This window comes from Phyllobates terribilis, unplaced genomic scaffold (assembly GCF_046119375.1).
Source record: "Phyllobates terribilis strain yellow unplaced genomic scaffold, ASM4611937v1 Scaffold_3__8_contigs__length_932513732, whole genome shotgun sequence".
NCBI classification, from domain to species: Eukaryota; Metazoa; Chordata; class Amphibia; order Anura; family Dendrobatidae; genus Phyllobates; species Phyllobates terribilis.
Window position 1 is genome coordinate 57073979 of NW_027362763.1, and position 288358 is coordinate 57362336.

The window sequence follows — 288358 nt, forward strand, 5'->3', positions numbered from 1 at the left end:
GATGAAGTGGGCGAGGTATCCGGTACAGGGTGTAAAAAAGTTTCTCTCCATTCGTTAACAGGCAGCACCCCGGAGAATTCAGGAGGCAACTGGAGGTCCTCCGCCTGGTTGGAGGGGTGCAGAGACTCGGGGGTAACCACTGTTTCAGAGTACACTTGGTGAAGTTCACTGGATGAAGTGGGCGAGGTATCCGGTACAAGGTGTAGGAAAGTCTCTCTCCATTCGTTAACAGGTAGCACCCCGGAGGATTCAGGAAGCAACTGGAGGTCCTCCGCCAGGTTAAAGGGGTGCAGAGACTTGGGAGTATCCTCCGCCTCGATGGACATATCGCCAGATTCATTAAAGATGGAGAGTTCCTGCTTAGGGACCATCTTCAGTCTGGTTTCTGGGAGGGCAGCAGTCTCTTCGGGCAGGAGAACTGGTGCGCTACCCACACACATCACCCATCGGGGCTGCTCCGGGACACTGGGAAGGGCAGCTTCAGCAGAGTCCCCAGGATTAGGGTCGTCGAAGACCATTAGAAAGGCCACCAGGAAGGCCTGCAGGTCAAGGACGACAGGATCCCATGCTTCCCATAGGGGGTGACCCATTTCAAGGCATCACCCGCTAGGTAGGATAACATAAATGCCTCTTTAGACCAATCGGTAGGAAAATAGAGAGGGTAGAACTTGAAATGCAGCTAGCATTGCTCCACAAACGCACATCTTTGTTTAGAATCCCCATAGTACCGTAGCGGATCGTCAGGAACGAGTGCAGAAAGCTCCATTTGAACTGGTGCATACATCCCCTGGGCCATAGGTAGAGAAAAAATAATAATTTTTTATTTATTTATTTTTAATGCACGTATTCGCTGGACACGGATTCAAAATGTCTCTGAGACCGAAGGGTCTTGGGGCTCAACGGGAACTATGGTCCTGAGCAAACTGTTATGCACACGCCCGGGCTGACTGGAGTGTGCGAGATTTAGTGATCCCACTGGACCATGAACCGGAGAGTGCCTGGAGGGGCGTAACTAAGTATCTGCCCGATCCGACCAAGGTCGCACGACAGCATACGACGCCTGTGCACCAGGGAGGAACCGAGCAGAGGGACCAGGTGCGACTCCAGGTCAGACCCCGGACACGGCTGTTGACCCACACCGGGGAATACAGGAACAGGCAGGTTAGAGCACAGGCTGGGTAGGGTCCAGTACAGACTAGGATACTGGTTCAGAGCCGCAGATGCGGTAATCAAGCAGAGTAAAGTGAAACCGCAGGTGCGGTGGACAAGGCTGAGCAGAGCGTAACCGCAAGTGCGGTGGACAGGGCTGAGCAGAGCAAAACCGCAAGTGCAGTGGACAGGGCTGAGCAGAGCGAAACCGCAAGTGCGGTGGACAGGGCTGAGCAGAGCGAAACCGCAAGTGCGGTAGACAAGGCTGAGCAGAGCAAAACCACTAGTGCGGTGGACAAGGCTGAGCAGAGCGAAACCGCAGATGCGGTGGACAAGGCAGAGCAGAGCGAAACCGCAGATGCGGTGGACAAGGCAGAGCAGAGCGAAACCGCAGGTGCGGTGGACAAGGCTGAGCAGAGCGAAATCGCAAATGCGGTGGACAAGGCAGAACAGAGCGAAACCACAGGTGCGGTTGAAAAGGCTGAGCAGAGCGAAACCGCAGATGCGGTGGACAAGGCTGAGCAGAGCGAAACCACAGGTGTAGTAGACAAGGCAGAGCAGAGCGAAACCACAGGTGCGGTAGACAAGGCTGAGCAGAGCGAAACCGCAAGTGCAGTGGACAAAGCTGAGCAGAGCGAAACCGCAGGTGCGGTAGACAAGGCTGAGCAGAGCGAAACTGCAAGTGCGGTAGACAAGGCTGAGCAGAGCGAAACCGCAAGTGCAGTGGACAAAGCTGAGCAGAGCGAAACCGCAGGTGCGGTAGACAAGGCTGAGCAGAGCGAAACTGCAAGTGCGGTGGACAAAGCTGAGCAGAGCGAACAGAAACCGCCAGAGCGGTAAGTAAGGCAGAACAGAGATAAACCGCCAAAGCAGTGAGCAAAGACAGAGCAGAGGGGACAGGGCTCTGTTCACATGGAACCAGACTAGAAGGGAAAGGCAGAACCAGATACACACAAGGTACTTGAAAAGAAGAAGCGAGTGGACTCCAAACTCACAAACGGAAGTACAGCGACAACGAGTAGGAGTTAGGTGCAGGTTCAGACTCTGCAGAAAAAGAGAAGAAACGGACATAGAGACAAAACAGGTAACAGGTTAGGAGACAGTTCAGAAAAGAACTGTACTGCAACGAAATACAGGAACGAGCCTAGGTAAAGCCAAGTGCTGGTTCAGACACTGCAGCAAAAGGGAGGAAACGGACAGAGAGACAAAACAAGTAATAGGTTAGGAGACAGTTCAGACAGGAACTGTCACTACAACAAAATACAGGAACAAGCCTAGGTATAGCCAAGTGCTGGTCCAGACACTGCAGGAAAAGGGAGGAAGCGGACATAGAGACAAAACAGGTAAGAGGCTAGGAGACAGTTCAGACAGGAACCGTTACTGCAGCGAAATACAGGAACGAGCCTGGGTATACGGCCCCCAGAGGCAGAAACGAACAGGCTAGGAGCGTGTTCAGACAGGCCTGGAAATACAGCCTTCAGGTAGGCGGACAGGCAGGAGAAAAACAGAAGAGGACCTGGCACATTCAGAGTCAAAGAGCACACTGAATGTTAAAGTTGCTAAGGCCCCAGCTTGTATGTGAAGCTGGTTTAAATATCCAGTGACAGACAGCAATAGGTTGAGGATGCATTAGGGGTGTGCCCACAGCAGCTACAAGAATCAGGAAGTAACCGGGCCGCCGCCCTAAGCAGTCAGAACAGAGACAAACAAACAGCATGGAAAGAAGCCAGGCTAGCAGACTGGACTGATGATCAAGTTTGCGATCTTGCATGGTGAGAGATGGTGCACCATGCAAGCCCGCCACCAGGTATGTTACACCGCCATTAAGTTGTGGACTGATTATTAGCTGCACCATCCTCTGCACTACATCGCACAGCAACATCTATAAAATCACTACTTCCTGCCCTGTAGCTGAGCTCTGCCTGTGGAGAGCTGAACCAACTCTGCTGCACTAACAACGGCTCCAGAGGTTCTGCACCGCTGCTGCGGCTCCATATATCCGCATACCACAGGTGGCGTCACGAACTGTATATAAAAACTATAAATCCCCTGTAAATACCTCCTTTTATGGACCGCCCTGGGTCACAGACCGGGTTACCGCCACTGTGACATCTCCCCTAGCAACGACCGGCCCGGCACCGAGTACCCCACGGCCCAGGGGGCGCGTCAACTTGTCGTCACGAACAGGATTCACGAAGCCCAGTATAACCGGGTCCTGTGTGCCATAGACTGTACTGAACTGTGTTATCATGTCATTTGCCGTCAGCCGAGGGGAAGCAGAAGGCCCCGATCCGGAACCGCTGGGTAAGAGATCCTTCCGCCTGCAGAGCAGCATACTGGTATGTCAGCGGACGCCCAGGACCTGGCTGAGGTTCACTAGGGGGGAGGAGGATGCCCAACAGAGGAGAGGATTCGGCTGCGGCCGTCGCCACTGTAATGCCGTCATCAATGCCGTATATACCAGGGGCGGCGTGGTTGCCCCAGTACTCAGGGGAGTCGCACACCCTGAACGGCTTTGAGGAGAGACTGCTCAGTTTGTTTAAAGTGTACCCCTTGTCTGAGGAGCAAAAAGTCAGCATCCTCATAGGCCAGCTAATCTGTGCAGCCCAGAGGGAGGTGAAGTCCTGGCTGTGCAGGGACAAAGGCACTGTTAAGGAAATACTGGCCCGATTGAAGGATACCTTTGACACCCGCCCCGCAGCAGAGATTAAAATTAAGTTCTATGGGTGCAAATAAAGGGTGCGGGACAGTGTACGGGACTATGCTCTAAACCTGCCGGAGGCGCTGCGGGCCATTAAACAGGTGTACCCCGACAGTGTGCGAGACGAGGTCAGATTGCTAACTGAGCAGTTTATTGAGGGGCTCCTGTCTAACGCTCACCGGACACAGCTGCGCATTATGGCTCTGCAAAACCCTGATCTGGACTTTGAGCAATTTAAAGACCAAGCCATCCGGGTGCTGCGAGAACCAACCCCAGGCGCCACTGCATCCCTCCGGCGTCCAGCTATCACATACCACCAGGAGGTGGCGTCCTTTCCCCCAGCACCTGTGGGGGCTGAAGCGCAGACTCTAGACACTGACCCGTCTGCAGACCTATGCCTTCAGGTCCAGGAGCTGACCAAAAGTATGGCCGCGTTAACCAAAACCGTGCAGGCCATGCAAGTGTCTCCAAAGGAAAAGATCCAGCTGGCTTCTAGTCCAGATGACGTCTCGTGACAACGACAGAGAAGAATTCCACCGACCAGAGGTAGGAACAGCGATCGCTACGACCAGGACGGACAACCCATCTGCTGCTGCTGTCAAAAGGCGGGGCACTACGCAAGATTCTGTAATTTAAACGAGCAACCCCTGGGGCAGAGGGCCAACCCCCAGGAGTAAGACGACCAGGCCCACAAAGCTGGCGAGACAAGTACGTGGGAGGATGACCGGTCCTGCCTGTCGTGCTTGATGGAATCCCGATGAACGCACTGCTGGACACTGCGTCCCAGGTGACAAAGATGCCGTATCTATCTATATAATTGTCTTATCCCGTCGGCCAATCAGCAACGCGGCATTTCAGAAAAACATGGCGGCCGTTAGCGGCTCATGTGAGGCACGGAGGTCAGCGGTGAAGCAGCCGGGAGATGCAGCCGGCTGCTCGCAGCATAAGTCCCCCGACCGCAGGCGCTGCTGACCTACATGCGGCTATCGTCGGGAGATCAGTGGCTACGGCCGCTTATCTCTCGAGGACAAGTGTGACGCCCCTCCCTTCCCCTCCCCTCCTTTCCCCTCCTCTCCCCTCCCCTATCCTCTCCTCCCGTCCCTCCCCCCACTCGATCCGGCGTCATACTTACCCCTCCCCTCCTCTCCCCTCCCCTCCTCTCCCCTCCCCTCTCCTCTCCTCCTGTCCCTCCCCCCGCTCGATCAGGACCCCGGCATCATACTTATCCCTCCCCGTGCCTGCGCAGCAGCTCCTTTGTCTTCCGCTGCAGCTCTGTGATGTCTCAGGTCAGAGGGCATGGTGACGTCTTTACACCGCGCTCTCTCCTGACCGATCACAGCACACAGCGTGAAGATGCCGGCTACGCTGGAGTCCAGAGAAGTAGCTGAGAAGGGAGGTGAGTATTGGATTTTTTTTTTTGTATGGGGCCATAGGGGACCTGCATGGGGCACTATGGGGGGATGGGACATCCTGCATGGGGTATTATATGGGGGGAGAGGTGACATCCTACATGGGGCATTATATGGGCGAGAGGTGACATCCTACATGGGCCATTATATGGGGGGAGAGGTGACATCCTACATGGGCCATTATATGGGGGGACAGGTGACATCCTACATGGGGCATTATATGGGGGAGAGGTGACATCCTACATGGGGCATTATATGGGGGGAGAGGTGACATCCTGCATGGGGTATTATATAGGGGGGATATGACAGCCTGCATGGGGCATTATATGGGGGGAGAGGTGACATCCTGCATGGGGCATTATATGGAGGGAGAGGTGACATCCTACATGGGGCATTATATGGGGGAGAGGTGACATCCTGCATGGGGCATTATATGGGGGGAGAGGTGACATCCTACATGGGGCATTATATGGGGGAGAGGTAACATCCTGCATGGGGCATTATATGGGGGGAGAGGTGACATCCTACATGGGGCATTATATGGGGGAGAGGCATTCTTCATGGGGAATTATATGGGGAAGAGGTGACATCCTACATGGGGTATTATATAGGGGGGATGTGACATCCTGCATGGGGCACTATAGTGGGATGTGACTTCCTGCATGGGGCATCATATAGGGGGATGTGACATCCTGCATGGGGTATTATATGTATGGGGTATTATATACGGGGGATGTGACTTCCTGCATGGGGCATTATAAAGGAGGGTCGGGAGACATATGCTAGAATACCCGATGCTTTAGAATCGGGCCACCATCTAGTATCCTTTATAAACAATACTGGACTGATTCAGACATTACCCGCCGTCCAGATGAACATCTTAGTATCTATGCCAGCAATGGTCAGCCCTTGCCTCAGGTGGGGCATAAAGAGGTGACCATAAAGTTTGGCCGAGTAGAACTGCCATCACAAGGAATGATTATTGTTGATATTGATTGCCGAGAAAGTCATCCTATGATAACTATAGGCACCAATGTGATAGAGAATTGTCTTGGAGAAATTATTCTTTTGTTGCAGCAGGTCGCAGAGACTGCCAGTCCCAGTCAGCAGCGAGTTCTGCAGAAGGAAATCAGAGCCCTGATGAAAAGACAACAGGTAGAGCTAGGTGGTGGAGAAGTTGGCAGTGTCAGGATGAGTGATCCTTTCCCCATTGCAATGCCTCCTAGGAGTGAAATGTTAATATGGTGTCGGGCAGCAATATGTCTCAGGGGTCAAGATTATCAGGCCCTGGTAGAACCCGTGTACTCTGACAGTAGGCCCACCATCTTGACAGCCAGGGGGGTAGTCGATGTCCGCAAGGGGAGAGTACCGATACGCATCCCGAATTGTGGGGAGAAAGAGGTCCATTTACCCCGGTATGCTACCCTTGCCAAGCTGTTCACTGTCAGTAACAATGCAATAAAGGCAGTGGAACCCTTGCCTCCGTCCAAACCGGCGGAGGATAACGGCTCCAAGGGTCAGATGGAGGATTGGTGTCAGAAGCTACAAGTAGGCCCTGACTCCACCCCTTTGCACCACAAACATGGAGTATACCGGGTGGTCCAAGAGTATGAGCAAGTCTTCAGCAAACATCCACTAGACTTTGGGCAGGTAAAAGCGGTCCAACATCATATCCCCACAGGAGATCATCCGCCAATTAAAGAGAGGTACTGGCCTGTACCCCCAGCTCACTATCAATGTGCCAAAGGAATGTTACGGGAGATGAAGGAGGCTGGGGTGATCAGAGATAGTTGTAGCCCCTGGGCAGCTCCATTAGTTCTCATCAGAAAGAAAGATGGTACAATGAGGATGTGTGTTGATTACAGGCAGATTAACCGCATTACACATAAGGATGTCTACTCATTACCCAGAATTGTGGAATCATTAGCAGCATTGAGCTCAGCTAACTATTTCTCCACTTTGGATCTCACCAGTGGGTACTGGCAGGTTCCTGTGGTAGAGGCGGACAGAGAATAGACCGCGTTTACAACACCAATGGGCCTCAGCGAGTTCAACTGCATGCCATTCGGGCTCTGCAACGCCCCAGGAACCTTCCAGCAGTTAATGGAGTGTTGCTTAGGACACAAAAACTTTGAAACCGTCCTGCTGTACCTAGACGACGTAATCGTCTACTCAAAGACATATGAAGACCACCTGGAGCACCTGGCCGAGGTGTTCGAAGCCCTATCTGGTTATGGCCTGAAAGTAAAGCTGTTCAAGTGCCACCTGTTGAAGCCCAAGGTGCAGTACCTAGGTCATGTGGTAAGTGCCGAAGGTATAGCACCAGACCCTGAAAAAGTCACCGTGATTAAGGACTGGCCAAGACCCTCCACTATCAAGGAAGTGCGGCAGTTCCTCAGGCTGGTGGGCTAATACAGGAGATTCATCAAGGGTTTCACCAAGATAGCGGCACCCATGCAGGACCTCTTAGTGGGCCAGTCCAAGAAGGCCAAGAACCAGAAACCTCCGTTCAAATGGGGTAAACCGGAAGACGAATCTTTCACTCGACTGAAAATGGCTCTTACTGGAAACGAAGCCCTGGCCTACCTCGACTATGGCCAACCATTTGTATTCCATACGGATGCCAGCAACGTGGGATTGGGAGCGGTGCTGTCCCAGGTACAGCAGGGCAGAGAGAGAGTGATTGCCTACGCCAGCAGGAAGCTCCGTCCTAAGGAAAGGAACCCCGACAACTATAGTTCCTTCAAGTTGGAGTTTTTAGCCATAGTCTGGGCTGTAACAGAGCGCTTCAAACACTACTTCGCCTCCTCCAGATTTACAATCTTCACGGACATCAACCCGCTGACGCACCTGAAGACTGCGAAGCTTGGTGCCCTAGAGCAACGATGGATGGCCCGACTGTCTAACTACAAGTTTACCATCAAGTATCGGGCGGGGCATAAAAACACTAATGCTGATGCGCTGTCTAGGATGCCCAACTTGCCAGATGGGGGAGAAGACCCGGAAGATCTGGAGGAGATAGAGCTACCCGCTTTCCATCGTCACGGGGTGACCCAGTGCTCCCACTGTGTGAGAGACAAGCGCTCCGCCAGCAGAGAGGCTACGTTCAACCCACTGCCCCATCATGGTTGGGCAGAGACGCAGGATAGCGACCCAGCTGTCCGCCTGGTAAAGGAGTTGCTGATGCAAGCTGACTCGCACCCTGATCCAGATGCTCTATAGGAGACCCAACAGTTGTGGAAGGAAAAGGGCAAACTGTTTATCTATGAGGGAAAGCTGTGTCGAAGAAGTATCAACTCCCGGACACACAAATTGGTCTGGCAGTTGGTAGTCTTGAGGCGGGATGTGCCAATGGTCTTAGAAGCATACCACGATGGAGCAGGAGACTTCAGGTGGAAGAAGTTGGAAGTCCTGCTACATGAGCGATTCTACTGGGTTGGCATGAGGAAAGCAATCGAGAGATGGTGTCGAGAATGTGGTCCATGCAACCTCAGACGGTAACACCATGACAGCCAGAGGGCTCCCCTGCAGCCCATAATCACCAAACATCCAATTGAACTGGTAGCCTTGGACCACGTGAAGCTAGCCCCAAGCCGGTCAGGCTATGCCTACGCTCTCACCATAGTAGACAACTACTCCCGATTCCTTGTTGTAGTGGCAGTGAAAGATCAGACGGCAGCCAAAGTGTTCCAACAGCACTTTTGTGGCCAGCACGGTTACCCTGAACGAGTGCTTACCAACCAAGGTCCAGCCTTTGAAACAGAGGTGTTCCAGGAATTCTGTAACTTGTACGGCTGCAAGAAAATAAGGACAATGCCGTATCATCCCCAGACCAATGGGTTGTGTGAGAAGATGAATCAGGTGGTAATAGACCTGTTGAAGATGTTGCCCCTTGGAGAACGTAGGCTGTGGCCAGAGAAGTTACCTGATTTGGTGGACCTATATAACCACATCCTGGTGAACTCCACCAACTGTACACCTGCTTACCTGATGAGGGCAAGACCTGGTAAGCTACCCATAGACTTAGACATGGGAGTCTTAACACCAGAGACGACATCACCAGATGCAGATTGGGATACAGAGCGGCAGCAACAATACCGCAAGGGGCAAGAATGCGTGGAGAGAAGTTTGTCCCAGGCGAGACAGAGGCAGGAGAAAACTTACAATCAGCACGCACCTGTAGTTCCCTTATCACCTGGAGAACAGGTACTTAAGAGGAAGAGATTGTTAGAACCTTGCTCTTAGGTTTTTTCCTTTGCTGGTCACATGACCTTGTTGGCCTATTTAATCCTGCTCCGCCCTTCTGGCTTTGCTGGACTTCATTGTATAACTACTTTCTAGCTAGCCTGTGCTCTGTATCTAACTCTGTTAGTTTGCTTGGTCTACGGACCTCTATGTTCTATATATTTTGTTTGTTCGTCTGTCTGCTACTATTTCTGTTAGGAGGTGTCCCATATTCCTCCCAGTCCTTAGTACTTGTAGGGATTCCTTCCCCACATCTATAGATCTCCGTACAGACTAGCTTAGGACTTTAGCAGGTCTGATCGCAGGATCAGGTTCCCTGTTACATCGTAGGAATTAAGCTGAGTTCTATCGTAGGGACAGATCTCCTCTCTTTCCTTAGCTCTGGTAGCAGAACATAACAGTAAGTCCAGCCTGCAAATTCTCTAAGGAAAGATTTTTCTGTTCCATCATGGTGTCGGTTCAGGATTTGGCTCATCGCCTGCAGGGACTCTCTCTGGAGGTGTCCGAGCTCCGTCAGCACGTGAGTAACTGTCCTGGAGCACATTTCTTGGAGCCTAAGGTATGTTTGCCGGATTTATTTTTTGGTGAACACCGAGAATTTTTTTCATTTAAAAATGCTTGCTTATTGTATTTTCGTTTGAGACCCAAGTCCTCTGGGGATGAATCCCAGCGCATAGGGTTCATAATGTCACTTTTGCGCAAAGAGCCTCAGGAGTGGGCCTTTTCTTTGCAACCTAGTAATACATGCTTCAGATCAGTGGATAGTTTTTTTTTCTGCTTTGGGGCTATTATATGATGATCCTGACCGTGTCTCATCAGCTGAGACTGAGTTAAGACGTTTGAAACAGGGATCAGGTAATGTGGAAAAATATTGTACTCATTTCCGTCGTTGGTCTACTCAAACAGGGTGGAACGATTCTGCTCTGAAAAGTCTATTTCTTGCTGGGCTCAATGAAAGGGTTAAAGACCTGCTAATTGCTTATCCTACACCTGAAGATTTGCAACAGGCTATGCAATTAGCTATACGGGTGGATAGGAGACTGCGTGCAAGGGTTAATGAGAGCAAATCCTCTGCTATGTCAGTTTCTGGTTATGAGAATGTGTGTACTAACAGTGGTGAACCGATGGAGATTGGATCAGTGGCACCTCGCTCTCAAGAAAAAGACCGTAGATTTTCTGAAGGCTTGTGTTTCTATTGCGGAAAATCTGGTCATTTGATTAAAGGCTGTGAGCTTCGTATGAAGAAAGAAAAAAAAATGGTCAGTCATGCCCGTATTGCCTGTTTAAATTCCAAGGGTGTATTTTTAGCTGCTTCCACGATTGCTCAGGAAAAATTAATGGAATTTCGGGTGTTTGTCGATTGTGGGTCTACTCTGAATGTAATTGATGGGGGATTCTTGAAAAAACTCAATTTAAAACCCGAACCTTTGTCATCCCCCATTGCTGTGGTTTCTGTGGATGGTTCCCCTTTGAAGAATGTTACTCTCAAGGTCTGTGAATTTCCCCTCACTATTAATGGTGTTCACCATGAGAAATTGGATTTGGTAGTTTTGAATAACTTGCCTTCTCCAGTAATATCGGGATTGCCCTGGTTAAAATTTCACAATCCTGTACTGGATTGGTCTACCAGTGAAATTAAATCCTGGAGCCATAAATGTTATGACAAGTGTTGTAACGGGCGTATTGCAGCTTTGGATAGGGGAGAATTGCCTGTTCCTATTCAGGATTTTTGGAGAGTTTTTTCTGAGAAGGAATCGCAGGTTTTGCCTCCCCATAGAGACTATGATTGTTCTATTGAATTTGTTCCTGGAGCGACTCTTCCTAAAAGTCGTTTATTTAACCTTACTATTCCTGAGAGGAAGGCTTTGGAGGAATACATACAGACAAGTTTGGCCGCCGGTCACATTAGGCCCTCTAAGTCTCCTGTGGCGGTTGGATTTTTTTTTGTAAAAAAAAAGGACGGCGGTTTACGTCCTTGTCTGGATTTTCGTGAGATTAACAAAATTACTGTACGCAATCCTTACCCACTGCCATTGATTCCTGATCTGTTTAACCAGTTAATGGGGGCCAAGTGGTTCTCTAAAATTGACCTTAAGGGGGCATACAATCTGTTGCGCATGAAGGAGGGTGACGAATGGAAGACTGCTTTTAACACTCCTGTGGGTCATTTTGAGAATCTGGTTATGCCTTTTGGTCTTACTAATGCTCCTGCATTTTTTCAGAATCTTATTAATGACATCCTTAGACCTTTGATCGGCAAAAATGTGGTTGTGTATTTGGATGATATTTTGATTTATTCGCCGGATCTGGAGTCTCATTGGCGGAGCGTGCGTGAGGTATTACAGTTATTAATGGACAATTCGCTTTTTGCTAAGCTGGAGAAATGTGAGTTCGCTGTACAGAGAATTAGTTTTTTGGGTTACATTATCTCCAGCGAAGGTTTTGAGATGGACCCGGTTAAAGTTCAAGCTGTACAGGAATGGCCTAGGCCTATTGGTTTGAAATCGATACAGAGGTTTTTAGGTTTCGCCAATTATTACAGAAAATTCATAAAAAAATTTTCTAGTATTGTCAAACCTCTGACCGATCTCACCAGGAAAGGTGCTGATGCGGTTCAGTGGTCTTCTGAGGCCATTGAAGCTTTTGTGTATCTCAAGGAGAGGTTCACCTCTGCTCCCATCCTTATGCAGCCTGATGTTACTAGGCCGTTTTTGGTTGAGGTTGATGCTTCCTCTGTGGGGGTTGGCGCAGTATTGTCTCAGGATAACGGGGATGGATTACATCCCTGTGCCTTTTTTTCAAAAAATTTTTCGGAGACTGAACTGAATTACGATATTGGTAATCGGGAATTATTGGCTATTAAACTCGCATTTGAACACTGGCGCCACTTCTTGGAAGGTGCGGAATTTCCCGTTCAGGTTCTTACGGATCATAAAAATCTGATATATCTTGATGCTGCCAAGCGCCTGAATGCCCGTCAGGCTAGGTGGGCACTGTTTTTCTCGCGGTTTAATTTCTCCGTTACTTACATCCCTGGTACTAAGAATGTTAAGGCGGATGCCTTGTCTCGCAGTTTTTCTCCCATAGTCGGTGCTGAGAAAGAGGAGAACATTTTACAAGAAGGTGTTGTGATAGCTGCTTTGGACTCCGTTTTTGAAGATGAGATTCTTAAAGCACAGGAGAATGCCCCATCTAACACTCCTCATGGGAGGTTGTTTGTGCCTGGGACCTTTAGGAGAGATTTGTTTGTTGAGTGTCACGAATCTCGGTTGGCAGGTCATCCCGGAATCTCTGAGACCAAGAGACTGGTGGGTCGCAGTTTTTGGTGGCCTGGATGGCAGAAGGAAGTCATTAAGTGGGTGCGTCAATGTACTATATATGCTAGATCTAAGTCCTCACATACTCCTGCTGCGGGGTTGCTTTGTCCTTTGGAGGTTCCCAGTGCTCCTTGGACACATTTGGCTATGGACTTTATAACTGACCTTCCCCCCTCTGAGGGTTTTACTGTCATCTGGGTGGTCGTGGACCGTTTTAGCAAGATGTGTCACTTGGTTCCCTTCATCAAACTGCCCTGCGCTAAAACTCTTGCTAAGGCCTTTGTCAAGGAAATTGTCAGACTTCATGGCGTTCCTACTGACATTGTTTCTGATAGGGGTCCTCAGTTCGTGGCTCGTTTTTGGCGTGGCTTTTGTGACAGGTTGGGAGTTCATTTGTCGTTCTCGTCCGGATATCATCCTGAATCTAATGGCCAGACAGAAAGGAAAAACCAGGATGTTGAGCAGTTCTTGCGTTGTTTTGTGGCAGACAATCAAGAGGGGTGGTCTGAGTTTCTGCCACTTGCTGAATTTGCTCTGAACAATCATACATCTTCTTCTGCTGGTTGTTCGCCTTTTTTTTGTTGTTCTGGGAGACATCCGTCGTTTGGGTCGTTCTCCAAGTTGGGATCTGCCGTGCCTGAGGAGGAGAATTTTTCCGGTGATTTGGAGAGAGTTTGGACGGATGTGCGTGGTAATCTTCAGGAGGCCAACAGAAAATCTAAGGACTACTTTGATAGGAAATGACAGGAGGTTTTGTTCGCTGTTGGTGACATGGTTTGGTTGTCCTCTAGGAATCTGCGGTTGAGGATTCCTTCTAAGAAATTGGGTCCCAAGTTTGTCGGGCCCTTTAAGGTGCTTCAGGTTGTCAACCAATCTGCTGTTAGGTTGGAGGTTCCTACCTCCTGGAGAATTAATCCGGTATTTCATGTCTCTCTGTTGAAAAAAGCTGTTGTATCGGATTGTGACACCTCTGCCTCTGTTCCTCCGGTGGTGGAGGACGGGGAATATGAAATTTCTCGCATCCTTAACTCTAGACGGTATAGAGGTAGTTTGCAGTATCTTGTGGCCTGGAAAGGTTTCGGACCCGAGGATAACTCTTGGGTGAGGTCGGATGATGTTTCCGCGTCCAGACTTATCAGAGCGTTTCACAGGAGATTTCCTGATAAGCCTGGTCCTAGGGGATCCGGAGGATCCTCTTAGAAGGGGGGGTACTGTTAGAACCTTGCTCTTAGGTTTTTTCCTTTGCTGGTCACATGACCTTGTTGGCCTATTTAATCCTGCTCCGCCCTTCTGGCTTTGCTGGACTTCATTGTATAACTACTTTCTAGCTAGCCTGTGCTCTGTATCTAACTCTGTTAGTTTGCTTGGTCTACGGACCTCTATGTTCTATATATTTTGTTTGTTCGTCTGTCTGCTACTATTTCTGTTAGGAGGTGTCCCATATTCCTCCCAGTCCTTAGTACTTGTAGGGATTCCTTCCCCACATCTATAGGTCTCCGTACAGACTAGCTTAGGACTTTAGCAGGTCTGATCGCAGGATCAGGTTCCCTGTTACATCGTAGGGATTAAGCTGAGTTCTATCGTAGGGACAGATCTCCTCTCTTTCCTTAGCTCTGGTAGCAGAACATAACAGAGATGAGTCCATAAATTAGATGACCAGTGGGAGGATGAGCCATACACCGTCCTACCCTCGAATTACGATAACACCAAAGTGTGCCTCATCAGTAAAGATGGAGGGGAAATTTCAGCGGCAGTCTCAAGAGACCACTTGAAGATATGTCCTGAACAGTTGAAACAGAAAGAAGAAGACCAAGACAGCCCTCAGCCCACAGAAGAGGTGGAAGAAACGGTCCAGACAGTCCTTGGAGCATTTCCCCGGTCTTGGACGCAAGCGAACAGAGCAATTGCGGTACCGGTCCTGATCTTTCTCCAAGCGGCCTCACCGGAAGCTGCAGAGGCTCCAAAACATCTGGAAGACCAGTCGGCCCCAGAGACAGATGCTTCATCAGCAGCAGATCAGGAGAATCTACCCTCTGCTAGCAGTGAACCTGTCGTACCCAGGGTGAGTCAAATAATTCGTAGGAGATTACGCAGCCTACCGGTGTTACCTCAGACTACCTGTAGTGTAGTTCACACTGAACCCACCACACCAGGCATAGGCACTAGGGACCCGGGTAGGTCAGTGACAACAAATGTACTACGTAGATCGACCCGGAGTACTTAAGGTCAGCTCCCTGCCTGCTGGAGGAACTAAAGTGTAAGAGAGCTAAAGAGTATGTAATAAATAGTTGTAATTGTTAAATAATGCTAGATATACAGTACAGACCAAAAGTTTGGACACAGCTTCAATCAGCAAGATATCTTGAGTAAACAGTATTTACTTCCTACTGGTTAAACATGAGATACAATTCAGTGTCACACAGTCCGTGTGCTGCTGACATAACACATTCAGGAAAGGAAAGAAAAACACAGGAAGTAAAAACAACCAACAATTGAGAGCTTTCCTCCCCCATTTTACAGCAAGCATATAACTATACACACTATCGCCATCTGCTGTCACTTATAATAAGTCCTAATCTGTTGTCTATGCCAACAAGGACTAGGTGTGGTCAGGACAATGTTGGATATAGTCACTAATTGGCTTAGAAAATAAACCGCAGGCGTGGCTGAAGACCAGGCCCACCGAAAGAGTGCCCTGAAGTCACGCCCAGGGACGATACACAAAGTGGGTGGATGCGGTTCCCACCAGACAAATTTCAGTTACCCGGATTGTGGTGTAAAGACTAAGCACCGCAGTGACTGCTGTACATTTTTGCTTGGGTTTTTGTAGTTTTTGCCTTTTGAGATTTTGTAAACTGTTTGTAATGTGAATTGTTATTGTTGATTGTTAATTCAAAAAGGTATCCTCAGTCTGGGAGTACTGAAGTTAACTAGGGGGCAATGTGGCACCCCAGGAGTCTGGTTGCCACAGTGGCATTGCCTCCCTCACAAGGGGGTGATGCCATGCCTGGAAGCAAGGCGGGGTTACCTAATCAGGTTTTGCTAGCATGCAACACTTTCCTGGCTCCAGACTAGCAAGGGGAGCTCCTCCCCTTAGCAACTGGGATCTGGAGGTGGGGTTAGTTAGTGTTAGGAGAGCAGACAGAAGTTGAAGTCAGGACGTCGACATGGAAAGACCTAGGGAGTGGAGCTGCATGGCAGTTCACCCCAGAAGACAGCGCAGAAGAACCAGACTCCGGAGTCCGAGGTTGTGGGGCAACGAAAGCCCAGCAGCAGAAACCGGAGGGCAGGAGACTGCAGGTCTCCTGGCCCCATCAGACGCCCAGAGGCTCAGCAGCACGATAGGGCCCAGCACCGCCACGTGGGAGCGACACTCCAGGAAGGCCCAAGCTGCCTGCCATACAGGTGAGCACAAAGACATTTTACTCAGGGACGAGGGCTGCAGCATAGCTATACGCAGCAGGGCCAAAGAGGTAGCGCAAAGGGAAGGCCTACAACTCCACCTGGCTAGGTGGATCCCCCCAACTTTCTTCCAGGCCGCCCGGACCTCTACTACCAGCTACTACCCGTGCCCCGGTCTGCCTAACAACTGCAAGTAAAGATAAGAGGAAACCGCCATTAAGTTGTGGACTGATTATTAACTGCGCCACCCTCTGCACTACACTGCACAGCAAGATCTATAAAATCACTACTTCCTGCCCTGGAGCTGAGCTCTGCCTGTGGAGAGCTGAACCAACTCTGCTTCACTAACAACGGCTCCAGAGGTTCTGCACTGCAGCGGCTCCATATAGCCGCATATGACGCGCCCCCTGGGCCGTGGGGTAATCGGTGCCAGGCCGGTCGGTGCAGGGGATGTCACAGTGGCAGTGACCCGGTCCGTGACCCAGGGCAGTCAATAAAAGGAGATTATAGTTTTTATAGTAGTTTAATGTTCGTGACACCACCTGTGGTATGCGGCTATATGGAGCCGCCGCTGCGGTGCAGATCCTCTGGAGCTGATGGTGACGCAGCAGAGTTGGGACAGCTGTCCACAGGTAGAGCTAAGCTCCAGGGCAGTGCAGTGATGTTATAGATGAGGTAGATGTTGCTGTGCAGTGTAGTGCAGGGGATGGCGCAGATAATAATTCCAGGACACAATGGGGTGCAGTCTTCAAGGTTTACTCACAGTTGTTGAACTCCAGGCTACCAGTACCAGGGTAACCTCCCACGTCATCCTGCATTCACCAAGGAAGGGGTTCAGCAATTCCTCAGGTATTTCAGGAGTACTTAATGGGCCACTGCCACTGTGACATCTCCCCTAGCAACGACCAGCCCGGCACTAAGTACCCCACGTGCATGATGGCGCTCTTTCCGGAGGATAGCTGAGTGCTCACGGAGGTGAGGTCGACCTCACTGAGGAAGGTTGGGGGCTGCAAAGTCCCCGGAAGTCTGTTTCCACCTATGCCTCCCGGGTCATGATCCACCTCCGTGAGTATGAAGATGCGAGTAAGCTCATCAGGAGGCTCCGGGAGGAGCTGCGCTGCACAAGCGCCAAAGCTGTGGGGGCCTCCAAATCGAGGAAGGCTAAACTCTAGGTGGAGGTAATGAGACTCACCAGTGAGATTCATGTGCTGGAACTAAGGAAAGCTACCATCAGAGAGCAGAGTGGTCTGTTTAAGGAAAAACTAATTAATGAAGACCGCTTCAGAGAAATGGCTGATAAAAGAGAGCAAAGGCAGATGGGGCTGCAGCCTGAGAGCCAGGTGGATGATGAGAGTGATGATGACCAGCAGCAAGCCCCACCTGGCAGCCTGCAAAGTCACCCGCAGGCCACGTGCAGCGAGCTCCCTGCAGGACAGGCGACAACGGCATCCGGTCGCAGTTCTGCCGACTCTGGGGAGGACAGTGACGACAGCAGCAAGGGAGGGGCGCTAATGGCCGAGATAAAGCTCCTGGTGTCCCCAGCGTGCCTCCAAAACTTCCATCTTGGTGACGATCTACCAGAAGAGGCACCTGGGGGCCACAAAAAGGCAAAGAAGACCAAGCCAAAGCTGCAGGAAGTGGTAAGCTATGTCTATGCCCCCCTCCCTGTACCCCCTGAGTCGGCGGCAGGCTCAGCTCGCTGTATAAGCCCCATTGCCCAGCCCAGCCCGGGTTCTGCTGTGGATCCGGTGCAAAGGCGCGGGGAGATTACAGAGCGCGGTAGTGAGGCGCAGAGCTCCGTCTCTGCTTGTAGTAGCGGGGACGCAGCAGAAGGTGCATCAGCCGAGAGGCTGGACAGTGAGGGCGGCCCGGCGTCGGGCGTTCGGTCAGGTCACGATGCTGTGGTGCGCTCCTCAGTGGGAGGGGGGAGCAGCCCGGTGTCGGGGGCTGCTCCGGTAGCCTCGGCGCCTCTGAATGCTGTTGCCGCTGATCACTAAGCTGAGAAGCGGCGGCAGTGTGAGGGGGCTGTCGGGGCTGAGCGTTCCAGTTCTCCCACGAAAGTGCTATTTTGTGTTGGCGTCGCTGGTCCGGAGGATCCTGATGCTAAAGATCAGCGGCTCCTCACAGCGGCTAAAGATCAGCGGCACATTATACCGAATGCCAAACAGAAATTACCGACGGATGATGTGGAGGGCACACATAAGACCAGGGGTGAGGTCGCCTCCAGTTTTATGGAGGTGACTGAGCCCCTTGTGCCTGATGATGCTGAGGTCAAAATGTCATCCACCATTGTTACTGGTCCAGCTGGAATGAATGTGGTGGTGGGTGTGAATGAGGCCAATTCATTGTCTAGTGGTGTGGTTGCTGGTTTGGTGGAGGGTGAGATGGAGGTAGCTAATGGTGATGCTGTTGGGGCTGATGTAGTCACTGGTCTGGTTGCCCCCCCCGGTGGTGGCAATGCCTGTCCAGAGTTATGCCAGTGTCACCTCCGGGGAAAATAGGGCATCCTCCTCATCCTCATCTCCGGGCTTTGGGGACGGCATGTTGCAACGGCGCCTTCTGGAGGCTCTAAAGAAGGGGGAGAGATCACTAATGGTAGAGGATCGAGAGGTTGATCTATCCTTCTGGATAGAGAGGCATGGACTCAGGGCCTTCCGAGAGCAAAAAGGGGGGGGATACAGTGTGGTCCCTCCCAACAGCTGGGCGAGGCAGTGTGCATAGGAATGTGGTCCATCTTCGGTGAAGGGGCAGTGATGCATGTCCTCCAAGGTCTAAAGTTGTGGAGCTCCTGCTGAGGATGTGCTTCAAGGCGATTGACATCTACTCCTTGATACATCCCTATTCCATGCCTGAGTTTGATGTAAGCTTTGTTCAGCCGGAGGGGCTTGAGCTCTTCTGGACAAATTATGAGTTGGCAAAAAAAGAGCCCGGCTGGCGAGACTTTGCCATTCAGGCAGTGTCTCGCCAAAACCAGATCAAGAAAGTGACCGTGATGACTCGTAATGAGTCGCTTTCTTGTTATGACATCATGACGTGGCTTGGTCGGTATGGAGAGGTGGTGGAGATGCCAAAAAAAAAAACGCGACAAGTTTGGTATCTGGTCAGGGGCCTGGAAGTTTATGGTAAAACGTAAGTGTTCAAGTGGTATGGCTGCCCAAATTCCATCATCTGCCTTCCTGGGTAGGGATTAGTGTTGAGCGATACCTTCCGATATCAGGAAATATCGTATCGGATTGGATCGGGCCGATACCCAAAAAGTATCGGATATCGCCGATTCTGATACCGGAAACCAATGCAAGTCAATGGGACACAAATATCGGAATGAAAATAAACCCTTTCTTTCCTTGCAGGTTAATTCTCCATGAAGTAAAACAACTAAGAATAATGTAGAATGACATGAAAAGCCGGCAATTCATCAGCGGCATACACCGGTACCCGACAATTTACAACAGAAAGAATAGAGCTTCACACATAGATTAGATAGATAGAAACATGTCAGTCACATATATAAGAAGTACAGTGACAGTGTTGCTTACTGTACTTGTCATTTAGTGTAAAGGATTTATTAAAAAAAATATTAGTGTTTTCGTGCACCGTCTCTTTAAAAAAGCCGGCGGCAATTCAGCAGCGGTACCCGACAATTTATAACAGACAGAATACAGCTTCACACATAGATTAGATAGATAGAAACATGTCAGCCACATATATAAGAAGTACAGTGACAGTGTTGCTTACTGTACTTGTCATTTAGTGTAAAGGATTTATTTAAAAAAATAATAGTGTTTTCATGCACCGTCTCTTTAAGAAAGCCGGCCGGCAATTCAGCATCTGTACCCGACAATTTAGAATAGAAAGAATAGAGAATCACACATAGATTAGATAGATAGAAACATGTCAGTCACATATATATGAAGTACAGTGACAGTGTTGATTACTGTACTTGTCATTTAGTGTTAAAATAAAGGATTTATTTAAAAAAAAATTGGCGTGGGGTTCCCCTTAATTTTAGGCTCTAGCGGAGGTTAAGCAGACAGCTGGGGCAAATGTTTGAAGCCTGGGAAGGGGGTAATACCCACGGAGCTTCCCAGGCTACTAATATCAGCCCCCAGCTGAATACCTAGCCTTTACTAGCTATTAAAATGGGGGAACCCCCCAAAAAAAATAACGTGGGGTCCCCCCTAATTTAATAGCTAGCACAGGCTAGGCAGACAGCTGGGGGCTGATATTAATAGCCCAGGAAGGGTGCCATGAAAATTGGCCCCCTCCCAGGCTAGAAACACCAGCCGTCAGCCGCCCCAGAAATGGCGCATCCATAGGATGCGCCAATTCTGGCACTTAGCCTCGCTCTTCCACGCTGCCCTGTAGCGGTGGCAGTGGGGTAATAGGGTTGGGGTTGATGTCAGCTTATAATGCCAGCTGACATCAAGCCCAGGTTAGTAATGGAGAGGCGTCTATAAGACACCCCCATTACTAACCCCATAGTCAAAGTTAAAAGAAAACACAAACACCCAGAATAAAGTCCTTTAATTGAAATAAAGACACAATTCTTTATTGTTCTAAATTAAACCATACTTACCATCACGCCCATTCCAGCTGAAGCCAACGATCTCCTGCAATAAAAGTAAAATAATAAAGCAACCTCATCCTTACCTTTCCATGGTTCCCACGACAGCTTCAGCTCTGCTACATCGAGATAACAGGCTGGACCGCAGCAGAACGCTGCCATCCAGCCTGTCATCCCGCAGACACTGAGAAGCGCAGGCATGCTTGCGCTCCTCAGTGTCTCTCTGTGACGTCATCCAGATGAGCCGAGTTCATGTCCAATGAACTCAGCTCACCTCATGCACGTCACTGACAGCGTGGGAAAATTCTCCTGCACTCAGCGCTTCAGCGTGAGAATTCTCCCACGCTGTCAGTGACATACATGAGGTGAGGTCATGTCCAATGAACTCAGCTCACCTCATGCACGTCACTGACAGCGTGGGAAAATTCTCACGCTGAAGTGCTGAGTGCAGGAGAATTTTCCCACGCTGTCAGTGACGTACATGAGGTGAGCTGAGTTCATTGGACATGACCTCGGCTCATCTGGATGCCGTCACAGCCAGACACTGAGGAGTGGAAGTATGCCTGCGCTTCTCAGTGTCTGCGGGATGACAGGATGGATGGCAGCGTTCTGCTGCGGTCCAGCCTGTCATCTCGATGTAGCAGAGCTGAAGCTGTCGTGGGAGCCATGGAAAGGTAAGGATGAGGTTGGTTTATTATTTTACTTTTATTGCAGGAGATCGTTGGCTTCAGCTGGAATGGGCGTGATGGTAAGTATGGTTTAATTTAGAACAATAAAGAATTGTGTGTTTATTTCAATTAAAGGACTTTTTTCTGGGTGTTGTGTTTTTTTAAATACTTTACTAGAAATTCATGGTGGTCATGTCTAATATTGGCGTGACCCCATGAATTTCGGGCTTAGGGCCAGCTGATAATGCCAAGCTGGCCTTAACCCCTTTATTACCCAGTGAGCCACCGCACCAGGGCCCTGGATGAGTTGGATGCAGCGCCAGAAGATGACGCTTCTATGAACGCGCCATTTTCTGGGGCGGCTGCGGACTGCAATTTGCAGCGGGGGTGGCCCAGAAAGCTTGGGCCTCCCTGCGCTGCGGATTCCAGCCCCCAGCTGCCTAGTTGTACCTGGCTGGGCACAAAAATAGGGCGAAGCCCCACGCATTTTTTTTTTAAATTATTTCATGAAATTCATGGAATAATTAAGAAAAAAAGGGCTTCCCTATATTGTTGTGTCCAACCAGGTACAAATAGGCAGCTGGTGGTTGGGGGCAGCCCGTTCCTGCCTGCTGTACCTGGCTGGACACAAATATAGTGCGAAGCCCCACGTCAATTTTTTTTTAATTATTTCATGAAATAATTTTTTTAAAAAAGGGCTTCCCTATATTGTTGTGTCCGGCCAGGTACAAATAGGCAGCTGGTGGTTGGGGTCAGCCTGTTCCTGCCTGCTGTACCTGGCTGGACACAAATATAGGGCGAAGCCCCACGTCAATTTTTTTTAAATCATATCAGGAAATTCATGAAATAATTAAAAAAAATTGATGTGGGGCTTCGCCCTATATTTGTGTCCAGTCAGGTACAGCAGGCAGGAACGGGCTGCCCCCAACCACCAGCTGCCTATTTGTACCTAGCCGGACACAACAATATAGGGAAGCCCTTTTTTTCTTAATTATTCCATGAATTTCATGAATTTAAAAAAAAAAAACGTGGAGCTTCGCCCTATTTTTGTGTCCAGCCAGGTACAACTAGGCAGCTGGGGGCTGGAATCTGCAGCGCAGGGAGGCCCAAGCTTTCTGGGCCCCACCCGCTGCAAATTGCAGTCCGCAGCCGCCCCGGAAAATGGCGCGTTCATAGAAGCGCCATCTTCTGGCGCTGTACCCAACTCATCCAGGGCCCTGGTGCGGTGGCTCACTGGGTAATAAAGGGGTTAAGGCCAGCTTGGCATTATCAGCTGGCCCTAAGCCCGAAATTCATGGGGTCACGCCAATATTAGACATGACCACCATGAATTTCTAGTAAAGTATTTAAAAAAAACACAAACACCCAGAAAAAAGTCCTTTAATTGAAATAAAGACACAATTCTTTATTGTTCTAAATTAAACCATACTTACCATCACGCCCATTCCAGCTGAAGCCAACGATCTCCTGCAATAAAAGAAAAATAATAAAGCAACCTCATCCTTACCTTTCCATGGCTCCCACGACGGCTCCAGCTCTGCTACATCGAGATGACAGGCTGGACCGCAGCAGAACGCTGCCATCCAGCCTGTCATCCCGCAGACACTGAGAAGCGCAGGCATACTTCCACTCCTCAGTGTCTGGCTGTGACGGCATCCAGATGAGCCGACAATGAACTCGGCTCACCTCATGTACGTCACTGACAGCGTGGGAGAATTCTCCTGCACTCAGCGCTTCAGCGTGAGAATTTTCCCACGCTGTCAGTGACGTGCATGAGGTGAGGTCATGTCCAATGAACTCGGCGCACCTCATGCACGTCACTGACAGCGTGGGAAAATTCTCACGCTGAAGCGCTGAGTGCAGGAGAATTTTCCCACGCTGTCAGTGACGTGCATGAGGTGAGCTGAGTTCATTGGACATGACCTCGGCTCATCTGGATGCCGTCACAGCGAGACACTGAGGAGCGCAAGCATGCCTGCGCTTCTCAGTGTCTGCGGGATGACAGGCTGGATGGCAGCGTTCTGCTGCGGTCCAGCCTGTCATCTCGATGTAGCAGAGCTGAAGCTGTCCTGGGAACCATGGAAAGGTAAGGATGATGTTGCTTTATTATTTTACTTTTATTGCAGGAGATCGTTGGCTTCAGCTGGAATGGGCGTGACTGTAAGTATGGTTTAATTTAGAACAATAAAGAATTGTGTGTTTATTTCAATTAAAGGACTTTATTCTGGGTGTTTGTGTTTTTTTTAAATACTTTACTAGAAATTCATGGTGGTCATGTCTAATATTGGCGTGACCCCATGAATTTCGGGCTTAGGGCCAGCTGATAATGCCAAGCTGGCCTTAACCCCTTTATTACCCAGTGAGCCACCGCACCAGGGCCCTGGATGAGTTGGGTACAGCGCCAGAAGATGGCGCTTCTATGAACGCGCCATTTTCCGGGGCGGCTGCGGACTGCAATTTGCAGCGGGGGTGGCCCAGAAAGCTTGGGCCTCCCTGCGCTGCGGATTCCAGCCCCCAGCTGCCTTGTTGTACCTGGCTGGACACAAAAATAGGGCGAAGCCCCACGTATTTTTTTTTTTAATTATTTCATGAAATTCATGGAATAATTAAGAAAAAAAGGGCTTCCCTATATTGTTGTGTCCGGCTAGGTACAAATAGGCAGCTGGTGGATGGGGGCAGCCCGTTCCTGCCTGCTGTACCTGACTGGACACAAATATAGGGCGAAGCCCCACATAATTTTTTTTTAATTATTTCATGAATTTCCTGAAATAATTAAAAAAAAATTGACGTGGGGCTTTGCACTATATTTGGGTCCAGCCAGGTACAGCAGGCAGGAACGGGCTGCCCCCAACCACCAGCTGCCTATTTGTACCTGGTTGGACACAACAATATAGGGAAGCCCTTTTTTTCTTAATTATTCCATGAATTTCATTAAATAATTAAAAAAAAAAAAACGTGGAGCTTCTCCCTATTTTTGTGTCCAGCCAGGTACAACTAGGCAGCTGGGGGATGGAATCTGCAGCGCAGGGAGGCCCAAGCTTTCTGCCCCCCGCTGAAAATTGCAGTCCGCAGCCGCCCCGGAAAATGGCGCGTTCATAGAAGCTGGATGCTGTACCTGGCTGGCATACAAAAATATGGCGAAGCCCACGTCAAAAGTTTTGGGAAAAATTAATTAAAAAATAAATAATAATTTAGGGACTGCATCTTTATTAACTCTTCAAATGTCATTTAGTGTTAAAATAATGGATTTATTTTAAAAAAAAATGACGTGGGATCCCCCATAATTTTAGTCTCTAGCGGAGGTTAAGCAGACGGCTGGGGCAGATGTTTGAAGCCTGGGAAGGGGGTAAAACCCACGGAGCTTCCCAGGCTACTAATATCAGCCCCCAGCTGAATACCTAGCCTTTACTAGCTATTAAAATGGGGGACCCCCCCAAAAAAAATGACGTGGGGTCCCCCCTATTTTAATAGCTAGCAAAGGCTAGGCAGACAGCTGGGGGCTGATATTAATAGCCCAGGAAGGGTGCCATGAATATTGGCCCCCTCCCAGGCTAGAAACACCAGTCGTCAGCCGCCCCAGAAATGGCGCATCCATAGGATGCGCCAACTCTGGCACTTAGCCTCGCTCTTCCACGCTGCCCTGGTGCGGTGGCAGGGGGTAATAGTGGTGGGGTTCATGTCAGCGCCAGCTGCCATGAAGCCCAGGTTAGTAATGATGGGCGTCTATAAGACACCCCCATTACTAACCTACAAAGTGTTAAAAAGAAAAAACACACTACACCCAGAAAAAAATAATTTATTTGAAATAAAACACACAATTTTATTTAATTCTTAGTTTACTAAAAATAATAGTTACCTGTCCACGTTCCTGCGCTGATCTCCCATGCACAGCTGTCACATCTGGAGATGGTGACAGCTGTGCATGGCTACTGTAAGCTCACGCTGCCGGGAACACGTCCGCTCCCGGCAGCGGGAGCCACTGACTGAGGTCACCGGAGTGCATTCAGGCAGCGCAGCTCCGGAGACCTCCTTTACGGCACTGCTGTACCGTGGGAATTTCTCACGATACAGCAGGGCCGTAAAGGAGCTAACCGGAGCAGCACTGCCTGAACTCCGGTGAACCCTTACGGCCCCGTCATTCTAGCGGCGGCAGCGGTTCAGAGCGGTCACATTCTATGTGGCTGCTCTGAACTGGAGATCTTCGTGGGACACTCGTGGACTGCTACGGAGGGGTAAGGATAAGGTTGTGATTTATTATTTTATATTTTATTACAGGAGATCGATGGCTTCGGGGAATTAGGTGTCTTGGTGAGTATAGGTGTAGTTTTTTATTTTTTACTTTATTTTAGGTGGCGATCGGCGGGGACAGGTAATGTATGAACTAATTTATTGTAGGTAACCACTGGCCACCAATGACATGTATTTAACATTTATTGGGGACACAGTAGGGCAATTTAAATAGCAGGATCAGGCTGATGGGAACTACTGCTCCCATCGAGCTGATCCTGCTGGCACGAGTGGACGGGGGACAGACATAGGCCGATGGGAGTAGTAGTGTCACATCGGCCTATGTCTGCCTGCACGCACACACCCGCACACACACCGCACACACCCGCACACATCGCACAGACACCGCGCACACCCGCACAAACATCGCGCACACACCCCGCACACACACCCCGCACACACACTAATCATGACGGTCTGATCGTCTGGGAGGTGAGGCTGACCTGTGCGGCCGTGGGAAAGTTCATGTGAGTTCATGCAGTCAAGCATGAACTCACATGAACCCTCTGAGGGCAACGCGGCGACTTCAAATGAACAGCTGATCGGCATCACCTGATACCTCAGCTGTTCATTTGAAATAACCGGCGGGAAAGCGCAGCACAGAACGGGAAAGCCGGCGGTGAAGTCTTTTCACTGCCGGCTTCCCCGCCCGGGTCCTTCACTCCCCGCTCCTTGGAGCTGCGCTCCCCGCCCGGTCCTAACTTACGATCGGGATGGGAGGTGGCGAGGGGAGCGGAGGATCGGGGTGGGAGGCTGCGGGGAAGCAGTATGGGGCTGTGTGATTGTTTAAAAGCCGGCGGCTTTATACCGCCCGCCGGCTTTTAAACAATCAGGAGAATTCTCCCCCGCTGGGATGGCATTCTGATGACAGGTTGGATCGCGCTGCCATCCAACTTGTCATCCTTCACAGACACTGCAGAGCGCAGGCATTATGGGAACTTCCGATTCCGGTATCCGATATTGTAAAAGTATCGGAATTAAGTATCGGAATTCCGATACCGCGAATATCGGCCGATACCCGATATTACAGTATCGGAATGCTCAACACTAGTAGGGATCGTATCCGGGTCTTCTACCAGGGGCAACCGAAGCTCTGTCACAGGTGCGGCGACCCCACACACACTTCAGTGCAAACTGCACTGTGCAGAAATGTGCGTTGTGTGGGTGCATCAGCCATCTTGCTGCCTCTTGTGTGGAGATTAGGTGCCACCTGTGTGGTGAATTAGGTCACCCATTCAGACGTTGTCCTCCCTCCTTCGCTACTGCAGTCGAGACCCCGGTGGGAGAAAGCCGTGAGGCCGATTCTACAGGGGAGAGGACTAGCAGGAGTTGGGGAGCTGAGGGGCCACTGACGAAAAGCAATAAAGAGATGCCTGCCCAGCTGAGGCGTCTAGACAAGCGCAGACAGGATAGGGAGCGTGGCGAGCCCCAGACTACCGGGGCGGCCCCTGTCCTGGATGCCAGTGTTGTTGCTGAGGCCCCGAGGGATGATGAGTTGGATGAGGAGGTCAGGAGGATCCACAGGGAGGAAACCGCCTCTGCCTCAGAATCCTCCCATTATGAAAGTATGGATGAGGATAATAAGCGGTGGCTAGAGGACAAGCGTAAGCTCGGCACCAAAAAGAAGAGAAAGAAGGGAGATAAAACATCTTCTCCCGCTCTGACCAAGGTACCTAATGAAGGTAAAACTGACTCCCCTCTAGTTGGTCTTTCTAACTGGTTCCAAGCACTTGATAACATCTCTTCCTCTGAAGAGGAGGCTGAGGGTGAGGTTCCGGCTTCGGCAGAGCTTACAGGGGGCGCCGAGTTTCCTTCTCCTGGGAATGCAAGGTCCTTGGGGGGAGGGACTGGCCCAGAGTCCGGAGACGAGGACGAAAAAAAAAAGAAAAATGTGGGAATGGACACCTCTGTGTCATTAAAGAGGGGGAAGGATTCCTCGTCTGAGGCAGAGGATAAGGGGAGTGGGAAGAAGAAAGCCACCCAACTCCATCACCAAGGATGGCGGTACCCACTCCGTTGACACTTGCGTCCATTAATGTCGCCAGCATTAAGTCAAATATGGCTAGATTTGCGCCCTTTGATTTTCTCAGCCGGGTTGAAGCTGATATTTTCTTTTTGCAAGAGACCAGGCTGCCAAATATGGCAGAGGTGTTTATCGCTAAAAGGGAGTGGAGACTCGGGCCCTCCTATTGGTCTCTTGTGGCCGAGCCGTATAGCGGAGTGGCGGTCCTTTTTACCGCACCGGTAGAATACCAACGGGTTATTGAAATGGGGAGGTGCCTGCTATTAGATGTCCTCATGAAGGGACAAGAGCTCCGGCTCATTAACATGTATGGTCCCCAATCTATGTGGGACCCGAAGTGTCTCTTTATGAGGATCAAGCCCTACCTTTTTACGAGTCGGCAGGTAATTTTTGGAGGGGACTTTAACACTGTCACGAGGCCCCGGGATAGAGGAGGTTCCAGAGACAAGCTGACTTATGATAGCGTCGCCCTTAATAGTATAGCTAGTGAGGCTCGCCTGGTGGATGTCCACATCCAGCACACCGCAGGCCACGAGGGGTTCACCTATCATAGAGGTAACTGTAGGTCCAGGATAGACAGGTTTTATTTAAAGGAGGAAGCCGTCTCTTCAGCAGTATCTGTTGTTGAGGTGGAGTTCTCCGATCACTGTTTGATTTTGTTTTCTCTCAATGTTACAGAGACCCCCCAGATGGGAAGAGGCTTTTGGAGGCTTAATTCGTCTCTCTTGGAAGAAGCGGAGATAAGACAGTCCTTTGAGGATTTTTTTCAGAGACAGGTACCCTTACTGGATCTTTGTAGTAGTAAGTCAGAGTGGTGGGAGATGTTCAAGAAAAGGGTGGCGAGATTCTTCCGCCAGCTCTCGAGCCTCAGGAGCCTGGACAGGTACCGCCTGTATCAAGGCCTGAGGAGGAAACTCGAGCATCTTGTCTCACCTGGAGGTAGCCGCGAGGAGATCTCCAGAGTGAAATCTTTGCTAATGAGGTGTCAGTATGATAGACACGCATCTTTGGTTTTTGAGAGGGATTATGGGAAGTATCGCTCGTCCGACCCTTACAGAAACTGCAAGATGTCAGTGAATAGTAAAGTTGTTACAGGACTGGTTGACACTGCGGGGTCCCTGAAAAAATCCAGATCAGGGATCCTGGAGATCGCCAGATCCTTCTACTTGCACCTCTTGGGGAAGAGGGATCTGGATTGGGATGAGATGTCGGCTTTTCTGGCTGAAGCCGTCCCCGAACCAGGGGTAGACCCCTCGCTTGGCGTTTTGACAGAGATGATCAGGGAAGAGGAAATTAAGTTGGCGATTGAAGGGCTTGCCCTAAAGAAATCTCCCGGTCCAGATGGCTTAAAATCTGAATTCTATAAGACCTTTAAGGATGCCTTGGTTCCCCTATTGACTGAGGTATTCAGTGAGTGTCTTTCCTCGGGCACTCTGCCAAAGTTAATGAGGAGGTCTGCCCTGATCATCTTGTCAAAGGGTAAGGGCCCATCTTGCATTGAGAATTGGCATCCCATAGCGTTGCTCAATGCAGACAAGAAGTTTTTGGCAAAGGTGCTGTTTAATCGGCTGGTGAAATTTGTGCCCTGACTCCTTTCGGGAGCCCAGCATTGCTTTGTTCTGGGCCGCAGTACAATTAGTGCTGTACTCTGTGTCTGAGAGGCGGTGGAGCAGGGTAGGGCTGGCCACTGGAAGGGGTACATGCTGTCATTGGACCAGGCAAAAGCGTTTGATCAGGTTAATCATGAGTACCTCTGGTCTGTCCTTCTGAGGTATGGCCTGCCGGGGGAGTTTGTTGATTGGCTTAAGACCTGGTACGCTGGGGCAGAGAGTTTCCTGCTTGTGAACAGTTGAATTGGCAGCTCTTTTGAGGTTGGATGTAGTGTTCGCCAGGGTTGTCCCTTGAGCCCGCTGCTGTACGTGTTTGCAATTGACCCACTTATTAGGAGGGTGGAGCGTGGACCGTTGGCTGGGTTCGGGATGGACGCAGCAGCACCGGAAGCCACTCTGAGAGTGGTGGCATATGCCGATGACGTCACCATTTTTGTTTCCTCTGATGGGGAGGCAGAATGGCTGATGTTAGAGGTAAATCACTACTCGGAGGCATCCGGGTCTAAGATCAACTGGGATAAGTGTGAGAGTCTCTGGCTGGGAGAAGGAGATCCTGGTTTTGATCTCCCAGACACACTTCCAGGACCCAAAGTCTCTGCAAAAGTTCTTGGCATCGAATTTGTCCAGGGGGATTACCCCAAACAAAATTGGGACAGCAGGCTAGAGATCGCCACTCAGAAGGTGAACCAATGGATGGGTTGGTCTTTGACCCGAAGGGAAAGGGTAAACCTGATCAAAACTTACCTGCTCCCTTTGCTGATCTATCTGGGCAGTGCGTGCATCTTGCCGGAGCCTCTCTGGACTCGGATCTACAGTTTGTTCTTCCAACTGTTATGAGGGAATAGACTGAACCTGGTCAAGAGGGAGGTTACTTACCGTACGAGGAGACTAGGAGGGTTGGGTGTGGTCAACCCTGTGGTATTCCTTGTGAATACCTTCATTAAGATCAATATTGCAAACCTCTGGAAAGAGAGGGCTCCTCGGTGGGTATTCTCCTGTAGGGGATGGTTTCAGCCTTTCTTCCAAGAATGGGAGACAGGAGGGCAAGTGAAGGATCTACGCACACCGCATGGATATCTACCGGCTTACGCTACCGTGGTTCTGAAGATAATTCAGAGGCCTCTGGCACTCAGTGATTGCCCAAGTCAGGATCTTGGGATGGGCCGGCATCTTTTGAATTCTATCAGGATGCCCTCGAAGTTTTGGGACTTGGCTTGGTGCTGCTTCCATGGGAAACTGTGTGTGAAGGACAATATGAAGTGTAGGAGCTCTGAGGACAGGAACTGTCCTCGGGAGCATTGTGGTACCATGCTGGAAAGCATGGACCACTTCCTGCTTCGTTGTCCCTTTAACACAGAGGTGTACAACAGGGTGGGCGCCTCCATTGGCTGGCCCCGGCTGGCTGGTCTCTCTTATGCGGAATGGGCCTATGGAGCATTCACAGACCTGGGTGGTCGGGACTGCTGCACCTTATTTCTAGTTAGCGCAGTGGTTAGGTATCACACGTGGAACGCACGGTGCTTAGTATCGACGCAACGGAAAATCCTCCCAGTGGACAATGTGTTTAGGACCATACTCGGTGACCTGGTGAAGGTGCGTTCTCTGGAGTATGAGAGACTGGGTACATGAAGGGCCGCTCTCCTCTGGAGGGGCTTTTCTTTAAGTGTGCCCTAGTCTGGTCATCTCCTATCCTGGTGGTGGGCTGCTGCTGACACCATAGATTTTTGTTTTGTTTTGAGTAGTAGACAGTGATGTAGGGCTGCAGGCGCCAAACTTGGGCTTTGTTAGTTGTGGTTATTGTATTGTTATGTTATTGTATTGTTTGTTTCTGTATATATTGTATATATGGGTTTGGGTGTAGGTGTTAGGTTGGGTGGTGGGAAAAGAGAGGAGGTGGGTTCATCTTGTGGGGCTTTGGGACACTGGGTATTTGGGTGAAAAACTTGCACTGCCTGATCTGACCTATGGACGTTGGACATGGACTGAGGCATGAGACGCAGGACCAGCTCTCAGGTCAGTGCCGGGGTTGGGAATGGTGGGCTTGAGTGTGGGGTGTTTTGTTTAGTCTTGTATATATTTGTAAAGTTAGTATTTATTTTATATTAAAACAAATAAAAAGTTTGTATATATTTGTCAGCTATTGTTTATTTTATTTATTGTTTGTGGTTATTATTTTCTTTGGTAACCGAACCAGAAGTCTGTAATATGATTAGTTGTTATTGTGTATATATGTATAATATGTGTGTGAGGAGAGAGGGAGCGGCTAGACCAGTTCATTACATTGTTTATTTTCTGGTTATTAATTTTGTTATTTTTCTGTTATTATTATTGTTATGTTTTTCATTTTTATAATAAAAGATCTACAGGATGTAACTCAGGATCAGTAATGTAAAGTATGTATATAGTGGTTTTATATTATATGTAAAATCGACTCTAGTTGATAATTAATATAACCTAATCACTTTAAAACAAAAATCCATGGGTACATGTTGTGCAAAATTTGTGGACTGATTCACATTGAAGTGGAAGTACAAAAATAAAATTCTAGATATGAAACCTGTAGACCTTTCGTTATTCGCTAAAATAATATTTTGCCGTCTGGTGAACTGATACATTGCCGCCGTCAGATGTTTCCTCTTTGGTTTATTATGTACAGTTACAAGGGAGAGAAAAATAATATACCTTCTGCAACTGATCGCAGTATAATAAAGTGGGAGCGGAGATAGCCAGTGACACCCTTGGGGGCTATTTTTGGTGTATGTGAACGTCACCAGCAAACAACTTTATCACAACAGAGCTGGCAGGAAACAGGGGTCGTGTCGTAGAGTAACTGACAGATCACAAGCTACACACCAGTGCACGGTGCTGGACCGCCGCGGATAATACAGCAGCTTCTTCTACAGGAGTGGAGTTTTCTATGGACTTTATGACTTCTATGAACTTATTAAACTGACCATAGAGGTAAGCAATGCACAATATATAAGGCTGTTTATAGGACGTAAAGTCGCTGCAACAGCAAAAACTATGGGGCTGCATAAAGGGTCCACCAAGCAGATCCATTAACTAAATGTGGGAGCCATGTGAAAAATGCATAAAAGATTGCAAAAAATTGTAAAAAAAGAAAAAAAAAGTAAAAAAAAGATATAGGTAAAAACAGTGCGGAAATGACCAAAGTCATTTATAGAAAATGGGCAGGTGGGGCAAATGTTCTCAGAAGGGAGATTGTAAGGGAGTCAGTAGCTTGATCTTATGTTTTAGATCTTTTTTTTTCTGTTCTTAATATTAATGCAAATTATTATTTTTTATTGATTCTAATATTAATACACATTATTCTTTATTATTATTATTATTATTATATAAATCATTCCTTTTTTATTTTTATTATTAAATAATAATAATAATAATAATAATAATAATAATAATATTACAGCAAAGATACATGAATAAAAAAAACATAGAAAAATAAATGCAATATTTCCCAATATAGACCAGACCAAGTACTGGTAAGTATGGCAGTTTTTTTCTATGATATTATTAACTTAGTAGTAGTGTTATATTATAATTATTTATTTTATTTTTTTTTTGCTGTTGTTATGTTTGCTATTATATTACTATAATATTATTCAAATCATATTTTTATTGTTGCTCTTAATATTTTTATATTTTCTCATTGTTAGTAGTAGTATTTTTGTATAAAATTATTAGGAATAGTTCGGTGGACATAGAACTCGCACCCCTGTTAAAATGACAAGTTTCTGTCATGTAAGAAAATTCTTGCCAAGAAGACTCATTTCAGAACTTTTTTCCCCTTTTAATGTCGCCCATAATCTGTAAAAATCCATTGAGAAACAAACTGAAATCTCGGGTGGAAAAAGAAAAGAACCAAAATAATGTGATTGCATAAATCTGCACGCCCTTATACTAATACTTTTTTGAAGTCCCCTTTGAAGTTCTGACAGTATTCAATCTTTTTGGGTCAGAGTCTATCAGCATGGCACATCTAGAATTGGCGATATTTGCCCCACTCTTCCTCGCAGTAACTACCCATCTGTTAGATCTCCTGTGTACAGCGCCCTCGCCAGGTCACCCACTTGGATTCAGGTCTGGGCACTGGTTGGGCCATTTCAGAACTCTGTTCTTCTTCTGGAGAAGCCATTCTTTTGGTGATTTGGAGGCCACTTAGGATCAGAGACCTGAGGTTTTGTTGTAAGATTGACTGATATTTGTAACTGTTCATAATTCACCTAGCCTAAAGCCCCAGTTCCAGCTGCCAAAAAACAGCCCCAAACCATATTGCTACCTCCACCATGCCTCACTGTGGGGATGGTGATCTTTTGGTAATGCGCAGTGTTAGATTTGCACCAAACCTACCTTTTGGAAATATGGTCAAAAAGTTCACCCTTGGTCTCATAAGGACATAATACGATTCCCATTTGCTTTTCACAGACTACATGTAGGTTTTGGCAAAATATTGCCGGGCTATGGTGTTTTTTTATTGTCTTCACACCTTACCCCACAGGCTAGACATATGAAGAATACAGAGGCTTGTTGTCACATGCAGTACACAACCAGAACTTGCCAGAAATTCCTGCAGTGACTTTAATGTTGGTGTCGGCCTCTTAGCAGCCTCTCAAACCAATTTTCTTCTGCCATTTTCAGCAATTTTTAAGGGACGTCCAGTTCTAGGTAATGTCACTGTTGTGCCAAGTTTAAGCCACTTCTTCACACTGATTTATCTAATACCTTGGAAAAAATGTGGTATCCTTCACCTGACTGACAACTTTCAACAATGAGATCCCTTTGCTGTGTTGTCAGCTGTTTACAGACCAGATGGGCTTAATCAGAATCAGTGTAAACAATGGCAGCTGTCTACTGACTACTATGTAACATGAGTTTAAATATGATTGGTTAATTATGGACACAACCACATCCCCAATAATAAGTGGATTATCAAATTGTAGAATACAAAATGCGGTATTTGGGGTCGTCATCTGATTCCTTATTGTAGGACTTAATTGGTCCGTGAAGCCTACTATATTTGGTTGGGTTTTTTTATTTTATTTTGGATGCTTGTTTTTATATTTTTCTATAGAATTTGGAACAAACTATATGCAATGTTTCAATATTTTTCAAAGGGAAGTTCCAACTAATTGTATTTTCTAATGCATGTCTGTTGCTTTGGGCAGCGCTTATCTACAAATCAAAGACTCTTGGGGTAAATGAAAGAGCTTCTCGACCAGTTTGGGGTTCCTTGATCCCATCAAAGTTGATTCTGAGGTTCATTTTCCAAATAGACATGTGCACGGCCATATTTACTTGGTTTTTCATCTCAAATAGAGGGAGAAGTTTATGCGATGCCACTAGAGATGAGATGAATTTTTTTGAAATTTGAATTTTCTAGCTTCACTGAATTTTTCCCAAAAATTTGATTAGCTGCATATCGAAAGTACTGTAAAGCCTCCAACTGCAAAGTAAAGACATGTATGAGGCTCTGAGGTGTATTCAAGCTCTTTATAGGGCATTTGTCAGTAGGATCAACCATTCTAAATTGTCTGTATGGGCATGAAAAGCTGAATCAAATGATACCTTGATATCTGCGATCTGATGAATGGTTCTCAAGAAATTCACTGTTTTCTTATATGCAAATGAGCTGAAAACATCTCTGGAGGCAGAGTAATCTAAAGGCACAGAGATCTTTTCAGCTCATTTGCATATAAAGGAAAACGTGAATTTCTCCAGAATAAGACATCGGATCACAGATATCAAGGTGTCATTTTATTCAGCTTTCTGTGACCTACATGTCCATATAGACGGCATAGGAGGGTTGATCCTACTGACAGATGCCCTTTAAGGCACACACAGCCATTGGAGAGCACAGTTATTTGGGCAATGAGTGGCACTGTTATATCGATGTTGGATGGAATTATAATGAAGGCTTTGGAGAGTAGTGTTAATTGAGCACTATATGTCATTGTTATATGGGTGCTTTATAGAAGTATCGTGGAGTAACTAACTTTTATCACAATGACATCTATTTTCCTCAAAATTCTTAATAATCTCAAAGCCTTACTACTGAAAAAGTGACCTCAACATACATGGCTATGGATAACAGATGGTAACTGGTGGTACTATCTTCTTCACAGCTGAGCTGTCACACACAACCTTATATACTTCCAGATTTGCAAGTCCGTAAGATAATACTAGTATGTTGTAACATAGCAACTCGGAATGTCATATAAAAAGGAGAGGAATTGGAGTCCTCAGGCTATAGAAAAATAAAAAAATATTTTTAATTTATTAAAATCATGATTATTGGTCGATATATGATCAAGTCAATATTAGTGGTTTCAGAAGGCCACATAGTTACCATAAGTACAAATGCACAAATGAAGATGAAGATAATTATAATAATAAAGTCTCAACGCTAAATAAATCCTTCGCACATAAGAAAAAAACTGTTATATCATATATATGACAGGTGCAGGAACTACATTGAAGTCGCAGCCATATATGTGTCTCAAGCGCCTATACACATTTGTCAGTACGTGCAGTATACAAATTGATAAAAATATAAATCTGAAAATTGTGACGTGCATTTGTATTCAGCCCCCTGAATACTTCCATGGATAAATTTAACAGTGCTCCGTGAGATGTTCAGAGTTTGGGCTATTTTTTTTATAACCTAACCCTGCTTTACTCTTCTGCACAACTTTAGCCCTGACCTGTCTCGTGTGTTCCTTGGTTTTCATGATGCTGTTTGATCCCTAATGTTCTCACACAAACCTCTGAGGCCTTCATAGAACAGCTGTAGATATACTTAGAAGAAATTACACACAGATGGACTCAATGTAATAATCAGGGCCGGCTCCAGGTTTTCGTGGGCCCCCTGCCAAAGAGTCTCAGTGGGCCCCTTTAACACATACACCCATTCATGATGCACAGATACAGCAGAGAATTATATATATATATACACAGGTGCATCTCACAAAATTAGAATATCATCAAAAAGTTAATTTATTTCACTTCTTCAATCCAAAAAGTGAAACTCGTATATTATATAGAGTCATTACACACAGAGGGATCTATTATATAGAGTCATTACACACAGAGGGATCTATTTCATGTGTTTATTTCTGTTACTGTTGATGATTATGGCTTACAGCCAATGAAAACACAAAAGTCATTATCTCAGTAAATTAGAATAATTAACAAAAAACATCTGCAAAGGCTTCCGATGAGTTTAAAAAGGTTCCTTAGTCTGTTTCAGTAGACTCCACAATTATGGGGAAGACTGCTGACTTGACAGATGTCCAGAAGGCAGACATTGACACACTCCACAAGGTCCCCGAGTCTGGAGGAAGAGTGGAGAGACCACAATCCAAGCTGCTGGAGGTCTAGTGTGAAGTCTCCACAATCAGTGATGATTTGGAGGGCCATGTCATCTGCTGGTGGAGGTCCACTGTGTGTTATCAAGACCAAAGTCAGCGCAGCCGTCTACCAGGACATTTTACAGCACTTCATGCTTCCCTCTGCTGACAAGCTTTATGGAGATGGAAATGTCATTCTCCAGCAGGACTTGGCCCCTGTCCACACGTCCAAAAGTACCAATACCTGGTTTACACACAGCAGTATCACTGTGCTTGATTGGCAGCAAACTCGCCTGACCTTAACCCCATAGAGAATCTATTATAGAGAATCTATGGGGTATTGTCAAGAGGAAGATGAGACCCCAGACCCCACAATGCAGACAAGCTGAAGGCTGCTATCAAAGCCACCTGGGCTTCCATAACCCCTCAGCAGTGCCACAGGGTGATCCCTCCATGCCACATTGCCGCATTGATGCAGTAATTGATGCACAAGGAGCCGACCAAGTATTGAGGGCATTTACTGAACAGACATTTCCGATTTTAAAAATATTTTTCAAGCTGTTATAAAGTATTCTAATTTACTGAGATAATGACTGTTGTGTTTTCATTGGCTGTAAGCCATAATCATCAACATTAACAGAAATAAACACTTGAAATAGATCCCTCTGTGTGTAATGACTCTATATAATAGATCCCTCTGCGTGTAATGACTCTATATAATAGATCCCTCTGTGTGTAATGACTCTATATAATAGATCCCTCTGTGTGTAATGACTCTATATAATAGATCCCTCTGTGTGTAATGACTCTATATAATAGATCCCTCTGTGTGTAATGACTCTATATAATAGATCCCTCTGTGTGTAATGACTCTATATAATAGATCACTCTGTGTGTAATGACTCTATATAATAGATCGCTCTGTGTGTAATGACTCTATATAATAGATCGCTCTGTGTGTAATGACTCTATATAATAGATCCCTGTGTGTAATGACTCTATATAATAGATCCCCCTGTGTGTAATGACTCTATATAATAGATCCCTCTGTGTGTAATGATTCTATATAATAGATCCCTCTGTGTGTAATGACTCTATATAATAGATCCCTCTGTGTGTAATGACTCTATATAATAGATCGCTCTGTGTGTAATGACTCTATATAATAGATCCCTCTGTGTATAATGACTCTATATAATAGATCCCTCTGTGTGTAATGACTCTATATAATAGATCACTCTGTGTGTAATGACTCTATATAATAGATCACTCTGTGTGTAATGACTCTATATAATAGATCGCTCTGTGTGTAATGACTCTATATAATAGATCCCTGTGTGTAATGACTCTATATAATAGATCCCCCTGTGTGTAATGACTCTATATAATAGATCCCTCTGTGTGTAATGATTCTATATAATAGATCCCTCTGTGTGTAATGACTCTATATAATAGATCCCCCTGTGTGTAATGACTCTATATAATAGATCCCTCTGTGTGTAATGACCCTATATAATAGATCCCTCTGTGTGTAATGACTCTATATAATAGACCCCTCTGTGTGTAATGACTCTATATAATAGATCCCTCTGTGTGTAATGACTCTATATAATAGATCCCTCTGTGTGTAATGACTCTATATAATAGATCCCTCTGTGTGTAATGACTCTATATAATAGATCTCTCTGTGTGTAATGACTCTATATAATAGATCCCTCTGTGTGTAATGACTCTATATAATAGATCCCTCTGTGTGTAATGACTCTATATAATAGACCCCTCTGTGTGTAATGACTCTATATAATAGATCCCTCTGTGTGTAATGTCTCTATATAATAGATCCCTCTGTGTGTAATGTCTCTATATAATAGATCCCTCTGTGTGTAATGACTCTATATAATAGATCCCTCTGTGTGTAATGACTCTATATAATAGATCCCTCTGTGTGTAATGACTCTATATAATAGATCCCTCTGTGTGTAATGACTCTATATAATAGATCCCTCTGTGTGTAATGACTCTATATAATAGATCCCTCTGTGTGTAATGACTCTATATAATAGATCACTCTGTGTGTAATGACTCTATATAATAGATCCCTCTGTGTGTAATGACTCTATATAATAGATCCCTCTGTGTGTAATGACTCTATATAATAGATCCCTCTGTGTGTAATGACTCTATATAATAGATCACTCTGTGTGTAATGACTCTATATAATAGATCCCTCTGTGTGTAATGACTCTATATAATAGATCCCTCTGCGTGTAATGACTCTGTATAATATATGAGTTTCACTTTTTGTATTGAAGAACTGAAATAAATTCACTTTTTGATGATATTCTAATTTTGTGAGATGCACCTGTATGTGGCTCTGCTATTGGATGTTTTGTTGAAGTCTAGCCGGAGCACTAGATAGCACTGTTACTTGGTCACTATATGGCATTGTTACAAGGGTGCATTATGGAAATCTAGCGGAGAGCACTGTTATTTGGGTGCATTATGGAAGTATAGTGGAAGCACTGAGAATATTGATATTTGGGAACTGTATGGCATTGTTACACAGGTGCATTATGGAAGTATAGTGGAAGGCACTTTATTTGGCACCATGAGGCACTGTTATATGTGTGCTTTATGGAAGTATCATGGAGACACTGGAGGGCACTGTTATTTGAACATTATATGGCATTGTTATATGGATTATTTATGGAAGTTTCTTGCAGTAACAAACTTTTCCCAAAATAAGAACAATTTTCCCATAAATGATTTATTTGAATTTGTGATGGTTGAGGGCCCCATCCCTGCCATCTTAGTCCTCCTGTGAAGCCAAGCAACAGACCGAGATTTTTTGATAAATACCTCAAAAATGTGAAGTAGCTATCAGACGATCACAGGTTCAAGTTCCCTATGGAAACTAAATAATAAAGTGAATGCAAAAATATATATATATTAAAATAATAAAAAAAAATGTACAAACTTGAATCACGACTCGTCTTCCCCTTTAAAAATAAAAGCAAAAAGAAACATATTAAGTGTCATTGATTCAAGTCGTACAGTAACCACCGTAAAGAAAAAATCTAAACACCATTTTTTTCCGTCACCGCATCTCTGTCAAAAACTGCAATAAAAGCGGTAAAGACGTCATGTATGTTCCTAAATTATATAAAAATAACCCCTTACAGCTCACGAAGCAAGAAACAAGACCTCGCACAACTCGTTTGATGACAAAATGAAAGAATGGAAAAAAGGACGGGTCTCAGAAAACAGCAACACGAACCAAATTTTTTATTTTTTATTTTTATTTTTTTACAAATTTCAGCATTTTTTTGCCACTGAAAACCCCAAAAACAATAGCAGTTTTGCATTTTTTTCGCCGATTTACCGCAATTAAATATTTTTGCCACTTTTTAGTACATTCAATTGTAAAAATGAATGTTATCATTAAAAACTACAACTCGTGCCGCAAAAAAACATGTCAACAGAAAAAGAAAAAAGTTATGACTCTCGAAAAGAAGGAAGGAAAAAACAAAATTGTAAATGGAAAATTGGACCCGGCGGTGATGGGTTAATGTTCCCTGATTCGGGTGGGTTAATTTATAAGTCGTTTCCTTCACTGGAGGTAAAAGATTTCCTACGCCGCCCTACGCTGCTCATGGATACTGAAATGGACTTTTTATTTTTCAATTCTTGAGAATAAAATGATATTGTGGTCACATAGTGATCACACGCCGCTACAGACTTCATTACAGTTGTCTTGTATTAAAGAAACCTGCATAATCATGATGTCACCAGGACAGATATTTACTCGTAAAAACAAAAAAAAAGCAGAAATTCAGATAATTTTTGCCTCTTTTTTTTTGCGATACATTGTGTTTCATTATTATTTTATTATTATTATATTGCTTTTTTGCTACTATTGGGGAAAAATGTAAAAGAAATAGGAAACACGTGTTCATTGTCCATATTCTTTTATGACCACAAAGGCTTGCTAAGAAACAATTTCATTTTATATTGTGTTTCCCTTTCCAGAGAAATAATTTTTCTATATTTTACTTTTTTTTTTACTGGGATGGGGCTAGAAACAACGATTCTTATTTTTTTTGTTTTGTTTTATTTATTTATTTATTGCTTTTTTATTTTTCATTTATTTCAAACACTCTGCCCCCTCATTCCTTAACTTCCCTTTAAGGGGGGCATTTTAACATATTAATACATTATTTTCATTATTGCTTTCCCCTGTAACTGGGATTGGTACCTTAGCACCAGTTACAGAGGAATTTCAGCCTCCTTCCTGCATAACAGAGCTGCCTGGATTTCGTAAGACCCAGCAGCTCCTGCTCCCTCCCTACACCCAATGATCAAATGAGGAAGCGTTGACAGCACTTCCTATATTGTATATACAGCGCTTGTTGAGCGCTGTGTATACAGTTATCAGGAAGGCAGTGACAGTAATAAACCATTTCTGTCTTCTCTATGTGGAGTCCAGCTATGTCTGACATTCGGCTCCCCGCTTCCGCAGCTGCATTATCTTCTGACAGCGGCTTACTCTGCATTGACGTTTTAGAATGTCAGTACAGAGTAAAGTGTGGACCGCCCAGAGGTATAAAGTCTATGGACAGTCTGCAACTGGTTAAACAGCTTATATTGAATATAACACTGATCTTGGTTGTTGCAGTTTGGATGTCAGCTGAATAACCTTATCTATTAGAAACCCATTTAAAACAATGTAATTTTATCAAAAATAAATGCTAACAATGTGATTTATTTTTAGATCTTTTATTTGGACTTATTTTCTTGGGATAGTAATATATAAAAAAGATTATAGTGCATACCTAAAGTGCAAAAGTATATTCACACGTTGCATTTTTGCTGCAGAAAATGCAGCATTTTACAGTACCAGCAAAGTGAGATTTCTGAAATTTCATGCACAAGTTGCTTTTTTTCCTTGCAGATTTCAAACAGTTTCATATCCACAGAATGGCAATTATTTCAGCGTTTTTGCCGTGTTTTTCACCCATTGGGAAACAATACGTCAAAAAGGCGCAAATTTTACACTTTGATTTTCCTGCCAACACCCCTGCAGCAAATACTGAATGTGTTCACATACACCAATGCTTCCTACCTATGTCCCAATGCCGGCAACACTTGGCAGCATCTAACATTAAGGTTTAGGTGGCAACAGTACTTAAAGGAAAAATTACTTGGGAAAAGTTACTTAGTCATGCCACACCCTAGCAGCCCTGTTGCAGTATGTGCACCCAGGGTTTTTAAGGAGTCTTCTGGAGCAGTTCCACTCTGACACAACTTCAAAAATCACTTAAAAGTCTACAAAAGTCTCTTCCTATTGGTTTTTATTGTTCGATCTCTTTGATGTTCATATGTTCGGTGTTTTGAATGCTTTTTTTCGTATCAGGTTTTAAAAAGCTCCTGGCGTAAAAAAAAAAAAAAAAAGAAAAAAGATCCCGGTCACTTCTTTGAAGCGTCTCCTGATGTAACCTGCTCAAAACTAATCACTGTCCAATCAAAAGGCTGCAAAAGACTCCAGCAAAAAAAATAAAAAATGTTCCCGTAATGCTTCAAAATCACTTAAGAAAAAGAAAAACCTCTCCCAAAAGGAGCATTTTCCTGAAGCAGTGTCCAACTGAAAGTTTGTTGTTTTTATTTCCTCTAAAAAAACTCAGTGTGCACAAACCCCTAGGAGTTAAGAGTAGGTTGTTTTCCGCAGTGAGACCAGGTGGAGAGTGTCTGGCCATGCTAGGGGCTGGCAAATTTTGGCCTGGGGGGGGGAGCACTCAGCAATGGCCCATGAGGAGCGGCCCATCCTTGTTGTATGTTTACCTCTGGCTGCTTTATAAAGGGATGAATCAGGGTGTAATGATGGGATAGTGGTGGTCCAATGCCGACTACATCTCATCCGCTTCTCTCAGTGTGCTGAGACTCTAGTCGGCACATAATCGCAACTATGTAAATGCAGTCACTACGCTGGGAATAGAGGGGAATCGTGACAGTGTGCACATGTAGACAGTAAGGAGACAGTGGCACTTCTTAACCAACAACTGTTTATTCGATTAACACAATCATAGGGGGGCTTCTGGCACAATATCAGGGGATAGTGCAAATGGTGGGGATGAAACATGTTATGTTACAAGAATACAGTAATTCAGATTAACAGGATAATGACACAATGCTATTTACACTCTATTGTTCTATTATCACTAATAAATAATTATTATCATCAGTGATGTCTTAGTCCTAATACCTTAGCCAAAAGAGCATCACTGTCACTACCGGGACTGTCACCGTCATTACTCTCAAGGCAACACAAAACATCCTTGTCCTCTCTCTCTCTCTGATTCTACTCGTTTGGCTCTGGTCTCTCTCGGGTCTTTACTCGGGTCGGGTCTCCCTTGGCTGCTTTACTCGGATCTGGTCTCTCTCAGGTCTTTATTCGGATCTGGTCTTTCAACTCCTTTACTCGGCTCTTGTCTTTCGACTCCTGTACTCGGATCTGGTCTTTCGACTCCTTTACTCGGATCTGATCTTTCGATTCCTTTACTCGGATCTGGTCTCTCTTGGGTCTTTACTCAGATCTGGTCTTTCGACTCCTTTACTTGGATCTGGTCTTTCGACTCCTTTACTCGGATCTGGCCTCTCGACTCCTTTACTCAGATCTGGTCTCTCTTGGGTCTTTACTCGGATCTCGTCTTTTGACTCCTATACTCGGATCTGGTCTTTCGATTCCTTTACTCAGATCTGGTCTCTCTCGGGTCTTTACTCAGATCTGGTCTTTCAACCCCTTTACTCAGATCTGGCCTCTTGACTCCTTTATTCAGATCTGATCTTTTGACTCCTTTACTTTGATCTGGTCTCTCTACTCATTTACTCTGATCTGTCCTCTTGACTCTTTTACTCGGATCTGGTCTCTCAATTTCTTTAGTTGGATCTGGTCTCTCGTAATGGCGATTATAAGCCAGCTCACTGCACTGCATGTCCATCCTGCTACAGGTTCGGGCGTCAACTCCTCCCCTTCACTGCCCTCCTGAGCCTTTTATAATTACTAACTGCGCCACAGTTATCACCTGACCTGGTGTATTCTCCAATCTTTTCTCCAAGGGAACATGGACTTCACTCTTGAGTTCCTGCTAATACAATGCTCTCTGCTTTCACTTTCTCTATCGTCTTTGACCAGCAGATGGCAGTGCTCACTTGCAGACACTCTGTTAGTCCTTAAAGGGGTTGTTCACTACTTTAGATTCCCCCCCAATGTATCCCCCCGGGGCCCCTAAGACTTTTTGCAAATACCTTCTGTTGCAGATAATGCCTGTGAGCGGCGCTATCACATGACCTCCAGCTGCAGCCGGCTCTGACATCCGCTGATGTCATGACAAGTGCTGGCAGCAGTCGGGGTTTTTTTTCTTCCTGGTTTCACCACGGTGGATGCCAGGCTGTGGGCAGGGTTACCCCCCGCATCACACCCGGCATCCACTACGCGTTATGCCTCTCCCCATTCATTGGGAAAGTGCGCGGTGGATGCTGGGTGTGACGCGGGGGGGGTAACCCCACCCACAACCCAGCAGCCACCGAGGGGACCCAGTGCTGCGTCACGCCTCACTTGTCGTGACATCAGCGCGGGGTCACGTGATGCCTGTGAGTGGCCACCGATCGCGCCGCTCACAGGCATTGTCTGCAACGGAAGGTATTTACAAAAAGTCTTAGGGGCCCCGGGGGGATGCTTTGGGGGGGTAATCTAAAGTTGTGCACAACTTCTTTAACTGTTTGCGTCTTCTCACTTGTATATATCCTTACACACATAGCACATGACGACTGCAGTCACATCAGTTTAACTGCATAAATTTGTCTAGAGCCTGGAAAACCCCTTTAATCTATAAATGTAACAGATAAGCCAAAATGAACAATTTGTAGAAGTACATTAGAAATACATGAGGTTGAGTATATTTGTACTGAGGAAAATTATTTTGGTCTAATAATGGGGTAGTACACCACAACATGTAGAAAAATCATATAGCAAAAGGTGCAGTTAGAAACCAGATACCAAAATATAGTAAAATAATAAATCTTTATTAGGTCTGATTAAAAAATTAGACGTACAGTCGGACCAAAAGGGCAAACATCCCCAGTACATGGTATGACAGAAAAATGAAGCGTAATTATAAAATGTACAGAGAATGATTTTATTTAGACACTCAAATTATAGAGAAGATTTGATCATAATAGTAAATAGTAAAACTGTAGTAGTAAAAGTGACAGTTCTCATAGATATAGGTGTTATTATGATATAAATTATGGTACCTATAGCAACATAAGTGAAGTGAAATAAGTACTATACCAGAGTTGGAAAATGTGTGCCTGGTCCCTGACGCGCGTTTCGGCACTTGCCTTTCTCCTTTCTTTGTAGTAGACCTGGTTACATTTAGAAAAATGGAGACAGGATAATATAATAATAATAATAATTGTTATTTTTATAGCGCAACATATTCCGTAGCACTTTACAATTTTAATATATGACTTGTATGTGATATACTGTGACATCAGATATTATACCAGTTATCCTGTATATAACATCTGATGTCTGTGTACATTGTATTGCACATACAGTATAAAAGAGAATATGATACTTATATATATTATGCTGTGACTACAGACATCAGATATTATACTAGTCGCAAATGATCCTGTATATTCCATCTGATCTCTGTGCACACAGTATACCACATACAGTATACAGATTAGTAGCAATGTATATTGTAACATCCGATGTCTGTATCACAGTATATGACATACTAATCTGTATGTGTTGAAGTATGTGCACAGATATACAATGATACATGCACTGGATTGCTCACACCTGATTACAGAACCTCACATATAAGGAATGGCCCTATATATGATATATAATGTATGATGTCCTGTGGTGTGAGGATCAAACAGTGCAGGATGCTTTACACTGGTGTCCGTGGTCGCTCTATCTGAGGCTTACTATGAGTTATTGCCACACACTAGGCTGGCCTCATCCATCCTGCGCACAAGCTCCTCTCCAGCGGTGGAAGCAGTGCTGGTGGTGTGAGTTCAGCAGAGGCAGCCCACGCACACTGCAATGCGGGTGCCTCTGAATTCTGTGATGGCCTGGGCTGGCACTTGCACTTGCACTTAATTGCACAATGCACCTGTCTTTGAAAGCAGGGGGCGGTCTGAAACAGCTGCTGGGGACCAGGCTGGGGGGCATATGCCCCTCTGCCCAGCTCACCCTTGTGCCTTGGTTATATAAGGACAAGCTTCCCTCTATTCTGAGTCAGTTACAGAGAACAAGTGGAATGGTGACTTACAACTAGGTAGAAGACACATCCCAAAGACACACCCCAAATTATGGAGAAAAGATTATCTCTGTGACTTTCCAAGGTAAAGAAAGCTGTTCCCGCCCATGAGGAAAGGAAAATAATTGCCGCTATAGTAGAGTAGAGAGTGATAAAAAAGAAAAAAGTTTTGGAAAGTGTAGAGGCAGAGAAATAGAGCCGTGAGGGCAGGCGTGGAGAACTTGACCACTGAAGAGACAGGAAGGTGCAGTCACCAATAGTGAGGTTGCCGTCTGAAGCACCGACAAGCATAAAAGTCTGGGCAGGCAGAAGACCAGGCAACCAGAAACAAAAACCAAGAGTGACTGACGCGCCCCCTGGGCCAGTGTTGTTAGGGGGATACCCGGAGCCAGATCAGATGGGGGTTGTAGTCTCCGAGTGGCTGTGACCCGGTCCGTGCCCAGGGTGTCAAGCTCAGTGTGTAGTCTGTAGTAGGATGAAGTAGGTGCTGGTAAAAAATCCGCGCTCCTCCGTAGTGAAGAAATATGACGAGAGATTGTATAATTAAACAATCTTGTGGTTTATTGTTAAAAGCTACGATTACTACGCGTTTCATGGACGTCCCGTCCACTTCCTCAGGTACATAGCTGATGTAGACCGATTTATCAAACGGTCTTATATACATAAAACTACACGTGGTGAAAAAAAAAAGAGAAAAGCCCGCTGTTATTCTTGGCGCCAAGACCAACCAACGGTTTACAGAGAGACAGTGAAATTATTTATAAATAGATTAAATAAAATTATTGGTCGACTAATTACACTCTTATGCAGATAAAATGAAAACCATAGAACAAATAATTAAAATGACCTCTGAAATGTAATGATCCAAATGTTTTGAAACATTTATATTAAAGCACATGGGATAAAACATTTGTAGTTGATCGAGGACCGCAGTGTATGCGATCCCAAAGTCCTAGCTATATTGTATCATGTGTGAAAGATCAGAGAGTCCAGACCGCTCTGCCAGACCTCACACCTCGTCGGCTGACAGGCAGAAAACCAAGAGCTGAAGGAATGGCAGAAGGTGCAAGCCTGCTACTGGTGTATTAGGTATGAGGTGTTTGTAAGTGAGGAAAGGGGGGGAAGGAGGGAGGACGGGCATGTAGAGATGACTGAGGACCGCAAGTGTGTAAACTCCTGAACGATTGGTATATTACAATGTATTGAAGATAAGATCTTCCAGATCACTGTGCTGGATCTCACACCTTGTCCGGCTGACTGACAGAGGACAGGGAACTAAAGGAAGAGAAGAAAATGCAAACTAGTCTCCGTGGGACGTACTAGTCTGCTAAAGGTATATTATGTATGTTATCAGTAGCAGTGTAAATAGAAGGGGGCAGGTTGTAGGAAAGAGTGGGGGAATGAGGAGATGGCTGTGTGACTGTAGAATGCTGAGATACTTAATTCTTATTATGTGCTGTGGCATATGTATATAGATGTTAGTGTAGAAGACCTCGGGAAATGCATGGAAGGAATTGGTATGCGAATTACAAGGCTAGAAATCTTGCTGTTCTGTTATCATCAATATATATAATATGTATGGCAGGAATAAGGACGATAACGAATTTTGTGTTGTAGGAATTGTGGGGTTTGAGCCATGTGTCAGAATACATTGGGAATAAAAAAGGGGGGTGGGGTGGACATATGATATATAATTGAATTAGAAATGTATATAATGGGTATATGTGATAACTGACCTCAAGACTCATATAAAAACCTCTGTGATTTCATTTAGCCCTTGTGGCTTCAAAGTGTTGAGTTTATACATCCAATAAATTTCTTTACGATTCAGACATTGCACCCTATTAGGGGTGTCAGGCAAAACATGTTCAATAGGTAAGATCTTAAGATCCCTGTAATCCTGCTTGTGTTGCAGGACCATATGTCGGGACAGCCCATGTTTCATGAATCCTGTGGTTATATTATGTCTATGAGAATTGAGTCTATTATGTAGTGCCTGAGTCGTCCTGCCCACATATTGTTTAGGGCAACTACATTCAATAACGTATATCACATAATCTGTTTCACATGACATGGGATATGACATTTTGAAATTTTCACCAGTGGCCACCGAAGTGAAATTATCAGTGGAATGTATAATGGATTTACAACACATGCAGCTCTTCTTACCACATTTAGTAACTAAGTCTTTTTTTCCCTCTACCACAATATTTGGTTCCTGCCTACGTAATTTACTCGGAGCCAATATATTTCTTAATGTAGGTGCTCTCCTGAATATTATGGAGGGATTTCTTGGTAAGACCTGATTTAATAAACGATCATTTTGAAGAATATGCCAATTTTTTTGAAGAATTTCTCTGATTTCCCTATGTTGTTGATTATATGTGGTGATGAATTTTAGTTCATGCTCAAAATTATCATTCTTTTTTCGTGCTGGTTCCCTCAGTAATGAACTTTGATTATTTTTTTTCCCTCACCTGTTTGAATGAATTGAATACCAAATCTTTGGGATATTTCTGCTGTATAAATCTCTGTTTCAGAACCTCTGATTGTTTGTCATAATCTATTTCAGTGGTACAGTTTCTACGGATTCTTTGGAATTGATTGTGCGGAATATTAGTAAGCCATTTTTTATAATGTCCACTGGAAAAATGAATGTAGCTATTGGTATCCACTGATTTAAAATAAGTTTTAGTGAAAATTCTGTCATCTTTTACATGTAGGCTCAGTGTGTGGCAGTCTTTACAGATGTTATTAGTTGTTCTTTGTGTCGACTACGCCACCCGTTGATTTGCGGTCAATACGGCCGCCGCTGCAGCAGGGTCCGCTGAGGCTGGTGGTATGTGTGCAGCTTCGGGTAGTATAACCCCCAACGGGAGGGGTATAGCCTCAGGGGGTCAGGTGTAGAGGATGGTGGTAGTGGTGGTGCAGTGTGGATGATAAGAAGACTCAGAGTCGGGCTGTGCAGTTCAGGGTTTTTACTTACTGCTGTTCTGTTGGTCACTCTGGCCTTGAGTGACCGCCCGAGCCGTGCTGCGTCCACCAGGTCCTGGACTCGGCCAACCCCCAAGCAATTCTGGAGCGTGGTCCTGAGCTCCCTTTCTGACTGTCCTTTCTACTGGCCTTCCTCACCAGGGGTCCACTTATATCCGGCTCCCTCGGGCCTCTTGGTGGGTGCACCTCTTTGGGGTTCCCTGACCCTATACCTGGTGTGCCTTCTTAGTGGACTTAGTGAGGGGCTGCTCCAAATGTAATGTCGCAGCCTCCGGTTCTTAGCTGAGGGTTGTTTCTCTCCTCCACTAATTTGGGATCCGGTTCCCTTGCGTGCCAACCCTTCACCCTTCTGGTCTAATTCTGGGTTCTTGGGGTTCCTTCTTCTCCCCCTCTGGGTCTTTCTCTTCTCCTCTCTCTCTTCTCTCTGCAGGCGCTCCTAGACCTCTCTCAGGACTCACTCACTCTCTACAGAAGACTGACCCTGATCTAAGATGGTTCCCACCTTATATACTCCCTCTATGTGTGAGCTCAGGTGACCAGCACCCAATGAGCTCCTAGCATTACCCAGACTGCTCCCCCTATCTGCCCCTACACTACTGGGATGTTCCACCCCCCTCCCACTCCAGCCAGGAACAGACACTGTCGTACCTGCACATATACCTAGTGGGAGTACCATCGGTCTGTCCCTCGGAAATGGGATGTATGTAGTGTATGCAGCTAACTGAGCTCAGTTCCACACTCCATCCTTACCCGGGAGTGGAATACCACACCTCTGGGTTGAGGTGCAATACCCCTGTAGCAGCCGAATCCTCAGGGTGCTACATTCCCCCCTGGTAAATCACAGCACGTCCTCGGGCTGTAAGAGAATAAACATCCACAAACATACAAATTTTCATAACAACATTAACATATAAAACATTATATATATATAAAACTTTTCATAAATAACATTCTTGTCTTGTTCCTCTGGCCACGGTGCTACTTGTGACCGGGTAAAGTGCGACAGTCTCTTCTGGAAGAAAAACAACAGTTTCCTATAAAACCAGTAGGGGGCGCCTTAAAAAGCGCAACTATGTACAAGGGGAATATGGCCGCTCTCAGTCCTCAGCCAGGTATTAGGAAAGGAATGACCGCTCTCAGTCCTCGGTCAGTGGGAATAGGGACACACGGGTTTCAGTTCAATTTGCTGGTCCCAACGGGGACTATATTTTAACTAGAACAGTTCTTATACCCTGACGGGTAACTATGTACAGTCTCTTTACCGTACTTTAACGACGGCGTCCTCCTGCTCCTTCTCTGTCTTCAGACCCGTCCGGGTCCTCTGGCTCCTCCTCACACCGCAGCTCCTCCTCCGTCAGGCGATGCACATGGAGGGCGTAGGGTCCTTTGGCACACTTGTGCCGGGTGAACGTGACCTCGTCCCCTACATACAGGTCACGACCTCTGTGTCCCTCCGGCAGATGGCTTTCTACGTCTCTGCGAGTGACAAAGACGTCGCCGGGGGTATGATGGTCTTTTATGAAGCCCCACCCATGCTGCAGGTTGAACTTAATCACAGTCCCGGTGGTACGGGGACCATGAGCTGCACGAGGGTTCCTCCTGGTCCGGCTCTTCTGCCCTGCGCTCTGTTCCTGCAGCCGCTGCTCACGGATCCGCCTCTCTTTACGCTCTTGCTCGAAGGCTGCCAACTGCTGGCGGCAGCACTCCACTCGCTCTGCTGCGGCTGCCCGCGTTTCTTGAGTGAACCCCATGAGGTCTCTTCCGGTGGGGTCCCACTTGAACTGCGCTTCTTCTAGCGGGAGCGGGGTTCTCCTGACGGGCTTCGGAGCCGGAATCAGGGGCTCGCACAGGGGCCTTGCTCTTTGGAGTTCCAGTTGGTAGTACTCCTGGGGCCATACAAAGGGCTGCCCATCCGGGCACGTGTGCTGGGCAAATAGATCTTCGCCCAGGTGCGGCACTCTAGATGTTGAGGGCGCGGTGGTGGAAGCGGCGCCCGGATTGACCAGGCCTTGCGACCAGGCCTGGGGCACCCTAAAGGTAAAGGGCACCGTGAAGACGGCGGCGCCCGGGTGTTCCTGGCCTTGCGACCAGGCCTGTGGCTCGGCAGAGGTAGAGGGCGCTGTTGGTACTGCGGCGCCCGGGGGCACTCGGCCTTGCGACCAGGCCGGTGGCTCCGCGGAGGTAGAGGGCGCTGTTGGAATTGCGGCGCCCGGAGGTACTAGGCCTTGCGACCAGGCCGATGGTATTTCCTGCTTCGCCGCGCTCAGGGTTGAGGCGCGTGACGTCACAGGGGTCGCGGCCGCGGCTTCTGCTTGAGGCCTAGTCTGGCACGGTGACGATGCAGCGACGGGCACGGCAGGGGGAATTTCGGGCTCTGCGACGGGGAGCTGGGACAGGTACACGGTTTCTCGGCTCGGGGTAGAGACGTCCCCTTTACCTGCCTCCGTCCGTTCAGCTCCCTTCTCGGCGCCGTCTCCTGCCTTCATTCCTCCTGCGCCATCCTCAGAGGCGGTCTGTCTCCTCGTCTCGGGTGGCGTGCTCCGCTGACGGGTTCTTGCCTGCAGGGCCATCTCTCGGCTCCACTCCGTCAGCGTGTCTTGCTGCACCTGGGCCATCCTCCGTGCGAGGCCCTCCAGCGCGGTCTGTGCACACTCCCGGTCTCGGGGGAGCTGTGCTAGGATCTCCACTAAGCCTAGTGGGGTTGTTGCTTGCAGCAGGCTCCTGACCACTGGGTCGGTGCTGCCTGTCTCTCCCTCCATCTCCGGGTACGCTTTCTCTGGACTCCTCTCCAGACTTCTTGTCTCCGGGTGCGCTCTCTCCAGACTCCTCCAGGCTGCACCCATCTTCGTTCTTTTGTTCTGTCTCCGCCCACATTGAGGGTGGTCCCGGGGCAACTTAGTGATTGTCAGTTCCAGGGGCAGTTCTCTCACGCTGATGGACACTTCCAGCATCACAGTCTCTGTTGGTGGGCGCGGTTTCCGCTTTTGGCGCCATTCTTCGACCTGGCCCACGATGGGAGGCGGCCTTTTGCCACCCTCTGGCACGCCCATAATGGCGTCCGCTCTTCCAAGGCGGGAAATCTTTGGAAATGGCGGGAATCGTCTCCCAGTGGCGGGAAACTCCATGGATGGCGGGAAAAAGCTGCAAATGGCGGACAACCGGCGGGACACGACCTGTGATGGGGTCCGTTGGCGGGGACCCTCCGGAACCGGCAGGAGACTTCTTTTTGAGGTAACGGTGAACTTTTCTTCAGGCACGCAGTACCCGGTTGTTGCGGGCACGTTATCCTGCCGACTACGCCAAAGTTGACGCGACCCTGGGCCAGTGTTGTTAGGGGGATACCCGGAGCCGGATCAGATGGGGGTTGTAGTCTCCGAGTGGCTGTGACCCGGTCCGTGCCCAGGGTGTCAAGCTCAGTGTGTGGCAGTCTTTACAGATGTTATTAGTTGTTCTTTGTGTCGACTACGCCACCCGTTGATTTGCGGTCAATACGGCCGCCGCTGCAGCAGGGTCCGCTGAGGCTGGTGGTATGTGTGCAGCTTCGGGTAGTATAACCCCCAACGGGAGGGGTATAGCCTCAGGGGGTCAGGTGTAGAGGATGGTGGTAGTGGTGGTGCAGTGTGGATGATAAGAAGACTCAGAGTCGGGCTGTGCAGTTCAGGGTTTTTACTTACTGCTGTTCTGTTGGTCACTCTGGCCTTGAGTGACCGCCCGAGCCGTGCTGCGTCCACCAGGTCCTGGACTCGGCCAACCCCCAAGCAATTCTGGAGCGTGGTCCTGAGCTCCCTTTCTGACTGTCCTTTCTACTGGCCTTCCTCACCAGGGGTCCACTTATATCCGGCTCCCTCGGGCCTCTTGGTGGGTGCACCTCTTCGGGGTTCCCTGACCCTATACCTGGTGTGCCTTCTTAGTGGACTTAGTGAGGGGCTGCTCCAAATGTAATGTCGCAGCCTCCGGTTCTTAGCTGAGGGTTGTTTCTCTCCTCCACTAATTTGGGATCCGGTTCCCTTGCGTGCCAACCCTTCACCCTTCTGGTCTAATTCTGGGTTCTTGGGGTTCCTTCTTCTCCCCCTCTGGGTCCTTCTCTTCTCCTCTCTCTCTTCTCTCTGCAGGCGCTCCTAGACCTCTCTCAGGACTCACTCACTCTCTACAGAAGACTGACCCTGATCTAAGATGGTTCCCACCTTATATACTCCCTCTATGTGTGAGCTCAGGTGACCAGCACCCAATGAGCTCCTAGCATTACCCAGACTGCTCCCCCTATCTGCCCCTACACTACTGGGATGTTCCACCCCCCTCCCACTCCAGCCAGGAACAGACACTGTCGTACCTGCACATATACCTAGTGGGAGTACCATCGGTCTGTCCCTCGGAAATGGGATGTATGTAGTGTATGCAGCTAACTGAGCTCAGTTCCACACTCCATCCTTACCCGGGAGTGGAATACCACACCTCTGGGTTGAGGTGCAATACCCCTGTAGCAGCCGAATCCTCAGGGTGCTACATTCCCCCCTGGTAAATCACAGCACGTCCTCGGGCTGTAAGAGAATAAACATCCACAAACATACAAATTTTCATAACAACATTAACATATAAAACATTATATATATATAAAACTTTTCATAAATAACATTCTTGTCTTGTTCCTCTGGCCACGGTGCTACTTGTGACCGGGTAAAGTGCGACAGTCTCTTCTGGAAGAAAAACAACAGTTTCCTATAAAACCAGTAGGGGGCGCCTTAAAAAGCGCAACTATGTACAAGGGGAATATGGCCGCTCTCAGTCCTCAGCCAGGTATTAGGAAAGGAATGACCGCTCTCAGTCCTCGGTCAGTGGGAATAGGGACACACGGGTTTCAGTTCAATTTGCTGGTCCCAACGGGGACTATATTTTAACTAGAACAGTTCTTATACCCTGACGGGTAACTATGTACAGTCTCTTTACCGTACTTTAACGACGGCGTCCTCCTGCTCCTTCTCTGTCTTCAGACCCGTCCGGGTCCTCTGGCTCCTCCTCACACCGCAGCTCCTCCTCCGTCAGGCGATGCACATGGAGGGCGTAGGGTCCTTTGGCACACTTGTGCCGGGTGAACGTGACCTCGTCCCCTACATACAGGTCACGACCTCTGTGTCCCTCCGGCAGATGGCTTTCTACGTCTCTGCGAGTGACAAAGACGTCGCCGGGGGTATGATGGTCTTTTATGAAGCCCCACCCATGCTGCAGGTTGAACTTAATCACAGTCCCGGTGGTACGGGGACCATGAGCTGCACGGGGGTTCCTCCTGGTCCGGCTCTTCTGCCCTGCGCTCTGTTCCTGCAGCCGCTGCTCACGGATCCGCCTCTCTTTACGCTCTTGCTCGAAGGCTGCCAACTGCTGGCGGCAGCACTCCACTCGCTCTGCTGCGGCTGCCCGCGTTTCTTGAGTGAACCCCATGAGGTCTCTTCCGGTGGGGTCCCACTTGAACTGCGCTTCTTCTAGCGGGAGCGGGGTTCTCCTGACGGGCTTCGGAGCCGGAATCAGGGGCTCGCACAGGGGCCTTGCTCTTTGGAGTTCCAGTTGGTAGTACTCCTGGGGCCATACAAAGGGCTGCCCATCCGGGCACGTGTGCTGGGCAAATAGATCTTCGCCCAGGTGCGGCACTCTAGATGTTGAGGGCGCGGTGGTGGAAGCGGCGCCCGGATTGACCAGGCCTTGCGACCAGGCCTGGGGCACCCTAAAGGTAAAGGGCACCGTGAAGACGGCGGCGCCCGGGTGTTCCTGGCCTTGCGACCAGGCCTGTGGCTCGGCAGAGGTAGAGGGCGCTGTTGGTACTGCGGCGCCCGGGGGCACTCGGCCTTGCGACCAGGCCGGTGGCTCCGCGGAGGTAGAGGGCGCTGTTGGAATTGCGGCGCCCGGAGGTACTAGGCCTTGCGACCAGGCCGATGGTATTTCCTGCTTCGCCGCGCTCAGGGTTGAGGCGCGTGACGTCACAGGGGTCGCGGCCGCGGCTTCTGCTTGAGGCCTAGTCTGGCACGGTGACGATGCAGCGACGGGCACGGCAGGGGGAATTTCGGGCTCTGCGACGGGGAGCTGGGACAGGTACACGGTTTCTCGGCTCGGGGTAGAGACGTCCCCTTTACCTGCCTCCGTCCGTTCAGCTCCCTTCTCGGCGCCGTCTCCTGCCTTCATTCCTCCTGCGCCATCCTCAGAGGCGGTCTGTCTCCTCGTCTCGGGTGGCGTGCTCCGCTGACGGGTTCTTGCCTGCAGGGCCATCTCTCGGCTCCACTCCGTCAGCGTGTCTTGCTGCACCTGGGCCATCCTCCGTGCGAGGCCCTCCAGCGCGGTCTGTGCACACTCCCGGTCTCGGGGGAGCTGTGCTAGGATCTCCACTAAGCCTAGTGGGGTTGTTGCTTGCAGCAGGCTCCTGACCACTGGGTCGGTGCTGCCTGTCTCTCCCTCCATCTCCGGGTACGCTTTCTCTGGACTCCTCTCCAGACTTCTTGTCTCCGGGTGCGCTCTCTCCAGACTCCTCCAGGCTGCACCCATCTTCGTTCTTTTGTTCTGTCTCCGCCCACATTGAGGGTGGTCCCGGGGCAACTTAGTGATTGTCAGTTCCAGGGGCAGTTCTCTCACGCTGATGGACACTTCCAGCATCACAGTCTCTGTTGGTGGGCGCGGTTTCCGCTTTTGGCGCCATTCTTCGACCTGGCCCACGATGGGAGGCGGCCTTTTGCCACCCTCTGGCACGCCCATAATGGCGTCCGCTCTTCCAAGGCGGGAAATCTTTGGAAATGGCGGGAATCGTCTCCCAGTGGCGGGAAACTCCATGGATGGCGGGAAAAAGCTGCAAATGGCGGACAACCGGCGGGACACGACCTGTGATGGGGTCCGTTGGCGGGGACCCTCCGGAACCGGCAGGAGACTTCTTTTTGAGGTAACGGTGAACTTTTCTTCAGGCACGCAGTACCCGGTTGTTGCGGGCACGTTATCCTGCCGACTACGCCAAAGTTGACGCGCCCCCTGGGCCAGTGTTGTTAGGGGGATACCCGGAGCCGGATCAGATGGGGGTTGTAGTCTCCGAGTGGCTGTGACCCGGTCCGTGCCCAGGGTGTCAAGCTCAGTGTGTGGCAGTCTTTACAGATGTTATTAGTTGTTCTTTGTGTCGACTACGCCACCCGTTGATTTGCGGTCAATACGGCCGCCGCTGCAGCAGGGTCCGCTGAGGCTGGTGGTATGTGTGCAGCTTCGGGTAGTATAACCCCCAACGGGAGGGGTATAGCCTCAGGGGGTCAGGTGTAGAGGATGGTGGTAGTGGTGGTGCAGTGTGGATGATAAGAAGACTCAGAGTCGGGCTGTGCAGTTCAGGGTTTTTACTTACTGCTGTTCTGTTGGTCACTCTGGCCTTGAGTGACCGCCCGAGCCGTGCTGCGTCCACCAGGTCCTGGACTCGGCCAACCCCCAAGCAATTCTGGAGCGTGGTCCTGAGCTCCCTTTCTGACTGTCCTTTCTACTGGCCTTCCTCACCAGGGGTCCACTTATATCCGGCTCCCTCGGGCCTCTTGGTGGGTGCACCTCTTCGGGGTTCCCTGACCCTATACCTGGTGTGCCTTCTTAGTGGACTTAGTGAGGGGCTGCTCCAAATGTAATGTCGCAGCCTCCGGTTCTTAGCTGAGGGTTGTTTCTCTCCTCCACTAATTTGGGATCCGGTTCCCTTGCGTGCCAACCCTTCACCCTTCTGGTCTAATTCTGGGTTCTTGGGGTTCCTTCTTCTCCCCCTCTGGGTCCTTCTCTTCTCCTCTCTCTCTTCTCTCTGCAGGCGCTCCTAGACCTCTCTCAGGACTCACTCACTCTCTACAGAAGACTGACCCTGATCTAAGATGGTTCCCACCTTATATACTCCCTCTATGTGTGAGCTCAGGTGACCAGCACCCAATGAGCTCCTAGCATTACCCAGACTGCTCCCCCTATCTGCCCCTACACTACTGGGATGTTCCACCCCCCTCCCACTCCAGCCAGGAACAGACACTGTCGTACCTGCACATATACCTAGTGGGAGTACCATCGGTCTGTCCCTCGGAAATGGGATGTATGTAGTGTATGCAGCTAACTGAGCTCAGTTCCACACTCCATCCTTACCCGGGAGTGGAATACCACACCTCTGGGTTGAGGTGCAATACCCCTGTAGCAGCCGAATCCTCAGGGTGCTACATGACCTTACTGAGATATGTGATTGAGAACGTTGTTGAGAGTAAAAGCCAGCCAGATGTGCCTCGGAGTGTCCAGACATGGGTGAGAGCTTTGGTCATGGACTATGAAGAAGACAGTCCTGATGTAGCATACGTGAAGGAAACTCTGGAGGACAGATGGAGCCTGAATGTATGGAGGAACACATCAGATTCTCCCCTACATCCTTTGATAGGAAGAAGGAGACCCCTTTTTAATTTTCATCTCAGAAAAGCTAGTATTCTCCCTGCCCCTAAACTAAAAAGACTCCAAGAATGAACTTCTCAACAATTACATCCATCCAGACCCCTAAATATATGCTTATCAGTCCAGATCTTCGTGTGTGCTTCTACGTTGCCCCGAGAGGGGAATACCCCATGGCCAGGGCCCAGATTCATTATGCAAAGCACACTATAAGTGTAGCTTCTTGTACAAGACGATCAGAGACGGTAACATTGATTTTCTCTGAGGAGCCTTTTCAACTTGCGATGAAGCCCTCATGAAGACTCAGTTTGGGTTGGGTCCTTTCATGCACATCCGGAGCTCTTCTTACAAGCAGTAGGATAGCTATAAAGGGTACAAAGCTGCCTGAGAGGTGCCAGAGGCTCCTCAGTCCTGAACATGGCGCATGGTAGGTCAGAAGTATTAGACTATTCTTCACTTTGTCTCCCCATCTGAAACTTCCTATACCTCTTACCAATTTATGTAATGTACTATACTGAATTTTCTCTTATAAATGGAAACCAAGACATAAGTGTGAACATTTAGACCCCTAAACTAACATATACCCCTGACCAAACTCCCTAAATAAAGATCCTGGGTCAGAACTCCTAAACAAATAGATTAAAGTTAGAGTCCAGATTAAACCCACTAACAAAATATAGTGTCCAGATTGAACCACCTAGACTAATAGAGACCCCAAACCCAATCCTCTAAGGTAATACAAGACACCAGACCAGACACTTTAAAACCAGGGATGGGAAACCTTTTTTCTGCCAAAGGCCTTTTGGATATTTATACCACCATTCACGGCCGAACAAAATTATCAACTTGAAAGTTATCCTGCTATATTTGGTCAAACAACTAATTAACCCCCTCCCTTAATGTGAAGGCTGGAGCAGCTTCTCTTTGGTGCCGCTGTGATGTTACCTGGTATGGATGATGTTGCTACTCGCAATTACTTTTCCAGGTTTGCGTTGGTCTGCAGTGCAGGAGACTCTTTGTAATGATAAGTTTTGTATAGATCTTGCAGCAATACGTTTATATATATGTATATTACACTGCAGGTCTCCTCACAGAGGGGAAAACATCACTGCTCACGTTATATTTACAGAACTCAAGCAGCAGGAGGTCTGTAGTATACACACATCACATAGGAGAAACAGAGACTGCAGTATACATCACATAAGAGACACCAAGATTGCTATATATACATCACATAGGAGACACTGAGACTGCTGTATACATCACAAAGGAGACACCAAAACTGCTATATATATATCACATAGCGGACACTGAAACTTCTGTATACATCAAATAAGAGACACCAAGTCTGCTATATATACATCACATAGGAGACACTGAGACTGCTGTATACATCACATAGGAGACACCAAGGCTTCTATATATAGATCACATAGGAGACACTGAGACTGCTGTATATACATCACATCAGAGACACCAAGACTGCTATATATACATCAGATAGGAGACACTGAGACTGCTGTATACATCACATAGGAGACACCGAGGCTTCTGTATATATATCATACATCACATAGAAGACACTGAGACTGCTGTATACATCACATAGGAGAGAGCAAGACTTCTGTATATACATCATACAGGAGACACTGAGACTGCTGTCTATGCATCACATAAGAAACACCAAGACTGCTATACATACAGTACAGACCAAAAGTTTGGACACACCTTCTCATTTAAAATTTTTCTGTATTTTCATGACTATGAAAATTGTACATTCACACTGAAGGCATCAAAACTATGAATAAACACATGTGGAATTATATACTTAACAAAAAAAGTGTGAAACAACTGAAAATATGTCTTATATTCTAGGTTCTTCAAAGTAGCCACCTTTTGCTTTGATGACTGCTTTGCACACTCTTGGCATTCTCTTGATGAGCTTCAAGAGGTAGTAACCGGAAATGGTCTTCCAACAATCTTGAAGGAGTTCCCAGAGATGCTTAGCACTTGTTGACCCTTTTGCCTTCACTCTGCGGTCCAGCTCACCCCAAACCATCTCGATTGGGTTCAGGTCTGATGACTGTGGAGGCCAGGTCATCTGGCGTAGCACCCCATCACTCTCCTTCTTAGTCAAATAGCCCTTACACAGCCTGGAGGTGTGTTTGGGGTCATTGTCCTGTTGAAAAATAAATGATGGTCCAACTAAACACAAACCGGATGGAATAGCATGCCGCTGCAAGATGCTGTGGTAACCATGCTGGTTCAGTATGCCTTCAATTTTGAATAAATCCCCAACAGTGTCACCAGCAAAGCCCCCTCACACCATCACACCTCCTCCTCCATGCTTCACGGTGGGAACCAGGCATGTAGAGTCCATCCGTTCACCTTTTCTGCATCGCAAAAAGACACGGTGGTTGGAACCAAAGATCTCAAATTTGTACTCATCAGACCAAAGCACAGATTTCCACTGGTCTAATGTCCATTCCTTGTGTTCTTTAGCCTAAACAAGTCTCTTCTACTTGTTGCCTGTCCTTAGCAGTGGTTTCCTAGCAGCTATTTTACCATGAAGGCCTGCTGCACAAAGTCTCCTATTAACAGTTGGTGAAGAGATGTGTCTGCTGCTAGAACTCTGTGTGGCATTGACCTGGTCTCTAATCTGAGCTGCTGTTAACCTGCGATTTCTGAGGCTGGTGACTCGGATAAACTTATCCTCAGAAGCAGAGGTGACTCTTGGTCTTCCTTTCCTGGGGCTGTCCTCATGTGAGCCAGTTTCTTTGTAGCGCTTGATGGTTTTTGCAACTGCACTTGGGGACACTTTCAAAGTTTTCCCAATTTTTCGGACTGACTGACCTTCATTTCTTAAAGCAATGATGGCCACTCCTTTTTCTTTACTTAGAATTTGTATTATGGCAAGAAAAAAGCAGCTAACAGTCTATTCAGTAGGACTATCAGCTGTATATCCACCAGACTTCTGCACAACACAACTGATGGTCCCAACCCCATTTATAAGGCAAGAAATCCCACTTATTAAACCTGACAGGGCACACCAGTGAAGTGAAAACCATTTCTAGTGACTACCTCTTGAAGCTCATCAAGAGAATGCCAAGAGTGTGCAAAGCAGTCATCAAAGCAAAAGGTGGCTACTTTGAAGAACTTAGAATATAAGACATATTTTCAGTTGTTTCACACTTTTTTGTTAAGTATATAATTCCACATGTGTTAATTCATAGTTTTGATGCCTTCAGTGTGAATGTACAATTTTCATAGTCATGAAAATACAGAAAAATCTTTAAATGAGAAGGTGTGTCCAAACTTTTGGTCTGTACTGTACATCACAAAGGAGACACCGAGACTGCTGTATACATCACATAGGAGACACCAAGGCTTCTGTATATACATTATACATCACATAGGAGACATTATACAGTGTGAGCCCAATGGTGGGTCACAACACATTATGATGGAGCTTTCTCGATCCCCGGGTGTTAGCCTAATTGCCTTCTTTATAATCCACCTATTCTTGGGGTGCATTGTCCCTGTCACAAATTTCACATTGGCGAGAAGTTCTAGTTATGCTTTTGAGCAGAGTATGTGCACCATCGATGCAAAGTGCATGAGTTACTGTGATTTACTACACTGATGGAGGATGACAACTTGTAATAACAATAATACTTTTTACAACAACTACAGGGTTTGTCACAGTTTTCCAAAGACCCGAATAACAAAAATTTGCTGCCACACAGACTGATATCCTCCGGCTCCTTCTCTCTTGTTCTGCCCTTTTTTTTGTTAGATTTCTTTTCAACAGAACTTGTTGTTTTTTTCACCTCCATAGTCATATATCGGCATGCTTTTTGAGTCATACTTTGCGACCGTTTAGGGGAACATATAACTACTGATATTTGTATTAACTATTTTTGTCCGGAATGGAAAAAAAACTTTGCTTTATTTTATAATTTTTTATTCTGCATTTTGATCCAATTACTACAAATTTTTATAGTTCTTTTGTGTTTTTACTACTTTTGCACAATAAAAATCTTTTGTTTTTCTCCCACCATATTCTGACACCCATACCTTTTTTTAGTTTTCTTTTGAAGCAGTATATTGTTTTGAGGGTTTTTGGGGTTTTTTTTTGTGCGAATGTGCTGCTGTTTTCATTGGTGCCATTTTGGGTTACATAAGACTTTTTGATCGTTGATGTAATACACAGCAATATTTTTGTATTTTTAGTCTATCAAACAGAGGCAGGGTCTAATGCTGAAAGTATAAAAGAGATGGTAGACCTGGGGGCCCCCTTTAGGTCGCTAGCTACCATTACAACCTGTCGATTCCGCTTTATGACCCTACAATTGACTGCGGCATCTAAGGGAGTTTATCAGCCAGGATTGGAATTACCTCTGATCCTGATTGTTGCAGCATTGCACAAAAGTGGAAGGGTTTAAGGACTCTGTACCATCTCTGAACCATATTTCGATGCCCAAAGAATTCTATGGGTATCTAAAGTTGTAGTACCTCCATTTCAACGTGAAATACCCCATCGGATGCCCTACTGAAGGCAATGCATCTAAGGGGGAATATATCTAGAATGCAGCAGTGTACGCTATTAGGTGGGATGTCAAGTGGTCTTTGCACCATATGGTGGTGTAAGGCGACTCTTTGTGCCTCCATGCAAGCTCCATGTCCATGTGGCCTAACACCGAGCGATTATTGCCATTGCTGATTACCAGACACTTGACCCCATTGAGTATTTAACGTTTTCATCCCTTGATGGTTTTTATTCGCTATTTGCAAAACTAGAGTAAGAGTCAAGCCTGCGGCCAGACCCCACCGTAACCAGCGCAGCAAAAAATAGAATGGCTTCCTGTCCACACCAATTATCAGGAAGTGCAGACATTAATTGCCTGTAAATAGTGTAGGGCAGCCTGATGTGTACGGCTCTTGTTACCGTATGTGTCATTAGCAGAAGACGACGGTGTGAGATCATCAGATTTACAGAATGTGACATTACTGAGGTCTTCCACTTATATAGATTGCAACAAAGAAAATAGGACTGAAAGAATCCATCCCAAGGCTGGTGATCATATAACTGTGAGAGGTGATCGAGACAATTCAATGCAAATCGAAATCGAGTCAAATGTTATGAAATTCGCACATCTCCATGAATCTGAGCTATTTGCAATTCAATTTGAGAGAATTGTCAAAAAAATACCGCCATCTTTTGACACATTGCAGAAGATTACATCAGAGGCACAGAAGGTGCAGCTGCAATAAGGAGGGACCATCAGAGCCTGTATAAAAGCCAAAGCAGGGAATGCAGCAGCCATTTTAGGGTCATTCAGGATAATGAGAGCACAACACAGTTCGGTAGGAAAAGAAATTCATAAAACGTTGGACAAATGCTCCAGACAGTCATGTGCTATGTAACTGCAGCAGTGAAGAGAATGAGTGTAGTTGTCTGTGAATAATACAGAGATTCGAGGGAATCGAGGGAGAAAGATTGGAGAGGTGGCAGCAGTGGCAGACTCAGAGTGATTGATCAGTGATATGGTGGAGCTGATATCTGTCCTGCTGTATTTGAATATCAAATAGACTTTTTTATGCTTAATGCACTAGAAAGCAGCAGCACAATATTTTTACAGAAAAAAGAAACCAAATTGAAATCAGTGTCAGAGATAGTACGCTTACTTGTCACAATCGACTATACTGAGATTTTGCATTTCTTGTGCAAATGTTTTTGTGAAGGAGGAATAATTTGTCTTTTTAAAAATACAAAAACTGCTGTGAAAACACCAAAATTTGTAATTTCTTCGCGTGACCTCGATTTTGTGACTGACATGATTCCATGCCTCAGTGTGTCTGGGATGCAGTTACTGACAGCTCAGCCATCCAATCTTGTACAGGGGCGTGCTGAAGCTGTCAGTATTTTAATTGAGAGCTCGGCTGTCCAATCTGAGACTGAGCGGTGCTGGGTTACCTTCAGGTGTTTCCTGTCCCAGGTGATTGCCCAGCTACTTAGCTGGGCTGTCAGCTCCAGATCTCTGGCTGATGTAGATTCAGCACTGTGTGGTTTGTTTCTCTGTGCGTTGTGCTTTGCTTGTGGATCTTTTTGCTACCTAACCTTAGACCTCATTCTGATCATCCATTTTGCCTAGCCCCTTTGCTCTGATCCGTTATCCTTCTGGTATTTTAACCTCGGACTGTTACCTGCCTATGCCTCTCTCTTCCCTCTGTTTATGACGTCCCATCCTGGCTCTTGATTCACGGTTTGTGTGTGAGAAGTGACTCACTCATTGTGCATTACAGTGACATATTCTGGTAAAAACACTTTGATGAATTGGGGCTGAAAAGTTTTTGGAAGTTTACCAGAAAGGTAGATATTGGAGATAAAGTGGTGATAGGAAGTTTCCTGTACTGTAATCCTGATGAAGAACCTTGCGTGGAGACTGACTTTGAGTGGGGTGCCCATCCTTTGGTCGGCAGTTAAAGACTATCTCATGAAAACAATGCCTTCTCAAAAGAAATCCACATGGAGGCAAGGGCCCAATAGCAAAAGTCCTAAGTGGGAATTCCCACCTCCACCCAAAAAAAAATTGGAGTAGTGGTCAATGTCACGGGGGATAAGTGCAGTCGCAGAAAGGCATATCTCCCAACAGACAGGAACAGGAAGTAATTTGCCCCTTTTGGATCCTCTTAGTGTTCTCACCCACTACAATACCACTTTCATGTCCCCAATAGAGTATGAGCCCCCCAAAAATGCCCCAACACACTGTATGATGCACTCACAGTGAATTGCAAAAGAGTATTCTCCAGATGAACAACACGAAGACCCCAAAAGCACTCCCAGTAAAGTATGTATTCCCCATAGTATCCCCCACACTATATAATTCCTCCACAGTCCCCATAGTCCCCTCGTAAAGTATGATGCCCCCACAGACCCCTCATACAGTATGATGTCACTACAGACCCCTCATACAATATGATGCCCTCACAGACTCCTCATACAATATGATGACCCTACAGACACTACAGACAAAATAAACATACACCCTGCTGTAAATAAATAAATAAAAAGCAAGTGCATTTAAATAAAATAGAGTTTTTAGTAACACTGTTTTTGATCAAAAATAGTTTATAAGCTTTCTCACCATCGACAAGGTGAACCGGTTCTGGAAAGTCTTACACTGTCTAATTTAATTAAAAATCTTACCATGTTCCAACACCATGTGTCAAAAACTGACCTCTGTGTGAATAAGGGCAGGCAAAGGACTGGGTCTCAAACAATGAACAACAGCCAAGGGAAGATTTTTAAATGTATTATCCAGCTCTAAGAAGGGAGGCCACACTCAGGTTTGCACAGAATGCAAAAAATACAAAGAAAAACACATAATTTCAGCTTGGTATAAGTTGGTATACATGCAGCACATAAATGCATACATGAAGCAAAATAAACATAAACCCTGCTGTAAATAAATAAAAAGCAAGTGCATTTAAACAAAATAGGATTCTATGATGCCCCTACAGACCCCTCATGCAGTATGATGCCACCACAAACCCCTCATACAATATCATGCCCCTACAGACCCCTCATACACTATGATGCACCCACAGACCCCTCATACAGTATGATGCCCTCACAGACCCCTCATACAATATGATACAATATGATGCCCCTACAGACTCCTCATACAGTATGATGCCACCAAAAACCCTCATACAATGTGATGCCCCTACAGACCCCTCATACAGTATGATGCCCCTATAGACCCCTCATACAATATCATACCCCTATAGACCCCTCATACAGTATGATGCCCCTATAGACCCTTCATACAATATCATACCCCTATAGACCCCTCATACAATATGATGCCCTCACAAATCACTCATACAATATGATGCCCCTACAGACCCTTCATACAGTATGATTCTCCCACAAACCCCCCGTACAATATGATGCTGTTAGAACTCTCCTGTTTGTTTTTTTCTAGTTTGCTGGTCACATGACCTTTTTTGCCTATTTAATCCGGCTCCGCCCTCCTGGCCTTGCTGGACTTCATTGTATTACTACTCTTGAGCTAGCTTGGTGCTCTGTTACCTTTCTCTGTTAGTTTTGCTAGGTCTTCTGACCTCTATGTTCTATGTTGTGTTTGTCTTTTACTGCTACAATTTCTGCTAGGAGGTGTCCAACTTTATCCCAGTCCCTAGATCTTGTAGGGAACCCTCCCTTGCATCTATAGGTCTTCGTTCAGACTAGCTGAGGACTTTAGCGGGTCTGATCGCAGGATCAGGTTCCCCGTTACATCGTAGGGATCCAGTTTAGTTCTATTGTAGGGAGAGATCTCCTGTCTTTCCTTAGTGCTTGTAGCAGATCATAACAGATGCCCCTAGAGACCACTCATACAGTGTGATGCCCTCCCAGTACCCTTATACAGTATGATGCCCCACAGACCCCTCATACAGTATGATGCCCCCACTGAGCCCTCATACAATATGATGCTCCTGCAGACCACCTCCTACAATATGATGCCCTCACAGTCACTTCATATAGTATGATGCCCCCACAAACCCCTCATACAATATGATGCCCCTAAGAACCCTCATACGATATGATGCCCCCACAGACCCTTCATGCAGTATGATGCCCGTACGGATTCCTCATACAGTATGATGCCCCCACAGACCCCTCATACAGTATTATACATGTCCCCAACAGCTAACATGAAATCAATGGTTGATCATGCAGACAATAATGACTTTTTGCAAAGTTGTTTTATTTTGCATTTTAAGCTGACTGAAACAACAAAACAAAATTGGTTGCATAGGTGGAATTTCGCTTTTAAAAGGCGTCTCTCAAGACATTAAGGTCCTTAAAGGGGTTTTACAACTTTTGACATTTAAGACTTAACTACAAGGGCTTTATTTCACTCTCTCAGGAGAAAAGGGTTGTGTCACCTACATTTTGTTAGTAGACAGAGACTGAACGTGAGTCTCTCCAACTGAGTCTATGAAAGATGGGCAAAAAGTCAAATATTCAGTGGAAATGCAATAAGTGACTAAAGTCTTATAATCCCATTAAAGGGAATGTGTTAAAGAAACCCAATGTTTTGTTCTCTAGAGAAATCATGTCATGGGAATGTAAGGCTATGTTCACACGTTGCGTTTTTGCTGCGTTTTTTCTGCATTTAAAACCTGCTCTCTTGGCAGTAAAGAAGCTGCTTACAAAAAGTTTGTTTTGCTGCATATCTGCTGTGTATTTTTTACTGTGTTTTTGTCAGGTACATTTTCTTCTTGTGCGTGCTGATAACGTTTAGCGCAGAAAAAAAGTGATGAAACTTCCTGAGGTTTTTGCACCAAAAACTCAGCAAAACCTGATACCAGTTTTCCAATTCAGTCAGGAAAAAAAAAACAATGTGTGTGCATGAGACTTCTGAAATCTTTTAGCTTTTGCTGGTACTGTAAAATGCAGCTTAAAATTTGTATTAAAAAAAAATGTAGCAAAAACGCAACTTGTGAACATGGCCTTACTTTACTGCTACTTCTTGTTTTGTTTTTTTCCATGTCAACTTCTATATTTAAAACAAATCATGAAATCTTCATATGATCATAAGAGGCTGATTCTTCCTGTTCTGTAGAGATCACTTCTCAGCTTATCATCACAGGCAGGATTATAATGAAAGATAACACCTATATATGACGCGCCCCCTGGGACATATTCCTTTTTGAGGGGAATACCCGGCACCGGATCAGATGGGGGGGGTTGTAGTCTCCGAGCGGCTGTGACCCGGCCCGTGCCCAGGGCGTCAAACTCAGAGTTATGTGGCAGTTCTACAGATGTTACTAAAGTTCTTTATGTCGACTACGCCACCCGTTGAATTGCGGTCACTACGGCCGCCGCTGCAGCAGGGTCCGCTGAGGCTGATGGTGTTTGTGCAGCTTAGGTGGTATAACCCCCAACGGGAAGGGTATAGCCTCAGGGGGTCAGGTGCAGAGGATGGTGGTTGTGGAAGTGCAGGGAAGATGGTAATGAGAGTCAGAGTCGGGTTGTGCAGTTCAGGGTTCTTTACTTACTGCTGTTCTTGTACCGGTCACTCCGGCCTTGAGTGACCACCCGAGCCGTGCTGCGTCCACCAGGTCCTGGACTCGGCCAACCCCCAAGTAGTTCTGGAGCGTGGTTCTGAGCTCCCTTTCTGTCCTGTCCTCGTCTCTGGCCTTCCCCACCAGGGATCCACCTATGTCCGGCTCCCTCGGGCCTCTTGTGGGCGAACCCTTGCCTCTGGGTTCCCTGACCCTATGCGTGGTCTGCCTTCCGGGTGGATTTGGTGGGTGATCGTGGCAGATCAATCCTGCCCACGACCTCCGGTTCCTGGCTAAGGTGTGCTGTAGCCTCTGCCAGCTTGGGATCCGGTACCCTGTTGCCAACTCTTCACCCTCTGGTCTAATTTGGGCTCTTGGAGTTCCTTCTTTCTCCCCCTCTGGGTCTTTCAAACTCCTCTCTCACTCTTGGCCTTGGGGCTGCTCTGCTCCTCTGCTTTCCTCCACTGCTCTGCAAAAGGCTGACAGACTGACCAGCCTTCTACAAAAGACTCCTCTGCAAAGACCCTGTCCTAAGATGGTGCCCACCTTATATACTCCCTCTATGTGTGAGCTCAGGTGACCAGCACCCAATGAGCTCCTAGCACTACCCAGACTGCTCCCCCTATCTGCCCCTACACTACTGGGATGTTCCACCCCCCTCCCACTCCAGCCAGGAACAGACACTGTTGTACCTGCACATTTCTCTATTGGGAGTACCATCGGTCTGTTCCTCGGAAATGGGATGTGTGTAGTGCATGCAGCTAACTGCGCTCAGTTCCACACTCCATCCTTACCCGGGAGTGGAATATCACACCTCTGGGTTGAGGTGCAATACCCCTGTAGCAGCCGAATCCTCAGGGTGCTACATATACACTGTACATCACATAGGATCCACCAATCACAAAAATATATTGTCACAGCTCACCTCCTCACCCTACCTGCACAAGGACCTCAGCACAGAGCATGCCCACAACACTCTCACAAAGAGCATGCCAACTGCACTCTCACACAAAGTATGCGTACAACACTCTCACACAGAGCATGCCCACTACACTCTCAGACAGAGCCTGCCCACTACACTCTCACACAGAGCATGCCCACTACACTCTCACACAGAGCATGCCCACAACACTCTCACACAGAGCATGCCCCCTACACTCTCACACAGAGCATGCCCCCTACACTCTCACACAGAGTATGCCCCCTACACTCTCACACAGAGCATGCCCCCTACACTCTCACACAGAGCATGCCCACTACACTCTCACACAGAGCCTGCCCACTACACTCTCACACAGAGCCTGCCCACTACATTCTAACACAGAGCATGCCCCCTACACTCTCACACAGAGCCTGCTTGCTATACTCCTCTCACACAGAGCATGCCCCCTACACTCTCACACAGAGCATGCCCCCTACACTCTCACACAGAGCATGCCCACTACACTCTAACACAGAGCATGCCCCCTACACTCTCACACAGAGCCTGCCCACTACACTCTCACACAGAGCCTGCCCACTACACTCTCACACAGAGCCTGCTCGCTATACTCCTCTCACACAGAGCATGCTCGCTATACTCTCACACCGAGCATGCTCGCTATATTCTCACACAGAGCATGCCCCCTACACGCTCACACAGAGCCTGCCCACTACACTCTCACACAGAGCCTGTCGCTATACTCCTCTCACACAGAGCATGCTCGCTATACTCTCACACTGAGCATGCTCGCTATACTCTCACACCGAGCATGCCCCCTACACTCTCACACAGAGCACGCCCACTGCACTCTCACACAGAGCATGCCAACAATATTCTTCCACAGAGCATTCTTGCTACAGTCCTCCACAGAACATGCCTATTATACTCTCACACAGAGCATGCTCACAACACTCTCCCATAAAAGTCAATAGGGCATTTTCTGACTGACGTTTCTTACGACCATGTGGCTACTGTGAAGTCGTCTCTGTGCTATTCACAGCTCAGGCAACACAAGAATAGATAAATGCAGTCAATATTCCCTTGATAGAGTTATTTCAACACAGTGCACCCTCTACAGAGAGTGAGGACTACAAAGACTTTTCCCACGTAATCAGTGCCATGCTTTAACATTATCTTATGTTTTCTATTTCCTGAAGGATGGGGGTGATCGGCAGTAAGAAGCTGCATTGGAAGAAAGACGACCATGTTAATCTAAGTTCTGCTGTCAGTCCGTTTTACAAGCCTTCTCATCCGCCCATAGTAAGTTGTGTATGGAGCATCCTGGGTTTTATGTGTCATATTGTAACAATGTAGCAAGAAAAGTGATGGGACAAAGATGTAGCTGGGCAAGGGGCGAATGTGCCTCTGATCCAAGAGCAAAATGGACCCTGATTATGTCTGGGGGGAATCTCCAGGCCGTATAACACAATATGGACAGTGATGGAGATTAGATGATTGTCTCAGGTTAATCTCATCCTCCATTCTGATTCCAGGTCCCAGCAACGCGGCCACAGAATTTTACCGCACAAGGCAAAGTATCCCAAAAAGGTGAGAAATGCTTTAAAGCCTCATATACTGCAAATACTTTATCTTTCGTAAAATGTCTAAGAAACCCAAACTATGGGACGGTGCGTGAGCCAAGCGGGTTATATGTGTTTTATATGTGTGACACTTTATCTGGCCCCTCACCCCCCCAGTGTATAACATCCAGCCCTTCACCACCGGTGTATAACACCCGGCCCCTCACCCCCCAGTGTATAACATCCGGCCCCTCACTCCCAGTGTATAACACCTGGCCCCTCACCCCCCAGTGTATAACACCCGGCCCCTCACCCCCCCAGTGTATAACATCCAGCCCTTCACCACCGGTGTATAACACCCGGCCCCTCACCCCCCAGTGTATAACATCCGGCCCCTCACTCCCAGTGTATAACACCCGGCCCCTCACCCCCCAGTGTATAACACCCGGCCCCTCACCCCCCCAGTGTATAACATCCAGCCCTTCACCACCGGTGTATAACACCCGGCCCCTCACCCCCCAGTGTATAACATCTGGCCCCTCACCCCCAGTGTATAACATCCAACCCCTCACCCCCCAGTGTATAAGATCCAGCCCCTCACCCCCAGTGTATAACATCCGGCCCCTCACCCCCAGTGTATAACATCCAACCCCTCACCCCCCAGTGTATAACATCCGGCCCCTCACCCCCAGTGTATAACATCCAGCCCCTCACCCCCAGTGTATAACATCCGGCCCCTCACCCCCCAGTGTATAACATCCGGCCCCTCGCCCCCAGTGTATAACATCCAGCCCCTCACCCCCAGTGTATAACATCCAACCCCTCACCCCCCAGTGTATAACATCCGGCCCCTCACCCCCCAGTGTATAACATCCGGCCCCTCGCCCCCAGTGTATAACATCCAGCCCCTCACCCCCAGTGTATAACATCCAACCCCTCACCCCCCAGTGTATAACATCCGGCCCCTCACCCCCAGTGTATAACATCCGGCCCCTCACCCCCCAGTGTATAACATCCGGCCCCTCACCCCCCAGTGTATAACATCCGGCCCCTCGCCCCCAGTGTATAACATCCGGTCCCTCACCCCCCAGTGTATAACATCCGGCCCCTCACCCCCAGTGTATAACACACGGCCCCTCACCCCCGGTGTATAACATCCGGCCCCTCACCCCCCAGTGTATAACATCCAGCCCCTCACCCCCCAGTGTATAACATCCGGCCCCTCACCCCCCAGTGTATAACATCCGGCCCCTCACCCCCCAGTGTATAACATCCGGCCCCTCACCCCCCAGTGTGTAACATTCAGCCCCTCACCCCCCAGTGTATAACATCCGGCCCCTCACCCCCCAGTGTATAACATCCGGCCCCTCACCCCCCAGTGTATAACATCCGGCCCCTCACCCCCCTGTGTATAACACCCGGCCCCTCACCCCCCAGTGTATAACACCCGGCCCCTCACCCTCCAGTGTATAACACCCGGCCCCTCACCCCCCAGTGTATAACATCCGGCCCCTCACCCCCCAGTGTATAACATCCGGCCCCTCACCCCCCATTGTATAACACCCGGCCCCTCACCCCCCAGTGTATAACACCCGGCCCCTCACCCCCCAGTGTATAACATCCGGCCCCTCACCCCCCAGTGTATAACATCCGGCCCCTCACCCCCCAGTGTATAACACCCGGCCCCTCACCCTCCAGTGTATAACATTCGGCCCCTCGACCCCCCCAGGTATAACGTCCGGCCCCTCGCCCCCCAGTGAATAACATCCAGCCCCTCACCCCCCAGTGTATAACATCCGGCCCCTCGTCCCAGGTGTATAACATCCGGCCCCGCTTCCCCCGGTGTAAAACACCCGGCCCCTCACCCCCCAGTGTATAACATCCGGCCCCTAGCCCCCCAGTGTATAACACCCGGCCCCTCACCCCCCAGTGTATAACATCTGGTCCCTCACCCCCCAGTGTATAACATCCGGCCCCTAGCCCCCCAGTGTATAACACCCGGCCCCTCACCCCCCAGTGTATAACATCCGGCCCCTCACCCTCCAGTGTATAACATCCAGCCCCTCATCCCCCAGTGTATAACATCCAGCCCCTCACCCCCCAGTTTATAACATCCGGCCCCGCTTCCCCCGGTGTAAAACATCTGGCCCCTCACCCCCAGTGTATAACATCCAGCCCCTCACCCCCCAGTATATAACATCCAGCCCCTCACCCCCCAGTGTATAACATCCAGCCCCTCATCCCCGGTGTATAACATCCGCCCCCTCACCCCCTAGTGTATAACATCCGGCCCCTCGCCCCCCAGTGTATAAAATCCAGCCCCTCACCCCCCAGTGTATAAAATCCAGCCCCTCACCCCCCAGTGTATAACATCCAGCCCCTCGTCCCAGGTGTATAACATCCGGCCCCGCTTCCCCCGGTGTAAAACACCCGGCCCCTCACCCCCCAGTGTATAACATCCGGCCCCTAGCCCCCCAGTGTATAACACCCGGCCCCTCACCCCCCAGTGTATAACATCTGGTCCCTCACCCCCCAGTGTATAACATCCGGCCCCTAGCCCCCCAGTGTATAACACCCGGCCCCTCACCCCCCAGTGTATAACATCCGGCCCCTCACCCTCCAGTGTATAACATCCAGCCCCTCACCCCCCAGTGTATAACATCCAGCCCCTCACCCCCCAGTTTATAACATCCGGCCCCGCTTCCCCCGGTGTAAAACATCTGGCCCCTCACACCCAGTGTATAACATCCAGCCCCTCACCCCCCAGTATATAACATCCAGCCCCTCACCCCCCAGTGTATAACATCCAGCCCCTCATCCCCGGTGTATAACATCCGGCCCCTCACCCCCAGTGTATAACATCCGGCCCCTCACCCCCCAGTGTATAACATCCGGCCCCTCGCCCCCCAGTGTATAACATCCGGCCCCTCGCCCCCCAGTGTATAACACCCGGCCCCTCACCCCCCAATGTATAACATCTGGTCCCTCACCCCCCAGTGTATAACATCCGGCCCCTCACCCTCCAGTGTATAACATCCAGCCCCTCACCCCCCCAGTGTATAACATCCAGCCCCTCACCCCCCAGTTTATAACATCCGGCCCCTCACCCCCCAGTTTATAACATCCGGCCCCTCACCCCCAGTGTATACCATCCGGCCCCTCACCCCCAGTGTATAACATCCAGCCCCTCACCCCCCAGTATATAACATCCAGCCCCTCACCCCCCAGTGTATAACACCCGGCCCCTCACCCCCCAGTATATAACATCCAGCCCCTCACCCCCCAGTGTATAACATCCGGCCCCGCTTCCCCCGGTGTAAAACATCCGGCCCCTCACCCCCCAGTTTATAACATCTGGCCCCTCACCCCCCAGTGTATAACATCCAGCCTCTAGCCCCCGGTGTATAACATTCGGCCCCTCTCCCCTAATGTATAACATCCAGCCCATCACCCCCAGTGTATAACATTCAACACTGTTGCCCCCAGTGCATAAAATCCGACCCCATTGGCCCCACGGTCTATAACATCCACCACCTCGCCGCGGTGTATAACGTCCAGCACTATTTCCCCCAGTATATAACATTCGGCTCCTCGCCCCCCCCCACCCCCAATGTATAACCCCTGGCCCTCTGCCATATCATTTGCCTTTACTAACATGTGACAGAGCGGCCAGTGGAGCTGCGCTCACTGATACCAGCGCAGTCCTATAATAGGAGCCACCGGGGGAACAAGTTCATTCATGACATTTCCTGAATCTTCCCCCATCACCTGTGAGTGATATTATTGAGAAGTGGAAGGAACCGCAGCAACTCAGCCATGAAGTGGAGACCCCATAACAATACATAGCGGGGTCACCGAATGCTGAGGAGAAGAGGGCGGAAAAGCCACTGCTGACCCCATAACTGTGGAGTCCAGACCTCCTTTGGTATTAGTACAAACACTTCGCACCTGCCGGGTGCTTCATGGCTGAGCATCTGCATGCAGCCGTACATCACCAACCAAAGCCGCCATCACTGGACTCTGGAGGAGACGTGCTCTGTGCAGTGACGGACCACACTTCTCTATCTGGCGTCTGATGGAGGAGTCTGGGTTTGGTGATTCCAGGAGGACGTTACCCCCTGACTGCATTGTGCCCACTGTGCAGATGGTGAAGGAGGATGATGCTATGGGATTGTTATCAGGGGTCGGCATTGGGCCCTTAGCTTCAGTGATGGGAAACTTAATCTTCAGCACAAGACATTGTGGATAATTGTAGCTTCAGCTTTGTGGGAAACAGTTTGGGGTTCGTCCTTTTCTGCTCCCCATGACTGTGTCCAGTGCATAAGCTCCATACAGACATGGAGGGGGGAACAAAGGTGGGCACACAGAGCGCAGACCCTCAACCCCATCCTATATTATAGAATGTGAGCCAAGGGCCCCTAAATATTATGGTTTGACTCCACAAATGCTCTTTTGGATTAAGGGACAAAAAATTCCCATAGACGCCTCCAAAATCTTGTAGCGTGGGAGCTGTTATATCTGCAGAGGGGTGACTTCATATTAATGTCTATGGACGAAGGATGGGATATCCTATAGGTGTTTATATAGTATATCTTGCTATATGGCTTATTTTGAAACATTTTCTACACTTTGCAACATTGGCACAAACTTGTGAATTCAGGCATGCTACAGCACTATTGACATCTTACCCATCCTGATCATGTGTTGCTTGTACCCAGAACTGCCCCCATTATCAGGTCAGCAGGCAGTGCACCACCACCATTAAAAAGTCACAGCAGAAAATTCAGGTTTTTCATGAGATTGTTGCAAATCCTCAAGGTCTGTGAATAGTTTTTGGTGACATTTCTGAGTAGATTTGAATGCTGTCACTTTGTCATGTGTGTAAATGAGGGTGAAAGGTGCATGTCATCTTTTTATTTCAGCACATCCATGCCTTAAAATATTTTTGTCAGATAACAGATAATCTGTCTGTGAGATTCTTATGATGGGAGAGTTTTTGAGCTCTTTTATCTTTTTTTTTTCTGATCTCACCCGTGTTGATTTTCTTGATGAAGACCACATCAGAGTTGAGCCGAACTTTGATGTTGTCATTGATCAGCACATAGGAGCCCAGAAAAAGATAAAAGAGCTCCAAAACTACTCTCAAAACAAGCTCACTGAGAGATTCTCTGTTAACTCATTCTGCAGCCAGCAATGTGCAGAGAAATAAACATCATGTAACAGCCAAAAGGTACAAAATCTTTAAAAAAAAAACAATTGCAAAAATAGTTTTTAGTTAAAAATACTTGCATTTAAGTAAAAAAAATACATAGAAGAATATGGCGGCAGAGTGAGGTGCATTGTATGCAGGATGTAGATGCAAAGAGAGAAGTTTCTCCTTGCACATAATGAACAGTGAATGGCTCGGTTTGCCTTATATTGTCTGGAAATCTTTCCTTTATGCACAGAAAAGAAATTCATTGCTGCGTTATATGATTACACTCCGATAAATAATGGAGATCTGGAACTACAGAAGGGAGAGAAGCTGGAGCTGCTGTCAGAGTAAGTGCCGGCATCTTACTGGGGTTACTGGGGTTTGCACTACATGAACAGTCCGCTCCCGGCCGGGTTTGCTCTATCACACACCTTTTTTTATAGCCTGGAGCTAATGTTTTATTATTTTTTATGCTACAAAGCATTGGTATATGGGTTATGTCTGCACCGTATGGCCCTGATAATTGAGTACCATATGGCAGTATAATGTGATTGTTTAAGGTACTGTTATGGATCCTGTATGTTGGTATTTAGAAACTATATGGTGTTCTAATTGGAGACATATCACGTAAGTTACTCTGCTCCTTCCAAGAATTAATAATCACCCTCCTTCCTCCCTCAAGTCTCATACACACTAAGACAGTCTTGAAGGAGTTGTACTTTTAACAACATCCACTATACACAAGATAGATAGATAGATAATAGATAATAGATAGATAGATAGATAATATATAGATAGATAGATAGATAATAGATAATAGATAGATAGATAATAGATAGATAATAGATAGATAATAGATAGATAGATAATAGATAATAGATAGATAGATAATAGATAGATAGATAATAGATGGATAGATAATAGATGGATAGATAGATAGATAGATAATAGATAGATAATAGATAGATAATAGATAGATAATAGATAGATAATAGATAGATAGATAGATAATAGATAGATAATAGATAGATAGATAATAGATAGATAATAGATAGATAGATAATAGATAGATAATATATAATAGATAGATAGATAATAGATGGATAGATAGATAGATAGATAATAGATAGATAGATAATAGATAGATAGATAATAGATAGATAATAGATAGATAGATAGATATGAGATAGATAGATAAATAGATAGATACATAGATAGAGAGATAGATAATACATATATAATAGATAGATATAGGGGTAGATAGATAGAGAGAGAGATAAATAGAGAGATAGATGATAGATAGATAATAGATAGATAATAGATAATAGATAGATAGATAACAGATAGATAATAGATAGATAGATAATAGATAGATAATAGATATTAGATAGATGATAGATAGATAGATAATAGATAGATATTAGATAGATAGATAATAGATAGATAATAGATAAATGATAGATAGATAGATAATAGATATTAGATAGATACATTTGAGATAGATAATATACAGATAAAAGATAGATAATAGATAGATGATAGATAAATAATAGATATATAATAGATAATAGATAGATAGATAATAGATAGATGACAGATAGATAGATAATAGATAGATAGATAATAGATAGATAGATAATAGATGGAGTATAGATAGATAATAGATAGATAATAGATAGATAGATAGATAGATAATAGATAATATATAATAGATAGATAGATAATAGATGGATAGATAGATAGATGGATAATAGATAGATAATAGATAGATAATAGATAGATAATAGATAGATAGATAGATGATAGATAGATAGATAGATATGAGATAGATAGATAAATAGATAGATACATAGATAGAGAGATAGATAATACATATATAATAGATAGATATAGGGGTAGATAGATAGATAGAGAGATAAATAGAGAGATAGATAATAGATAGATAGATAATAGATAGATAGATAATAGATAGATAATAGATAGATGATAGATAATAGATAGATAGATAATAGATAGATGATAGATAATAGATAGATAGATAATAGATAGATGATAGATAATAGATAGATAATAGATAGATAATAGATATTAGATAGATGATAGATAGATAATAGATAGATATTAGATAGATAGATAATAGATAGATAGTACATAGATGATAGATAGATAATAGATAGATATTAGATAGATAATAGATAGATAATAGATAAATGATAGATAGATAGATAGATAATAGATATTAGATAGATACATTTGAGATAGATAATATACAGATAAAAGATAGATAATAGATAGATGATAGATAAATAATAGATATATAATAGATAATAGATAGATGATAGATAGATAGATAGATAATATATAGATAGATAATAGATAATAGATAGATAATAGATAGATGATAAATAGATAATAGATAGATAATATATAGATAATAGATAATAGATAGATAATAGAAAGATAATAGATGGATAATAGATGATAGATAGATAATAGATAGATAATAGATAGATAGATAATAGATAGATAGATAGATAGATAGATAATAGATATATAATAGGGAGATGATAGATAGATAGATAGATAATAGATAGATAGATGATAGATAATAGATAGATAGATAGATAGATAATAGATAGATAGATGATAGATAATAGATAGATAGATAATAGATAGATAGATGATAGATAATAGATAGATAGATAGATAGATATATGATTGCTGTGAGTTAAACTGTTGAAAACTCTAGTAATCCCAAGAATGACAACCCAAACTCCACTGTGTGAATGAAGCGCTAGTGACCATGTGCAACGGTGAATGTAGTGGTGGCCACACATGCTCACTACTTCTCACCGTGTTCGGAGGAGGCCTAAGGAATCATACAATTTATCTATCTATTATCCATCTATCTTCTATCTATTATCTATTAATTTATCTATTTATTTATCCTGTGGATGCATGATGTATGTTGCAAATATATGTAACAACATTTTCAAAACCTTTTGTTTTTTTCAGTACGGAACTTACTCCTCTTGACTGCTATCACTGTGGTTATTAATGGTCGTCTGAGGAAAGTTCCCATGGATGTCATATACAAGTGCTTCTCACTAAATTAGAATATCATCAAAAAGTGAATTTATTTCAGTTCTTCAATACAAAAAGTAAAACTCCTATATTATATAGAGTCATTACACACAGAGGGATCTATTATATAGAGTCATTACACACAGAGGGATCTATTATATAGAGTCATTACACACAGAGGGATCTATTATATAGAGTCATTACACACAGAGGGATCTATTATATAGAGTCATTACACACAGAGGGATCTATTATATAGAGTCATTACACACAGAGGGATCTATTATATAGAGTCATTACACACAGAGGGATCTATTATATAGAGTCATTACACACAGAGGGATCTATTATATAGAGTCACTACACACAGAGGGATCTATGATATAGAGTCATTACACACAGAGGGATCTATTATATAGAGTCATTACACACAGAGGGATCTATTATATAGAGTCATTACACACAGAGGGATCTATTATATAGAGTCATTACACACAGAGGGATCTATTATATAGAGTCATTACACGCAGTGATCTATTATATAGAGTCATTACACACAGAGGGATCTATTATATAGAGTCATTACACACAGAGGGATCTATTATATAGAGTCATTACACACAGAGGGCTCTATTATATAGAGTCATTACACACAGAGTGATCTATTATATAGAGTCATTACACACAGAGGGATCTATTATATAGAGTCATTACACACAGAGTGATCTATTATATAGAGTCATTACACACAGAGGGATCTATTACATAGTTACATAGTTACATAGTTTATAAGGCCGAAAAAAGACAAGCGTCCATCCAGTTCAGCCTATTTCTTGTGCACTGCAGCTATTCCGCAGCGTTGATCCAGGGGAAGGCAACAAAAAACATGCGGTATAGGCCAATTTACATCATTGAGGAAAAATTCACTTCCCGACACCAATCTGGCAGTCAGATTAAATCCCTGGATTAATTAACTATCACTAAGCATAAGATGTAATTTTATTGTTCTCAAGAAAGGCGTCCAGGCCTCTCTTGAACTCTTTAAGTGAGTTGGACATCACCACTTCCTCTCCCAGAGAGTTCCAGAGTCTCACGGCTCTGACCGTAAAGAATCCCCTTCTATGCTGGTGCAGGAACCTCCTTTCCTCCAGACGCATAGTGTGCCCCCTCGTCTTTGTCACCATCCTTGGTATAAACAGGTCATGGGAGAGATCTCTGTACTGCCCCCTGATGTATTTATACATGTTTATGAGGTCTCCCCTAAGCCTTCTCTTTCCCAACGTAAATAGGCCTAATTTTGACAACCTCTCTGGGTATTCTAGTCCCTCCATTCCCTTTATTACCTTAGTCGCCCTCCTTTGTACCCTCTCTAGCTCCAATATGTCTTTCCTGAGCACCGGAGCCCAGAACTGTGCACGATATTCTAAGTGCGGCCTTACCAGCGCTTTATACAGAGGAAGAACAATATTCTCATCATATGCCCCTATTCCTCTTCTGATGCATGCCATGACTCTATTTGCCTTCGCAGCTGCTGCCTGACACTGGGCACTCCAATTTAATTTGCTATTAACCAAGACGCCCAGGTCCTTCTCCATGTCAGATTTCCCCAACGGTTTCCCATTTAATATGTATGGGTGACTGCTGTTTTTCTTTCCCATGTGCATGACCTTACATTTATCGGCATTGAACACCATTTGCCATTTTTTAGCCCAACTCCCCAATTTATCTAAATCCTCCTGTGCCCTGTCCTCATCTGTATTAACTACTTTACAAAGTTTAGTATCATCTGCAAATATTGCTATTTTACTATGCAACCCTTCCACTAGATCATTAATAAATATATTAAATAATATAGGGCCCAAGACAGACCCTTGAGGCACCCCGCTAGTAACCCTGACACACCCTGAGCTTACTCCATTGATAACCACCCTCTGCTTTCTATCACTCAGCCAGCTATTTACCCACTTGCACACATTATCCCCCAGACCAAGCATTCTCATTTTATATACCAACCTTTTGTGTGGCACGGTATCAAACGCTTTGGAGAAGTCAAGGTCTACAACATCCACTGACTCTCCCCGGTCCAGCTGTGAGCTCACCTCCTCGTAGAAGGCCATCAGGTTTGTTTGGCAGGAGCGATCCCTCATGAATCCATGTTGATATGGAGTTAGACAGTTATTATCATTAAGATATTCTACAATAGCATCTCTAAGAAATCCTTCAAACAATTTACCCACAACAGACGTTAAGCTGACTGGTCTATAGTTCCCAGGGTCACTTTTAGACCCCTTTTTGAATATTGGTACCACATTTGCTTGGCGCCAGTCTAGTGGGACAGTCCCTGTCCATAAAGAGTGCTTGAATATAAGATACAGCGGCCTGTCTATCACATTACTTAATTCTTTTAGTACCCGGGGGTGTATGCCATCTGGGCCTGGTGACTTGTCTATTTTGATATTATTTAGGCGTTTCTGAACTTCCTCCTGGGTTAGGTGGGTGATATTTAGCGGAGGGTTTACTTTATCACTCTGCATTTCCTCCGATAAATTGTTTTCTTTTGTGAAAACAGTGGAGAAGAAGCTATTGAGTAGGTTTGCTTTACCCTCATCGCCCTCTATGATTTTACCCAGGTTATTTTTCAATGGGCCAACTCCATCAGTTTTAATCCTTTTACTGTTTATATAGTTAAAGAACAGTTTGGGATTCGTTTTACTTTCCTTGGCAATTAGTCTCTCTGTCTCCTCTTTTGCTATTCTTATTTGTTTCTTACAGATTTTGTTTTTTTCCCTATAAGATATTAGCGCTTCCTCGCTGCCTTCTTGTTTAAGTTTACCGAAAGCCCTTTTTTTGTTTTTCATTGCCCTCTTGACGTCCTTATTTAGCCACATTGGCTTCCTCCTATTCCTAGCCCTTTTATTCCCATAAGGTATGTACCTTCTACAGTGACTATGTAGGACTGTTTTGAAAATGTCCCATTTTCTATCCGTGCTCCTATTACTGAAGATACTATCTCAGTCTATAAGGTGAAGGGCATCTCTTAGCTGAAGTTCAGTGTTTTTGTGACTCCCTTGCTGGGCACCTACTGAAGCACATGTGGAATTGTATAATGTTGTGGTCACTATTTCCCAGGTGCCCCCCGACCTGCACCTCAGTTATTCTGTCTGGCCTGTTAGTTAATATTAAGTCTAAAAGGGCCGTCCCTCTAGTTGGTTCCTGCACAAGTTGTGACAAATAATTGTCTTTGATAATTGACAGAAACCTGTTTCCTTTCTGAGATCTACAGCTTTCGGTTTCCCAGTCTATATCGGGGTAGTTGAAGTCCCCCATAATAATCACCTCGTTATTTTTTGCTACTTCGTCTATTTGTCTCATTAATAGACTTTCCGTGGCTTCTGCTATATTTGGTGGTCTATAACAGACTCCTATGATAATTTTATTATTGTTTTTTGCCCCATGTATCTCCACCCATAAGGACTCGACCTCCTCATTTCCCTCCCATACATCCTCCCGTATTGTAGGCTTTAGACACGTCTTTACATATAGACAGACTCCAGCCCCTTTCCGACTTCTTCGATCCCTTCTAAACAGACTGTATCCCTGTAAGTTAACTGCCCAGTCATAGCTTTCATCTAACCATGTCTCGGTTATTCCCACTATGTCATAGTTACCTGTAGATATTTCGGCTTCCAGTTCATCCATCTTGTTTGTCAGGCTCCTGGCATTTGCTAGCACGCAGTTTACACGATTTTGTTTTGTTCCAATCTTCTCACTGTGGATTGTATTAGAAATTTTCTTACCTCCCTTCCAAGTATCTTGTCTTGGACCTTCTTTGTCGCACTTCATATCTTTCATTAGTATGTTCTCTGGTTGCATGATCGTGTCCGGCGTTTTTCTTCCCATCCCCTCTTCTTCTAGTTTAACGCCCTCCTGATGAGTGTTGCGAGTCTCCTGGCGAATGTGTGTTTCCCGGGTTTGTTGAGGTGTAGTCCGTCTCTGGCAAGGAGTCCGTCATAGAGGTAATTCACACCGTGGTCCAGGAATCCAAATCCTTGTTGTCTGCACCATCGTCTCAGCCAGTTGTTCACCTCAAGGATCCTGTTCCATCTCCTGACGCCATGCCCGTCTACTGGAAGGATAGAAGAAAAAACTACCTGCGCATCCAGTTCTTTTACTTTATTCCCCAATGCTTCAAAGTCCTTGCAGATTGTCGGTAGGTCCTTCTTTGCCGTGTCATTGGTGCCAACATGTATCAGAAGAAATGGGTGGACATCCTTGGAGCTGATGAGCTTCGGTATCCTATCGGTAACATCCTTGATCTTCGCCCCTGGGAGGCAGCATACTTCTCTTGCGGTTATGTCCGGTCTGCAGATAGCTGCTTCTGTTCCTCTCAGTAGTGAGTCTCCCACCACCACCACTCTTCTTCCCTTCTTGGCTGTCCTTTTTCTTGTCGCTTCTGGGTGTTTCTGGGTGCTCTTTCCTTTTTTGCTTGCTGGTAGTTCCTCAACCTTAGGTGTGCCATCTTCGTCCTCCACAAGTCCTTGGAATCTGTTTCTCAGTTGTGTGGTTGGTGGTGTCTCCATGGTCTTCTTGCTTCTTTTGGTCACTTGCCTCCACTTGTCTGCCTCTGGAGGTTCTCTGATGCTTCCTTGACTTTCCGTGACCAGAAGTGATATAGTATTATATAGAGTCATTACACACAGAGGGATCTATTATATAGAGTCATTACACACAGAGTGATCTATTATATAGAGTCATTACACACAGAGGGATCTATTATATAGAGTCATTACACACAGAGGGATCTATTATATAGAGTCATTACACACAGAGGGATCTATTATATAGAGTCATTACACACAGAGGGATCTATTATATAGAGTCATTACACACAGTGATCTATTATATAGAGTCATTACACACAGAGTGATCTATTATATAGAGTCATTACACACAGAGGGATCTATTATATAGAGTCATTACACACAGAGGGAACTATTATATAGAGTCATTACACACAGAGGGATCTATTATATAGAGTCATTACATACAGTGATCTATTATATAGAGTCATTACACACAGAGTGATCTATTGTATAGAGTCATTACACACAGAGGGATCTATTATATAGAGTCATTACACACAGAGGGATCTATTATATAGAGTCATTACACACAGAGTGATCTATTATATAGAGTCATTGCACACAGAGTGATCTATTATATAGAGTCATTACACACAGAGGGATCTATTATATAGAGTCATTACACACAGAGGGATCTATTATATAGAGTCATTACACACAGAGTGATCTATTATATAGAGTCATTACACACAGAGGGATCTATTATATAGAGTCATTACACACAGTGATCTATTATATAGAGTCATTGCACACAGAGTGATCTATTATATAGAGTCATTACACACAGAGGGATCTATTATATAGAGTCATTACACACAGAGGGATCTATTATATAGAGTCATTACACACAGTGATCTATTATATAGAGTCATTACACACAGAGTGATCTATTATATAGAGTCATTACACACAGAGGGATCTATTATATAGAGTCATTACACACAGAGGGAACTATTATATAGAGTCATTACACACAGAGGGATCTATTATATAGAGTCATTACACACAGAGGGATCTATTATATAGAGTCATTACACACAGTGATCTATTATATAGAGTCATTACACACAGAGTGATCTATTATATAGAGTCATTACACACAGAGGGATCTATTATATAGAGTCATTACACAAAGAGGGATCTATTATATAGAGTCATTACACACAGAGGGATCTATTATATAGAGTCATTGCACACAGAGTGATCTATTATATAGAGTCATTACACACAGAGGGATCTATTATATAGCGTCATTACACACAGAGGGATCTATTATATAGCGTCATTACACACAGAGGGATCTATTATATAGAGTCATTACACACAGAGGCATCTATTATATAGAGTCATTACACACAGAGGGATCTATTATATAGAGTCATTACACACAGAGGGATCTATTATATAGAGTCATTACACACAGAGGGTTCTATTATATAGAGTCATTACACACAGAGAGATCTATTATATAGAGTCATTACACACAGAGGGATCTATTATATAGAGTCATTACACTGAGGGATCTATTATATAGAGTCATTACACACAGAGTGATCTATTATATAGAGTCATTACACACAGAGGGATCTATTATATAGAGTCATTACACACAGAGGGAACTATTATATAGAGTCATTACACACAGAGGGATGTATTATATAGAGTCATTACACACAGTGATCTATTATATAGAGTCATTACACACAGAGTGATCTATTATATAGAGTCATTACACACAGAGGGATCTATTATATAGAGTCATTACACACAGAGGGATCTATTATATAGAGTCATTACACACAGAGTGATCTATTATATAGAGTCATTGCACACAGAGTGATCTATTATATAGAGTCATTACACACAGAGGGATCTATTATATAGAGTCATTACACACAGAGGGATCTATTATATAGAGTCATTACACACAGTGATCTATTATATAGAGTCATTACACACAGAGTGATCTATTATATAGAGTCATTACACACAGAGGGATCTATTATATAGAGTCATTACACACAGAGGGAACTATTATATAGAGTCATTACACACAGAGGGATCTATTATATAGAGTCATTACACACAGTGATCTATTATATAGAGTCATTACACACAGAGTGATCTATTATATAGAGTCATTACACACAGAGGGATCTATTATATAGAGTCATTACACACAGAGGGATCTATTATATAGAGTCATTACACACAGAGGGATCTATTATATAGAGTCATTGCACACAGAGTGATCTATGATATAGAGTCATTACACACAGAGGGATCTATTATATAGAGTCATTACACACAGAGGGATCTATTATATAGCATCATTACACACAGAGGGATCTATTATATAGAGTCATTACACACAGAGGGATCTATTATATAGAGTCATTACACACAGAGTGGTCTATTATATAGAGTCATTACACACAGAGGGATCTATTATATAGAGTCATTACACACAGAGGGAACTATTATATAGAGTCATTACACACAGAGGGATCTATTATATAGAGTCATTACACACAGTGATCTATTATATAGAGTCATTACACACAGAGTGATCTATTATATAGAGTCATTACACACAGAGGGATCTATTATATAGAGTCATTACACGCAGAGGGATCTATTATATAGAGTCATTACACGCAGAGGGATCTATTATATAGAGTCATTACACGCAGAGTGATCTATTATATAGAGTCATTACACGCAGAGGGATCTATTATATAGAGTCATTACACACAGAGGGAACTATTATATAGAGTCATTACACACAGAGGGATCTATTATATAGAGTCATTACACACAGTGATCTATTATATAGAGTCATTACACACAGAGTGATCTATTATATAGAGTCATTACACACAGAGGGATCTATTATATAGAGTCATTACACACAGAGGGATCTATTATATAGAGTCATTACACACAGAGTGATCTATTATATAGAGTCATTGCACACAGAGTGATCTATTATATAGAGTCATTACACACAGAGGGATCTATTATATAGAGTCATTACACACAGAGGGATCTATTATATAGAGTCATTACACACAGAGGGATCTATTATATAGAGTCATTACACACAGAGTGATCTATTATATAGAGTCATTACACACAGAGGGATCTATTATATAGAGTCATTACACACAGAGGGATCTATTATATAGAGTCATTACACACAGAGTGATCTATTATATAGAGTCATTACACACAGAGGGATCTATTATATAGAGTCATTACACACAGAGGGATCTATTATATAGAGTCATTACACACAGAGTGATCTATTATATAGAGTCATTACACACAGAGGGATCTATTATATAGAGTCATTACACACAGAGGGAACTATTATATAGAGTCATTACACACAGAGGGATCTATTATATAGAGTCATTACACACAGTGATCTATTATATAGAGTCATTACACACAGAGTGATCTATTATATAGAGTCATTACACACAGAGGGATCTATTATATAGAGTCATTACACACAGAGGGATCTATTATATAGAGTCATTACACACAGTGATCTATTATATAGAGTCATTGCACACAGAGTGATCTATTATATAGAGTCATTACACACAGAGGGATCTATTATATAGAGTCATTACACACAGAGGGATCTATTATATAGAGTCATTACACACAGTGATCTATTATATAGAGTCATTACACACAGAGTGATCTATTATATAGAGTCATTACACACAGAGGGATCTATTATATAGAGTCATTACACACAGAGGGAACTATTATATAGAGTCATTACACACAGAGGGATCTATTATATAGAGTCATTACACACAGTGATCTATTATATAGAGTCATTACACACAGAGTGATCTATTATATAGAGTCATTACACACAGAGGGATCTATTATATAGAGTCATTACACAAAGAGGGATCTATTATATAGAGTCATTACACACAGAGGGATCTATTATATAGAGTCATTGCACACAGAGTGATCTATTATATAGAGTCATTACACACAGAGGGATCTATTATATAGAGTCATTACACACAGAGGTATCTATTATATAGCGTCATTACACACAGAGGGATCTATTATATAGAGTCATTACACACAGAGGCATCTATTATATAGAGTCATTACACACAGAGGGATCTATTATATAGAGTCATTACACACAGAGGGATCTATTATATAGAGTCATTACACACAGAGGGATCTATTATATAGAGTCATTACACACAGAGAGATCTATTATATAGAGTCATTACACACAGAGGGATCTATTATATAGAGTCATTACACTGAGGGATCTATTATATAGAGTCATTACACACAGAGTGATCTATTATATAGAGTCATTACACACAGAGGGATCTATTATATAGAGTCATTACACACAGAGGGAACTATTATATAGAGTCATTACACACAGAGGGATCTATTATATAGAGTCATTACACACAGTGATCTATTATATAGAGTCATTACACACAGAGTGATCTATTATATAGAGTCATTACACACAGAGGGATCTATTATATAGAGTCATTACACACAGAGGGATCTATTATATAGAGTCATTACACACAGAGTGATCTATTATATAGAGTCATTGCACACAGAGTGATCTATTATATAGAGTCATTACACACAGAGGGATCTATTATATAGAGTCATTACACACAGAGGGATCTATTATATAGAGTCATTACACACAGTGATCTATTATATAGAGTCATTACACACAGAGTGATCTATTATATAGAGTCATTACACACAGAGGGATCTATTATATAGAGTCATTACACACAGAGGGAACTATTATATAGAGTCATTACACACAGAGGGATCTATTATATAGAGTCATTACACACAGTGATCTATTATATAGAGTCATTACACACAGAGTGATCTATTATATAGAGTCATTACATACAGAGGGATCTATTATATAGAGTCATTACACACAGAGGGATCTATTATATAGAGTCATTACACACAGAGGGATCTATTATTTAGAATCATTACACACAGAGTGATCTATTATATAGAGTCATTACACACAGAGGGATCTATTATATAGAGTCATTACACGCAGAGGGATCTATTATATAGAGTCATTACACACAGAGTGATCTATTATATAGAGTCATTACACGCAGAGGGATCTATTATATAGAGTCATTACACGCAGAGGGATCTATTATATAGAGTCATTACACGCAGAGTGATCTATTATATAGAGTCATTACACGCAGAGGGATCTATTATATAGAATCATTACACGCAGAGCGATCTATTATATAGAGTCATTACACGCAGAGGGATCTATTATATAGAGTCATTACACGCAGAGTGATCTATTATATAGAGTCATTGCACGCAGAGGGATCTATTATATAGAGTCATTACACGCAGAGCGATCTATTATATAGAGTCATTACACGCAGAGGGATCTATTATATAGAGTCATTACACGCAGAGGGATCTATTATATAGAGTCATTACACGCAGAGGGATCTGTTATATAGAGTCATTACACGCAGAGAGATCTATTATATAGAGTCATTACACGCAGAGGGATCTATTATATAGAGTCATTACACGCAGAGGGATCTATTATATAGAGTCATTACACGCAGAGGGATCTCTTATATAGAGTCATTACACGCAGAGGGATCTATTATAGAGTCATTACACGCAGAGGGATCTATTATATAGAGTCATTACACGCAGAGGGATCTATTATATAGAGTCATTACACGCAGAGCGATCTATTATATAGAGTCATTACACGCAGAGGGATCTATTATATAGAGTCATTACACGCAGAGGGATCTATTATATAGAGTCATTACATGCAGAGGGATCTATTATATAGAGTCATTACACGCAGAGGGATCTATTATAATAGAGTCATTACACGCAGAGGGATCTATTATATAGAGTCATTACACGCAGAGGGATCTATTATATAGAGTCATTACACGCAGAGGGATCTATTATATAGAGTCATTACACGCAGAGGGATCTATTATATAGAGTCATTACACGCAGAGGGATCTATTATATAGAGTCATTACACGCAAAGTGATCTCTTATATAGAGTCATTACACGCAAAGTGATCTCTTATATAGAGTCATTACATGCAGAGGGATCTATTATATAGAGTCATTACACACAGAGGGATCTATTATATAGAGTCATTACACGCAGAGGGATCTATTATATAGAGTCATTACACACAGAGCGATCTCTTATATAGAGTCATTACACACAGAGGGATCTATTATATAGAGTCATTACACACAGAGTGATCTATTATATAGAGTCATTACACACAGAGGGATCTATTATATAGAGTCATTACACACAGAGCGATCTATTATATAGAGTCATTACACACAGAGCGATCTATTATATAGAGTCATTACACACAGAAGGATCTATTATATAGAGTCATTACACACAGAGGGATCTATTATGTAGAGTCATTACACACAGAGGGATCTATTATGTAGAGTTATTACACACAGAGGGATCTATTATGTAGAGTCATTACACACAGAGGGATCTATTATATAGAGTCATTACACACAGAGGGATCTATTATATAGAGTCATTACACACAGAGGGATCTATTATATAGAGTCATTACACACAGAGGGATCTATTATATCGATTTCCATTGCGCTCTCTGGAACGCACGGTCTGTGTGTAACAAGCTAACTTACATCCATGATATTTTCCTCTCTAATTCCCTTAACCTTCTGGCTATCACAGAAACCTGGATTCAGCAGCCAGACACCACGACTGCTGCTGCTCTCTCGTTTGGTGGGCTGAAATTTTCACATACCGCCAGACCTGGCAACAGACAGGGTGGAGGTGTTGGTCTGCTCCTTTCCTCACAATGTGCTTTCCAGGTCATCCCCCCGGTTCCCTCACTTATGTTTCCTTCCTTTGAAGTCCACACCATCAGACTCTTTAAACCCTTCTCCCTGCGAGTGGCAGTCGTGTATCGCCCTCCAGGCTCCCCCCGCCAGTTCTTGGATCACTTTGCCTCCTGGCTTCCTCACTTTCTATCCTGTGACATCCCCACCCTCATCATGGGCGACTTTAACATCCCCATCGATGATCCCCTCTCCCAATCTGCCTCTCATCTACTTTCTCTAACCTCTTCATTCCGTCTCTCACAGTTTACTAATTCTCCTACCCATGAAGACGGGAACACTCTGGACCTGTTTTTTTCCAGTCTCTGCTTGCTGGATGACTTTATCAACTCCCCTCTCCCGCTCTCGGACCACAACCTTCTTTCCTTCTCTGTTAAGAATTGTCCCCTCACCCGGGACACCCCCACTTACCACACTTATAGGAATACACGTACCATTAATACCCAGCAGCTTATGGACAATCTCCATACATCTTTAGCCCCCATCTCCTCCTTCTCCTGTCCAGACTTAGCATTGTCACACTACAATAATACACTGAAGAGCGCCCTAGATGAAGCAGCTCCTTCTACTCGCAGAAAGATCCGACACAGACAACGGCAGCCCTGGCACACGATGCAAACACGTTTTCTTCAACTTTGCTCAAGGTGTGCTGAGCGTCAGTGGAGAAAATCTCTTTTAGAAGAGGACTTCATCCACTATAAATTCATGCTCAAAACCTATAACTCTTCCCTTCATCTGGCCAAACAATCCTACTTCACCACCCTCATCACTTCACTGTCCAACAATCTAAAACGACTTTTCGAAACCTTAAACTCCCTCCTGAAACCTAAAGCACAGGCCCCCACCACCAACCTCAGCGGGGAGGATCTGGCCACTTATTTCTTGGAAAAAATCAACCACATCCATCAGGACATCTCAGCCCAATCTCCTCAGTGCCTGGATCCCCTTCCCTACCGCACTTCAAGCTCACTAGCCATCTTTGAGCCGGTCACAGAAGAAGAAGTAACTCAGCTCCTCGCTTCTTCTCGGCCTACAAACTGCAACAGTGACCCCATTCCTTCACATCTCCTGCAGTCCCTCTCACCGGTGGTCACCACTCACCTGACTAAAATATTTAACCTCTCTCTTTCGTCAGGTATCTTTCCCTCCTCATTTAAACATGCTATCATAACCCCTTTACTTAAAAAGCCATCCCTGGACCAGAACTGCACTGCTAACTACAGACCTGTCTCTAATCTTCCTTTCATGTCTAAACTCCTGGAATGCTTGGTCCACTCCCATCTAATCCGCTATCTCTCAGATAACTCTCTCCTCGACCCTCTACAATCTGGTTTCCGCTCCTTACACTCCACTGAAACTGCCCTCACTAAAGTCTCTAACGATCTACTAACAGCTAAATCCAAAGGTCACTGCTCCCTGCTGATTCTCCTGGATCTCTCTGCAGCATTTGACTCTGTGGATAACCAGCTCCTCCTCACTATGCTCCGCTCTATAGGCCTCAAGGAAACCGTTCTCTCCTGGTTCTCCTCCTACCTCTCTGACCGCTCCTTCACTGTATCTTTTGCCGGCTCCTCTTCCCCTCCTCATCCCCTTACTATCGGGGTTCTGCAGGGCTCAGTCCTAGGCCCCCTCCTCTTCTCTCTATACACTGCCCCTATTGGACAAACAATCAGCAGATTTGGGTTCCAGTATCACCTCTATGCTGACGACACCCAACTATACACTTCTTCCCCTGACATCACCCCTACCCTAATACAAAATACCAAGGATTGTTTGTCTGCTGTGTCTAGCATCATGTCCTCCCTCTATCTCAAACTGAATCTCTCCAAAACTGAACTTCTTGTGTTTCCCCCATCTACTAACCGAACTCTACCTAACATCGAAATTACCTTGGAGGGGTCAACCATAACTCCCAAGCAGCACGCCCGCTGCCTTGGGGTCATATTCGACACTAACCTTTCCTTTACTCCCTATATCCGATCACTCACTCGCTCTTGTCACCTGCATCTTAAAAACATCTCCAGAATCCGATCTTTTCTCACTTTGGAAACTGCTAAAACTCTTACTGTCGCTCTTATTCACTCTCGTCTGGACTACTGCAACTCTCTTCTGATCGGTCTCCCTCTTACCAAAATTTCCCCTCTCCAATCTGTCCTGAATGCAGCAGCCAGGGTCGTATTTCTGTCCAGCCGCTTCACCGATGCCTCCACCTTGTGCCAGTCATTACACTGGTTACCCATTCGCTACAGGGTCCAATATAAACTCATTGCTCTCACCCACAAAGCTCTCCACAGTTCTGCACCACCTTATATCTCCTCTCTCATCTCAGTCTATCGTCCTACACGTGCCCTCCGTTCCACAAATGACCTAAGGCTGTCACGGGTGTGTTGCCACGAAGATCGTCACGAGTACACAGCCTGACTTCTCGCAGCTGACTTGTTGGTGCTTTGTGTTTCTCGGCAGTGAGGGAGTTAATTCTCTCTCTCTCTCTGGGCTAGATGAGGTCCAGCCTCGCCCAGCTGCAATCAATACTTCTGTAGTGAGACTCCTTCATATACCTGCTGGTCTGTCTGGGAGGTGTCGGTGAAAGCATTTCATTCAGACTGACAGAGCGGATCGTGGTGTTTGGAGTTGCTGAGATAAGTGTACTTGGAAGTGTTTTTTCCCTTTCCTCGCTTTATCATTTATCTCCTTTCCCGTTGGTTTTCCCTCTGTTGTAGTTGAGAAGTTGTTTGTATGCAAGGTGGTTTTGGTTTTTCCCTTGTACTGTCTCGTTCGTCTAAATACTGTGTTTGGGCATATTATTTCTTGTTCCCTTTGGTTGTGATCGGGGTCCTTCTCAGGACTAGATTACTGAGGTGCAGGGATCTTCAGGAGGTAGGGGTTACGCTGGCGGCCTGGACCTCTGTACCTTTAACAGTACCTCCAGGTTGAGGGATTAGTCAGGGCCCCAGCTTAGGGTCAGCTTAGGCCCCCTACCTCCAGTATACAGAGACAGCGTGACATTTTCACCGACCCACTTAGTTTTTCTCCAGCTACTATGGATCCAGTAGCCGGTCTAGCTCGGCAATTGCAGAGTTTGTCCATGGAGCTGGCGGACGTTAGGTCCAAGGTTTGGCATCCTCAGGAGCAAGCCGGACCAGAACCTAAAGTAGCTCTCCCTGATAGGTTCACTGGGGGGCGGGACAAGTTTTTTGTTTTCCGGGAGGCATGTAAATTGTACTTTCGGCTGCGGCCTCGGTCATCGGGGAGTGAAGAACAAAGGGTGGGAATTGTCATCTCGCTCCTACAAGGGGACCCACAATCTTGGGCGTTCTCTCTTCCCCCGGGTTCCCCGGCTCTCCAGACAGTGGATAGGTTTTTCGCTGCCCTGGGACTCGTATATGATGACCCAGATCGGATCTCCCTTGCTGAGTCTAAGTTACGTAGGATCCAGCAGGGAGATCGTCCGGCGGAGGAATTCTGTTCGGAGTTCCGTAGGTGGGCCACGGACACCCAGTGGAATGACCCGGCTCTTAGAAGCCAGTTTTGTCATGGTTTATCCGACAAATTACAGGATGTGTTGGCACAGTATGACTCTCCCGTGTCTCTGGAAGCCGCTATGGCCCTCGCTATTCGCGTGGACAGACGGCTTCGGGAGAGGTGCGGGATAACTCTACCCCCTGTGATGACTCCACCTCCTACAAGGTCCCCTCATATGGTGGTTCCCCTGGTCAGTTCAGAGGAGCCTATGCAATTAGGAGGGACATCATTTCGGGGGAGGGGACCGGTGGTGCGCCATAAGGCAGGAAGGTGTTTCTTCTGCGGGAGAAAGGGACATTTTATTGGGGGGTGTCCATCCCGTCCCTTGCAGAGTGAAGAGTCGTCGGAAAACTGTTGATCCCAGGTTGTGTGGTGGACGGCAATCTGGGAGTAGGTATTTCGTCCCTAGGTTCGTCTCAGTTTCTCGTACCGGCGGAGGTGGTGGTGGGTACGAGAACTGAGAGGATATCTGTTCTTCTGGATAGTGGGGCCGGGGCTAATCTGGTTGATGCTCGGTTTGCCCGGGTTCAAGGTATGCGGTTGAGTGAGTTGGCTAAACCCATCCCCATATTCTCGATCGATGCCAGGCCTCTCGGGCAGGGAAGTTTTTTGCAAGTTGTGCATGACGTAAAACTTCAAGTGGGGGCAATACATAAAGAACTGTTGTCTTGCTACGTGTTGGAGGGTCTTCCCACTCCTATTGTGTTGGGCCTTCCTTGGTTAGCTAAGCATAACCCGGTTATTAATTGGCAAACCAGGGAGATAAGCCAATGGAGTAAATTCTGTAATAAAAACTGCATGAACACGGTCATTGGTGCGGTTACTCCTTGGGTCTTACCTCCATTTCTGGCGGACTTTGAGGATGTATTCTCGGAGAAAGGGTGTCAGGAACTACCTCCTCTCATTTTTCTGGGCGGACTTTTGAGGATGTATTCTCGGAGGAAAAGGGTGTCAGGAAAACTACCTCCTCATCGCGTGTATGACTGTTCTATAAAACTGCTCCCAGAGGCCAAGTTACCTAAAGCTAGGTTGTATAACCTTTCTGGTCCTGAGAGGCAGGCCATGAAGGATTATATCTCAGAAAGTCTGGCTAGGCATATTAGACCTTCATCTTCCCGTGAACTTAATCGGATTACGGTCCGAGATCCGTATCCGCTCCCACTTATTCCCGATCTCTTTAATCAGATCGTGGGCGCCAAATGGTTTTCTAAGTTGGATCTCAGGGGGGCGTACAATCTGATTAGGATGAAGGAGGGGGATGAGTGGAAGACGGCGTTTAACACTCCGGAGGGGCATTATGAGAACCTTGTCATGCCATTCGGTCTGACTAATGCCCCGGCGGTGTTCCAACACTTTGTTAATGACATTTTTCGCCGCTTGGTGGGACAGTTTGTTGTCATATATCTGGATGATATCCTAATTTACTCGCCGGATCTGGTGTCTCATCAGGAGCACGTTAGGCAGGTGTTACAGATCTTGCGGGATAATAAACTGTATGCCAAGTGGGAAAAGTGTGTGTTCGCCGTACAGGAACTCCAGTTTTTAGGCTTCCTGGTTTCAGCGTCCGGTTTTCGTATGGACCCTGGGAAAGTGCGGGCAGTTCTTGAGTGGGATCGGCCAGAGAATCTTAAGGCACTACAACGTTTCCTGGGGTTTGCTAATTATTACCGAAAGTTCATTCGTAATTTCTCGTCCATGGTTAAGCCTCTCACTGACATGACTAAAAAGGGGACGGATTTTTCTAGGTGGTCTGACAAGGCTTGTCAAGCATTCTCCTCTTTGAAAAAATGCTTTGCCTCGGCGCCCATACTCATTCAACCTGATGCGTCTCAGCCATTCATTGTAGAGGTAGACGCTTCCGAGGTAGGGGTGGGAGCAGTATTGTCACAAGGTTCGTCCCCTGGTAAGTGGCATCCGTGCGCCTTTTTCTCTAAAAAATTGTCGTCCGCTGAGAGGAATTACGATGTCGGCAATAGGGAACTCTTGGCCATTAAGTTAGCTTTTGAGGAGTGGCGCCATTTTCTGGAGGGGGCAGTTCATCCGGTCACCGTCATCACCGATCACAAGAACCTGCTATATCTGGAGTCCGCGAAACGTCTGAATCCCAGACAAGCTAGGTGGTCATTGTTTTTTACCAGGTTTAATTTTGTCGTTACATATCGTCCTGGGTCAAAAAATGTAAAGGCGGATGCCTTATCTCGTAGTTTCCCGGGGGCCGGGAATACGGACGACCCGATTCCTATCCTTCAGGAGGGGGTGGTGGTTTCGGCAGTATGCTCTGAGCTGGAGGAGGAGGTATTGGAGGCTCAGGGGGATGCCCCTGTTGGACCTCCAGGGAGATTGTTTGTTCCAGATCAGTTGCGACAAAAGGTGATCGAGGCACACCATAACTCAGTTTTTGCAGGACACCCGGGGAGTAAAGCAACTGTGGATCTCCTCTCGCGTCGGTTTTGGTGGCCTAATTTACATAAGGAGGTGGTAACTTTTGTCGCGTCCTGTGGGGTTTGTGCGCGCTCTAAGACCTCACATACCCGTCCGTCTGGGGCCCTCTTACCTTTGAAGATCCCGGAGCGTCCTTGGACTCATCTGTCTATGGACTTTATTACGGACCTCCCTCCGTCTTCGGGTAAAACGGTCATACTCGTTGTAGTGGACAGGTTCAGCAAGATGGCACATTTTATCGCTCTTCCGGCTCTCCCTAATGCTAAAACTCTTGCGCAGGTGTTCATTGGGGAGATTGTGAGGCTTCACGGGGTACCCACCGAGGTCGTGTCTGATCGGGGGTCTCAGTTTGTGTCTAAGTTCTGGAAGGCGTTTTGTGCACGGCGGGGATGCAGTTGTCATTCTCATCGGCTTTTCATCCTCAGACCAATGGTCAGACGGAACGTATGAACCAGAGCTTGGAGACATATCTCCGGTGTTTTGTGTCAGAGAACCAGGAGGACTGGGCTTCTTTCTTACCTCTGGCAGAGTTTGCTCTTAATAATAGGCGGAGCGAGTCCACTGGTAAGTCCCCGTTTTTTGGGGCATATGGTTTTCACCCCCAGTTTTGTACTTTCAGTGGGGGGGGCTCTTCGGGGGTTCCTGAGGAGGAACGATTTTCCTCATCACTCGCTTCAGTATGGAGAAGGGTGCTGAAGAATCTGAATACTATGGGGAACCGATACAAACGTATGGCTGATAGGAGGAGAGTGTCTGGTCCGGACCTAAGTGTGAACGATCGGGTATGGTTGTCTACCAGGAATATAAAACTTAAGGTTCCCTCCTGGAAACTGGGTCCCAGGTTCATCGGGCCGTACAGAATCAGTTCTATTATTAATCCGGTGGCATTCCGTCTTGACCTCCCCCCTACGTTTAAAATTCACAACGTGTTTCACAGATCATTGCTTAAGAGGTATGTGGCGCCGGTGGTACCGTCACTTTTACCTCCCCCTCCAGTGGTTGTCAATGGTAACTTGGAGTTCCAGGTATCGAGGGTCATTGATTCACGCTTTAATCGCCGGTCCCTTCAGTACTTGGTTCATTGGAAGGGGTATGGTCCTGAGGAGAGGATGTGGGTTCCTGCGTCGGATATTAACGCAGACCGATTAGTTCGGGCCTTCCACACGACTCACCCGGATAAACCTGGCCCTGAGGGTCCGGAGGCCCCTCGTAGAAGGGGGGGTACTGTCACGGGTGTGTTGCCACGAAGATCGTCACGAGTACACAGCCTGACTTCTCGCAGCTGACTTGTTGGTGCTTTGTGTTTCTCGGCAGTGAGGGAGTTAATTCTCTCTCTCTCTCTGGGCTAGATGAGGTCCAGCCTCGCCCAGCTGCAATCAATACTTCTGTAGTGAGACTCCTTCATATACCTGCTGGTCTGTCTGGGAGGTGTCGGTGAAAGCATTTCATTCAGACTGACAGAGCGGATCGTGGTGTTTGGAGTTGCTGAGATAAGTGTACTTGGAAGTGTTTTTTCCCTTTCCTCGCTTTATCATTTATCTCCTTTCCCGTTCGTGTTCCCTCTGTTGTAGTTGAGAAGTTGTTTGTATGCAAGGTGGTTTTGGTTTTTCCCTTGTACTGTCTCGTTCGTCTAAATACTGTGTTTGGGCATATTATTTCTTGTTCCCTTTGGTTGTGATCGGGGTCCTTCTCAGGACTAGATTACTGAGGTGCAGGGATCTTCAGGAGGTAGGGGTTACGCTGGCGGCCTGGACCTCTGTACCTTTAACAGTACCTCCAGGTTGAGGGATTAGTCAGGGCCCCAGCTTAGGGTCAGCTTAGGCCCCCTACCTCCAGTATACAGAGACAGCGTGACAAAGGCTAACATTCCCCATAATCCGAACCTCGCACCTCCGTCTCCAAGACTACTCTCGTGCTGCGCCAGTTCTCTGGAATGCTCTACCCCAGACGATCCGATTGATGCCTAGCCCCGATGTCTTCAAGCGCGCTTTAAAAACCCATCTCTTTAAACAAGCCTACCATCCCAAATACCCAGTAAACTAACTTTCCCCTGATCCCTCCTGAATACTACTCAGAATCTGCCCCCTACTGTTCATCTGTTTCTGCACCCTCCATGCACACGATAACTGCACTCGGTAATTGAGTATTGCACTTTAACATACAGGCTGATGACCGGATCATACAGCTTTATATGATAATCCCAACTTATTATAATTGCCTGACCTGAAATAACAAGCACTTTCCACCTATTGTGTCCCCCCATTTCCGTGTAGAATGTAAGCTTGCGAGCAGGGACCTCACTCCTGATGTAACTGTTAAACTGTCTCACCTTGTATTGAATTTATTGTTTGTACATGTCCCTGCTTAATTGTAAAGTGCTGCGGAATATGTTGGCGCTATATAAATAAAAATTATTATTATTATTATTATTATTATTATATAGAGTCATTACACACAGAGGGATCTATTATATAGAGTCATTACAAACAGAGGGATCTATTATATAGAGTCATTACACACAGAGTGATCTATTATATAGAGTCATTACACACAGAGGGATCTATTTCATGTGTTTATTTCTGTTAATGTTGATGATTATGGCTTACAGGCAATGAAAACACTAAAGTCATTATCTCAGTAAATGAGAATAATTAACAAAAAACTCCTGCAAAGGCTTCCTATGTGTTTAAAAAGGTCCCTTAGTCTGTTTCAGTAGGCTCCACAATCATAGGGAAGACTGCTGACTTGACAGATGTCCAGAAGGCAGTCATTGACACACTCCACAAGGAGGATAAGCCGCAAAAGGTCATTGGTAAAGAAGCTGGCTGTTCACAGAGTGCTGTATCCAAGCATATTAATGGTAAGCTGAGTGGAAGGAAAAAGAGTGGTAGGAAAAGGTGCACAAGCAACAGGGATAACTGCAGCCTTGAAAGGATTGTTAAGAGAAGGCCATTCAAACATTTGGGTGAGATTCACAAGGAGTGGACTGCTGCTGGAGTCATTGCTTCAAGAGCCACCACACACAGACGTATCCAGGACATGGGCTACAAGTGTCACATTCCTTGTGTCAAGCCACGCATGACCAATAGACAAGGCCAGAAGCGTCTTACCTGGGCCAAGGAGAAGAAGACCTGGACTGTTCTCAGTAGTCCAAGGTGTTTTCATATGAAAGTAAATTTTGCATTTCATTTGGAAATCAAGGTCCCAGAGTCTGGAGGAAGAGTGGAGAGGCCACAATCCAAGCTGCTGGAGGTCTAGTGTGAAGTTTCCACAATCAGTGATGGTTTGGGGGGCCATGTCATCTGCTGGTGTAGGTCCACTGTGTTTTATCAAGACCAAAGTCAGCGCAGCCGTCTACCAGGACATTTTACAGCACTTCATGCCTCCATCTGCCGACAAGCTTTATGGAGATGGAGATGTCATTCTCCAGCAGGACTTGGCCCCTGTCCACACGGCCAAAAGTACCAATACCTGGTTTACACACAGCAGTATCACTGTGCTTGATTGGCAGCAAACTCGCCTGACCTTAACCCCATAGAGAATCTATTATAGAGAATCTATGGGGTATTGTCAAGAGGAAGATGAGAGACACAAGACCCAACAATGCAGACGAGCTGAAGGCTGGTATCAAAGCCACCTGGGCATCCATAACCCCTCAGCAGTGCCACAGGCTGATCGCTCCATGCCACATTGCCGCATTGATGCAGTAATTGATGCAAAAGACGCCCGACCAAGTATTGAGGGCATTTACTGAACATACATTTCAGATTTTAAAATCATTTTTCAAGCTGTTGTTATAAAGTATTCTAATTTACTGAGATAATGACTTTTGTGTTCTCATTGGCTGTAAGCCATAATCCTCAACATTAACAGAAATAAAGACGTGAAATAGATCCCTCTGTGTGTAATGACTCTATATAATAGATCCCTCTGCGTGTAATGACTCTATATAATAGATCCCTCTGCGTGTAATGACTCTATATAATAGATCCCTCTGTGTGTAATGACTCTATATAATAGATCCCTCTGTGTGTAATGACTCTATATAATAGATCCCTCTGTGTGTAATGACTCTATATAATAGATCCCTCTATGTGTAATGACTCTATATAATAGATCCCTCTGTGTGTAATGACTCTATATAATAGATCCCTCTGTGTGTAATGACTCTATATAATAGATCACTCTGTGTGTAATGACTCTATATAATAGATCCCTCTGTATGTAATGACTCTATATAATAGATAACTCAGTGTGTAATGACTCTATATAATAGATCCCTCTGTGTGTAATGACTCTATATAATAGATCCCTCTGTGTGTAATGACTCTATATAATAGATCCCTCTGTGTGTAATGACTCTATATAATAGATCGCTCTGTGTTTAATGACTCTATATAATAGATCGCTCTGTGTTTAATGACTCTATATAATAGATCCCTCTGTGTGTAATGACTCTATATAATAGATCCCTCTGTGTGTAATGACTCTATATAATAGATCCCTCTGTGTGTAATGACTCTATATAATAGATCCCTCTGTGTGTAATGACTCTATATAATAGATCCCTCTGTGTGTAATGACTCTATATAATAGATCCCTCTGTGTGTAATGACTCTATATAATAGATCCCTCTGTGTGTAATGACTCTATATAATAGATCCCTCTGTGTGTAATGACTCTATATAATAGATCCCTCTGTGTGTAATGACTCTATATAATATATCCCTCTGTGTGTAATGACTCTATATAATAGATCCCTCTGTGTGTAATGAATCTATATAATAGACCCCTCTGTGTGTAATGATTCTATATAATAGATCCCTTTGTGTGTAATGACTCTATATAATAGATCCCTCTGTGTGTAATGACTATATAATAGATCCCTCTGTGTGTAATGACTCTATATAATAGATCCCTCTGTGTGTAATGACTCTATATAATAGATCCCTTTGTGTGTAATGACTCTATATAATAGATCCCTCTGTGTGTAATGACTCTATATAATAGATCCCTCTCTGTGTAATGACTCTATATAATAGATCCCTCTCTGTGTAATGAATCTATATAATAGACCCCTCTGTGTGTAATGATTCTATATAATAGATCCCTCTGTGTGTAATGACTCTATATAATAGATCCCGCTGTGTGTAATGACTATATAATAGATCCCTCTGTGTGTAATGACTCTATATATTAGATCCCTCTGTGTGTAATGAATCTATATAATAGACCCCTCTGTGTGTAATGATTCTATATAATAGATCCTTCTGTGTGTAATGACTCTATATAATAGATCCCTCTGTGTGTAATGACTCTATATAATAGATCGCTCTGTGTGTAATGACTCTATATAATAGATCCCTCTGTGTGTAATGACTCTATATAATAGATCCCTCTGTGTGTAGTGACTCTATATAATAGATCCCTCTGTGTGTAATGATTCTATATAATAGATCCCTCTGTGTGTAATGACTCTATATAATAGATCCCTCTGTGTGTAATGACTCTATATAATAGATCCCTCTGTGTGTAATGACTCTATAATAGATCCCTCTGTGTGTAATGACTCTATATAATAGATCCCTCTGTGTGTAATGACTCTATATAATAGATCCCTCTGTGTGTAATGACTCTATATAATAGATCCCTCTGTGTGTAATGACTCTATATAATAGATCCCTCTGTGTGTAATGACTATATAATAGATCGCTCTGTGTGTAATGACTCTATATAATAGATCGCTCTGTGTGTAATGACTCTATATAATAGATCCCTCTGTGTGTAGTGACTCTATATAATAGATCGCTCTGTGTGTAATGACTCTATATAATAGATCCCTCTGTGTGTAATGACTATATAATAGATCCCTCTGTGTGTAATGACTCTATATAATAGATCCCTCTGTGTGTAATGAATCTATATAATAGACCCCTCTGTGTGTAATGATTCTATATAATAGATCCCTCTGTGTGTAATGACTCTATATAATAGATCCCTCTGTGTGTAATGACTCTATATAATAGATCTCTCTGTGTGTAATGACTCTATATAATAGATCCCTCTGTGTGTAATGACTCTATATAATAGATCCCTCTGTGTGTAGTGACTCTATATAATAGATCCCTCTGTGTGTAATGATTCTATATAATAGATCCCTCTGTGTGTAATGACTCTATATAATAGATCCCTCTGTGTGTAATGACTCTATATAATAGATCGCTCTGTGTGTAATGACTATATAATAAATCCCTCTGTGTGTAATGACTCTATATAATAGATCCCTCTGTGTGTAGTGACTCTATATAATAGATCCCTCTGTGTGTAATGACTCTATATAATAGATCGCTCTGTGTGTAATGACTCTATATAATAGATCCCTCTGTGTGTAGTGACTCTATATAATAGATCGCTCTGTGTGTAATGACTCTATATAATAGATCCCTCTGTGTGTAGTGACTCTATATAATAGATCGCTCTGTGTGTAATGACTCTATATAATAGATCCCTCTGTGTGTAATGACTCTATATAATAGATCCCTCTGTGTGTAATGACTATATAATAGATCCCTCTGTGTGTAATGACTCTATATAATAGATCCCTCTGTGTGTAATGACTCTATATAATAGATCCCTTTGTGTGTAATGACTCTATATAATAGATCCCTCTGTGTGTAATGACTCTATATAATAGATCCCTCTCTGTGTAATGACTCTATATAATAGATCCCTCTCTGTGTAATGAATCTATATAATAGACCCCTCTGTGTGTAATGATTCTATATAATAGATCCCTCTGTGTGTAATGACTATATAATAGATCCCGCTGTGTGTAATGACTATAAATAGATCCCTCTGTGTGTAATGACTCTATATATTAGATCCCTCTGTGTGTAATGAATCTATATAATAGACCCCTCTGTGTGTAATGATTCTATATAATAGATCCCTCTGTGTGTAATGACTCTATATAATAGATCCCTCTGTGTGTAATGACTCTATATAATAGATCCCTCTGTGTGTAATGACTCTATAATAGATCCCTCTGTGTGTAATGACTCTATATAATAGAACCCTCTGTGTGTAATGACTCTATATAATAGATCCCTCTGTGTGTAATGACTCTATATAATAGATCCCTCTGTGTGTAATGACTCTATATAATAGATCGCTCTCTGTGTAATGACTCTATATAATAGATCGCTCTGTGTGTAATGACTCTATATAATAGATCCCTCTGTGTGTAATGAATCTATATAATAGACCCCTCTGTGTGTAATGATTCTATATAATAGATCCCTCTGTGTGTAATGACTCTATATAATAGATCCCTCTGTGTGTAATGACTCTATATAATAGATCGCTCTGTGTGTAATGACTCTATATAATAGATCCCTCTGTGTGTAATGACTCTATATAATAGATTGCTCTGTGTGTAATGACTCTATATAATAGATCCCTCTGTGTGTAATGACTCTATATAATAGATCCCTCTGTGTGCAGTGACTCTATATAATAGATCCCTCTGTGTGTAATGATTCTATATAATAGATCCCTCTGTGTGTAATGACTCTATATAATAGATCCCTCTGTGTGTAATGACTCTATATAATAGATCGCTCTGTGTGTAATGACTATATAATAGATCCCTCTGTGTGTAATGACTCTATATAATAGATCCCTCTGTGTGTAATGACTCTATATAATAGATCCCTCTGTGTGTAATGACTCTATATAATAGATCCCTCTGTGTGTAATGACTCTATATAATAGATCGCTCTGTGTGTAATGACTCTATATAATAGATCCCTCTGTGTGTAATGACTCTATATAATAGATCCCTCTGTGTGTAGTGACTCTATATAATAGATCCCTCTGTGTGTAATGACTCTATATAATAGATCGCTCTGTGTGTAATGACTCTATATAATAGATCCCTCTGTGTGTAATGACTCTATATAATAGATCCCTCTGTGTGTAATGACTATATAATAGATCCCTCTGTGTGTAATGACTCTATATAATAGATCCCTCTGTGTGTAATGAATCTATATAATAGACCCCTCTGTGTGTAATGATTCTATATAATAAATCCCTTTGTGTGTAATGACTCTATATAATAGATCCCTCTGTGTGTAATGACTATATAATAGATCCCTCTGTGTGTAATTACTCTATATAATAGATCGCTCTGTGTGTAATGACTATATAATAGATCCCTCTGTGTGTAATGACTCTATATAATAGATCCCTCTGTGTGTAATGACTCTATATAATAGATCCCTCTGTGTGTAATGACTCTATATAATAGATCGCTCTGTGTGTAATGACTCTATATAATAGATCGCTCTGTGTGTAATGACTCTATATAATAGATCCCTCTGTGTGTAATGACTCTATATAATAGATCCCTCTGTGTGTAGTGACTCTATATAATAGATCCCTCTGTGTGTAATGATTCTATATAATAGATCCCTCTGTGTGTAATGACTCTATATAATAGATCCCTCTGTGTGTAATGACTCTATATAATAGATCGCTCTGTGTGTAATGACTATATAATAGATCCCTCTGTGTGTAATGACTCTATGTAATAGATCCCTCTGTGTGTAATGACTCTATATAATAGATCCCTCTCTGTGTAATGAATCTATATAATAGACCCCTCTGTGTGTAATGATTCTATATAATAGATCCCTCTGTGTGTAATGACTCTATATAATAGATCCCGCTGTGTGTAATGACTATATAATAGATCCCTCTGTGTGTAATGACTCTATATAATAGATCCCTCTGTGTGTAATGATTCTATATAATAGATCCCTCTGTGTGTAATGACTCTATATAATAGATCCCTCTGTGTGTATTGACTCTATATAATAGATCGCTCTGTGTGTAATGACTCTATATAATAGATCCCTCTGTGTGTAATGACTCTATATAATAGATCCCTCTGTGTGTAGTGACTCTATATAATAGATCCCTCTGTGTGTAATGATTCTATATAATAGATCCCTCTGTGTGTAATGACTATATAATAGATCCCTCTGTGTGTAATTACTCTATATAATAGATCGCTCTGTGTGTAATGACTATATAATAGATCCCTCTGTGTGTAATGACTCTATATAATAGATCCCTCTGTGTGTAATGACTCTATATAATAGATCCCTCTGTGTGTAATGACTCTATATAATAGATCGCTCTGTGTGTAATGACTCTATATAATAGATCGCTCTGTGTGTAATGACTCTATATAATAGATCCCTCTGTGTGTAATGACTCTATATAATAGATCCCTCTGTGTGTAGTGACTCTATATAATAGATCCCTCTGTGTGTAATGATTCTATATAATAGATCCGTCTGTGTGTAATGACTCTATATAATAGATCCCTCTGTGTGTAATGACTCTATATAATAGATCGCTCTGTGTGTAATGACTATATAATAGATCCCTCTGTGTGTAATGACTCTATATAATAGATCCCTCTGTGTGTAGTGACTCTATATAATAGATCCCTCTGTGTGTAATGACTCTATATAATAGATCCCTCTGTGTGTAATGACTCTATATAATAGATCCCTCTGTGTGTAATGACTCTATATAATAGATCCCTCTGTGTGTAATGACTCTATATAATAGATCCCTCTGTGTGTAATGACTCTATAATAGATCCCTCTGTGTGTAATGACTCTATATAATAGATCCCTCTGTGTGTAATGACTCTATATAATAGATCCCTCTGTGTGTAATGACTCTATATAATAGATCCCTCTGTGTGTAATGACTCTATATAATAGATCGCTCTGTGTGTAATGACTCTATATAATAGATCGCTCTGTGTGTAATGACTCTATATAATAGATCCCTCTGTGTGTAGTGACTCTATATAATAGATCGCTCTGTGTGTAATGACTCTATATAATAGATCCCTCTGTGTGTAATGACTCTATATAATAGATCCCTCTGTGTGTAATGACTATATAATAGATCCCTCTGTGTGTAATAACTCTACATAATAGATCCCTCTGTGTGTAATGAATCTATATAATAGACCCCTCTGTGTGTAATGATTCTATATAATAGATCCCTCTGTGTGTAATGACTCTATATAATAGATCCCTCTGTGTGTAATGACTCTATATAATAGATCTCTCTGTGTGTAATGACTCTATATAATAGATCCCTCTGTGTGTAATGACTCTATATAATAGATCCCTCTGTGTGTAGTGACTCTATATAATAGATCCCTCTGTGTGTAATGATTCTATATAATAGATCCCTCTGTGTGTAATGACTCTATATAATAGATCCCTCTGTGTGTAATGACTCTATATAATAGATCGCTCTGTGTGTAATGACTATATAATAGATCCCTCTGTGTGTAATGACTCTATATAATAGATCCCTCTGTGTGTAGTGACTCTATATAATAGATCCCTCTGTGTGTAATGACTCTATATAATAGATCCCTCTGTGTGTAATGACTCTATATAATAGATCGCTCTGTGTGTAATGACTCTATATAATAGATCCCTCTGTGTGTAATGATTCTATATAATAGATCCCTCTGTGTGTAGTGACTCTATATAATAGATCGCTCTGTGTGTAATGACTATATAATAGATCCCTCTGTGTGTAATGACTCTATATAATAGATCACTCTGTGTGTAATGAATCTATATAATAAACCCCTCTGTGTGTAATGATTCTATATAATAGATCCCTCTGTGTGTAATGACTCTATATAATAGATCCCTCTGTGTGTAATGACTCTATATAATAGATCGCTCTGTGTGTAATGACTCTATATAATAGATCCCTCTGTGTGTAATGACTCTATATAATAGATCGCTCTGTGTGTAATGACTCTATATAATAGATCCCTCTGTGTGTAATGACTCTATATAATAGATCCCTCTGTGTGCAGTGACTCTATATAATAGATCCCTCTGTGTGTAATGATTCTATATAATAGATCCCTCTGTGTGTAATGACTCTATATAATAGATCCCTCTGTGTGTAATGACTCTATATAATAGATCGCTCTGTGTGTAATGACTATATAATAGATCCCTCTGTGTGTAATGACTCTATATAATAGATCCCTCTGTGTGTAATGACTCTATATAATAGATCCCTCTGTGTGTAATGACTCTATATAATAGATCCCTCTGTGTGTAATGACTCTATATAATAGATCGCTCTGTGTGTAAAGACTCTATATAATAGATCCCTCTGTGTGTAATGACTCTATATAATAGATCCCTCTGTGTGTAGTGACTCTATATAATAGATCCCTCTGTGTGTAATGACTCTATATAATAGATCCCTCTGTGTGCAATGACTCTATATAATAGATCCCTCTGTGTGTAATGACTCTATATAATAGATCCCTCTGTGTGTAATGACTATATAATAGATCCCTCTGTGTGTAATGACTCTATATAATAGATCCCTCTGTGTGTAATGAATCTATATAATAGACCCCTCTGTGTGTAATGATTCTATATAATAAATCCCTTTGTGTGTAATGACTCTATATAATAGATCCCTCTGTGTGTAATGACTATATAATAGATCCCTCTGTGTGTAATGACTCTATATAATAGATCCCTCTGTGTGTAATGACTCTATATAATAGATCCCTCTCTGTGCAATGAATCTATATAATAGACCCCTCTGTGTGTAATGATTCTATATAATAGATCCCTCTGTGTGTAATGACTCTATATAATAGATCCCGCTGTGTGTAATGACTATATAATAGATCCCTCTGTGTGTAATGACTCTATATAATAGATCCCTCTGTGTGTAATGAATCTATATAATAGACCCCTCTGTGTGTAATGATTCTATATAATAGATCCCTCTGTGTGTAATGACTCTATATAATAGATCCCTCTGTGTGTATTGACTCTATATAATAGATCGCTCTGTGTGTAATGACTCTATATAATAGATCCCTCTGTGTGTAATGACTCTATATAATAGATCCCTCTGTGTGTAGTGACTCTATATAATAGATCCCTCTGTGTGTAATGATTCTATATAATAGATCCGTCTGTGTGTAATTACTCTATATAATAGATCCCTCTGTGTGTAATGACTCTATATAATAGATCGCTCTGTGTGTAATGACTATATAATAGATCCCTCTGTGTGTAATGACTCTATATAATAGATCCCTCTGTGTGTAGTGACTCTATATAATAGATCCCTCTGTGTGTAATGACTCTATATAATAGATCCCTCTGTGTGTAATGACTCTATATAATAGATCCCTCTGTGTGTAATGACTCTATATAATAGATCCCTCTGTGTGTAATGACTCTATATAATAGATCCCTCTGTGTGTAATGACTCTATAATAGATCCCTCTGTGTGTAATGACTCTATATAATAGATCCCTCTGTGTGTAATGACTCTATATAATAGATCCCTCTGTGTGTAATGACTCTATATAATAGATCCCTCTGTGTGTAATGACTCTATATAATAGATCGCTCTGTGTGTAATGACTCTATATAATAGATCGCTCTGTGTGTAATGACTCTATATAATAGATCCCTCTGTGTGTAGTGACTCTATATAATAGATCGCTCTGTGTGTAATGACTCTATATAATAGATCCCTCTGTGTGTAATGACTCTATATAATAGATCCCTCTGTGTGTAATGACTATATAATAGATCCCTCTGTGTGTAATAACTCTACATAATAGATCCCTCTGTGTGTAATGAATCTATATAATAGACCCCTCTGTGTGTAATGATTCTATATAATAGATCCCTCTGTGTGTAATGACTCTATATAATAGATCCCTCTGTGTGTAATGACTCTATATAATAGATCTCTCTGTGTGTAATGACTCTATATAATAGATCCCTCTGTGTGTAATGACTCTATATAATAGATCCCTCTGTGTGTAGTGACTCTATATAATAGATCCCTCTGTGTGTAATGATTCTATATAATAGATCCCTCTGTGTGTAATGACTCTATATAATAGATCCCTCTGTGTGTAATGACTCTATATAATAGATCGCTCTGTGTGTAATGACTATATAATAGATCCCTCTGTGTAATGACTCTATATAATAGATCCCTCTGTGTGTAGTGACTCTATATAATAGATCCCTCTGTGTAATGACTCTATATAATAGATCCCTCTGTGTGTAATGACTCTATATAATAGATCGCTCTGTGTGTAATGACTCTATATAATAGATCCCTCTGTGTGTAATGATTCTATATAATAGATCCCTCTGTGTGTAGTGACTCTATATAATAGATCGCTCTGTGTGTAATGACTATATAATAGATCCCTCTGTGTGTAATGACTCTATATAATAGATCACTCTGTGTGTAATGAATCTATATAATAAACCCCTCTGTGTGTAATGATTCTATATAATAGATCCCTCTGTGTGTAATGACTCTATATAATAGATCCCTCTGTGTGTAATGACTCTATATAATAGATCGCTCTGTGTGTAATGACTCTATATAATAGATCCCTCTGTGTGTAATGACTCTATATAATAGATCGCTCTGTGTGTAATGACTCTATATAATAGATCCCTCTGTGTGTAATGACTCTATATAATAGATCCCTCTGTGTGCAGTGACTCTATATAATAGATCCCTCTGTGTGTAATGATTCTATATAATAGATCCCTCTGTGTGTAATGACTCTATATAATAGATCCCTCTGTGTGTAATGACTCTATATAATAGATCGCTCTGTGTGTAATGACTATATAATAGATCCCTCTGTGTGTAATGACTCTATATAATAGATCCCTCTGTGTGTAATGACTCTATATAATAGTTCCCTCTGTGTGTAATGACTCTATATAATAGATCCCTCTGTGTGTAATGACTCTATATAATAGATCCCTCTGTGTGTAATGACTATATAATAGATCCCTCTGTGTGTAATGACTCTATATAATAGATCCCTCTGTGTGTAATGACTCTATATAATAGATCCCTCTCTGTGCAATGAATCTATATAATAGACCCCTCTGTGTGTAATGATTCTATATAATAGATCCCTCTGTGTGTAATGACTCTATATAATAGATCCCGCTGTGTGTAATGACTATATAATAGATCCCTCTGTGTGTAATGACTCTATATAATAGATCCCTCTGTGTGTAATGAATCTATATAATAGACCCCTCTGTGTGTAATGATTCTATATAATAGATCCCTCTGTGTGTAATGACTCTATATAATAGATCCCTCTGTGTGTATTGACTCTATATAATAGATCGCTCTGTGTGTAATGACTCTATATAATAGATCCCTCTGTGTGTAATGACTCTATATAATAGATCCCTCTGTGTGTAGTGACTCTATATAATAGATCCCTCTGTGTGTAATGATTCTATATAATAGATCCCTCTGTGTGTAATGACTATATAATAGATCCCTCTGTGTGTAATTACTCTATATAATAGATCGCTCTGTGTGTAATGACTATATAATAGATCCCTCTGTGTGTAATGACTCTATATAATAGATCCCTCTGTGTGTAATGACTCTATATAATAGATCCCTCTGTGTGTAATGACTCTATATAATAGATCGCTCTGTGTGTATTGACTCTATATAATAGATCGCTCTGTGTGTAATGACTCTATATAATAGATCCCTCTGTGTGTAATGACTCTATATAATAGATCCCTCTGTGTGTAGTGACTCTATATAATAGATCCCTCTGTGTGTAATGATTCTATATAATAGATCCCTCTGTGTGTAATGACTCTATATAATAGATCCCTCTGTGTGTAATGACTCTATATAATAGATCGCTCTGTGTGTAATGACTATATAATAGATCCCTCTGTGTGTAATGACTCTATATAATAGATCCCTCTGTGTGTAGTGACTCTATATAATAGATCCCTCTGTGTGTAATGACTCTATATAATAGATCCCTCTGTGTGTAATGACTCTATATAATAGATCGCTCTGTGTGTAATGACTCTATATAATAGATCCCTCTGTGTGTAATGATTCTATATAATAGATCCCTCTGTGTGTAATGACTCTATATAATAGATCCCTCTGTGTGTAATGACTCTATATAATAGATCGCTCTGTGTGTAATGACTATATAATAGATCCCTCTGTGTGTAATGACTCTATATAATAGATCCCTCTGTGTGTAATGACTCTATATAATAGATCCCTCTGTGTGTAATGACTCTATATAATAGATCCCTCTGTGTGTAATGACTCTATATAATAGATCGCTCTGTGTGTAATGACTCTATATAATAGATCCCTCTGTGTGTAATGACTCTATATAATAGATCCCTCTGTGTGTAGTGACTCTATATAATAGATCCCTCTGTGTGTAATGACTCTATATAATAGATCCCTCTGTGTGTAATGACTCTATATAATAGATCCCTCTGTGTGTAATGACTCTATATAATAGATCCCTCTGTGTGTAATGACTATATAATAGATCCCTCTGTGTGTAATGACTCTATATAATAGATCCCTCTGTGTGTAATGAATCTATATAATAGACCCCTCTGTGTGTAATGATTCTATATAATAAATCCCTTTGTGTGTAATGACTCTATATAATAGATCCCTCTGTGTGTAATGACTATATAATAGATCCCTCTGTGTGTAATGAATCTATATAATAGACCCCTCTGTGTGTAATGATTCTATATAATAGATCCCTCTGTGTGTAATGACTCTATATAATAGATCCCTCTGTGTGTAATGACTCTATATAATAGATCTCTCTGTGTGTAATGACTCTATATAATAGATCCCTCTGTGTGTAATGACTCTATATAATAGATCCCTCTGTGTGTAGTGACTCTATATAATAGATCCCTCTGTGTGTAATGATTCTATATAATAGATCCCTCTGTGTGTAATGACTCTATATAATAGATCCCTCTGTGTGTAATGACTCTATATAATAGATCGCTCTGTGTGTAATGACTATATAATAGATCCCTCTGTGTGTAATGACTCTATATAATAGATCCCTCTGTGTGTAGTGACTCTATATAATAGATCCCTCTGTGTGTAATGACTCTATATAATAGATCCCTCTGTGTGTAATGACTCTATATAATAGATCGCTCTGTGTGTAATGACTCTATATAATAGATCCCTCTGTGTGTAATGATTCTATATAATAGATCCCTCTGTGTGTAGTGACTCTATATAATAGATCGCTCTGTGTGTAATGACTATATAATAGATCCCTCTGTGTGTAATGACTCTATATAATAGATCACTCTGTGTGTAATGAATCTATATAATAAACCCCTCTGTGTGTAATGATTCTATATAATAGATCCCTCTGTGTGTAATGACTCTATATAATAGATCCCTCTGTGTGTAATGACTCTATATAATAGATCGCTCTGTGTGTAATGACTCTATATAATAGATCCCTCTGTGTGTAATGACTCTATATAATAGATCGCTCTGTGTGTAATGACTCTATATAATAGATCCCTCTGTGTGTAATGACTCTATATAATAGATCCCTCTGTGTGCAGTGACTCTATATAATAGATCCCTCTGTGTGTAATGATTCTATATAATAGATCCCTCTGTGTGTAATGACTCTATATAATAGATCCCTCTGTGTGTAATGACTCTATATAATAGATCGCTCTGTGTGTAATGACTATATAATAGATCCCTCTGTGTGTAATGACTCTATATAATAGATCCCTCTGTGTGTAATGACTCTATATAATAGATCCCTCTGTGTGTAATGACTCTATATAATAGATCCCTCTGTGTGTAATGACTCTATATAATAGATCGCTCTGTGTGTAAAGACTCTATATAATAGATCCCTCTGTGTGTAATGACTCTATATAATAGATCCCTCTGTGTGTAGTGACTCTATATAATAGATCCCTCTGTGTGTAATGACTCTATATAATAGATCCCTCTGTGTGTAATGACTCTATATAATAGATCCCTCTGTGTGTAATGACTCTATATAATAGATCCCTCTGTGTGTAATGACTATATAATAGATCCCTCTGTGTGTAATGACTCTATATAATAGATCCCTCTGTGTGTAATGAATCTATATAATAGACCCCTCTGTGTGTAATGATTCTATATAATAAATCCCTTTGTGTGTAATGACTCTATATAATAGATCCCTCTGTGTGTAATGACTATATAATAGATCCCTCTGTGTGTAATGACTCTATATAATAGATCCCTCTGTGTGTAATGACTCTATATAATAGATCCCTCTCTGTGCAATGAATCTATATAATAGACCCCTCTGTGTGTAATGATTCTATATAATAGATCCCTCTGTGTGTAATGACTCTATATAATAGATCCCGCTGTGTGTAATGACTATATAATAGATCCCTCTGTGTGTAATGACTCTATATAATAGATCCCTCTGTGTGTAATGAATCTATATAATAGACCCCTCTGTGTGTAATGATTCTATATAATAGATCCCTCTGTGTGTAATGACTCTATATAATAGATCCCTCTGTGTGTATTGACTCTATATAATAGATCGCTCTGTGTGTAATGACTCTATATAATAGATCCCTCTGTGTGTAATGACTCTATATAATAGATCCCTCTGTGTGTAGTGACTCTATATAATAGATCCCTCTGTGTGTAATTATTCTATATAATAGATCCGTCTGTGTGTAATGACTCTATATAATAGATCCCTCTGTGTGTAATGACTCTATATAATAGATCGCTCTGTGTGTAATGACTATATAATAGATCCCTCTGTGTGTAATGACTCTATATAATAGATCCCTCTGTGTGTAGTGACTCTATATAATAGATCCCTCTGTGTGTAATGACTCTATATAATAGATCCCTCTGTGTGTAATGACTCTATATAATAGATCCCTCTGTGTGTAATGACTCTATATAATAGATCCCTCTGTGTGTAATGACTCTATATAATAGATCCCTCTGTGTGTAATGACTCTATAATAGATCCCTCTGTGTGTAATGACTCTATATAATAGATCCCTCTGTGTGTAATGACTCTATATAATAGATCCCTCTGTGTGTAATGACTCTATATAATAGATCCCTCTGTGTGTAATGACTCTATATAATAGATCGCTCTGTGTGTAATGACTCTATATAATAGATCGCTCTGTGTGTAATGACTCTATATAATAGATCCCTCTGTGTGTAGTGACTCTATATAATAGATCGCTCTGTGTGTAATTACTCTATATAATAGATCCCTCTGTGTGTAATGACTCTATATAATAGATCCCTCTGTGTGTAATGACTATATAATAGATCCCTCTGTGTGTAATAACTCTATATAATAGATCCCTCTGTGTGTAATGAATCTATATAATAGACCCCTCTGTGTGTAATGATTCTATATAATAGATCCCTCTGTGTGTAATGACTCTATATAATAGATCCCTCTGTGTGTAATGACTCTATATAATAGATCTCTCTGTGTGTAATGACTCTATATAATAGATCCCTCTGTGTGTAATGACTCTATATAATAGATCCCTCTGTGTGTAGTGACTCTATATAATAGATCCCTCTGTGTGTAATGATTCTATATAATAGATCCCTCTGTGTGTAATGACTCTATATAATAGATCCCTCTGTGTGTAATGACTCTATATAATAGATCGCTCTGTGTGTAATGACTATATAATAGATCCCTCTGTGTGTAATGACTCTATATAATAGATCCCTCTGTGTGTAGTGACTCTATATAATAGATCCCTCTGTGTAATGACTCTATATAATAGATCCCTCTGTGTGTAATGACTCTATATAATAGATCGCTCTGTGTGTAATGACTCTATATAATAGATCCCTCTGTGTGTAATGATTCTATATAATAGATCCCTCTGTGTGTAGTGACTCTATATAATAGATCGCTCTGTGTGTAATGACTATATAATAGATCCCTCTGTGTGTAATGACTCTATATAATAGATCACTCTGTGTGTAATGAATCTATATAATAAACCCCTCTGTGTGTAATGATTCTATATAATAAACCCCTCTGTGTGTAATGATTCTATATAATAGATCCCTCTGTGTGTAATGACTCTATATAATAGATCCCTCTGTGTGTAATGACTCTATATAATAGATCGCTCTGTGTGTAATGACTCTATATAATAGATCCCTCTGTGTGTAATGACTCTATATAATAGATCGCTCTGTGTGTAATGACTCTATATAATAGATCCCTCTGTGTGTAATGACTCTATATAATAGATCCCTCTGTGTGCAGTGACTCTATATAATAGATCCCTCTGTGTGTAATGATTCTATATAATAGATCCCTCTGTGTGTAATGACTCTATATAATAGATCCCTCTGTGTGTAATGACTCTATATAATAGATCGCTCTGTGTGTAATGACTATATAATAGATCCCTCTGTGTGTAATGACTCTATATAATAGATCCCTCTGTGTGTAATGACTCTATATAATAGTTCCCTCTGTGTGTAATGACTCTATATAATAGATCCCTCTGTGTGTAATGACTCTATATAATAGATCGCTCTGTGTGTAATGACTCTATATAATAGATCCCTCTGTGTGTAATGACTCTATATAATAGATCCCTCTGTGTGTAGTGACTCTATATAATAGATCCCTCTGTGTGTAATGACTCTATATAATAGATCCCTCTGTGTGTAATGACTCTATATAATAGATCCCTCTGTGTGTAATGACTCTATATAATAGATCCCTCTGTGTGTAATGACTATATAATAGATCCCTCTGTGTGTAATGACTCTATATAATAGATCCCTCTGTGTGTAATGAATCTATATAATAGACCCCTCTGTGTGTAATGATTCTATATAATAAATCCCTTTGTGTGTAATGACTCTATATAATAGATCCCTCTGTGTGTAATGACTATATAATAGATCCCTCTGTGTGTAATGACTCTATATAATAGATCCCTCTGTGTGTAATGACTCTATATAATAGATCCCTCTCTGTGCAATGAATCTATATAATAGACCCCTCTGTGTGTAATGATTCTATATAATAGATCCCTCTGTGTGTAATGACTCTATATAATAGATCCCGCTGTGTGTAATGACTATATAATAGATCCCTCTGTGTGTAATGACTCTATATAATAGATCCCTCTGTGTGTAATGAATCTATATAATAGACCCCTCTGTGTGTAATGATTCTATATAATAGATCCCTCTGTGTGTAATGACTCTATATAATAGATCCCTCTGTGTGTATTGACTCTATATAATAGATCGCTCTGTGTGTAATGACTCTATATAATAGATCCCTCTGTGTGTAATGACTCTATATAATAGATCCCTCTGTGTGTAGTGACTCTATATAATAGATCCCTCTGTGTGTAATGATTCTATATAATAGATCCCTCTGTGTGTAATGACTATATAATAGATCCCTCTGTGTGTAATTACTCTATATAATAGATCGCTCTGTGTGTAATGACTATATAATAGATCCCTCTGTGTGTAATGACTCTATATAATAGATCCCTCTGTGTGTAATGACTCTATATAATAGATCCCTCTGTGTGTAATGACTCTATATAATAGATCGCTCTGTGTGTAATGACTCTATATAATAGATCGCTCTGTGTGTAATGACTCTATATAATAGATCCCTCTGTGTGTAATGACTCTATATAATAGATCCCTCTGTGTGTAGTGACTCTATATAATAGATCCCTCTGTGTGTAATGATTCTATATAATAGATCCCTCTGTGTGTAATGACTCTATATAATAGATCCCTCTGTGTGTAATGACTCTATATAATAGATCGCTCTGTGTGTAATGACTATATAATAGATCCCTCTGTGTGTAATGACTCTATATAATAGATCCCTCTGTGTGTAGTGACTCTATATAATAGATCCCTCTGTGTGTAATGACTCTATATAATAGATCCCTCTGTGTGTAATGACTCTATATAATAGATCGCTCTGTGTGTAATGACTCTATATAATAGATCCCTCTGTGTGTAATGATTCTATATAATAGATCCCTCTGTGTGTAATGACTCTATATAATAGATCCCTCTGTGTGTAATGACTCTATATAATAGATCGCTCTGTGTGTAATGACTATATAATAGATCCCTCTGTGTGTAATGACTCTATATAATAGATCCCTCTGTGTGTAATGACTCTATATAATAGATCCCTCTGTGTGTAATGACTCTATATAATAGATCCCTCTGTGTGTAATGACTCTATATAATAGATCGCTCTGTGTGTAATGACTCTATATAATAGATCCCTCTGTGTGTAATGACTCTATATAATAGATCCCTCTGTGTGTAGTGACTCTATATAATAGATCCCTCTGTGTGTAATGACTCTATATAATAGATCCCTCTGTGTGTAATGACTCTATATAATAGATCCCTCTGTGTGTAATGACTCTATATAATAGATCCCTCTGTGTGTAATGACTATATAATAGATCCCTCTGTGTGTAATGACTCTATATAATAGATCCCTCTGTGTGTAATGAATCTATATAATAGACCCCTCTGTGTGTAATGATTCTATATAATAAATCCCTTTGTGTGTAATGACTCTATATAATAGATCCCTCTGTGTGTAATGACTATATAATAGATCCCTCTGTGTGTAATGACTCTATATAATAGATCCCTCTGTGTGTAATGACTCTATATAATAGATCCCTCTCTGTGCAATGAATCTATATAATAGACCCCTCTGTGTGTAATGATTCTATATAATAGATCCCTCTGTGTGTAATGACTCTATATAATAGATCCCTCTGTGTGTAATGAATCTATATAATAGACCCCTCTGTGTGTAATGATTCTATATAATAGATCCCTCTGTGTGTAATGACTCTATATAATAGATCCCTCTGTGTGTATTGACTCTATATAATAGATCGCTCTGTGTGTAATGACTCTATATAATAGATCCCTCTGTGTGTAATGACTCTATATAATAGATCCCTCTGTGTGTAGTGACTCTATATAATAGATCCCTCTGTGTGTAATGACTCTATATAATAGATCCCTCTGTGTGTAGTGACTCTATATAATAGATCCCTCTGTGTGTAATGATTCTATATAATAGATCCCTCTGTGTGTAATGACTATATAATAGATCCCTCTGTGTGTAATTACTCTATATAATAGATCGCTCTGTGTGTAATGACTATATAATAGATCCCTCTGTGTGTAATGACTCTATATAATAGATCCCTCTGTGTGTAATGACTCTATATAATAGATCCCTCTGTGTGTAATGACTCTATATAATAGATCGCTCTGTGTGTAATGACTCTATATAATAGATCGCTCTGTGTGTAATGACTCTATATAATAGATCCCTCTGTGTGTAATAGATCCCTCTGTGTGTAATGACTGTATATAATAGATCCCTCTGTGTGTAGTGACTCTATATAATAGATCCCTCTGTGTGTAATGATTCTATATAATAGATCCCTCTGTGTGTAATGACTCTATATAATAGATCCCTCTGTGTGTAATGACTCTATATAATAGATCGCTCTGTGTGTAATGACTATATAATAGATCCCTCTGTGTGTAATGACTCTATATAATAGATCCCTCTGTGTGTAGTGACTCTATATAATAGATCCCTCTGTGTGTAATGACTCTATATAATAGATCCCTCTGTGTGTAATGACTCTATATAATAGATCGCTCTGTGTGTAATGACTCTATATAATAGATCCCTCTGTGTGTAATGACTCTATATAATAGATCCCTCTGTGTGTAGTGACTCTATATAATAGATCGCTCTGTGTGTAATGACTCTATATAATAGATCCCTCTGTGTGTACTGACTCTATATAATAGATTCCTCTGTGTGTAATGACTATATAATAGATCCCTCTGTGTGTAATGACTCTATATAATAGATCCCTCTGTGTGTAATGAATCTATATAATAGACCCCTCTGTGTGTAATGATTCTATATAATAGATCCCTCTGTGTGTAATGACTCTATATAATAGATCCCTCTGTGTGTAATGACTCTATATAATAGATCGCTCTGTGTGTAATGACTCTATATAATAGATCCCTCTGTGTGTAATGGCTCTATATAATAGATCCCTCTGTGTGTAGTGACTCTATATAATAGATCCCTCTGTGTGTAATGATTCTATATAATAGATCCCTCTGTGTGTAATGACTCTATATAATAGATCCCTCTGTGTGTAATGACTCTATATAATAGATCGCTCTGTGTGTAATGACTATATAATAGATCCCTCTGTGTGTAATGACTCTATATAATAGATCCCTCTGTGTGTAATGACTCTATATAATAGATCCCTCTGTGTGTAATGACTCTATATAATAGATCCCTCTGTGTGTAATGACTATAGATATTAGATCGCTCTGTGTGTAATGACTCTATATAATAGATCCCTCTGTGTGTAATGACTCTATATAATAGATCCCTCTGTGTGTAGTGACTCTATATAATAGATCGCTCTGTGTGTAATGACTCAATATAATAGATCCCTCTGTGTGTAATGACTCTATATAATAGATCGCTCTGTGTGTAATGACTCTATATAATAGATCCCTCTGTGTGTAATGACTGTATATAATAGATCCCTCTGTGTGTAATGACTATATAATAGATCCCTCTGTGTGTAATGACTCTATATAATAGATCCCTCTGTGTGTAATGAATCTATATAATAGACCCCTCTGTGTGTAATGATTCTATATAATAGATCACTCTGTGTGTAATGACTCTATATAATAGATCCCTCTGTGTGTAATGACTCTATATAATAGATCCCTCTGTGTGTAATGACTCTATATAATAGATCACTCTGTGTGTAATGACTCTATATAATAGATCGCTCTGCGTGTAATGACTCTATATAATAGATCCCTCTGCGTGTAATGACTCTATATAATAGATTTATTGTACTAACAGAAAATGTGCAATCTGCATTCAAACAAAATTTGACAGGTGCATAAGTATGGGCACCTTTATCATTTTCTTGTTTTAAATACTCCTACTTACTTTTTATTGACTTACTAAAGCACTTTTTTTGGTTTTGTAACCTCATTGAGCTTTGAACTTCATAGCCAGGTGTATGCAATCATGAGAAAAGCTACTTAAAGTGGCCACTTGCAAGTTGTTCTCCTGTTTGAATCTCCTCTGAAGAGTGGCATCATGGGCTCCTCAAAACAACTGTCAAATGATCTGAAAACAAAGATTATTCAACATAGTTGTTCAGGGGAAGGATACAAAAAGCTGTCTCAGAGATTTAACCTGTCAGTTTCCACTGTGAGGAACATAGTAAGGAAAGGGAAGAACACAGGGACAGTTCTTGTTAAGACCAGAAATGGCAGGCCAAGAAAAACATCAGAAAGGCAGAGAAGAAGAATGGTGAGATCAGTCAAGGACAATCCTCAGACCACCTCCAGAGAGCTGCAGCATCAACTTGCTGCAGATGGTGTCACTGTGCATCGGTCAACTATACAACGCACTTTGCACAAGGAGAAGCTGTATGGGAGAGTGATGCGAAAGAAGCCGTTTCTGCAAGCACGCCACAAACAGAGTCGGCTGAGGTATGCAAAAGCACATTTGGAGAAGCCAATTTCTTTTTGGAAGAAGGTCCTGTGGACTGATGAAACCAAGATTGAGTTGTTTGGTCATACAAAAAGGCGTTATGCATGGCGACAAAAAAACACAGCATTCCAAGAAAAACACTTGCTACCCACAGTAAAATTTGGTGTAGGTTCCATCATGCTTTGGGGCTGTGTGGCCAATGCCGGCACCGGGAATCTTGTTAAAGTTGAGGGACGCATGGATTCCACTCAGTATCAGCAGATTCCTGACAATAATGTTCAAGAATCAGTGACAAAGTTCAAGTTACGCAGGGGATGGATCTTTCAGCAAGACAATGATCCAAAACACTGCTCCAAATCTACTCAGGCATTCATGCAGAGGAACAATTACAATGTTCTGGAATGGCCATCCCAGTCCCCAGACCTGAATATCATTGAACATCTGTGGGATCATTTGAAGAGGGCTGTCCATGCTCGGCGACCATCAAACTTAACTGAACTGGAATTGTTTTGTAAAGAGGAATGGTCAAAAATACCTTCATCCAGGATCCAGGAAATCATTAAAAGCTACAGGAAGCGACTAGAGGCTGTTATTTTTGCAAAAGGAGGATCTACTAAATATTAATGTCACTTTTCTGGTGAGGTGCCCATACTTATGCACCTGTCAAATTTTGTTTGAATGCAGATTGCACATTTTCTGTTAGTACAATAAACCTCATTTCAAGGCAGAAACATTACTGTGTCCAACAGTTATTACATATATCAAACTGAAATAGCTGTTGCAAAAACACCAATTTTTATAAAACATTAAGCTTAAGATTAATAGGGGTGCCCAAACTTTTTCATATAACTGTATAAGCATTTCCTTAGATATATTCTTACTGTTTTCTCCTCAGCTCCAGTGGAGATTGGTGGTTGGCAAAGTCTGAGCGTTCTGGCGAAGAAGGCTACATCCCCAGTAACTTTGTTACTATTGTAAATGTCTTGGAAATGGAAAAGTGAGTAAAACTTTTGTCAGTTGTGAAATTTGTAATTTGATATAATAAAGTAAAATCACTATATTTACATATATTTAATGCTAACAAGTAGAGATTGTCCATGCTGAGACCTCCTTTAACAAACTTCCCAACAAGGCGATTTTCCATTTTTTTTTCACTTTTCTTTTTTCCTCCTCTTTTTCCAAGAGCTATACTTATTTTATATCTCCATTGACATACCTGTATGAGAGTTTTTTTTTTGTTATGTTTTTTTTAATGACACGATTCATTTTATCATATCATGTACTGGAAGGCAGAAAAAAAATTACAATTGTAGCAAAATTGCCATAAAGAGTAATTCCACATTTGTTTTTTGGGATTTTTATTTATAATGTTCACTGTACAGTAAAAATGACCTGACTGAAGGTCAGTACGATTACACAGATAACAAATATGCATAGTTTTTATTTTTTATTTACTTAGTGAAAAAATTCAGAATTTTTTTTTCATTATTATTTGCTTGTTTCTATTTTCCAGGACCCGTATTGTTTTTAATTTTCGGGATAAGGGACTGCGTGACGGTTTTTTTCTTGCGCCCTGAGCCGACATTTTTATTGATCCCATTTTATATACGATGTTTTGATCGCCTCTTATTTCATTTTTTTTTGTTGCGCTGTGGAGGCTGCTGAAAATAAAACAATTCTGGCGGTTTGATTTTTTTATTATTACGCCACTTACCGATGGGGTTAATTCATTTTATATTTTAATAGATTGGACTTTTACAAAAGTAGAGATACCTCTGTATCTATGTATATTTTTTATTATTTCTTTATTATTAATAGGAGATAACTTTTATATTTTTTTATTCTTAAAAAAAACAATTTCACTTACTTTTTACTGTATTTTATAGTCCCCTTAGGGGACTTGTGTCTGCGATTTTCTGATGGTTTGTGCTATATACCTATGTATATACCTATTTTGTGCTATATACCTATTTTGTGCTATATACATATATATATATATGTACTGTGGTGTATATGAAAAATCAGTGTCTCCTATGAATGGCAGCACTCGCTGGCTTTTATAAGCGTAGTAGTGTTATGACCGGCACGGGGGTCTCCAGTAGACTATCAACCATAATGGCAACACATCGATGTCCCGTAATCACATTATGGGATGGTCGATGCGAATTTAGAACAGTGCACCCCTGGGTCACAAGCTGTCACTGATTCACAGCAGCATGTAGCACGTTAACTGCTTCGTTCCACTCACAGCTGTTAGAGGCAGATGATGGCTAAATTTCAGCCATCATCTGCTGGCCAACATTTGTGTTTGACTCCTATGTCAGTATGGGGTAAATGTCATAATGTCTGTGGCATATGAATCCAGATGTAATGTGTCAGAATTTTTACTCAGGTTCTTTTTCAATAACATCACTCGGAAAGATGCTGAAAGACAACTGTTGGCTCCAGACAACATCCCTGGAACCTTCCTTATCCGGGAGAGTGAAACCAGCCTAGGTATGGTCACATTGCATCCAAAATCTATACTTATGGTTTGGTTATTAGGTGTTTTTTTTAGCAAATATTTTATCTTTTTATCATTGTAACAGCTCATAATAATAACTTTCATCTTGGAATAAATTATGGAAGCGCCACCTCCTCCTGCTCCTTTCTCTGAATTCACACTGCATAGAGGCTGCTAGTAGAGATGAGCGAACCCAAACTTCAAAGTTCAGCATTTGTACAGGAGAGAGAGAGAGGGTGAGAGAGAGGGAGAGGGATAGGGTGAGAAACACGGAGAGGGAAAGGGAACATGTGAGGGAGAGAGAGAGGGTGAGAGAGGGAAAGGGATAGGGTGAGAAAGAGGAAGAGCGAAAGGGAGAAGGTGAGGGCGAGGGAGAGGGTAAGAGAGCGGGAGAGGGAAAGCGATAGGGTGAGAAAAAGGGAGAGGGAAAGAGAGAAGGTGAGGGAGAGGGTGAGAAAGAGGGATAAGGTGAGGGAGAGGGTGAGAGAGAGGGAGAGGGAAAGGGAGAAGGTGAGGGAGAGTGTGAGAGAGAGGGAGAGGGAAAGGGATAGGGTGAGAAAAAGGGAGAGAGAAAGGGAGAAGGTGAGGGGAGGGTGATAGAAAGGGAGAAGGTGAGGAAGAGGGTGAGAGAGAGGGAGAGTGAAAGGGTGAGAAAAAGCAAGAGGAAAAGGGAGAAGGTGAGGGAGAGGATGAGAGAGCGGGAGAGGGAAAGGGATAGGGTGAGAAAAAGGGAGAGGGAAAGGGAGAAGGTGAGGGAGAGGGTGAGAGAGAGGGAGAGGAAAAGGGATAAAGCGAGGGAGAGGGATAGGGTGAGAAAGAGGAAGAAGGAAAAGGAGAAGTTGAGGGAGAGGGAGAGGGTGAAAGAGTGGGAGAGGGAAAGTGATAGGGTGAGAAAAAGGGAGAGGGAAAGGGAGAAGGTGAGGGAGAGGTGAGAGAGAGGGAGAAGGTGAGGGAGAGGGTGAGAGAGAGGGAGAGGGAAAGGGAGAAGGTGAGGGAGAGTGTGAGAGAGAGGGAGAGGGAAAGGGATAGGGTGAGAAAAAAGGAGAGGGAAACGGAGAAGGTGAGGGGAGGGTGAGAGAAAGGGAGAAGGTGAGGGAGAGGGTGAGAAAGAGGGAGCGGGAAAGGGATAGGGTGAGAAAAAAGGAGAGGGAAAGGGAGAAGGTGAGGGAGAGGGTGAGAGAGCGGGAGAGGGAGATGGATAGGCTGAAAATAAGGAAGAGGGAAAGGGAGAAGGCGAGGGATAGGGTGAGAAAGAGGGAGAGGTAAAGGGAGAAGATGAGGGAGAGGTAAAGAGAATTTTCCAGCTGAAAAGTTGGAGTCCACACAGTTTTCCATGGGATATCGGGTTCTGGTTCAAGGTCGGGTAAAGTTCTGGTACTGACGAAACTTTGAAATAAAGTTTGGGTTGGGTACCAAAACCCGAACTTCCACGGATCCACTCATCCCTAGCTGCCAGTTATGCAAGAGGAGGCGGCACTGGGTGGAGAATAGAGCTGGAGTGACAGAGGCTTTAGATCTACCATAGCTACCAAGGAACGGACCGGCCATGTGAAGGTATTCCTGGACTTCTCTTTGAAAGAGTCGCATATGCATATAAATAGTTTGCTTTTTTTGCTGGTGGGGGGATATCCTTATGACAGATTCCTATAATGAATGAAAAATCAGAAATCCCTTTCCGTTCACTGTGCAGTGTATGGGAGAATCATTACAGTTTGTCTCCACCAGCTCAGAGTCAACTGCAAGTTAACAGATAGATCCTGCAGAGGTGTATACTGCTAAAAATGCTGGATACAAGTCATATAATGCCTAGAAATTATCCCCATATACAGACCACACAGGACAGCTTATTCTGAAAAGTTACATCAAAGTATAGTTAATTACTTTTTATTTCCACCCTGCTGCTTGTTGGCATATACAACAGATTAGGACTTATTATAAGTGAAAGGAGGACTTTATACTAACCAGACAGCACATGGCGATAGTGTGTATAGTTATATGCTTGCTGTAAATGTGGGAGGAAATCTCTCAATTGTTGGTTGTTTTTACTTCCTGTGTTTTTCTTTTTTCCTGTATGTGTTATGTCAGCAGCACAAGGACTGTGTGACACTGAATTGTATCTCATGTTTAACCAGTATGAAGTAAATACTGTTTACTCAAGATATCTTGCTGATTGAAGCTCTGGTAAGTACAGTGGTGACTGTAAGAAGATGCACTCTGCGACAGGTTATGGGCCCAGGCCGGAACCCAGACACTAAAGCCCAGACACTACAGGCCCGCACTACAAGAGGATCCTGGTTTATAACCCCAGATAACGGAGCACAAAGATAAGCTCTGTAAACAGAAGGAAATAAATCCAGATACAGAGTGACAAAGGAATTCACGATCCCAGGAGCTGGATATAATTACAGAGAATTCAACACAGGCAAGACATACAGGAACTATCAACAAGAAAAAACAGCAGAATATCTTCAGTACAACTCTCTAAACAAGTAAGACTATATAAAGATGATGAGTAACACAGAACTGAAATTCTCAGTAGCTAAACTGAATAGTGAAAATGATCAGTTATGGAAATTCGAAGTAGAGATGTTGTTATCTAAGGATGATTTATGGGAAGTAATTGTTACAGAAAGACCAGATCAAGATAATCAGACATGGGATAAGAAGAATAGACAAGCGAGAGCCACCATTAGCTTATTAGTGGATGATGCTCAATTAATACATATAAGAAATGAAGAAACAGCTAAAGGAATGTGGTAAGAATTAAGAAAACTGTATGAAAGACCTAGCTTGAATCACAAGTTATTTTTATTAAGAAAGCTTTACAGTATGAGATTGAGTGCAAATGACGACATGCAGAAGCACATATTCTCAATGATGGAAGTGATATCACAGCTAAGATCTATTGGTGAAGACATTAAAGAAAGTCATATATCAACTATATTATTGTGCAGTTTACCAGATTCGTATACAGCCTTGATAAATGCCCTTGAGACGAGACCAGAAACTGACATTATATTAGATTTTGTGAAAACAAGACTAATAGATGAATATCAGAGAAGAAAAGAACAAAGAAATGATTCTTCTACTGAAAAGGACAGTGAAAACGCTCTTAAAGCTACAAAATTTAAAAAAAAACCTATAATAAAGAGACAAGAGAATGCTTCAGATGTAAGAAAAAAGGTAATTTAAAGAAAGACTGTACCATATGGAAAGCAGAACAACAAAAATTACAACATAAAAAGCATACACAGAAAGTAAAAAACACAATTTCCGATTCATGTGAGAATAATTGGAATGGCACATTTAAAGTAACAGACAAGAAATCATCACTTGGTTGGTTTATTGATTCAGGAGCAACGAGTCATATAACAAGTGACAAGAATTTCTTTACTGATCTTGATTTAGATAAGAAAGAAGCCATTTATCTTGCAGATGGAAGCAAAATAACCGCAGAAGGTATCGGACAAGGTATGCTAAATTGTTCAAACAAGTTCGGACAAGGTTCAAAGATACTTGTACAGGATGTGTTGTATGTTCCAAAATTGGAAGGCGGATTATTATCTGTGAAACGTTTAACAGCAAAAGGACTTACAGTAAAATTCAAAGACAATGAGTGTGCAATTATTGCAGGAAACAAAGTGATCACCAAAGTCAAGGCAGATGAACAATTATATAATTTTGACACACCAAAGGAACAGATGAAGGTAAGTACACATGATCACAAAAACTGTTTTCACATGTGGCATAGACGTCTAGGACATAGACACCCTGACAGTATAAGGGAACTACAGAGAAAAGAATTGACAAAAGATTTAAAGATATCAGATTGCTCAATTACCATAAGATGTGAATGTTGTATAAAATCCAAAGCCACAAGGATATCTATTCCAAAAGAAAGTGAGATGAAAAGCGAAAGACCACTTGATTTGGTGCATACTGACGTATGTGGACCCATGAAAGTGACTACATCAGGAGGCAATAGATACATGTTGACTTTTATAGACGACTACTCAAGATACACAGTCACATACTTAATTAAGAACAAAAGTGAAGTTTTTGATAAACTTGTAAACTATGTAACAAGATCAAGTAACAAATTTCAAAGGAAGCCAATTGTCATCAGAAGTGATAATGGAGGTGAATTTACAGGTCACAGAATAGAAGACTACTTAAGACAAAATGGAATAGAACACTAGAAAACTGTTCCATACACACCTGAACAGAATGGAGTAGCAGAAAGGAAAAACAGAACTCTAACAGAAATGATAAGATGTATGCTGACGGATTCCAAACTACCAGAGAAATATTGGGGTGAGGCTGCAATGACAGCTACATATCTACAGAACCGACTTTTTTCCAGAAAACTGACGAAAACTCCATATGAACTGTGGCAAGGTATGAAACCAAGTGTCAATCATTTAAAAGTTTTTGGATGTAAAGTTTTTTATTCATTCCAACAGAAAAACGTTCCAAACTTCAAAACAGATCCATGGAAGGAATATTCGTTGGATATAGTGAAAATTGGAAAGGATATAGAATCCTAGATCCCAAAACAGACAGAGTTACGGTGAGTAACAGTGTGACATTCATTGAAGATTTAAATGAAGGCATAATGATTTCAGTTGAAAAAAAAAAGAGAAAAACAATAGTGACATAACTGAAGAAATATCTGATGAGAAAGAAGTAGAAATTAATGAAGAACAAAATACTGAAAGTGAAGAATCACAATTACAAACAGACACAGAACCAAGACGTTCATTGAGAGAGAACAAAGGAAAACCACCAAAACGTCTCTCATACAAGACAAGCATAAGAAAAATCTATGAGCTTACCTCTTGGGAAGACATATCTAAACTTCCTGAAGAAGAAGCTAATAAATGGATAGAAGCAACAGAAACAGAAATTAAATCCATGCATGATTCAAATACATGGACACTAGCAGATTTGCCAGAAGGAAGAAAAGCCATAGGATGTAATTGGATTTTTAAAGTAAAATACCAAACTGATGGCACAGCTGAAAGATACCGAGCAAGACTCGTAGATAAAGGGTATTCTCAAAAATATGGAGAAGACTATGATGAGACATTTGCTCCAGTTGTCATACACACTACAATAAGAACTTTACTTACAGTTGCAGCAATGAAACAGATGGAACTGAGACATCTGGATGTAAAGACAGCTTTTTTGAATGGAGATTTAACAGAAGGCATTTACATGGAACAACCTCCAGGATTCAAAGATGAAAGAAATCCAAACAAAGTTTGCAAACTACAGAAAAGCATATATGGTTTAAAGCAAGCAGCTAAAGCGTGGAATGACAAAATCACAGAGTACTTACAAATGAAAAATTTCAAAGAAGCAATGCTGATCCATGCTTGTACACAAAAAGGCTGATTAATAGATGGATTTGTGTACTCATATATGTAGACGACATTTTGATTTGTTTTAAACAAGAAAGGGATAAAGAAAACATTCTAAAAATCCTGAAGCAACATTTCAAAATCAAAGACTTGGGAAATGTGAAGCAGTACCTAGGAATACAGGTAGAAAGAGAAGAAGACGGAAGTTTCCTACTGAATCAAAATCACATGATTCAAGACATAACAGAAAAATTTGGATTAAAGGATGTAAAAGCAGTAAAGTCTCCAATGGAAACTAATTATCTCAAAGAGATGAACAGTGAAAAAAATATTCTACCAAATAATGAAGAATACAGAACCGCAATAGGAAAACTACTGTATCTAGCGACCGTTACAAGACCAGACATCGCAGCAGCAGTAGGAATCCTGAGTAGAAAGGTATAAAAACCAAATCAAGCTGATTGGAATGCCGTGAAGAGAGTAATGCGTTATTTGAAAGGAACTAGCAATGTTAAGCTGAAATTACCCACAAGTGATAATTGCATTTTAACAGGATATGTTGATGCCGATTGGGCTGGAGATCCAACTGACAGATCTACCAGTGGACATATTTTTTTTCTCTCAGGTGGACCAATAAGTTGGACAAGTAAGAAACAGTCAATTGTGACACTGTCTTCAACAGAAGCAGAATATGTTGCCGCAGCACATGCGAGTCAAGAAGTACTGTGGTTAAGACAATTGTTGACAGAATTAGGACAACCACAGTTGGAACCAACAAAACTGAAAGAGGACAATCAAGGATGTCTTGTTCTTGCTCAGATGGAAAGAGTCAATCCTAGAACCAAGCATATTGATGTGAAATATCATTTCTTGAGAGATCATCAGGAACAAGGAGTCTTGAAGTTAGAGTATTGACCTACTGAAGAAATGACAGCAGACATCTTCACAAAGGCGTTGAATGCTGATAAACACAAGAGACTAATAAAAAAGTTGGGTTTGATTGAATAAGTCCTTACTGTTGAGAAAGGGTGTTGGCATATACCACAGATTAGGACTTATTATAAGTGAAAGAAGGACTTTATACTAACCAGACAGCACATGGCGATAGTGTGAATAGTTATATGCTTGCTGTAAATGTGGGAGAAAATCTCTCAATTGTTGGTTGTTTTTACTTCCTGTGTTTTTCTTTTTTTCCTGTATGTGTTATGTCAGCAGCACACGGACTGTGTGACACTGAATTGTATCTCATGTTTAACCAGTATGAAGTAAATACTGTTTACTCAAGATATCTTGCTGATTGAAGCTCTCGTAAGTACAGTGGTGACTGTAAGAAGATGCACTCTGCGACACTGCTGACATTCAGCACATGTACAAAATCTCACCCGCAGCTTCCATCCAATGTGTCTTTTAGGAATCTGAGCATAGAGACTTGTATACACCGGCGGCTTTAGAGGGGACTGAACAATTCCCACACATCGGCCATATTACTATTATATTTGTATTTTAGATGAGTTTCTCCAGTCAGTTGAATATTTACTTCATTTCTAATACCAGCTGTAGTGACATACGGTATTATTTCCTGAGTAGAGGCATGTCCCGATCTCTTATCATCACTAACAATCTGTGGCCGACAGCACGCAGGGTGCAGCGTTACAGTACAGAAGGTGGTTTTCCACTCATGCCCCACACACCCCACCTGTACATTATTACACTACTACTTGTTTCCGTTTACAGATGATTTGGAAAAAACTCACAGATTTAGGCTATTTTCATACAAAATCTTCTTTAAATAAATAGTTAATTACTGGCATTCTGTTCTTGGAATCCAGTCTATTAATCACAGCAGAGAGAGGCTGCAAAAAATCATCTCTCTCCCTGGAAGACCTGACACATCTATACATTACATGGACAGGCCATTTATTATAACCTGACTTAATTGACTGCCTTCTAACAAAAATCCTTTCAGAAGTTCAGCTTCAAAAATCATGTTTCAGACCGATTATCCTATAGACAGTAAAGGCCAAAAGTGTTGAGATTGACTCAAATATTTTTTGTAGAATTTTCTGCTTTGGAGTTTTTAGCTACCCTAGTAGTGGTTACAGACAGGATCTTATTATGTATTTCTGTATACAGGGAGCTCCCCCTAGTGGTGGTTACAGACAGGATCTTATTATGTATTTCTGTATACAGGGAGCTCCCCCTAGTGGTGGTTACAGACAGGATCTTATTATGTATTTCTGTATACAGGGAGCTCCCCCTAGTAGTGGTTACAGACAGGATCTTATTATGTATTTCTGTATACAGGGAGCTCCCCCTAGTGGTGGTTACAGACAGGATCTTATTATGTATCTCTGTATACAGGGAGCTCCCCCTAGTGGTGGCTGCAGACAGGATCTTATTATGTATCTCTGTATACAGGGAGCTCCCCCTAGTGGTGGCTGCAGACAGGATCTTATCATGTATCTCTGTATGCAGGAAGCTCCCCCTAGTGGTGGCTGCAGACAGGATCTTATTATGTATCTCTGTATGCAGGAAGCTCCCCGTAGTGGTAACTGCAGACAGGATCTTATCATGTATCTCTGTATGCAGGGAGCTCCCCCTAGTGGTGGCTGCAGACAGGATCTTATCATGTATCTCTGTATGCAGGGAGCTCCCCCTAGTGGGGGCTGCAGACAGGATCTTATCATGTACCTCTGCATACAGGGAGATCCCCCTAGTGGTGGTTACAGATAGGATCTTATCATGTATCTCTATATGCAGGGAGATCCCCCTAGTGGTGGTTACAGATAGGATCTTATCATGTATCTCTGTATACAGGGAGCTCCCCCTAGTGGTGGCGGAAGACAGGATCTTATCATGTATCTCTGTATACAGGGAGCTCCCCCTAGTGGTGGTAACAGACAGAATCTTATCATGTATCTCTGTATACAGGGAGCACCCCCTAGTGGAGGTAACAGACAGGATCTTATCATGTATCTCTGTATACAGGGAGCTCCCCCTAGTGGAGGTTACAGACAGAATCTTATCATGTATCTCTTTATACAGGGAGCTCCCCCTAGTGGTGGTTACAGACAGGATCTTATCATGTATCTCTGTATACAGGGAGCTCCCCCTAGTGGTGGTTACAGACAGGATTTTATCATGTATCTCTGTATATAGGGAGCTCCCCCTAGAGGTGACTGCAGACAGAATGTTATCAAGTATCTCTGTATACAGGGAGCTCCCCCTAGTGATGGTTACAGACAGGATCTTATCATGTATCTCTGTATACAGGGAGCTCCCCCTAGAGGTAACTGCAGACAGAATGTTATCATGTATCTTTGTACATAGGGAGCTCCCCCTAGTGGTGGCTGCAGACAGGATCTTATCATGTATCTCTGTATACAGGGAGCTCCCCCTAGTGGTGGATGCAGACAAAATCTTATTATGTATCTCTGTATACAGGGATCTCCCCCTAGTGGTGGCTGCAAATATAATCTTATCTTGTATCTTTTATACAGGGAGCTCACCCCTAGTGGTGACTGGAGACAGAATCTTATCATGTCTTTCTGTATACAAGGAGCTCCCCATAGTGGTGGCTGCAGACAGGATCTTATCATGTATCATTATGAGCAAGGAGCTCCCCCTAGTAGTGACTGCATACAGAATCTTATTATGTATCTTTGTACATAGGGAGCTCCCACTAGTGGTGGCTGCAGAAAAGATCTTATCATGTATCTCTGCATACAGGGAGCTCCCCCTAGTGGTGGCTGCAAACAGGATCTTATCATGTATCTCTGTATACAGGGAGCTCCCCCTAGTGGAGGTTACAGACAGAATCTTATCATGTATCTCTTTATACAGGGAGCTCCCCCTAGTGGTGGTTACAGACAGGATCTTATCATGTATCTCTGTATACAGGGAGCTCCCCCTAGTGGTGGTTACAGACAGGATTTTATCATGTACTCTGTATATAGGGAGCTCCCCCTAGAGGTGACTGCAGACAGAATGTTATCAAGTATCTCTGTATACAGGGAGCTCCCCCTAGTGATGGTTACAGACAGGATCTTATCATGTATCTCTGTATACAGGGAGCTCCCCCTAGAGATAACTGCAGACAGAATGTTATCATGTATCTTTGTACATAGGGAGCTCCCCCTAGTGGTGGCTGCAGACAGGATCTTATCATGTATCTCTGTATACAGGGAGCTCCCCCTAGTGGTGGATGCAGACAAAATCTTATTATGTATCTCTGTATACAGGGATCTCCCCCTAGTGGTGGCTGCAAACATAATCTTATCTTGTATCTTTTATACAGGGAGCTCACCCCTAGTGGTGACTGGAGACAGAATCTTATCATGTCTTTCTGTATACAAGGAGCTCCCCATAGTGGTGGCTGCAGACAGGATCTTATCATGTATCATTATGAGCAAGGAGCTCCCCCTAGTAGTGACTGCATACAGAATCTTATTATGTATCTTTGTACATAGGGAGCTCCCCCTAGTGGTGGCTGCAGAAAAGATCTTATCATGTATCTCTGCATACAGGGAGCTCCCCCTAGTGGTGGCTGCAAACAGGATCTTATCATGTATCTCTGTATACAGGGAGCTCCCCCTAGTGGTGGCTACAGACAGGATCTTATCATGTATCTCTGTATACAGGGAGCTCCCCCTAGTGGTGGCTGCAGACAGATCTTATCATGTATCTCTGTATACAAGCAGCTCCCCCTAGTGGTGACTGCAGACAGAATCTTATCATGTATCTCTATATGCAAGGAGCTCCCCCTAGTGATGACTGCAGACAGAATCTTATTATGTATCTCTGTATACAGGGAGCTCCCCCTAGTGGTGACTGCAGACAGAATCTTATCATGTATCTGTGCATACAGGGAGCTCCCCCTAGTGGTGGCTGCAGACAGGATCTTATCATGTATCTCTGTATACAGGGAGCTCCCCCTAGTGGTGTCTCAGACAGGATCTTATCATGTATCTCTGTATACAGTGAGTTTCCCCTAGTGGTGGCTCAGATAGGATCTTATCATGTATCTCTATATACAGGGAGCTCCCTCTAGTGGTGGCTGCAGACAGGATCTTTTCTTGTATATTTGTATACAGGGCGCTCCCCCTAGTGGTGGCTGCAGACAGGATCTTATCATGTATCTCTGTATTCAGGGAGCTCCCCCTAGTGGTGACTGCAGACAGGATCTTATCATGTATCTCTGTATAGAGGGAGCTCCCCCTAGTGGTGACTGCAGACAGGATCTTATCATGTTTTTCTGTATACAGGGAGCTCCCCCTAGTGGTGACTGCAGACAGAATCTTATCATGTACCTCTGTATACAGGGAGCTTCCCCTAGTGGTGGCTGCAGACAGAATCTTATCATGTTTCTCTGTATACAGGGAGCTCCCCCTAGTGGTGACTGCAGAGAGAGTCTTATCATGTATCTCTGTATACAGGGAACTCCCCCTAGTGGTGGTTACAGACAGGATCTTATCATGTATCTCTGTATACAGGGAGCTCGCCCTAGTGGTGGCTGCAGACAGGATCTTAGCATGTATCTCTGTATACAGGGAGCTCCCCCTAGTGGTGACTACAGAGAGAATCTTATCATGTATCTCTGTATACAGGGAGCTCCCCCTAGTGGTGACTGCAGACAGAATCTTATCATGTATCTGTGCATACAGGGAGCTGCCCCTAGTGGTGGCTGCAGACAGGATCTTATCATGTATCTCTGTATACAGGGAGCTCCCCCTAGTGGTGGCTGCAGACAGGATCTTATCATGTATCTCTGTATACAGGGAGCTCGCCCTAGTGGTGGCTGCAGACAGGATCTTAGCATGTATATCTGTATACAGGGAGCTCCACCTAGTGGTGGCTGAAGACAGAATCTTATCATGTATCTCTGTATACAGGGAGCTCCCCCTAGTGGTGACTGCAGACAGAATCTTATCATGTATCTGTGCATACAGGGAGCTCCCCCTAGTGGTGACTGCAGACAGAATCTTATCATGTATCTGTGCATACAGGGAGCTGCCCCTAGTGGTGGCTGCAGACAGGATCTTATCATGTATCTCTGTATACAGGGAGCTCCCCCTAGTGGTGGCTGCAGACAGGATCTTATCATGTATCTCTGTATACAGGGAGCTCGCCCTAGTGGTGGCTGCAGACAGGATCTTAGCATGTATATCTGTATACAGGGAGCTCCACCTAGTGGTGGCTGAAGACAGAATCTTATCATGTATCTCTGTATACAGGGAGCTCCCCCTAGTGGTGACTGCAGACAGAATCTTATCATGTATCTGTGCATACAGGGAGCTCCCCCTAGTGGTGTCTCAACAGGATCTTATCATGTATCTCTGTATACAGGGAGCTCCCCCTAGTGGTGGCTCAGACAGGATCTTATCATGTATCTCTGTATACAGGGAGCTCCCCCTAGTGGTGGCTGCAGACAGGATCTCTTCATGTATATTTGTATACAGGGAGCACCCCCCGTGATGGCTGCAGACAGGATCTTGTTATGTATCTCTGTATACAGAGAGCTCCCCGTTGTGGTGGCTGCAGGCAGGATCTCATCATGTACAGTACAGACCAAAAGTTTGGACACACCTTCTCATTTAAAGATTTTTCTGTATTTTCATGACTATGAAAATTGTACACTCACACTGAAGGCATCAAAACTATGAATTAACACATGTGGAATTATATACTTAACAAAAAAGTGTGAAACAGCTGAAAATATGTCTTAGATTCTAGGTTCATCAAAGTAGCCACCTTTTGCTTTGATGACTGCTTTGCACACTCTTGGCATTTTCTTGATGAGCTTCATGTGGTAGTCACAGGAAATGGTCTTCCTACAATCTTGAAGGAGTTCCCAGAGATGCTTAGCACTTGTTGGCCCTTTTGCCTTCACTCTGCGGTCCAGCTCACCCCAAACCATCTCGATTGGGTTTAGGTCTGGTGACTGTGGAGGCCAGGTCATCTGGCCATCTCTCCTTCTTGGTCAAATAGCCCTTACACAGCCTGGAGGTGTGTTTGGGGTCATTGTCCTGTTGAAAAATAAATGATGGTCCAACTAAATGCAAACCGGATGGAATAGCATGCCACTGCAAGATGCTGTGGTAGCCATGCTGGTTCAGTATGCCTTCAATTTTGAATAAATCCCCAACAGTGTCACCAGCAAAGCCCCCCCACACCATCACACCTCCTCCTCCATGCTTCACTGTGGGAACCAGGCATGTAGAGTCCATCCGTTCACCTTTTCTGCGTCGCACAAAGACACGGTGGTTGGAACCAAAGATCTCAAATTTGGACTCAGAAGACCAAAGCACAGATTTCCACTGGTCTAATGTCCATTCCTTGTGTTCTTTAGCCCAAACAAGTCTCTTCTGCTTGTTGCCTGTCCTTAACAGTGGTTTCCTAGCAGCTATTTTACCATGAAGGCCTGCTGCACAAAGTCTCCTCTTAACAGTTGTTGAAGAGATGTGTCTGCTGCTAGAACTCTGTGTGGCATTGACCTGGTCTCTAATCTGAGCTGCTGTTAACCTGCGATTTCTGAGGCTGGTGACTCGGATAAACTTATCCTCAGAAGCAGAGGTGATTCTTGGTCTTCCTTTTCTGGGGCGGTCCTCATGTGAGCCAGTTTCTTTGTAGCGCTTGATGGTTTTTGCAACTGCACTTGGGGACACTTTCTAAGTTTCCCCAAATTTTCGCACTGACTGACCTTCATTTATTAAAGTAATGATGGCCACTCGTTTTTCTTTACTTAGCTGCTTTTTTCTTGCCATAATACAAATTCTAATAGTCTATTCAGTAGGACTATCAGCTGTGTATCCACCAGACTTCTGCACAACACAACTGATGGTCCCAACCCCATTTATAAGGCAAGAAATCCCACTTATTAAACCTGACAGGGCACACCTGTGAAGTGAAAACCATTTCCGGTGACTACCTCTTGAAGCTCATCAAGAGAATGCCAAGAGTGTGCAAAGCAGTCATCAAAGTAAAAGGTGGCTACTTTGAAGAACCTAGAATATAAGACATATTTTCAGTTGTTTCACACTTTTTTGTTAAGTATATAATTCCACATGTGTTAATTCATAGTTTTGATGCCTTCAGTGTGAATGTACAATTTCATAGTCATGAAAATACAGAAAAATCTTTAAATGAGAAGGTGTGTCCAAACTTTTGGTCTGTACTGTATCTCTGTATTCAGGGAGCTCCCCCTAGTGGAGACTGCAGACAGGATCTTATCATGTATCTCTGTATAGAGGGAGCTCCCCCTAGTGGTGACTGCAGACAGGATCTTATCATGTATTTCTGTATACAGGGAGCTCCCCCTAGTGGTGACTGCAGACAGAAACTTATCATGTACCTCTGTATACAGGGAGCTCCCCCTAGTGGTGGCTGCAGACAGAATCTTATCATGTATCTCTGTATACAGGGATCTCCCCCTAGTGGTGACTACAGAGAGAATCTTATCATGTATCTCTGTATACAGGGAGCTCCCCCTAGTGGTGACTGCAGACAGAATCTTATCATGTATCTCTGTATACAGGGAGCTACCCCTAGTGGTGGCTGCAGACAGAATCTTATCATGTATCTCTGTGTACAGGGATCTCCCCCTAGTGGTGACTGCAGAGAGAATCTTATCATGTATCTCTGTATACAGAGAACTCCCCCTAGTGGTGGTTACAGAGAGGATCTTATCATGTATCTCTGTATACAGGGAGCTCCCCCTAGTGGTGGCTGCAGACAGAATCTTATCATGTATCTCTGTATACAGGGAGCTCCCCCTAGTGGTGGCTGCAGACAGTATTTTATCATGTATCTCTGCATAAAGGGAGCTCCCCCTAGTGGTGGCTGCAGACAGGATCTTATTTATTTTTATTTATTTTACTCAATTATATAGCGCAATTAATTCCACAGCGCTTTACAGACATTATCGTCACTGTCCCCAGTGGGGCTCACAATCTAGATTCCCTATCATTATGTCTTTGCAGTATGGGAGGAAACCGGAGAACCTGGAGGAAACCCATGCAAACACGGGGAAAACATGTAAACTCTTTGCAGATGTTGTCCCTATTTGGATTTGAACCCAGGACCACAGCGCTGCAAGGCTTCAGTTGCTAACCACTGTGCCACCGTGCTGCCCCCTTACCATTTATCTCTGAATACAGGGAGCTCCCCCTAGTGGTGGCTGCAGACAGAATCTTATCATGTATCTCTGTATACAGGGAGCTCCCCCTAGTGGTGGCTGCAGACAGAATCTTATCATGTATCTCTGTATACAGGGAGTTCCCCCTAGTGGTGGCTGCAGACAGAATCTTATCATGTATCTCTGTATACTGGGAGCTCCCCCTAGTGGTGGCTGCAGACAGGATCTTTTCATGTATCTCTGTATACAGGGAGCGCCCCCTAGTGGTGGCTTCAGACAGGATCTCATCATATACCTTGAAGAGCAGGGAGATCCCCCTAGTGGTGGCTACAGACAGGATCTCATCATGTATCTCTGTATACAGAGAGCTCCCCCTAGTGGTGGCTGCAGACAGGATCTTATCATGTATCATTATGAGTAGGGAGCTCCCCCTAGTGGTGACTGCATACAAAATCTTATCATGTATCTTTGTATAGTCATGGCCAAAAGTATTGAGAATGAGACAAATAGTAATTTTTCCAAAGTTTACTGCTTCATTTTTTGTAATGGCAATTTGCATATACTCCTGAATGTCAAAGAGTGATCAGCTTAACAGCAATTACTGTACTTGCAAAGTCAATATTTGCCCAGAAAATGAACTTTAACCCCCAAAGCACATTTCAACATCATTGCAGTCCTGCCTTAAAAGGAGCAGCTAACATCGTTTTAGTGATTGATCCATTAACACAGGTGTGGGTGTTGATGAGGACAGGGCTGGCGATCAATCAGTCATGATTAAGTAAGAATGACATCACTGGACACTTTAAAAGGAGGCTGGTTCTTGGTATCATTGTTTCTCTTCAGTTAACCATGGTTATCTCGAAAGAAACACGTGCAGCCATCATTGTACTGCACAAAAATGGCCTAACAGGGAAGAGTATCGCAGCTACAAAGATTGCACCTCAGTCAACAATCTATCGCATCATCAAGAACTTCAAGGAGAGAGCTTCCATTGTTGTCAAAAAGGCTCCAGGGCGCCCAAGAAAGACCAGCAAGCGCCAGGACCGTATCTTAAAACTGTTTCAGCTGCGGGATCGGACTACCAGCAGTGCCGAGCTCAGGAATGGCAGCAGGCTGGTGTGAGTGCTTCTGCACGCACTGTGAGACGGAGACTCTTTGAGCAAGGGCTGGTTTCAAGGAGGGCAGCAAAGAAGCCACTTCTCTCCAGAAAAAACATCAGGGACCGACTGATATTCTGCAAAAGGTACAGGGAGTGGACTGCTGAGGACTGGGGCAAAGTCATTTTCTCTGATGAATCCCCTTTTCGATTGTTTGGGACATCTGGAAAACAGCTTATTCGGAGAAGAAGAGGTGAGCGCTACCACCAGTCTTGTCTCATGCCAACTGTAAAGCATCCTGAAACCATTCATGTGTTGTGTTGCTTCTCAGCCAAGGGAATCGGCTCACTCACAGTCTTGCCTAAAAACACAGCCATGAATAAAGAATGGTACCAGAATGTCCTCCAAGAGCAACTTCTCCCAACCGTCCAAGAGCAGTTTGGCGCCCAACAATGCCTTTTCCAGCATGATGGAGCACCTTGCCATAAAGCAAAGGTGATAACTAAATGGCTCATGGAACAAAACATAGAGATTTTGGGTCCATGGCCTGGAAACTCCCCAGATCTTAATCCCATTGAGAACTTGTGGTCAATCATCAAGAGACGGGTGGACAAACAAAAACCAACAAATTCTGGCAAAATGCAAGCATTGATTATGCAAGAATGGACTATCAGTCAGGATTTGGTCCAAAAGTTGATTGAGAGCATGCCAGGGAGAATTACAGAGGTCTTGAAGAAGAAGGGGCAACACTGCAAATATTGACTTGCTGCATTAACTCATTCTAACTGTCAATATAACCTATTGGTGCTCATAATATGATTGCAATTATATTTCTGTATGTGACATAAACATCAGACAAACACTAATAAAAACCAGAGGCCAGCAGATCATGTGAAAATATAATTTTGGTGTCATTCTCAAAACTTTTGGCCATGACTGTACATAAGGAGCTCCCGCTAGTGGTGGCTGCAGACAGGACCTTATCATGTATCTCTGTATACAGGGAGCTCCCCCTAGTTGTGGCTGCAGACAGGATATTTTCATGTATATTTCTATACAGGGAGCTCCACCTAGTGGTGGCTTCAGACAGGATCCTATTATGTATCTCTGTATACAGAGAGCTCCCCCTTGTGGTGGCTGCAGACAGGATCTTATCATGTATCTCTGTATAAAGGGAGTTCCCTCTAGTGCTGATTGCAGACAGGATCTTATCATGTATCTCTGTATACAGGGAGTTCCCCCTAGTCGTGACTGCAGACAGGATCTTATCGTGTATCTCTGTATACAGGGAGCTCCCCCTAGTGGTGGCTGCAGACAGGATCTTATCATGTGTCTCTGTATACAGGGAGTTCCCCCTAGTGCTGACTGCAGACAGGATCTTATCATGTATCTCTGTATACAGGGAGCTCCCTCTAGTGCTGACTGCAGACAGGATCTTATCATGTATCTCTGTATACAGGGAGCTCCCCCTAGTGCTGACTGCAGACAGGATCTTATCATGTATCTCTGTATACAGGGAGCTCCCCCTAGTGCTGACTGCATACAGAATCTTATCATGTATCTCTGTATACAGGGAGCTCCCCCTAGTGGTGACTGCAGACAGAATCTTATCATGTTTCTCTGTATACAGGGAGCTCCCCCTAGTGGTGACTGCAGACAGGATCTTATCATGTATCTCTGTATACAGGGAGCTCCCCCTAGTGCTGACTGCAGACAGGATCTTATCATGTATCTCTGTATACAGGGAGCTCCCCCTAGTGCTGACTGCAGACAGGATCTTATCATGTATCTCTGTATACAGGGAGTTCCACCTAGTGGTGACTGCAGACAGGATCTTATCATGTATCTCTGTCTACAGGGAGCTTCCCCTAGTGGTGGCTGCAGACAGGATCTTATCGTGTATATCTGTATACAGGGAGCTCCCCCTTGTGCTGACTGCAGACAGGATCTTATCATGTATCTCTGTATACAGGGAGCTCCCCCTAGTGCTGACTGCAGACAGGATCTTATCATGTATCTCTGTATACAGGGAGTTCCCCCTAGTGCTGACTGCAGACAGGATCTTATCATATATCTCTGTATACAGGGAGCTCCCCCTAGTGGTGACTGCAGACAGGATCTTATCATGTATCTCTGTATACAGGGAGTTCCACCTAGTGGTGACTGCAGACAAGATCTTATCATGTATCTCTGTATACAGGGAGTTCCACCTAGTGGTGGCTGCAGACAGGATCATATCATGTATCTCTTTATACAGGGAGCTCCCCCTAGTGGTGGCTGCAGACAGGATCTTATCATGTATCTCTGTATACAGGGAGTTCCCCCTAGTGCTGACTGCAGACAGGATCTTATCATATATCTCTGTATACAGGGAGCTCCCCCTAGTGGTGACTGCAGACAGGATCTTATCATATATCTCTGTATACAGGGAGCTCCCCCTAGTGGTGACTGCAGACAGGATCTTATCATGTATCTCTGTATACAGGGAGCTCCACCTAGTGGTGGCTGCAGACAGGATCATATCATGTATCTCTGTATACAGGGAGTTCCCCCTAGTGGTGGCTGCAGACAGGATCTTATCATGTATCTCTGTATACAGGGAGTTCCCCCTAGTGGTGGTTACAGACAGAATCTTATCATGTATCTCTGTATACAGGGAATTCCACCTAGTGGTGACTGCAGACAGGATCTTATCATGTATCTCTGTATACAGGGAGTTCCACCTAGTGGTGACTGCAGACAGGATCTTATCATGTATCTCTGTATACAGGGAGTTCCACCTAGTGGTGGCTGCAGACAGGATCATATCATGTATCTCTTTATACAGGGAGCTCCCCCTAGTGGTGGCTGCAGACAGGATCTTATCATGTATCTCTGTATACAGGGAGTTCCCCCTAGTGCTGACTGCAGACAGGATCTTATCATATATCTCTGTATACAGGGAGCTCCCCCTAGTGGTGACTGCAGACAGGATCTTATCATGTATCTCTGTATACAGGGAGTTCCCCCTAGTGCTGACTGCAGACAGGATCTTATCATGTATCTCTGTATACAGGGAGCTCCCCCTAGTGCTGACTGCAGACAGGATCTTATCATGTATCTCTGTATACAGGGAGTTCCCCCTAGTGCTGACTGCAGACAGGATCTTATCATATATCTCTGTATACAGGGAGCTCCCCCTAGTGGTGACTGCAGACATGATCTTATCATGTATCTCTGTATACAGGGAGTTCCCCCTAGTGCTGACTGCAGACAGGATCTTATCATATATCTCTGTATACAGGGAGCTCCCCCTAGTGGTGGCTGCAGACAGGATCTTATCATGTATCTCTGTATACAGGGAGCTCCCCCTAGTGCTGACTGCAGACAGGATCTTATCATATATCTCTGTATACAGGGAGCTCCCCCTAGTGGTGACTGCAGACAGGATCTTATCATGTATCTCTGTATACAGGGAGTTCCCCCTAGTGCTGACTGCAGACAGGATCTTATCATATATCTCTGTATACAGGGAGCTCCCCCTAGTGCTGACTGCAGACAGGATCTTATCATATATCTCTGTATACAGGGAGCTCCCCCTAGTGGTGACTGCAGACAGGATCTTATCATGTATCTCTGTATACAGGGAGTTCCCCCTAGTGCTGACTGCAGACAGGATCTTATCATGTATCTCTGTATACAGGGAGCTCCCCCTAGTGCTTACTGCAGACAGGATCTTATCATATATCTCTGTATACAGGGAGCTCCCCCTAGTGCTGACTGCAGACAGGATCTTATCATGTATCTCTGTATACAGGGAGTTCCCCCTAGTGCTGACTGCAGACAGGATCTTATCATATATCTCTGTATACAGGGAGCCCCCCCTAGTGGTGACTGCAGACAGGATCTTATCATGTATCTCTGTATACAGGGAGTTCCCCCTAGTGCTGACTGCAGACAGGATCTTATCATATATCTCTGTATACAGGGAGCTCCCCCTAGTGGTGACTGCAGACAGGATCTTATCATGTATCTCTGTATACAGGGAGTTCCCCCTAGTCGTGACTGCAAACCAAATCTTATTTATTTCTATGTGGGGAGTTCACCCTCTAATTTGATAATTAATTTTAATGTCCTTTTGGTTCTGTCTTACTGGAAAATTTATATTCATGTTAAATTTCATTCTATCGGCTGAATGAATGTGTACTTTATGTGAAATATAGGATTATAATGCACTTTATTTTCCACCAGGAACCTACTCACTTTCTGTTCGGGATAAAGATGCTTCAAGAGGAGATCTAATCAAACACTATAAGATCAGGATGCTCGACAATGGTGGATATTATATCTCCCCAACTTACACTTTTTCCTCACTACAAGAACTTGTCAAACATTATTCCAGTAAGTGTATAATATATTATTTATATTACAAGACATTTTATTATGTAAGGTGAAGGTCAGAGGAGACCAGACATCAACTTTCTAATATGTTTTGTATTACATTTTCTTACAATTTCTTAAGAACTCCGCAAGCCGTCAATGTATAGGAATATTTTCGGCTACATGTACAGAGACTGCAGACACATATTGACTTAAAACTAAAAACTATTAAAATTTTGCCTAAATTATATTGTCTAGAAAATCATCTGTGTGCTAAATAGAGATAATGTCCCCCATGCTGCTGTATAATATCCCCCATGCTGCTGTATAATATCCTCCATGCTGCTGTATAATATCCCCCATGCTGCTGTATAATATCCTCCATGCTGCTGTGTAATATCCCCCATGCTGCTGTATAATATCCTCCATGCTGCTGTATAATCTCCTCCATGCTGCTGTATAATATCCTCCATGCTGCTGTATAATATCCTCCATGCTGCTGTATAATATCCCCCATGCTGCTGTATAACATCCCCCATGCTGCTGTATAATCTCCTCCATGCTGCTGTATAATATCCTCCATGCTGCTGTATAATATCCTCCATGCTGCTGTATAATATCCCCCATGCTGCTGTATAATATCCCCCATGCTGCTGTATAATATCCTCCATGCTGCTGTATAATATCCTCCATGCTGCTGTATAATATCCCCCATGCTGCTGTATAATATCCTCCATGCTGCTGTATAATATCCTCCATGCTGCTGTATAATATCCCCCATGCTGCTGTATAATCTCCTCCATGCTGCTGAATAATATCCTCCATGCTGCTGTATAATATCCTCCATGCTGCTGTATAATATCCCCCATGCTGCTGTATAATATCCTCCATGCTGCTGTATAATATCCCCCATGCTGCTGTATAATATCCCCCATGCTGCTGTATAATATCCCCCATGCTGCTGTATAATATCCTCCATGCTGCTGTATAATATCTCCCATGCTGCTGTATAATATCCTCCATGCTGCTGTATAATATCCCCCATGCTGCTGTATAATATCCCCCATGCTGCTGTATAATATCTCCCATGCTGCTGTATAATATCCCCCATGCTGCTGTATAATATCCTCCATGCTGCTGTATAATATCTCCCATGCTGCTGTATAATATCCCCCATGCTGCTGTATAATATCCTCCATGCTGCTGTATAATATCTCCCATGCTGCTGTATAATATCCTCCATGCTGCTGTATAATATCCCCCATGCTGCTGTATAATATCCTCCATGCTGCTGTATAATATCCCCCATGCTGCTGTATAATCTCCTCCATGCTGCTGTATAATATCCTCCATGCTGCTGTATAATATCCTCCATGCTGCTGTATAATATCCTCCATGCTGCTGTATAATATCCCCCATGCTGCTGTATAATATCCTCCATGCTGCTGTATAATATCTCCCATGCTGCTGTATAATATCCCCCATGCTGCTGTATAATATCCTCCATGCTGCTGTATAATATCCTCCATGCTGCTGTATAATATCTCCCATGCTGCTGTATAATCTCCTCCATGCTGCTGTATAATATCCTCCATGCTGCTGTATAATCTCCTCCATGCTGCTGTATAATATCCTCCATGCTGCTGTATAATATCCTCCATGCTGCTGTATAATATCTCCCATGCTGCTGTATAATATCCCCCATGCTGCTGTATAATATCCTCCATGCTGCTGTATAATATCCTCCATGCTGCTGTATAATATCCTCCATGCTGCTGTATAATATCCCCCATGCTGCTGTATAACATCCCCCATGCTGCTGTATAATATCCTCCATGCTGCTGTATAATATCCTCCATGCTGCTGTATAATATCCCCCATGCTGCTGTATAATATCCTCCATGCTGCTGTATAATATCCCCCATGCTGCTGTATAATATCCTCCATGCTGCTGTATAATATCCTCCATGCTGCTGTATAATATCCCCCATGCTGCTGTATAATCTCCTCCATGCTGCTGTATAATCTCCTCCATGCTGCTGTATAATATCCTCCATGCTGCTGTATAATATCCTCCATGCTGCTGTATAATATCCTCCATGCTGCTGTATAATATCCTCCATGCTGCTGTATAATATCTCCCATGCTGCTGTATAATATCCCCCATGCTGCTGTATAATCTCCTCCATGCTGCTGTATAATATCCTCCATGCTGCTGTATAATATCCTCCATGCTGCTGTATAATATCCCCCATGCTGCTGTATAATATCCCCCATGCTGCTGTATAATATCCCCCATGCTGCTGTATAATATCCTCCATGCTGCTGTATAATATCCCCCATGCTGCTGTATAATATCCCCCATGCTGCTGTATAATATCCTCCATGCTGCTGTATAATATCCCCCATGCTGCTGTATAATATCTCCCATGCTGCTGTATAATATCCCCCATGCTGCTGTATAATATCCCCCATGCTGCTGTATAACATCCCCCATGCTGCTGTATAATATCCCCCATGCTGCTGTATAATATCCTCCATGCTGCTGTATAATATCCCCCATGCTGCTGTATAATATCCCCCATGCTGCTGTATAATATCCTCCATGCCGCTGTATAATATCCTCCATGCTGCTGTATAATATCCTCCATGCTGCTGTATAATATCCCCCATGCTGCTGTATAATATCCCCCATGCTGCTGTATAATATCCTCCATGCTGCTGTATAATATCCCCCATGCTGCTGTATAATATCTCCCATGCTGCTGTATAATATCCCCCATGCTGCTGTATAATATCCCCCATGCTGCTGTATAACATCCCCCATGCTGCTGTATAATATCCCCCATGCTGCTGTATAATATCCTCCATGCTGCTGTATAATATCCCCCATGCTGCTGTATAATATCCCCCATGCTGCTGTATAATATCCTCCATGCCGCTGTATAATATCCTCCATGCTGCTGTATAATATCCTCCATGCTGCTGTATAATATCTCCCATGCTGCTGTATAATATCCCCCATGCTGCTGTATAATATCCCCCATGCTGCTGTATAATATCCTCCATGCTGCTGTATAATATCTTCCATGCTGCTGTATAATATCCCCCATGCTGCTGTATAATATCCCCCATGCTGCTGTATAATATCCCCCATGCTGCTGTATAATATCCCCCATGCTGCTGTATAATATCTCCCATGCTGCTGTATAATATCCCCCATGCTGCTGTATAACATCCCCCATGCTGCTGTATAATATCCCCCATGCTGCTGTATAACATCCCCCATGCTGCTGTATAATATCCTCCATGCTGCTGTATAATATCTCCCATGCTGCTGTATAATATCCCCCATGCTGCTGTATAATATCCCCCATGCTGCTGTATAATATCCCCCATGCTGCTGTATAATATCCCCCATGCTGCTGTATAACATCCCCCATGCTGCTGTATAACATCCCCCATGCTGCTGTATAATATCCTCCATGCTGCTGTATAATATCCTCCATGCTGCTGTATAATATCCCCCATGCTGCTGTATAATATCCTCCATGCTGCTGTATAATATCCTCCATGCTGCTGTATAATATCCCCCATGCTGCTGTATAATCTCCTCCATGCTGCTGTATAATATCCCCCATGCTGCTGTATAATCTCCTCCATGCTGCTGTATAATATCCTCCATGCTGCTGTATAATATCCTCCATGCTGCTGTATAATATCCTCCATGCTGCTGTATAATATCCTCCATGCTGCTGTATAATATCCCCCATGCTGCTGTATAATATCCTCCATGCTGCTGTATAATATCCCCCATGCTGCTGTATAATCTCCTCCATGCTGCTGTATAATCTCCTCCATGCTGCTGTATAATATCCTCCATGCTGCTGTATAATATCCTCCATGCTGCTGTATAATATCCTCCATGCTGCTGTATAATATCTCCCATGCTGCTGTATAATGTCCCCCATGCTGCTGTATAATATCCTCCATGCTGCTGTATAATATCCCCCATGCTGCTGTATAATATCCCCCATGCTGCTGTATAATATCCTCCATGCTGCTGTATAATATCCCCCATGCTGCTGTAAAATATCTCCCATGCTGCTGTATAATATCCCCCATGCTGCTGTATAATATCCCCCATGCTGCTGTATAATATCCCCCATGCTGCTGTATAATATCCCCCATGCTGCTGTATTATATCCTCCATGCTGCTGTATAATATCCCCCATGCTGCTGTATAATATCCCCCATGCTGCTGTATAATATCCCCCATGCTGCTGTATAATATCCTCCATGCTGCTGTATAATATCCCCCATGCTGCTGTATAATATCCCCCATGCTGCTGTATAATATCCCCCATGCTGCTGTATAATATCCTCCATGCTGCTGTATAATATCCCCCATGCTGCTGTATAATATCCTCCATGCTGCTGTATAACATCCCCCATGCTGCTGTATAATATCCTCCATGCTGCTGTATAATATCCTCCATGCTGCTGTATAATATCCTCCATGCTGCTGTATAATATCCCCCATGCTGCTGTATAACATCCCCCATGCTGCTGTATAATATCCCCCATGCTGCTGTATAACATCCCCCATGCTGCTGTATAATATCCTCCATGCTGCTGTATAATATCCCCCATGCTGCTGTATAACATCCCCCATGCTGCTGTATAATATCCCCCATGCTGCTGTATAATATCCCCCATGCTGCTGTATAATATCCCCCATGCTGCTGTATAATATCCTCCATGCTGCTGTATAATATCCCCCATGCTGCTGTATAACATCCCCCATGCTGCTGTATAATATCCCCCATGCTGCTGTATAACATCCCCCATGCTGCTGTATAATATCCTCCATGCTGCTGTATAATATCCCCCATGCTGCTGTATAACATCCCCCATGCTGCTGTATAATATCCCCCATGCTGCTGTATAATATCCCCCATGCTGCTGTATAATATCCCCCATGCTGCTGTATAATATCCTCCATGCTGCTGTATAATATCCTCCATGCTGCTGTATAATATCCTCCATGCTGCTGTATAATATCCCCCATGCTGCTGTATAATATCCTCCATGCTGCTGTATAATATCCTCCATGCTGCTGTATAATATCCTCCATGCTGCTGTATAATATCCCCCATGCTGCTGTATAATATCCTCCATGCTGCTGTATAATATCTCCCATGCTGCTGTATAATATCTCCCATGCTGCTGTATAATATCCCCCATGCTGCTGTATAATATCTCCCATGCTGCTGTATAATATCCCCCATGCTGCTGTATAATATCCCCCATGCTGCTGTATAACATCCCCCATGCTGCTGTATAACATCTCCCATGCTGCTGTATAACATCTCCCATGCTGCTGTATAATATCCCCCATGCTGCTGTATAACATCCCCCATGCTGCTGTATAATATCCCCCATGCTGCTGTATAACATCCCCCATGCTGCTGTATAATATCCTCCATGCTGCTGTATAATATCTCCCATGCTGCTGTATAATATCCCCCATGCTGCTGTATAATATCCCCCATGCTGCTGTATAATATCCCCCATGCTGCTGTATAATATCCCCCATGCTGCTGTATAATATCCCCCATGCTGCTGTATAATATCCCCCATGCTGCTGTATAACATCCCCCATGCTGCTGTATAATATCCCCCATGCTGCTGTATAATATCCCCCATGCTGCTGTATAATATCCCCCATGCTGCTGTATAATATCCCCCATGCTGCTGTATAATATCTCCCATGCTGCTGTATAATATCCCCCATGCTGCTGTATAATATCCCCCATGCTGCTGTATAATATCTCCCATGCTGCTGTATAATATCCCCCATGCTGCTGTATAATATCCCCCATGCTGCTGTATAACATCCCCCATGCTGCTGTATAATATCCCCCATGCTGCTGTATAATATCCCCCATGCTGCTGTATAATATCCCCCATGCTGCTGTATAATATCCCCCATGCTGCTGTATAATATCTCCCATGCTGCTGTATAATATCCCCCATGCTGCTGTATAACATCCCCCATGCTGCTGTATAATATCCCCCATGCTGCTGTATAATGTCCCCCATGCTGCTGTATAATGTCCCCCATGCTGCTGTATAATATCCCCCATGCTGCTGTATAATGTCCCCCATGCTGCTGTATAATATCCCCCATGCTGCTGTATATTATCCCCCATGCTGCTGTATAACATCCCCCATGCTGCTGTATAATATCCTCCATGCTGCTGTATAATATCCCCCATGCTGCTGTATAACATCCCCCATGCTGCTGTATAATATCCTCCATGCTGCTGTATAATATCCTCCATGCTGCTGTATAATATCCCCCATGCTGCTGTATAATATCCTCCATGCTGCTGTATAATATCCCCCATGCTGCTGTATAATCTCCTCCATGCTGCTGTATAATATCCCCCATGCTGCTGTATAATCTCCTCCATGCTGCTGTATAATATCCTCCATGCTGCTGTATAATATCCTCCATGCTGCTGTATAATATCCTCCATGCTGCTGTATAATATCCTTCATGCTGCTGTATAATATCCTCCATGCTGCTGTATAATATCCTCCATGCTGCTGTATAATATCCTCCATGCTGCTGTATAATATCTCCCATGCTGCTGTATAATATCCTCCATGCTGCTGTATAATATCCTCCATGCTGCTGTATAATATCCTCCATGCTGCTGTACAATATCCTCCATGCTGCTGTATAATATCCCCCATGCTGCTGTATAATATCCTTCATGCTGCTGTATAATATCCCCCATGCTGCTGTATAATCTCCTCCATGCTGCTGTATAATATCCTCCATGCTGCTGTATAATATCCTCCATGCTGCTGTATAATATCCTCCATGCTGCTGTATAATATCCTCCATGCTGCTGTATAATATCTCCCATGCTGCTGTATAATGTCCCCCATGCTGCTGTATAATATCCTCCATGCTGCTGTATAATATCCCCCATGCTGCTGTATAATATCCCCCATGCTGCTGTATAATATCCTCCATGCTGCTGTATAATATCCCCCATGCTGCTGTATAATATCTCCCATGCTGCTGTATAATATCCCCCATGCTGCTGTATAATATCCCCCATGCTGCCGTATAATATCCCCCATGCTGCTGTATAATATCCCCCATGCTGCTGTATAATATCCCCCATGCTGCTGTATAATATCCTCCATGCTGCTGTATAATATCCTCCATGCTGCTATATAATATCCCCCATGCTGCTGTATAATATCCCCCATGCTGCTGTATAATATCCTCCATGCTGCTGTATAATATCTCCCATGCTGCTGTATGATATCTCCCATGCTGCTGTATAATATCCCCCATGCTGCTGTATAATATCCCCATGCTGCTGTATAATATCCCCCATGCTGCTGTATAATATCTCCCATGCTGCTGTATAATATCCCCCATGCTGCTGTATAATATCCTCCATGCTGCTGTATAATATCCTCCATGCTGCTGTATAATATCCCCCATGCTGCTGTATAATATCTCCCATGCTGCTGTATAATATCCTCCATGCTGCTGTATAACATCCCCCATGCTGCTGTATAATATCCTCCATGCTGCTGTATAATATCTCCCATGCTGCTGTATAATATCCTCCATGCTGCTGTATAACATCCCCCATGCTGCTGTATAATATCCTCCATGCTGCTGTATAACATCCCCCATGCTGCTGTATAATATCCCCCATGCTGCTGTATAATATCTCCCATGCTGCTGTATAATATCCCCCATGCTGCTGTATAACATCCCCCATGCTGCTGTATAACATCCCCCATGCTGCTGTATAACATCCTCCATGCTGCTGTATAATATCCTCCATGCTGCTGTATAACATCCCCCATGCTGCTGTATAATATCCTCCATGCTGCTGTATAACATCCCCCATGCTGCTGTATAATATCCTCCATGCTGCTGTATAATATCTCCCATGCTGCTGTATAATATCCCCCATGCTGCTGTATAACATCCCCCATGCTGCTGTATAACATCCCCCATGCTGCTGTATAACATCCTCCATGCTGCTGTATAATATCCTCCATGCTGCTGTATAACATCCCCCATGCTGCTGTATAACATCCCCCATGCTGCTGTATAATATCTCCCATGCTGCTGTATAATATCCCCCATGCTGCTGTATAATATCCTCCATGCTGCTGTATTATATCCTCCATGCTGCTGTATAATATCCCCCATGCTGCTGTATAATGTCCCCCATGCTGCTGTATAATGTCCCCCATGCTGCTGTATAATATCCCCCATGCTGCTGTATAATGTCCCCCATGCTGCTGTATAATATCCCCCATGCAGCTGTATAATATCCCCCATGCTGCTGTATAACATCCCCCATGCTGCTGTATAACATCCCCCATGCTGCTGTATAACATCCCCCATGCTGCTGTATAATATCCTCCATGCTGCTGTATAATCTCCTCCATGCTGCTGTATAATATCTCCCATGCTGCTGTATAATATCCCCCATGCTGCTGTATAATATCCTCCATGCTGCTGTATAATATCCTCCATGCTGCTGTATAATATCCCCCATGCTGCTGTATAATATCTCCCATGCTGCTGTATAATATCTCCCATGCTGCTGTATAATATCCTCCATGCTGCTGTATAATATCCTCCATGCTGCTGTACAATATCTCCCATGCTGCTGTATTAATATCCTCCATGCTGCTGTATAATATCCCCCATGCTGCTGTATAATATCCTCCATGCTGCTGTATAATCTCCTCCATGCTGCTGTATAATATCCTCCATGCTGCTGTATAATATCTCCCATGCTGCTGTATAATATCCTCCATGCTGCTGTATAATATCCTCCATGCTGCTGTATAATATCCCCCATGCTGCTGTATAATATCCCCCATGCTGCTGTATAACATCCCCCATGCTGCTGTATAACATCCCCCATGCTGCTGTATAACATCCCCCATGCTGCTGTATAATATCCTCCATGCTGCTGTATAATATCTCCCATGCTGCTGTATAATATCCCCCATGCTGCTGTATAATATCCTCCATGCTGCTGTATAATATCTCCCATGCTGCTGTATAATATCTCCCATGCTGCTGTATAATATCCTCCATGCTGCTGTATAATATCCTCCATGCTGCTGTATAATATCCTCCATGCTGCTGTATAATCTCCTCCATGCTGCTGTATAATATCCTCCATGCTGCTGTATAATATCCCCCATGCTGCTGTATAATCTCCTCCATGCTGCTGTATAATATCCTCCATGCTGCTGTATAATATCCTCCATGCTGCTGTATAATATCTCCCATGCTGCTGTATAATATCCCCCATGCTGCTGTATAATATCCTCCATGCTGCTGTATAATCTCCTCCATGCTGCTGTATAATATCCTCCATGCTGCTGTATAATATCCTCCATGCTGCTGTATAATCTCCTCCATGCTGCTGTATAATATCCTCCATGCTGCTGTATAATCTCCTCCATGCTGCTGTATAATCTCCTCCATGCTGCTGTATAATATCCTCCATGCTGCTGTATAATATCCTCCATGCTGCTGTATAATATCCCCCATGCTGCTGTATAATCTCCTCCATGCTGCTGTATAATATCCTCCATGCTGCTGTATAATATCCTCCATGCTGCTGTATAATCTCCTCCATGCTGCTGTATAATCTCCTCCATGCTGCTGTATAATATCCCCCATGCTGCTGTATAATCTCCTCCATGCTGCTGTATAATATCCTCCATGCTGCTGTATAATATCCTCCATGCTGCTGTATAATATCTCCCATGCTGCTGTATAATATCCCCCATGCTGCTGTATAATATCCTCCATGCTGCTGTATAATATCCTCCATGCTGCTGTATAATCTCCTCCATGCTGCTGTATAATATCCTCCATGCTGCTGTATAATATCCTCCATGCTGCTGTATAATATCCCCCATGCTGCTGTATAATATCCTCCATGCTGCTGTATAATCTCCTCCATGCTGCTGTATAATATCCTCCATGCTGCTGTATAATATCTCCCATGCTGCTGTATAATGTCCCCCATGCTGCTGTATAATATCCTCGATGCTGCTGTATAATCTCCCCCATGCTGCTGTATAATATCCTCCATGCTGCTGTATAATATCCCCCATGCTGCTTTATTATATCCCCCATGCTGCTGTATAATATCCTCCATGCTGCTGTATAATGTCCCCCATGCTGCTGTATAATGTCCCCCATGCTGCTGTATAATCTCCTCCATGCTGCTGTATAATATCTCCCATGCTGCTGTATAATATCCTCCATGCTGCTGTATAATATCCCCCATGCTGCTGTATTATATCCCCCATGCTGCTGTATAATATCCTCCATGCTGCTGTATAATGTCCCCCATGCTGCTGTATAATGTCCCCCATGCTGCTGTATAATATCCCCCATGCTGCTGTATAATCTCCTCCATGCTGCTGTATAATCTCCCCCATGCTGCTGTATAACATCCCCCATGCTGCTGTATAATATCTCCCATGCTGCTGTATAATATCTCCCATGCTGCTGTATAATATCCTCCATGCTGCTGTATAATATCCTCCATGCTGCTGTATAATATCCTCCATGCTGCTGTATAATATCTCCCATGCTGCTGTATAATATCCCCCATGCTGCTGTATTATATCCTCCATGCTGCTGTATAATGTCCCCCATGCTGCTGTATAATCTCCTCCATGCTGCTGTATAATATCCTCCATGCTGCTGTATAATCTCCTCCATGCTGCTGTATAATCTCCTCCATGCTGCTGTATAATATCCCCCATGCTGCTGTATAATCTCCTCCATGCTGCTGTATAATCTCCTCCATGCTGCTGTATTATATCCTCCATGCTGCTGTATAATCTCCTCCATGCTGCTGTATAATATCCCCCATGCTGCTGTATAATATCCCCCATGCTGCTGTATAATATCCTCCATGCTGCTGTATAATATCCCCCATGCTGCTGTATAATATCCCCCATGCTGCTGTATAATATCCCCCATGCTGCTGTATAATATCCCCCATGCTGCTGTATAATATCCCCCATGCTGCTGTATAATATCCCCCATGCTGCTGTATAATATCCCCCATGCTGCTGTATAATATCCTCCATGCTGCTGTATAATATCCTCCATGCTGCTATATAATATCCCCCATGCTGCTGTATAATATCCCCCATGCTGCTGTATAATATCCTCCATGCTGCTGTATAATATCTCCCATGCTGCTGTATAATATCTCCCATGCTGCTGTATAATATCCCCCATGCTGCTGTATAATATCCCCCATGCTGCTGTATAATATCCCCCATGCTGCTGTATAATATCTCCCATGCTGCTGTATAATATCCCCCATGCTGCTGTATAATATCCTCCATGCTGCTGTATAATATCCTCCATGCTGCTGTATAATATCCCCCATGCTGCTGTATAATATCTCCCATGCTGCTGTATAATATCCTCCATGCTGCTGTATAACATCCCCCATGCTGCTGTATAATATCCTCCATGCTGCTGTATAATATCTCCCATGCTGCTGTATAATATCCTCCATGCTGCTGTATAACATCCCCCATGCTGCTGTATAATATCCTCCATGCTGCTGTATAACATCCCCCATGCTGCTGTATAACATCCTCCATGCTGCTGTATAATATCTCCCATGCTGCTGTATAATATCCCCCATGCTGCTGTATAACATCCCCCATGCTGCTGTATAACATCCCCCATGCTGCTGTATAATATCCCCCATGCTGCTGTATAATATCCCCCATGCTGCTGTATAACATCCCCCATGCTGCTGTATAACATCCCCCATGCTGCTGTATAACATCCCCCATGCTGCTGTATAACATCCCCCATGCTGCTGTATAATATCCCCCATGCTGCTGTATAATATCTCCCATGCTGCTGTATAATATCCCCCATGCTGCTGTATAATATCCTCCATGCTGCTGTATTATATCCTCCATGCTGCTGTATAATATCCCCCATGCTGCTGTATAATGTCCCCCATGCTGCTGTATAATGTCCCCCATGCTGCTGTATAATATCCCCCATGCTGCTGTATAATGTCCCCCATGCTGCTGTATAATATCCCCCATGCAGCTGTATAATATCCCCCATGCTGCTGTATAACATCCCCCATGCTGCTGTATAATATCCTCCATGCTGCTGTATAATATCCTCCATGCTGCTGTATAATATCCCCCATGCTGCTGTATAATATCTCCCATGCTGCTGTATAATATCCTCCATGCTGCTGTATAACATCCCCCATGCTGCTGTATAATATCCCCCATGCTGCTGTATAATATCCCCCATGCTGCTGTATAATATCCTCCATGCTGCTGTATAATATCCTCCATGCTGCTGTATAATATCCCCCATGCTGCTGTATAATATCTCCCATGCTGCTGTATAATATCCTCCATGCTGCTGTATAACATCCCCCATGCTGCTGTATAATATCCTCCATGCTGCTGTATAATATCTCCCATGCTGCTGTATAATATCCTCCATGCTGCTGTATAACATCCCCCATGCTGCTGTATAACATCCTCCATGCTGCTGTATAACATCCCCCATGCTGCTGTATAATATCCTCCATGCTGCTGTATAATATCTCCCATGCTGCTGTATAACATCCCCCATGCTGCTGTATAACATCCCCCATGCTGCTGTATAATATCCCCCATGCTGCTGTATAATATCCCCCATGCTGCTGTATAACATCCCCCATGCTGCTGTATAACATCCCCCATGCTGCTGTATAATATCCCCCATGCTGCTGTATAATATCTCCCATGCTGCTGTATAATATCCCCCATGCTGCTGTATAATATCCTCCATGCTGCTGTATTATATCCTCCATGCTGCTGTATAATATCCCCCATGCTGCTGTATAATGTCCCCCATGCTGCTGTATAATGTCCCCCATGCTGCTGTATAATATCCCCCATGCTGCTGTATAATGTCCCCCATGCTGCTGTATAATATCCCCCATGCAGCTGTATAATATCCCCCATGCTGCTGTATAACATCCCCCATGCTGCTGTATAACATCCCCCATGCTGCTGTATAACATCCCCCATGCTGCTGTATAATATCCTCCATGCTGCTGTATAATCTCCTCCATGCTGCTGTATAATATCTCCCATGCTGCTGTATAATATCCCCCATGCTGCTGTATAATATCCTCCATGCTGCTGTATAATATCCTCCATGCTGCTGTATAATATCCCCCATGCTGCTGTATAATATCTCCCATGCTGCTGTATAATATCTCCCATGCTGCTGTATAATATCCTCCATGCTGCTGTATAATATCCTCCATGCTGCTGTACAATATCTCCCATGCTGCTGTATAACATCCTCCATGCTGCTGTATAATATCCCCCATGCTGCTGTATAATATCCTCCATGCTGCTGTATAATCTCCTCCATGCTGCTGTATAATATCCTCCATGCTGCTGTATAATATCTCCCATGCTGCTGTATAATATCCTCCATGCTGCTGTATAATATCCTCCATGCTGCTGTATAATATCCCCCATGCGGCTGTATAATATCCCCCATGCTGCTGTATAACATCCCCCATGCTGCTGTATAACATCCCCCATGCTGCTGTATAATATCCCCCATGCTGCTGTATAATATCCTCCATGCTGCTGTATAATATCTCCCATGCTGCTGTATAATATCTCCCATGCTGCTGTATAATATCCTCCATGCTGCTGTATAATCTCCTCCATGCTGCTGTATAATATCCTCCATGCTGCTGTATAATATCCTCCATGCTGCTGTATAATATCTCCCATGCTGCTGTATAATATCCCCCATGCTGCTGTATAATATCCCCCATGCTGCTGTATAATATCCTCCATGCTGCTGTATAATCTCCTCCATGCTGCTGTATAATATCCTCCATGCTGCTGTATAATATCCTCCATGCTGCTGTATAATATCCCCCATGCTGCTGTATAATATCCTCCATGCTGCTGTATAATCTCCTCCATGCTGCTGTATAATATCCTCCATGCTGCTGTATAATATCTCCCATGCTGCTGTATAATGTCCCCCATGCTGCTGTATAATATCCTCCATGCTGCTGTATAATCTCCCCCATGCTGCTGTATAATATCCTCCATGCTGCTGTATATTCTCCTCCATGCTGCTGTATAATATCTCCCATGCTGCTGTATAATATCCTCCATGCTGCTGTATAATATCCCCCATGCTGCTTTATTATATCCCCCATGCTGCTGTATAATATCCTCCATGCTGCTGTATAATGTCCCCCATGCTGCTGTATAATGTCCCCCATGCTGCTGTATAATGTCCCCCATGCTGCTGTATAATCTCCTCCATGCTGCTGTATAATATCTCCCATGCTGCTGTATAATATCCTCCATGCTGCTGTATAATATCCCCCATGCTGCTGTATTATATCCCCCATGCTGCTGTATAATATCCTCCATGCTGCTGTATAATGTCCCCCATGCTGCTGTATAATGTCCCCCATGCTGCTGTATAATATCCCCCATGCTGCTGTATAATCTCCTCCATGCTGCTGTATAATATCCCCCATGCTGCTGTATAATATCCTCCATGCTGCTGTATAATATCCTCCATGCTGCTGTATAATGTCCCCCATGCTGCTGTATAATCTCCTCCATGCTGCTGTATAATATCCTCCATGCTGCTGTATAATCTCCTCCATGCTGCTGTATAATCTCCTCCATGCTGCTGTATAATATCCCCCATGCTGCTGTATAATCTCCTCCATGCTGCTGTATAATCTCCTCCATGCTGCTGTATTATATCCTCCATGCTGCTGTATAATCTCCTCCATGCTGCTGTATAATATCCCCCATGCTGCTGTATAATATCCCCCATGCTGCTGTATAACATCCCCCATGCTGCTGTATAATATCCTCCATGCTGCTGTATAATATCCTCCATGCTGCTGTATAATATCCTCCATGCTGCTGTATAATATCCCCCATGCTGCTGTATAATATCCCCCATGCTGCTGTATAATATCCCCCATGCTGCTGTATAATATCCCCCATGCTGCTGTATAATATCCCCCATGCTGCTGTATAATATCCCCCATGCTGCTGTATAATATCCCCCATGCTGCTGTATAATATCCCCCATGCTGCTGTATAATCTCCTCCATGCTGCTGTATAATATCCTCCATGCTGCTGTGGCTACTATATATAACTATACTGTATATAACTATATATAGACAAGAGAGCTGGGATCCCCTGTGTCTGTATGTGCTGTGTATAGGAGACACCATAGTAGCTTGTGTTTACCTACTAGCTCAGAGACAACTGAACATTCGAGATAAAGTCTGCAGAGAAGAAAACTGTTTCCTGTGCAGTCGGGTGGTCAGATCCCTAGAGATTATTACTTGAGACTGCAAAGGGTACATCCACCTGGGACTTTACTAGAGCAGTGAAAGTCCACCGCAGATTTTCCAGTCAATCCACAATGAATCAATGGTAAAATCCACATGAATTACATTGTTTGCATAAATTTGCATCTAAGTTCTATTTCCCCCCAGATTGGTGTCAATTTTTTTTATACAGCGTGGGATTGAGGAGGTTTAGTAAAATGTCGTCCACTTTGCTGAAATTGTAATACACTTCGGATAAAATCCGGATTGAAGATCCAGCGTGTGACCATACCCTGAACCTCTGACGGTTTTTCCTCCTGTGACGTTTGCAGCTAGGGCAGATGGTTTGTGCCGCAAACTCGAGAAGCCCTGTCCAGCAATAATCAGGAGCAAGTGGGAGGTTGACATCTGGGAAATCCCGCGTGAGTCTGTTAGACTGGTGAAGAAACTTGGAGCCGGACAATTTGGAGAAGTGTGGATGGGTGTGTATGCGTTTTTAAAAAATCCATGTCCACGTCAAAATTATGTGCACCCCCATCACATCCATGTTACTTAAACATTCCATATTCAATTAAAACTGAAAATCAATCAAAATAGAAAACAAATGTAAGAATTGATGGTATTTTCTAGACTTGGGGTTTTGCTAAGGAGGTGGTGCTAAGTCTTCTTGGTCTTCTGTAAATGTGAATTGGGTTTGTTGCACGAGTAAGGAGAGTAGGCAGCTAATGGCACTATTGCATGGATTTATAAAATATATCCTAAGTTTCCTAAGAGTCCTAAGGTGGAAAAAATTGGAAAGTATGCATTTGAAATAAAATTCTATGGTTTCTAGCACTTGAGTAACATCAGAAGCTTGTAATTCATTGCAGCTTTGTATTTGAGGCTTTAGGAATTATCCCTTGCTCTTCAGACTTTGTTTTCCCACCAACCAGTCCAGATTTTATCAGTAGATGTGGCTTTCAACACCTATTTAATGTATTTTTTGCGTCTCTGTCTGGCAGATGACTTGGGGTTTTGCTAAGGAAGTGGTGGTTAATGTTTTTGGTGTTATCTAAATGTCAATGGTGTTGGTTTCCACATCTAAGGTGAGTAGACAGCTGATGGCACTAATGTATGGATTTATAAAACATATCCTAAGTTCCCTAAGAGTCCTAAGGTAGAAGAAATTGGAAAGTATGTATTTGAAATAGAATGCTATGGTTTCTAGCACCTGAGTAATATCAGACGCTTGCAATACACAGCAGCCTTGCATTCGAGGCTTTAGGAACTATCCTTTGCTCTCCAGACTTTGTGTCCCACCAACTCTTTCAGGTTTTAACAGGAGATGTGGCTTTCAACCCCGATTTAAAGTACACAGTGGTGGTGAAGGGGGTGTGTTATAAAAACCACACGCCTTGGTCACCAAGATAACATGTTTTGACCATGGTTGGTATATGAACTTTGGCATTGCCTCTATGTTATATCACATTGACGAGGGTCATCTTGCTCTATGTAATTGGCCAATAGGGCAGTGATCATCAGCTTGAACCTTCTCAACTGGGGCAGAACTTCACTACAAGGAGTTGTAGTTTTTCATCGAGAACCATAGATTGGACACCGCCGGTATAAATGGTCACAGACGATGACGTTTCATCTTTTCTTCATATAATCTCAGGTTTTTACAACAACAATGTAACAGTGGCCATAAAGACACTGAAGGAGGGCAGCATGTCACCCCTGGCTTTTCTGGAAGAAGCAAACTTAATGAAAACGCTCCGACATAACAAGCTAGTGCAGTTATTCGCTGTGGTCACCAAAGAGCCCATATACATTGTAACAGAATATATGAGTAAAGGTAAGTGCCACAAAGTAATACCGAAGAGTGGGGGGGGGGATTTATCATCCTTTCTACAACAGTTTTTTGACATCAAAGAACCACATAACTTACCATAAGTGGTATTTGGCCCAAATTTTGTGACTTATTGCGAATGTTTCTAAAAAGGTGGGTGGAGTTTAGCAAAAGGGGTGTGGTCTACCACCATTGAGTACAAAACATTCATCTGAAACATGAGTCTTGATAAATTCTCCCATAGTATCTAGTTTTAAATGTTTCTGTCACTTGGTTATTATCTTAAAGGTGTATTCCCCTCATTCAGTGTTATGGCATACTATGGTGAGGGTATATGATACATACTGGCCTTGAGAATTTTTGTCGATAAAGGAACAGGAAAAAAAAAAGCAAAAAAAACACATACTCATCTACCGGACCCCTGCTGTTCCTCAGTACCGATTCCCATATCCCCAATCTACTTCGATTCTTAACCAATGGGGGACTTCACATGATCGCTTCTGCCAATTAGTGCCTGTACCCACTTGGTGCCATTTGAGTAGTTAAAGACAGTCTGCTTGCTGTTTTTTATGGTTTGGACCCCTGACAGAAGATGAAGCCAGGAGAACCAGTTGGGACAGGGGCAGCAATGCAGAGAAACAGCGGGGGGCTAGTAGGTGAGTATATGGTATTTTTTATTTTCTAGTCCCAGTGGGCTTATATCTAGAATAAAAAAAAGTGTTGGCTAATCCGATAATTACTGCTGTAGCCCCTTTATTCTGAAGATTAGTGGGGGGCACCAGCAGAAACCTCCCAATGATAAGTAAATAGTAGAAAATTCCAGTGCTTTACTATGACCTTAGTGGTGATTACGCTGTGTGCACTACGCAAACTACAACAACCATAAAATGTCACCAGTATGGAGAGATTAGTACCCAAGGAAGCACAACCGGTGAACTCGAGACAGAATCATGGACGCCCCAGGCTTATTGATGCAGGTGGAGAATGAAAGGTAGTTCTGATCCCACAGAAAAGCGACAGTAGAGAGAATCCCTTGTCCACCACCAAAAATGTCTACAATGGACAAGTGACCATCAGAGCTGGACAATGAAGCAATGAAAGAGGAAAAATTGGTCTGATAAATCGCATTTTCCATCAAGTGGATGGCCGGGTGTGTCACTTACCTGGAGAAGAGATGACAAATGTGATGCATTATGGAAAGAGGTCAACCATTGTGTGATGGGGTAATGTCCTTCTTGAAAACCTTGGGTCCACTCCTGACATTCATGTAGATACCATGTACCAAATGCCTCCTTTCATGTCAGCGGGATTCCCTAATGGAAACGCTTCTTACACCAAAATAACGGTCAGTCAGGAATGGTTTGAGGAACATGATAAAGAGTTTGAGGTGGTGACTTGTCTCCAGACTCCATGGATCTCAATCCGATCGGTCACCTGTACTGGAAAAGCAAGTCTGATCCATGGAGACCGAACTGAGAAAGTTAGACGGCTGAAAGGATCTGCTGCTAATGTCTTGTGCCAGATATCACAGGACACTTCCAGAGAACTGGTGGAGTCCATATCTCGATGAACCAGAGCCTGAGGCGTCCTACACAATATTGGTCAAGGGGTTTTAATGTTTTTACTGATAGGTCTATGACAAATAGAAGTCTTATATATGTATTTATATACACGGGTCAGTTGAGGACGGTTCAGAACAGGGAAACGTCTAATGTTTGACCTTTCATATATATATGTCCAATAGTCCATATGTAGCACCCTGAGGATTCGGCTGCTACAGGGGTATTGCACCTCAACCCAGAGGTGTGATATTCCACTCCCGGGTAAGGATGGAGTGTGGAACTGAGCTAGTAGGCTGCATGCACTACACACATCCCATTTCCGAGGAACAGACCGATGGTACTCCCACTAGAGAAATGTGCAGGTACGACAGTGTCTGTTCCTGGCTGGAGTGGGAGGGGGGTGGAACATCCCAGTAGTGTAGGGGCAGATAGGGGGAGCAGCCTGGGTAAAGCTAGGAGCTCATTGGGTGCTGGTCACCTGAGCTCACACATAGAGGGAGTATTTAAGGTGGGAACCATCTTAGATCAGGGTCAGTCAGTCAGTCAGAGCCTGTGAGCCAGTCAGACAGTCTGTCTGAGAGCCTGAGAAGCAGAGCAGAGGAGAAGAGAGAGAGACCCAGAGGCGCAGAGGGGACCCCAAGAGCCCATAAGAGAGCTAATAGGGTGAAGGGTCGGCAACAGGGTACCGGATCCCAAGCTGGCAGAGGCTACAGCACACCTTAGCCAGGAACCGGAGGTCGTGGGCAGGATCTGCCACGATAACCCACTAAATCCACCCGGAAGGCAGACCAAGAATAGGGTCAGGGAGCCCAGAGGAGGCTTGACCAACAAGAGGCCCGAGGGAGCCGGACTTAGGTGGATCCCTGGTGGGAACGGCCAGAAGAAGGGAGAGACAGAAAGGAGCTCAGGACCACACTCCGGAGTTGCCTGGGAGTTGACCGAGTCCAGGACCTGGTGGACGCAGCACGGCTTGGGTGGTCACTGCTGTACACAGTGACCCGAGCAACACCAGTAAGTAAAACCCTGGAACTGCATTTTATGCCTCTGAGTCTCCTTGCTGCACCTTCACAACCACCATCCTCCACGGCTGACCCCCTGAGGCTATACCCCTCCCGTTGGGGGTTATACTACCTAAGCTGCACTCACATCATCAGCCTCAGTGGACTCTGCTGCAGCGGCGGCCGTATTGACCGCAAATCAACGGGTGGCGTAGTCGACACAAAAGAACATCTAGTAACATCATAAGGACTGCCACACACTGAGCTTGACACCCTGGGCACGGACCGGGTCACAGCCACTCGGCGACTACAACCCCCATCTGATCCGGCTCCGGGTATCCCCAACAACACTGGCCCAGGGGGCGCGTCACATACGAGAACTCATATTTTTTTTATAGGTTTTGCTAAGACTATAGGGATTAGGGTCCCATAGGTTGCACACATACCACAGAGGATGGTCATCGGGCTGCTATGGACCCCAAAATGCTGAAATGAAAATGATATAATAATGTACAAATCATGCTATCGTTTTAGGAAGTTTAGTGGATTTTTTGAAGACGGCGGAAGGATCAAAGCTACGCTTTTCCAAACTGGTAGACATGGCGGCACAGGTACGTAACGGGGACAGAACCCATGACTGTATTACTCTGCGTGTAACAAGATACTGATTATAACTATCTATCTGATGTCTAAACTTACAATGCACATTACATTAACTGACATTTTATAGGAAAGTGCCCAAATGGCTGATTTTGACTAAATGATTTTGATTAAAAGAGGACCTGTTACCTCTCATAAATATGTAAGTTTTTTTTCCCCTGGTGTAAATGCCGCTGTTCTCCTGAATCCGGCGAGGTTTTTCTCTTGTTCCTGCGTCTCTTCGTTCCTCAGATGTGGCCCGGTTTTGATTGTATGTAAATCTAGCTTAATTAGCCAACTAGGTGTAATCCTCAACTCTTCTCTGAGTGCCACGCCCACTTGAATACAAAGACTAGATTTCTATACAGGGAAGAAGAGGCCATATGTCAGGAACGGAGAGGAGCAGGAAGAAAAGGAAAATATTGCAGGATTCAGGAAAACAGCGGCATTTACACCAGGTAGAAAAATTACCATATTATTAGCAAGTGACAGGTCCTTTTTATGCTGCTGTATAAATATATTATGCAATCATGCATAGAAGTCAGTCACGTTGGATTTTGTTAAACCAATCATTGTCTTTAATGGTAAGTGTATGGTGTATTATACAGTATAAATTAGTAGTATCTGTGAATTAATGAATGTACCATCCTCTTCAGTTTCCTTCAGCCTATACATTACCTTTCCCTGTCTGTACGCACTTTGAAAATGTTCAGTAACCTCCTCAGCCCCTAAAAATCCATCTACAGTAACACAGTAATAGGTATGCAGGGTGGGAGGGGAGAGGAGGGAGATGTAGCTGCAGTATTTCTCACTATGAGAGTGTATGCTGTGAGAGGGGAGAAAGAACAGCCAGAGAGAGACTTTTTATTGGCTCAGACAGAGCTGCTGATAGATCCTATGAAAATAGCAAGAACCTGATCACTCGTTAGAGAGAAAATATGCATTTTGAAAAGACACCCACCTCCTATTTTTAGAACTGAAAACTAAGGAGATAATAAGCGTCATGCTCCTTCTACTTCTCCTGATTTTATTGGCTGCACATTCGGCTTCACTTAAAAACATGGAAGTCTTCAAGTGAAGTCACCAGAAACCATATGGCACACTGCTCCGCAACACATCAGCTCCCCTATCGTAGACATCAGTGGGGGGTCTCTGTGATTAAAAGTGATTACTTGTCTCATCATGAGCAAATACTCTGTAATAAGAGACAACTAAAAGTGTCTTAAAGAGGTTTCCCAGAATAGAAAAGAAAGCGCCACCCTCGTTGACAGGTTACACCTGGTATTGCAGCTTAGCCTGAAATGAACATTACAATACCAGACTGTGGCGCTGATTCTAAAAATAAAAAAATCTGACTTTTAAAACTCGGCAATTAACATCTTAAATGTTGGATTTACGCTGTAAAGAACTAATATAACAAGATGATAAAAAAAAAACTGCATTTCATGTGGTTAATTTTAGACAGTCCGGGTGTAATTTTAGCTCGCGGTCACATCATGATCAGCGTCAGGAAGATGACACTCGTTTTATTTTCCACTGCACCACGTCAAAATTTCAGTCTAAGCTTTTTTACAGAAACTTCTCAAACATACCAAAAGCCACAAGTTCATCTTGCGACTGATACAGATCTCCTTCTCTTCGCTGAAGCTTCTGATGGCCGCTGATTAGCAGCCGGGTCATGTGCATTTCTGTTACATAGTCATTATCATGTGCTCTGTGATGAACCCTCGGGAGCCCCCCAGCAGGTCTTTGTTATGAGACCTTCTGTCCATCATGGTCTACTGAGCAGACGACCACAGAAGTCAAAAACATCACGAAAAGTCTCGTCTAAAACTGTTTTTGTGGCCACATTGTCGCACAAAAAAACATCCTCCCGATAACGGTGACTATCTGCCGAGCGTGACAGTGGTGACTGCCATTATCTGAGGGTCTACAACTGAACATTTAGGTCCTCATGAGACTCCCAGCCTTCATGAGACTCATGAGACTCCTCGATGTTGCACTGCTTTTCTAAACCTCATTATAAGAACAACAGTCTGTAGTTTGCAGACGTAAGGCCTCCTTCACACGTCCTGGTGATTCCTGTACAGGAAAAACCAGTACCAGTGTGATCCATGTGACATCCGTGTGTCTGTGTACTGTCTGTATCCGTGTGCTGTCAGTGTGACACGTATGGAATGAAATGAAGAATAGAAATAAAAAAGAGTGTTAGGTATTAAAGATGTTCAAAGATAAAGGAACATAATTGACGTATTTCTATCTGTGTGCTATATAATTAGTGATTTGTGTGTTTTTTTAATGAATAAATATAAAAAAAAAAAAAACGGCATGGGATTCCCCGCAATTTTCATAAACAGCAGAGGGAAAGCCGACCGTTGGGGGCTGATGTTAATAATCTGGGAAAGGGGCCAATAGCCCTAAAGGTTCCAAGGCTATTAATAACAGCTCACAGTTGTTTGCTTACCTTTCATTGGTTAGTATATGGGGGACCCCAGAAAAATTAATTATGCAAGGTCCCCCTATAATTACTAACCAGCAAAGGCTAAACAGACAGCTGAGGGCTCATATTAATAGCCTGGATATTGGCCCCCTCCCAGACTAAGAACATCAGCCCTCAGCTTCCTCAGAAATGGCGCATCAATAAGATGCGCCAAATCTGCCGCTTAGCCTCCGCTCTTCCCACTTGCCCTGGTGCGGTGGAAAGTGAAGTAATAGTAGTGGGGTTGATGTCAGCTTTGTATTGGCAGTTGACATCAAACCGAGGGGTTAGTAATGGAGAGGCGTCTATAAGACACCCCCATTACTAACCCCATAATCAAATGTAATAAAGACACAGACAAAGTCCACAGCAAAGTCTTTGCAGTATATCTTCATTCACATTAATAGGATTGTCTTTACCCTGCAGGGTAATGAAAAATCTCCAACTCTTAAAGTCAAAACGTTTTTTGAACTCCTTGTTGTTTTGTAGAATTACTTCTCCAAAAACTCCGCAAATAAAAAACCTCACACCTTTAGATACCACATCAAATGCTGACTGCAGATTCTAAGTGGTTAGACAGAAGGAGAGGGCTTCCTCTGTCACCGGGCTTTCCGTGACGCAATCGCTAGGTGCTGATAGCTTATTATGGAGGCCGAACTAAAAATGACCTCCAGAACCTTAGCACACCTATTAGGTGCTGCCAATATTACAATGTATTAGGCCTCATTCAGACTCTAGTTTTTCACGTACGAGTGCCATCTGTGTTTTTCACTCGTACTTAGTATAGTCTTTGGAGCTGTTCATGATTTTTGCCTGTCAAGCTGTAGTTTTTAATGGAAATTTTTCACTTTTTAGTGTATTTTTTGGGGAGGTGTGGCAAGGTGTTTTACTCCATCTATCTTATGGGTTAGATATATTTTTATTTTGATAGATTGGAATTTTACTTACTTATCAATATTAAATATACATTTTTTTTACTGTTTTATTCTTATTATTAAAATTATGAATTGTTTACATTTTGTAAAACTTTTATTTTAACTATATACCAAAGTATTGCAGTATATAGTACAAGTGGTCAAACTATGGAGGGGTCAAATTAAAAAAAAAATCTCCTATGAAGTCTATCCTGTGGCTGGGCTTCACAGGAGCACCATGCTGACGCCAGGGCCCCTGAATATCATGGCAACCCACGATCGCATTGCAAATGGACACCCCAACAGGATACTGCCACTTAATTGCTGTTTTTAGAGATTAACAATGGTATTGGGAGTTAAACAATAGCAGTTGGACCTATCTCCGGTTGCTGCTGTTGGAGTCAGGTGCTGGCTGTATAACACAGCCAGTACGTGCCCTGTATGGAGCGAGAAGCGAGCATGACTCCTGAGCCTACTTCATGCACTGGTAGTAGTGTAAAGGACATATTGATATTTATGCTATCCAAGTGTAAAGGACATATTGATACTCATGGTATAGCAACTCCATTTTGTCTGCTTGCTTTAAAATCGTGTTATTATACTCCTTGCATAACATACATTCTTTCCTTCTTTTCTCATGCAACTTTCCCACACTAACCTTTTCTCACAAGAACATTATGTGAGACACTCTGCTCCTGTTATCTAACTGGTCTGAGCCGGGATGTGTATAACCTTGTAAATTTCCACCATGCACCGAACTAACGATAATATGACCATATGTGTATTTCCGTAATAATTGTACTAACATTGGTTCAAGCCTGTAATATGGCTGTAGGTGATTGGCCATTGATAAACTCAAAACAATATAAAATGCTAAGTAGAAATAAACAGGGTTAGAGATTCTCTGAATCCTCCTATACAGAGCACTGCCTCCGTTTGGTTTTCTGTTGGATTGCGCAATCAACATAATAATTTGACACTCACTTGGTCAACCGTGAAGGGACCTTGGTGCCCTCCCTCAACAGTAGTAATGACAAGATGACCCACTGTTGATTTTTAGACTGGTAACATGTTTTTGCTAGATGCCATAGTAAAGCTGTGATCAGGATACATCACCAACATTCCTCAATAAGCCAATTAATAGTGATCATATTGCTCCGATTTCAGGTGGCAGAGGGCATGGCGTACATTGAAAAGAAGAATTACATCCACAGAGATCTGAGAGCCGCCAACGTCCTGGTGTCGGACATCCTGTGCTGCAAAATAGGAGATTTTGGACTGGCACGAATCATTGATACTGAATACATAGCTAAAGAGGGTGAGTAACAGACGAACAGGTGTTGCCCGGTTTCTCATGCTCTGTAACTGTCACATCACCTCCAGGACCTGCTCCTGCGACGTCTGCTCCTATCAACAGGCGCTGCTGTATTTATTCTGCTAGCGGCCCTGGTGATGGGGGAGACGTCGGGACCAGAAGCTCTAGGAGTTGCAAGCTCTGTTCAGCCATAGAAACTAGAATGGCTGGGACCTGTTGTGCCGTCCAGTCTGGCAATATGATTGTGTGCTGTCCAGCAGGAGTAATCAGCTCCCTGCCTCGGCCAATAGGACATCACCAAACTCTACTAGCTGCCAGTTATAGTTCCTTCTTTCCTGGTTGAATCCTTTGGTTTTAGCTCCAGTCTTTTGTTCTGTTGTCGCCTTGTTGTCTGACCATTCTTTTGCTTGCTGATTTTGTACCTTGTCTGCCCTACTCATTCTGACCCATTGATCTGGTCACTACCGCCAGCCCGCACTGTTTGACAGGGGCCAAGGAGTCTGCTGTAGTGAGATAAAGTGAGATAAAGACCTGTCCCCTACTTTCTGTGGAGAAACAAATACCCGCCCCACCACTTCCTGTAGAAAGACAAAGTCACACCCCCATTTCCTATATAGACGTGCTCCACCACTTCCTGTAGAAAGACAAAGTCACACCCCCATTTCCTATATAGACGTGCTCCACCACTTCCTGTAGAAAGACAAAGTCACACCCCCATTTCCTATATAGACGTGCTCCACCACTTCCTGTAGAAAGACAAAGTCACACCCCCATTTCTTATATAGTCCCACTCCACCACTTCCTGTAGAAAGACAAAGTCACACCCCCATTTCCTATATGGACCCGCCCCACCACTTCCTGTAGAAAGAAAGAGTCACACCCACATTTCCTGTAGAATGTCACATCCTACTTCCTGTAGAAGTAGAGACAAAGACCAACCAATTTTCAGTAATGTGTCTCCCCTGTCTCTCTGTATATTGACACCAAACAGTAAATAGCAATTTAGAATGAAAGGTGCCATCTAGTGGCAAACACCTTGAAGCAATTTTTCAGGGTGACGCAAGATAATTTTTAATTAAGTAATTTACAGACTTTTTATTTAACACATTATCAATGAGATCAAGTTGTCCGAAAGTACAGAGACCTTTCAAATCTTCTTAATGTAACTCAATGTTCATGGAAACTTTAGACAGTTAGCAGTGGTACTAAAAGCTGCAGAAAGGTAATTCAGTGACTGGAAGCCACAGGCAGAAAGGAAATGTCCTGGAGACTGTGGGCAGAAACTGTGCGCAAACTAAAAGTCTACTAAAAAGTTTTAATGCCAAGACCCAGGTGTGAGTCTTGGGAGGCCTTATATAGGCTTTGTAAGTTCAACACATGGGAGCACGCTTGGCTTCTTACAAAGCAAGACATGGACCACAAAAAGTTTGGCGGACCGGGGTGTAGAGAGAAAAGCCCAGACCTGGGTCAGGTGTGTAACACTGAACTGAGTACTCTTCCAGGGTGCTAAGAGAGGCTATTTTGCCTTTGCAGCATGTAAAAGGCACAGGGATACCGAAAATGGCTGGATCTGGCAATTCGACCAGCATCAGAGCAGCACTTGCAAGATTTAAATCAGGGATGTCAAACTCAAACACGCAGAGGCCCAAAATGAAAAACTTAGACAAAGTTGCAGGCCAACCAATATACAGTATAATGCGCCCCACAAAGTCCTTCATACAGAATAATGGCCCCACATAGTCCTCCATACACTATAATGAGCCCCACATAGTCCTCCATATAGAATAATGGCCCCACATAGTCCTCCATACAGAATAATGGGCCCCACATAGTCCTCCATACAGAATAATGGGCCTCACATAGTCATCCATACAGAATAATGGGCTCCACATAGTCCTCAATACAGTATAATGGGCCCCACATAGTCCTCCATACAGTATAATGGGCCCCACATAGTCCTCCATGCAGTATAATGAGCCCCACATAGTGCTTCATACAGTATAATGGGTCCCACATAGTTCGCCATACAGAATAATGGCCCCACATAGCCCTCCATACAGTATAATGGCCTCACATAGTCCTCTTATACAGAATAATGGGCCCCACATAGTCCTCCATACACTATAATGAGCCCCACATAGTTCGCCATACAAAATAGTGGCCCCAAATAATCCTCCATACAGTATAATGGGCCCCACATAGTCCTCCATACAGTATAATGGCCCCACATAGTGCTCCATACAGAATAATGGGCCCCACATAGTCTTCCATACAGAATAATGGGCCCCACATAGCCCTCCATACAGTATAATGGGCCCCCATAGTCCTCCATACAGAATAATGGGCCCCACAAAGCCCTCCATACAGTATAATGGGCCCCCATAGTCCTCTATACAGAATAATGAGCCCCACATAGTCCTCCATACAGTATAATGGGCCCCACGTAGTCCTCTATACAGAATAATAGGCCCCACATAGTCCTCTATACAGAATAATGGGCCCCACATAGTCCTGCATACAGAATAATGGGCTCCAAATAGTCCTCCATACAGTTAATGGCCCCACATAGTGCTCCATACACTATAATGAGCCCCACATAGTTCGCCATACAAAATAGTGGCCACAAATAGTCCTCCATACAGTATAATGGTCCAACATAGTCCTCCATACTGAATAATGGGTCCCACATAGTCCTCCATACAGAATAATGGCCCCACATAGTCCTCCATACTGAATAATGGGCCCCACATAGTCCCCCATACAGTATAATGGCCCCACATAGTCCTCCATACAGAATAATGGGCCCCACATAGTCCTCCATACAGAATAATGGCCCAACATAGTCCTCCATACAGTATAATGGCCCCACATAGTCCTCCATACAGAATAATGGCCCCACATAGTCCTCCATACAGTATAATGGCCCCACATAGTCCTCCATACAGTATAATGAGCCCCACATAGTCCTCCATACAGAATAATGAGCCTCACATAGTCCTCCATACTGAATAATGAGCCCCACATAGTCCTCCATACAAAATAATGGCCTGACATAGGGGTGGTGGTTCTGGTGATGCGGGCCAAATAAAACCACCCTGTGGGCCAGAGTTTGACATATATGATCTAAAGCATGGAGCCTGCAAGCGGTGTGCCCTCTTTTGTCCAGGTAATGGCCACTCTCAGATTATACAGGAGGCCGGCACCCTGGGCAATGAATGGTAAACTATAGAATTCCAAATCTTTTCGTTTTTGATAACGGAGAGTATTTTTTAAAAAGAGGCAAATTGCAAAGTTACTCGTTTTCACAAGCACTTTGCAATTTTACCTATTTAAGAACTTGAGCAACAGATTGTAATGGAATATAATCACCACTCAGTAGCTGTCCATCGTTCCACTTCTCCTTTAGATTGTAAGCTCTTGAGTCTCAAACATCCACTGAAAGGATCAGGGTGCATTATATAAGTGTCAGATCCTCTTCTTTCAACCTATATCGGAAAACAGATCGTCCTGATGGTGTTTCTTAGGTTTGGGTTTACGTCGGTGAAAGCAGAAGTCGTAGACTCGCCCCGTCATAGTGATACTAGCAGTTTGATGATCAGTTCTACTTTCACATGTGTGGAGCAGCAGAAACACTAAAATCATGAAGCACAGCGCTACATTTGCTTCTCTGGAACATGGAAAAGGTGGAGAGATCACACACTATGTTTGAAATCATATCAGAAAGTTTCATTTCATGTATTCTACGTTTGCATCTATCTTAGTGCATACAATGGCTGCTGCTCCACTCAATGGTATATACATACTGCAGTCATATCAGCTTGCACCTGTTCACACTTGCTTCATTCTGTTAGCAGGTGCCAGTCAGTCTTTGATTTTTGTCCTCCCATCAGTCTAAGGATATTTTTTAGAAGTGCTCTTTAATTTGTAGGTTTTTGGCCTAGAAGAGGCATGTCTGATAAATATTAGGTCTAGGGTTTCATCAAAGAAAGTTATCCTTGTTGTGGCTGGTGGGCACACGCGGAATGGCCAATTTGTGCACTAAGTAGCTCAGTTTGATAAGCATATTCCATATTTTAGTAATACAGTTCACATTTCATATAGTCAATGATGTCCTCCCATCAGTCTAAGAGTCTAAGGCTGTTTTTTATAAGTGCTTTTTAAATTTGTAGGTTTTTGGCATGTCTGATAAATATTAGATCTAGGGTCTCATCAAAGAAAGTTATCCTTGTTGTGACTGGTGGGCACACACGAAATGGCCAATTTGTGCACCAGCTAGCTCAGTTGAATAAGCATATTCCATATGGCAGTAATGCAGTTCACATTTCATATAGTCAATGATGGCTGACGATCACTTCTTGCTTTCAACCACTGGGCTCAATAACACTCGATACTTGAGTAGTATCATTATATAATGTGCTCACAAATCTCATCATGTGCCGACCAGCCACACTCTCTTCACATCTTATTTTCCTGCCAAAACAAATGCACATTTTGATGGTGGTGCTCTATCTAAGGAGGTTTGGACAGTGCCCAGGGAAATGTAACAACTCTTCCGGGAGTCAAAGAGGTCAACTCAAGACAGGTGGCAAGTTTTCTTTATACTTGCTGTTTAAGCAACTGTTTTTGGTACTGCAAATCTGGTCTCAACTGCAGTAGCAGACGCAGCCATATACACATGGTCATTGCTTTACAAAATACTTCTGATCATAAGGGTCAAAGGGATAGGACCACAAAATGAAGATAGGCTAAAACAGAACCTGACATCTGATTTATGCTGCCGAAACTTTGGGCACCATGAATCAGAGCTTTGGATGCATGATTGCAGGGAGGTATATTTTTCTCTGAAATGTTTCAGAAAAAATATAGTTTCAGTATCCGGCCAGGGACCACTAGTCCAGTGACGTCCCCGGCTGGATCTTCCCAGTACTGCTGGACGTGATTGGCTGGTTGCTCCCATAGCAGGAGGAGTTGCCGGACTAGTCCCTTTTCCAGTTATAGTCCCCGGCTGAATCTTCCTACTACCTGATGGCAATCGTGCAGCCAGGATCTGAATCATGCTGCCCGCGGTTTGTGCAACATGAATCAGGAGACAGGTTCCCTTTAAAGTTAGACAATCAATGCCGGATCCTAAAAACCTTCTACTTTCCCACGGTGAGTCTTGGGTGAGTTTTTGATGCTGCGTATTTTTAAAAAAATGCAAGTAACCTATGTTACTGAATGGCTGCAGAAATGGTGCGGAAAATCTGCAACATCAAAAACTCACTAAAAAGCTCAAAATGGGAACGTAGCCTAAAGGGACTGTAAAGGACTTAGTTACACCTCCGGGTCTGCCTGCGTCGGAGGTCTGCTTAGACTATGCTAATACCATGGTCTATGAGGCTTCTGTCTCTGTAATACTAACAGGTTTAAAGCATTGCAGTGCTGATGAATTGCAATGAATTATAACAGCCATCAGAGTAATGAAAGTTAAAGTCCCATCAAAGCGATCAAAAAATTTCATGTGCCCGAAAATGGTTCCAATAAAAACATCAACTCATCCCGCAACAAACAAGTCCTTATATGACTCTTTCAGCAGAAATATGGAAAAATTATAGCACTCAAAATATGGCGATGCAAAAACAATAAAAAGCGTCTTTTAGTGTGTGACAGCTGCCAATCATAAAAAAACTATAAGAATCTGGCATTACTCTAATTGCACCGACCCGAAGAATAAAGTCGCCTAATCACTTATACTGCATGGATCCCTTGGGGGTTTCATTTGAATCACGTCATTCGGGGATTTAGATGGAAACCTCGATGCAAGTGCTCAGCGTAGAGCGCAGGATAAATGTCATACCAAATGTTATGTAAAATGTTCCCAATCCACAAAAAAGCAAATCCCCACTCATGTCCGTCATCTGTTAATGGAAATATTGGGTCTTTCACGTTACTTGTAGCACAAAGGCTCTGCAAAAGTGCTATGGCTCCTCACCCCCAGAAAAGAAATCCAGCTAATTTTACTCTCCCAAATCCAAATGGCCCCTCCCTTCTGATCCCCAGTGTGCCTAAACCGCAGTTAGCAACGTTTTGCATTTTGCAATAAGAGCCTGCTTAATTTATGGGGTCCATGTCTCCAGAAGCATGAGATGGTACAATGTACTGGGCACTACAACATACTGGGCACTACAACATACTGGGCACTACAATGTACAGGCACTACACTCTCAGATTTGCAATTTTCACTCAGCAACATTCACTGCTGCTTGTTTCTGGAAAACATGCATGGAGTCAAAATCATCACTACACCTGTAGATAAATTCCCAAGGGGGTATAATTTCCAAAATGGGGTCACTTGAGGGGGATATTCTGCTCTTCTGGCACTTGGGGGTTCTGTACATTGAGTCTGCAAACTATTCTACGATAATTTGTTCTCCGAGAGTCAAATAGCGCTCCTTCCCTCCCAAGCCTTCCCATATGGGTTCAAGGTGCTCACCCCACCTCTAGATAAGTTCCATGAGGGGTTTAGTATCCAAAATGGGATCACATGTGAGGGGTTTCCACTGTTTAGGCACATCAGAGGCTCTGCAAATGCAACATGGTGTCCGCTATCTATTCCAGTCAATTTTGCACTCCAAAAGTCGAATGGTGCTCCTTCCTTTCAGATCCCTACCATGCACCTAAACAGTAGTATTCCATCAGGAGAAATTGCACAGCGAATTGTATAGTCCATCTTCTCCTGTTACCCTTACGAAAATGATCAATTTGATGCTAAAGCAACATTTTTGTGGGAAAATGTGATTTTTTTATTTTCACAGCTCAATGTTTTAAAATTCTGTGAAGCACCTGTAGGTTCATGGTGCTCATCACACCTCTATTTTCTTGAGAGGTGCAGTTTCCAAAATGGGGTCAATTGTGGGGGGTTTCCACTGTTTAGGCGCATCAGAGGTTTTGCAAACGTGACTTAGCATCAGCTATCTATTCCAGCTAATCTTGCGCTCCAAAAGTCGAATGGTGCTCCTTCCCTTCTTAGCCCTGTCGTGCACACAAACAGTAGTTTCCCACCACATATGGGGTATTGATGTACTCAGGAGAAAGTGCAAAAAATTCTATGGTCCATTATCTCCTGTTACCCTTCTAAAATGCAAAAGTTGGGGCTAAAGTAATATTTTTGTGGGAAAAAGTAAAATTCTAATTCTTTCCTTCCACATTGCTTTAATTCCTGTGAAGCCCCTAAAGGATTATTAAACTTCTTGAATGTGGTTTTGAGAACTCTAATGGCTGTAATTTTGTTACTTTTGGGTATTTTCTGTCACATTGGCCCCTCAATATCACTTCAAACAGGATATGTTGTTGGAAAAATCAGAAATTGCTCACAAACTTTTAACCCTTCTAACTTCCTACCAAAAAAAAAAAAATGTTTAAAAAATGATGCTAATGTGAAGTAGACATGTGAGAAATGTTATTTATTAACTATTTAGTGTGGTATAATTATCTAGTTTAAGTCATAAAAATTCAAAGTTTGAAAATTGCTAAATTAAAAAAAAAAAAAGTAACATTTTTGATATTTTCATAAATAAACGCAAATCATATCGACCAAAATTCACCAATAATATATGAAGTACAATGTGTCACGAAAAAACAACCTCATAATTACGGGGATATGTTGAAGCGTTCCAGAGTTATTACCACATAAAGTGATACTGGTCAGAATTGAAAAAACTGGCCTAGTCAAGAAGTTAAACAGTCTGGGGGGTGAAGGAGGATGAGCTGGGATATTGTTCTAATTTTTTTGTGCATTTGATTGCCTCTAAGACAATTTTTTTTCTAAAACAATGCCGGCCTGAAGGTCAGCTCATCTCAGCAGGTCTGGATTCTGAAACCTCAGATGATCAGTTCTTTTTTTCCTGTGAAAGTGGCATCTAACCTTACATTTCTCCTGAGGTGGCTGTACCATAAGAAATTCAATGCGAGGACAGATCTTGTCCACCACAATGAGAGCTACGGAAACTGTGTGACCCAAGAGAGGAGTGCTAACTGGGAGACCACTCCAAGATATCTTCAAGCATTACCACAAATCTTCGTTCAGCACCAAAATATGATCTTGTAAAATGTATTTCATTTCCAATTAAAGGTACAAAATTTCCCATCAAATGGACAGCCCCAGAATCCATCAACTTCGGAGTCTTCACCATTAAGTCAGACATGTGGTCCTTTGGGATCCTTCTCACCGAAATTGTGACATATGGTCGAATTCCATACCCAGGTAATCCACTCTATAGTCTTGATAAAATGTTTAAGAAATTGCTATGTAACTTTTTGGAACTCACAAATCTGTCACCTCATCTTCCATCAAACATTGGGAGTGCAAATATCCTTGTTGTTGACAGATTCGATCTCTAGAGACCCCAAAGCATAGTAAGCAGAGGGCCTGGAAGGGATTAAAAGTAATAAATGATTATACTCAACCGGTCCAAGATCCGCTACTTACCTGTCTTCTGTCGAAGTTCCCCACCCTGTCCTCCTCTCACTTTGCGGCTTCTAGACCTCAGTCTTCTGTCCAGGATCTTCTGACACTGACTAAGCCCCATGACATGGTCACACTGGACAAAATACAAGACTTGATGTGCAATGAGCCCGACATGACCACATTGTGAGGCCGAATCAGTGTCAGAAGATGAGAAAAGTGGAAGACCGAAGACAAGAAGGCCAAAGATCCAAAGCGAGTGGAGGACAGGGCGGGGAGCAAGACTGGCAAAGGGTGGACCTGAAACAGTCGAGTATAATCATTTATTATATTTTGCAACTCTTCCTCACCTTATGAAGAACACAGCAAAAAAGTGGCTGGTAGGACACCATTTCACTGGAATTGTGTGCAACGAATCCTGAAAAATTTGGGTTCTCAGATCAAAATTTTTCAGAAAATTTCTAATGGATTTGATTCATGATGAATCAATTCACTCATCTCCCAATATCATTAATTGGAGTATGACATCTATTGGCCCATGTACAGAATATGTGAGGGAAAAACCTATGCAGTAAGTCAGAGGCATATGGCGCCAAGCAGGTGCACATTTTTCAGGACTGTTCTCATTTTTGTAAACAATCTATGCAAATTCTGGGATGTCCTGGACAGAAAGGTTGAAGTTTATGTAAAACAAGCTCAAAATTGGGCAGTCCCATCCTGTTTGGGGCATTTCTAGATGGGATTGGGGACATTTCTAGAAGGATTTGGGGTAGGTCATTAAGCTGGACAGTCCATGCTCAGGACAATTGTTAGATCCTTATGATGTCTGACAATATCTAATTAGTACCACAATGCCCCCACGTATGTTATAGTGCCACACCATGCCCATGTAACCACCATAAAGTGTTCAAATAATACTGTCCAAATAATAGTTCCATACATATAGTGATATAATGAAACAATGTAGCTGCGAGTTTCAGATGAAGGCCATTAGTGGTAGGGTTGGATGACATGCTCGGCCACCACTAAGGTCAGAACTGTCCATGCTCAACTTTTTATGAATTTGTAAATCAAAGATCTGCAATACCGCCGTGTGCACAACTTGTTTTATGAACATAAAGCTTCCAAAATGTTGGAATTGATGATAAAGATGTGTATACCTCTTTCAGGTATGACGAACCCTGAAGTTATCCAACTCCTAGATGAAGGCTATCGCATGCCCTGCCCGGAAAATTGCTCAGCAGAACTGTATGACATCATGTTAAAATGCTGGCAAGAAAAGCCAGAGGACAGGCCAACATTCGAGTATCTACAATCTGTTTTAGAAGATTTTGGCACAGCCACCGAGAAACAGTACGAGGATGAACCCTGAGATTTTATGTCAAGTCATCGATGAAGCCAATAATCGATAAGGACTAATCATTGCCACTGACTTCTATAATGTTCGATAGAGATGAGGTCATGTGCAACATGATGAAAAATAATAACTTTTTTAGAAATAATCTATAGATGATTGGAGAAGACTTCCTCTACCCAACGGTCTCCAACACAAGTCGAATATGTCTGCTTTATATTTTCTTCAATTGTACTAGGTGGTTGGTAGTGGCTATGGCCAACACCAGGTAAAAAGCTGTCCTGAACGCTCGTAAAGTGCTAAAAAGAGTACCAAGGTCAAATCGTAAAGTGCCAAGAGTCGACAGACTCCCAAGAAGAGAGTAAAGTAGGATCTGCACCTGAAGGACTTTACATATTCCCTGGACAACTTTTTGTGCCAATCAATTAAGAAGTTGTCAATGAAGTAATGGTGTCACCATCCTACGTGCAAGCCGTACCAGAGACCGGGTGAAGTCTATTTGTAACCATTGGAACAAATAGTAACTTTAGTTTCAGCACAGAAAAAAGTGCAACTCCTTGTACCCTGTTGTGTCCATAAAGAAGGGCTTACGTCTTAGGCATCAGTCATGGAGGAAACAGTGTATACCATTGTTCACCCAGGGCATATAGGACACTGGACCAGCTAAATCCTACCTTTTCTGTTTGCACTATTTTTTGACTCCCAGTTGCTTTTACTCATCTTTATGGGGCTCGATCTATAAGGACTTTGAGGTTTTTGCTCCATAAATGGCACTTTCACTTGTGTTATCCCTTAAAGGGAGTCTGTCAGCCCTAAAACTCAAAGTAAACTGTTTTATTACATAAGTAAATGAGTGGTCCTTGGTGTATCCATGACTCCGTGCATCATTACGCCCCATCAATTGCAATCCTTCACCCCCTCCCCTTGTTTTGATTGACAGTGCTCGGTATGTAGTGCTGCCTGAACTGAATCCTCAGCTCTGCACACACTGACACTGCAGGGGCCAATAGCACACACAGTGTCAGACTGCAGTGGTCGCTCACTGCACACAGGATCACACAGTAGGATCTGTCATAATGTGTGTGCTCTCAGCTCCTGCAGTGTCAGTGTGGGCGCACTCTCATCCACCTCGTGTCAACATTGGCCACCCGACACTGTGTGCTCTTGAGTGCAGAAAGAGGCGGCTGCAGACAGGAGAAGGGGATGAGAAGCTCCTGCACACACTGACACTGTGTGTGCTCTCAGCTCCTGCAGTGTTGGTGCGCGCATGGCTGAGGATTCAATTTAGGCAGCACTCCAAAGCGAGCACTGTCAATCAACATAAGCGGAGGTGCAGAGGATTACAAATAAGGGAGCAGAATGGTGTACTGAGAATTTGGCTACACCAAGGGTGCACCGAGGACCCCTCGCATCATTTTTATAGGATCTAAATCCCCTATATGATGGTATAAGTGGTTTACTGCTCATTTTGGAGTGACAATCTACCACTAAAGCAACATTTTCTTTTATTTAATTGCTTTACTATTATTCTTTTTGATGCATCAGACTAGAAATATATTACAGTTTATTTGTGCTTATTGCCTTGTGTGAGCGTTATTTACTGCAGAGACCAAACTCAATGTCCCTTTCTAAACCTATCAGTGAATAGTGAGTGCAGCTCTGGAGTATAATACAGGATGTAACTCAGGATCAGTAATGTAATGTATGTACACAGTGACTGCACCAGCAGAATAGTGAGTGCCGCTCTGGTGAATAATACAGGAGGTAACTCAGGATCAGTAATGTAATGTATGTACACAGTGACTGCACCAGCAGAATAGTGAGCGCAGCTCTGGGGTATAATACAGGATGTAACTCAGGATCAGTAATGTAATGTATGTACACAGTGACTGCACCAGCAGAATAGTGAGTGCAGCTCTGGGGTATAATACAGGATGTAACTCAGGATCAGTAATGTAATGTATGTACACAGTGACTGCACCAGCAGAATAGTGAGCGCAGCTCTGGAGTATAATACAGGAGGTAACTCAGGATCAGTAATGTAATGTATGTACACAGTGACTGCACCAGCAGAATAGTGAGTGCAGCTCTGGAGTATAATACAGGATGTAACTCAGGATCAGTAATGTAATGTATGTACACAGTGACTACACCAGCAGAACAGTGAGTGCAGCTCTGGAGTATAATACAGGATGTAACTCAGGATCAGTAATGTAATGGATGTACACAGTGACTGCACCAGCAGAATAGTGAGCGCAACTCTGGAGTATAATACAGGAGGTAACTCAGGATCAGTAATGTAATGTATGTACACAGTGACTGCACCAGCAGAATAGTGAGTGCAGCTCTGGAGTATAATTCAGGATGTAACTCAGGATCAGTACAGGATCAGTAATGTAATGTATGTACACAGTGACTGCACCAGCAGAATAGTGAGTGCAGCTCTGGAGTATAATACAGGATGTAACTCAGGATCAGTAATGTAATGTATGTACACAGTGACTACACCAGCAGAACAGTGAGTGCAGCTCTGGAGTATAATACAGGATGGAACTCGGGATCAGTAATGTAATGTATGTACACAGTGACTGCACCAGCAGAATAGTGAGTGCAGCTCTGGAGTATAATACAGGATGGAACTCGGGATCAGTAATGTAATGTATGTACACAGTGACTGCACTACCAGAATAGTGAGAAAGTAGTATATAATGTATTAATAAAATGATGCAGCATTGTTTGTAGACTAATTGTTATGGAAAATAGGCTTCAAATGTGGACAAATACTAAAATCACATGAGAGCTGGATCATTTTTGACAGTGAAAAAAATGACTTATTAGAATTTGATAAACATGCACAATGTAGAGCGTTGTACTTTCTGCGGCTGAGCATATAAGAATTTTAGATTTACTTTGCCTTTTATGATTGTGGAGTAAAATCGGAGTGATTCTGTACACAATGGTTCTCACTGCTCATCTTGTTTTATGGGAATTATTTGCATCTGTTCCTGGGAATGAGTTAAGATTTTTTTGTTGTTGTTTTCGGAATACATTTTTTTTTTACCTCTTCTACAATATATTTCATCCTGAGATTCTGTATAGACATGAGCTGAAGATGAAACCATCTCCATAGACCCTTCAGTGACTGCAGTGAGGTCTGCGTCTGCCCAGGTTGCCAGCCCCTCGTCTGCACATCCCACCTTACAAATGTTGTAATGCAAGATGAAAAATTGAAAAATTTAGCTTGATCCAAAATGTACAGATGAGTAAATCAAACATTGTAAACTCATGCAAATAAACCCAGAATTGTATTAAGGGCGTGTCCATGCACTCAGTGTTAGACACGCCCCCAATGCACTTTCAGGCTAATTTGCATGTGGCTTCAAAGCTTAATTTCCAAGCGCTGGCACAGAGGAATATTACAAGGCAGATATAATTTTTATTGTTATTCTATGACTTATATAGCCATGCCATTAATTGCAGAAGTGGCCTTGAAAGGTTCCCTTTAAGGCTATCTTCACACATTACATTTTTTTCTGCTGCATTTTTTTATGCAAATTTTAAGTTGCATATTACAGTACCAGCAAAAGCTATGAGATTTCAGAGATCTCATGCACACACATTGATTTTTTTCCTGACTGATTTGGAAAACCGCTGCTTTTTTGCAATCTGCAGCATGTCACTTCCATCAGCTTTTTTCACCCATAGAAAGCAATGAGTAAGCACAAAATGCAGCAAAAACCCAGGTATCCGGTTTTGCTGAAAAAAACTAAGGAAGTTGCATCATGATTTTTTTTGGGGCACTAAACTTTATCAGCATGCACAAGAGACAATAAAAAGTTGTGGTGCTCTCACGTGCAATGCATTGTGGGATTTGCACATATTGCATAGTGTCCCTATTAACTCTTTAACCGAGCATGCTCGGGTGCTTGCTTACCGAGTATCTTTGGCGTGCTCGTATATTATGTTCGAGTCCCTGCGTCTGCATGATTTATGGCTGTTACACAGCCTCAACACATGTAGGGATTGCTTGTTTGTTAGGGAATCCTCACATATGTTAAGGCTGTCTAACTGCCATAAATCATGCAGACGCAGGGACTCGAACATAATATACGAGCACGCCAAAGATACTCGGTAAGCACCCGAGCATGCTCGGTTAAGGGGTTAAAGAAGCACGCTCGCTTATCACTAGTCCCTATACATCCCATACAATGCAAAACAGAAGACATTTCCCTGTATGGGTACCGATAGATCAGTAAGATGCGAGCTCATAAAGTCAGAGCACTAACAGTCTGGCAGAATTCTGAATGCAGCTCTGGAGCAAGGGACATAAAATCAGGCTGTAAATACATGACAGTGTATATTTTGCACATGAGATTTTCTTGGCTGCGTGATTGAAGCTGAGATAATTGCAGTAATGATTCTAATAGTTAGGCAGGGCGACGTTACATAAAATGGTCGGAAACCAGGATGTGGGAGAAAGAAGTAGATGTGAACCGTATGAGAGGAAGGATGAGGTGTAACAACAGGTACTGCAATGTGGGAAGCTGTCCTCTATTTAAAGTGACTCTCCGCCTTTCAACTATTCTCAGCTATTTAACTCTTTGCATGTCATAATCAAAACTGATTGCGGAATAAAAAAAGGGGTGAGTAAGGAGAAGTAAAGCCCCCACACACAAAAAATAGGTGCTGGCATAACCATCGTTGGGCCGGAAACTATTTCATACACTGAGGTTCTTGGCTTGTTACAGATAGCACAAGACAGAGAAGAATGATCACAAGACCTTGGGAGCAACCTGGCTCTCCCATAATGCAGTAACTGGGGCTGCCACAGACATGCTTTGCTTTGGCTACTTTGGCTATCAGGTCCTAGGGGAGACTTGGCTTTCACCCTTTAAGCCCTGAACGGGGATGTGTACTTACACAGGGGCCCAGGGTTGAGTCCTTGGTGCAGCTGCTGGCTGGTGGTGCAGGTTGGCAGAAAGAATGGTCAAAACCAGGAAGTCGGTGTAGAAATAAAATTGTCAAGCAAGAGAACAGTCAGTAAATGAGCCGAGGTCAAAATCAGGAATGCCCCCTGGGAATCCAAGAGCAAGGCATAAAGGAGCTCATTAATGCTACTCAAATTATAACTGGCAGTGAGCAGCAGTATTTCAGGAGCTTAAATAGCTTGCAGCCACACCCAGGTTACACAGCAGGGAGCAAATACTGACAGAAGTTAAAGAGGTTGTCCGCTACTTTTACATTGATGGCCTATCCTTAAGATAGGTTATCAATGTCTGATCAGCCAGGGTCCGAAACCCGGCACCCCCGCCGATCAGCTGTCATCGGTGTCTGCGGCAGTCGACTTGCCGAGCTGCTCCGTCTACTTGTAGTGGCCGCCGCAGGGTACTACACATCTATTCAAATCAATAGGAGGCGGATGTGCAGTAACCTGTGGCAGCCACTACAAGTATAAGAAGAAGCTCGGCAAGTGAGTATTTCCGGCTGTCGGCCGCCACCACCGACACTAATGACAACAACCTATGAGAAGGGAAGTTTAAGCCCAATCAAATTTAATCAAACACCTCTTTATTTAGTACACAAAATATACACATGCAGTGATACTAATCCCCCCCCAGGAAGAAGCTAGACGCAAGGGGCCTTTTTGCTACTTCTCAGGTTGTATTCAATAGTCTTTCCTCACATGCATTATGGTTCTGCTCTCACAGTCCTGCTCCTCGTTATTGGCAGCCATGATGTTTAAGTACATAATGTGGAATATCTCCTGAAGAAAATGTATCAAGTGAAACAGTTTTTCTGTATAGAGACTCGTGTTAAATACAAAAGAGCAAATGATAAACAATAATTGAAAACAAAAAACAATGGGAGGGAAAAATAGAAAAACCTAAAGCTGCTGTGTCACTGGTATTGGCCCCTTTACGTTAATTTAGTATGGAAACACATTTTGACTCACCTGTGGTAAATCACAAGAGATTCTCCTGTGATTAATTGTTGGTGCCCATGTGACATGAATTAGCCAATGAATGATGACTTCAGTGTTTTAAAAAGCCACGTGGTAGGCCCTGTTCCTTTGTCACAATAGTGAACACAAAGGAGCTGTCTGAGGACATCAGAACTGCTATTATTAGCAAACACAAGACTTCGAAATTGTATAAGGCCATCTCCAAAGACCTTGGTATCCCAGTTTCAACAGTGCGTAATGTTATTAAGGGGTTTGCCAAGCATGGAACCGTCAAGAACCTCACTGAACGTGGGGGAAAGAGGAAACTTGACAAGAAATATCCTCGAAGGTTGGTGCAAATGGTGGAAAAAACACCACGTAATACATAGAAAGATGTGAAGGCCAACCTGGAACAGTCTGGGGTCATGGTTTCAACAAGTACTATATGCCGCACACTAAACCAAGCAGAGCTTTATGGGTGTAGACCAAGGAAGGAACCATTGCTGAAGAAAAAACATAAAAAGGAATGACTGACCTTTGCCAAAGAGTACCTTGACAAACCACAATCCTTCTGGGAAAATTTTCTGTGGACATATGAAAATAGAGCTTTTTAGCAATTCAAAGCAACAGTTTACAGACGGCGCAATGAAACTTATAAGGAAAAGAACACCTTACCAACAGTTAAGCATGGTGGAGGATCTATAATGCTGTGGTGTTGCTTTGCTGCATCTGGTACTGGAGGCCTTGACTGTATCACATGAATCATGAAATCAGAGAATTATTAAAAGGTTTTAGAGCAAAATGTTCTACCCAGTGTAAGAAAACTTGGTTTGAGTCGAAGATCATGGGTTCTCTAGCAAGACAATGACCCTAAGCACACATCCAAAAGTACAAAGGAATGGTTGAAAAGAAAAAATGGACTGTTTTAAAATGGCCAGAAATGAGTCCTGACCTCAATCCCATTGAAAATCTTTGGGGACGTTTACTGGCCAGCCACGCTGTGGAGTAGTTGGATGCATGTTAGAACCTTGCTGTTAGGTTTTTTTTCCTTTGCTGGTCACATGACCTTGTTGGCCTATTTAATCCTGCTCCGCCCTTCTGGCTTTGCTGGACTTCATTGTATATCTACTTTCTAGCTAGCCTGTGCTCTGTATCTAACTCTGTTAGTTTGCTTGGTCTACGGACCTCTATGTTCTATCTATTTTGTTTGTTCGTCTGTCTGCTACTATTTCTGTTAGGAGGTGTCCCATATTCCTCCCAGTCCTTAGTACTTGTAGGGATTCCCTCCCCACATCTATAGGTCTTCGTACAGACTAGATTAGGACTTTAGCAGGTCTGATCGCAGGATCAGGTTCCCTGTTACATCGTAGGGATTCAGCTGAGTCTTATAGTAGGGACAGATCTCCTCTCTTTCCTTAGCTTTGGTAGCAGAACATAACAGTAAGTCCAGCCTGCAAATTCTCTAAGGAAAGATTTTTTTTTTTTTTTTTGTTCCATCATGGTGTCGGTTCAGGATTTGGCTAAACACCTGCAGGGACTCTCTCTGGAAGTGGCCGAGCTCCGTCAGCACGTGAGTAACTGTCCTGGAGCATATTTCTTGGAGCCTAAGGTATGTTTGCCGGATTTATTTTTTGGTGAACATCGAGAATTTTTTTCATTTAAAAATGCTTGCTTATTGTATTTTCGTTTGAGACCCAAGTCCTCTGGGGATGAATCCCAGCGCGTAGGGTTCATAATGTCACTTTTGCGCAAAGAGCCTCAGGAGTGGGCCTTTTCTTTGCAACCTAGTGATACATGCTTCAGATCAGTGGATAGTTTTTTTTCTGCTTTAGGACTATTATATGATGATCCTGACCGTGTGGCATCAGCTGAGACTGAGTTGAGACGTTTAAAACAAGGATCAGGTAATGTCGAAAAATATTGTACTCATTTTCGTCGTTGGTCCACTCAAACAGGGTGGAACGATTCTGCTCTGAAAAGTCTATTTCTTGCTGGGCTCAGTGAAAGGGTTAAAGACCTGCTAATTGCTTATCCTACACCTGAGGATTTGCAACAGGCTATGCAATTAGCTATACGGGTGGATAGAAGACTGCGTGCTAGGGTTAATGAGAGCAAATCCTCTGCTATGTCAGTTTCTGGTTATGATAATGTGTGTACTAACAGTGGTGAACCGATGGAGATTGGATCGGTGGCACCTCGCTCTCAAGAAAAAGACCGTCGTTTTTCGCAAGGCTTGTGTTTCTATTGCGGAAAATCTGGTCATTTGATTAAAGGCTGTGAGCTTCGTATGAAGAAAGAAAAAAAAAAGGTCAGTCACGCCCGTATTGCCTGTTTAAATTCCAAGGGTATATTTTTAGCTGCTTTAGACTCCGTTTTGGAAGATGAGATTCTTAAAGCTCAGGAGAATGCCCCATCTAACACTCCTCATGGGAGGTTGTTTGTGCCTGAGACCTTTAAGAGAGATTTGTTTGTTGAGTGTCACGAATCTCGGTTGGCAGGTCATTCCGGAATCTCTGAGACCAAGAGACTGGTGGGTCGCAGTTTTTGGTGGCCTGGATGGCAGAAGGAAGTCATTAAGTGGGTGCGCCAATGTACTATATGTGCTAGATCTAAGTCCTCACATACTCCTGCTGCGGGGTTGCTTTGTCCTTTGGAGGTCCCCAGTGCTCCTTGGACACATTTGGCTACGGACTTTATAACTGACCTTCCCCCCTCTGAGGGTTTTGCTGTCATCTGGGTGATCGTGGACCGTTTTAGCAAGATGTGTCACTTGGTTCCCTTCGTCAAACTGCCCTGCGCTAAAACTCTCGCTAAGGCCTTTGTCAAGGAAATTGTCAGACTTCATGGCGTTCCTACTGACATTGTTTCTGATAGGGGTCCTCAGTTCGTGGCTCGTTTTTGGCGTGCCTTTTGTGACAGGTTGGGAATTCATTTGTCGTTTTCGTCCGGATATCATCCTGAATCTAATGGCCAGACAGAAAGGAAAAACCAGGATGTTGAGCAGTTCTTGCGTTGTTTTGTGGCAGACAATCAAGAGGGGTGGTCTGAGTTTCTGCCACTTGCCGAATTTGCTCTGAACAATCATACATCTTCTTCTGCTGGTTGTTCGCCTTTTTTTTGTTGTTCTGGGAGACATCCGTCGTTTGGGTCGTTCTCCAAGTTGGGATCTGCCGTGCCTGAGGAGGAGAATTTTTCCGGTGATTTGGAAAGAGTTTGGACGGATGTGCGTGGTAATCTTCAGGAGGCCAACAGAAAATCTAAAGACTACTTTGATAGGAAACGACAGGAGGTTTTGTTCGCTGTTGGTGACATGGTTTGGTTGTCCTCTAGGAATCTGCGGTTGAGGATTCCTTCTAAGAAATTGGGTCCCAAGTTTGTAGGGCCCTTTAAGGTGCTTCAGGTTGTCAACCAATCTGCTGTTAGGTTGGAGGTTCCTACCTCCTGGAGAATTAATCCGGTCTTTCATGTCTCTCTGTTAAAAAAAGCTGTTGTGTCGGATGGTGACGCCTCTGCCTCTGTTCCTCCGGTGGTGGAGGACGGGGAATATGAAATTTCTCGCATCCTTGACTCTAGACGGTATAGAGGTAGTTTGCAGTATCTTGTGGCCTGGAAAGGTTTCGGACCCGAGGATAACTCTTGGGTGAGGTCAGATGATGTTTCCGCGTCCAGACTTATCAGAGCGTTTCACAGGAGATTTCCTGATAAGCCTGGTCCTAGGGGATCCGGAGGATCCTCTTAGAAGGGGGGGTACTGTTAGAACCTTGCTGTTAGGTTTTTTTTCCTTTGCTGGTCACATGACCTTGTTGGCCTATTTAATCCTGCTCCGCCCTTCTGGCTTTGCTGGACTTCATTGTATATCTACTTTCTAGCTAGCCTGTGCTCTGTATCTAACTCTGTTAGTTTGCTTGGTCTACGGACCTCTATGTTCTATCTATTTTGTTTGTTCGTCTGTCTGCTACTATTTCTGTTAGGAGGTGTCCCATATTCCTCCCAGTCCTTAGTACTTGTAGGGATTCCCTCCCCACATCTATAGGTCTTCGTACAGACTAGATTAGGACTTTAGCAGGTCTGATCGCAGGATCAGGTTCCCTGTTACAACGTAGGGATTCAGCTGAGTCTTATAGTAGGGACAGATCTCCTCTCTTTCCTTAGCTTTGGTAGCAGAACATAACAATGCATGTGATGGAGCATTGTCCTGCATGAAAATCATGTTTTTCTTGAACGATACCGACTTCTTCCTGTACCACTGCTTGAAGAAGTTGTCTTCCAGAAACTGGCAGTAGGTCTGGGAGTTGAGCTTCACTCCATCCTCAAACTGAAAAGGTCCCCCAAGTTCATCTTTGATGATACCAGCCCATACCAGTACCCCACCTCCACCTTGCTGGCATCTGAGTCGGAGTGGAGCTCTCTGCCCTTTATTGATCCAGCCTCTGGCCCATCCATCTGGCCCATCAAGAGTCACTCTCATTTCATCAGTCCATAAAACCTTTGAAAAATCAGTCTTAAGATATTTCTTGGCCCATCCTTGACGTTTTATCTTATGTTTCTTGTTCAAATGTGGTCGTTTTTCAGCCTTCCTTACCTTGGCCATGTCCCTGAGTATCGCACACCTTGTGCTTTTTGATACTCCAGTAACGTTGCAGCTCTGAAATATGGCAAAACTGGTGGTGAATGGCATCTTGGCAGCTTCACGCTTGATTTTCCTCAATTCATGGGCAGTTATTTTGCGTCTTTTTTGGCCAACACGCTTCTTGCGACCCTGTTGGCTATTTGCCATGAAACGCTTGATTGTTCGGTGATCACGCTTCAAAAGTTTGGAAATTTCAAGACTGCTGCATCCCTCTGCAAGACATCTCACAATTTTGGACTTTTCAGAGTCCGTCAAATCTCTCTTCTGACCCATTTTGCCAAAGGAAAGGAAGTTGCCTAATAATTAAGCACACCTTATATAGGGGGTTGATGTCATTAGTTAACACCCCTCCTCATTACAGAGATGCACATCACCAGATTTACTTCATTGGTAGTTGGCTCTCAAGCCTATGCAGCTTGGAGTAGGACAACATGTATAAAAAGTATCATGTGATCAAAATACTCATTTGCCTAATAATTCGGCACACAGTGTATATATATATATATACAGTATTTGTATGCACTATGGCAATGGCACTATTTTTGGGCACAGCACTTTATGATTATATTTGCAGTATCGCACCTTAAATAACAGTTTATGGCATTCGCCCTGAAAGAATTAGTTTCTTCTTATATAGTCTACATTGTATCTCATATGGGCATATGTAAATAGTGTTTCCACTATGCAAATTGTTATTTAAAATACTATCATCTGTCTTTTAGCCAGTTCATGTGGGCCGTGGGGTACTCGGTGCCAGGCCGGTCGGTGCAGGGGATGTCACAGTGGCAGTGACCCAGTCCGTGACCCAGGGTGGTCTATAAAAGGGGATTATAGTTTTTATAGTTTAATGTTCGTGACGCCACCTGTGGGATGCGGCTATATGGGGCCGCCGCTGCAATGCAGATCCTCTGGAGCTGATGATGAAGCAGCAGAGTTGGTTCAGCTTTCCACAGGCAGAGCTTAGCCCCAGGGCAGGAAATGGTGATGTTATAGATGTTGCTGTGCAGTGTAGTGCAGGGGATGGCGCAGATAATAACCAGTCCACAACGTAATGGCGGTTTCCTCTTATCTTTACTTGCGGTGGTTAGGCAGACCGGGGCACGGGTACTAGCTGGTAGTAGAGGTCCGGGCGGCCTGGAAGCAAGTTGGGAATCCACCTCACCAGGTGAAGTTGGAGGCCCTCCCTTTGCGCTAATCTCTTTGGCCCTGCTGCTTATAGCTGTGCTGTGGCCCTCGTCCCTGAGTAAAACGTCTTTGTGCTCACTCATATGGCAGGCAGCTCGGGCCCTCCTGTAGTGTCGCCCCCACGTGGCCGTACTGGGCCCTATGTGCTGCTGAGCCTCCGGGCGTCTGATGGGGCCAGGAGACCTACAGTCTTCTGCCCTCCGGTTTCTGCTGTTGGGCCTTCAGTGCCCCACAACCTCGGACTCCGGTGTCCGGTTCTTCTACGCTCCTGTCTGGGGTGAACTGCCGTGCAGCTCCACTCTCCAGGTCTTTCCTCTTCACTGTCCTGTCTTCAACTCCTCTCACTAACTGTAACTAACCGTGCCTCCAGATTCCAGTTGCTAAGGGGAGGAGCTCCCCTTGCTGGTCTGGAGCCAGGAAAGTGTTGCATGCTAGTATACCTGACTAGGGGACCCCTGCTTGCTTCCAGGCATGGCATCACCTTTTGTGAGGGAGGCAATGCCACTGTGGCAACCGGACCCCTGGGGTGCCACATTCCCCCCTAGTTAAATTCAGTACTCCCGGACTGAGGATACCGTTTTGAATTAACAATTAACAATAACAATTCACATTTCAAATAGTTTACAAAATCTCAAAAAGCAAAAATCACAAAAACCAAACTAGAACTGAGAGCAGTCATTGCGGCGCTTAGTCTTTAAGCCACAATCCAGATAACTGAAATTTGGCTGGTGGGAACCGCATCAACCCACTTTATGAATCGTCCTTGGGCGTGGCTTCAGGGCACTCTGTCGGTGGGCCTGGTCTTCAGCCACGCCTGCGGTTTATTTTCAAGGCCACTTACTAACTATTTTCAATATTGTCCTGACCACACCTAGTCCTGTGGTCCAATTGTCCATAAATTTAACAACTATATATATCCAGGATTATTTAACGGTTACAACTATATAACATACATTTCTATCCTCTTGTACTTTAGTTCCTCCAGCGGGCAGGGAGCTGACCTTTAGTACTCCGGGTCGATCTACGTAGTACATTTGTTGTCACTGACCTACCCTGGTCCCTAGTGTCTACTAGTGTTGAGCCACCCCCGTAGTGTTCGAGTTCGGTTCGGTTCGTCGAACACCCGTGTGTTCGCCGAACTGTTCGTCGAACTGTTCGTCGAACACCTTCGAACACCGTTAAAACCAATGGCAGGCAAACAAAAACACATAGAAACACATAGAAAACACCTTCAAAGGTGTCCAAAAGCTGACAAACTGCTCAGAAGACATAACTAACACATGGAAAAGTGACAAGTACATATAGTCATGCGAAAATAAAAGAGGTGGAGGAGTAAAAGGAGGGGGAGACACAGATATAGGCATGTCATGCCCTTCTAAAATCCAAAAAGTGAGAAGCCGACACGGCCAGTCCGCTCCTGCCCGTGCCACCTCCGTGTCGCCGGGTTTGTGCCAGAGCCGCGGTGAACCCTGACGGCCAGCCCCCCTCTCCCAATACTGGTGCCTGTCCGCTAGTGGGTCGAGCGAGCCCCCCTGTGGTGGAGGCAGCTCTAAGCTTTTTAATTTAAATTGTCTCTCTAATTTGAATGAATACACTTTAAATCCATTTACAAGGTTCTATTGGAGGGCAAGTCTCATGCCAGCAGCCGCGGTAATTCCAGCTCCAGTAGCGTCCACTAAAGCTGCTGCAGTTAAAAAGCTTTTATAAGGATCGAGCTCGGCTGTCCACCGCAAGGCATCCTACTGCCAGTCCCAGCCCCTATGCCTTGGGGTGCCTCCTGATGCTCTTCACTAAGTATCCCATGGTCCCGAAGCATTTCCTTTGAAAAAATTAAGTGTCTAAACTACAGGTGGTGCAGCTTGCTTAACAGCCGGGATAATCCGCTCACTAGCAGACACTGCTGCTAGGCACAAAGTATTTCCTGGGCTAGATGCAGTTAAAAATTTGTAATTAGATACTCTCGTTGGATGCTGAGAAAGCATTCCATAGAGTCTCCTGGCACGCCATATATGATTCTCTTAAAAAGCTTGGGGTAGGGGTCTAGGGGACCCTTTTATAGCCAAAATCACGGCCCTGTATCGCAATACGTCACCTAGGCTGAAGATAAATGGAACTGTAGCACCCTGAGGGCTCGGTTGCTACAGACGTATTGCACCTCACCCAGAGGTGTGATATCTCACTCTCAGGTAAGGATGGAGTGTGGATCAGGACCCGACACCTGCATGCATTACACCACATTGCCGTGGGGCAGGGCGACCAATATGCCCCTGAGATGGGCACGACAGTCCCTGTCCCTGGCTGGAGTGGGGGGAGGGAACACTGAGGAAGGGGAACCCTGTAGTGCAGGAGCAGGGAGGAAGCAGTTCCTGGGTGCATTGAGAAGGGAGTATAAAAGGTGGGCACCATCTTAGTTCAGTGCAGAGAAGTCTGAGCAGAAGTGGCAGGGAGCAGGGGCTCTGCATGAGCTCTGCTCCGGAGGCGGGCCTAGTAACAGAGGCCCAGGCCTGGAAGAGGGAGAAGGAAGGAAGAGGAGCGGAGAAGGCTCCAGGAACGAGGAATGAAGGGATCCCAGGGGTGCGGACGGGCGAGTCGCCACCGCACGCCCGAATCCACCTGCGTGGAGGGGTCAGGCCAAAGGGGGAGACCGGTCCCCGAACTAGTGGAGGCAGGAAACGACCCTCAGCTAGAAACCGGAGGCTCTGACATTTTATGTGGCGCAGCCCCTCGCTACACCCGCTAGGAAGGCACCATATAGGGTCAGGGAAACTGGCGCCAAGTTTACCAAGAGGAGGCCCGAGGCAGCCGGACAGAAGTGTTGGTAAGAAAGGCCAGACAAAGGACACACAAAGGGGGTCCTGTGAAGTGCTCCAAAGTTATCTGGGAGTTGTCTGAGCCCCTCACCTGGTGAGCACAGTACGACGTGGGCAGCTGTTACCTGCAGACGTGGTCTGGATAATAAGAACTGTGAGTAAAGGCCCTGAACTGCATCACTGACTCCGTGTCGTTACTGCTGCTGCCCTGCACCATCACCCCCATCCTCCGCATACACTGCCCTGAGGCTATACTCCTCCCGTGGGGAGTTATGCTACGCTCTGCTGCACCCACAACACCAGCCTTAGCGGTCTGCCCTGTAGCGGCGGTTCACTCTGACCGCAATCCACGGGTGGCGTAGTCGGACATTTAAACATCAAAACCACATAAATAGTTCCGCCACTGGTTTGACCGCCCTGAGCCACGGAACTGGGTCGCCGCCACGAAGACTACAACCACCAGCATCCACCAAAAAGGGTCCGGCTCCGGGTGTCCCAAGGCCCAGGGGGTGCGTCAGAACATTTTCATCACCTTTCACAATCACCAATGGGACAAGGCAGGGATGTCCTCTGTCCCCTCTCTTATACATCCTAGTGACGGAGCACCTGCTCTCATCAATTCGCCATAACCCCAATATTAGGTGGATTGAGGTGGGAGGCACCGAGTACAAGTGCTCTCTATTTGCTGATGATGTCCTAGTATATATCACTCAATCACATATATCCATCCATGCTGTTATGGCTGAAATAGATCACTTTGTTACATGGTAAAATTTTAAAATCAATGCAGCGAAGTCTGAGGCCCTCGATGTCTCCCTCCCTAAATCCATATAGGATTCCATCCAGTCCAACTTTCCCTTTGCCTGGCCCTCACAGGGTATCAAATACTTAGGAATTCCTATTCATAGAGACCTCTCCCATCTATGTTATCTTAATTTTGGGCCCTTTATTGAACAACTCCATACAGACCACGGTTGGCAAGTTAGAACTGTAAGATTCACTACGTGAACCATTGGTGTTTTGTGGAAAAGCACATGTACACTGCGTTCCAAATTATTATACAAAAAGTGTTTAGGAGTGATAAGGGAAGAATTTGTTTGTTTGTTAGTTAAACTCATTGATGGTGATGTGTGTCAGGGCTCTTTATATCACTGTAAGCAATTGCAGACACCTGTGCTAATTAGTTTGGCAGGTGTGTCCAATGAAAGGCAAGACTACTTAAGAAGGCTCTCTCACATTATTAAGCAGCCTACATTTTCTGCCAAAATGGGAAAGAAAAAGGATGTGTCGGCTGCTGAGAAGCAACAAATTGTGGAGTGTTTAGGTCAAGGCATGACTACAATCAACATTGTGTGATGATCAGGATGAAGTGTCTTGGCAATCAAGAAGTATGTAGCTGATTCACAGTACACACGTGTGCGTGCTGATAAGGGCAAATTGAGGACTCTTTCCTACAGGCAATTACGTCAGGTTGAAAGAGCAGCGGCAAAAAAGCCTTGTCATAGCAGCAGACAAGTTTTTGAAGCTGCTTGTGCCTCCAACGTCCCCCGAACAACAAGATGCAGGGTCCTTCAGAGGTTTGCAGCTGTGCATGCGCCATCCTGTCGACCTCCTCTATCCACTTCACACAAGCAGAAACGGCTCCAGTGGGCCAAACATTACATGAAGACTGATTTCAAAACTGTTTTGTTCACGGATGAGTGCCGTGCAGCGCTCGATCGTCCAGATGGATGGAGTGGAGGATGGCTGGTTGATGGACACCCCACGCAAACACGGCTACAGCGCCAACAAGGAGGAGGTGGAGTAATGTTTTGGGCTGGAATCATGGGGAGAGAGATTGTCGGCCCCTTTAGGATCCCTGAAGGCGCTAAAGATGAACTCCATAATGTATGTGGATTTTCTCAAACAGCACTTCCTGCCATGGTTCAAGAAGAAGAACCGTGTATTTCACAGCAAGATCATTTTTCTGCATGATAATGCACCATCTCATGCTGCACATAAAACATCTGCATCTCTGGCTGATATGGGCATAAAAGGGGACAAACTTATGGTGTGACTCCCATGCTCCCCTGACCTCTACCCCATTCAGAACCTTTGGAGCATCATTAAAAGGAGTGTCTATGATGGCGGGAGGCAGTTCACATCTAAGCAACAGCTCTGGGAGGGTATTCTGTCCTCATGCAAAACATTTGAAGCAGAAACCATCCAAAACCTGACAAATTCAATGGACGAGAGAGTTCAGAAGCTCCTTTCGAACAAGGGGTCCTATGTGAAAATGTAACATCACCTAGAATAAAGTTTTGAGTTGAAAACTGTTTGATTTCAGTTTCTAACAACCTGCTAATGCTTATAATTTCAAAAATGACCATTTTTTTGGTCTTTATTAAAATGAAAAGGTTGATCGAAAAGTTTGGGGGATCTAAGAGTGTGGCAACCCAGTAGTCATGATTACTTCGAATTCTGACAATATGAGGGTCATGCTGCAGGTAGTGCAGCAAGAAGGCACTTATGTGCCTTGCGCATCTCGGAGCCCCAAAATTATTTTCCGGGCTAGATGCAGCTAAAAATTATTTTTAATTTTAAATCTGGTGAAGCTTTAGTATAGATGGCCTAATAGGATCAGTGCTGCACACTGCTACAAAGCCCAAATTATTTTCCAGTCAAGATACAGATAAACATGATTAGTAATTTGAAAGCTTAAAACGGTTGGTAGGGTGATTTTAACCAATCATCAAGCTTTTACTCTCCCCAGGATGACACAGGGGTAGAAAAGTCGTTTCGGATCCATGATTTGTTCATCTTTATGAACGTGAGTCTGTCTACATTATCAGTGGAGAGCCGCGTGCGCTTATCTGTCAGCACACCACCAGCAGCGCTGAACACACGTTCAGACAGAACGCTGGCTGCGGGGCATGACAAGATCTCCAAGGCGTAAGTGGCTAGCTCCGGCCATTTATCCAGATTGGAAGCCCAAAAAGAGCAAGGGTCCAGTGACACAGTCGTGGCTTCAATGTTTACTTGGAGATACTCCTGTACCATCGTCTCTAGGCGTTGACTATGTGTCAGACTTTTTGTCTCCTGTGGCCTTGCAAAGGATGGGCTAAAAAAGTGGTGAAATGATTCCGCAAAATTGATGTTACCAGCAGATACTGTGGTTCTGTTACGGTTTGAGTGCTGAACACTTGACGGTCCCACGGTTGGCAAGTTGGAACTGTGAGATTCACTACGTGCACCACTGGTATATTGTGGAAAAGCACATGTAAGATTCTGCAACAGTCTCTGCTGATACTCCTGCATGCGTGCATCCCTTTCTATGGCAGGAATAATTTCTGCAAATTTACTTTTGTACCGGGGATCTAACAGTGTGGCAACCCAGTAGTCAGGATTATTTCTAATTCTCACAATTCGAGGGTCATGTTGCAGGTAGTGCAGCAAGAAGGCACTCATGTGTGTTGCGCATCCAGGAGCACCAAGTCCCTGTTGTGTTGGTGGCGAGGTAACAATCATGCTTCCTTCCTCTGTCCTCTCCCCCCAACCTCGCACAACAGAAATGTGATCAAGGTCTCCCTCATCTGATGAGTCTTCCATCAGTTCGTCCTCCACTTCTTCCTGGGCTCCTGCACCTTCCTCGCTAGTTTGGCTGCTACCATGCGCCCTGGTAAAACCATCTCCCCCACCCTCACATGCCTGCCGCCTTGGTGCTGCCGACCGTCTGGACCTTGCAGATGTTAGCCCTTCCGCATACAACTCCTCCTCCTCTACTTCCTCCACCTCCTCTTGTGCCACCACCTGACTCCGAATTCTGTTTAACATGTGCTCCAGCATGTAAATCACCGGAATAGTCATGCTGATAATGGCATCGTCAGCACTAAACATCTTCGTCGCCATTTCAAAACTGTGCAGAAGGGTGCATAGGTCCCTGATCTGAGACCACTCCTCCAGCGTGATTTGCCCCACCTCTGAATCTCGTTGGCCCAGGCTATACGTCAGAACGTATTGCACCAGGGCTTGTCGGTGCTGCCACAGTCGCTGCAACATGTGCAGAGTTGAATTCCACCGGGTAGGCACATCGCATTTTAGCCGGTGAAGTGGCAGGCCCAACGACTTCTGTAGAGATGTAAGTCGCTGAGCTGCGGGATGCGAACGGCGGAAGTGAGCACACAGCGACCGTGCCCTCTGCAGAAGGCCATCTAGTCTGGGATAGTGGGCTAAAAATTGCTGGACAACCAGGTTCAACACGTGAGCCATACAAGGCACGTGTGTGACATTGCCCCGGCGAAGGGCCGCTCCCAGGTTTGCAGCATTGTCGCACACGGCCTTCCCTGGTTTCAGGTCCAGTGGAGACAACCATTCATGAAATTGGTTCTCCAGAGCTGACCACAACTCCTCAGCTGTGTGACTCACATTTCCCAGACATTTCAATGTAAAAACCGCCTGATGACGTTGAGCCCTACTGCCAGCATAGTAAGGAGGTGTGCAGGATCCCTTCTGCGCAGTTAGAAAGCTTGTGGCATGACCAGACAGGCTTTGGGTGCAGGTGGAAGACCGAGAGGAGGTTGAGGAGGCAGAAGCAGTGGAGGAACTTTGACATAAAGAGGATTGACGCACAACTCGTGGGGACGGCAAGACTTGGACAGCAGCCCCTTGTCCTGCTGTCACCATAGTTACCCAGTGCCCAGTCAGCGACATGTAACGCCCCTGTCCATGCCTACTCGTCCAAGTGTCTGTGGTGAAATGCACCCTGTCACACACAGAGTTTCTCAAAGAAGCGGTGATGTTGTGTGCGACATGCTGGTGGAGCGCAGGCACACCTTTCTTTGAGAAGTAGTGCCGACTGGGCATCTGGTACTGGGGCACTGCGACGGACATAAGGTCTCGAAAATCCTCTGTGTCCACCAGGCGGAAAGGCAGCATTTCTGTAGCCAAGAGCTTGCAGATGGTGAAATTCAACCTCTTAGCTTTCTCATGGCTAGGAGGAAATGGTCTTTTACTTGTCCACATCTGAGGGACCGAGGGCTGGCTATTGTGCTTAGACGGGGTTGATAAGGGTGTCCCCGGCAAACTGCCAGTCTGTGAGGAAGATGCAGGCGGACATGTTAGGTTGCCTTGATCCAAAGGTGGTGCTATCGATGTCGGACAGCGCTCAACACCAGCTGGTGTTACCACCTCCAAAGAAAATGATGACCTGCCAATCACGCTGGCTGTTGCGGGTAAAGAGGTGGCAGGTCTGCGCCCCAAAACAGGTGTGACTGCTGTCCCCCCAGTCACAGAGGATGAAGAGGCCGTGGATGCACAAGATATGGCAGACGGTGATTGGCCCGGCCGGCTAGGCCGCATTGTAGCACACTGAGCTTCCCACTGCAACTTATGCTTCATGTCCATGTGCCGGTTCATGCATGAAGTACTCAAACTATGTATTTTTTGGCCTCTACTTAGCTTTTGCTGACAAATGTTACAGATAACACGAGTTGGGTCATCTTTATCGATCTGAAAAAATGCCCAGGCTATGCAAGGCTTAGCACCCATGCGACCTGAAGAGCCACCACGACTTGTGGTGAGAGGCAGAGTTGTGTTTGAGGATGCAGTTGTTGACGTGCTTCCAGTACTACGTCTCTGTCCAGGAAGGCGCAACCTGACCTCGTCGTCACTAGCATCTTCCTCCACCTCCTCTGCTGACCTCATCTCTTGGCTGACTGTGGGTTGACAGTAAGTGGGATCTCCGACCTCATCATCATCACCCTGTGCGTTATCACACCCGTCGTCCTCAGAGCCAACCTGTTCCTGCCCTGACAAAAAACTAAAGTTGTCGCTCCAATCAGGTATTTGAGTCTTATCATCGTCTTCCTCATTGTCTCCACCAACAGGAGTTACAGTTTGGGAATGAGGGTCTACATTATGGTCAGAACCTTCTGCGTCTGGTCCTGGATCCGACTCATAAAGATTCTGGGCATCAGTGCAGATCATTTCCTCGTCTGGATTCACAGAAGCGCTGGAGTCGACCTCCGATTCCCAGGCTATAGTATGAGTAAACAGCTCTGCAGACTCAACCATCTGTTCTACCTCATACTCAGACGGGCAGCTGGAGATTTGGGAGCTGTGAGGAAGCAAGTGCGATTTGGGTGACACCTTTGAGGACTGGAGTATTTGTGATGTTGAAGTTGATGTGGAGGAGAGCCCACTTAAAGGAGCACTTGATATCCGTTGAAGCACCTGCTGTTTTTGTGCCTCATCTGGAATTTGTAGCGATTGGCGTGGCCGTAAGAAAGGGATCTTATCACATTGTCCGCTAAAAGAAGTAGACATTTTAGTTTGGCTGGAAGATGGTCTTTCTTCTGCAGATGTTACTGTTGCTTTAACACCTACCCCACGGACACAACCTTTTTTCCCCTTCCCAACACGCCTATTCCCCTTTCCACCAGCAGCAGGCCTTTTTCCACTCATTTTGGTGGTTAACTAATTCACAACTCTGGAGTTGTTTGCACAAAAAAACAATGGATGGTAACCGAGCAGAGCTGAGTGGCCAAACTGTGGTAATAGGCCAAAACTATTGGCTGAGTTAGATGCAGAAAAAAATTATTTTGAATTTGCAACCTGATGGAGGTCAGTATAGATGGACTAATACAAATAGTCCCACACACTGCTAGAAGCCCAAATATTTTTTCAGAGGTACTGTAGATGCAGAAAAAAATTATTTTTAATTTGCAACCTGATGGAGGTCAGTATAGATGGACTAATAGACCAAGTCCCACACACCGCTAGAAGCCCAAATATTTTTTCAGAGCTAGATGCAGAAAAAAATTATATTCAATTTGCAACCTGCTGGAGGTCAGTATAGAAGGACTAATAGAACAAGTCCCACACACTGCTAGAAGCCCAAATATTTTTTCAGAGCTAAATGAAGAAAAAAATTATTTTTAATTTGCAACCTGATGGAGGTCAGTATAGATGGACTAATAGACCAAGTCCCACACACTGCTAGAAGCCCAAATATTTTTTCAGAGCTAGATGCAGAAAAAAATTATTTTTAATTTGCAACCTGATGGAGGTCAGTATAGATGGACTAATAGACCAAGTCCCACACACCGCTAGAAGCCCAAATATTTTTTCAGAGCTAGATGCAGAAAAAAATTATATTCCATTTGCAACCTGCTGGAGGTCAGTATAGAAGGACTAATAGAACAAGTCCCACACACTGCTAGAAGCCCAAATATTTTTTCAGAGCTAAATGAAGAAAAAAATTATTTTTAATTTGCAACCTGATGGAGGTCAGTATAGATGGACTAATAGACCAAGTCCCACACACTGCTAGAAGCCCAAATATTTTTTCAGAGCTAGATGCAGAAAAAAATTATATTCAGTTTGCAACCTGATGGAGGTCAGTATAGATGGACTAATAGAATGATGCTATGCACAAAAGATTTTACTTCACTAGGTGCAGTAAAAAAATTGGTATTCTATACACAGGTGGTATATCTTGCAACACAGATAGGCTACTCCACTGACTAACACACTCTGCAATAGGCCAAAAAGGATTAGCTTTGCTAGATTCAGCCAAATGCTGTGAAAAAAACTTGCACAGCACTGGCACAGACCTGCCTGGCAAAAACTGATAGGAACTGATGTAACCTAGTCCTGAAAAGGACTCCAATTACAATTAGTCTTTACTCCCACAATCTATCTATTTAAGAGCACAGACCTGCCTGATAAAAGTCGTAGGAAATGCTGTAACCTAGTCCTTAAAAGGACTGCAATCACAACTATTCCCTACTCCCAAGCTATCTGTATATTTGTGCGAAAATTGGCTTGAAATTAACAAGGTATAGCGCACACAGCAACAGCGGTGCCGTCTAACACGCAGCTGCAGCAGTGAGAAAATGGTGGCGACGGGGAAAATGGCTTGGTCTTATAGGGCAAGGACATGTGACATACACTGCCAATGACACATGCCCTTGCTTGTGTGAAAAAAAGCACTTCGCTCCGTGTGTGCGCTGCTGATAGGCTGACAGATTGCACCTCCCCACTGCAAATGCGGGAAAGAGAAAAAAAAATGGAGATCTTCATTGTTCCTGCAGAGATCCATCCCCTGCCCCTCCCCCCACCCCGCTGTACACTCAAACTGCGTATTAACATTAATTTTCATCATTACTGAGAAAAAATCCAGTTATGATTTTGGTGCACGAACAGTTATCGAACATAACCTCGAACAGCCGAATTTTTCTCAAATTGTTCGTGTTCGCCGACCGGCTCGAACACCGCCCAAAACAGCTCGAATTTGAGATTGGCGAACAGTTCGAGTAGAACAACGCTCATCTCTAGTGTCTACCCCTGGTGTGGTGGGTTCAGTGTGAACTACACTACAGGTAGTCTGAGGTAACACTGGTAGGCTGGGTAATCTCCTACGAATTCTTTGACTCACCCTGGGTACGACAGGTTCACTGCTAGCAGAGGGTAGATTCTCCTGATCTGCTGCTGATGAAGTATCTGTCTCTGGGGCCGACTGGTCTTCCAGATGTTCTGGAGCCTCTGCAGCTTCCGGTGAGGCCGCTTGGAGAAAGGTCAGGGCCGGTACCACAATTGCTCTGTTCCCCTGCGTCCGAGACCGGGGAAATGCTCCAAGGACTGTCTGGACCGTTTCCTCCACTTTTTCTGTGGGCTGAGGGCTGTCTTGGTCTTCTTCTGGGTGTTTCATCTGTTCAGGGCATATCTTCAAGTGGTCTCTCGAGACTGCCACTGAAGTTTCCCCTCCATCTTTACTGACCAGGCACACCTTGGTGTTATCGAAATTCGAAGGTAAGACGGTGTATGTGTCACGCCCCCGTGGGCCTTACTGTTTGGGGACAGTATATATATATATATATCACGGTAGCTGGCCCGGGGCGGACAGTGCACAAAAGGGGTAGCGATTATTAATAAAGTTCGGAGAAATTTGTGACGCCACCTGTGGTGTCTGGTGAAGGTCACCAGCGCTGCAGAAGTCCTCTGAGGCAGGTGACAAGGCAGCTAAAGATGGTACAGCTCCCCACAGGTGGAGCGGGCCTCAGGGCAGTGTAGATAGTTAGAGGGATTGTGGGTGCGCTGGGCGTTGTGGAGCAGGTAGAGATGTAATGGCGCGGCCGGAGTAACGGACAGAGACAGGGGGTTTTGCTTCGTTACCTTTACTGGTACAGCTGGTAGTTATGGTCCAGGATACTCTAGGTGAAGGGCGCACTTTCGGACTTCTCCCCAGGGAGCGGGTATAAGGCCTCCTGATCCGTGTCTGCCTCTGTGTAAGCTCCTGGGCAGCCTGCAACTGGGCCTAGCTTATGTGTCTTGCTTTTAGTCTACCTGTTGCTCTGAAGTAGGACCTCCGGTTGGTGACCACTTTCCCTGGACGTCGGGGCCTTCGTGGTACCTGGTCCTGTACGTGTCTGGCTTCAGGTTTACCAGGGACTTGTAGTCCTTCTGGGATTCCGGTTAACCCTACTGGGTGTGAAGGGTCCCTGTAGGCTCGGACCCGGTGTCCGGTAGATATACTGGGGTGAGCCTGGTATGCTCCTCTGCCCCCTCTTATCACTCCTTTCTTCCACTCGCCTTCGGCCACGCTCGGGGCCCTCACTAGGCTTCAGTACTGCTGGAGGACTAGCTTGCCTCACACAGCAGCCTGCGTGCTCTTGTCTCTCTGAGCACTCACTGTGCACTCTAAACCCTATCTGAGCTGCCTGGCTCCACCTTCCCTTTATATATCCCTATCAGGGCTCCCTCTGCTGGTATGAGGTGGAAGGTGGAGGTGTTTGCATGTAGTAAGGGCCTCTTGTGGAGAAATCCGTCCGTGCAGCCTTCTGGGTTCTGTGGCACCATGCGCAGCAGGGCGCCACATTCCCGCCTAGTAAAACTCAGTACTCCTGGACTGAAGCATTTTTTTTGCAAAAACAAGTTAAACAACAATAATACATTTACAATAATATTTACAATAATAACAATATGATTACAGCAAGTCCCGTAACCTGGTGTCCTTTTCATCAAAAAGTGGATAAGTAGTATGAGGGACCCGTCCGCAAACCCTCCACGTAGGCCCTGGGCGTGGCTGCAGGGCATAGGTGATCCAGTGATGGACCACGTCTTCCGCCACGCCAAACGGGTTTTTGTTCAGTGGTCAATAACAAGGCACTCCAGGGAGTGCAATTATGTACATGAATAGCTTTTGGGCTGCTCACAGTCCTCAGCCTCAGAGTCTTTTTATATATACCCTTAGGGGTAACTAAATACAATGGAAAGTGTCCATATGCAAGGCAAAACAAAACATTAATTAAATACATGGCAATTTCACAATTATAATATACCCCTGGGGCAACTATTTATACTGTAGGTCTTTCTATTTATTCACTAAACCTAACAGGGGCCTGGCCTTTGGTGCTACGTGTAGATCTACGTAGTACGGGAGTGTGAATGGTATCTGTGTTTGTTACTCTGTCAGTTCTATATGTGGATAGGTTGTAACACTGCCTTAACCTCTCCATGGGACTGGCAAGTGTACCATTAGCTGGGCCTTCTTGCTCTGCTCCAACCGGGGATCCTTCTTCCGGGGATTCTTCTTGAGCAGGCTCTTCTGGGGCACTCACAGGTTCTACATGCCGTGGAGGGTCTTCTGGCTGTTGGAAGAAGGGGATCACATGTATTATCACCGCTCCTCCTATTTGGGGCCAATCTGCCGGGAAATCTCCTAATTCAGTGTGGATTACTTCTTCTTTAGGCTCCTCCGGTTCAGTCAGAGGCACTTCCTCCTGGGGCTTTAGCAGGTGTGGACACAACTTCAAGTGGTCCCTTGAGACCATTGCAGTTGTTCTTCCTCCGTCTCTACTAATTAGGCAGGTCTTCCTATTATCGAATCTTGACTGTAACACAGTGTAGGGTTCTCTCTCCCACTGGTCATCAAGTTTATGGTTCCTTCTCTTTCTCTTTAACACCACTTCTCCTGGTGTGAAGGGTTCTGCTAGTGCACTTTTATTGTAGTGAGCTTCCTGCTTGTCTCTTACCCTATTCAGACTGTCTTCAACACAGGCTTGTACTCTTCTGTACTGCTCCTGTCTGGTCGTGTCCCAGTCATCAGTGGACATATCTGCTTTGGGTTCTACTACACCAAGCTCCAGGTCCATGGGCAACTTTCCGGGTCTTTCTCGCATGAGATATGCTGGAGTACAATTGGTGGAACTCACAGGTATGTGGTTGTACAGATCTACCAGGTCAGGTAGTAGGTCTGGCCACTGATTTCTCTCCTCTAAGGGTAAGGTCTTCAGCAGGTCAATGACGATGTTATTCATCTTTTCACAGAGACCGTTGGTTTGGGGGTGGTACAGTGTAGTCCGGATCTTTTTACACCCGTACAAATGGCAGAATTCCTTGAACAATTCGGCTTCGAAGGCTGAGCCTTGATCTGTCAGCACCTGCTCCGGGTATCCATGGGGCCTGCAGAAGTACGCCTGAAACGTCTTCGCCGCAGTTTCTGCCATCAGATCCTTGACGGGAGCAACCACCAGGAACCGGGAGTAGTGATCCACCATGGTCAGGGCATAGGAGTATCCTGACCTGCTGGGTGACAGCTTGACATGATCCAGGTCCACGATCTCCAAGGGTCGAGTTGTGTTGATGGGTTGCAGGGGTGCCTTCTGGCTGCTGTAGTCTTTTCTTCTGAGGCTACAGGGTCCACAGTCTCGGCGCCATCTCTCTATGGAGCTCCGCATTCCAACCCAGTAAAACCGACCTTTCAGCAGGGTTTCAAGCTACTTCCAACCAAAGTGCCCCACCTGATCGTGGTAGGCCTCCAACACCATCTGGATGTCCGTCCTGGTCACTACAATCTGCCACACCATCTCATGGGTCCTCGGGTTGACGTACGTTCGGCACAGCTTCTCTCTATAGATGAACAGCCGGCTTCTCTCACCCCACAGTTGCTTGGCTTGTAGAGACTCTTCCTTCTCCAGGGAGGAACCTTCCTGAGTTATCAGTTCTTTAATACGACTGACAACCGGGTCGCTGTCCTGGGTCTCTTTCCAGCTGTGGTGAGGCAAAGGGTTTAGCGTCTTTCCGCGATGCCTCCTGGAGGCTCGTTGCTCGTGGACCATTCCATTACGGTGGAAGGCAGGTAGTTCAATCTCTTCCAGGTCATCCACTTCTTCTTCAGTGTCCAACTGGTAAGGAATCTAGGACAGGGCATCGGCTTTGGAATTCTTGCGGCCTGCCCGGTACTTAATGGTGAACTGGTAGTTTGACAGCCGAGCCATCCATCGTTGTTCCATGGCTCCCAACTTGGCTGTTTCCAGGTGAGTCAAGGGGTTATTGTCTGCGTAGGCAGTGAACTTACTGGAGGCTAGGTAGTGCTGGAACCGCTCGGTGATGACCCAGACCAGGGCCAGGAACTCCAACTTGAAGCTGCTATAGTTCTCTGGGCTCCTCTCGGTCGGGCGGAGCTTCCTGCTTGCATAGGCGATCACTTTCTCTTGGCCATTCTGCTTCTGACTTAACACAGTTCCTAATCCCTCGTTGCTGGCATCTGTGTACAGCAGGAACGGTTGGCTGTAGTCAGGGTACGCTAGGATCTCTTCGCCGGTCAGGATCTCCTTCATCACCTTAAAGGATTCAGCTTGCTCTGTACCCCACTGGAACGGGGGGTTTCTGCCTCTCCCGGACTGTCCTACCAGGAGATCTTGCAAAGGCGCCGCTTTCTTGGTATAGTCCTTCACAAACCTCCGGTAGTACCCGACTAGTCCCAGGAACTGACGTACCTCCTTGAGGCTCTTCGGCTCCGGCCATTTCTGGATGGCAGTGACCTTCTCTAGGTCAGGTGCTACTCCCTCTGGACTAACGATATGCCCCAGGTACTGTACCTTTCGCTTGAGCAGGTGGCACTTTGATGGCTTCAGCTTCATCCCATACCGGGACAGCGACTCAAATACCTCTGCCAGGTACTTCAAGTGGTCCTCATACGTTTTGGAGTACACTATCACATCGTCCAGGTATAGTAGTACAGTCTCGAAGTTGCGGTGTCCCAGGCAGCACTCCATCAACCTCTGGAACGTTCCGGGGGGGTTGCAGAGTCCAAACGGCATACTGTTGAACGCGCAGAGTCCCATCGGGGTGGTAAAGGCCGTCTTCTCCTGATCCTCCTCAGCAACAGCTACTTGCCAGTACCCACTAGTGAGGTCAAGGGTGGAGAAGTAATTTGCAGACTTTAAAGCAGCCAGGGATTCCTCTATACGTGGTAAAGGGTATGCATCTTTATGTGTAATGCGATTTACTTGTCTGTAATCTACACACATTCTCATGCTTCCGTCCTTATTCCTGACTAGAACTAGGGGAGCAGCCCAGGGACTACAACTATCCCTTACTACCCCTGCCTTCTTCATGTCGTGCAACATCTCCTTAGCCTTCTGGTAGTGTGCTGGTGGTATAGGCCTGTAACGTTCTTTGATGGGTGGATGGTCACCTGTGGGGATATGATGTTGAACCCCCTTAATCCTCCCAAAGTCAAGTGGGTGCTTACTGAATACCTGCTCATATTCCTGAACCACCCGGTGTACACCCTGTTTCTGATGGGCAGGAGTGGTGTCTGTCCCAACATGGAGCTGTTGACACCAATCCTCCACCTGGGTTGCCGGGTCATTATCCTACACTTCGTCTGGTGAGGTTAAGGACTCCGCCGTGTATATGGAGTTGTTATCTACTGTGTACAGTTTAGCAACAGTGGCGTAGCGCTGTAATCTAATCTCGTCCTCCCCATAGTTTAGGAGGTGTACGGGCACCCTCCCATTGCGTACATCCACTACCCCCCGGCAGTCAAGAGTGTAGGTCTATGTTCTGAGCTAAGGGCTCTACTACCGCCTGGTAGCTCCGTCCTTTGAGACCTATTGCTGCTCTGCACCAAATCAGCATTTCACTCATTGGGGGAATCACAATGGGTATCGGATCTGTCACTCGTACGTTACCAATTTCACCACCTGATAGTTTTACCTGTTGCTGGTACATAAGGGCTCGGATCTCTTTCTGGAGAACCCTCCTCAGCCCTGGTCTGGCGGTGTCAGCCATCTGTTGGACCAAGAACAACACTTCTCCTAAACAGTTACTAACAATATTTGTGCCAAGTACCATATACAAGTCTGTATCATCAGGATTAGTCTCTACTACAATTAGTCCCTGGTCCTTCAGTTCCACTCTTCCCACCTTTACTGCCACATCCTTAACCCCGACTAGGTTAAAGGGAAGGCCATTGGAGGCATACACGGAAAGGTTTGGAGCTGGCGGGCTCAGTTCGTCTATGGACAAGAACCTTTGTAGAGGACATCAGGCATGATGGTTACCTGAGATCCTGTGTCCAGCAGGGCAGGGGTCGCGATGCCGTCCAGCACAATGGACAGGAAAGGTCTTCCACCCACGAACCGGCGGTACCAGTTTGTTGGGCCTGGTTGGTCTAATCCTGGGTGTCGGCCCTCGGCCCCAGAGTTTTCTCGTTTAAAGGACACCTCTTCGTGGTGTGGCCTGCTTTAAGGCAGCGGTAGCAGATGAAGTCTTCTGGAGGGTGGCGTTGGTCGTTGGTCCTTCCAAGGGGCAGCGTTGTCCCCCTCCGGGGTGGTTTTGTTCTCCTTCTTCGTCTCATCCAGGGGACATCCTTAGGGCTGTCGGCTAGCAGGATCCTTCCTTCCGGCTCAGGCTCCGTCCGCAGCTGCAGGGTGCTCATGACAGTGGCCAGGGCTTTGCTTAGCTGGCGCACTTCAGAGCGTAGGCTGTCCAGCTCGCTAGGGGGCACTGTTTGCATCCTTGTTTCGGCCGTTAGTGAAGGAGAGGTGGGTGCTGCAGGCACTGGGGTGGCCCCACCCTGGTAATGCTGGATAGCAGTGTCTGTGGTTTCCAGGGGCTGCAGGCCCTTTATAGCCATGTCCTTAAGGGTGTCAAAGGTGGCATCTGGATGATCTAAGGCCCACCACCGTACAGTCCTGCTCCTTAACCCCCGGATGAACTGTTCCGTCAGCATTTTATTTTCATCATGGATGCTGGCTGGACTAACCTGTTTCAGGGACCGCAGGGCCTCCTGTAAGCACCAGGCATAGTCCCGGATACTGTCCTCAGGTTTTTGGACACAATGTAGAACCTCATCCAGAGATCTGTTTCAGTGCGGTTTTCAAACGCGGTTTGCAGTCTCTTAAAGATGGTGGACACTGATTCTTGGTCTGCGGCTGGCAGGGTTTCAACTTCTCGCTCTGCAGCACCAGTCAATTGTCCTAACACTACAGCGGCTCTCTGCTTGCCAGTCATAGAGTACATGTCCAATATGCCGCAAATATTCCTCTTGAATCCGGACAGTGTGTCCGCTTTGCCGTTATACTGGGGGAACCACTTCGCTCCCGGGATATACGGCAGGGCCATTGGTATGACAGGGGTTACAGGCCCTGCTGGTGGAGCGGCCGCTTCAGCCTGCTCTGCGCCGGGCGCAAGTGGGACATCAGGGCCGTTAACCGGTATTCCGTCGCTCTGCTGGGCTTCGGACATTGTTGCGCCCCCCTAGTGAACCGGAGCCTACCTTCTGAACTTTTCTTTGAGGTAGGCCGCAGCTCCACGGGCGACGGTCTTCTTTCAGGACCTTACGTCGCTCGCTCACTTCTGACGTCAGGGCGTCCTCTGGCTCCTTCCAGGACCTGACGCTTCCTGGTTTGACGTCAGGGGCGGGGCGTGTCCTCGACTTCGCGCGCTTCCAGCGGTTACGCCCCTCTTCTTCCCGCGTGGCGACCCGAAAATGGCGGATAATGGCGGGAAACAGTGGCAGTTGGCGGGAAAAACTTCACCACAGTAAGATTTAACGTTTTTAAGGCGCACAATACCCGGTGGCAATGGGCACGCAATCCTGTTTGTGACGCCAGTTGGGATGTCGCGCCCCGGTGGGCCTTACTGTTTGGGGACAGTATATATATATATATATATATATATATATATCACGGTAGCTTGCCCGGGGCGGACAGTGCACAAAAGGGGTAGCGATTATTAATAAAGTTCGGAGAAATTCGTGACGCCACCTGTGGTGTCTGGTGAAGGTCACCAGCGCTGCAGCAGTCTTCTGAGGCAGGTGACAAGGCAGCTAAAGATGGTACAGCTCCCCACAGGTGGAGCGGGCCTCAGGGCAGTGTAGATAGTTAGATGAATGGTGGGTGCGCTGGGCGTTGTGGTGCAGGTAGAGATGTAATGGCGCGGCCTGAGTAACGGACAGAGACAGGGGGTTTTGCTTCGTTACCTTTACTGGTACAGCTGGTAGTTATGGTCCAGGATACTCTAGGTGAAGGGCGCACTTTCGGACTTCTCCCCAAGGAGCGGGTATAAGGCCTCCTGATCCGTGTCTGCCTCTGTGTAAGCTCCTGACCAGCCTGCAACTGGGCCTAGCTTATGTGTCTTGCTTTTTCTCTACCTGTTGCTCTGAAGTAGGACCTCCAGTTGGTGACCACTTTCCCTGGAAGTCGGGGCCTTCGTGGTACATGGTCCTGTACGTGCCTGGCTTCAGGTTTACCAGGGACTTGTAGTCCTCCTGGGATTCTGGTTAACCCTACTGGGTATGAAGGGTCCCTGGAGGCTCGGACCCGGTGTCCGGTAGATATACAGGGGTGAGCCTGGTATGCTCCTCTGCCCCTCTTATCACTCCTTTCTTCCACTCGCCTTCGGCCACGCTCGGGGCCCTCACTAGGCTTCAGTACTGCTGGAGGACTAGCTTGCCTCACACAGTAGCCTGCGTGCTCCTGTCTCTCTGAGCACTCACTGTGCACTCTAAACCCTATCCGAGCTGCCTGGCTCCACCTTCCCTTTATATATCCCTATCAGAGCTCCCTCTTCTGGTATGAGGTGGAAGGTGGAGGTGTTTGCATGTAGTGAGGGCCTCTTGTGGAGAAATCTGTCCGTGCAGCCTTCTGGGTTCTGTGGCACCATGCGCAGCAGGGCGCCACATATGGCTCAACCTCCCACTGGTCTTCCAATTTATGGACTCGTCTCTTCCTCTTAAGTACCTGTTCTCCAGGTGATAAGGGAACGGCAAGTGCGTGCTGATTGTAAGTTTTCTCCTGCTTCTGTCTCGCCTGGGACAAACTTCTCTCAACACATTCTTACACCTTGCGGTATTGTTGCTGCCGCTCGGTATCCCAATCCGCATCTGGTGATGTCGTCTCTGGTGTTAATCCCTTTGCAACCCTAGGATTTTCCATTTTTGCATTTTCGTTTTTGCTCCCCTTGTTCCCAGAGCCATAGCGTTTTTATTTTTTTGTCAATATGGCCATGTGAGGGCTTATTTTTTGTGGGTTGAGTTGTACTTTTCAACGCCATTACTAGTTTTACCATATCGTGTACGGGAAAATGGGAAAAACAAAGTGCGTTGAAATTGCAAAAAAAGTGCAATACCACAGATGTTTTTTTTTATTTCTTTTACCACGTTCACTGAATGCTAAAACTGACCAGCCATTATTATTATCCAGGTCATTACGAGTTCGTAGACACCAAACATGTATAGGTTCTTTTTCATTTAAGTGGTGAAAAAAAATTCCAAAATGTGATAAAAAAAAAAAATAGCGCCATTTTCTAAGACCTGTAGCGTCTCCATTTTTCAGGATCTGGGGCTGGGTGAGGGCTTATTTTTTGCGCACCGAGCTGAAGTTTTTATTGATACCATTTTGGGGTAGATCTGATGTTTTGATCGCCCGTTATTGCATTTTATTGCAATGTTGCGGCGACCAAAAAAACGTAATTCTGGCGTTTAGAATTTTTTTCTCGTTACACCGTTTACCGATCGGATTAATTATTTTTTTATATTGATAGATCGGGCGATTCTGAACGCGGTGATACCAAATATGTGTATGTAGGGTTTTATTTTTATTATTTTATTTTGAATGGGGCGAAAGGGGGGTGATTTAAACTTTTATATTTTTTTAATTTTTTTAATATTTTGCAAAACATTTTTTTTTCTCTTTTTGCATGCTTCTATAGTCTCCATAGGAGACTAGAAGCAGCACTTGTCTGATCGCCTCTGCTACATATAGATGATCAGCAGATCACCTGTATGTAACAGAAATGGTCCTGTGCTATGAGCGCCGACCACTAGGTGGCGCTCATAGCGACCAGCCATGACAACCACTGGAGTCTGCTGCAGACCCAGGGTTGTCATGCCCACCCATCGGTGACCCACGATCACGTGACGGGGTCACCAATGGGCGGTGTAAGTGACGCGCCTCCGGCGCGGCGCTGCTAAATGCCGCTGTCAGAGATTGACAGCGGCATTTAACATGTTAACAGCCGCGGGTGGATCGCGATTCCACCCGTGGCTGTTGCGGGCACATGTCAGCTGTAATAATCAGCCGGAGCCCTCACTGAACCGGGGGATTACAGCCTGTGCATACTAATACGGCTGTAAAGTGGTTAAAACTCCCATGTCTAAGTCCATGGGTAGCTTACCAGGTCTTGCTCTCATCAGGTAAGCAGGTGTACAGTTGGTGGAGTTCACCGGGATGTGGTTATATAGGTCCACCAAATCTGGTAACTTCTCTGGCCACAGGCTACGTTCTTCAAGAGGCAACGTATTCAACAGGTCTATTACCACCTGGTTCATTTTCTCGCACAACCCGTTGGTCTGGGGATGATACGGCGTTGTCCTTATTTTCTTGCAGCCGTGCAAGTTACAGAATTCTTGAAACACTTCTGCTTCAAAGGCTGGACCTTGGTCGGTAAGCACTCGTTCAGGGTAACCGTGTGGGCGACAAAAGTGTTGTTGAAACGCTTTGGCTGCTGTCTGAGCCATCTGATCTTTCACTGGCACTACTACCAAGAACCGGGAGTAGTGGTCTACTATGGTGAGAGCGTAGACATAGCCTGACCAGCTTGGGGCTAGCTTCACGTGGTCCAAGGCTACCAGTTCAAGTGGCTGTTTGGTGATTATGGACTGCAGGGGAGCCCTCTGGCTGTCACAGTCTTTCCGTCTCAGGTTGCATGGACCACATTCTCGCCACCATCTCTCGATTGCTTTCCTCATGCCAACCCAGTAGAATCGCTCCGTAGCAAGACTTCCAACTTCTTCCACCCGAAGTGTCCTGCTCCATCGTGTTACGCTTCTAAGACCATTGGCGCATCCCACCTTGGGACTACCACCTGCCAGACCAGTTCGTGTGTCCGGGAGTTGATGCTTCTTCGACACAGCTTTCCCTCATAGATGAACAGCTTGCCCTTCTCCTTCCACAACTGTTGGGTCTCCTGTGGAGCATCTGGATCAGGGTGCGGGTCAGTTTTTGTCAGCAACTCCTTTACCAGGTGGACAGCCGGGTCGCTATCTTGCGTCTCTGCCCATCCATGGTGGGGCAATGGGTTAAACGTGGCCCCTCTGTTGGTGGAGTGCTTGTCCCTCACACAGTGGGAGAACTGGGTCACCCCGTGACGATGGAAAGTGGGTTGCTCTATCTCCTCCAGCTCTTCCCGGTCTTCTCCCCCATCTGGCAAGTTGGGCATCCTGGACAGCGCATCAGCATTAGTGTTTTTATGCCTTGCCTGATACTTGATGGTAAACTCGTAGTTGGACAGTCGGGCCATCCATTGTTGCTCTAGGGCACCAAGCTTCGCAGTCTCCAGGTGCGTCAGCGGGTTGTTGTCCATGAAGACTGTAAATCTGGAGGAGGCGAGATAGTGTTTGAAGCGCTCTGTTACAGCTCAAACTATGGCTAGAAACTCCAACTTAAGGGAACTATAGTTGTCGGGGTTCCTTTCCGTAGGATGGAGCTTCCTGCTGGCGTAGGCAATCACTCTCTCTCTGCCCTGCTGTACCTGGGACAGCACCTCTCCCAATCCCACGTTGCTGGCATCCGTATGAAGTATAAAGGGTTGGCCATAGTCGGGATAGGCCAGGACTTCGTCTCCAGTAAGAGCCATTTTCAGTCGAGTGAAAGATTCGTCTTCTGGTTTTCCCCATTTGAACGGAGGTTTCGTGTTCTTGGCCTTCTTGGACTGGCCCACTAAGAAGTCCTGCATGGGTGGCGCTATCTTGGTGAAACCCTTGATAAATCTCCTGTAGGAGCCTACCAGCCCAAGGAACTGCTGCACTTCCTTGATAGAGGAGGGTCTTGGCCAGTCCTTGATCACGGTGACTTTTTCAGGGTCTGGTGCTACACCTTTGGCGCTTACCACATGACCTAGGTACTGCACCTTGGGCTTCAACAGGTGGCACTTGGACGGTTTTATTTTCAGGCCATAACCAGATAGGGCTTCGAACACCTCGGCCAGGTGCTCCAGGTGGTCTTCATATGTCTTCGAGTAGACAATTACGTCATCTAGGTACAGCAAGACGGTTTCAAAGTTTTTGTGTCCTAGGCAACACTCCATTAACTGCTGGAAGGTTTTTGGGGCGTTGCAGAGCCCGAATGGCATGCAGTTGAACTTGCTGAGGCCCATTGGTGTTGTAAACGAGGTCTTTTCTTTGTCCGCCTCTGCCACAGGAACCTGCCAGTACCCACTGGTGAGATCCAAAGTGGATAAATAATTAGCGGATCTTAGTGCAGATAATGATTCCTCATTTCTGGGTAATGGGTAGGCGTCCTTATGTGTAATGCGGTTAATCTGCCTGTAATCAACACACATCCTCATTGTACCATCCATCTTTCTAACGAAAACTAATGGAGCTGCCCAGGGGCTACAACTATCTCTGATCACCCCAGCCTTCTTCATCTCCCGTAACAATCCTTTGACACATTGATAGTGAGCTGGGGGTACAGGCCGGTACCTCTCTTTAATGGGCGGATGATCTCCTGTGGGGATATGATGTTGGACCCCTTTTACCAGCCCAAAGTCTACTGGGTGTTTGCTAAAGACTCGCTCATACTCTTGGACCACCCAGTATACTCCATGCTTGTGGTGCAAAGGGGTGGAGTCAGTGCCCCCTTGTAGCATCTGACACCAATCCTCCACCTGCCCCTTGGAGCCATTATCCTCATATCCGGTTTGGACGGAGGCAAGGGTTCCACTGCCTTTATTGCATTGTTACTGACAGTGAACAGCTTAGCAAGGGTGGCATACCGGGGTAAATGAACCTCTTTCTCCCCACAATTCAGGATGCTTATCGGTACTCTCCCCTTGCGGACATCGACTACCCCCTGGGCTGTCAAGATGGTGGGCCTACTATCAGAGTACACGGGTTCTACCAGGGCCTGATAATCTTGACCCCTGAGACCGATTGCAGCCCGACACCATATTAACATTTCACTCCTAGGGGGCATTGCAATGGGGAATGGATCACTCATCCTGACACTGCCAACTTCTCCACCAGACAGCTCTACCTGTTGTCTTTTCATCAGGGCTCTGATCTCCTTCTGCAGAACTCGCTGTTGACTGGAACTGGCAGTCTCTGCGATCTGTTGCGACAAAAGAATAATTTCTCCAAGACAATTCTCTATCACATTGGTGCCTATAGTTATCATAGGATGACTTTCTCGGTGATCAATATCAACAATAATCATTCCTTGTGATGGCAATTCTACTCGGCCAACATTTATGGTCACCTCTTTATACCCCACCTGAGGCAAGGGCTGACCATTGCTGGCATAGATGTTAATATGTTGATCTGGACTGCGGGTATTGTCTGAATCAGTCCAGTATCATTTGAAAAGGATGTATGGCATCGTTGTCACCTGGGACCCAGTGTCCAACAGTGCGTTCATCGGGATGCCATCAAGCAGGACAGGTAGGAGCGGTCGTTCTCCCACGTACTTGTCTCACCAGCTTTGTGGGCCTGGTCGTCTTACTCCTGGGGGTTGGCCCTCTGCCCCAGGGGTTGCTCGTTTTAAGTAGCAGAATCTTGCGATATGCCCCGCCTTTTGACAGCGGCGGCAGATGGGTTGTCCGTCCTGGTCGTAGCGATCGCTGTTTCTCCCTCTGGTCGGTGGAATTCTTCTCTGTCGTCTGGACTGGAAGCCAGCTGGATCTTTTCCTTTGGAGACACTTGCATGGCCTGCACGGTTTTGGTTAGCGTAGCCATACTTTTGGTCAGCTCCTGGACCTGAAGGCGTAGGTCCGCAGACGGGTCATTATCTAGGTTCATGCGCGTCAGCCTCCACAGGTGCTGCGGAAAAGGATGCCACCTCCTGGTGGTATGTGATAGCTGGGCGCCAGAGGGATGCAGTGCCACTTGGGGTTGATTCTCGCAGCACCCGGATGGCTCAATCTTTAAATTGCGCAAAGTCCAGATCAGGGTTTTGCAGAGCCATAATGCGCAGCTGTGTCCGGTGAGCGTTAGACAGGAGCCCCTCAATAAACTGCTCAGTTAGCAATCTGTCCTCGTCTCGCACACTGTCTGGGCCTACCTGTTTAATGGCCTGCAGCGCCTCCTGCAGGTTTAGAGCATAGTCCCGTACACTGTCCTGCACCCTTTGTTTGCACTCGTAGAACTTCATTTTAATCTCTGCTGCGGTGCGGGTGTCAAAGGTATCTTTCAACCGGGCCAGTATTTCTTTTACAGTGCCTTTGTCCCTGCCCAGCCAAGACTTCACCTCTCTCTGGGCTGCACTGATTAGCTGGATTATGAGGATGCTGACTTTTTGCTCCTCAGACAGGGGGTACACTTTAAACAAACTGCGCAGTCTCTCCTCAAAGTCGGTCAGGGTGTGCGACTCCCCTGATTACTGGGGCAACCACGCCGCCCCTGGTATATACGGCATTGATAATGGCATTACAGTGGCGGTGGCCGCGCCCAAAGCTGTATCCTCTCCCAGGTTGGGCATCTTCCTCCCCCCTAGTGAACCTCAGCCAGGTCCTGGGTTTCTGCTGACATACCAGTATGCTGCTCTGCTGGTCACTGTACAGCTGCACTCTTGCTGCACAGCTTCTCACACTTGTATTGTATTCACAGAGCTGCAGCAGCTGGGTGGGTGGGATCACACAGCACAGGGCTCCAGCAGCTGGATGGGATCACACAGCACACAGCTGCAGCAGCTGGGATGGATGGATGGGATGACACAGTGCTCTACAGGGGGAGGCTACAATCTCCCCCCTCAGTCTGATGCAAAGGGGAAGGCTGGCACCTTTCAGCCTGAGTGACAGACAACTCTGGTACAGTCTATGCAAGTGGGAGGGGCCTATTTTGACACAGATTCCGAGGCTCCGCCCATGATGGGACACCCCACATATCATTAACTCCGTATTGCTACAGTAATGGCTGCGGTTTATACAGTTATACACAGTCTTTTTGGCACACAGGACCCGTTGCAATGGGTCGGTTCATCCTGTTCGTGACGCCAAGTTGACGCGCCCCCTGGGCCCTGGGGTACTCGGTGCTGGGCCGGTCGGTGCAGGGGATGTCACAGTGGCAATGACCCGGTCCGTGACCCAGGGCGGTCAATAAAAGGGGATTATAGCTTTTATAGTTTACTGTTCATGATGCCACCTGTGGTATGCGGCTATATGGAGCTGCCGCTGCGGTGCAGATCCTCTGGAGCTGATGGTGACGCAGCAGAGTTGGGACAGCTCTCCACTGGCAGAGCTTAGCTCCAGGGCAGGAAATGGTGATGTTATAGATCAGGGGTCTCAAACTCAGCTGGGCATATGGGCCGCACACAGAAAAACATTTAATTTGGGGGGTCGCATTATTTGCATGACAAAGTGACATCTTTAGTGATACCAATTTATTTTCTATACACCTTTTGAACTGGTCCTCATCTTGCAGACATGGTCTCCCCTCCAGATCCCCCATATTGCAGACATGGTCTCCCCTCCAGGCCCCCCATATTGCAGACATGGTCTCCCCTCCAGGTCCCCCATATTGCAGACATGGTCTCCCCTCCAGGTCCCCCATATTGCTGACATGGTCTCCCCTCCAGGTCCCCCATATTGCAGACATGGTCTCCCCTCCAGGTCCCCCATATTGCAGACATGGTCTCCCCTCCAGGTCCCCCATATTGCAGATATGGTCTCCCCTCCAGGTCCCCCATATTGCAGACATGGTCTCCCTTCCAGGTCCCCCATATTGCAGACAAGGTCTCCCATCCAGGTCCCCCATATTGCAAACATGGTCTCCCATCTAGGTCCCCCATATTGCAGACATGTCTCCCATCCAGGTCCCCCATATTGCAGACATGGTCTCCCATCCAGGTCCCCCATATTGCAGACATGGTCCCCCATCCAGGTCCCCCATATAGCAGACATGGTCTCCCATCCAGGTCCCCCATATTGCAGACATGGTCTCCCATCCAGGTCCCCCATATTGCAGACATGGTCCCCATATTGCAGACATGGTCTCCCATCCAGGTCCCCCATATTGCAGACATGGTCCCCCATCCTGGTCTTCGTCCCCCCCATACTGCGCACAGGGCCCCCGCCCCCCCATACTGCGCTCAGGGTCCCCGTCCCCCCCCATACTGCGTTCAGGGTCCCCATCCCCCCATACAGCGCTCAGGGTCCCCGTCCCCCCATACTGCGCACAGTGCCCCCCCCCCCATACTGAGCACAGGTCCCCTGTCGTGTATTTCACATGACAGAAAAAAAAAAAAAAGATTCTCATCTGTCCTCCGTTCCCTCGGCGTCCTTTCTGCACCTGTGGCCCGCAGCACAGACCCCGTAACGATCGCGGCTCTCTCCAGCAGCCGCTGACATCAGCGCTGTAGTGCAGTGTATAGCCGCGCAGAGACCGGCTCTCTGCACAGCAATACCAGTGTCAGCAACCGGCCTATCAGAGGCCAGCAGCTGAGGTCTGCGCACGGCAGTGACGTCATACGCCGCTGCGCTGGGACGCAGATGTCAGTACATTGCTGGTCTGGAGCCAGGAAAGTGTTGCATGCTAGTATACCTGACTAGGGGACCCCTGCTTGCTTCCAGGCATGGCATCACCCCTTGTGAGGGAGGCAATGCCACTGTGGCAACCGGATCCCTGGGGTGCCACACATGTGCATTCTAATATACTGGTTTATCTAATTAGCTAGTGCATGTGCAATTGTTCTTTTCTAGGACTTTGTCCTCTCTTTGAACAGTACATCTGACGCGCCCCTGGGCCTGTGTCGCGCTTCGTTGCGCACGCGGGAGCTTACCCGGAGCCGGATCTCTTGAGGGTTGTAGTCTCGTGGCGGTGATCCGGTCCGTGCCCAGGGAGTCAGACTAAGTGGCGCTGTATTAGCGGTAGATGTTGGACGACTACGCCACCCGTTGAGTACAGCTAAGTAACTGCCGCTGCAGGGCAGACCGCTGAGGCCGGTGGTAGGATTGTGCAGCGTGATAGTATAACCCCCAACGGGAGGGGTATGGCCTCAGGGCAGCCGACGTGGATGATGGGGGTAGCAGGAACCACTCGGAGACGGTAGGGTGTAGTTCAGGGTCTTTACTGGTGACAAAGATAGACCCTCCCGGAGTACTGGCTAGCGATTGGGGCCTGGTCAGTCCTTGAGCAGATGGGATCCCCCCTGGCCAGGCGGAGTTGTAGGCCTCCCAAACTAACGATACTCTTCCGGCTACCTTGCTAGAGGCGGGTATAAGTAGCCCACGTCCCTGAGTGTACCGTGTGGTGCTCACCCGTATGGCTGGTGACTCGGGGCCTTCTAGTAGCTTCCGCTCCACGACGGCGGTGCTGGTCCCACGCGTGTGACCGTGCCTTCGGGTTTCTGGGCCAGAGGACCTGCAATCCCCTGCCGGTCGGTTTCTGCTGCTGGATAGGAGTTAGTCCCCACAGCCTCGGACTCCGGGTCCGGTGATAACTTTTCAGTCAGGGCGAGCTCTGCAGCTGCCAGCCCCTGACTCCTTGTAGTACTGCTCCCACAGAGCTCCTGATGTTCTTTTCCTATATCTGCTTCTCTGTCTCTACTTCTTCTCTACTCACTAACCCTGCCTCAGCCCTAGGTTTATATAGGGGAAGTTCTTCCCCTCCCAGGACTGGGCAGGAGGTGTGGCATGCACAGGATCCCTGACCAAGAGACCTCCCACCTGCTCTCAAACATAACATTGCTTGTTACTGTGGAAACCAGACCCCTTGGGTGCTACATTCCCCCCTAGTGAAATTTAGTACTCCGGGACTAAACATATTTTTAGAAAAACATAACAAGGTATAAACAATAATAATACAATAAGAAAAACACATAAAGATGGTTACGGCGTGTCCGCAACCGGGTGCAGTCTTTGAAGAAAACAAAGGTGTCCATTTCACCAAAACAGGGAGACGTAACCAGGTAGGGGTCTGTCCTGCCCCGAGTCCTTAACAGTCTTTTAGTCCATTCCTGGGTTACGCTCCAACCAATTGTACAAGGATTCCCGGTAAATCCACCAAGGACTCCTAAAAATAACTAGAAACACATAATTATTTACAAGTAACAGACAGGTGACCACAAATAAAACAATTTAAACACTTCAAATCCTCCAACGTACAGGTAACTGGCCTCTAGTGGCCCTAGTGGACCTACGGAGCTGACTGTCTGGCCCTGAACTACAGGGTGTAGGAGCTATCAAGGATAAACTGGGCAGCTGTCTACGGGCTCTTTGGCTCACTAGGGGTATGGCAGGCTCACTATGAGCAGAGGGTTGATCCTCCTGTTCTGCTTGTGTGGAGTCTGCTGCCTCCTGGACCGGCTGCTCTTCCAGCTCTACCTGTTGCTCCGTAGGCACTTGGGATGCTGGTTGGAGGAACGTGAGGACGGGTACCACAACTGCACCATTGACTTGAGTCCAGGATCGAGGGAAGTCTCCGAGCACAGTACTAACCATATCTTCCCTTTCCTCTACGGGTCGAGGGTCTTCTTGCTCTCCTTCTGGGTTCCGTAGCTGTTCGGGACACTTCTTCAGGTGATCCCGGGATACAATGGCTGTGGTTTCCCCTCCGTCTTTACTGATGGTACAAACCTTTGGGTTGTCGTGGCTTGAGGGCAGTACGGTGTACGGGTCCTTCTCCCACTGGTCGTCCAACTTGTGGAGCCGTCTCTTCCTCTTCAAGACCTGCTCTCCGGGTACCAGGGGAACAGCAGGAGCATACTGGTTGTAATTTTTCTCTTGTCTTTCCCTAGCGAGACAGAGACTTCGCTCCACGCTCTCCTGTACTTTCCGGTACTGCTGCTGCCTCTCTGTGTCCCAGTCTGTTTCCGGTGAAGTGTCCTCGGGTGTCAGGACTCCCATTTCCAGGTCAACAGGTAACTTACCAGGTCTCGCCCTCATTAGGTAAGCCGGGGTACAGTTGGTGGAACCTACCGGGATGTGGTTGTATAGGTCCACCAGATCGGGCAGCTTCTCAGGCCACAGACTGCGTTCTTCCAGGGGCAACGTTTTCAGGAGATCCATTACCACCTGGTTCATTTTCTCACAAAGTCCATTAGTTTGCGGATGATAGGGTGTCGTCCTTATCTTCCGGCAGCCATACAGATTGCAGAATTCTTGGAAGATCTCCGCTTCAAAGGCAGGTCCCTGGTCCGTCAGCACTTGGTCCGGGTATCCGTGTGGACGGCAGAAGTGCTGCTGGAAGGCTCTAGCTGCTGTTTGAGCCGTTAAGTCCTTAACGGGGACGACAACCAAGAACCGGGAGTAATGATCCACAATGGTTAACGCGTAGACGTAGCTACTTCTGCTTGGGGTCAGTTTTACATGATCCAAGGCTACCAGTTCCAACGGCTGCCGGGTGACGATGGACTGCAGGGGAGTCTTCTGGCTGGCACGGTCCTTCCTTCTTAGGTTGCACGGGCCACAGTCTCTGCACCACCTCTCGATGGTTCCCCTCATGCCTACCCAGTGGAACCGCCCACGCAGCAGGAACTCCAGCTTCTTCCATCCGAAGTGTCCAGCCCCGTCGTGGTATGCTTCCATCACCATGGCTGCGTCTCTCCGTGGCACCACTACTTGCCAGATTAGTTCATGCGTCCGGGAGTTAACCATTCTGCGGCACAACTTCCCCTTGTAAAGGAACAGTCGACTCTTCTCAGCCCACAGTTGCTTGGCTTCCTCCGGAGCGTCTGGGTCAAGGCGAGCCTCTGGCCGAGTCAGCATCTCCTTCACCAGCCGGACGGCAGGGTCACTGTCTTGCGTTTCCTCCCAGTTGTAGTGAGGCAAGGGGTTAAACGTAGCGGCTTGCTTACTCCTTACCCGATGGGAATACTGGATAGTCCCATGACGGTGGAACGCGGGGAGTTCGACTTCTTCCAGTCCCTCTGGATCTTCTCCTTCGTCCGGTAGGTTTGGCATCCTGGACAGGGCGTCCGCGTTGGTATTGGAGCGTCCTGCCCGGTATTTGATTGTGAACTCGTAGTTGGACAGACGGGCCATCCATCTCTGCTCTAGGGCACCGAGTCTTGCCGTGTCCAGGTGTGTCAACGGGTTGTTATCCGTGTACACGGTGAACCGGGAAGAAGCGAGGTAGTGCTTAAAGCGTTCGGTGACTGCCCACACCACTGCCAGGAACTCTAGCTTAAATGAGCTGTAATTCTCAGGGTTTCTATCGGTGGGTCGCAGTTTTCGGCTAGCGTAAGCGATTACTCGTTCTTTCCCCTGCTGGATCTGGGACAGTACGGCTCCTAGCCCGATGTTACTTGCGTCGGTGTAGAGGATAAAGGGCTGGCTGTAATCAGGGTACGCCAGGATTTCATCCCCCGTGAGGGCCATCTTCAGCTGGCGGAAGGACTCTTCTTCTAACTTCTCCCATTTGAAGGGCGGCTTCTGGTTCTTGGCCTTCCGGGACTGGCCTATCAGGAGGTCCTGCATAGGAGCTGCCTTTTTGGTGAAACCGGGGATGAATCTGCGGTAATAGCCTACCAACCCGAGGAACTGCCGCACTTCCTTTACACTGGAGGGACTTGGCCATTCCTTAATTGCGGTGATCTTATCAGGGTCGGGAGCCACTCCATCAGCGCTCACCACGTGTCCCAGGTACTGCACCTTTGGTTTCAGGAGGTGACACTTGGAGGGTTTCACCTTTAGGCCGTAGCTTGCCAGAGCTTCGAACACTTCCGCCAGGTGTTTCAGGTGGTCCTCATACGTCTTGGAATATACGATGACATCGTCCAGGTACAGCAGGACCGTCTCGAAGTTTCTGTGGCCCAGACAGCACTCCATTAATCGTTGGAAGGTTCCTGGTGCGTTGCAGAGTCCGAACGGCATGCAGGTAAACTCGCTAAGTCCCATCGGGGTGGTGAATGCGGTCTTCTCCCGGTCCGCCTCTGCTACAGGAACCTGCCAGTACCCACTAGTGAGATCCAAGGTAGAGAAGAAGTTAGCAGATCTTAAAGCAGCCAAAGACTCCTCTATCCTTGGTAAGGGGTACGCATCCTTGTGTGTGATACGGTTGATTCTCCGGTAATCTACACACATCCTCATGGTGTTGTCTTTCTTTTTGACTAAGACTAGTGGAGCTGCCCAGGGGCTACAGCTATCCCTGATCACCCCAGCCTCCTTCATGTCTCTAAGCATCCCCTTGGCGTGTTGGTAGTGTGCAGTGGGTACGGGTCGATACCTCTCTTTTATGGGAGCATGGTCTCCCGTGGGGATGTGGTGTTCTACCCCCTTGACTCGCCCGAAGTCTAACGGGTGTTTACTAAACACTCTCTCGTACTCTTGAACCACCCGATAGACTCCCTGTTTCTGGTGTGAGGGAGTGGAGTCAGTACCCAAATGTAGTTGCTGACACCAGTCCTCCATTGTTTTCTGAGAGCCGTTACCTTCCTCCGGGGAAGATGGAGGCAAGGGTTCTACGGACTGTATGGAATCTTGATTGATGGTATACAATTTGGCTAGCGTGGCATACCGGGGCAGGTACACTTCCCTCTTCCCGATATTTATTATGCGAACGGGCACCCTCCCATGGCGTACATTGACCACCCCCCGTGCTGTCAAAATGGTGGGCCTACTGTCTGAGTAAACTGATTCTACCATTGCCTGGTAATCTCTACCTCTCAGACCAATAGCTGCCCGGCACCAAATCATCATTTCACTTTTCGGGGGCATGGCAATAGGGAAAGGGTCACACATTCGCACGCTACCAATCTCACCACCGGAGAGTTCTAGCTGTTGCCGTCGCATCAGTGCCCGGATCTCTTTCTGGAGCACTCGCTGCTGGCCGGAGCTGGCGTTCTTGGCAACCTGCTGTAAAAGGAAAATCACCTCTGCAAGACAATTTTCAATTACATTAGTTCCTAGAGTTATCTTTGGGTGACTCTCGTGTTTGTCAATGTCTACAATGATCAGTCCCTGTGCTGCCAGTTCGACTCTACCGATTTTAATGGTCACCTCTTTAAATCCAATCTGTGGCACGGGCTGACCATTGCTGGCGATGATACTCAAGTCGTCGTCAGGGTAGCGGGTGATATCCGAGTCATTCCAGTACTGCTTGAAGAGCACGTACGGGATGGTGGTGACCTGTGACCCGGTGTCCAGTAGGGCACTCATAGGAATGCCATCCAGTACCACGGGTAAGACTGGACGTCCTCCCACATATTTGTCGCGACAGTTCGATGGGCCTGGTGATCTTTTTCCTGGGGGTTGGCCCTCTACCCCAGGTTGTGCCAGTTTAAAGGACAGTACCTTGCCATATGTCCGGGTTGATTGCAGCGGCGGCAGATGGGTCGTCCGTCCTCGTTGTATCGGTCGCTGGGTCTTCCTCTGGCCGGTGGGGTCCTCCTTGGTCGACGCCACGGGATGTCCTCCGGTCCGGATGCCAGCTGGATCTTCCCTGGAGTGGAAACCTGTAAAGACTGCACAGTTCGGGTTAGCGCAGCAACGCTTTTAGCTAGCTCTTGGACCTGATGGTGCAGGTCTGGAGCCGGGTCATTGTTCAAAGCCTGCGCATCAGCCCCCACAGGCCCTGCCGACAAGGGCGCCGCCTCCTGGTGGTAAGTGGCAGTGGGGCGTCTGGGGGTCACAACGCCACCTGGTGCCGGTTCTCGAAGCACCCGGATGGCTCTGTCCTTGAACTGTGCAAATCCCAGATGAGGGTCCTGTAAGGCCATTGCCCGCAACTGGGTTCGGTGGGCATTGCAATATAAACCCTCTATAAATTGTTCAGTCAACAGCCTGTCCTCGTCTCCCACGCCGTCAGGGCCGGTCTGCTTAATGGCTCTCAGGGCCTCTTGTAGGTTCAGGGCATAGTCCCTTATACTCTCATGTGCCCGCTGTTTGCACCCGTAGAATCTAAGCTTGATCTCGGCTGAGGTGCGGGTATCAAAGGTGTCCCTCAGCCGGGTTAGTATCCCTGCGACAGTCCTCCCCCCAGGTGGCCAGGATTTTACCTCCCTTTGGGCTGCCCTGGTTAATTGGGCCACCAGGATGCTCACTTTTTGCTCCTCTGTGAGGGGGTACACCTGGAAGAGGCTATCCAGCTTTTCTCTAAAGTCATGCAGGGTATGTGACTCCCCTGAGTACTGGGGTAGCCAGGCTGCCCCCGGGATATAGGGCATGGTGAAAGGCATGACCGCAACAGCGGTGGCGCTGGCGGTGGTTGAAGCGGTGAAGCTCTCCTCCGTATCCGACATCCTTCTCCCCCCTAGTGGACCGTGGCCTACCTTGCGATGATCCTCTTCCGTAGGCCGCGGCTCCGCAGTGGATCGTCAGGGTTGAGGACCTTCCGTCGCGCTCCTGTGACGTCGGCGTCTGCTGGGCTCCTTCCAGGACCTTACGCAACGTCCGGACGTGAGGCGGGGCTTCAGTTCTCGCGCGCTTTCGGAGTCCACGCCCCTCTTCTTCCCGCGCGGCGTCTTCAAGATGGCGTCCAACGGCGGGAAAACTCCACGGAAGGCGGGAAGAAGGCTGAAAATGGCGCCGGATGGCGGGAATCTTCACCGATGGCGGGAAGAAGGCTGAAGATGGCGCCGGATGGCGGGAATCTTCACCGATGGTAAGTTTAAAAGTCTCTTTTTTTTTTTCCAGGCACGCAGTACCCGGTGGTTGCGGACACGGAATCCTGCCGACTACGCCAAAAGTTGACGCGCCCCTGGGCCTGTGTCGCGCTGCGTTGCGCACGCGGGAGCTTACCCGGAGCCGGATCTCTTGAGGGTTGTAGTCTCGTGGCGGTGATCCGGTCCGTGCCCAGGGAGTCAGACTAAGTGGCGCTGTATTAGCGGTAGATGTTGGACGACTACGCCACCCGTTGAGTACAGCTAAGGAACTGCCGCTGCAGGGCAGACCGCTGAGGCCGGTGGTAGGATTGTGCAGCGTGATAGTATAACCCCCAATGGGAGGGGTATGGCCTCAGGGCAGCCGACGTGGATGATGGGGGTAGCAGGAACCACTCGGAGACGGTACGGTGTAGTTCAGGGTCTTTACTGGTGACAAAGATAGACCCTCCCGGAGTACTGGCTAGCGATTGGGGCCTGGTCAGTCCTTGAGCAGATGGGATCCCCCCTGGCCAGGCGGAGTTGTAGGCCTCCCAAACTAACGATACTCTTCCGGCTACCTTGCTAGAGGCGGGTATAAGTAGCCCACGTCCCTGAGTGTACCGTGTGGTGCTCACCCGTATGGCCGGTGACTCGGGGCCTTCTAGTAGCTTCCGCTCCACGACGGCGGTGCTGGTCCCACGCGTGTGACCGTGCCTTCGGGTTTCTGGGCCAGGGGGCCTGCAATCCCCTGCCGGTCGGTTTCTGCTGCTGGATAGGAGTTAGTCCCCACAGCCTCGGACTCCGGGTCCGGTGATAACTTTTCAGTCAGGGCGAGCTCTGCAGCTGCCAGCCCCTGACTCCTTGTAGTACTGCTCCCACAGAGCTCCTGATGTTCTTTTCCTATATCTGCTTCTCTGTCTCTACTTCTTCTCTACTCACTAACCCTGCCTCAGCCCTAGGTTTATATAGGGGAAGTTCTTCCCCTCCCAGGACTGGGCAGGAGGTGTGGCATGCACAGGATCCCTGACCAAGAGACCTCCCACCTGCTCTCAAACATAACATTGCTTGTTACTGTGGAAACCAGACCCCTGGGGTGCCACACATCTACCATACTTGGTTTCTAAGGTTAGTTCTATTGGAAGAGCTGTACTTTACGACCTTGAATATTGTAGCTTTGTTTGCATAGTTTATCCCTATTTTAATTGCTTTTAATCCTGTATATTTTGTGTACTAAATAAAGAGTTATTTGGGCTGAAACTTTCCTTCTCCATAGGTTGTTGTTATAGTTTGGAAGTGCCTGTAGCACCTCTGTTAGGCTATTACCTTTGGTTTACGACACCAATAAAAACTGATTGAAGGGGGTGCCGGGTGTCGGACCCCGGCCAATCAGATTTTGATGACCTATTCTAAGGATAGGCCATCAATGTTAAAGTAGTCCCAGAGGACATAGAAAGTTGCTCGTCAACAGGAAGGGCAGACACTGATACAGATGTCACAAATTCCTTGCAGTTACCTCATCCTATAGCTAAGCCAATCAGGAGGAACTACAGTTGTGAGGTCACCGATAAATCATAGTCACTATAAAAGCCCAAGCAGTAGATGTTGCTGCCATGTTGTGAAGAATGTGTAGAGGAGAGAAGGCCTCAGAGCTCAGTCAGAGAGACATAGTACAGAGAATACAGATAGATTTTGCCAGCATTCAGTGTACTGTCAGAGTGGGTACTTAGCACGGCAAGTGACGTGTTCACAGAAGATAGTCCACCAATACCATGGAAAACATTACATTTGTGAAAATGAATCAGGTATGGATCAGTGAAGATTTATATTCCCTTATACCTAATGTCAATGAATAGATAGATCTACCATTGTTGACAGTGGGATATGGCCATTGATCTCCGGTCCCATGATGTCACTGCCTCTGCCTGGCTGTCCATCATGTTCCAAGCTGTACTGCTGTTGTTGCCAGCAAAACTGACCCATACACCGCCATACATCTCCCACCTGTCTATTTTGTTCCATACTGTACTGCTACTGCCACGGCTGCCAGTGCTAATGCATCTACACAACTAGACATATTCTACCTGTCCATTATGTTCCCTACTGTACTGCAGCTGGGAGCCCTACCCTGCACATGGTAAATATAACAAACCTGAAAGTACTCCCAAACAAATGAATAATTTTTGGACGACTAAGGGTACGTGCACACGTTAAGTATTTGGTGCAGAAATTTCTGCACTATTTCTGCATCTCTTGGCAGGAAAAACAACAGCAAAAATGCGCGTTTTGACACTTTTTTGCTGCGTCTTTTACTTGCATTTTTGGTGCAGATATTTCCCTACTGATTAGTATGCATGAAATCTGCGGGGAAAACGCTGAAAGAATTGACATGCTGCAGATTTAAATGTGAACCAAATCTGAATTCATAAATAAGCAATGTGTGCATGAGACTTCAGGATTCTCATTCACTTTGTTGGCAACAGGAAACCCTTCAGATTTTGTGACAAATCTGCACTGAAAAAATGCAACAAAAACTGAACATGTGCACACATCCTAAAACTAGCCATCGCTTCTTCACTTTCCAAACAATAAACCTGTTGTTTATTCCAAAAAAAAGGATAATTTTTGGGCAGCTTAAAGAACCTATTGCTACTCCCCAAAAAAAGGGTCATTATTATATCACTTATTAACCCCTTTAAAGCCCATGACGTACTAATACGCGTCAGTGCCCTGGGCTTTAAGAGCCTGACCCGTATTAGTACGTCATCGCGATCGCGCGTGCACACAGGCTGTGCGGGCGCGATCGCCGCCGGGTGTCAGCTGATTGTCACAGCTGACACCCGGTACTATGTGCAGGGAGCGGTCCCGCACCGCTCCCAGCACATTAACCCCCGCAATGCTGAGATCGAAGTCGATCGCAGCATTGCGGAGGTAAGGGGAGGTGATGGCAATACTCACCTCCTCTTCCGGCCTCCAGCGCTGTCTGCCGCGGCTTCCCGGGTGTTGCCATGACGACCCGATGTCACCAGACAGCAGGAAGATTGTTTGGACATGTGCAGCGCATCCCCAAACTATCTTCTCCCTGTCCAGCGCTGACTGCCTGCATGGCACAGGGATGGTGCTCCATCCCTATGCTGTGCAGGCGATCAGAATAAAAAAAGTGAAAGTCCCATAGTGGGACAAAGTAAAAAAGTTAAAAAAACTCCCAAAAAGTGAAAAAATAAATAAAAAAATATTGTAAAAATATAAAAAAAAAATAATCCACTAAAAATAAAAATATAATGTACCCATCAATAAATATTATTATGAAAAAAAAAACAACAAACAATAAAAGTACACATATTTGGTATCGCCGCGTCCGTAACGACCTGGCCTATAAAACTGTTCCACTAGTTAACCCCGTCAGTGAATATGGTAAAAAAAAAAAAACAAAGCAAAAAACAATGCTTTATCATCAAACCGCCAAACAAAAAATGGAATAACACATGATCAAAAATATGAATATAAATAAAAATGGTACCGCTGAAAACATCTTCTCGTCCCACAAAAAACAAGCTGCCATACAGCTCCATCATCCGAAAAATCAAAAAGTTACAGCTCTCAGAATAAAGCGATGCAAAAAAATAATTTTTTCTATAAAATAGCTTTTACTGTGTAAAAGCGCCAAAACATAAAAAACTATATAAATGTGGTACCGCTGTAAACGTACTGACCCGAAGAATAAAGCTACCTTATCAATTTTACCACACCCGGAGCATAATAAAAATTTTTTTAAAAAACACAATTCCTGAATTGTTGGTTTTTGTTTATTCTGTCTCCCAAAAGCTGGAATAGAAAGCAATCAAAAAAGGTCACGTGCCTGAAAATGGCACCAATAACAACGTCAACTCATCCCGCAAAAAACAAGCCGTCACATGACTCTGTAGGCCAAAATATGGCAATGCAAAAACTAGATTTTACTAAATATTTGTCTTTAGTGTGTGACAGCTGTCAATCATAAAAACCCAATATGATTCTGGTATCGCTGTAATCGCACCGACCCGAAGAATAAAGTAATATCATCACTTATACCGCACGAGGAACGGCGTAAAAAATAAACGCTAGGGCTGGGGTTGGGGTTGTGCTAATGTTAGGGTTGGGGTTGTTTTTTTTTTCATAAGTAAAAAAAAGAAAAAAAAAAAAAAGATGACTATATGGCAACTAGTGTTGAACGCAAGTGCTCGCTACTTGAGTTAGCATCGGGTGCTCGGGTATGCACTGAGTATTGCGGGTGCTCGAGTCTCCCCCCCATATGCTTCGCGGCCAAAAAAAACCTCGGGGGGTTGCCTGCCATGCACGAGCGATCCCCGCATGTTTTTTTGGGGGTGTCTAATAACGGTGAAACATGCGGGCGGGGACTCGAGCATTTCACTTGAGCACCCATGATACATGGTGCATACCTGAGTACCCGATGCAAACTCAAGTAGCGAGCACTTGCGCTCAAGAGTAATGACAACTTATTCAATATGATGACCTAATGTTATCAAATTCTGTGTCGTACCTCTGGGTTCAAAATGTTCACTATACCCCTTAATAAAATCCTTGAGGGGTATAGTTTCCAAAATGGGGTCACTTGTGGGGGAGCTCCACTGTTTAGGCACATCAGGGGCTCTCCAAATGCGACATGGTGTCCGCTAACAAATTGAATGGAAAATCGGCTCAAATTGTTAGCGGACACCATGTTGCGTTTGGAGAGCCCCTGTGTGCCTAAACATTGGAGCTCCCCCACAAGTGACCCCATTTTGGAAACTAGACCACCCAAGGCACCTATCTAGATGCATAGTGAGCACTTGGAACCCCCAGGTGCTTCACAAATTGATTCATAAAAATGAAAAAGTGTTTTTTTTTCCACTTTTTCATTTTTACGAATCAATTTGTGAAGCACCTGGGGGTTCCAAGTGCTCACTATGCATCTAGATAGGTGCCTTGGGGGGTCTAGTTTTCAAAATGGGGTCACTTGTGGGGGGTTTCCACTGTTTAGGCACATCAGGGGCTCTCCAAACGCAACATGGCGTCCGCTAATTATTCAAGCAAATTTTACAATCAAAAAGTCAAATGGCGCTCCTTCCATTCCGAGCCCTGCCGTGCACCCAAACAGTGGTTTTTCCCCACATATGGGGTATCTGCATTCCCAGGGGAAATTGCACAACAAATTTTGGGGTCCATTTTTTCCTGTTACCCCTGCGAAAATAAAAAAAAATTGGGTCTGAAGTAACATTTTTGTGAAAAAAGTTAAATGTTCATTTTTTTCTTCCACATTCTAAAAATTCCTGTGAAGCACCTGAAGGGTTAATAAAGTTCTTGAATGTGGTTTTGAGCACCTTGAGGGGTGCAGTTTTTAGAATGGTGTCACTTTTGGGTATTTTCTGTCATAAAGACCTCTCAAAGTGACTTCAAATGTGATGTGGTCCCTAAAAAAATGGTTTTGGAAATTTTGTTGGAAAAATGAGAAATCGCTGGTCAACTTTTAACCCTTATAGCTCCCTAACAAAAAAAATTTTGGTTCCAAAATTGTGCTGATGTAAAGTAGACATGTGGGAAATGTTATTTATTAAGCATTTTGTGTGACATATCTCTCTGATTTAAGGGCATAAAAATTCAAATTTTGAAAATTGCAAAATTTTCAAAATTTTCACCAAATTTCCGCTTTTTTCATAAATAAACGCAAGTGATATCGAAGAAATTTTACCACAGTCATGAAGTACAATATGTCACGAAAAAACATTCTCAGAATCGGGGGAATGCGTTGAAGGGTTCCAGAGTAATTACCTCATAAAATGACAGTGGTCAGAATTGTAAAAATTGGCCTGGTCATTATCGTGCAAACCACCGTCGGGGGTAAAGGGGTTAAAAAGCTATTACTTATTATATACTGTATGAGAATAAACACTGCCATTGCATGCATGCGCTCCCAGCAAAAGGTATCATTTTTGGACTGCTTTTTTAAAGTGAACCTGACAAATGACACATGCTGCCCAATCCGTGGGCTGCATGTATCAGGCACTGGCTGTATGAAAACAACCAGGTACATTTGAAATGCTGTGACGTTTCAGAAAAAAACATACTTTAATACCCCCCGGGGACCGAGACTAGTTGGCCTGGCGGGTCCCCAGCGGCTTCTCCTCGCCCACTGCCCTGGAGTGACAGGTCTCTGCCTACGTGCGCATACATGCAGAGACCGGTTATTCAACGTCAGTGGGCAAGGAGAAGCCAACTAGTCTACAGCGCAGTCTCGGTCCCTGGCAGCTTTCTATGTATGTCTTTCTCTGAAACACCGCAGACCGAGTGGCCCATGCAAAATCTCAGAGATATGTCCAATATTGATCCAAGTGTCAGATCAAAATCAGCAGTGCAAGTTTATAAGCCCGTGAAATAATTTGACAGCACTTGGATGCCAATTTTTTTTGATCATGTCTCCTTTTTACCATCTGTTACTATTTTGAAGTCATCTTGGACATGAATAAGACCGTGTTTGTGACTCGCCCCCTGGGCCGTGGGGCACTCGGAACCGGGCAATAGGGAGACGATGGGGGTAGTAGTGGCGACCCGGTCTGTGGCTCAGGGTGGTCAGACCAGTGGTAGTCCCTTTATAAGTTTTAAGTGATGTCCGACTACGCCACCCGTGGATTGCGGTTATTAGGAACCGCCGCTGCAAGACAGTCCCCTGAGGTTGATGGTGTGTGCAGCTGAGATTATATAACTCCCCACGGGAAGAGTGTAACCCCAGAGCAGTGCGGTGGATGGTGGGGGTGATGGTGCAGAGAGTCCCAGTGCTGTTAGTGCTGGAGGAGCGAAAGAGTACACAGACAATGTACTGCAGTCCAATGCCTTTTACTCACAGTTCAGGTGCTCCGGGTCACTTCTGCACACGGAGTGACCACCCAAGCCGTGCAGTTTCCACCAGGTGAGGGGCTCGGTCAACCCCCAGTCAGTTCAGGAGCATGGCACAGGACCCCCTTCAATCCTTTCTCTGGCCTGACTCACCAGTGACCCACTTTTGTCCATCTGCCGCGGATCTGCGCAGGTAAACGTGGGCCCCGTTCCCCGCTGTCCTATATGGTGCCTTCCTAGCAGGTTTGGTGAGGTGTCGCACCAATAAATGATCACGACCTCTGGTCTTTGGCTGAGGGTAGTTTCTCCTCCACCAACTTGGGATCCGGTACCCTTAATCTGCCTGACCCTTCACCCTGTATTCTCGTGGGTTCTTAGGGTCCCTTCTACCTTCTTGTTCCTGAGCCCTTCTGTTTCTTCCTCTCTTTCTTTGCTGTTCCTTTCTGTTTCTGTTCCTTTCTGTTCTTGTTCCTTTCTGTTCCTGGCCCTCTCCCCAGGCCTGCCTCATGGAGCTGGGCCCAGACTGAGCCACAGCTCCCCGTCAGCCCTCTCTGGCCGAACTCCTTCTCTCTCTTCTCCTCCTGCTTGAACTGACCCAGAACTAAGATGGTGCCCACCTTTTATACCTCCCCCTAGAAACATGAGCCCAGGTGACCAGCAACCAATGGTCTCCTATCTACGCTTAGGAACCAACCCCTATCTGCTCCTACATCATTGGGTATTCCTCCCCACTCCAGCCAGGGACATGGTCTGTTGTACCTGCATTTCTGTCTAATGGGAGCACCGTTGAGCTGTCCCTCGGAAATGGGGTGAGTGTGCTGTATGCAGCTAACTGAGCCCTGGTCCATACTCCATCCTTACCCGGGAGTGGAATATCACACCTCTGGGAGAGGTGAAATACCCCTGTAGCGGCCGAACCCACGGGGCGCTACATTTGCATGTAAGAGCTCAAAAGGGGTTCGATACAGTCCCATCTTTTTGGGGCAATTGTAGGTTTTGCAGTACTTTCGATTCCTAATGAATCAATTTAGTCTGAATCTAAATTTTTTCAGCCGAATCAGATGGAACTGAACATAAAACGAATTTTGGGTTGTTTTTAGGAGTCTTACTATGGATGGAAAGCTCAGGGTCCATCGATTATTATTCCATATATATTTTAGTACAAAGGATAATGCTCTGGAATATAGTAAGACCATGATAACGCAAGAAGGCTAAATGAAAAAAAAATTGTTCATTTTCTTAAAGATAATTTTGGACCAGTCCCCGAGGGTTAAAGAGATAATATCAAACTGTAGCAATATGGGGTGGGACGAACCTAAGTGCATATTTTTAAGGTAACTGGATACTTGGACACTGTAAACATTGTTTGTCTTTGTTTTCAATCTCTCTTCTATAATTCTTCATGTGACGCTCGCAGCCCTGCCCTGGGAAAAGATGGTGGGGGGGTACTCGGAACCGGGTCAGATGTTTGGGGGATGCAGTCGTGGACCGGACCCGACCCGTGCCCAGGGCAGTCACATTAACAGGGGTAGAGACACTGTTAACTCATACCCGCTCCTCATGTCAAGGTCAGAGCACGAGGACCATGCATCTTCAGCACCCTGCAGGTTCCTACACAAGGCCACTGCCAGCTGTGAAGATCACACTCCAAAGAACAGGAGCCAAGAACTAGGAATCAAGAACCTTGTGCTTAAGATGGCTGGCTATTATATATGAAACTATGTGTGTAACTAAAAGTGTGTTCTACCCTTCACCCACTACATGGTTCCCCTAACTTTTGGTTCCCCCACTTGTGATCCTGCTGAGGCAGCACTATGGTGCATACTTGCCTCCCATAGGTTAGGAATGTGTAGTGTTGAATGTAGATTCAGGGTCCTGACCAGTGCACCTTCCTTACCTGGGTGAGGAGACACTACACCTGCTGACAGGCTGCAGTATCCCCCCTTGTGGCGACCGAACCCTCAGGGGCGCCACATTCCCCCCTGGTAAAACACAGCACGTCCACGGGCTGCAAAGAGAGCAAAGCCTGGTAAAGACATTTTCATATAAACATAACAATCTTCCCTTTATGGGAGGCAAGAACGCTTGAACGTTGCATAACAATATAAAGTGCAAAAAGTACAAAAATATAAAAGTATAAAAGCATAAATTAGAGCAAGAGACTTTTGACTATGGCAGCAGACTTGTTTAAAATGAGGTAGCAAGAGGCAGTTCAGTAGCAAGAGGGACCTGTCCTAAACCCTCTACGTGGGCCCTGGGGTGGCTGCAGGGCATGAAGATCCGGTGATGAACCTCTACACGTGCCACTCCAGACAGGTTTTGCTTCTGAGGTCTGAGGTAGAAGAAGAGGCACGGTTTTGCATAAAACCAATAGGAAGCACCTAAATAGATGCATAACTTTTTACAAAGAAAGTCTGCCGCCTGCCATAGTCCGCAGGGACCAAAGTCTCTGGAAATGGGAAAAAAAAGCATAATAAAGCAAACAGTTAACTTTTAAACTTTTAAACTGCCACAGCAGCCGGGGGCTGCTCAGTCCATGGGTTCCCGCCTAGGAAAGGGCTCATTCCTCCCGACAGAGGCTAGCCGGTCCTCCGCAGCGGAGCGCGCAGGGGCCTTGCTCCTGGACACTTTATAAATATCCAGGGCGTACCAGCCTCGCTCTCCACGGTGGCGGGTGAAAGTCACCATATCACCCGGGGTGAGGCTCCGGCCAGGGTGTCCCTTCTTGAGCTGGGGCTCGACGTCACGCCGGTTAAAGAAGACGTCCCGCTCCAGCCCGGGACTCCTTATGAAGCCCCATCCCGCCTCACGGTGGAAGCGGACCACCTGCCCTTCTTCACGGGGGCTTGGGTTGGACGCCTCCTTCTGGCGGGCCCGGGACTTGGCAGCTTTGGCCCGCACTTGAAGCTGCTCGCAGCGAAGCTCCCGTTCCTGCTGCTCCCGACTCAGCTGCTGGATCTGCTGAGAGCAATACTCGCTCCTCCTCTGAGCTTCCACTCGGTTCTCCCTGGGGAAGCCCATTAGGTCGCCCCCCTGGTTTTCCCAGGCCCACTCTTCTGCCACCTGGCAGGTAACGGAGGGGGCCGGAAGTGGCATTAGGGGTTGCTGCAGCAGGCCCGAGTATGCGGACCAGTCCGGGGGTTGGGGCCCGGACCCCCATGTAGAACCGGGTTCCTCCGGACCGGGAGGTGAGAGACCACGGAGGTCTCCGGTCATGGCGGCGGGTTGGAGCTCCGCGGAGAAGGCTTCCTCCCAGGATACCGCACCTGGGAACTGGCACTCGGACCACAGGTCCAGGAGGGGGTCGGCCTGTTCCACGGCCGGGGTAAGGGCTTCCAACTCACCCAATGCTAGGCCGCAGGCGCCCTCCAGGGACTCTCCTTCTGGGGCAGCCGCCTCCTGGGTCAAGGCCTCACTGTTTCGCCGCCGCTCTTCTCGCTTCCGCATAGCCGCCTCCATTTGCTTCCTGGCCAGGTTACCCGGTCCATAGCTAGGGACCGCAGGGGCTCCCAGGTAGGGAGGGGGTCTGGCTCCGTCTCCGCTTGCATCCATCGTCGCTGCTCGTGGTGACGATGCTGGAACTCGCACTACAATCTCTGCCCCTCTTCGTCTCCTCCTCCTTTTAGGGCGGCTCCAGGGAGGCTGGCTGACGGACCCTCCCAGGGACATCCCATCCGGAGTGATGGACACTACCCTGCGGACAGTCTCTAATGGAGGGGGCGGTCTGCTCTCTTGGCGCCATTGGGGAGCCCGGCCCACGATGGGAGGTGTTGAAGTGCTGTCCTTTCTGCACATTATAGCGTCCGTTCTTCTTGGGCGGGCGCCATTTTAAGTGAAAAACGACAGTCTGTGGAAAAAGGCGCGCAGTACCCGGTACCAATGGGCAATCTTCTCCGTTGCTGCGGGCACGCAATCCTGCCGACTACGCCAGTGATGTGACGCTCACAGCCCTGCCCTGGGAAAAGATGGGGGGGGGTACTCGGAACTGGGTCAGATGTTTGAGGGATGCAGTCGTGGACCGGACCCGTCCCGTGCCCAGGGCCGTCACATTAAAAAGGATGTTAGGGCATTCAGGCTTGAGTGGTTTTAACGACTACGCCACCTGTGGTGTCTGGTGATGCGCCACCAGCGCTGCTAGCAGTCCTCTGAGGCTGGATATGTTGGCAGCAGGCGATGTCATAACTCCCCACAGGCGGCGCTGTGCCTCAGGGCAGATGGGACAGGAGGATGGGGAGAGTAGTCCTGGGTCACTCAGGTGCAGTGTGGCACAGTGTGTAATAAAGAGTCCGAAGGCCATAGGGATAGTCTTCCAGGGTTTTTACTCACAGTTCTTTTAGCTCAGCCGCAAGGCTTCTCCCTGCTCCTCACGGATCACTGCGGCCACCAGGGATGAGGGCTCGGCACACCCAGGTGCTTCAGGTGCCTGGATCAGGACCCTCAGAGTGTTCCTAACAGTCCCCTTTGAACCTCTCCTGTCCGTGTGCGTGCAAAGGCTGGGTCTCCCTCTGGACTATGCACAGATATAGGGTAAGGCGGCAATTCCGTTCCACCCGTCACCCGACGGGATCCACTGTAGCCTACCGGGCTTCTCTGACAGAGACATGAAGTGGCAAAGTCAGATGTCGGGGGCCGGTACCCCTCTTGCAGCAGGAGTCCCTCTGGCTGGGCCAGAATGGAGAGTACAGGTGGCATAAGCCGCTCCGTCCGTGCTCCCTGGGATCCTTTTGCTTGTGGAGCTGTCACTATAGCTCCCGACCTTCTTAAGCAAGGGAACTTGACAGGGGTAGAGACACTGTTAACTCATACCCGCTCCTCATGTCAAGGTCAGAGCACGAGGACCATGCATCTTCAGCACCCTGCAGGTTCCTACACAAGGCCACTGCCAGCTGTGAAGATCACACTCCAAAGAACAGGAGCCAAGAACTAGGAATCAAGAACCTTGTGCTTAAGATGGCTGGCTATTATATATGAAACTATGTGTGTAACTAAAAGTGTGTTCTACCCTTCACCCACTACATGGTTCCCCTAACTTTTGGTTCCCCCACTTGTGATCCTGCTGAGGCAGCACTATGGTGCATACTTGCCTCCCATAGGTTAGGAATGTGTAGTGTTGAATGTAGATTCAGGTCCTGACCAGTGCACCTTCCTTACCTGGGTGAGGAGACACTACACCTGCTGACAGACTGCAGTATCCCCCCTTGTGGCGACCGAACCCTCAGGGGCGCCACATTCACTTTTTACAACCACCCCTAATCCCTACACCCAGCAACTCTTGATATCTCCCTCCATCCTCCCCATTCATCTCACCTCCTCCTCAGAACTATTCCTCAACAATCAATCATGTGTCTCTAAGCACAGACCACCACCACATGCTCTCTCCTACTCCCACCTACTAACACTTTCTCTTCTTCTTCTCACTGCTGGCGACATCACCCCTAATCCTGGCCCTCTTCACCACATCCCCACAGTAACTTCCACCTCCTATCCACGATCCATCACAAACTCTCACAAACCTTCTAACCTCATACACATCCACCCAGCCCCCCCTTCTCCAACCCCACTAACAGGAGCTCTATGGAATGCTCGCTCCGTTTGTAACAAATCTTCCTACATCCATGATCTTTTCACCATTAACAAACTTTCCTTCCTCGGCATCACTGAAACCTGGCTCACCCCCTCTGACACAGTCTCTCCACCTGCAATTTCATACGGTGGATTCCACCTTTCCCACACTCCCCACCTCAATGGCAAGCATGGTGGAGGAGTAGGCTTTCTCCTGTCAGACAACTGCTCGTTCACCCAAATCCCACTGCCACCCTCCATTACTCTCCCCTCTTTTGAGGTGCACTGTGTGCGCATATACTCCCCCTCTCCAACCTCCAACTGGCCATCATCTACTGTCCCCCTGAACCTGCCACTACCTTCTTAGACCATTTCACCACCTGGCTACTTCACTTCCTTTCCGCTGAAATCCCCACCATCATCATGGGTGACTTCAACATCCCCATTGACACTTCTCTCTCAGCTGCCTCTAGGCTTCTATCTCTCACTTCATCCTTCTGCCTTGCTCAATGGTCCTCTGCCCCCACTCACAAAGATGGCAACACACTGGACCTCATCTTCACCCGCCTCTGTTCCCTATCTAACCTCTCTAATTCACCTCTCCCACTATCTGACCACAACTTAGTTGCATTCTCTACCATCTCCTCTCCAGGACAACAATCCCCACTCCACAAACTTGCATGCCCTCGCAGAAATCTTAAACACCTTGACCTACATTCACTCTCTGAATCCCTCCTCCCTCTTGCAGACATCAGTTCCTTACATGACGCGGATGTTGCTGCCGCTCTATATAACGCCACAACAGCTGCAGCTCTCAATTCGGTCGCCCCCCTCACACATACCAAAGCTCGCACAATCAACAAGCAACCCTGGCATACCAGCCTAACCAAAGAGCTGCGACGCGCCTCCTGGGTTGCTGAGCGTAGATGGAAAAGGTCCCACTCCAATGAGCACTTCATCACATTCAAACAGTCCCTCATTACCTTCAAATCCACACTCACTGCTGCAAAACAAACATACTTCTCATCTCTCATAACCTCCCTGTCTCACAACCCTAAACAATTATTCAACACCTTCAATTCTCTCCTACTTCCCCTGGCGCCTCCCCCCTCTCCTCTCATCTCAGCCTAAGACTTTGCCTAATTCTTCAAGCAGAAGATTGACACCATCAGACAAAGCTTTTGCCTAAAGTCCCCCTGCCCCTCCTCACACCTACTCAATCCTCCTCCTCCAAAACCAGCTTCTCCACCATTACGGAAGACCAATTTTCCTCTTTACTCTCCAAACCACACCTCACCACCTGTGAACTTGACACAATTCCGTCCCATCTCATCCCCAACCTTACCACAGTCTTCATCCCAACCCTTACCCACCTTTTCAGCCTGTCACTAACAACTGGTGTCTTCCCCTCATGCTTCAAACATGCCTCGATCATACCCATCCTCAAAAAGCCCTCCCTTGACCCATCCTCTGTGTCTAGCTATCCCCCATATCACTTCTCCCTTTTGCCTCAAAACTACTGGAACAACACATCCATTCTGAATTGTCTTCCCACCTCTCATCCTGCTCTCTCTTTGACCGCTTCCAATCTGGCTTTTGATCACACCATTCTACTGAGACTGCCGTGACTAAAGTCACCAACGGCCTACTAACCGCCAAATCCAAGCGACACTACTCTGTCCTCCTCCTCCTAGACCTGTCATCTGCCTTCAACACATTGGACCATTCCCTCTTACTACAAACTCTCTCATCTCTCGGCATCACAGACTTGGCCCTATCTTGGATCTCCTCATACTTAACAGACAGGACATTCAGTGTCTCCCACTCACACATCACCTCCTCATTTCACCCCCTATCTGTCCCCCAAGGTTCAGTCCTAGCACCCCTGCTCTTCTCCATCTACACCTTTGGCCTGGGACAACTCATAGAGTCTCATGGCTTTCAGTACCACCTTTATGCTGACGACAGACAGATCTACCTCTCTGGACCCGATATCTCCTCCCTACTAACCAAAATCCCACAATGTCTGTCTGCTATCTCATCCTTCTTCTCTGACAGATTTCTAAAACTTAACAGATAAAACAGAACTCATTGTCTTTCCACCATCTCATTCATCCCCACCACCTGACCTATCTATCAACGTCAATGGCTGTCCACTCTCCCCAGTCCCTCAAGCTCGCTGCCTCGGGGTAACCCTGGACTCTGATCTCTCCTTCAAACCACATATCCAAGCCCTTTCCACTTCCTGCCGACTCCAACTCAAAAATATTTCCTGGATACGCACATTCCTCAACCACAAATCTGCAAAAACAATAGTGCACACCCTCATCATCTCCCGCCTCGACTATTGCAACCTCCTGCTCTGTGGCCTCCCCTCCAACACTCTCGCACCCCTCCAATCTATCCTAAACTCTGCTGCCCGACTAATCCACTTGTTCCCCTGCTATTTTCCGGCCTCTCCTCTCTGTCAATCCCTTCACTGGCTCCCCATTGCCAAGAGAATCCAGTTCAAAACCCTAACCATGACATACAAATCCATTCACATCCTGTCTCCTCCATATATCTCTGACCTAGTCTCCCGCTACATACATAGGCGGATTATAATGAGGACGATCTGGTTTACCGCCCGGGGCCCGAGGCTCCGTGGGGCCCATGGCCAGATTGCCCTCATTATAATGTTTCCTGCAGGGCAGAGGCAGGGGGACCGCCCTGTACCTACATGCTGTTAGACGCCGGCCGGTCACATCACAGGGAGGCAGACACGCCCCCTGCACTGCACTGGCTGCGTCTCCAGGACTGACGTCACACAGCGGCGCCTGGGGCTGCATCATCCTGCCGGAGAGGAGCTCATGCATTGGACCTCAATGGATGGCGGTAAATGAGGTCGGGCCCAGGGCAGGATGTCTGGAGTGAGGAGGGGGCTGCAGGATGCTGCACCCCTTCTGATAAGTGCACACAGGATTCCATAGTGTCCGGTCTGCGGCCGCTCTGCTAGGGCTCTGTGTGACTTATTGCAGGACTCTGACCTTTGCTGCAAATCAGGTCACTCTGGGTCATCGGCTCCAGTGTCACTAGATCTGCAGGAAAATTCAGTAAATTCATAAATCACAGTGAGCCCCAGCAGAGCGACCACAGAAATCAGCAGACAGGATCCTACACTGACTGATCAACCCTGAACCTACAGGACGTCACATACTATACTGCTCCGTATACAGTATAATATGTGAGGTCCTGTGTGCAGGTCCAGGTATGATCAGTACAGTGTATATCCCTGTATAAAGAATTTCATATCCAGTATACAGATTAGTGTATGGTATACTGTGGTACAGACATCAGATGGGATATAACAACGTGTATAGTATATAACATCTGATGTCTGTACCACAGTATATCGTACTAGCTATTAAACTCGTTCTACACCCGGGTGGCGAGCTTTTTTCTTAGTACATTTACGACGCCTTTTTTTTTTTTATGACACTGCATACACAATGTCTTCAATAAAATGGTGCCGGATAGCATGTTATGCGTGACGCGCTCAAGGGATGGGGACTCGGCGCCCGGGCCTTGTTGTTGGTTTTGGGGGATGCCGCGGTGGCCGGCTCCCGAGGCCGTACCCTGGGGTCACTCTTAAAAAAGGGAAGGAATGGGGGGAAAGGTGTATGGGATAGGGAAAGTTTGTGACGCCACCCGTGGTATCTGGTGAGACTCACCAGCGCTGCTACAGTCCTCTGAGGTCGGTGATCAGGCAGCTTGGATGGTGCGGCTCCCCACAGGTGGAGCGGGGCCTCAGGGCAGCGTAGGAGAAGGGATGCAGGACAGAGGGGACCCAGCTGGGTCGAAGGAAGAATAGGCACACACACGACAGTTCACTTCAGTACCTTTACTGGTGGTGTTTCAGGCACGATCCAGACACTGTAGGGTGAAGGGTGCATTTCAGGACTCTCCCCAGTGAGCGGGTGTGGGGCCTCCTGCTTCTTGCCTTGTCCTGATAAGTTTATGACCTGCCGGGAGCTAGGCCTAACTTGGTCTCTGTCTTGCACCGGCTGACCTGGTGGTAGGGCCTTCTGTTGGAGATCACACTCCCTGGTCTCTTGGGCCTCAGTGACACCAGACCCTGGTATAACGGTTGGCTTTTGGTGTTCCTGGGACATGTAGTTCACCAGGTGTTCTGGTTGTTTCTGCTGGTCCTAGAGATCCTTGCAGACACGGACCTGGTGTCCGGTAAATGCTTATGGGGTGAGCTGGTTAAGCTCCTCTGCCCCCTATGTAGCTCGCTTACTCCACTTGCCTTCGGCCGCGCTTGGGGCCCTCACTAGGCTTCACACTGGCAGTAGGCCTTGCTACTCTTCACCGCTCTTATGGCGTCAGCACGCCTTAGGATGAGCTTTATGAGTCTGAACTCTCTCTAGAGGGACTGGAACTACCTCTGCCCCCTGAGGAAACTGTTCTCTAGGCTGAGCTCTACTGCAGGCTGACCTCTCTCAGGCTCATGTTCTGCAGGAACTGACTGCCTAGCTCCACCTTCCCTTTTTATATCCCTACCCGGGCTCCCTCTGGTGGTCTGAGGTGGAAGATGGAGGTGTGTGTATGCTGTGAGGGCCTCTTGTGGAGGAATCCGTCCATGTACCCCTCTAGGATCTGTGGCACCAATGCGCAGCAGGGCGCCACATTCCCCCCTAGCAAAGCTCAGTACTCCTGGACTGAAGTACTTTTTATAACAACAATAACTCTTCCCTTTATGGGAGGCACTTGCTTGAACGTTACATAATAAAACATTATAAATAGCAAATCTCTTCTGGTGAGGTTCCCCGACAGGATGTCCATCTCACAGGGCAGAGTCCTTGGTAGCTTGAGGGACCTGTCCAAAACCCTCAACGTAGGCCCTGGGGTGGCTGCAGGGCATGGAGATCCTGAGTTGGACCTCCGTTAGTACCACACCAGGCAGGTTTTTCTTCTGAGGTCACCTAAAGGGGGCACTCCAGGGAGTGCAATTATTTACAAGAAGCAGTTTTTGGGCTGCACATAGTCCTCAGCCACAGAGTTCTTTATGTACCCTGACGGGTAGTTAGAGGCAAAAAAGAAAAGTGTCCATTTCACTTAAATTGTCCATTATAAGGCAAAACACAAGTTAATAAATACATATACATGAACATACACAATATAATACCCCAGGGGCAACTATTTACACTGTCAGAGTTTCCTTCTTTACTCTCTGTATCTGACAGGGGTCTGACCTCGTGTGCTACGTGTTGACCTTCGTGGTACTGGGATGCGTGAGGCACTAGTATTTGCACTACCTCCCATTCTGTCAGTTCTAAGTGTTTGGGAACTGCAGGGTTGCCTTAACCTCTCTACAGGACTGGCAAGTATACCATTGGCTGGGCCTTCTTGCTCTGCTCCAACCGGGGATCCTTCTTCCTGGGATTCTTCTTGTGCAGGCTCTTCTGAAGCACTTACAGGCTCTACTTGCTGTGGAGGGTCTTCTGGCTGTTGAAAGAAGTGGATCACAGGTATTATTACTGCTCCTCCTAGTTGAGGCCAATCTGCGGGGAAATCTCCTAAGTCAGTATGGAGTACTGCTTCTTTAGGCTCCTCCGGTATGGTGAGAGGCACTTCTTCTTGGGGCTTTAGCAGGTGTGGACACAACTTCAGATGGTCGCTAGATACCGTTGTAGTCGTTCTTCCCCCGTCTCTACTAATTAGGCAGGTCTTCCTATTATCGAATCTTGAATTTAACACAGTGTAGGGTTCTCTCTCCCACTGGTCATCAAGTTTGTGGTTTCTCCTTTTCCTCTTTAACACCACTTCTCCTGGTGTGAAGGGTTCTGCGGGCGCACTTTTATTGTAGTGGGATTCCTGCTTATCCCTTACCCGAGTGAGACTGTCTTCGACACAGGCCTGTACTCTTCTGTACTGCTCCTGTCTGGTCGTGTCCCAGTCCTCAGTGGATATATCTGCTTCTGGTTCTACTACACCAAGCTCCAGGTCCATGGGCAACTTCCCGGGTCTGGCTCGCATGAGATATGCTGGAGTACAATTGGTGGAACTCACAGGTATGTGGTTGTATAGATCTACCAGGTCAGGTAGTAGGTCTGGCCACTGATTTCTCTCCTCTAGTGGTAAGGTCTTCAGCAGGTCGATGACGATGTTATTCATCTTTTCACAGAGACCGTTGGTTTGGGGGTGGTACGGTGTAGTCCGGATCTTTTTACACCCGTACAGATGGCAGAACTCCTTGAGCAATTCGGCCTCGAAGGCTGGGCCTTGATCCGTCAGTACCTGCTCCGGGTATCCATGGGGCCTGCAGAAGTACGCCTGAAACGTCTTCGCCGCAGTTTCTGCCGTCAGATCCTTGACGGGGGCAACCACCAGGAACTGGGAGTAGTGATCCACCATGGTCAGGGCATAAGAATATCCTGACCTGCTGGGTGACAGCTTGACATGATCCAGGGCCACGATCTCCAAAGGTCGAGTTGTCTTGATGGGTTGCAGATGTGCCTTCTGGGTGCTGTAGTCTTTTCTTCTGAGGCTACAGGGTCCACAACTCCGGCACCACCTCTCAATGGAACTGCGCATTCCTACCCAGTAAAACCAACACTTCAGCAGGGTTTCTAGCTTCTTCCAGCCAAAGTGCCCCGCCTGATCGTGGTAGGCTTCCAACACCATCTGGATGTCCGTCTTGGGCACCACTATCTGCCATACCATCTCATGGGTTTTGAGGTTGACGTACCTCCGGCACAGCTTCTCTCTATAGATGAACAGCCGGCTCTTCTCATTCCACAGCTGCTTGGCTTGTAGAGATGCTTCCTTCTCCAGGGAGGAAACTTCCTGGGTTATCAGCTCTTTGATGCGGCTGACAACCGGGTCGCTGTCCTGGGTCTCCTTCCAACTGTGGTGAGGCAGGGGGTTTAACGTGTTACCGCGAGGCCTCCTGCAGGCTCGTTGCTCGTGGGCCATTTCATTCCGATGAAAGGCAGGTAGTTCAATCTCCTCCAAGTCATCCACTTCTTCTTCACTGTCCGACTGGTGAGGCATCCTGGACAGGGCATCGGCGCTGGCATTCTTGCGGCCTGCCCGGTACTTAATAGTGAATTGGTAGTTTGACAGCCTAGCCATCCATCGTTGTTCCATGGCTCCTAGCTTAGCTGTCTCCAGATGAGTCAAGGGGTTGTTATCAGTGAAGGCAGTGAATTTACTGGAGGCTAGGTAGTGCTTGAACCGCTTGGTGATGGCCCAGACCAGGGCCAGGAACTCTAACTTGAAGCTGCTATAGTTCTCTGGGTTCCTCTCGGTCGGGCGGAGCTTTCTGCTTGCATAGGCGATCACCTTTTCTTTGCCATTCAGCTTCTGCCTCAGTACAGCTCCTAATCCTTCATTGCTGGCATCAGTGTACAGCAGGAACGGTTGGCTGTAGTCAGGGTAGGCTAGGATCTCTTCGCCGGTCAGGATCTCCTTCATCTCCTTAAAGGATTCGGCTTGCTCCTTACCCCACTGGAACGGGGGATTTCTGCCTCTGGGGGACTGTCCTACCAGGAGGTCTTGCAGAGGCGCTGCTTTCTTGGTATAGTCCTTCACAAACCTCCGGTAATACCCGACTAGTCCCAGGAACTGACGCACCTCCTTGAGGCTCTTCGGCTCCGGCCATTTCTGGATGGCAGTGACCTTCTCCGGGTCCTGTGCTACCCCTTCTGGACTGACGATGTGCCCCAGGTACTGTACCTTTCTCTTGAGCAGGTGGCACTTTGAGGGCTTTAGCTTCATCCCATACCGGGACAGCGACTCAAATACCTCTGCCAGGTGCTTCAAGTGGTCCTCATACATTTTGGAGTACACTATCACGTCGTCCAGGTATAGTAGTACAGTCTCGAAGTTGCGGTGTCCCAGGCAGCACTCCATCAATCTCTGGAAAGTTCCGGGGGCGTTGCAGAGTCCAAATGGCATACTATTGAACTCGCAGAGTCCCATCGGGGTGGTGAAGGCCGTCTTCTCCCGATCCTCCTCAGCAACAGCTACTTGCCAGCGCCCACTAGTGAGGTCAAGGGTGGAGAAGTAATTTGCAGACTTTAAGGCAGCCAGGTATTCCTCTATACGTGGTAAAAGGTATGCATCTTTATGTGTAATGCGATTTACTTGTCTGTAATCTACACACATTCTCATGCTTCCGTCCTTTTTCCTGACTAGAACTAGGGGAGCTGCCCAGGGACTACAACTATCCCTTACTACCCCTGCCTTCTTCATGTCGTGCAACATCTCCTTCGCCTTCTGGTAGTGTGCTGGTGGTATAGGCCTGTAACGTTCTTTGATGGGTGGATGGTCACCTGTAGGGATATGGTGTTGAACCTCCTTAATGCTCCCAAAGTCAAGTGGGTGCTTACTGAATACTTGCTCGTATTCCTGAACCACCCGGTGTACACCTTGCTTCTGATGGGCAGGAGTGGAGTCTGTCCCAACATGGAGCTGTTGACACCAATCCTCCACCTGGGTTGCCGGGTCATTATCCTCCACTTCATCTCGTGAGGTTAAGGACTCCGTCGTGTGTATGGAGTTATTTACTGTGTACAGTTTGGCAACAGTGGCGTAGCGTGGTAATCTAACCTCGTCCTCCCCATAGTTTAGGAGGCATACGGGCACCTTCCCTTTGCGTATATCCACTACCCCTCTGGCAGTCAAGAGTGTAGGTCTATGCTCCGAGCTAAGGGGCTCTACTACCGCCTGGTAGTTCTGTCCCTTGAGACTTATTGCTGCTCTACACCAAATCAGCATTTCACTCATCGGGGGAATCACAATGGGTACCGGGTCGGTTACCCGTACATTACCAATTTCACCGCCTGTTAGCTTTACCTGTTGCTGGTACATAAGGGCTCGGATTTCTTTCAAAAGCACCCTTCTCTGCCCTGGTCTGGCAGTGTCAGCTATCTGTTGGCGCTAGAACACCACTTCTCCCAAACAGTTACTAACAATATTAGTGCCAAGTACCATATACAAGTTTGTATCATCAGGATTAGTCTCTACTACAATTAGTCCCTGGTCCTTCAGTTCCACTCTTCCCACCTTTACTGCCACATCCTTAACCCCGACTAGGTTAAGGGGGAGGCCGTTTGAGGCATAAACGGAAAGGTTTGGAGCTGGTGGGCTTAGGTCATCCATGGACCAGAACCTTTTGTAGAGGACGTCAGGCATGATGGTTACCTGAGATCCTGTGTCCAGCAGAGCGGGTGTCGCGATTCCGTCCAGCACAACGGACAGGAAAGGTCTTCCTCCCACGAACCTGCTGTACCAGTCTGTTGGGCCTGGCGGGGTCTACTCCTGGGTGTCAGCCCTTGGACCCAGGGTTTTCTCGTTTAAAGGACAGCTCTGGATGGTGTGACCTGACTTGTGGCAGCGGTGGCAGACAGGGTCCCTCGGTGGACGGCGTTGGTCGCTGATCCTCCCAAGGGGTGGCGTTGTCCTCTTCCTCCTTCTCATCCAGGGGACATCCTCAGGGCTGTCGGCTAGCAGGATCCTTCCTTCCTCCTCGGGCTCCGTCCACAGCTGCAGGGCACTCAGTACAGTGGTCAGGGTTTTGCTCAACTGTCACACTTCAGAGCGCAGGCTGTCCAGCTCACTAGGGGACGTTGCTGGAACCTTGGCTTCAGCAGCCACTGGGGAAAAGGTGGATGCTGCAGGCACTGGGGTAGCCCCACCCTGGTAGCATTGGGTAGCAGTTGTTTCCAGGGGCTGCAGTCCTTTTATAGCCATGTCCTTAAGGGTGTCAAAGGTGGCATCTGGATGATCCAGGGACCACCAACGCACAGTCTTGCTCTCCTCTTGGGACCTCAGTCTCCGGATAAACTGTTCTTTCAGCATTTTATTTTCATTATCGATGCTGGTTGGACTAACCTGTTTCAGAGCCCGCAGGGCCCCTTGTAAACGCCAGGCATAGTCCCGAACACTGTCCTCCGGTTGCTGAGAGCAGTTGTAGAACCTCATCCGGAGGTCTATCTCAGTACGATTTTCAAAGACAGTCTGCAACTTTTTAAAGATTGCGGACACTGACTCCTGGTCTGCGGCCGACCAGGTTTCTACTTCTCGCTCCGTAGCACCAGTCAATTGTCCCAATACAACAGCGGCTCTTTGCTTGCCTGTCATAGAGTACATGTCCAGTATACCGCATATTTTCCTTTTGAATCCAGAGAGGGTATCTGGTTTGTAGCTGTACTGGGGGGCCACTTCGCTCCAGGGATGTACAGTAGGGCCATGGATATGACAGGGGTTACAAGCCCTGCTGGTGGAGCGGCTGCTTCGGCCTGCTCGGCGCCGAGCTCGGGTTGAACATCAGGGCGGTTAACCGGTACTCCGGCATTGTGCTGTTCTTCAGACATTCCAGCGCCCCCCTAGCGAACCGTGGCCTACCTTCTTTTCTTTTCTTCCGGTAGGCCGCAGCTCCGCAGGTGACGGTCTTATTCAGGACCTTGCGTTGCTTGCGTCCTACGTCAGAGCGTTTAATGGTGCTCCTTCTAGGACCTGGCGCTTCCTGGTTTGACGTTGAGGCGTGGGGCGTGTCCAGGGCTTCGCACGCTTCAGCAGGTACGCCTCTCAGTTTCCCGTGGTTACGCCCCTCTCCCCGTTCGGCGGCACAACAATGGCGGCAATCTTCGCCACAGTTAAATACATAGTTTTTGATTAAAGGCGCACAGTACCAGGTGGCAACGGGCACAACACCCCGTCGTTGCAGCGGGCACGGGATCCTGTTCGTGACGCCAGGAAGAGATGACGCGCCCAAGTGATGGGGACTCGGCGCCCGGGCTTTGTTGTTGGTTTCGGGGGATGCCGCTGTGGCCGGCTCCTGAGGCCGTACCCTGGGGTCACTCTTAAAAAGGGAAGAAATGGGGGGAAAGGTGTATGGGATAGGGAAAGTTCGTGACGCCTCCTGTGGTATCTGGTGAGACTCACCAGCGCTACTACAGTCCTCTGAGGTCGGTGATCAGGCAGCTTGGATGGTGCAGCTCCCCACAGGAAGGAAAGATAGGCACACACACGACAATTCACTTCAGTACCTTTACTGGTGGTGTTTCAGGCACGACCCAGGCACTGTAGGGTGAAGGGTGCATTTCAGGACTCTCCCCAGTGAGCGGGTGTGGGGCCTCCTGCTTCTTGCCTCGTCCTGATAAGTTTATGACCTGCCTGGAGCTAGGCCTAACTTGGTCTCTGTCTTGCAACGGCTGACCTGGTGGTAAGGCCTTCTGTTGGAGATCACACTCCCTGGTCTCTTGGGCCTCAGTGACTCCTGACCCTGGTATAACGTTCGGCTTTTGGTGTTCCTGGGACATGTAGTTCGCCAGGGGTTCCGGTAGTTTCTGCTGGTCCTAGAGAACCTTGCAGACACGGACCCGGTGTCCGGTAAATGCTTATGGGGTGAGCTGGTTAAGCTCCTCTGCCCCCTATGTAGCGCGCTTACTCCACTTGTCTTCGGCTGCGCTCGGGGCCCTCACTAGTCTTCACACTGGCAGTAGGCCTCGCTACTCTTCACCGCTCTTATGGCGTCGGCACGCCTTAGGCTCACTAACTTGAGCTTTATGAGTCTGAACTCTCTCTAGAGGGACTGGAACTACCTCTGTCCCCTGAGGAAACTGTTCTCTAGACTGAGCTCCACTGCAGGCTGACCTCTCTCAGGCTCATCTTCTGCAGGAACTGACTGCCTAGCTCCACCTTCCCTTTTTATATCCCTATCCGGGCTCCCTCTGGTGGTCTGAGGTGGAAGGTGGAGGTGTGTGTATGCTGTGAGGGCCTCTTGTGCAGGATCCATCCATGCACCCTTCTAGGATCTGTGGCACCAATGTGCAGCAGGGCGCCACATGCGCATGCACTGACGCTGGCACCATTTCATTGAAATATTGTGCTACAAAATTAAAGGGATCCTTTCATCAGAAATAAAGCTATTCACCTGCATATATAACAGTTAATCGGCAGGTTAACAACGTTATTATGCTGCCCAGCAGCTGAATGCAGCGGGGAGAAAATGAACTTTATTCTCCTCGCCAGCATTCTGTTTCAGTCATGGGGGAGGGACGGTGCCGGTTCGGTCACCACTGAGTATACAGAGCGTCCCCTATAACCGCGCCCCCAGCACTGACTGACACTGGCTCTACATTGAGGCCGGCTGTCAGTCAGGGCCGGGGTTACATCAGCTGCTCTGTATTCTCAAAACAATGACTGAACCGGCGCCGGACCAGATCCCATGACTGAAACCGAATGCTCCCCCATCCCAATGTATGCTCCCCCATCCTGGTATATGCTCCGCCATCCAGGTCTCCCATCCTGGTTAATGCTCCCCCCATCCTGGTACATGGTCCCTTTATCCAGGTCCCCCATCCTGGTACATGCTCCCCACCATCCTGGTATATGGTCCCCTTATCCGGGTCCCCTATCCTGGTCCATGCTCCCACATCCAGGTCCCCCATCCTGGTATATGCTCCCCCATCCTGGTATATGGTCCCTTTATCCCGGTCCCCCATCCTGGTACATGCTACCCCCCATCCAGGTATATGGTCCCCTTATCCAGGTCCCCCATCCTGGTCCATGCTCCCACATCCAGGTCTCCCATCCTGGCACATGCTCCTCCATCCTGGTATATGCTCCCCCATCCAGGTCTCCCATCCTGGTATATGCTCCCCCATCCTGCCTGTTCTGCTGTTCTTCCATCCATACAAAAAACAAAAAAACACGCCGACTCACCTTTTCCCCTCCCCCTTGCAGCGCGTCCTCGATCTCCGGCGAGGCTGGAGGAGTGTGGCGCCAGAGTTCATGCCTGGACATATTGCGATTAGTTATTTGCGTGACAGCGTGGAAAATCAGGGATCTTTATGGGCGGAGACGATTTTTTGGTGCGAACAAGCCGCAACCCCGAATATGAACCCGAATTTGAAATGCCGAACAAATTCGCTCAACGCTAATTGCGATCTCCGGTGCCATTTTGTTGAAGACAAATTTGCACACAGTGTCTTCAACAAAATGGAGATCGAGGTATGTGTCCTAATGGCACCGGAGATAGCAGTATGCAGTCAGCTCTTACGCATACCGTGATCCCTGGCATCACAATCCTTTATCCTCGTCCTCCTGCCTCTCACCTGTAATGTCTGATGTGTTCTTCTGTCTCTGGCCAGACTGCGCAGGCACATTGCGTGCATAGTCTATAAAGGCTTCAGACAGATGGACACATCCCTGATTATATTATAGATAGCAGTCATGTATTCTCATATAGACTGTACAGGGCCGTACCTAGGGGAAGAGGAGGGGCATGTGACCTGGGTACAGCCATCAGGGGGTGGCTTCGGTCCACCTCATGTAGTGGTCAGAGGTGTCTTCCAGGCAGCTGCATTTTGCCGCCCCCAGAGTGGGATTCGATCATTCTCTGAGCTGGCTGTGGAACCGACAGTCGATCAGAGAAGGGAGCTGTACAGGCTCATATTGTATATAAGGAGCTATGTGAGACGATGATACTGTATTAAGGAGGCTATGTGGGGCTCATACTGTATATAGGGAGGCTATGTGGGGCTCATACTGTATATAGGGAGGCTATGTTGGGGATCATATTGTATATAAGGAGCTATGTGAGGGGCTCATACTGTATATAGGAGGCTATGTGGGGGAATGATACTGTATATAGGAGGCTATGTGGGGCTCATACTGTATATAGGGAGGCTATGTGGGGTTCATACTGTATATAGGGAGCTATGTGGGGGCCATACTGTATACAAAGAGCTATGCAGGGGCTCATACTGTATATAGGAAGGCTATGTGGGGCTCATACTGTATATAAAGAGCTATGTGAGGGGCTCATAATGTATATAGAGAGGCTATGGGAGCTCATACTGTATATTGGGAGCTATGCGCGGTCTCATACTGTATATAAGGAGCTATGCGAGGGCTCATTCTGTTTATAGGAGGCTATTTGGGGGCTCATACTGTATATAGGTGGCTATTAGGGGGCTCATACTGTATATAGGGAGCTATATGGGGCTCATACTGTATATAGGGAGCTATGTGGGGCTCATACTGTATATAGAAGGCTATTTGGGGGCTCAAACTGTATATAGGGAGCTAAGTGAGGCTCATACTGTATATAAGGATCTATGTGGGGCTTATACTGTGCATAGGGAGTTATGTTGGGACTCATACTGTATCTAGGGGCTTTGTGGGGACTCATACTGTATATCGGGTGATTGTCAGCATACTTAATTCTGCTCAATATTAAGTCATACAATTAATATAATTTTATTATTTTGTTAATATTAATATTGAGCAGAATTAATTTCAGCCTATTGGTTCAGCCTCCACAACAGTCACGATCTCTCACGTGGCCCCTTGGGAATATTAATCTCCCACCCCTGCTCTGCTACATATACTGCTATGTTATGTATAGGGTTGTACATAATGGAAAAAAAATTCCGCCATTTTCCGTCTAAAGATGTGATCAGAACTTCTGTGTGTTACTCACATGACCTATCACATGATCTATCAACTGAAGATCATGTGACATGTCACGTGATACATGTGGTGCCTGGGGGTGGGGCACGCCTTCTAAACTCCCCTGGCTACTCTTAATCCACCCCTGTGTACATACCTGCACGCAGCCTCCGATCCTCACAAGATCTCCTGCTCTACTCCCCCCTTTTCTCCTCTTCCCACAATCGCATACAAGATTTCTCCCGTGCATCCCCCCTACTCTGGAACTCTCTACCCCAACACATCAGACTCTCGTCTACCGATCAGACTCTCGTCTACCGATCAGACTCTCGTCTACCGTGGAAACCTTCAAAAGGAACCTGAAGACCCACCTCTTCCGACAAGCCTACAACCTGCAATAACCATCGCTCCACCATACTGCTACCCGACCAGCTCTACCCTCACCTGCTGTATCCTCACCCATCCCTTGTAGACTGTGAGCCCTCGCGGGCAGGGTCCTCGCTCCTCCTGTACCAGTCATCACGTTTTGTTGAAGATCTTTGTAATAGTTCAGGTATGTACACCCCTTTTTCACATGTAAAGAGCCATGGAATAAATGGCGCTATAATAATGAATAATAATAATAATATTTTAGACTGTTGTGAGCTTTTTTGGGGGGTTTTAGTTGCACGTCATTTCACCATATGCCAGGTGGGGTCAGTAAAGCTCCAGTTATGTTTGTACTTCAAAAACTGATCCTAGAGAGCTGCAGATTATTATTATTATTATTATTATTTATTATTATAGCGCCATTTATTCCATGGCGCTTTACATGTGAAAAAGGGGTATAATACAAGAAAAATTACAATAATCTTGAACACAATGTGACAGCGAGTGGTACAGGAGGAGCGAGGACCCTGCCCGCGAGGGGTCACAATCTACGAATTGTAGATATTTCCCATTTGCATAACCCGACATTGGATATAAAGTCACTTAAAGTTTCTCGAGTACAAGGGGAGACCACTGTTTCTGCACGCTTTACAGCTATCCTGTTTGACTTTTGGGACCACCTGTCAATCGGAACAATTAAGCTGAATGGGATGAGTTGTAGCAAAGTTACTCATACGGACGCGCCTGCAAAGGGACCCTTCATAGGTCACATAACCACTGTCCTAAGGATGGGCCACAAATGTTATAGTCCCAGAAAACCCTGTTAAATATTGTACAGGGCAAGTCGCCTGAATAAGTACAGTATATGAAGCAACTGCATAAAACTAGATGACCACTAGAGGTCCCTGTAATCCTCTATGTAGAGCAGGGGACTCACTGATTTCAGGGCAATCTGGGAATTTGCTTCTTAATAAACTGTGGACATTACACTGGCGCCCCCAAGTGGTTCTACTTATTATGACGTAGCTTAAAATAACTACTAGGAAAACGTAGAGACTGTGCGCAAGTCCCGAGCCAGGAAAAGGCACAAGTGTAATCTACTGAAATATTGCTGCTTATAGGGAGAAATAAAGTCCGGTCTTTGGTAGATAGATAGATAGATAGATAGATAGATAGATAGATAATAGATGGATAATAGATAGATATATGGATAAATGATTGATTGATAGATAGCTATAATAGATAGATGATAAATAATAGATAGATGATAGATAATAGATAATAGATAGATAATAGATAGATAGATGATAGATAATAGATAATAGATAGATGATAGATAATAGATGATACAGTGGTGGCCAAAAGTATTGGCACCCCTGCAATTCTGTCAGATAATACTCAGTTTCTTCCTGAAAATGATTGCAATCACAAATTCTTTGGTCTTATTATCTTCATTTAATTTGTCTTCAATGAAAAAACACAAAAAGAATTGTCCTAAAGCCAAATTGGATATAATTCCACATCAAACCTAAAAAAGGGGGTGGACAAAAGTATTGGCACCCTTTGAAAAATCATGTGACGCTTCTCTAATTCGTGTAATTAACAGCACCTGTAACTTACCTGTGGCACCTAACAGGTGTTGGCAATAACTAAATCACACTTGCAGCCAGTTAACATGGATTAAAGTTGACTCAACCTCTGTCCTGTGTCCTTGTGTGTACCACATTGAGCATGGAGAAAAGAAAGAAGACCAAAGAACTGTCTGAGGACTTGAGAAACCAAATTGTGAGGAAGCATGAGCAATCTCAAGGCTTCAAGTCCATCTCCAAAGACCTGAATGTTCCTGTGTCTTCCGTGCGCAGTGTCATCAAGAAGTTTAAAGCCCATGGCACTGTGGCTAACCTCCCTAGATGTGGACGGAAAAGAAAAATTGACGAGAGATTTCAACGCAAGATTGTGCGGATGGTGGATAAAGAACCTCGACTAACATCCAAACAAGTTCAAGCTTCCCTGCAGTCCAAGGGTACAACAGTGTCAACCCGTACTATCCGTCGGCGTCTGAATGAAAAGGGACTGTATGGTAGGATACCCAGAAAGACCTCACTTCTTACCCAGAGACATAAAAAAGCCAGGCTGGAGTTTGCCAAAACTTACCTGAGAAAGCCGAAAACGTTTTGGAAGAATGTTCTCTGGTCAGATGAGACAAAAGTAGAGCTTTTTGGGAAAAAGCATCAACATAGAGTGTACAGTAAAAAAAAAAGAGGCATTCAAAGAAAAGAACACGGTCCCTACAGTCAAACATGGCGGAGGTTCCCTGATGTTTTGGGGTTGCTTTGCTGCCTCTGGCACTGGACTGCTTGACCGTGTGCATGGCATTATGAAGTCTGAAGACAACCAACAAATTTTGCAGCATAATGTAGGGCCCAGTGTGAGAAAGCTGGGTCTCCCTCAGAGGTCATGGGTCTTCCAGCAGGACAATGACCCAAAACACACTTCCAAAAGCACTATAAAATGGTTTGAGAGAAAGCACTGGAGACTTCTAAGGTGGCCAGCAATGAGTCCAGACCTGAATCCCATAGAACACCTGTGGAGAGATCTCAAAATGGCAGTTTGGAGAAGGCACCCTTCAAATATCAGGGACCTGGAGCAGTTTGCCAAAGAAGAATGGTCTACAATTCCAGCAGAGCATTGTAAGAAACTCATTGATGGTTACCGGAAGCGGTTGTTCGCAGTTATTTTGGCTAAAGGTTGTGCAACCAAGTATTAGGCTGAGGGTGCCAATACTTTTGTCCGGCCCTTTTTTGGAGTTTTGTGTGAAATGATCAATGATTTTATTTTTGCTTCATTCTCTTTTGTGTTTTTTCCTTGCAAGCAAATTAAATGAAGATAATAATACCAAAGAATTTGTGATTGCAATCATTTTCAGGAAGAAACTGACTATTATCAGACAGAATTGCAGGGGTGCCAATACTTTTGGCCACCACTGTAGATAATAGATAGATAATAGATAGTGATGAGCAAGCATACTCGCAAGTACTCGGTACTCGCCCGAGCATCTCAGTACTCGAGATGCTTGGAGCTTGCCGAGTACTTGCAAGATGCTTGGGCGGATGCTCAGGTCCTCTCCCTCCATGTTTGGTGCTCTTTACAGAGCCAATAAACAGGCAGGGATTGCCTGCCACTCACTGTAATGCCGCAGCCATGTTGGTTGTGGCATTACAGTGATTGGCTAGCCGCACAGCGTCATCAGGTCTATATCAGACCTGGCGCCGCCATGCTCGTCACAGTCACTCCGGATCAGACAGTGTAGGGAGAGCTGCTGCTGCGTCATGTAGAGATTTGATCGTGTATTAGGTAGTGTAGGGAGAAAACAAGTACATTACACATATCCATCTGAACTAACAGTCCTTCTGAGGACTAATCCATCTGCAGAGATATCAGGCAGGCAGTGCATATAGGCAGGCAGGCAGTGTATATAGGCAGGCAGGCAGTGTATATAGGCAGGCAGTGTATATAGCAGACTGCAGTGCATATAGCACAAGAGGCTCCATTCCAGTTCTGCCTTCTGCTGCTGTTAGATATTTCTATACAAAGGCCCAGGTCTCAGGGGCCGGGAATACTTTTCTTTGGATCTTAATCCTCATTATTTGCTTAAAAAGCAATCCAGAGAACACCGTTTTTCTGCGCCATTTGCTTGTTGGCTCTGCAGAATACAGCCAGGTCCTTTCCATATTACAACGCTAGAAATCCAGCTATTTAAAACGGTGTTTTCTCTGTCACACGGATCACATATACGTTGTCAGAAAATGCTACAATTTCTGGCCTCCATTAAAAATTTCCTTTAGTGTGTCATTGAAGCAATTCACCGCAGTTTCCTGTTCAAACTACTTACCTACAGGCCAAGTATTTAAAACTGTGTTTTCTCTATCACACGGATCACATATAAGTTCGCTCCAAACTCAGTCATTTGTAGTGAGCGTGGAATATACTGTCCTCCATTTAAAATGGGCAAGGTGCGTGGGACGGGGAACTGGACGTGCTGGTAATGGTGCATGCAGAGGCCGAGGACAAGGCCGTGGGCAAGCCGAAATTGTGCCACAACAAACACCCACATCTTCTCGCCTGACTTTCCTGTCCCAATTTCTAGGGGACCGCAGCACACCACTATTGAACCCAGAGCAGTGTCAAAAGGTTGTTGGTTGGATAGCGGATAATGCTTCCAGTCACTTTGCCACCACCACCACCCTGTCTTCCACACGGACAAGTCTCAGTAGCCGTGAGTCTGGACCGCATATTCCTCACCCTGATCCTCCTTCCTCCCACCATGCCAAGTACCCAGAGACAACTGATCCCACACTTGGACACTCTGAAGAGCTGTTCACTTTTCCATTTATAGATTCGGGCCTCTCGCCCAGTCCACTTGAAGCGGGGCAAGAGCAGCCACGGTCACAAGAAGGCGACGGTGGGAAAGTGTCACAAGAGGTGAACGATGATGAGACACAATTACCACAAAGTCAGGAGGAGGACGAGGGTGCGGAAGTGGAAGACGAGGTGGAGGATGATATAGTAACTGACCCAACCTGGCAGGAGGACATGCAGAGCGAGGACAGCAGCACACAGGGGGAGGGAGGCAGAGCACCCCAACAGGCAGGAAGAAGCAGTGTGGTGACCGCAGACAGAAGACAGGAAACCCTTCCCCCTAACACCAACACGAAGGAAGTTGCCAGTACAACTGTTAGGTCTTCCTGTGTCTGGTTGTTTTTTAAAGACTCTGCCGATAACCCCAAAAAGGCCATTTGCACCACCTGCCCAGCCAGCATCAGCAGGGGTGGAAAAACGACCAGCCTGACCACCACCAGCATGATCAGGCACATGGCAGCAAAGCACCCGACTTTGTGGGCCGAACCCCAGGGTCCAGGAACAGTGTCTGCGGGTGACACCATTGCTTCTTCCGCTGTTGTGCATGCAAGCCAATCCCCTGTCCATGGTGCATGCGAAGACGCCTCCTGCCCTGCACCTGTCTTTGCACACTCTCAAGTAGAAGCATCAGGAAGCACGTCCATGTCCTTGTCCCAGCTCAGCGTTCAGTTGTCCATACCCTAGTCCTTGGAACGCAAGCGCAAATATGCAGCCAACGCCCCACAGGCCACACCACTAAATTCTCACATTTCACAACTGCTTGCGCTCGAAATGTTGCCTTTTAGGCTCGTGGATATGGAAGCATTCCGCAACCTGATTGCGGTGGCCGTCCCTCGGTACTCGGTCCCCAGCCGCCACTATTTCTCCCGGTGTGCATTACACAAGCACGTGTCCTAAAACATTAGCCGTGCTCTCAACAACGCAGTTACCGGTAAAGTCCACCTAACCACGGACACGTGGACAAGTGGTTGTGGGCAGGGATGGTACATCTCGCTGACGGCACACTGGGTTAACATAGTGGAAGCCGGGACCCAGTCAGACCTTGGGACGGAACACGTCCTCCCGACGCCAAGGATTGCGGGCCCTAGGTCAATCATGGTTGCCCCCACGGTCTACTGCTCCTGCACCTCATCCTCCTCAGCCTCCACCTCCTCTTCAGCCTCCATCTCCGAAATGACCACATCATTCACAAGCTGGAAGCACTGCAGCACTGCCTCGGCCAAGTGGCAACAGGCTGTGCTGAAGCTAATATGCTTAGGTGACAAACCACACAATGCTAAAGAGTTGTGGACAGCTCTGAAAGAGCAGGCAGATCTGTGGCTCAGATCGCTGAACCTGCAGCCAGGCATGGTCGTGTGTGGCAATGGCCGGAACCTGGCTCTGAGGCGAGCTCACACACGTACCATACCTGGCCCATGTGCTTAACCTCGTTGTTCAGCGGTTTCTCAAATCCTAACCGGAGCTGCCCAATCTGCTTGTTAAAGTACGCCGCCTGTGTGCCCATTTTAGAAAGTCAGCTACAGCTTCCGCCACCCTTTCAGTGTTTCAGCAGCGTTTGCAGCTTCCGGCTCACAGACTGGTGTGTGATGTCCCCACGCATTGGAACTCTACACTGCAGATATTGGGAAGGATTTGTGAGCAGAAGAGGGCAGTTGTTGAGTACCAGCATCAACAAGGCCATCGGTATTCAGTTCAGACTCCACACATAAGACCTCAGGAGTGGACATGGATGTCAGACATATGTACCATACTCCAAAACTTTGAGACTCCACCAAGATGGTGAGCAGCGATGATGCCATAATTAGCGTCACCATCCCGCTTCTCTGTCTTCTGAAACACTCTCTGCTCACAATCAAAGAGGATGCATTGCAGGCGGAGCACGATGAGATGGAGCAAGGAACCATACAGGGTGATTACACACAGCCCAGCCTCATCTCATCCCAACGTGGATTGGGTGACAATGAGGAAGAGGAGGAGGAGGAAGGACAGGAGCTAGTTTCATGCACTATAGACGGTACTACCTGCACAGCTGTCATACCGTCTGTTCAGCGTGGATGGCCAGAGGACAGAGAGGAGGAGGAGGAGGAGAGCATGGTCAGTCATCCTCTTGGTGAGGACACGGAAGTCTTGCCTGTTAGTAGTCTGGCACGCATGGCTGAGTTTATGTTACGCTGCCTTTCCCATGACCCTAGCTCTCAAAATTTTGGGTGACTGTCATTACTGGTTGGTGACACTTCTAGACCTACGCTACAAGGAGAACTTTGTATTTATTATTCCTGAGGTGGACAGGTCTACAAAAATGAGGCTGTACCAGAAGGACCTTGTTGCCGAACTATTTAAAAAATTCCCATCTGAAAACGCTGGCGGCAGAGGTAACACTTTGTTGGACAACCAAGGAGTACAGGCGAGAGAGAGACAACTTCAATCCAGCAGAGGCAGGGGAACACTGTCAAAGTTCTATGAGAATTTTCTTAGGCCCTCCCAGCGCACAAGCCCTGAGGCGCGGGGTACTCTCACAAGGAGTGCAAAGTTTGGGAAGATGCTGAGGGAGTACCTTGCCGACCGTACCAACGTCCTCTTTGATTCCTCTGTGCTTTATAACTATTGGGTATCCAAGCTGGATACGTGGAATGAACTGTCTCTCTATACCTTGGAGGTCCTGGCCTGCCCTGCCGCCAGCGTTTTATCAGAGCGGGTTTTTAGTGCCACTGGTGGAATTATACACTTAGTGCATGGACATTACAAGTATAGGAGGCCCACTCCTTTCTAATGGGAACATTTTTTTATGAGGCCCTCCTCCACTTCCCTTCCAAGGGGCATTGGAGTGCCTCCCAATTTTTGGCAGCCCTTGCATTCACTGCATAGGCAAACACAATGGGAGAACTACTTCCTAATAATGGGAACATTGTTTTCAGGAGGCCATCTGACCTCCACGTCTCTTCCAAGGGGCATTGGAGTGTCTCCAAATTTTTGCCAACCCTTGCATTCACTGCATAGGCAAACACAATGGGAGACCCACTTCCTAATAATGGGAACATTGTTTTCAGGAGGCCCTCTGACCTCCATGTCTCTTCCAAGGGGCATTGGAGTGCCTCCAAATTTTTGGCAACCCTTGCATTCTCTGCATAGGCAAACACAATGGGAGACCTACTTCCTAATAATGGGAACATTGTTTTCAGGAGGCCCTCCTCTAAGTCTCTTCAAAGGGGTATTGGGGTGCATCCAAACTTTCAAAGTGATATTGGGGTGTGTCCAAATTTTGGGCAGCCCTGGCACTCACTGCATACGCAATCAGTATAGGAGACCCACTCATTAGTAATGGGAACAATAAAACAAAGCCGGCTGATGGCTCTCTAAGAATAGTGAGGACCGACTGCTGGTCCTTTAAGAATAGGAAAGACCGTCTGATTTCCCTATAAAAATAGGCTTTGTGACTTTCAGAGTCCCTCCTTCATAAATGAAACACGATGTGTCTGATGATATCTCACACGCCACATGGCCAGAAAAGGGTGTAAAATGTTAGGCTGCGTTCACACATTGCGTATTTTCCTGCGTTTTTTTACGCTGCGTATTTTCCTGCTTTTTTTAACCTGCGTTTTTTTACGCAGGTAAAAAAAGCACCTCCATTCACACACTGCGTAAAAAAGCGCAGCAAAAAACGCAGTGTGAAAAATGAAGGGTGACATGTGTAATGTCACATTTCATTTCAGTGTGACATGTGTACTGTCTGTGTCTGTGTGTCCTGTCTGTGTCTATGTGTCCTGTGTGTCTATGTGTCGTGTGTGTGTGTGTGGATACTCACCTACCCGATGGATGAGAGACGCGTCTGCTCCATCCCGCGCTTGCAACATCTGCCGTGAAGCCATCAGCTGACTCTCACGTGACCGGCTTGTAATCAGCTGACCGGAAGCCGACCGGAAACAGCTGATCGGCTCACCGCCACATGCTGGAAGCGCCGGATTGGAGCGAACCGGACCGGACGCCTCTCCCCTGACATCGGGTAGGTGAGTATCCATCCTGTGCCTCCGTTAAAATCGATGGAATTACGCAGTGTGTGAACACCGCTGCGTAATTCCATCGCTTATAATGGGCACAATAGAGAGAAAGCGCGGGACGCAGTTGCGTAAAGAATTGACATGCCAATTCTTTACGCAGCTGCGCTTTCCCACTGCGTAAAATTACACTGTGTCTGAACGGCAAAGTGAATTTCCCATTCACTTTGCTGGCAGACACAAAGGACATTGCGTATTTTCAAAAAGCGCGCGCAAAAAAGCGCGCGAAAATACGCAATGTGTGAACGCAGCCTTGAAATGACATTTCCTGGTGAATGCATTTGTCACGGTTGAAAGCAATGCAAAAGTGAAAAGACGCATCAAAAACGCTTCGTCTGAACATAGCCCAAGGTGTGGAGGAGCATTTTTGTTTATTTATTTTGCCTTATATACAAGTCATTACCCTGGAAAGGATGTTTCTTAACATATTTCCCAGGAAAATCCAATTGGTTTTGTTTTTGTATGTTTTACTATGAGTCCATAAAAGTGGCGTAATACTCTGACAACGTTGTTGACAGAAGTGACCTGGGAGTCAGAAATGCTTCCAGGGGTCTTCCCCATGCTGTCCCCATGTCATTTGAACACTGTTCCCATCGATTTTGGCAATTTTTAGGCCCTCTGCAGACAGCCGGGGGGAGCCGCCTGAAAAATGCTCGCGTTTCCCATAGACTTACATTGGGCTCGTTGCTCGGGTCGAGCATCCGAGTATTCCAATGTGCTTAGCCCGAGCATTGAGCACCCGAGCATTTTAGTGTTCGCTCATCACTATAGATAGATAATAGATAGATATTAGATAGCTAAATAATAAATAATAGATAGATGATAGATAAATAATAAATAGACCGTGAGGGTGATCAATGAGTGGAACAGGCTGCCACGAGAGGTGGTCAGATCTCCTCCAATGGAAGTGTTCAAACAGAGGCTGGACAGACATCTGTCTGAGATGGTTTTAGTGAATCCTGCATTGAGCAGGGGGTTGGACACGATGACCCTGGAGCAGGGTTGGACATACCGGCGATGCAGCTGCACTGGGGCCCAAAGGTGGAGGGGGGACCTTGCAGGGCGGCTAATACTGAAACCAATCTGGCCTGTTTCCTGGAGCCCGAGGCTCTGCAGGGCCCATGGCCAGATTTTTCTCATCATACGCGGCGGGCAGGGAGCAAGCCCTCCAGCTCCGCTGCTGATAGGAGAAAAATGGCAGCGGTGCTGAGGGATCCGTCCTCTGCTTCCTACCTGGTGCTTTCTCCCTGACACAGGCTCCTGCGGCTTGATGACGTCAGCATGCAGCGCGGGCCTGTGTCAGGGAGAAAGTTGCCAGCAACAACGATGCTGCGGGTGAACGGACAGAGAGGTGAATGTTATTTTTTTTTTGCTTGTTTTTTTACTACTACACTGGGAAGACGTCCAGGATAATGAGGGGTGGTGGGGGAAACAATGATGTAGGTGGGGCAGACAATGATGGGGATGGAGGAGATGACAATGATGGGGATGAGGGAGAACAATGATGATGAAGGTGGGGGAGACAATGATGGAGGTGAGGGAGATGACAGTGATGGGGATGGGGAAAGCAATGATGGAGGTGGGGGAGATGACAATAATGGCAGTGGGGGAGATGACAATGATGGAGATGGGGGAGATGACAAAGATGGAGGTGGGGGAGATGACAATGATGGAGATGGGGAGAGCAATGATGGAGGTGAGGGAGATGACAATGATGGAGGTGGGGGAGAGCAATGATGGAGGTGGGGGAGATGACAATGATGGAGGTGGGGGGAGATGACAATGATGGAGATGGGGAGAGCAATGATGGAGGTGAGGGATATGACAATGATGGAGGTGGGGGAGCGCAATGATGGAGGTGGGGGAGATGACAATGATGGAGGTGGGGGAGAGCAATGATGGAGGTGAAGGAGATGACAATGATGGAGGTGGGGGAGAGCAATGATGGAGGTGAGGGAGATGACAATGATGGAGGTGGGGAGAGCAATGATAAAGGTGGGGGAGATGACAATGATGGAGGTGGGTGAGCAATGATAGAGGAGGGGAGATTACAGTGATGGTGATGGGGAGAGCAATGATGGAGGTGGGGGAGATGACAAGGATGGAAGTGGGGGAGAACAAAGATTGAGGTGGGGAGATGACAATGATGGAGGTCGGGGAGATGACAATTAAGGATGTGGGATAAAGGACAATGATGGAGGTGGGGAGATGACAATGATGAAGGTGGGGGAGATGACAATGATGGGGAAGGGGGAGATGACAATGATGGAGGTGGGGGAGAGCAATGATGGAGGTGGGGGAGATGACAATGATGGAGGTGGGGGAGATGACAATGATGGAAGTGGGGGAGAACAATGATGGGGATGGGGAGATGACAATGATGGAAGTGGGGGAGAGCAATGATGGAGGTGGGGGAGATGACAATGATGGAGGTGGGGGAGAGCAATGATGGGGGTGGGGGAGATGACAATGATGGAGGTGGGGGAGATGGCAATGATGGATGTGGGAGAAAGAACAATGATGGAGGTGAGGGAGATGACAATGATAGAGGTGGGGGGGAGCAATGATGGAGGTGGGAGAGATGACATTGATGGAGGTGGGGGAGAGGACAATGATGGAGGTGGGGGAGAGGACAATGATGGAGGTGGGGGAAAGGACAATGATGGAAGTGGGGGAAAGAACAATGATGGATATATTTTGATTGGTGTATGGCTAATAGTATATTAATGGTGGGGTACATATCTGTAATCAGGGGCTCAGTGCAGGGGAAACACATGAATGTACGCAATATACAGTACAGACCAAAAGTTTGGACACACCTTCTCATTTAAAGATTTTTCTGTATTTTCATGACTTTGAAAATTGTACATTCACACTGAAGGCATCAAAACTATGAATTAACACATGTGGAATTATAAACTTTACAAAAAAAGTGTGAAACAACTGAAAATATGTCTTATATTCTAGGTTCTTCAAAGTAGCCACCTTTTGCTTTTTGTTTACTGCTTTGCATACTCTTGGCATTCTCTTGATGAGCTTCAAGAGGTAGTCACCGGAAATGGTTTTCACTTCACAGGTGTGCCCTGTCAGGTTTAATAAGTGGGATTTCTTGCCTTATAAATGGGGTTGGGACCATCAGTTGTGTTGTGCAGAAGTCTGGTGGAGACACAGCTGATAGTCCTACTGAATAGACTGTTAGAATTTGTATTTTGGCAAGAAAAAAGCAGCTAAGTAAAGAAAAACGAGTGGCCATCATTACTTTAAGAAATGAAGGTCAGTCAGTCTGAAAAATTGGGCAAACTTTGAAAGTGTCCCCAAGTGCAGTTGCAAAAACCATCAAGCGCTACAAAGAAACTGGCTCACATGAGGACCGCCCCAGGAAAGGAAGACCAAGAGTCACCTCTGCTTCTGAGGATAAGTTTATCTGAGTTACCAGCCTCAGAAATCGCATGTTAACAGCCGCTCAGATTAGAGACCAGGTCAATGCCACACAGAGTTCTAGCAGCAGACACATCTCTTCAATAACTGTTAAGAGGAGACTTTGTGCAGCAGGCCTTCATGGTAAAATAGCTGCTAGGAAACCACTGCTAAGGACAGACAACAAGCAGAAGAGACTTGTTTGCGCTAAAGAACACAAGGAATGGACATTAGACCAGTGGAAATCTGTGCTTTGGTCTTCTGAGTCCAAATTTGAGATCTTTGGTTCCAACCACCGTGTCTTTGTGCGACACAGAAAAGGTGAACGGATGGACTCTACATGCCTGGTTCCCTCCATGAAGCATGGAGGAGGAGGTGTGATGGTGTGGGGGTGCTTTGCTGGTGACACTGTTGGGGATTTATTCAAAATTGAAGGCATACAGAACCAGCATGGCTACCACAGCATCCTGCAGTGGCATGCTAGTCCATCCGGTTTGCGTTTAGTTGGAGCATCACTTATTTTTCAACAGGACAATGACCCCAAACACACCTCCAGGCTGTGTAAGGGCTATTTGACCAAGAGGAGAGTGATGGGGCGCTACGCCAAATGACCTGGCCTCCACAGTCACCAGACTTTAACCCAATCGAGAAGGTTTGGGGTGAGCTGGACCGCAGAGTAAAGGCAAAAGGGCCAACAAGTGCTAAGTATCTCTGGGAACTCCTTCAAGATTGTTGGAAGACCATTTCTGGTGACTACCTCTTGAAGCTCATCAAGAGAATGCCAAGAGTGTGCAAAGCACTCATCAAAGCAAAAGGTGGCTACTTTGCAGAACCTAGAATATAAGACATATTTTCAGTTGTTTCACACTTTTTTGTTAAGTATATAATTCCACATGTGGTAATTCATAGTTTTGATGCCTTCAGTGTGAATGTACAATTTTCATAGTAATGAAAATACAGAAAAATCTTTAAATGAGAAGGTGTGTCCAAACTTTTGGTCTGTACTGTATGTGAACTTGTTATTTTTAGGGCTGCGGTGATCATCGTGACAAGGCGAGTCGTAGCTGGGAGATGTCGACGTGAAGGTCTGACCAGATGGAGAAGAAGCAGCAGAAACCAACTCTAATCAGATGTGACTTCAGCAGTAAGTGCTTTGATATAAATATTATTCTGTATCTGCACTGTGTGACTTGAAGTGATAAATAATGTTATCTGTAAAATCCCTTAGCCTGCATTCTTACATTTGTGTCATATGTCCATGTGCTGCCAGATTTTTTTATCGGACAGCACACAGACTCGTAGAGTTTTCTAGGTCCATTCACACATCCGTGAAAATCACGGATCTGAGAATGAGATCCGTGAGGTTCAGAGAATGTCCTGTTCTGATCCGATTTTGAGGATCAGAATAGGACATGCTCAATGCGTCTGTGAAAGCGGGCAGCACACCGACACTGCACACGGATAAAGGAATGTAGCTTTATTATGTATAGCACAGTTCCTTACTATATAGTGTACTCATTTATTATGTATAGCGCCATCTTTAGTTACATAGTTTCCTCTTTTATTATGTATAACACCGTCCCTTATTACGTACCATCCTCTCTAGTTATATATGGTGTCGTCTCTTATTATATAGCTTCCTCTGCTGTTATGTACAGTCCTGTCCCTTACATAGCGTATTCTTGTTATTTTTGTCAGTCACAGCGCCCTCTTTTATTATATAGTCTTCTCTTGTTAGATATAAAATGACGGCTGATGGAGGAGCCGGTGACTAGAAGACCAGTCCATCAGTCTCCTTCATCAGAAAAGAAGCTTTCCCATGCTCCATCAGCCATCATTGCATTATATATCTAACAAGAGAGGACGCTATGTAAAAAAGAACAGGACTCTATATTATCCAATATGTAAAGGACGGTGCTGTACATAACAAGAGAGGGCACTGTGTAATAAAGGACAGTAATATACATAATAAAGGAGACTATGTAAGATATAAATATATATATATATATATGTTGCTTTGTCACCATAAAAGGAGAGGGGGCCCAGACACATTTATTGCACAGGGGCCCCAAGCTGTCAGTGTCCGCCCCTGCCTTGAGGTCCCCTCCAACTCTAACATTCTGTGAGGTGTTGTTCCCATGCTGACCACAGTAATAGAAGATTTTGACTCGGCTGATTTTTTGGGCTGCATGTCGCCTCTGTAGCTTTCTGGCAAAGCCAAAACTCTTCTCCACTGTTGACATCATCTTCTCGGAACCCTGATCTGACTTCCATGTCTTCCGACATAAATTGACTGGAAAAATTTTATGTTGTGAAATATCTTAGACAGAGTGTTGACAGAAATGAAAGCCCTCAATGTAAAAGATTAGCTGTTATGGTGGCAGAGAAGGTGGACTATGCAGAACACAGACTCAAACTGCCAGTGTCACTGTCAGAGGTAACATCATCCTGCGTGACTGAGATGAGTGATGTGTCATATGTTAGATTCCGCTTCCTCTCCACTAATACGCTTGGCAAAGGAGGCTAATTATGACTTGCTCAAAAGGTCAGCAGACTCTCACTGCCACAAGTATATATCACTGGAGTATGCATTGCTGGTTAGAACAAATGTTAATCCTCAACTGTACAGCAATACAATCGTCAAAAATTATGAGTATAGAAGGAAAATAAGTGGCACTCACCACTGGCGCATTATATTGTGCTATACTATTCCAAGGTCATCTGAGAATACAAAGTGAAGACAAACACACACTGGGCTACAGCTGTTTCGCATCTAATAACACTTCATCCAGCCCTCAAGGATAACATCAGCCAAAGGATTGTTCTGCCAACAGCCATCTAATGTGTATGGGGACCTTAGTCTTCGTGTGTCCATTAATCCACCAATCTATGTACCGTTACCAGACGGGGAAAAGTTGGGAGGCCACCATACAGATTAAATTGTCAGCTAATCCTGATCAATATGTGGGTTCTGTTGTCTTTAGTCTAGGTGCATCCACCAAACTGCCAATCTATGTATAATCTCTGTATAATCTAAAGCCCCCATAATCTTTAGAAAGCTGTCCGCTGCATGGTGTTTAGGCCAATCATTTGGCTGTTAATTATCTTTCCCAAGTCCCACATACACAGGAGCATTCACTGTGCCAAAGATCTTTATTGGTGGATTATCAGTCCAAACTCAGACATGCACCATTCTTCTCTCCTCTGACGTCATCTGTTGGGAGAAAGTCAAGAGGGCCCCATACACATTAGACTGTCGGCTGAATCCATTGATGTTTGGCTGAGCACTCATGTGTCCTTTATGAGAAATCCTGACATATAGGCCAGTGGCTTATCTCTGGGAGAACAATATGATCGGCAGGCTAGAGTCATACATGTGAGATCGACATCTCTCCTGACCACCAGTCGACCAGGGCCCCATACACAATAGAGTGTTGACTGAACTTTTTTTTTGGCGGGTTCAGATGACGTTTCACTAATGTGTATGGGGACCTTAAGTCTAGGTGTATCCACCAATCTACCAATGTCTGTACATGTACATGCTTTTTCATTTACAGATATCTGACAAATTAGTAATGTTACACGCACGCCGCCTAAGTTCAGATAGGGGCGAGATGGGTTTCATGAATTCGTTGGAATCCTGGGGGAACAGTTACTCAGGACGACCATAGACCATGTGCTGCAGCTTCTCTCAGGCACACGAAAGATTCAATTGCTGACCAGACACATCTGACAAGAGTCTTCATAAATGGTAGAACAGTAACATTTAATGCAAATGTCTCTTTGAGCAACAGGCTCCAGTAATAACAGTACAGTCTCCTTTGCAGCACAGTAGCACACAGTCTATTATCCGGTAGCACAGTACAGCACAGTTTTAATGCATACACAACCACAGGCTTTTCCTTCACAAGGACTCAATAGTACACAGCATTCTTTATCCTGCATGGAGATGGAGGGAAGGAGGGTTTGATGAGGGAGATGATCCCTGTGACACAATTCCTTCCAGTCCTTATCTTTCTGCCCAATAATACTCTGCACTGTTAGCTCAGGGAGTCTATCTGACCTTGTTTAGTTTCCCTCCTGACCTGATTTCTGTTCACTTGCCTTTTGTGAGATACAGATCATCCACCACCTTTCTCTTCGGCTCCAACCAGACTAATCAAAAAGTTCCCCACAATCCCCCTGGGGCTCTGCTAAACACTCCCTGTCTCCTGTGACTGTGTTAACCCCTCTAGTTGCTGGATGCTTCTGAAGCACAACACTTCCTGTCTCTTGTGACTGTGTTAACTCTTATAGTTGCTGGATGCTTTTGAAGCAACAGAACTACTTCTGCATGTCACAGTGACTTATCAAATTTGGGGCATACAAAGGACCATTTGATCAGATTGGAATCTGACTCATCTACAATCTTACCTCCAGATGTGTTCACCAATCATCTTATCTCTGTAGGGCGCAGGGCCTGTCACTTGTGTTTGCTGTGTCATATTTAGACTTAATATTTCTCACTTGTAAATGTTGTTCTGAGATGGAATTTGCTCTACAAGGTGCAAGGATCCTACTTGTACCAGTCCACGCACACACTCTCAGCGCCATGATCAGTATTGATTTTTCTGCTCTCTATCTGGAAAGCTGCTGTTGTTTTCTTTTTTTTAATGGTTTGACTGTGGAGGGGTTATCTTAATTGCTAAAAAAACAGCTTTTACTACAGCTTTCATGTCATTTTATAAGCAATGGTTGAAGGTTGCGTGGACTATAATAGGTGCAATTGAGACTACACCTAATGATGAGCGATTGTAAAACCACAAAAAGAAGATAATTATCTCAATAACTAAGTAACATCTGAGAACCCAAGAGAAAATAGTGTCAACCAACAACATATGTCCTATGCAAGTACAGTCATAGGAGTTATACCCTACAATAGACCATAAAGTAAATCTCAAATGCACCACACTCATACTCATTAGTGATGATACTTGATTGAGCATCGTGGAGCTCGTGTATGCTTGTTACTCGATCGTGTATTGTGGCTTCTCGAGCGCCATCCTCGAGTTCCGCCCTGCATGTTCAGTGGCTGTTAGACATCCAATAAACATGCGCTGATTACCTGCCATGCACGGTAATACCATAGCCATGTTGGCTACTGCCATTACTATGATTGGCCGGCCACATCTCTTCATGGGGGTCTTATATAAGACCCGGTGAAGCGATGCTCGGCACACTGTCCCCGGGAAATAGTTTAGGGAGAGTTGATCTAGGAGGGAGAGCTTAGATTAGAGCTGGCATATAGGCAGTGTTTTATTGCTGGTGCAGTACTTGTATACCGCTGCTACACCATTAAAAATAGTCCTTTTTAGGGCTACATACTGTCCTTTCTCTAGTAAAATTGCTGTTACCTGCATTCAGTGTAGGGATAGCTGGCAGAGGAGGGATGGTTTTGGTATACTGCTCCAATCTAAAAACAAAAGTCCTTTTCAGGGCTACATATTTTCTTTTCCCTATTAATACCAGAAAGATTGCAGGCATATATTATATACCTAATTTAAAATGTGCGAGCCATGCGGTAAGGGATGGGGAAGTGGATGTGCTGCTGATGGTGCATGCAGAGACATAAAGTCAATTCAAATGTTCCTTTTTTTCTGCTGTATTCTGATATACCCCTTCCCACCCAAAAAGGGTACATGGTTCATGGTTTCTTCTTTATCTTGTCCTCTTCATCCTCCACCATATAAACAGGGTCATCATGCAGCTCTTGTTCCACATTTTTAGAGGGTCATCATGCACCCCTTGCTCATAATTGTTAAAGTGTACTTGGTGCACTGGAGGGGCTTTGATCCAAAGGAAAGGATGTGGGTTTCAGCATCAAACGTGAATGCCCCTAGGCTGGTTCATTCATTCCACACCTCTCATCCTGAGAAACCTGGTCCTGAGTGTCCAGAGTCCACTCGTAGAAGGGGGGGGTACTGTCACGGGTGTATCAAGTGTGACAGACAGTTGCTCTGGATCCAGTTGTAGAAGGTCATTGTGCTTGGCATTGCAGACACCTTCTTGATCCTCTCAACTCTGTAGTGTAGTGATATCCTTCTTCCTTTAGGACCCAGCAGCGATCTCCACCTTCTGCTGCCAATTGACACACCCTTGTTTGGTAGTTAAAAACTCTTAGTGCCTCCAGAGAGTCACCGGTGATAGTTCTATGTTTCTCTGTCCATGCCTGGAGTGCTAGTAGTTGGCTAGTTTCTTCTTGGACTTCCCTTGGAGGACAGTTGGCATTATCTCTCTGGCGTCTTCTCAAGCTAAGTGTATCTTGTTTACCTTGTTGTCTTTAGTTAAAGTGGGGCCTGACTAGTGTTCACCCCGTCCCCTCCCTACCTAGGGCCTAGCTCTAGGGACATTCAGGGATTAGGTTTCCTGCTCGGTAATAGGTGTGGAACCTATATAGGAACAATAGGGTAGTCAGGGTGATATTAGATATGCCTAGCGGTCTCCACTCCCCCTTTCCCTAGTAGTTGGGCTCCCTTCCCCCACTTCCCGTCGTTCTAAACTTGTTCCTTCCCTCACCTTGGGAAGAGGTAAATGTTTTTCAGCCCTTGCACTTAGTGCATAGGCTTTAAGAATCTAGGACTCCCACAACCTAACAATTTTAACAGAATGTGTATGAGGCCCTCCTTTATGTCTAATACAGGGGGTATCGGAGTCAAGGCTTTGTGAGTTTGAGAGTCCCTCCTTCATAAATTAAACAAGATGTGTCTGATCATGTCACACAACATGCCCAGATAAGGTAGTAAAATGTTGTTAAAATTACATTTACCGGTGACTACTGGTGGGTGGAGCTTTATTTCCCCCTCTACTATGTCATCAATTGTACTCATAGGCGATGGGGAACTATGGTGAGAGATGACCGATTATTAAGGGGTGGAGGAGGCGGTTTTTTTTCTCTTTTTAATTTTGCTTTATATACAAGTCATTATACAGGAAAGAATGTTTTATAATATTTTTTCCTGTATAATCCATTTTATCTTCGGTCTTGTATGTTTTATTGTCAGTCCGTAAAAGTGGAGTAATACTCTAACAAAATTGTTCACCACAGCGACCTGGGAATCAGAGCTACGTCCGGGCGTCTTCCCCTTTCTGTTCCCATTACATTTGAGCCCTGTTTACATCTATTTCAGTGATTTTCATGCCCCCCAGCTCTCCTGTTAGGGTTTTCCAGAGAAAAGCTTGAGTTTCCCATTGACTTCCATTATACTCGGTACTCGGTCAGTGCAGGTGTGGCGCCCCTGCAGGTTTAGTCACCACAGAGGTACTGCATCTCACCCAGAGGTGTGGTATCCCACTCTCAGGTAAGGATGGAGTGCTGCCCGGGACCCTAACACCTGCATCCAACACTTCACTGCTCCAGGCCGGCTGGAAGGGCAAGATGCATGTGTACAATGCTGAGCCCTGCCCCCTGGTTGGAAGTGGGGGGATCCGAGTGAGGGGGAACCATGTAGTGTGTGTGGGTGGAGGAAGTAGACAGGGGAGCACCTTCAGAAGGCGTATAAAAAGGGAACCATCTTGTAGGAGACAGTTCAGTCAGAGGAGAGAGAGTTGGGAGCAGGAGCTCTGTAGGAGCTCTGCTCAGGAGGAGAGGAGGAAGGAGCGGGCCTAGACTGAGAGGCCCAGGAGGACAGACTGAGAGAGAACGGGAGCAGAAGGAAGGCTCCAAGAGAAACAAAGGGGATCCCTGGGGCACGGCAAGTGCGGAAGCCACCCGTGCACCCGAATCTACCAGGACGTGGAGGGATCAGGCCACAGAGGGGACCGGCCCCTAACTAGTGGAGAACTACAAGGCTCAGCTAGAAAACGGGAGGCTACTGTACTTTCAAGGTGCCGCTGCCCAAAACCACAATTATATCGCCGAAAAGGTGGCCGCACAGGATTCAGGGGACTGCAGGTTGCCCGACAAGATCCGAGGCTACCGGCTTGGGAGTTGGGACACTGATTGTGAGGCGCAGGGCAGGAGGGTGAGAGCCAGCGCAGGAAGACGACCGAGGAAGGCACATAGAACGGGGTCCCGTTTAAGTACTCCTGAGATACTTGAGAGATTGCTGAACCCCTTCCTTGGTGAACGCAGGACGACGTGGGAGGTTACACACTGGCGCTGGTAACCTGGAGTCTTGAACAACTGTGAGTAAAACCTTGAAGACTGCACCCCACTGTGTCCTAGAATTATTATATGTGCAATCACCTGCATTTCACCGCACCAACCACATCTACCCTATAGTATCACTACATCCTGCCCTGGAGCTAAGCTCTGCCTGTGGAGAGCTGTATTAACTCTGCAGCGTCACCATCAGCTCCAGAGGATCTGCACCGCAGCGGCGACCCCATATAGCCGCATACCACAGGTGGCGTCAAGAACATTATATATAAAAACTTTATTCCTTTTACTTTATTCCCCTTTAATTGACCGCCCTGGGTCACGGACCGAGTCACTGTCACTGTGACATTCCCTAGCATCGACCGGCCTGGCTACCGAGTACCCCACGGCCCTGGGGGCGCGTCATACTTGGCGAAAAGGATTCGAAGCCCGGTATCAACGGGTCCTGTGTGCCACAAAGACTGTGTATAACTGTATAAACTGCAGCCATTACTGTAGCACATGCGGAGTTAATGATATGTGGGGTGTCCCATCATGGGCGGAGCCTCAGAAATGGTGCCAAAATAGGCCCCTCCCACTTGTATAGACTGTACCAGAGTTGTCTGTCACTCAGGCTGAAAGGTGCCAGCCTTCCCCTTTGCAGTAGACTGAGGGGGGAGATTGTCGCATCCCACTGCAGAGGGCTGTGTGATCCCATCCATCCCAGCTGCTGCAGCCCTGTGCTGTGTGATCCCATCTATCCAGCTGCTGCAGCTCTGTGAAAACAATACAAGTTTGAGAAGCTATGCAGCAAGAGTGCGGCTGTACAGTTACCAGCAGAGCAGTCTTGGTGACCGGCTGTGCAAGGAGCGACGACATAAGCATCCGGAGCGGTGAGTCCTACCCCGGCAAGGGTGAACTGGGGGGGAAGAAAGATGCCCACTAGTGTTGAGCGAGCATGCTCGACACTGCTCGGTACTCGCCCGAGCATCCCACTACTCGGGATGTTCAGCGAGCACCGAGCATTTTCGGGTTACTCGGGCGGGAGCTCGGGTCTCTGCCCTGCATGCTTGGCGCTCTTTACAGAGCCAATGAACATGCAGGGATTGCCAGCCAGTCACTGTAATGCCGCAGCCATGTTGGTTGTGGGCATTACAGTGATTGGCTGGCCGCACAGCATCACCTCGAGTATTTAAAACCAGGCGGCGCCATCTTGGACACAGTCGCTCCGGGTCAGACAGTGTAGGGAGAGTGCTGCTGAGCTAGGGAGAGATTTATACTGCGAAATAGATAGTGTAGGGTCTCTAAAGCCTGCCAAATCAAACAAATGTGGCACCCCAGGGGTCTGGTCTCCACAATAATAGCAATATTATGTCTGAGAGCAGGTGGGAGGTCTCTTGGTCAGGGATCTTATGCATGCCACACCTCCTGCCCAGTCCTGGGAGGGGAAGAACTTCCCCTATATAAACCTGGGGCTGAGGCAGGGTTAGAGAGTTCAGAGGGAGAGTTCAGCCAGGAGGGCTGACAGGGAGCTGTGGCTCCGGCTGGGCCCAGCTCCTGGGCCATGCCAGAAGTAGAGAAAAGAAGCAGCATAGGAAGAAACAACAAGAGCTCTGTGGGAGCAGTGTTACAAAGAGTCAGGGGCTGGCAGCTGCAGAGCTCGCCCTGACTGAGAAGATTTCTTACCGGACCCGGAGTCCGAGGCTGTGGGGACTAACTCCTACCCAGCAGCAGAATCCGTCAGGCAGGGGATTTCAGGTCCTCTGGCCAAGAAACCCGAAGGCACGGTCACACGCATGGGACCAGCACCGCCGTCGTGGAGCGGAAGCTACTAGAAGGCCCCGAGTCACCGGCCATACGGGTGAGCACCACACGGCACACTCAGGGACGTGGGCTACTTTTACCCGCCTCTAGCAAGGTAGCCAGAAGAGTACAGTTAGTTTGGGAGGCCTACAACTCCGCCTGGCCAGGGGAGATCCCATCTGCTCAAGGACTGACCAGGCCCCAATCGCTAGCCAGTACTCCGGGAGGGTCTATCTTTGTCACCAGTAAAGACCCTGAACTACACCGTACCGTCTCCGAGTGGTTCCTGCTACCCCCATCGTCCACGTCGGCTGCCCTGAGGCCATACCCCTCCCGTTGGGGGTTATACTATCACGCTGCACAATCCTACCACCGGCCTCAGCGGTCTGCCCTGCAGCGGCAGCTCCATAGCTGCATTCAACGGGTGGCGTAGTCGTCCAACATCTACCGCTAATACAGCGCCACTTAGTCTGACTCCCTGGGCACGGACCGGGTCACCGCCACGAGACTACTACCCTCAACAGATCCGGCTCCGGGTAAGTTCCCGCGTGCGCAACGCTGCGCGACACAGGCCCAGGGGTGCGTCACAAACAGTCCTTCTCAGGACTAATATCCATCCCAGATATCAGTCAGGCAGGCAGGCTGTATAGGAGACGCAGTGGTTATACCAACAAACAGTGCATTACAGTCCTGTGTGCTGCTTCTCAAATTGCTAGACTTAGCCCCAGGTCTCAGGGGCCGGGAAAAATCCTTTTTTTTTCATCTAAATCCTCTTTTTTTTCCCCTCAGTCAGACTGTACAAATACCCGTCTTATTAACCTTTTGGTATCCCCCCCTCCCAAAAAAAAAAAAAAAATTGAGTGTCTGTGAGTGTCCAGACACAAATATATCTGTTTCAAAGAGTCTGGTTTTGGCCAGATAACTAGAACTGTGGTTTTGCAGTTCCACGGTTCAAATCTGGGTGTTATCCACCTTTTTGCATTTTTTTCATAAAAAAAAACAGTTCGAGTGTCTCGCTGACTGTTCAGACACAAATATATCTGTTTAACCACTGCACGCCAGAGCCTGTTTTTGCCTTCATGACCAGGCCAATTTTTTCAATTCTGACCACTGTCACTTTATGAGGTAATTACTCTGGAACGCTTCAACAGATTCCCCTGATTCTGAGACTCTTTTTTCGTGACATATTGTACTTCATGATAGTGGTAAAATTTCTTCGATATCACTTGCATTTTGCAATTTTCAAACTTAGAATTTTCTTGCCCTTAAATCAGAGAGATATGTCACACAAAATAGTTAATAAATAACATTTGCCACATGTCTACTTTACATCAGCACAATTTTGGAACCAAAATTTTTTTTGTTAGGAAGCTGTAAGGGTTAAAAGTTGACCAGCGATTTCTCATTTTTCCAACAAAATTTACAATAACATTTTTTTAGGGACCACATCTTATTTGAAGTGACTTTGAGGGGCCTTTATGACAGAAAATACCCAAAGTGACACCATTCTAAAAACTGCACCCCTCAAGGTGCTCAAAACCACATTCAAGAAGTTTATTAACCCTTCAGGTGTTTCAAGGGAATTTTTGGAATGTGGAAGAAAACAAAGAACATATAACTTTTTTTCACAAAAATGTTACTTTAGACCCAATTTTTTTATTTTCACAAGGGTAACAGGAAAAAATGGAATACACAATTTGTAGTGCAATTTCTCATGAGCGCGCTGATACCCCAAATGTGAGGGAAAACCACTGTTTGGGCGCACTGCAGGGTATGGAAGGGAAGGAGCGCCATTAGACTTTTTGAATGTAAAATTTGTTTGAATAATTAACATTTTTCCCACAAAAACGTTTTTCATCCCTTAATTTTGCATTATCATAAGGGTAATAGGAGAAATTGTGTAGCACCCCGAGGGTTCGGCCGCTACAGAGGTATTGCATCTCAACCAGATGTGCGATATCTCACTTCCAGGTAAGGATGGAGTGTGGATCAGGACCCCGACACCTGCATGCATTACACCACATTTCCGGGGGGCAGGGCGACCGATATGCTCCAAGTAGAGCACGACAGTCCGTGTCCCTGGCTGGAGTGGGAGGAGGGAACACCGAGGAAGGGGGGACCCTGTAGTGCATAGGAGGGAGAGGGCAGTTCCTGGGTGCACTTAGAGGTAGGTATAAAAGGTGGGCACCATCTTAGTTCGGAGAGAAGTCAGTCCAGACAGAGAAGAAGAGAGAGCAGGAGGTGGGAGCCGAGGCTCTGCATGAGCTCTGCTCCGCAGGCAGGCCTGAGAGAGAGGCCGGGGCCTGGAGGAAGGAGAAGGAAGGAAGAGGAGCAGAGGAGGCTCCAGGAACAAGGAATGAAGGGACCCCAGGGGTGTGGACCGGCGAGTCACCACCGCACGCCCGAATCTACCTGCGTAGGGGGGTCAGGCCAAAGGGGGAGACCGGTCCCCAAAACTAGTGGAGGCGGGGAACTACCCTCAGCTAGAAACCGGAGGCTGTGACATTTCATGTGGCGCAGCCCCTCGCTACACCCGCTAGGAAGGCACCACATAGGGTCAGGGAAACGGCGCCAAGGTTTACCAGAGAAGGCCCGAGGCAGCCGGACAGAAGCGAGGTCACTGGCGGGGTATGACAGGCCAGAGAAAGGACACACAAAGAGGGTCCTGTGAAGCGCTCCAAAGTTATCTGGGAGTAGGCCGAGCCCCTCACCTGGTGAACGCAGTGCGACGTGGGACGTTATGACCAGCTGTAGTAACGTGGATAAAGAACTGTGAGTAAATACCCTGGACTGCATTACAGGACTCTGTGTCGTTACTGCTGCTCCCGTGCACCATCACCCCCAACTTCCACACTTGCTGCCCTGAGGCTATACTCCTCCCGTGGGGAGTTATACTATCCTCTCCTGCACTCCCAACACCAGCCTCAGCGGTCTGCCCTGCAGCGGCAGTTCACTCTGACCGCAATCCACGGGTGGAGTAGTCGGACATTTAAATATCACAAAACCCTATAAATAGAACGCCATTTGGGTTGACCACCCTGAGCCACGGGACCGGGTCCCCGCCACGCAAAGACTACGACCCCCAGCATTCACAACGGGTCCGGTTCCGGGTATCCCCACGCACACGCGGCCCAGGGGGCGCGTCAATTGCACCATGAAATTTGGTGTGCAATTTCTCCTGAACACACTGATACCCCATATGTGGGGGAAAACCACTGTTTGGGCGCACTGCAGGATTCAGAATGGAAGGAGCACCATTTGACTTTTTGAATGTAAAATTTGCTTGAATAATTAGCGGACGCCATGTTGCATTTGGGTAGCCCCTGATGTGCCTAAACAGTGGAAACCCCCCACAAGTGACACCATTTTGGAAACTAGACCCCTTAGGGAACTTATCTAGATGTGTGGTGAGCACCTTGCACCCCCAGGTGCTTCACAGAAGTTGATAATATTGAGCCGTAAAAATAAAATTTTCACATTTTTTCCACAAAAAATGTTTTTCATCCCCTAATTTTGCATTATCATAAGGGTAACAGGAGAAATTGCACCATGAAATTTGCTGTGCAATTTCTCCTGAGTATGCCGATACCCCATATGTGAGGGAAAACCACTGTTTGGGCGCACTGCAGGGTTTGGAAGGGAAGGAGCACCATTTGACTTTTTGAATGTAAAATTTGTTTGAATAATAAGCGGACGCCATGTCGCATTTGGGGAGCCCCTAATGTGCCTAAATAGTGGAACCCCCCCACAAGTGACACCATTTTGGAAACTAGACCCCTTAGGGAACTTATCTAGATGTGTTGTGAGCACCTTGCACCCCCAGGTGCTTCACAGAATTTTATAATATTGAGCCGTAAAAATAAAATTTTCACATTTTTCCCACAAAAAAATGTTTTTCATCCCCTAATTTTGCATTATCATAAGGATAACAGGAGAAATTGCATAAAAAATGCTACTTGTGAACATAGCCCAAGGTGTGGAGGAGTATTTTTCTTTTTGGTTATTTATTTTACCTTATACACAAGTCTTTACCCTGGAAAGGAAGTGCCTTAACATATTTCACAGGAAAACCGTTTCAGTTTCGTTTTTGAACGTTTTATTGTGAGCCCGTAAAAGTGGCTTAATACCTCTGACCAAGTTGATGACAGCAGTGACCTGGGGGTTAGAAATGCTTCCTGGGGCGATCCCCATGCTGTCCCCATGTCATTTGAGCACTGTCAGTATTGTTTTGGGCACTTTTTAGGCTTTCTACAGACTGCCGGGGGTGCCGCCGCAAAAATGCTCGGGTCTCCCATAGACTAACATTGGGCTCGTTGCTCGGGTCGAGCAACCGAGTATCACGGTGAGCTCGGCCCGAGCTTCGAGCACCCGAGCATTTTAGTGCTCGCTCAACACTAATGCTCACCTTAGGAGAATCTCCAACAGCGGGTGCTGCCGCAGCCCTCATAATGCCACTGTCTATGCCATACATCCCAGGAGCAGCTTGGTTACCACAATGCTTAGGAGAGAGGGGGTGGTACGCACTTGATGTACAGAAGGCGAGCGCAGAGGACATGCCCCTGACTTCTGGCGTCGCTGACCCTGACCGTCTACAAGCAGCTTCTGCTCCGGCTGTAGCTAAGTACCCTGGAGACAGGGTCACCTACACCCGTCACCATGGAGAACGTGGGTGGTACGCCCTGAATGTGTGCAGAATGGAGGAGGAGGAGAACGCACCCCTGCCATCTAGAGCTGACGACCCGACTGGGCCAGCCTATAGTGGACAGGTGTCTCCCAGGAGGGAGCACCACTATTGAACCATCAGTTAAAAGTGAAAGAAACTGTATATAGTTACCCGGGAGGGTATTGCAATAATGTTGAGTGTTTGAAAAGTGTGTTTATTTAGAGTACCCAGTAAAGGTACAAGGACCTTTAGCCTGTGGACGGTGAGCAGCTAAAAACTTTCCATGTAAATAGTTTGTACTTCTTCAAGTGCTTCTTGTTGGTTTTATATAAAAAGACCACCGAAGAAAACCTGTTTGGCGTGGCCGAAGACGTGGTCCAACCACTGGATCACCTATGCCCTGCAGCCACGCCCAGGGCCTACGTTGAAGGTTTTCGGACGGGTCCCTCAAATTGCACCCTCTTCAGTGAGATGGACACCCGGTTATGGATCTCACTGTATTGAGCTGAAAATTGTTTTATATGAAAAATGTTTTATAGATGTGAAGAAAATTTTATTGGAGAAAGTTTTATAATGTTTTGTAAGCTGATAAGAAACCTGTAACGTTTAGGGAAAGAGCCTCCCATAAAGGGAAGAAAAGTTGTCTATTTACTGTTTTATCTGCTTAAGCATCTAAAAATTTTGTATGCCTAAAACATCTGTGTTTTGCTCTGTTCCAGCCCGCGGACGTGCTGTGTTTTACCAGGGGTGTATCTGGCGCCCCTGCGGGTTCAGTCACCACAGAGGTACTGCATCTCACCCAGAGGTGTGGTATCCTACTCTCAGGTAAGGATGGAGTACTGCCTGGGACCCACCCACCTGCATCCAACACTACACCATTCCAGACCAGCAGGCGGGGCAAGATACATGTGTACAATGCTGAGCCCTGCCCCCTGGTTGGGAGTGGGGGGAACCGAGTGAGGGCGAACCATGTAGTGGGTGTGGGTGGAGGAAGTAGACAGGGGAGCACCTTCAGAAGGAGTATAAAAAGGGAACCATCTTGTAGGAGACAGTTCAGTCAGAGGAGAGAGAGTTGGGAGCAGGAGCTCTGTAGGAGCTCTGCTCAGGGGGAGAGGAGGAAGGAGCGGGCCTAGACTGAGAGGCCCAGGAGGACAGACTGAGAGAGGACGGGAGCAGAAGGAAGGCTCCAAGAGAAACAGAGGGGATCTCAGGGGCACGGCGAGTGCGGAAGCCACCCGTGCGCCCGAATCTACAAGGACGTGGAGGGATCAGGCCACAGAGGGGACCGGCCCCTAACTAGTGGAGAACTACAAGGCTCAGCTAGAAAACAGGAGGCGACTGTACTTTCAAGGTGCAGCTGCCCAAAACCACAATTATATCACCGAAAAGGTGGCCGCACAGGATTCAGGGGACTGCAGGTTGCCCGACAAGATCCGAGACTACCGGCTTGGGACACTGATTGTGAGGCGCAGGGCAGGAGGGTGAGAGCCAGCGCAGGAAGACGACCGAGGAAGGCACATAGAACGGGGTCCCGTTTAAGTACTCCTGAGATACTTGAGAGATTGCTGAACCCCTTCCATGGTGAACGCAGGACGACGTGGAAGGTTACACTGGCGCTGGTAACCTGGAGTCTTGAACAACTGTGAGTAAAATCTGAAGACTGCACCCCACTGTGTCCTAGAATTATTATCTGCGCCATCACCTGCACTATACTGCACAGCAACATCTACCTCATTAACCATCACTGCACCGCCCTGGAGCTAAGCTCTGCCTGTGGAGATCTGCACAACTCTGCTGCATCACCATCAGCTCCAGAAGATCTGCACCGCAGCGGTGGCCCCATATAGCCGCATACCACAGGTGGCGTCATGAACATTATCTATAAAAACTTTATTCCTTTTACTTTATTCCCCTTTAATTGACCGTCCTGGGTCACGGACCGGGTCACTGCCACTGTGACGTCCCCCAGCATCGACCGGCCCGGGTACCGAGTACCCCACGGCCCAGGGGGCACGTCACAGGTCCTTTCAGAACACCGCGGGATGCCGAGGACAGAGCACGCCACTGGAGAGGAGACCGGGGGCTGCCGGAGTGGTAAGTATAATGATTTTGTTTTTTTTTACGTTTTAATTCTTTTTTTTTACTGTTGATGCTGCATTTAAAGCAGCATAAGTTGGTCACACAATATAAATCCATGCCAGTTGCATGGATTTATATTGTGTGACCAACTTGTCAAGCCCTTTTCCAAGTGATGCTCAAAATCGATTGGAAAAGCATTCGAAAAAACGCATAGGGAAATGCATGCAAAAACGTTTAAAAAATGCTTTTCCCTGGAAGAAAAAACGCATGTAAAATCCGTATGCGTTTTTTCTGCCAAGGAGATGCAGAAATGCTCAGGAAATTCTCTGCTTCATTTCTGCATCGTGGGCACATAGCCTTATAGTAGTTATATTCGGGCAGTATTATAGTAGTTGTATTCTTGTAAAACCAAAGACAAGCAAAACACCCAAATAACTGGAAGTAAATGGATAAATCGCACAGTGCAAAAATAATGATAAATAATAAAGGGTATTTAGTTAACATGCTATGCTATGTTCAGTCTCTCTGCCCTTATCCATATGTATGTCACTTGACAAATGGTAAGGTTTAAATATTAGAGCTAGGACTGTCCCATAAGGGTTACCGTGACGTGGTGGGATGGCTTTTACATTATTTTGATCAAAATTATGTTAACTAAATACCCTTTATTATTTATGATTATTTTTGCACTGTGCGATTTACCCATTTACTTCTCGATATTTGGGTATTTTGCTTGTCTTTGGTTTTTCTCTGTCTAGTGGCCTTATGTGAACAAGCATTTAGATTTTGCATGCACATCAATTTACGTTTCAGTTCAGACTCCCAGGTTTTTTCTTTGTACATAGGAACAGTATTAAAGTAGTTATATTCTTGTACATAGGAGCAGTATTATAGTAGTTATAGTCTTGTAAATAGGAGCAGAATTATAGTAGTTATATGCTTGTACATAGGGGCAGTATTATAGTAGCTATATTCTTGTAGATAGAAGCAGTATTATAGTAGTTATATTCTTGTACATAGGAGCAGTATTATAGAAGTTATATTCTTGTAAATAGGAGCAGTATTATAGTAGTTATATTCTTGTACATAGGGACAGTATTATAGTAGTTATATTCTTGTACATAGGGGCAGTATTATTGTAGTTATATTCTTGCACATAGGGGGCAGTATTATAGTAGTTATATTCTTGTACATAGGGGACAGTATTATAGTAGTTATATTCTTGTACATAGGAGCAGTATTATAGTAGTTATATTCTTGTACATATGAGCAGTATTATAGCAGTTATATTCTTGTACATAGGGGCAGTATTATAGTAGTTATATTCTTGTACATAGGAGCAGTATTATAGTACTTATATTCTTGTACATATGAGCAGTATTATAGTAATTATATTCTTGTACTTAGGAGCAGTATTATAGTAGTTATATTCTTGTACACAGGGGCAGTATTATAGTAGTTATATTCTTATATATAGGGGACAGTATTATAGTAGTTATATCCTTGTACATATGGGCAGTATTATTGTAGTTATATTCTTGTACATAGGGGGCAGTATTATAGTAGTTATATTCTTCTACATAGAGGGTAGTATTATAGTAGTTATATCCTTGTACATATGGGCAGTATTATTGTAGTTATATTCTTGTACATAGGGGGCAGTATTATAGTAGTTATATTCTTGTACATAGGGGCAGTATTATGTTAGTTATATTCTTGTACATAGGGGCAGTATTATAGTAGTTATATTCTTGTACATATGAGCAGTATTATAGCAGTTATATTCTTGTACATAGGGGCAGTATTATAGTAGTTATATTCTTGTACATAGGAGCAGTATTATAGTACTTATATTCTTGTACATATGAGCAGTATTATAGTAATTATATTCTTGTACATAGGAGCAGTATTATAGTAGTTATATTCTTGTACACAGGGGCAGTATTATAGTAGTTATATTCTTATATATAGGGGGCAGTATTATAGTCGTTATATACTTGTACATATGGGCAGTATTATTGTAGTTATATTCTTGTACATAGGGGGCAGTATTATAGTAGTTATATTCTTGTACATAGAGGGTAGTATTATAGTAGTTATATCCTTGTACATATGGGCAGTATTATTGTAGTTATATTCTTGTACATAGAGGGCAGTATTATAGTAGTTATATTCTTGTACATAGGGGCAGTATTATAGTAGTTATATTCTTGTACATAGGGGCGGTATTATAGTAGTTATATTCTTGTATATAGGGGCAGTATTATTGTAGTTATATTCTTGTACATAGCGGCAGTATTATTGTAGTTATATTCTTGTACATAGCGGCAGTATTATTGTAGTTATATTCTTGTACATAGCGGCAGTATTATAGTAGTTATATTCTTGTACATAAGGGTAGTATTATAGTAGTTATATTATTGTACAAAAGGGCAGCATTATAGTAGTTATATTCTTGTACATAGGAGCAGTATTATAGTAGTTATATTCTTGTACATAGGGGGCAGTATTATAGTAGTTATATTCTTGTACATAGGAGCAGTATTATAGTAGTTATATTCTTGTACATAGGGGGCAGTATTATAGTAGTTATATTCTTGTACATAGGGGGCAGTATTATAGTAGTTTTATTCTTGTACATAAGGGCAGTATTATAGTAGTTATATCCTTGTACATATGGGCAGTATTATTGTAGTTATATTCTTGTACATAGAGGGCAGTATTATAGTAGCTATATTCTTGTGCATAGGGGCAGTATTATAGTAGTTATATTCTTGTACATAGGGGGCAGTATTATAGTAGTTATATCCTTGTACATATGGACAGTATTATAGTAGCTATATTCTTGTACATAAGGGCAGTATTATAGTAGTTATATCCTTGTACATATGGACAGTATTATAGTAGTTATATTCTTGTACATAAGGGCAGTATTATCGTAGTTATATCCTTGTACATATGGGCAGTATTATAGTAGTTATATTCTTGTACATAGGGGGCAGTATTATAGTAGTTATATCCTTGTACATATGGGCAGTATTATTGTAGTTATATTCTTGTACATAGGAGCAGTATTATAGTAGTTATATTCTTGTACATAGGGGCAGTATTATAGTAGTTATATTCTTGTACATAGGGGCAGTATTATAGTAGTTATATTCTTGTACATAGAGGCAGTATTATAGTAGTTAAATTCTTGTACATAGGGGGCAGTATTATAGTAGTTATATCCTTGTACATATGGCCAGTATTATTGTAGTTATATTCTTGTACATAGGAGCAGTATTACAGTAGTTATATTCTTGTACATAGGGACAGTATTATTGTAGTTATATTCTTGTACATAGAGGGCAGTATTATAGTAACTATATTCTTGTACATAGGGGCTGTATTATAGTAGTTATATTCTTGTACATAGGGGGCAGTATTATAGTAGTTTTATTCTTGTACATATGGGCAGTATTATTGTAGTTATATTCTTGTACATAGGAGCAGTATTATAGTAGTTATATTCTTGTACATAGGGGCAGTATTATAGTAGTTATATTCTTGTACATAGGGGGCAGTATTATAGTAGTTATACCCTTGTACATATGGGCAGCATTATTGTAGTTATATTCTTGTACATAGGAGCAGTATTATAGTAGTTATATTCTTGTACATAGGGGCAGTATTATAGTAGTTATATTTTTGTACATAGGGGGCAGTATTATAGTAGTTATATCCTTGTACATATGGGCAGTATTATTATAGTTATATTCTTGTACATAGGAGCAGTATTATAGTAGTTATATTCTTGTACATAGGGGCAATATTATAGTAGTTATATTCTTGTACATAGGGGGCAGTATTATAGTAGTTATATCCTTGTACATATGGGCAGTATTATTGTAGTTATATTCTTGTACGTAGGAGCAGTATTATAGTAGTTATAGCAGTATTATAGTAGTTATATTCTTGTACATAAGGGCAGTATTATAGTAGTTATATCCTTGTACATAGGGGGCAGTATTATAGCAGTTATATTCTTGTACATAGGGGGCAGTATTATAGCAGTTATATTCTTGTACATAGGGGGCAGTATTATAGTAGTTATATTCTTGTACATAGAGGGTAGTATTATAGTAGTTATATCCTTGTACATATGGGCAGTATTATTGTAGTTATATTCTTGTACATAGAGGGCAGTATTATAGTAGTTATATTCTTGTACATAGGGGCAGTATTATAGTAGTTATATTCTTGTACATAGGGGCGGTATTATAGTAGTTATATTCTTGTATATAGGGGCAGTATTATTGTAGTTATATTCTTGTACATAGCGGCAGTATTATTGTAGTTATATTCTTGTACATAGCGGCAGTATTATTGTAGTTATATTCTTGTACATAGCGGCAGTATTATAGTAGTTATATTCTTGTACATAAGGGTAGTATTATAGTAGTTATATTATTGTACAAAAGGGCAGCATTATAGTAGTTATATTCTTGTACATAGGAACAGTATTATAGTAGTTATATTCTTGTACATAGGGGGCAGTATTATAGTAGTTATATTCTTGTACATAGGAGCAGTATTATAGTAGTTATATTCTTGTACATAGGGGGCAGTATTATAGTAGTTATATTCTTGTACATAGGGGGCAGTATTATAGTAGTTTTATTCTTGTACATAAGGGCAGTATTATAGTAGTTATATCCTTGTACATATGGGCAGTATTATTGTAGTTATATTCTTGTACATAGAGGGCAGTATTATAGTAGCTATATTCTTGTGCATAGGGGCAGTATTATAGTAGTTATATTCTTGTACATAGGGGGCAGTATTATAGTAGTTATATCCTTGTACATATGGACAGTATTATAGTAGTTATATTCTTGTACATAAGGGCAGTATTATAGTAGTTATATCCTTGTACATATGGACAGTATTATAGTAGTTATATTCTTGTACATAAGGGCAGTATTATCGTAGTTATATCCTTGTACATATGGGCAGTATTATTGTAGTTATATTCTTGTACATAGGAGCAGTATTATAGTAGTTATATTCTTGTACATAGGGGCAGTATTATAGTAGTTATATTCTTGTACATAGGGGGCAGTATTATAGTAGTTATACCCTTGTACATATGGGCAGCATTATTGTAGTTATATTCTTGTACATAGGAGCAGTATTATAGTAGTTATATTCTTGTACATAGGGGCAGTATTATAGTAGTTATATTTTTGTACATAGGGGGCAGTATTATAGTAGTTATATCCTTGTACATATGGGCAGTATTATTATAGTTATATTCTTGTACATAGGAGCAGTATTATAGTAGTTATATTCTTGTACATAGGGGCAATATTATAGTAGTTATATTCTTGTACATAGGGGGCAGTATTATAGTAGTTATATCCTTGTACATATGGGCAGTATTATTGTAGTTATATTCTTGTACGTAGGAGCAGTATTATAGTAGTTATAGCAGTATTATAGTAGTTATATTCTTGTACATAAGGGCAGTATTATAGTAGTTATATCCTTGTACATAGGGGGCAGTATTATAGCAGTTATATTCTTGTACATAGGGGGCAGTATTATAGCAGTTATATTCTTGTACATAGGGGGCAGTATTATAGTAGTTATATTCTTGTACATAGAGGGTAGTATTATAGTAGTTATATCCTTGTACATATGGGCAGTATTATTGTAGTTATATTCTTGTACATAGAGGGCAGTATTATAGTAGTTATATTCTTGTACATAGGGGCAGTATTATAGTAGTTATATTCTTGTACATAGGGGCGGTATTATAGTAGTTATATTCTTGTATATAGGGGCAGTATTATTGTAGTTATATTCTTGTACATAGCGGCAGTATTATTGTAGTTATATTCTTGTACATAGCGGCAGTATTATTGTAGTTATATTCTTGTACATAGCGGCAGTATTATAGTAGTTATATTCTTGTACATAAGGGTAGTATTATAGTAGTTATATTATTGTACAAAAGGGCAGCATTATAGTAGTTATATTCTTGTACATAGGAGCAGTATTATAGTAGTTATATTCTTGTACATAGGGGGCAGTATTATAGTACGGTAGTTATATTCTTGTACATAGGAGCAGTATTATAGTAGTTATATTCTTGTACATAGGGGGCAGTATTATAGTAGTTATATTCTTGTACATAGGGGGCAGTATTATAGTAGTTTTATTCTTGTACATAAGGGCAGTATTATAGTAGTTATATCCTTGTACATATGGGCAGTATTATTGTAGTTATATTCTTGTACATAGAGGGCAGTATTATAGTAGCTATATTCTTGTGCATAGGGGCAGTATTATAGTAGTTATATTCTTGTACATAGGGGGCAGTATTATAGTAGTTATATCCTTGTACATATGGACAGTATTATAGTAGTTATATTCTTGTACATAAGGGCAGTATTATAGTAGTTATATCCTTGTACATATGGACAGTATTATAGTAGTTATATTCTTGTACATAAGGGCAGTATTATCGTAGTTATATCCTTGTACATATGGGCAGTATTATAGTAGTTATATTCTTGTACATAGGGGGCAGTATTATAGTAGTTATATCCTTGTACATATGGGCAGTATTATTGTAGTTATATTCTTGTACATAGGAGCAGTATTATAGTAGTTATATTCTTGTACATAGGGGCAGTATTATAGTAGTTATATTCTTGTACATAGGGGCAGTATTATAGTAGTTATATTCTTGTACATAGAGGCAGTATTATAGTAGTTAAATTCTTGTACATAGGGGGCAGTATTATAGTAGTTATATCCTTGTACATATGGCCAGTATTATTGTAGTTATATTCTTGTACATAGGAGCAGTATTACAGTAGTTATATTCTTGTACATAGGGACAGTATTATTGTAGTTATATTCTTGTACATAGAGGGCAGTATTATAGTAACTATATTCTTGTACATAGGGGCTGTATTATAGTAGTTATATTCTTGTACATAGGGGGCAGTATTATAGTAGTTATATTCTTGTACATATGGGCAGTATTATTGTAGTTATATTCTTGTACATAGGAGCAGTATTATAGTAGTTATATTCTTGTACATAGGGGCAGTATTATAGTAGTTATATTCTTGTACATAGGGGGCAGTATTATAGTAGTTATACCCTTGTACATATGGGCAGCATTATTGTAGTTATATTCTTGTACATAGGAGCAGTATTATAGTAGTTATATTCTTGTACATAGGGGCAGTATTATAGTAGTTATATTTTTGTACATAGGGGGCAGTATTATAGTAGTTATATCCTTGTACATATGGGCAGTATTATTATAGTTATATTCTTGTACATAGGAGCAGTATTATAGTAGTTATAGTCTTGTACATAGGGGCAATATTATAGTAGTTATATTCTTGTACATAGGGGGCAGTATTATAGTAGTTATATCCTTGTACATATGGGCAGTATTATTGTAGTTATATTCTTGTACGTAGGAGCAGTATTATAGTAGTTATAGCAGTATTATAGTAGTTATATTCTTGTACATAAGGGCAGTATTATAGTAGTTATATCCTTGTACATAGGGGGCAGTATTATAGCAGTTATATTCTTGTACATAGGGGGCAGTATTATAGCAGTTATATTCTTGTACATAGGGGGCAGTATTATAGTAGTTATATTCTTGTACATAGGAGCAGTATTATAGTAGTTATAGTAGTTATATTCTTGTACATAGGGGCAGTATTATTGTACTTATATTCTTGTACATAGATGGCAGTATTATAGTAGCTATATTCTTGTACATAGGGGCAGTATTATAGTAGTTATATTCTTGTACATGGGGGGCAGTATTATAGCAGTTATATTCTTGTACATAGGGGGCAGTATTATAGTAGTTATATTCTTGTACATAGGAGCAGTATTATAGTAGTTATAGTAGTTATATTCTTGTACATAAGGGCAGTATTATAGTAGTTGTATCCTTGTACATATGGGCAGTATTATTGTACTTATATTCTTGTACATAGAGGGCAGTATTATAGTAGCTATATTCTTGTACATAGGGGCAGTATTATAGTAGTTATATTCTTGTACATAGTGGGCAGTATTATAGTAGTTATATCCTTGTACATATGGGCAGTATTATTGTAGTTATATTCTTGTACATAGAAGCAGTATTATAGTATTTATATTCTTGTACATAGGGGCAGTATTATAGTAGTTATATTCTTGTAC

At 45.2% G+C, this 288358-nt stretch overlaps 1 protein-coding gene across 1 annotated transcript; it reads left to right on the top strand.

Annotated features, from left to right (window-relative positions):
- Window positions 1-31995: 31995 nt before the first annotated feature.
- Window positions 31996-179892, top strand: BLK (BLK proto-oncogene, Src family tyrosine kinase). Its single transcript, XM_073673898.1, has 13 exons — window positions 31996-32336; window positions 69691-69793; window positions 70027-70081; window positions 75501-75594; window positions 121413-121514; window positions 122910-123013; window positions 142844-142993; window positions 158785-158934; window positions 160107-160286; window positions 163375-163451; window positions 168040-168190; window positions 176298-176429; window positions 177800-179892. Exons 2-13 carry the CDS (start codon window positions 69692-69694, stop codon window positions 178000-178002), a joined length of 1500 nt encoding a protein of 499 aa, XP_073529999.1. The 5' UTR covers window positions 31996-32336; window position 69691; the 3' UTR covers window positions 178003-179892.
- The last annotated feature ends 108466 nt before the right edge of the window (window positions 179893-288358 follow it).

Excerpts from the sequence above, each read along its gene's own strand:
- BLK (XM_073673898.1), top strand. The coding sequence starts at position 69,692 with ATGGGGGTGATCGGCAGTAAGAAGCTGCATTGGAAGAAAGACGACCAT. Across the intron at positions 160,287-163,374 it reads AACAGAATATATGAGTAAAG|GAAGTTTAGTGGATTTTTTG; the intron begins GTAAGTGCCACA and ends CTATCGTTTTAG. Across the intron at positions 163,452-168,039 it reads TGGTAGACATGGCGGCACAG|GTGGCAGAGGGCATGGCGTA; the intron begins GTACGTAACGGG and ends CTCCGATTTCAG.